This window comes from Schistocerca cancellata, chromosome 9, assembly GCF_023864275.1.
Source record: "Schistocerca cancellata isolate TAMUIC-IGC-003103 chromosome 9, iqSchCanc2.1, whole genome shotgun sequence".
In the NCBI taxonomy this organism is placed as follows: Eukaryota; Metazoa; Arthropoda; class Insecta; order Orthoptera; family Acrididae; genus Schistocerca; species Schistocerca cancellata.
In genome coordinates, this window is record NC_064634.1 from 236,424,862 (window position 1) to 236,713,219 (window position 288,358).

At 41.0% G+C, this 288,358-nt stretch overlaps 1 protein-coding gene across 1 annotated transcript; it reads left to right on the forward strand.

Moving 5' to 3' along the window:
* Positions 1 to 60,094: 60,094 nt before the first annotated feature.
* On the forward strand, positions 60,095 to 235,018 carry LOC126101310 (SANT and BTB domain regulator of class switch recombination). The gene is made up of 14 exons (XM_049911986.1): positions 60,095 to 60,795; positions 75,892 to 76,004; positions 78,786 to 78,899; positions 79,855 to 80,008; positions 100,554 to 100,820; positions 120,170 to 120,449; positions 120,988 to 121,138; positions 124,779 to 124,790; positions 128,563 to 128,569; positions 154,800 to 154,912; positions 176,354 to 176,621; positions 195,226 to 195,419; positions 206,608 to 206,742; positions 234,900 to 235,018. Exons 1-14 carry the CDS (start codon positions 60,095 to 60,097, stop codon positions 235,016 to 235,018), a joined length of 2,628 nt encoding a protein of 875 aa, XP_049767943.1.
* Positions 235,019 to 288,358: the final 53,340 nt, after the last annotated feature.

The window sequence follows — 288,358 nt, forward strand, 5'->3', positions numbered from 1 at the left end:
TGTTTCTAGCATTTGTAGACTTAGAGAAAGCTTTTGAAAATTTGACTGGAATATGCTCTTTCAAATTCTGAAGGTGGCAGGGGTAAAAAACAGGGAGTGAAAGGCTATTTACAATTTGTACAGAAACCAGATGGCAGTTATAAGAGTCGAGGGACATGAAAGGGAAGCAGTTGTTGGGAAGGGAGTGAGATAGGGTTGTAGCCTCTCCCCGATGCTATTCAATCTGTATATTGAGCAAGCAGTGAAGGAAACAAAAGAAAAATTCAGAGTAGGTATTAAAATCCATGGAGAAGAAATAAAAACTTTGAGGTTCGCCGATGACATTGTAATTCTGTCAGAGACAGCAAAGGACTTGGAAGAGCAATTGAATGGAATGGATAGTGTCTTGAAAGGAGGGTATAAGATGAACATCAACAAAAGCAAAACGAGGATAATGGAATGTAGTCGAATTAAGTTGGGTGATGCTGGGGAATTAGATTAGGAAATGAGACACTTAAAGTAGTAAAGGAATTTTGCTATTTCGGGAGCAAAATAACTGATGATGGTTGAAGTACAGAGGATATAAAATGTAGACTGGCAATGGCAAGGAAAGCATTTCTGAAGAAGAGAAATTTATTAACATCGAGTATAGATTTAAGTGTCAGGAAGTCGTTTCTGAAAGTATTTGTATGGAGTGTAGCCATGTATGGAAGTGAAACATGGATGATAAATAGTTTAGACAAGAAGAGAATAGAAGCTTTTGAAATGTGGTGCTACAGAAGAATGCTGAAGATTAGTTGGGTAGATCACATAACTAATGAGGAAGTATTGAATAGTATTGGGGAGAAGAGAAGTTTGTGGCACAACTTGACTAGAAGAAGGGATCGGTTGGTAGGACATGTGTTGAGGCATCAAGGGATCACCAATTTAGTATTGGAGGGCATGGTGGAGGGTAAAAATCGTAGAGGGAGACCAATCGATGAATACACTAAGCAGATTCAGAAGGATGTAGGTTGCAGTAGGTACTGGGAGATGAAGAAGCTTGCACAGGATAGAGTAGCATGGAGAGCTGCATCAAACCAGTCTCAGGACTGAAGACCACAACAACAATAATAGCTTTATTCAACATTGAATGGTACACTGCACGTGTACAAAGAAACTGTAATGATTAAAGTTATTTGTACAATATACAAGACACATTCTTCTGAATACGTCATTAACTTACAACAAAATTACAATAAGAAGTTTACTGATTTCTATTCACATCATTTCATTTGTTGTTCTTCATATAAGTATGGTACTTTTCTAATGTGTAGAAAGGGTGTTTTACTAAAAGTTTCTTAAGCTGATGTTTCAGTTTAATTGTAGGAAGAGCCATGACTGCACTAGGCAGTGCATTAGCTAATTTTATACCTGCGTACTGGGGTCCCTTTTCATAAAGTGCTGTTCTGTGGCTGCCAATGTAAAATCTTTCTTTATTTCTAGTATTGTACTGGTGGAAATCTGAATAAGTGTTTGGGTGCAGTCTCCTCACAAGCAATATGGCTTTTAGAATGTATGTGTTTATGACAGTTAACACCTCTGTTTTTGGAAAATATTCAAGATCTCCAATTACACCATCAAGAGAGTGGTTGGAAGTATGTTTATCCTGCAGGTGATGTTAATACAAAATATAATTTATTTACTGATGAACAATCAGGTATATTTGAAAGTGTCTTCCCAAAAAAGATCTATAGACTACATGACTGGCAATCAGGCAAAAAGCAGATGGCTCACCAACAGCATAAAAATATGAGGCCAGAGAAAAAGAGAACTGCATATAATATCCAGAAAATCTAATAATCCTCTCCAGCTAAACTATTATAGGACATACTGTAAAATTTTAACAAAAGTAAATCAAAGAATATGTGCATAACTTCTGAAATTAGTTGCTCAAATAATAAAATCAGAACGATTTGGAATATAACAAAGATGGAAATAGGAGCTTCAGGAGCTTCACCATCTGACAATGTAAGAACTGCTGTCCTAAAAATTAACTATTTAAAAACAGTTGATAGTAAACAGATATCAGACACATTTAACAACCACTTTTTAACTGTCACTTCTCAAACAGGTTGCAGCGGTGAATCCCTAAATTTTCGAATGATATAAATGTATGACTCATAACTTTCAATGAAATAAAAAAAAATCACTGATTAAAAAGTAAAAGATCTTCAGTAATAGGTAACATCTCCAGCAAGCTGTTAAAAGCCTGCAGTAATCAAGTATGCTATTTGCTCACATTTGTAACACATCTCTTTGTGAAGGAGTTGTTCCAGAGAGAATGAAACATGCCATGCTACAGATCTTGTGAATTATCAGCCTGTATCTATGTTAACAACATTTCAAAGGTTCTTGAATAAGAGATGTGTAACAGTATTGTGGCCCACCTAGATAACCATAATATTAGTAACCATAGACTGGTTTTCAAAATGGGGTTTCGACAGATTGAACCTTAGGCTCACTCACAAATGATATCTTGCAGTCTGTTAACAGTAAGAAGACACCAGTTGGTGTCTTCTGTAAGTTTCAAAGACTTTTGATTGTGTAAACCACACTCAGAGATGGCCTATCATTATGGAATCAGAGAGCTTATAAGTAATTGGTTAAAATCATATCTCGAAAACAGGAAACAAAAGGTGGTCCTACATGGCTGCAATAATGCATCTCTTAATACACTGGCCTCTGAAGGGGGCAAAATACAGCATGGCGTTCCCCAGGGATCTGTCCTTGGGCCCTTGCTGTTTGTAATATATGAGGGTAGTTTGAAAAGTTCTCGGAATCACCACGAGAGGTCAGTGCTAGTGCAACGAGTTGTTCATGTGATATTCATTGGACTGTTGCCTGTAAACATGTGCCACATCAGTGCTCTTGGAAGAGAGCTGTGGCGGTGACATGGTTCTGTTGTTGTTCCACAGAGTGATTTGCGAAGATGGAAAAAATCGAGATTCGAGCAGTGATTAGGTACTTTGTAAAGAAAGATATGAAAGCAAAGGCCATTCTTGCACTGAGGGACTCTGTTCCTTCATATTCAACTGTTTCCAAGTGGACACATGAATTTAAATTTGGTCGGGAGAGCTTAGATGAGGATCGGCGCAGTGGTCGGCCAAGACGTGTCACTACTCCAGAAATCATCGCAAAAGTGCACAAAATGGTTATGTAGGTTCGCTGAGTGAATGTGAGTGAAATTTCTCACACTTGGCAGATGTCATCTGAAAGGGTACATCACATTTTAACTGAAGAATTAGAAATGAAAAAATTATCTGCAAGATGCGTGCCACGACTCTTGACGCTGGGTCAAAAACGCAGGAGAATGGATATATCGGAACAACGTTCAGCCCATTTTAGGTGAAATGAACAAGATTTTTTGTGCTAGTTTGTGACCACAGATGAAACCTGGGTGCACTACTACACCGCAGAGACAAAACAACAGTCAAAGCAGCGGAAATATGCTGAAGACAATTCCTTTGATAGGAAAGGTTATGGCATCAGTGTTCTGGGATGCAAAGGGGATTCTGTTTGTAGATTATCTCCCCACTGGGCAAACAATTACTGGGGAATACTATGATAACCCCCTGGATAAATTGCAGCAAAAGATACGCGAAAAAGGGACAGGTTTAGCAAGGAAGAAAGTCATCTTCCAGCAAGACAATGCGCATCCGCGCACGTGTACCATCGCCATGGCAAAAATTACACCTACTAAGGTATGAATTGTTGCCACACCCACCTTATACACCTGATATGGCTCCATCAGACTTCCATCTCTTCCCAAAACTGAAAATTTTTCTTGGTGGATCTTCATCCATTCACATCAAACAAAGAACTGATAGCCAGAGTTAACAACTATTTTGCAGGCCTGGAGGAAACTCAATTTTGATATGGGATCAAGGCACTGGAACATCGTTGGACCAAGTGCATTAATCTACAAGGAGACTACATTGAAAAATAAAAAAAGTTTCAGTGATGTAAGTACTTTTTTCTACTCTGTTATGAGAAATTTTCAAATCACCCTTGTATGTTAATTATCTACCCCTGTCCATTAGCAAAAAATGTGAATTCGCAATGTTTGCTGATGATACAAGCATTGTGGTAGATAGTATGTCCGTTACTGATCTAGAGCCTGATGTTAATGACACACTCAGAGAAGTTACAGATTAGTTTAGAATTAATTCTGTTTCACTTAATATTAAAAAACTGATTTTATTCAGTTCCACATTAAAAATAAAAATCCAGAAAACATAGTCATTGCACGCAACAACCAGGTACTAGAACAAGTGTATTCCACTAATTTCCTAGAGGTTCTAGAACAAGTGCATTCCACTAAGTTCCTAGAGGTTCATATTGACAGTAGGCTCATCCAGGAACATCATTTGTCCCCGACTCTAAAAACCCTGTCATCAGCAACTTTTACTTTAAAAATCATTGCACCTCTTGGGGATACCACCATTTTAAAATCAGCTTATTTTGGGTACTTTCACTCATTAATGAGTTATGGCATAATCTTCTGGGATAATTCACCAGTCTCAAAAAAAAAAAAAGAAATCCTAAAAGCTCAGAAAAGAGCAGTGAGAATAATATGTGGGTTTCTCCACGAAGTGCATGTAGAAAACTCTTCACACAGTTAGGGATACTGACAACAAATCAGTACATATACTCTCTGATGAGTTTTGCCATTAAAAACTATGATCAGTATGAAACAAATTGTTCATACCACAGCTGTAACACTGGACATAAAGATGATCTCCATTTTCAAGTAAAAATTTGTACAGAAGGGAGTACACTTCTTGAATAAAAAGATGTATCTTATTATTTAATTATTAAATGAGAGATACAGTACTATGATAATGTTCGACAGTGAATTACAATAATAGGTACATGTTAACTAGTAAATAAGAAAAATTGATACTTACTATAATTTACATTACTGTACGGTGTTATTATTATTCTGTAGTATTACTTGTATTTGAATTGTACTTGTATAATTGTATTGACGTGTTCCACATCCAAGTGAATTACTTGCATATTGAGATCCATGGAATACACATATCAAATAAAACAAATAAACTTTACACTAGCATCATCACTGCATGCTCCAATCAAATTGTCATTCAAGTAACTTGAAGAAAAACCATGCTTCGTGAGACGTTTCAGAAGTTCCATTTACCGGCCAGTGTGGCCGTGCGGTTCTAGGCGCTTCAGTCTGGAACCGCGTGACCGCTACGGTCGCAGGTTCGAATCCTGCCTCGGGCATGGATGTGTGTGATGTCTTTAGGTTGGTTAGGTTTAAGTAGTTCTTAGTTCTAGGGGACTGATGACCATAGATGTTAAGTCCCATAGTGCTCAGAGCCATTTGAACCAAGTTCCGTTTCTATTGTTTCTGCATCTGTTCTTTTAAGTTCATTAATATCCAAGAAGTAGGTATTTGTACAACTGTAACTGGATTCAGACTTAAATAAACTATTAAAACTGATTGTGAAGCAACAGCTGTAGACTCATCAATGAGTGCAGACACCTTGGCATTCTTCGCTATTTTGGATGAACAGAACTTCTTCCTCATAGTTCCCACAATGCAGTCTATGATGTTGGCACAACTGAGTACATTATGCAGCACATCTAGAGATCATTTTGGATTTGCAAATCCACAAGCTTGTGAAAGTCTAAATATGGTTTGTTATTTTATGCAAAAAAATATGCTGTGCGAAACACTTACCTTGTAGTTTCAAAAATGTCTTTCTGCTGCTCAATTACAAGGTTTTCTGATATTGTATTGTCTTTCTTTTTGTTGTGTGCACGCAGTTAAACTGGCTTTAGAATTCCTATGTTTATCAAATCTTTTTCTCAGTGATGTTAACTGAGTGTCTTTACTTCCAAAAATTGGATCCATCAAAATAATACTCCATTCTTTAGAAATGTGCACGTCCTGTGATTTACACATTCCAATATTCTGTACATCTTTACATATTGAGCAACCCAGTGTGCCTCCCCTACACACTAACCACTCATATTTCATCTTAAATTCTCTACATGTACTCTCGTTCCAACAAATAGGTATTATATATGTTTTGGGAATCCAAATAACAAGGAATTACGTCACATGATTGGCTTTTATCTTCAACAATACCTGTTCCGGTGCTACTATTTGTATATGAAATAGATGCGCCATTATCAGCTTCACTTTTTTTCGGACCACACGGACCATCTTCCGTAGTTGAATCCTCGGAACTTGATTAACTGAAATAATCTACTATACTGCGTTTCACACTGAAAAATTACACCTTTCAATTATTATCACTGTTTATACACTTTTCACTTAAAAATGTAATATGCCAAGCTTTAAAACTGGGAAAGTAATATGTAGAACTGAAGGAGTCAGCAGAGCTGTTCACTGCAATGCCTGTAACTTCACTGAAAAGAAAACTTGACAGTGATATCCAAGCCGGATGTGCAGTGGCTAATCATCAACGTTGTTAACAATCGAATTATAAACGCACAAACAAAAGTCACAATAATGACTCCAAATAATAAATAGGTCTACCGTAAAATATCGTAGCAGAGGGTCAAGTTAAGAGCAGACATTCACTATTATGATTGGATCATTTAAGATTGCAATATCAACATAAAGTCGCAGGAAATGTTTTTACTTTACTTTTATGTCATATTACAGATTGGGTTTCAGATAGGAGTCAGATTTTGTTGTATTGTTAACCTTCAGGCGCTCGTGCAATTTTAAGCAATGTTAGTACTCACACAGCTTCATTTGCACAGCCATGAATCGGTTTTCGCATTCAAATGCCCATACATAATCACAATGGGCTATAGAGTCAAATCAATGAGTGTCGAGATCATGCACCATAAGGCAAGCCGATAGATAACCAGGAATTACCTGAGAGTCAAGCGTGTAGTTACAGGTTCAAGAGGCAGTCTAAATGCCGCCCACGCAACCGCCCGAAGGTTGAAGAATACATCAGCCTACTGAAGAAGGGAATTAAATATTTTCAGGCTTGGTTATCATGTCACACGATGTGAGCACCTAAAGGCAAGTCCACATCAGATGTGCAATGCTGCGCAGCATCGCTCAGGCCGGCCAATAACATGGAAACTGTTTTTTCGATCAAGAGTTTGTCTGTTGTAGTTAACACTGTCAAAGACAAATCAAAATGATACGATGGAACAAACCAATCCCTTTACCATCATTGCTGCACCTCAAAATGTAGGCCTGCTCCTTCTGTGTAGGAGGCACTGTATCAGGTAGTACATCAACTACTTTCTGAGAACCATACGTCTTATAGATGAATGTGACCAGACCAACTTGCAGTGGTGACAAGAAGGAGTTGGGTTGGACAGCTACCACAATGATCTGTGCTTTGGCCATACTTTCGTCTTCCATTAACACAAGTTTCCTTGCTTCTTCTCCATCACTAGTTGATTAAACAAATTTTGGACAGTATCGTTCTTTGTAAGAAACTGGTCTGGAGATGGATATTTCATTGTGTTGTAAATATGTGATCAGATACTTTCGAAAAATATGTCTGCTGCTATATCAACCACACATCCACACTCTTCCTCTGGAGGTGATCATTTTTTAATGATACCAACTATCTGTAAGAATTTTGAAACAAGCGACAGTTGATTTCTTCACAAATGAAGCAGTCACTTCACCACTTCCATACTTCTTCAACAGCTGAGCTTTCGCAGTCTTGACATCAGAATGGTAGTCACTGTGAATCTGGTCTGTTAACTGCTGAAGGGAAATTGGCACTCCTTACCATTTTCACTGAGGTAGTTGAAAATTTGCTGCACAGAACCATCAATTCCTGTGGCATATAGTCCTCATTGTTTTTCCCTACTTGCTTTGGACTGCCATGTCAAACCTTCCTGCATTTGATGTGGTAATGAACATCTGCTGCAACCCAGTGGGCCAAATCCCAGTCTATTCAGAGACCTAATTCTTTGGTTTGTCCCTCAGCAAGGTTCAAAACAATCTCTCGCAGCCCCAGCTTATGCACCCAATACACTAGGTTCTGTCGATTGGCTAGAGTCTTGTTTTGATGAGCCCTGAGTTCTGAGCAGATCGAGTTTTCTTTCAGTTGTAATCAGCCACAACCTCCTTAGCCCCAAGAGCAATTAATTTTTCGTTAGTGTACTTCACACAGTTCATGGACCTTAACTGCAAACCGCAATTTTATTCTTCAAAAGGGTAGCTGTCCCATCCATCCTCTTCTTACTTGATCAAAGAACATTCTTCAGCCCCTCTTCAGGCATAAGTGATGATACTTTTCTCCCATCATCAGAACACCTTCACACAGAATACACATATCACTTGAACTCAGTATGTATGACTACTTTGTACACTTAAAATGAATTTACCACTCACAAGTATATTTTAAGCAATCATCAAAGGGCAAACTCATAAACAGCTACTGGTGCAGGAGACCAACACAAAGGACCGACTATCTCCCTGTCAGGAAGTGGGGTGTCATTGGTATCTCACAAACATCTTACCCCTCCGCCATGGCAAGTATAAACTACTAACCACTCCAATAACATCGTCATACTACTGGAGGATAGAATTCTGAAATGGATGTGCAAAAAAGTATAATAAGGACACAGTGGTAGGTGGAGGAGATCCTGAGATGGCGTATCTCCTCAGCTTTGAAATCCACTAATATCAAAAGGCACTACACACCATACAACTGGGTTAACGAAGAACATCACTTAGACCTATTTTGTGGAAAGTTTTATCTTCTTTATTTTCATAACTTGTCAGCTCTGCCAAATATTGCATCGTTTAGAAGTTATAAGAGAAAAACCAGAGAAAGTCCCATTTCTTTTGGAGTTTTTTACATTTTTGACTAATTTCTGGGTCGAAATTTTTGGTAGGACTTGGTGGTTGGGTAGCTGAGATGGCAGAGCAGTTGACCATGATAGGCAAAGGTCCCGATTTCGAGTCTAGGTCCGGCACACAGTTTTAATGTGCCAGGGAGTTTAATATCAGCGCACACTCTGCTGCAGAGTGAAAATTTCATTTTGTGTAAGTGACTTTTAATTGCACCTGCCTGCAACTTAACATGTCTTCTTTACGCTAAGTAGCAATCTATCTTTTCCTACATTCTAAAGGTATAAAAGAGTTTTTGAAATGGTAGTGACACTGATATCTGTCTACTTTCATAAGTAAATGTGAGTTATTGAATGGCATCAATGCCACGAGCACAACCAACAGAGTTGACAGGATAGTGTCAAACAGTTCAGGATAGAAAAATGAATTACTAACAATCAGTGGAGGCCTACTATCGAACCCTCATTGATTTTAATCATCCATGCTCAGAAAACTCCAAACTGTACAATTTTTTCCTTTGGCAATGACTGACGGCACTGTCTGTCATCAGCTACGATTTCACAGAAGCCCATAGATTACATCATAAAAGGCTAGCAACTAATTTTTGTTGATATCTGACAGTTAAGTGTATATTATTTTTCTATATTTAATTAGAAGAGGAGAATAAATTAATGAAAGTTGAGGCATTGCTATTGATTGACTATAATGATAGATTGTCACATTATATTTAACTGCTTTTTAGTTATAGATGAGAAATGGCAGATGCCAAAAATAGAAATGCATTTATAGATGTTTCTATGACAATATGCAAATTTTTCCTGTTTGACATATTCATTTTCATGTTTCTGGGAGAGTGCAGTACTACAAATGGTGGCGACTATGATTATCTGTCTTCCATCACAAGTAAATGCGAGTTACTGAATGGCATCAATGCCGCAAGTACAAGCCGACGGAGTTGGTGTCAATCACTTCAGGATAGAAAAATGGGTTACCCTACTAGTGATCAACGCAGGACTAGTATCGAACGCTCGTGTGATTTTAATCATCCATGTTCAGAAAAATCCGAATATATGCGTATTATTTCCTTGACAACAACTGACGAGACTGAAAAATCATCTGCTATGGTCTTACCATAGCCCCCGAGGTAATTCATGAAGGCAAGTAATTAATCTTTCTCTGTACCTTACAATTATGTGGAATGTAGATTTTACATATGAAACCAGAAGAGGAGCCTAAATTAATGAAAGATGAGACACCTCTGTAGATTGACTACGAGTATAAAAGCTTGTGACCTTCCATGTAAATGCTTTCTAGTTTACTTCAAGAAGGCAAGCAGTTAATATTTCTCCTTACCTTAAAATTAAGTGCAATGTAGATTTTGTATGTGAAACCAGAAGAGGAGAATAAATTAAGGAAAGATGAGACACTGTTTTGGATTGACTACGAGTATAAAAGCTTGTGACTTTCCATTTAATTGCTTTCTTATTGGAGATAAAAAAAACTGCAGGTGCCAAAAACAGAAATACATTTATAGATGTTGAAATGCCTACAATGATTAATACATAAAATTTCTTCTGGTTGTCATTTTCGCTTTTGTATTTCTGGGAGAGTGCAGTACCACTACTTGCAAATATTATCTTACACCCACTTTCAAAGTACTATGAGTGCACTTAGCAATAATATTGCTTTTAGAATATTCATATGGTAAGACCAAGGCCAAGTGGGCTTCATTTTAATGGACTTTTCTTGGATCAGATGATCTTACCTTTACAAATTTTTAAATTCTTCTCTCTGTCTCTAAGGTGTTTCCGCTTAGATTTTTCTACTTCATCAGACAGAGTAACAGGCAGATGCAGCATAGCCTCGAATACTGCAGGCCTGGTAAATGAATTACTAGAGATTGATGCAGGTGTTGTGTGTATCCTCATGCAGTTCGAACCAGTTTGATCGGTGAGGAGTGCGTGTCTTTGTATTTTTCATTGGTTGTCTGATGCATACGGGAAAAGGAATTTTCAATCTTTGACATCTGACATACATGATCATAGACAAACAGGTGCATCCACCAGCTGTTCACTGCTGACCAGTTCGAGCCATCTTAAATGATTTCTCAGTCATTATTTTATTGGCATTGTTCTGACAGCACAGTGACTCACTGAGTTTCAGACTCATCCTATGAATATAGATGAACATTAGGATTTGTTTTTTCATTACATGAAGAAATAAAAATCTTTTCTGAGAAAGGTTACCATATTACAGAATGAACCATAGAAAATATCAGAACATTCAAGCTAAATTTCGAAACACAACAGTTTTTTTAGGAGTATAAGAGCAGAAGAAAAATTGCGTGTGGCTATAAAGTAAGATGAAACAGTGCATACTCTTTGTTTTGAAGCAAAACTTTGCACAGAAGTCACTGCGTCCCATTCATTATAAAAAAAGTTCTTGTATTTTATGTTTTAGAAATATTTGCCTTTGAAGAAAAATAGCGTTAACTGTACTCTTGAGATTCCTCAGGAAGTAACAAGTATCGTCAACTTGGATGGCGTCTTGGTGTGCCTTCGTCAATGGTAATTTGTTTTTCTTAAGTTGCTAAAATTCTTTGTCAAGTTTTCTTTCCTTATTCCATAATGATGTGGTACCCCTGAATGGCGACGGTTCATTGACTGGAGCTAATAATGACTTCAAAGAGTGCTCTTCGTCTTGTGACACAGACAGATTGAAAACCAAAATTTCTTGAGATAATCCCATTTGCCTCACTGTTCTGTTTCCACTGACAAGGAACTTGTTAATTAAAACATGCTTTAACAAATTCATATATATATATACACCTAAAAACAAAGATGATGTGACTTACCAAATGAAGGTGCTGGCAGGTCGACAGACACACAAACGAACACAAACATACACACAAAATTCAAGCTTTCCCAACAAACTGTTGCCTCATCAGGAAAGAGGGAAGGAGAGGGAAAGACGAAAGGATGTGGGTTTTAAGGGAGAGGGTAAGGAGTCATTCCAGTCCCGGGAGCGGAAAGACTTACCTTAGTGGGAAAAAAGGACGGGTATACACTCGCGCACACACACACATATCCATCCACACATATACAGACACATGTCTGCTTGTGTCTGTATATGTGTGGATGGATATGTGTGTGTGTGCGCGAGTGTATACCCGTCCTTTTTTCCCCCTAAGGTAAGTCTTTCCGCTCCCGGGACTGGAATGACTCCTTACCCTCTCCCTTAAAACCCACATCCTTTCGTCTTTCCCTCTCCTTCCCTCTTTCCTGATGAGGCAACAGTTTGTTGCGAAAGCTAGAATTTTGTGTGTATGTTTGTGTTCGTTTGTGTGTATGTCGACCTGCCAGCACCTTCATTTGGTAAGTCACATCATCTTTGTTTTTAGGTAGTCCTTTTTTCCCCCTAAGGTAAGTCTTTCCACTCCCGGGATTGGAATGACTCCTTACCCTCTCCCTTAAAACCCAAATCCTTTCGTCTTTCCCTCTCCTTCCCTCTTTCCTGACGAGGCAACCGTTGGTTGCGAAAGCTAGAATTTTGTGTGTATGTTTGTGTTTGTTTGTGTGTCTATCGACCTGCCAGCGCTTTTGTTTGGTAAGTCTCATCATCTTTCTTTTTATATATATATAATGATATGAATATAATAGAAGGAAACATTCCACGTGGGAAAAAATATATCTAAAAACAAAGATGATGTGACTTACCAAACGAAAGCGCTGGCACGCCGATAGACACACAAACAAACACAAACATACACACAAAATTCTAGCTTTTGCAACCAACGGTTGCCTCGTCAGGAAAGAGGGAAGGAGAGGGAAAGACGAAAGGATGTGGGTTTTAAGGGAGAGGGTAAGGAGTCATTCCAATCCCGATAGCGGAAAGACTTACCTTAGGGGGAAAAAGGACAGGTATACACTGACACACACACACACACACATATCCATCCACACATATACAGACATGGAAATAAGCATCAAACAAAAAACTACAAAGAACAAAACTTGTATAGCTTGAAGGCGGAAACCAGATGGCTCTATGGTTGGCCTGCTAGATGGCGGTGCCATAAGTCAAACAGATATCAACTATGTTTTTTTAAATAGGAACATCCATTTTTTATTACATATTTGTGTAGTACGTAAAGAAATATGAATGTTTTAGTTGAACCACTTTTTTTGCTTTGTGATAGACGGCGCTGTAATAGTCACAAAAGATATGGCTCACAATTTTACACGAACAGTTGGTAACAGGTAGGTTCTTTAAATTGAAATAAAGAACGTAGGTACATTTGAACATTTTATTTTGGTTGTTCCAATGTGATGCATGTACATTTGTGAACTTATCATTTCTGAGAATGCATGCTGTTACAGCGTGATTACCTATAAATACCACATTAATGCAATAAATGCTTAAAATGATGTCCATCAACCTCAATTCATTTGGCAATACGTGTAACAACATTCCTCTCAACAGCGAGTAGTTCACCTTCCATAATGTTCGCACATGCATGGACAATGTGCTGATGCATGTTATCAGGTGTTGTTGGTGGATCACGATAGCAAATATCCTTCAGCTTTCCCTACAGAAAGAAATCTGGGGACATCAGATCCGGTGAACGTGCGGGCCGTGGTATGGTGCTTTGATGACCAATCCACCTGTCATGAAATATGCTATTCAATACTGCTTCAACCGCACACGTGCTATGTGCCAGACATCCATCATGTAGGAAGTACATCGCCATTCTGTCATGCAGTGAAACATCTTGTAGCAACATCGGTAGAACATTACGTAGGAAATCAACATACAATGCAACATTTAGATTGCCATCAATAAAATGGGGGCCAATTATCCTTCCTCCCATAATGCCGCACCATACATTAACCCGCCAAGGTCGCTGATGTTCCACTTGTCGCATCCATCAAGGATTTTCTGTTGCCGAGTAGTGCATATTATGCCGGTGTACATTACCTCTGTTGGTGAATGACGCTTCATCGCTAAATAGAACGCGTGCAAAAAATCTGTCATCATCCTGTAATTACTCTTGTGCCCAGTGGCAGAACTGTACACGATGTTCAAAGTCATTGCCATGCAATTCCTGGTGCATAGAAATATGGTACAGGTGCAATCGATGTTGATGTAGCATTCTCAACACCAACGTTTTTGAGGTTCCTGATTCTCACGCAATTTGTCTGCTACTGATGTGCGGATTAGCCACGACAGCAGCTAAAACACCTACTTGGGCATCATCATTTGTTGCAGGTCATGGTTGATGTTTCACATGTGTCTGAACACTTCCTGTTTCCTTAAATAACGTAACTATCCGGGGAACGGTCCGGACACTTGGATGATGTAATGCAGGATACTGGGCAGCATACATAGCACATGCCCATTGGACATTTTGAACACAGTAGCCATACATCAACATGATATCGACCTTTTCCGCAATTGGTAAAGGGTCAATTTTAACACATGTAATGTATCATGAAGCAAATACTGTCCGCACTGGCGGAATGTTACGTGATACCATGTACTTATACGTTTGTAACTATTACAGCGCCATCTGTCACAAAGTGAAAAAAGTGGTCCAACTAAAACATTCATATTTCTTTACATGCTACACGAATATGTAATAAAAAAATGGGGGTTCCTATTTTACTATTTTAAAAAACGCAGTTGATATCCATTTGACCTATGGCAGCGCCATGTAGTGGGCCAACCATAGCGCCATCTGGTTTCCCACTTCAAGCTAGATGAGTTTTGTTCTTTGTAGTTTTTTCGTTTGATGCTTATTTTGTGAGATATTTGGCCCAGTCACTATCAATGGACCACCCTGTGTGTGTGTGTGTGTGTGTGTGTGTGTGTGTGTGTGTGTGTGTGTGTGTGTGTTTTCGCATCTTTCATGCCTTTCAGAAAAAGAGAGAGTGGCTCCTTGTAGAAGTCATTTCTTTTGTGCCATGTCTAGCTAGCACTGAGATTGGGAATCCCAGTTCAGAATAATAAGTTGTCTCACGCTACGTTATTTTTGAACTTGTGGCCCTTACGTAGTCACAGTGAGGGATTTGTCACCTGTGATACTAACAAGTCTGTACACCCCTGGTCTAACATTTAAGGACAGCTGTTTGGAACAAAACACTTGCACAGGGAGTATAAGAGCTTATAGTCACTATGAAACTTGTTAGTTTCTTAATATTTACAATGAACAGGTGGAGAATATACCAATGCCTGTATTATTTAGCTTGCTAAAATTGTAATATTAGGCCTGTTGGTAATAAGCATCATAAGACGCTATCAAATTATGTATCATCAAATTGTAGTCCATATTTGATTTCTACAAAACTGTGTATCATGCAAAATGCTTTGACTACTGATATCTGTGATGAGGTTGAAGATCTAGAGCTCTAGTTAAAATTTGGTTCTTGTTTGAAAGAATACCAGAAGTGCATTAAATCATTCTTCTTGCTCATGCAAGTCGATGACTATAAACACGTTATTGCACAGTTAAGTTGTGATTCAGGTATGATCTTAAAATGTGTCTAGATAAGGCGAAGGCTTCCTCAACAATTAATACAAATGGCATTGGTTTTCCATTTGTCTCATTAGGTAGTGTTCTCAGGTCAGGTAAATTAGTTTGCTCCAATTCCAACCTCCTGTTACATAATGTACTTTTAAATACGTTTGAATCAATGGAACCACCGTATGCCCCTAATTCACTGCTAGTAAAACAACAGTTTGTGTCCCAAATTGCCATTAAAATAATAGAAAAGTAATTCTGTTACCTGTAGTGCAGGGAACTGCTTTTATCAGGCTTTGCTATTTCAGTATGTTTGCCGTCGACACCCCCAATCACACTAGGAAAATTATTGCACCTATAAAACTCTTCTGAAATTTTTTGGCATATACATAGTCATTAAACTGTCTCATAAACAGCAAAGCAAAGCGAGTTCTGGGGCATTTTGTTTATGTTGGTTGGATACATTCAGGGGCAAACTTGATTGATTTATGACTCCCTACCCTTTCCCCTTGACCTGTTGTTTTGCTAATTGATTCAAGACCCCCTGGGGGTTGATTTATGACCCCCTGAAATAATCTGTCCTGAAAAATCCTAATCCTTTCCCCTCGCTCTCGTCCACTACCACCTTTCTGGGAAATCCCCAACCCCTCGCCAGTACAAGCACACTTTTGATATTGAATTAATTGACTAATTAATTAATTCTCTCCTGGGAAATCCCCAAGCCCTTCCCTCTCCCCCTCCCAACTCAGAAAAAAAACTGGCAGGAAAATCGCACAGTCTGTGCAGAGATGTTGGCGTGGGAGGCGCAAGTGTTACCCTGTCCAGCATCTACATGTCCTAATTACATAATTACACTGTTGCCAATTGAAGGTGTTGTCTTGTTGGAAAATTTTCACCTTTGTGCTCACCTTAACATGCAGGATACTACTGAGCTAGGGCATAATGCCACCACCAGAGGATGCTCCAACCATCACCTCCCTCACTCCACACCCTTCCCAGAAAAAAATGGGAGGGAAAAGTCGCTGTCAGTGCTGAAAGACATAGGACACCATCACTCGCCCCTCCCCTCAGGAAACCCAGCACCACTTCTGACATCAAATTAAATAACTAATTAATTTCTCTGAAGAGCCAAAGAAACTAGTATACCTTCCTAATATCATGTAGGGCCCCTGCAAGCATGCAGGAGTGCCACAGTGTGACATGGCATGGGCTCCACTAATGTCTGAAGTAGTGCTGGAGGAATTGACACCATGGATCCTGCAAGACTGTCCATAAATCTGTAAGAGTACAAGGGGCTGAAGGTCTCTCCTGATCATCACATTGCGAGGCATCCCAGATGTGCTGAATAATGTTCATGTCTTGGGAGTTTGATGGCCAGCAGAAGTGTTTCAACTCAGAAGAGCATTCCTGGAGCCACTCTATAGGAATTCTGGACGTGTGGGGTGTCGCATTGACTTTCTGGAATTACCCAAATCCATTGGAATGAATGCTGGACATGAATGGATGCAGGTGATCAGGCAGGATGCTTATGTACATGTCACCTGTCAGAGTAGTATCTAGACGTATAAGGGGTCTCATATCTCTCCAACTGCACATGCCCCACACCATTACAGAGCCTCCACCAGCTTGAACATTCCCCTGCTGAAATGCAGGGTTCATAGATTCATGAGGATGTTTCCATGCCCTTACATGTCCATCCACCCAATACAATTTGAAAAGAGACTTGTCTGACCAGGCAACATGTTTCCAGTCATCAACATTCAAATGCCGGTGTTGACGGGCCCAGGCGATGTGTAAAGCTTTGTGTCATGCAGTCATCAGGGGTACATGAGTGGGCCTTTGGGCTCTGAAAGCTCATATTGATGATGTTCCGTTGAATGGCTAACACACTGACACTTGTTGATGGCCCAGCATTGAAATCTACAGCAATTAGTGGAAAAGGGTGCAGTTCTATCCTGTTGAACGATTCTCTTCAGTCATCATTGGTCCCATTCCTGCAGAATCTTTTTCTTGCCACAGCGATGTTGGAAATTTCATATTTTACCAGATTCCTGATTTTCACGGTCCACCTATGAAATGGTCATACGGGAAAATTCCCATTTCATTGCTACGTTGGAGATGCTGTGTCCCATGGATTTGTGCACCGACTATAAAACCATATTCAAACTCACTTAAATCTTGATGACCTGACACTGTAGCAGCAGTAACTGATCTAACAACTGCACCAGACACTTGTTGTATTATGTAGGCGTTGCCGACTGTGGTGCCATTTTCTGTCTGTTTACATATCTGTGTGTATGAATACACATGATTATACCAGTTTCTTTGGCACTTCGGTGTAATTTGATCAAAAATTGGTGGTATGGACTTATGGGTTCTTAGTAACAAGGTTAAGTCAAAATCCTTTACATTAGAACACTACCTCAACTGGGATTCGATCTGTCAGTCCCTCAGAGCTTCCTCCCCCTTTCTGGAAATACTGACACACTTCTGATTGATTGACCCGATCCTAATCCTTGCCAATCATGCTAAATCATCTGGCAAAAGCAAAGGTCTTACAACAATCATTGAAAATTATGCATGTCCCACATACAGCTTACGACGACACTTTTTTCCAATTGTGTAAGAAAAAACACATATCGCGTGCAAGATCACACATTGAAGGTACTTGGTAGGCTGGCTCGCCTCAGAGTGATGCCGTTCACATTTTCGCATGTGTGCCACACCACACCACATGTGCAGGGCCGCCTGCAACCCTTTGAGTCCCGAACATTGGGTGGGAGGGCGTGCAAAACTTTATCTACCTGAGGAATACATGACACGGGATGTTGGCTTCCTTTCTAATTTGATACCAGGCTCACTTCCTCCCTCTCTCTGTCTCAAGTGGTTACTTCCTGTTTATGTGGAACGTTGTGTACAAACACACACAGACCAAGATCTAATCCCCATTCCTCCTCCCTCCAATCCTCCCCTCGCACCTCATGCACACCTTTCACTGGTAGTTGGTGCATCTCTTTGTTCTCACATTTCCACTGTTATGCAACAAAAATGTTCGTGAAAAAGTAGGTAGCATTTGTCATATGCCACACTGACACTTCCCTTGTCCTGAACAAAGCAGCAGGTACATGAGCATTCTCCAGCCTTCTGAAAATCCTGAGCTGAGGAGGATGTCTTGGAAATATTTCCTCACTCTGTCAGACTGATTGACTAATTAATTAAATCGATACGCTCTGCGTAGGACAGTTTCTCCTTGCATCCTATTGGTGTATACTAGGGATGTTATGTTTGGCGGGATTCGATCCTGCAACCACCTGGCTTCCTAACCTTCTGTTTTTTTTTTTCTTTACCTCCTATTGCTGGATACTGGCACAGCTGCATCGTTTGTCATTTGGTAGGTAGTCTATTACGTTGGAGGTAACTGAGAATTTCAGATTTCAGCTCAGTTGCATGCTATGTCTTTAACCAACCCCTGGAGACATTGGACTGCTGGGTGTGCTCTCAGTTCCACTATTGGAAACAAAAAATTGACTAGTACAGAATTTGATGTTTCGCCTGGAAGTGATGCTGTATAAAATGTTAGTTGAAAATTCAAATTTCGGCGTGGAATAATACCATCACTGTTGTGGAATTCCCGACCACTCCAAATCTGCCAGTTGAGTTTTGTAAAGCACTATAGAATTCTTAAGTTTGTTCTCGCAGCTAGACCAGGATGAAGCAGGAGGAAAGAGAATACTGTGTGATGGGATAGTAATAACAACAAATACCACTACAAGACAGAGTGCGCTCCAGTGTATTGAGAAGCACTAAACCACAATCCTAGTTGCTGTCACAGCTAGATGCTTGAGATCATTGAAAACACTTGTACATCCAGTCCATTCACCTCCCAGGTGTCCACACGCAGCGCACATGTACCCTCACCCACCACCATGAATGCAACCGCTGTTGTGGATGCAATGTCTGTCAGAGTGCACCACCCCTGGCTATGGAGGGCATCCAGGGATGCTGGAGTGCAATATACTTCAGTACATCGATTTGGGGTTAATTTTCAGTTGCCAAGTAAACGAATAGTGAAACGTTTGGATATCGCACAACTGTGCTGTATCGAGTCTAAGCACATTTTAAGTTCCTCCTGCTAAGCACCACACCTGTTCAACACTTTGAAGGAGGAACGCCCTGAGTCGGATCTGATGCTGTTGGCAAAAATGAGTTTGTTACGAAAAAAAAGAAGAACCTGTGAGAGGCTTGTACAAAGATTTTGTCTGTTACGTGTGCAAGAAACAGTAATTTAATGACACATAATAAAGTTGTGTATGTTCAGATTTTATAATGTGTGTGTTGAAGCTGAATTTAAAAAAGAATACCATGTTATGTAGAAACATAATATAGGCTTGAATGCAAAGCATGCTTAATTCCAAGTCTACAATAGTCTTCTATTTGCCATTTCAGTACACCAGCTGTGTATAACTAAATATCCACCATGAATCTATAGTCCTTCAGCTTCAAGTGCGTGCAGGATGTCTGTGAATAAGGCGAGTCTGTTGGAGGCTAGGAGGAATAGTAGCAGTGCCGTAATTCTAGTAGTGAATTTGAGCAGTGATAATGAATGTATTGTGCAAAGCATGGTCATGGATGCTGATGTTCATGATTTAGTTACCGCTATTTCAAGGCTATTAAAGGGGAATAGTGACTGCATGACTCTGCTTTCATGTTGTGTCTAGGAATCATGCATACTCAGTTCACTAGAAAAACAAACACCTGGTATTAATGAGTTTTATTACAACAAGACAAGTAGAAATACTTAACTTTTATCTGAAAATTCTTGTAATCCCTTCTATATGATCATCCACAATTGCAATTACACAGACATGTCGTGAGCAAAGGGCGACATAAAAAATAATCAGCCTTCTTTAGAATAGACAAACACAAGTAACAGTTCTGGTCCTAGCAACAGCTTCTAACAAGAGGCTGTCAACTGAAATGGAGTGACTGCTGATAAATGTGCTAAGTAGAGATTGCTAATGAAGAAGCTATGGTGCATTGGCTAACAAAGTGCCTAATGTAGAAGCTGCTATCTAAGTGGGCTGCCATCTGTTGGGCGAGGTGCTTCTGTTGTCTTTGCATAGGGGCTGCTGCTGTCGCGTTGTCGTCCTGGAGGAAGGTCGGTCAGTGTGTGATTGGCTGAACTCTTCGCACAGCCTTCTCTTTTCTGTCGTTCCCAAGTGGCATGCCAGTGCTTGACTTTATGCCTTAACAATTCAAGACCACTTATGTTACAACGGCAACGGCCTTTCCGCAGGGGATACACTGGTTCCCGTGAGATCACCGAAGTTAAGTGCTGTCGGGCATGGCTGGCACTTGGATGGGTGACCATCCAGCCGCCATGTGCTGTTGCCATTTTTCAGGGTGCACTCAGCCTCGTGATGCCAATTGAGGAGCTACTCGACCAAATAGTAGCTGCTCCGGTCAAAGAAAACCATCATAACGACCGGGAGAGCGGTGTGCTGACCACACGCCCCTCCTATCCGCATCCTCAACTGAGGATGACACGGCAGTCAGATGGTCCCGATGGGCCAGTTGTGGCCTGAAGATGGAGTGCTTTATGTTACAACAATTAACCTTGAGGACTATGGATTCAATGGCAAAAGAGAAAGTTACTGCTTACAACATGTTTGGGTAGGTGAAATCATGAAATGTGCTCTTGGATATTTATATGAAAGAGCTTAAGCGTCATCATCACTTGAATGCTCTTGATTACTACATGTTCCCTACTCAGCTTATACCATTACTATGTGCTATGCCACACAGAGTCAGTTCGCAAGGGATGAACTCATTTCAAAGTATGAGCCCTGCTTTATGCACTATGAATCAAATGCGTGATGCCAGATTGATGGACCACCATCACATAACATGTGTTGCGTTGGATGTACAGCTGAAATGATCAATAATAAATCATCTCTATCCCATAGTCATAACAATCAAGCAAGATGCTACTACTTATTTAAATAACCTATTGTTTTACTTCATCGGTTCTATGATGACTAATGTAGACAGTTCATACTTAAAGAAATTGCATACACAGAAGATATTGCTATAATAAGCATTGCATCGCCGACTTCTTTCAAGGACAGGAAGTGCACTAAAATATGGAGGAATATAGCACGGTTACTATGGAATTAACTTGTATCAGCTATAAAGATATGGTGATGTTACTTCAATTATTCGACCGTCATCTACGTGAATGGGGAAGAGAAGGTCGCATGGGTGCAATCTTCAAGTATGTTGCTATTCCAGAACTGGAATTCTACAGATGCCCTGCTCTCCTGACTCAAGAAGAAGATGTGTGAAATAGTATGGTTGAATCTTCTTATGAAAATGTAAAATTACTTTTAAGTTGGATGAGAAATAAATGATTTCTTTACCTCATAATCTGTGTATGATTTATCTTCACACTGTATCCACTTTGATAGTATAGTTTTGCTCAGATACCACATTGTGGTTTTCTTCAAACACAGGAGATAATTTTAGGCCTGGTTTCTGTATGTCATTGGAAGTATTTGTTATCTTCCATGTTAAACTTCTCCTTCATGTTTAACACCATTGTCATTTGTGTGCTGGACATCATTTATGCACACAATGCAATAGGGGATAGTTTTTTTGTAAATAACAATAAAGACATATGATAGCAAATTTTTTCATTTATTCAATTGACAGAGATACAATTTGATTTTTCAGATACAGTTCAGTTCTTGATGTGCAAAATAGTTCTTAGTATTACAGTTTAGTTTGTGAGATTACATTTCAGTTCTTGATGTACACTTCAGTTCCTGAGATACAATGTGACTCTGATATTTCAGTGTAGAGATACTTTTAACTTACACGCTATTACTAATAACTAGAAAAACAAGCACCTATCAGCTGTGACAGTGGTTGAAAATATTCTTATGATTTTTGGGTTGCACTGGATGAGAATATCTTACTATTTTTTTTTATATAAATCAACACTAAGAACTATTGCAGAGATACATTTGTACTATAACTAAATTCCACATTCCCAGTAGATTGAACAATAATTCTGATGGACTGTGAACTATATACACTTAAAAACTAATCAGACTTGGACAGCTAGCAACACACACACACACACACACACACACACACACACACACACAAACTCCCTCACTCATTCTCTGTCTCACTCAGTCCCCGACCCTTTCTCTCACTGCAAGTGAACAGTGTGAGTACAAGCAAGTTTCAGTCCCCATACCACAAATGATCCTGTTATTGTCATGAGGCTACAGGCTGATTTAAACCGCAGCACAGGATACACCTTATGTCCCCTTGATCGAATACTAGTTTGCCATAAAGCGATTGGCGGCTGCAGTGCAGCACCAAGAACAGTGCTGTACAGGCATTGCAAATAGTCTTTGATAGGAGGGCTTCCAAAGTCATACAATGCACACTCTTGGTCTGACTCTGAGTGGCTCCTTCCAGTGTGCAATACAAATAGCCGGCGGTTCTAGGCGCTAAAATCTGGAACCGCGCAACCGATACGGTCGCTGGTTCGAATCCTGCCTCGGGCATGGATGTGTGTGACGTCCTTAGGTTAGTTAGGTTTAAGTAGTTCTAAGTTCTAGCGGACTGGTGACCTTAGAAGTTAAGTCCCATAGTGCTCAGAGCCATTTGCAATATAAATACATTTTTGATTGCAGACTTACAAACTCCTAACCTTCTTGTTCTGTGGAACAATATCATAAGGATTATCGGCTGTGTGAGGATGAGTCAAATTCATTAGCATTGTGCCTCATTACTTCATATGGATTGCAGTTCTTCATCCAATAGGTGAAGCTATTTGTATCCAGATAAAGTAATTTAGGATCTGCAAAATGAGTTTTCACAAACTGATAATGAAGGCAATACATGAGGAGATTGGATAAGTCTAGTATGCCCATCCCCAAGTAAATATTCTTCGCAAACTCAACTGCAATCCCCGCCATCTCCAAAGCAACAAAGTCCTCATTGAAATGATGACCCAGTTAAAATTTGGTTTGGCAATGCATTTTCTTAAGCCATAATGCCCATTCCTATCAGTTGTAATCAAAATTTCACGCTGTTCCCTTAAATTTCCATTGTTTTGCCAAAAAGGGAATTATTCATTAACTTCAAAAATCTTTCTCAAAGTCATATGTGGCGGAACCTCTCTGTCTCGTATTCAAATCATTGAACTCCTTCAACCAGGAGAACTGTGTGAAGTAGATAGCCTGGATGATTCTAACCAGCTCCATCCCTAAGCTGAGACATTGGTGGCTATTAGGATAATGAGTAATACATCTCTGCTTATTCCCCATCATTGTCATCAGTTTTGAGGTGGAGTCTAATTGAGAAACTAGTTGCTCTGGACACAGTGGCAAGTCGGGATGCACATCATGCAAACTAATAGCGTATGTGTGTTCTGCCTCCACCACATGCCTTACATCAGAATCAGCTGCCATACAACCATTGATTTTCCCACGTAATCCCCTGGATTCATCTTTGGGGACCCATCAAAACTCGCCAATTGGTAGTGATTGTTGCATGGCGTTCCCGTGTAAGTTATTTACATCCAGGACCATGATGTAACTCAAATTGAGAGCTGTGCTGAACCCGTGGGTTGTCTTGTCATGCCTATGGACACATGGGCAAAGTCCCCCACGGATCCCTCGCTCAAAGAAAAGAAGCATGTCGGGATTGGTCAATAATTGGATACCGCACTTCATTCTTGAGCATTGTGTCTCAAGACAACACAGATGCCATGTACTAAAAAGTGGGATTCAGAGACTATGTAGTCATGCATAGAAATGTTTCGAAAATGTATGCAACAAAGTGCATGTCTTTGTCCATGTAAAGCAGTGCGTTCTCTCCTAATGTGGAAATGTTGAATTCCTGCCAGTCATTCACGGCATGCTTACACTCTACATCCGTTATGAATTGCCTGTAAGGTTGCTGCAGAATGCAGTTATATCGGGTAGCCTGGTTTCATTGTGTTTTGCCATACTATCCAGATACTTGTATGGGAAAACCCCCTTTCTAGTCACAAGTTGAATCTTTTCCTAATCCGAAAATGCAGCTCGAGTGATATGCATATCCTCTCGAGGTAAGGTTTCAACAAATTTCTAGAGTGGTGCCTGCATAAAACGTAGCATGTCAAGGAAGCGGAGTGTAAATCTTGGCTTCATTCGTTTGGAAAATGAAATATATTTCTTGATGCTCTCATGCAGGACAATGACCTGTTTTTTCTCCAAGCCAAAATCAGCCAAGTGCTCAACAAAAACATTAGTGCCCTACCCACTTAAATTATGAAAGAAAATGGTAACTGATCCTTCAAATTGCAAATATTGTGAGTTGCACCAGAGAACGTCCTCATATGATGACAGAAGGGGGAAGGCATTCAAAGATAGCATACACAACAAAGTGGTTTAGCATCTGATAGTGAGCGTTCATAAACTTCATGTATTTGTTTTCCTCTGTAGGCACGTACATATATCATGGCCCTGGAAGCACAATCTACTACATGCTTCACGAAGTAGGCACTCAGGCACCTTAAACAAAAATGCTCTTTATCCTTATGTTTATTCATCTGAGAGGTGAGCAATGTCTTTGACACAAACATAATGATAATTGCCTTTTTTCTCATTAAAGAATAAGAGCTTCTTTACATGCATCTTATGCTCAATGGCAAATTCTGAGAAATGGGGGGGGGGGGGGGGCGACGACTATATGCTTGTTCTGCTCATCTGACTTGCATTTCTCCAGGCCATAAACATGAATGGATATTCCGGTATTCTGAGACCCAAATTTAGTCATATCCTGGAGTTTAAATGGGGAACTCGATACCATCGAACTTACAACATTTACGAATGTCAAGGTGTCCACCTTATCTGGATTCTCGTTAATATTTCTTTTGCAAGCCAGGATTGACCATGCAAAAAAAAAAAAAAAAAAAACTGGTCTTTTTCATTTTTGACATTAATGCATGCCATCTTGTCTGCTATATCTTTAGGGAGCTTGATATAGCTAGATCCTCCATTTACCAGATCATACACATGTGTATGGCTGTCAGTGTAGCATTCAGCTGAGTGCTTTAGCTGACCCTCTGATTCAGAAAACAGGGATAGTGTAGCTCTGTAGGAGGTCTCACCAAAACTCACGTGGTTCATGTGCTTCATGTAATGACACCACTTTCACCCCAAAGATAATGAAGACTTGTCTCTTCAACGTCAGAGGCAACTTTGGAGACATGCGACGGATCAGTGCACAGCACTGCGCCACATTTACTGGAGGGATACCAAGGATCATTAACAACCTCAAGGAGTTCAGTTACCATGGCAGGAAGGCATGCTCTTAAAAACCCAAAAGGTTGGTACCCTCCTGCTCGATTCTCGATTCTTATGAACGAGATTCACTTCTGAAAGGCGTCTACAATCACTGAATACTCTAACTGTGATATGGCGTCATTGACCTGAGGTCCTTCACTAAAAAAGAAAGGAAATAGAACTGCCACTAGCAACAGGATAACTGCTATTACCAATATTATAACTACAAGTAGTTGATGACAATGATAAGGCTGCTTGTGGTGAGGTGTCAACCTTTGCGAGATCGAGGATGAGAAGGTGAAGAAGAAGAAGGAGATGTTGCAGTATCAGGCCAGTCTCAGCAGGCTGGCAGTGGCTGGTGCTGCTGCTGGAGCCCTGACCCGCTTGCTGGATAGAGGGTGGCCCATGGATGCCAGAGCAGTGCTGTGGCACAGCAGTGGGGGCAGCAGCAGTGGCCACCGTGGCTTCCCGTGTGGAGACTAGTGGTGCCACCAACTGGCAAAGCATGCCTCATTGGACCTGGGTACCTTCACCATGGAGTATTGTGGGAATGTTTCCCTGGCTCAGCCACTGTAGAAGAGAGAGAGAGAGAGAATAATGAAATTAAGTACAACATTCCAGACATCGCCTGATGCTGCAAAGAAAGAAAGAATATTAGTTATTTGTAAGTAGAATGAGTACATGTATATACAGGATATAAATTGTATAAGTTGCCAAAAAAATCTGGTTAGTAGAACACAAGTAATTGATTTAAAGTGTCTACTAACATGTTTGTTTATTTCTTATGGTTGTCCCAGAAAAAAACAGTTCATCTCAGGGCAATGTTTTTGGAAAATCAGACATTACTGCTGCGTGTATTGACATCACATGTGTGTTGCAAACACATAGACCACAATGGCCTGTGTGCTTAAATCACTGTAATATGCCAATTGTCAGCATTCATTGAGTTATCTGTGGAGATATTATTGCAGCTCCGTTAAGGATACAGGGTACTTATGAATGGCAGAAAATACGAAATTTTTTATGACTTTATTAAATTGTATAGTCTTTCCTGGTTATATTGATATATACATTATAGGGTTTCTAATGAAAAATGGCCTATGTATATCAAATTTTAAAGTTACGGTCATGTATGCCGCCTTGCCCCCTTTATTTCTGTTACGGAAATCAGTATTATTTCTAAAAGAACTGTGAACTTTCTGTTTCCAGCGATTATACGTATGATACATTGTATATATTGGTAACAGTGCAGGTGTGTAGTGTCTGTAAATGGTTATCTTTGCTAGTATTTACTTTCCTTTCGCTGAAGCAGTTTGTTCACGTGTTACTGAATGTTTGTTGCCCACGTGTTACATATATTTGTGGAAGTACTGAGCAACATGGTACTGAGCAACATGGGTTTCGAATCCGCGCCAGATGACATGTAAGTCGAGGACCACTAGAGGTCTCTTCAGCTGTCACGCCATAAGTTGTGGCTGCGCACGATTCTGGCCCTGAGTCTGTAACGTGAGGGCACCACTGTGGAGCATGTGGTCCCAGCAGCCAATAGCGACATACCCTGTCATGTATTTAGGAGGCTGCATCTCACTCAGTGAGGCAGTCTGGTATTTGTGTTGAGTCAGTTGATATCTCGCTTACAGACATCATGTTTATGTTGCGTGTACTTACTTCCTGTTTACGAGTGGACGTTGTTTTGATTTTGTGAGGTAATCTCTTGTTACTCCATTGCTTAATACTTTGTTGTTGATCTTGGTGTCTTGCTCAGTTGTCTGACATCGTGCTTGTCCTTCCATTCCCATTTGTCCATCTTATTTGTTTGAGGTCTGCTCCCGTTTGGTCCCACCATGTTTTCATTAGCGGCAATCCCACCACCGTTCTTGTTGCAGTTACAACACTGTAAATATTAGTGGAACCAAGGACATTGCTGTTGCACTTGATGGAACATGGCAACATCAAGGACATCGTCCCTTGAATGGTGTTGTAAGTGCTGCTTCTCTGGAGAATGGAAAAGTTGTTGATGCTGAGTGCATATCTAAGTACTGCCTCACCTGCCATGGTAACACTGAAGGATTTATTGAACATCAGTGTTCTAAGAATTATGATGCTTACAGTGGAGGTATGGAGCTCTAAAAATATTTCAGAGGTCGGTGCCCATTTATAATGTTGGATATATGAAGTACCTATGCGATGGGGGCTCTAAAGCTTTCAATAAAATTAATGAGTTCAATGTTTATGGTGGTACGTTGGTAAAAAAACTGGAGTGTTGTGGACATGTGCAAAAGAGGATGGATGCTAGATTGAGGAAGCTATGAAGAAAAATGAAAGGAAAGTTGTTATCTGATGGAAAATCTCTATCTGGCCGAGGGAGATTGACAGAAACTGAAATAGACCTCCTTCAGAGTAATTATGGACCGGCCATTAGACCAACTGCACCTCTGGATGATGTTACAGCAATGAGAAAAGCTGTATGGGCCACCTACTTTCTTAAGTTGTCCACAGTTGACCACCCTGTTCACGGACTTTGCCCTAAAGGAACAGATTCTTGCCGTGGTTACCAAAAAGCAAAAGAAAGTGGTCAAATATACCATCATAAGCATTCTCTTCCTGAGTCTGTTATGAATGAAATAAAGCCAATTTTTAGAGACCTGAGTGACCCTGTTTTGCTTTGTAAATGTCTTCATGGGGCACTCAGGATACAAATGAATGTTTCAACCATTCCATATGGGAAAGATAACCCAAGAATGTTTTTGTAGGACTAAATACATTAAACATTGGTGTAGTAGATGCAGTGATATGTTTCAATAATGGAGTGATAGGCAGGTTGGAAGTCTTGAGATATTTAAGCATAAAATGTAGCTCTAATATGGAAGATCAATTGCTTGCGTGAGACAGACAATGGGTGCATGAAGCTGAAAGATTCGCTCTTCAAGTTACCAAAGAAGCAAGAAGTGCTAAAAGAAATGCCAAGAGGAAGCTTGAAGAAATGCTGCAGGGTGAAGACCATACTTCATGAATATTCTCAGACACAGTTTCATTGGACTCATATCTTCATTCGCTTTCTTCTGCAAATTGTATTTTTCAGAATTCAGGTACAAATATTTCCTAAAGTTTATAAAGCATTGTTCTAATTTTTTATGTATCTTGCAATAGTCTATACTTATGTAGTAGACCTAAGCTTTATTGTAGAATCAACTAAATTATAAAAAAAATTACGTTTTTATTAGGAAAATAATTATAAAAACTAAAATGTAAGATGTGATATTTTTATCCTTGTAATATAGATAATAGGTGAAATTAAACAGATCTAGTACCTCAACGTCTGCAGCTCATGGTCTTGCGGTAGTGTTCTCGCTTCCCACGCACGGGGTCCCGGGTTCGATTCCCAGCGGGATCAGGGATTTTTCCTGCCTTTAGATGATTGGGTGTTGTTGTGTCGTCTTCATCATCATCATCATTCATCCCCATTACGGTCGGAGGAAGGCAATGGCGACAGCAGTGCGGGTCTCCCGCATCGTCCCCTACGCTCCTTGGAGTATGGGACCTCATCATAGTACCTCAACCATCATGTCATGCATATCTGGTAAAATGTGGTCTCCTTCAAATGTATAACACTGGATTAAATGGTACCTCAATTTGAGGAAGCATTTTGAAAAAAAATTGCATCAATTTTTTGCAATTTTTTTAACAACCGTAATCAGTTTCAAAAATATTCAAAATACTTCTAATTTATTTAGAAAGTGTACTGCATTACCTGATATCAACAAAAAAAATCTGTAAAACATATACATTATAAACAGTGCCTGGAAGAAATAGGTGTTGATTTTTACATAATATTGAGCCAGAAAAGTACCCTGTATCCTTAAATATTAGAATTAAAGGGATATTTACCATCACTCAACTATGCGATAGTCATGTAATTTATGACGAGGCAAAAAATGTTGCAAGGGCAGCTGTAGGAATTTATCAAGAACGCTTCCCCCATGATGTACATTTGCTGCTGCTCACGAAAGGTTTGTATCATCATTATTCTCTCCTTTTACTCAATTATTTTGCAATTCATTTATAACAAAGTACAGTAGTTATCTTTGCCTTTAATTCTGATTGCAAAACGTATTGTCTGTTCTGATGTGCTTTTGCTTTATTATTGCTTAAATTATGACAGAATACAGCTTACGCGTATATATTTAATTTGCATAGATTGAGAGATACTGGCTGTTTACTACCCTGCATGGGTAAATGCATGGGCGGGTGTAATCGATTATTACAGTATTGAGCGTTACCTTTTATCTGCATGAATGACTGGTAACAATTACTTAACCTTTACAGAGGCAACATTGCTACCAACTTTATTAGAAAATATTCCGTGAACCTTAAGTCTTAACATGTGGTTCCTCCATGATGGTGCTCCACCCCACTTGTCACAGTGTATGAAGATTTTTGAATAGACAATTTCCAGGACGATGAATAGGATGTTTTGGTGCATGTTGATTGCCAGCGTGCAGTCCTGATTTAAATCCACTGGATTATGTATGCTCAGCAAATAAATAATGTGGATGAACTTCCGTACAGGATTTTTGATGCTGCCAATACCATAAAAGCAAGTGTGAGTGTGTGTGTGTGTAAATAAGTGTGATGAAACTGAGTTCGCTGTAATGAACCATGTGTTGAATCGAATGGTGGGCACTTTGAACACTTGTTGTAATATTGGTGTAACAGGAAACAAAGTAATTTTACTGTCATTGTCATTATGGTACTGTTGCAGAAAAAGAAACTAATCCTAATTTAATTTTCATTATGGTACTGCTATAAAAAGAGGAAACAGTTAATTGTAACAAATGCAGAACCAATTATGTGTTAATTGATTGATTTTATACTAAGTGAAACACATTTTATTTGATGTTAGCTTTTTCTTACTACCACGACCTTCGTTATGGTAATGTTGTAAAAGAGAAAACGTCTGGTTGTACTAAGTTCATTGTTCACATAAAACGAATTACACATTCTTGACAAACTGGTGACTGTTTACATTGCATGTTTCAGTAGTACCTAGCTGCCATGCCATGTCACTGTACATGTCCAATGTTTACATTGCTCTGGTTCGTCTGTTACCTTTCTCTGATGGCCTCGTTGATGTTGGTAATACACAAGCAAGGTGGTGTGTCATCAGATGACAATGTAAACAGAAAAATATAGATCTTTTAGGAATACAAAAATAGAATGTGATATAACATTTGATTAGACTTTTGGTAAAGCACAGTGACATGTACAGTCTATATAATTTTGGCTGCTTATACCGTTTACTCCCTGTGTAAATTACCTGTATCGCTCTGTCTCTTTGGTACCTCCCTCAGGGCATCTGACATCTCTTCATGGCGACGCAGCTCACTCTCCATTTCCTCCAACCACTGTAGCATCTCGTCCTCGGCCAAATAGGTGCAGAGCCACTATCCATCTCATTGATGCCACCTACAACAGCAAAATATTGATTACGAAAATATTTCTTAGGACATGCACTTACAGGAGATCTGCGATGGCTCCTGCTTATCCTCAGGGCTTGCCCCTCCCTGTTCTTCTTCTTTTGCCAGGATATCATCTACAACAACAAAGAATATGCACAAAATTACATATACAATAAAATTTTTGTCAAACAGCAACATATTACGTATACATAGTACTACAAAAAAAAATATATGTTCTACTTACATTGCTGTTGCTGCTTCTTCTCGGTATCCAACTGGTCAGTTATCTGCTGGGCAAATACTGAAACAATAAGACGACATGTATTCAGTACTACTACAAAACTCTTAGTGATAAAAATTACAGTTATCATTTTTAATCGTAGAAATCATCTACATTAGTAAAGAATATGCAATATATTATGTATATGATGAAAGTAATTAAGTACATTAAGAAGAGGAAGAAAAAATAAACTATTTAGGATGCTGCTTCCCAGCATCCAGCTGGTCAGTTACCCAATGGACAAATACTGAAACAATAACACGACATGTATTCAATACTATTACAAAATTCTTAGTGGAAGAAAAAGTTGCAGTTACTGATTTTGGTCCCTTGAAATTCTCTACAATAGCAAAGAATACGCAACATATAATGTATACAATGAATTTTTTTAGAAAGAAATTACGTATACTACAAAGAGGAAGAAGACAATATACTTATGACGCTACAACTGCTGCTCTTGCTGCTGGTTATGCAGCTGCCACTGCTATTACTGGCGCTGATGCATCTCAGCAGTATGTTCATCACTGATTCAATGGATTTACATGGAACAATAAGACGACATGTATTCAACACTGCGAAATCCTTAATGAAAAAAAAGTTTGCAGATTTCGATTTGAATCTGCAGTTACCAGGCAATTCTCCATAAACCTCTAATGGTCTCTGCCGCTTGCCACCACTGGTACTGCTACTGCTTGATGCCGCTGAATGCTTCGTGTTATATCAAGGATGAACCAAACTAACAATTAACACATGCAAGTGAGAACAGGACAATCGACGCTACACAGCGGCGGCGGATGAAGGCAGAATGAGATTGGGGAGTGGAGAGGGTAGGGTTTATGTGCCTTCACTGATTCAGCATTAGACAACAGGAGCACAGTATTCTGGAACACCTGCCTCATCATTAGCCAATAGGGGCACAGAATTCTGGGACACCGTGGTCCACAGTGCAGTTGTTTGAGGTGCACACGTTGTAACTGGAAGTAGCCATTTGAGGTGGGTATTCCCCAGCAAAGGACGCCTCCGTGACCTGTACCCAATCCTCAACTCATCCAGCTCCCTTCCCTGCTCAGTAGGAGTGAACAAATACCAGGCCCTGATCCGGCCAGTCATGGAATACGCGTGTCCTGTCTGGGGATATGCGGCGAAGCAGCACCTGGACAAACTCCAGAGGCTGCAGAACTGCGCCCTCAGGAGGGCACTGCGTTTACCTCTTGGATTCCCCATTGACGATTTGCATGCCGCTGCTGAAATCCCACTCCTGAGAGAGCGTTTTCAAGACCTGGCAAGGGCCTTCTATGAAGGTTCTTCCAGGTCGGGAAACGCCCTCATCCACTCCCTAGGTCGGTATGACATGTCCTGCGATAAACACAATCGCCCCATTACGATCTTCGACGACTAAGTCGAAGAGAAAATCCCAATATCCATTCCCAAATCCTGCTCCTACCAAAATTACTACAATTATCTTGCCAAACCTCAGGCAAGTACCAGACACACACAGAACAATCATCACATTTCACAGACACCAAAAAGTACAGAAATAATCACACACACAAGTACACAGGGGAGTAAATGCTGAAAGGCTATAAACTCCCCCCCACACTTCCCCAAAGAGGGGAAAGTAATAGATGACAGCAGCAACGCCTCCGTGAACAGAGGGAACCACATGTACAAACGGAACCACACCTACGAGGTTACCTGTGTGCTGGTTGGTCACAAAAATGTAGCTTGCATCCGCTGTTGCAGGCCGCGGAACTCTCTGGGCGTCCAGTATGCATGGTGTAATTTCAATAGTGATTGAAGTCATAGTTACTCTCACACATGTAACAAACAAAATCTTTGTATGGCGTTGTAACAGGTCCTTTTCTTTCGTAACAAACTCATTTTTGCCAGCTGCATCAGATCAGTCTCAGAGTGTTCCTCCTCCAAAGTGTGAAACATGTACAGTGCGTAGCAAGAGGCAATTAAAATGTGCTTAGATACTCGATACAGAACAGGTTTGTGACATGCAAACCTTTCTCTACCCATTCGCTTGGTCCTGAAAATTAACCCCAAATGAACATAATCAAGAATATTGCGCTCGCAATGGTGTCTTAGTCGACAAATTTGTATGATTTGGGTGTTAGGTCTATGATAGTTATGCGTTTAAACATAGAACAACAGTCAAATGCACTAACACAAAGTCCAACTTGGTGGCAAATATATATGACATCACTGTGGTGGCTGGATTTACAGTTTTCAAAAATACGAAAGCGTTTCATTGAAGTGTCAGAATCGAGAAAATAAAAGACGTGAGAGTACTTTTTATTGTGATTACTCCTTTCCATCATCGACAAGTGTGTGATAGCGACGATATGGCAGGAGAGTTTGGCCCTTGGGCAGTGCGAAATGATAACCAGCTGGTGTGAATTGGACATACCATAATTTTTTTCGGGCGTTATATGCCTATAAATCATAATAGGAAATGTTATTCTGAAGCTACTATTGCTTATGTTCCAACACATGCAAAGAAAATGACTGTGTCCACTTGTAAGGGAGGTGTGGATTGACATGGAACATTGCGAATTCAAGGCATTGATAGCCGTAAGAGTATGAGAGATTTTACACGAAAATTATGTGCAGTCATAAGGAGTTTGTAGATATTGATATTTAATGTGGGAAACTTATATTTCCAGAGCCACAGTTGTCAGGATGAGGTATTTCCGATATTTTGCTCATTGTCGAATGTCACCAGATTGGCGCTACAGTCGTAATAATTAATTATAATTCCTAGGACGACTATGTCTAGCTTGTGGGCATGTGGCGCTGACCTTACTGTGTCACCATCTGAGAAGGTGAATAGTGAACTAATACTCTATGTAATGGGCAGCCTTCGCTATTGCCTCTGTTGCAAGTAATCTCCATCACAAATTGATCGATTGAATATCGACAATTGACAAGTGTTTGTGCTAGACATATTGATAACATCCAAATCACTAGCACTCCAATCTCAGGGTACCCTCCATGGCAGGGTTGGTGCACTCTGGTGGACATCATATCCATGACTGTGGCTGCAGTCACAGCAGCAGTTTTTCCCAGCCTCTGAGAATTGGCACTGGCTGTGTATGAGGGGATGGATGCACAACTTATGGACATCTGGGATATGAATGGGCTGTATGTATGTGTGTTTTCAGCGATCTGAGGTATCAAGCTGTGAAAACTACTAGAATTGCAGGTTAGCACCTCTCAGTACATTGCAGGGCACTCTGTATTGCAGTGGTAGTTGTTGTTTTTACTATCCCATCAACTGGTAGACTCTTTCCTCATCCACCTATGTCCTGGTGTAGCTGAGAGAACAAACTTAGGAATCTTATGGGGCTTTATAAAATACACTTGGCAGACCCATAGTAGTCGGCAATTCACACACCATGATAGTGTAAATTCATGCTGATATTTGAAATACCAACTATGATTTTATACAGCATCGCTTCCAATCGAGACATGAAATTATTGTTGCCAGTAGTGGTACTGCAAGCACACTCATCAAGCCAACATCTCCACAGATTTGAAATTTTCAGCTCCTTCCAATGTACTGGACTTCCCCTCAAATGATGTAACTGTGCCAGTATCCATCAATAGGAGGCAAGGACATAAAAAGAAATACAGGGAAGTTTGGAAACCTTGTGCTTGCAGGATCGAATCCCACCAAATATAACAGTCCTAGTATCCACCGATAGGTTGCAAGGAGAAACTGTCCCACACAAGGGTATCAATTTAATTAATTAGTCAGTCAGTCTGACAGAGTGACAGAATATTTCCAAGACATCCTTCTCACCCCAACATTTTCAGAGGGCTGGGGATTTCCCACATACCTGTTGCTTTGTTCAGGACAAGGGAAGGGACAGTGTGGCATCTGACAGACGCTACCTACTTCTTCTCAAATATCTTTGTTGCATAGCAGTGTAAGTGTGAGAACAAAGGGATGCACTAGCTACCAGTGCCAAGTCTGCATGACAGGTGAGGGGAGATGGAAGGGAGGAGGGACGGAGAAGAGATCTTGGTCTGTGTTAGTTTGCACAAATTGTTCCACACAAACAGGAAGTAACCACTTGAGACAGAGAGAGAGAGAGAGAGAGAGAGAGAGAGAGAGAGAGAGAGAGAGAGGAACTGGGCCTGGTGTCAAATTTGAAAGAAAACCAACATCCTATATCATGCACTCCTTGGGTGTGTTAAGTTTTGTATGTGACTTGAAGCCTCCCACCCAATGCTCAGGACTCAAAGGGTTGCCAGCGGCCCTGCACATGTGGTTAGTGCAGAGCAAGTGGGAAAATGAGATGGATGCCACTCTGAGTCATGCCAGCAGACCAACTCCCCTCAGTGTGCGACTTGCATGCAATGAGTGTTCTTTTTTTTCTACAATCGGAAAAAGTGCCATCGTAAGCTGTACATGAGACATGCATAATTATCAAACATTGTTTAAAGACCTCTGTTTTTGCCAGATATGTTTAGTGTGATCTGTAAGGGTTAAGATAAAGTCTATCAATCAAAAGTGTGTCAGTATATTCAGAAAGGAGTGGGGGAACCAAGGGATCAAATCCCAATAGAGACAGTAATTTTAACAAATAGGATTTTGAGCTAACCATGCAAGGAAAAACCCTTGATGTCATATTAGTGGACAAGCTATCTCCCACCAATTTTTTATCAGTTTAATTAATTATTCAATTAATTTGATATCAGAAGTGAGGCAGGGTTTCCAAGAGGGGAGGGGACAGATGGGATCCTATGTCCTCTCACGCCTACAGCTCAGCGAATATTTTTCTCCAACTTTTTCTAGGAGGGTTGAGGTGGGAGGGGGCGATGGGAGAGACATGTTCTGGTGGTGGCATTTTGCACTAGCTCAGTCGATTCGTGCACATTAAGATGTGTACACATGTGCCTTGTTGGAATAAACAATACAACACTTCCAGTCTGCAACAGTGTAATTATGTAATTATGTAGTTGCTGGACAGTGTAATATTTGCATCTTCCACACCAGTGGCTCTGCACAGGCTGAGCAATTGTCATGCCAATTCTTTTCTGGGTGGAAAGGGGAAAGGGAAGGGCTGGGGGATTTCCCAAGAGGGGAGGGGACAATTGATTGATCAACTGAATTAGTTAGTCAATTAATTTGATATAAAAAGTGTGCTTGTATCGAGGAGGCATAGGGGGAAGGTTGGGGTTTCCCAGGAAGGTAGAGGAGAAGGAGGAGGGGGACAGGTTTCTCAGAAGGAGTGATTATCCTCAGGGCATCATAAATCAACCCCCAGGTGGTCGTAAATCAATTAGTGTAACAGTAGGTTAATGGAAGAGGGACGGACCCATAAATTAATCAAGTTCACCCCCGAATGTATGCAACCTGCACTTAAAAAACGTTCCAGAACCTGTGTTGCCCTACTATTCTCATATTGTGTCACAAATTTGCTTAACAGTGTACAGTGTAATGAAAACTGTTGCCTGACACCAGTAATCTGTAACAAATGAAATACCGGTATAAGTAGATAAATATAGTCTTTTTTTTAAATTTAGGCAAAGACATTCAAGCTAAATGCAATTTTAGGCTTGAGTACCAAGCCCAGAAATATTTTTCATCAGGACAAGGTGCAAAGAAGAGAAAAAATAGATATTACAGCAAATTGCTATTTCTTGTTTCACATGCCAAAGGAACTAAAACTTTTTTAAACTACAACTCTCTGAGAAGTGAACCATAACAAAGTATCAGCAACTACTGCAAATTCACGGCTTCGCCGACTAATGCCATTAATAACGTGCAACGACTACAGTTAAAAAGAAAAAGAAAACGCTTACATCTGTTCAAGACAAGACTTAAAAAGCTGTACGAATTGAGATAGCAGAACATGATTAAGACAGAACACTTTGTCTCTTCTTGACGAAACTACTCAAAAAGTTGGATGAGTACACTAAACTGCCAGCAAAAATTTTAATGTTAAATATAATTTGTACATTTTGAAATAGATCGCACAGCTGTCCCCGTTCACTGTTTAGTAAAACAAACACTGAACCATATTTCAGTCAGACACAGACAGCACATCGGCAACACTCAAAATGTCCATCTATGCACAGACCATGCGCTAGTCTTCTTCAGTTAATCATGTAATTCACTTAAAAACAACTACGACCTTGGTGAATAATCCACCCTCTAGATAAGCTACACACAGTTCTAGACCAGATTCAGCACAAAGCTATTTTGCCACTTTCAACCCTGTTGCTAGCCCACCTCCACTGGGTACCAACACATGAAGTTCAATAACGGTTCAAAGCCGACCGAATGTACTCTCACCTGACCAGTTACATGGTATGTCTCAAGATAACTACTAAATTCAGTATCTTTGCTATAATGAAAAAATAATGAATAAATAATGACTGATTGTAGAATTTTTTCATTTACCTAACCTACTTACCTTGGGGTCACAACTAATCATTGTACAGGTGACATCACCAGTCGCATGTTGGCACCATGAAATAAAAACAAGACCCCATGAAGTGTTTTTCCAAGCCCAATATTTGTTTGAAATGCCCACCGAATTTTGGTTCTAAGTGCTTGAATTGAACAAAAACAAAAAACAAAAACAAAAACTTTTCTTTGTGTTAGTGGCTCTAAGAGATTCTAAGTACAACTTCACAGCTGCTGACGTTGCTGCGTATGGCCATGAGGGTGATTCAAGTATTTTCAAGATTTATAATTTCTGCAAGAGAGACTAAGCAGGGCAACTACATCTTCCAGAACAAAAACCCCTTCCATTGGCAGGACCAACAGTATCTCTGCTACTTCTTGGAAATGAGGCGTTACGGCATGTAACGTGACCATATGCACAAAAGGGCTTAACCAACAAAAAAAATCTACAATTACAAGTACAGACTTGCAAGATGCACTGTGGAATGTACCTGTGGAATTTTAGAATAAGTAGTGTGTTCTACATGTTTGTATTCTAGGTGACGCCGGCCGGAGTGGCAGAGCGGTTGTAGACGCTACAGTCTGGAACCGCACAACCTCTACGGTCGCAGGTTTGAATCCTGCCTCGGACTTGGATGTGTGTGATGTTCTTAGGTTAGTTAGATTTAAGTAGTTCTAAGTTCTAGGGGACTGATGACCTAAGCAGTTAAGTCCCATAGTGCTCAGAGCCATTTGAACCACTTTTTTAATTTTTTTTTATTTTTATTTTTATTTTTTTTATTCTAGGTGACAAGGAATTCGCAACGAAAATTATTCAAAGTTGTTGCATTCCTTATAGCTATTTCAAAAAACGTGATGGATTCATTTTTGAAGATAGCTTGACATGCGATTGGAAGATGCACAACGAATTTTCCCAGTGGGAGGGTGAACAAATGGGCTGCAGATAGGAGTTTTTTTTACAATCATTTCAGCGGTCCAAGAGCAATACCTTGGCAAGTGAAGTGTGCTTAAGATTTTGACAAAAGAAAGGAGAAGCCTTTCTATAGTTATTACTTATATGGTCATAATTTTGATGTTATTACTCTGATAAATGACAAAGTACTACTGTTGCGGTCTATTACTGCTACCCAATTTTGAATCATTTTGTCGCATGGTATATTACCTCGAATAGTGGTTTGCATTATGAACATCGTTCGAGATAACAAATGTTTCATGTGATGTTTCAAAACAACACAATGACTGACTGACTGACTCACTCACTCACTCACTCCGTTGGCTCCTTTGAGACATGACGATCGCGCGCTGTTCTCACTGTGGCTCTGCTTTAAGTGTGAGATTCGAAACAATTTGTTTTTGCTTCAGAGGGCTGTTAACCATAAACACAACCCCAACTTGGGGGATGAGCAGAGCCAGATTAAGCAAGTGCGGGGCCCGTAGCAAATTCTGACAAGTGGCCCTTGGTTTGTTTAGGTCGTATGGTTATAATAGAGGGAAACATTCCACGTGGGAAAAATATATCTAAAAACAAAGATGATGAGACTTACCAAACAAAAGCGCTGGCAGGGCGATAACACACAAACATACACACAAAATTCTGGCTTTCGCAACCAACGGCTGCTTCGCCAGGAAAGAGGGAAGGAGAGGGAAAGACGAAAGGATGTGGGTTTTAAGGGAGAGGGTAAGGAGTCATTCCAATCCCGGGAGCGGAAAGACTTACCTTAGGGGGGAAAAAGGACGGGTATACACTCGCGCACACACACACACACACACATCCATCTGCACATACACAGACACAAGCAGACATTTGTAAAGGCCTTTACAAATGTCTGCTTGTGTCTGTGTATGTGCGGATGGATATGTGTGTGTGTGCGAGTGTATACCCGTCCTTTTTCCCCCCTAAGGTAAGTCTTGCCGCTTCCGGGATTGGAATGACTCCTTACCCTCTCCCTTAAAACCCACATCCTTTCGTCTTTCACTCTCCTCCTCTGTTTCCTGACGAAGCAGCCGTTGGTTGCGAAAGCTAGAATTTTGTGTGTATGTTTGTGTTTGTTTGTGTGTCTATGGACCTGCCAGCGCTTTTGTTTGGTAAGTCTCATCATCTTTGTTTTTATATATATATATATATATATATATATATATATATATATATATATATATATATATATATATATATGAATATAATAGAGGGAAACGTTCCACGTGGGAAAAATATATTTAAAAAGAAAGATGATGAGACTTACCAAACAAAAGCGCTGGCAGGTCGATAGACACACAGACAAACACAAACATACACACAAAATCTAGCTTTCGCAACCAATGGTTGCCTCGTCAGGAAAGAGGGAAGGAGAGGGAAAGACAAAAGGATTTGGGTTTTAAGGGAGAGGGTAAGGAGTCATTCCAATCCCGGGAGCAGAAAGACTCACCTTAGGGGGAAAAAAGGAGGGAAAAAAGGACAGGTATACACTCGCACACACACACATATCCATCCTCATATACACAGACACAAGCAGACATTTGTAAAGGCAAAGAGTTTCTTTTTAAATATATATATATATATATATTTAGAGGGAAACAATCCACCACGAAGAAGACGTCCTACAGACGCGAAATTTAACTGACAGGAAGAAGATGCTGTGATATGCAAATGATTAGCTTTTCAGAGCATTCACACAAGGTTGGCGCCGGTGGCGACACCTACAACGTGCTGACATGAGGAAAGTTTCCAACCGGTTTCTCATAAACAAACAGCAGTTGAACGGTGTTGCCTGGTGAAACGTTGTTGTGATCCTCGTGTAAGGAGGAGAAATGCATACCATCACGTTTCCAACTTTGATAAAGGTCGGATTGCAGCCTACACGATTGCGGTTTATCGTATCGCGACATTGCTGCTCGCGTTGGTCAAGATCCAATGACTGTTAACAGAATATGGAATCGGTGGGTTCAAGAGGGTAATACAGAAAGCCGTGCTGGATCCCAATGGCCTCGTATCACTAGCAGTCAAGATGACAGGCGTCTTATCCGCATGGCTGTAACGGATCGTGCAGCCATGTCTCAATCCCTGAGTCAACAGATGGGTACGTTTGCAAAACAACAACCATCTGTACGAACAGTTCGACGACGTTTGCAGCAACATGGACTATCAGCTCGGAGACCATGGCTGTGGTTACCCTTGACACTTCTTCACAGACAGGAGTGCCTGCGATGGCGTACTCAATGACGAACCTGGGAGCACGAATGTCAAAACGTCATTTTCTCGGATGAATCCAGCTTCTGTTTACAGCATCATGATGGTCGCATCCGTGATTGGCGACATTGCGGTGAACGCACTTTGGAAGCGTGTATTCGTCATCGCCATACTGGCGTATCACCCAGCGTGATGGTACGGGGTGCCATTGGTTACACATCTTGGCCACCTCTTGTTCGCATTGACGGCACTTTGAACAGTGGACATTACATTTCAGATGTGTTACAACCCGTGGCTCTATCCTTCATTCGATTCCTGCAAAACCCTACATTTCAGCAGGATAATGGACGACCGCATGTTGCAGGTCCTGTACAGGCCTTTCTGGATACTGAAAATGTTCAACTGTTGCACTCGCCAGCACATTCTCCAGATCTCTCACCAACTGAAAACGTCTGATCAATGGTGGCCGAGCAACTGGCTCATCACAATACGCCAGTCACTACTCTTGATGAACTGTGGTATCATGTTGAAACAGCATGGGCAGCTGTACCTGTACACGCCATCCAAGCTCTGTTTGACTCAATGCCCAGGCATATCAAGGCCGTTATTACAGCCAGAGGTGGTTCTTCTGGGTACTGATTTCTCAGGATCTATGCACCCAAACTGCGTGAAAATGTAATCTCATGTCAGTTCTAGTATAATATATTTGTCCAATGAATACCCGTTTATCACCTGCATTTGTTCTCGTGTAACAATTTTAATGGTCAGTAGTGTAGTTTCAGGACACAGAACCTTGTCAACGAATGAAGAAGATAGAAATAAAGAGTCTGCCGTTTCCGGAATGATGATAAAACCAGATGGAAGAAGATTGCCTACTGGTTTAGTGTTGTCACAAGCCTGGCTATCTCCGGATTTGTCTTCGCTTTGATCACATCCAAGGTTGTCCATTGCGGGGTGGGACTGTCTGAGATAAGCCCGGACTTGTTCAAATGGCTCTGAGCACTATGGGACTTAACATCTGTGGTCATCAGTCGCCTAGAACTTAGAACTACTTAAACCTAACTAACCTAAGGACATCACACACATCCATGCCCGAGGCAGGATTCGAACCTGTGACTGTAGCGGTCACGCGGTGCCAAACTGAAGCACCTAGAACTGCACAGCCACACCGGCCAGCCCCGGACTTGTTTCTGTTGTTAGAGAAATTGCAATGATCGAAAACAACACATTAATAAACACTCTTTGCTAAAAATTTACTAAATGGTGACAGTTGTGAGCGTAGTTTCGTGCAACGGACATTAAAAGAAGCCAGTGCACGCACACTTAACCACTCTCCTGTACCCTGTTTTTTCGGCACTTCACGCGAAATATAGTTTCAAGACTGTTCAAGTGGTTTATTAGTCTGTAACTGGTGCCAGAGACATGTTTGCTTTGGACGTTTTTATACTGCGACTAGCTTTTACCCGTGACTTCGTCCGCACATAAAAGACGCCGGCGCGGGCGGCACCTCACAAAGCTTTGCCGTCCTGACGGCACATTTGATTGTTTGCAGCAAGCGAAAATGTCTTATGGTTTGTAACAGCAAGTCATGCTTTTATGAGGTAACTTTGATTCTACCTGGCGTGTCAAAACGAAAGCTGTATCACATTTTAAGTTAGACCTGCAGAAATACAACTGAAAATCACATCCAATTCCGTGCATTAGTTTTTGTGTGGTGCGAGTACAGAAGACATACACACATACGAGGGTCACTTCAAAAGAAATGCACACTATTTTTTTTAATCCATCTTTTATTCTACATGTTTGAAAGTTTTACAGTGTGTAGATACATCCTTTAGGAACAATATTTTCATTTCTCCACATAATTTCCATCACTCTCAACTGCCTTACGCCATCTTGGAACCAGCGCCTGTATACCCGCACAGTAAAATTCTGGACCAACCTGCTGGAGCCACTGTTTGGCAACGTGCACAAGGGAGTAAGGCGGGTGTTTCAGTGTTGTCCATCCGAATTTTTTGATCGCTTCCATGGTTTTTTGACTGACATGTGGCTCTGCATTGTTGTGCAACAGCAAAACGTGCTGCTTTTGCCGATGCGGTCGAACACGACTCAGTTGAGCTTGAAGTTTCTTCAGTGTTGTCACTTACGAATCAGAATTTATGGTGCTTCCACTTGGCATGCTGTCCACAAGCAGGAGTCCTTCGGAATCGAAAAACACTGTAGCCATAACTTTTCAAGCAGAAGGTGTGGTTTTGAATTTTTTTTTTTCTTTGGTGAATTTGCATGATGCCACTCCATTGATTGCCTCTTCGCCCCTGGTGAAAAATGATGGTGCCATGTTTCATCACCTGTCACAATTCTTCCAAGAAATTCATCTCCACCGTTATTGTACTGTTCCAAAAGTTCGCTGCATACCTTTTTCTTGTTTCTTTGTGAGCCACTGTCAACATCCTGGGAACCCACCTGGCACAAACCTTTTTTAACGCCAACACTTTCGGTATTCTGCAAACACTTCCTTCCCCTGTTCCAATGTGGCGTGACAATTCGTTCACTGTGATGTGTCTGTCAGCACTTACCAATTCCTTAACTCTCTGCACATTGTCTGGAGTGTGTGCAGTACGAGGCCTGCCACTGCGAGGACAATCCTCAATATTGCCGTGCCCGCTTTCATCACGTAACCTGCTTGCCCCCTGACTAACTGTACTGCGATCGACAATCGACAGCAGCATCTCCATACACCTTTTTCAAACTCTTGTGGATGTTTCCCACTGTCTCGTTTTCGCAACACAGGAATTCTATGACAACACGTTGCTTTTGACGAACATCAAGCATAGCAGCCATCTTGAAGACATGCTGTGACGGCGCCACTCATGGGAACAGGTTGAACTAAGTTTGAAAACAAGCGAGAAGGGTGTATCTACACACTGTAATACTTTCACACATGCAGAATGAAAACTGTATTTTTACAAAAGCAGTGGGCATTTCTTTTGGAGTGTCCCTCGTAAATTCTAAAAATCATTTTTTTCGCTTCGATGGCTCTTAAGAAAAAATAAAAAAAACACCCTCATATTCAGTTTTCTTAAATATTTCCTTCGTACAGACGTCTTCAAGTCCATTTTTTACATGTGTAAATTCACAATACAGTGGAAACCACTGAGCGTATCTTTCAAAGAGTACCGGCCCGTATGCAGAAAAGCTATGTCCAATATTGAATGATTTTCACTGCCAATGCCTTGAGTAGCTGGGTGGGCGTTACCCCAGATCACTATCCTTTGAAAAATTGTTAGAGGTGCCGTTAAGGGAACACTTCCTCTGAATTGTAAAACTGACAATACTAATGTGAAGTACAGATTTAAGAGCTACACCATTCTTCAGCGCTACGGATTCGTAAATTGAAATTATTAGCCTGTTATTAAAATTATTGTTTGGCCAATTAGCTGTAATCGTGCTTCACGCCTTACCATAAGAGGGTACAGTGTGAGGAGGGGCGGGGGGGGGGGGGGGAGGTACTGCAACGTGCTAATGATAAAAATGTACATTTCAGATGGTCAAAGCTGTGTACTATCAAAATTATTGCTCAAATTTTGACGCAAAATCGATTGCAAGGTTGTTATTTCGTCGCTGTTATGTTTTTCTCTTTGAAATATGACTTCAGGTCGATGACGTTCCATCGTGGTATTAAAAACTCTCAAGTACATATCAGTAGTAATTCTGCGAACTAAATAAATGTCTACTGTATTCGAAATCATCCAAATAAAAATTACCGTGTTTTATGATGGTATCAAACACAAATAGCTGATTCCTACATAGTTACATCCCGAGAACCAACATACTTTTTTATTGTTGAAACTTCGGGGTATATATGAACAAACAAGGACCTTACCTTATGCTGCAGTGGTTCCCTCTTTTAAGTCAGCGACTTTGGACTCACTACATAAAATCGATGTCACCCACTTAATAATCTTCTACTTTGTAAATGAAGTTACGATTCGCGTCCAAGTACCGATTGTTAGATGTCTGTACCTCTCGGGACTTGGTTCGACTGCCCATTTTGAATCGCTGTTGCCAACGTCAACACTCCAGCGCTTTTACATCTCTACTTGTTGTGATGTGTGGCATTGTTTGCATGCACGGGGGTTTGTTGCATGAACTAAATGTCACAAGAACCTATTGCTGGCAATCAAGGTTAACTCCGACGCGCCAAATACCCTGTTCTTCATTCTGACGCCAGAAACATTATTAAGTTGGCAGAATGGTGAGATAATTCACCATTTTCACTATTCTACTTACAATGAATAAATGCTATACATGAAATAACTGTCAAAAAAAAAAGAAAAAAAAACCTCTAACTTGAAAAGAATTTTCGCTTCCAGCCTCCCCCCACCCCCGCTCCCCTCGTCCCCACAACCTATCACGCGGAGCCTGTAGCATAGCATTTGCTAACTCCTGCTACGTGGTTAATTCGGCACTGGGGACGAGGGACTCTTCTGTCAGGGTTACCATACCCTATCGAGGAAAAGACAGGGAAGGAATTACTGCAGTAGGCGACTCAGAGATTACATGGAAAATTATTTCGTTAATAGACAGAGATAATGAAGTGCTCACTGGAAGATTCAGAGTCCCAATAACTTAACTTTCAGATTTCGAATCGCCTTGGCTGTACGGTGGCGGTGTTGCAGTTGAGTATGCCGTATACGATGACCCTGAGGTGGACGTTCCTGAAACTGGGACGAAGTCAGACATGTCCAGGATTTGCCACAGCACTTCAGAATATTTCCGTTATTTTCAGTCTTTTGTGAAAGGTTTCTTGTTGTGGTATCTGGTCCATTGTAGAAAGGAAATTGCAAGAAAGCTTTGTTGCCAGATTTATACCTATCCAATTGTCCTTTTTGAAATGCCAATCTTTCCATAATGATGTCTATTATATTCTTGGATACCGAGGGTAGTTAGTGCCCTGGCTACATCTGGAAATTTTGTCTCCCTCTCCTGTCGCGGTTCGCTTTTTTGTTGAAGACAATGTTGTGGGCTTATCATGTTTTGAACGTGCTGACGTATAGCCCTCTGATACGTCTCCTGTTTCATTTCCTAAATAGCTTCTTTGTCTGGTTGCGGAATATTGGACAATGTATTTTCACGTCTCTGACATATGGACTTGAAAAAGACAGCTGCTTCAAGTACAAGTACTTTTCATTTTCTCTGCAGTCACTCCATTCTCTTCTCGTCTCTCTCCCTCTCTCTCTCTTTTTTTACGAGGCTGTGTGTACGTACATCGTTACGTAGAAGTAAATCAGGTACTCATGTTACTTCGCTTTGTATGACTGATCTTGTTTCTCACTGCCTTTTTTTTTGCTGCCGAACGCGTACTGTGTGAGGAAGGAATTGTGATCAAGATAAATAAAACACCATGAGACTTTGGTTTTTCTTCGTGTTTTAAAAGATTAGGCCCCTGCCGTGAGAACTAGTAGGATTTTCAGCAAAATCAACCAACAGAGTTTTAATTAGAATTAGATTGTCATCTCTTCAAATTTTATATACGCTTTCTGTCTTTTTAAAAGCGAATCTTTTATCTTATGCAAATGGAACTCTAATTTTGAAATTAGATTGCTTGATGAAATTGATGTGTTGGCAGAAGAGCCAACACTGTGTTGCTAGAGGAGGCCGAAATGCACGCGTTTAAGCTCACGCAGACTGGCGTGAGGTCTGGAACAATTAAAGGAGTTGAGTCTAATAAATAAAGTACGTAGTTGATGTAAGATGTATAAAGATGTATAAAGAAAAGTACGTAGCTTCTGGAATATTTAACTTTAATCCATAATTGGAGACATCGCTCTTGTTGATACATGAATTATAATCTCAATATAAACTGATAATGGCGCCTTGCTAGGTCGTAGCAAATGACGTAGCTGAAGGCTATGCTAACTATCGTCCCGGTAAATGGGAGCGTATTTGTCATTGAACCATTCCTAGCAACGTCGGCTGTACAACTGGGGCGAGTGCTAGGACGTCTCTCTAGACCTGCAGTGTGGCGGCGCTCGGTCTGCAATCACTGACAGTGGCGACACGCAGGTCCGACGTATACTAGCGGACCGCGGCCGATTTAAAGGCTACCACCTAGCAAGTGTGGTGTCTGGCGGTGACATCACAGAAATAGAGCATATTTTGGTTGAATTGATTTTCCCATATTTAAGAAACATAGCCTATTTCTTTACTACCATAAAAATATTTTAGAAATTGCGTCATAATGACCTAAGGTGACTACTTACGTTAGATCATTACAGGAGATAGCACAAGGGCTAAAAATGAAATCCGCATTTAAAAAAATAAACATGTGTTTAAAAACATGCAGTTTTAAAAAATAGAATATCTGTTTTTATTTACAGTTTTTAATATGTACTATCATCAAAAATTTCTTGATGTCTGGTACACAAAAGAGATGATGTACACAAAGTGGAGAGTCAGTTTTTGTACAGTTGTTACGTATGTACTTTATCGGTGACAACTCATCACATGCCAGATTGGATGCACAACTTCGCAGATTTCGTTTCAGTACTTCTCCTTCAATTACTTGTAACTGTAATCCTTCGACTCGAATTCATAAATGGCTGAGTGCTTCCCAATTTTATATATAAATTTCTCCGTATCAAAATAATTACACCGAGCGAGGTGGCACAGTGGTTAGACACTGGACTCGCATTCGGGAGGACGACGGTTCAATCCCGCGTCCGGCCATCCTGATTTAGGTTTTCCGTGATTTCCCTAAATCTCTCCAGGCAAATGCCGGGATGGTTCCTTTCAAAGGGCACGGCCGATTTCCTTCCCCGGCCTTCCCTAATCCGATGAGACCGATGACCTCGCTGTCTGATCTCCTTCCCCAAAACAACCCAACAACAATCCAAAATAATTACGTACAGTAAGTAACAATTCGATGGACACAAGCTCGGTCTCTGCGCGTTGGATAGTGGGACATTGTCGTTGCCGAAGTCGCGTTTTTACGCTTCTGGCCAAGTTGCTAGCGCTCAGCGTCGGGCTACTACCTGTCTTCTCGAAAAGAACCTGGCGAGTACTGTACATTCTAAGTTACTGGAATTACAGAAACGTTTCACGAACATATGAGATGAAGGGGAAAACGCCATGCCACGAAAGTTAAAAGCGCTTTAACTTTGTGACGTCACTTTCATTCTCTTAGTAGCGATTAGCGTCAGAAGGGGCCACCACCTTGGAAACTAGCAGGACGTAATTGATGTTTTTCATGTTTATACGCATATATCACGAAAATATGTAGTTTCAGTGATACAATGCACTAATGATCTCTCCAAAATAAGTTGTTCAGAGTACGGTATATTATGCTGCAGTGGCAGGATGTGCGACTTCAATGTGAAAAGTTTTAGCCAATGAGATTATGAGCGCACAATGGTTAACTTACGTGGTGAAACTACATGTGTCTGTTGTATGATGCATGGATGAAATGTGTATATAAGCAAATATTATCTAAACAATGAAAGGAAGATTGTTGGTTTCCTAGCAGCTCACTTCATTCTAAAAATGGTCAAAATTATTGCACTACTGGCAGGATTACGTGGTGAAAGTACATGTGTCTGTTGTATGATGCATGGATGAAATGTGTATATAAGCAAATATTATCTAATTAATGAAAGTAAGATTTTTGGTTTCCTAGCAGCACACTTTATTCTAAAAATAATCAAAATTAATGCACTACTGGTAGGACATTCAGGTAATCAGATTCAAGTAGACTTCACTGCTCTGTGCTCCTTAAAAACTTGTCAAGTGAATTTGAGAAAGGAAGTAACAATATTCTTGGGGGCTGTATTATTTCAGATTGAGTGTTGCCTTTAAAAATCAACAATATTGCAGTGTCTTTTAGTGCACTTGCACAGCCTGAAATTGGGTATAGAATAAATTACAAATTTCGTAGTACATGCATTTGAGGTGCAAGAGTGAAAATATTAGATTTTAAATTAGCATTTAGAGCAACTTAAACAACATCCGACATACCACACAAAAACTATGAAATTATACTTTTCAAAACAGGTTATAGGCCTGCGATCTGAAGTTTTCCCGCCGTATTTCCGATTTGAACAGTTCTCGGGTATCCGACCGGGTAGCGTCGTAATTTCTCCGCAATATTTCGGCAGATGTACTTGAGGACAATATTATGGAAATGGAAGAGAATGTAGATGAAGATGAAATGGGAGATACGATACTGCGTGAAGAGTTTGACAGAGCACTGAAAGACATGAGTCGAAACAAGGCCCCGGGAGTAGACAAAATTCCATTAGAGATACTGACGGCCTTGGGAGAGCCAGTCCTGACAAAACTCTACCATCTGTATGAGACAAGCGAAATACCCTCAGACTTCAAGAACAATACAATAATTCCAATCCCAAAGAAAGCAGGTGCTGACAGATGTGAAAATTACGGAACAATCAGTTTAATAAATCACTGATGCTAAATACTAACGCGAACTCTTTACAGACGAATGGAAAACTGGTAGAAGCCGACCTCGGGGAAATCAGTTTGGATTCCATCGAAATACTGGGACATGTGAGGCAATACTGACCCTACGACTTATCTTAGAAACTAGATTAAGGAAAGGCAAACCTATGTTTCTAGCATTTGTAGACTTAGAGAAAGCTTTTGACAATACTGATTGGAATACTCTCTTTCAAATTCTGAAGGTGGCAGGGGTAAAATACAGGGAGCGAAAGACTATTTACAATTTGTATAGAAACCAGATGGCAGTTATAAGAGTCGAGGGACATGAAAGGGAAGCAGTGGTTGGGAAGGGAGTGAGACACGGTTGTAGCCTCTCCCCGATGCTATTCAATCTGTATATTGAGCAAGCAGTGAAGGAAACAAAAGAAAAATTCAGAGTAGGTATTAAAATCCATGGAGAAGAAATAAAAACTTTGAGGTTCGCCGATGACATTGTAATTCTGTCAGAGACAGCAAAGGACTTGGAAGAGCAATTGAATGGAATGGATAATGTCTTGAAAGGATGATATAAGATGAACATCAACAAAAGCAAAACGAAGATAATGGAATGTAGTCGAATAAAATCGGGTGATGCTGAGGGAATTAGATAGGAAATGAGACACTTAAAGTAGTAAAGGAGTTTTGCTATTTGGGGAGCAAAATAACTGATGATGGTCGAAGTAGAGAGGATATAAAATGTAGACTGGCAATGGCAAGAAAAGCGTTTCTGATGAAGAGAAATTTGTTAACATCGAGTATAGATTTAAGTGTCAGGAAGTCGTTTCTGAAAGTATTTGTATGGAGTGTAGCCATGTATGGAAGTGAAACATGGACGATAACTAATTTGGACAAGAAGAGAATAGAAGCTTTCGAAATGTGGTGCTACAGAAGAATGCTGAAGATTAGCTGGGTAGATCATATAACTAATGAGGAGGTATTGAATAGGATTGGGGAGAAGAGGAGTTTGTGGCACAACTTGACTAGAAGAAGGGATTGGCTGGTAGGACATGTTCTGAGGCATCAAGGGATCACCAATTTAGTATTGGAAGGCAGTGTGGAGATTAAAAATCGTAGAGGGAGACCAAGAGATGAATACACTAAACAGATACAGAAGGATGTAGGTTGCAGTAGGTACTGGGAGATGAAGAACCTTGCACTCGATAGAGTAGCATGGAGAGCTGCATCAAACCAGTCTCAGGACTGAAGACCTCAACAACAACACTGAAAGACATGAGTCGAAACAAGGCCCCGGGAGTAGACAAAATTCCATTAGAGATACTGACGGCCTTGGGAGAGCCAGTCCTGACAAAACTCTACCATCTGTATGAGACAAGCGAAATACCCTCAGACTTCAAGAACAATACAATAATTCCAATCCCAAAGAAAGCAGGTGCTGACAGATGTGAAAATTACGGAACAATCAGTTTAATAAATCACTGATGCTAAATACTAACGCGAACTCTTTACAGACGAATGGAAAACTGGTAGAAGCCGACCTCGAATAGAAGCTTTCGAAATGTGGTGCTACAGAAGAATGCTGAAGATTAGCTGGGTAGATCATATAACTAATGAGGAGGTATTGAATAGGATTGGGGAGAAGAGGAGTTTGTGGCACAACTTGACTAGAAGAAGGGATTGGCTGGTAGGACATGTTCTGAGGCATCAAGGGATCACCAATTTAGTATTGGAAGGCAGTGTGGAGATTAAAAATCGTAGAGGGAGACCAAGAGATGAATACACTAAACAGATACAGAAGGATGTAGGTTGCAGTAGGTACTGGGAGATGAAGAACCTTGCACTCGATAGAGTAGCATGGAGAGCTGCATCAAACCAGTCTCAGGACTGAAGACCTCAACAACAACACATTTCGGCAGACGTACACGCTGTCATCTTCAGGTGGTTCCTGATGAATGCTGTGCTACTCTTTTTTTTTTTTGCACTTTTCATTCCCTCCTCTGATGGAGGAGGGCGGGCTGTTTGAGGGCATGCTGGCGTCCCTTTTCAGCCGTTGGGTTTTTACATCGTTATTTTTATTTGGTACAATTTATCTTTCCTGCAAGTGCATTTTTATAATTTGTTGACAATTTTGTTACTGCAGGTTTTTAGCAAAATGAAAACATTATAAACAAGTATATTAACATAATAGAATTTAAAACATAATGAAATTAAAACATAATAAAATTTTAAAAAAATTAAATTTACAGTAGAAGAAAAGATGATGGAAGCAACATAAACAATTTTGTTAACATGATACAATTTAAGTTTACGAGAAATGAAGGTAAGTGAAGATGAGTGAGGATAAAGTAGTCAGGTATATTATCATGAAAGAGCAGAGATATATAGAATACAAAATAAATGGGGTATAAAAGACATATGGGATGTAAATTTATGTTAACATTATGGGAATTTATTGGATGATTTAGTTAGGTACATGTCTTGTGCTTATGTGTGTGGTTGATAATGTGGTGTGTGGAGTTGATGCATGTATATATATGGTTAGTCTGTGTCTATTACAGATTCCGAGCGTAGCTGGCTTTGCATATATATATATATATATATATATATATATATATATATATATATATATATATATATATATAAACAGTTTACAGGGAATGGGTGTTTGTGCAAAGGGAAAAGTTCTGGACGGCCCGTGACAGAGCACTTCATCACTGGCCTCCAAGAAGCCCTGATCTTACCCCCTGCGATTTTTTCTTATGGGGGTATGTTAAGGATTTGGTGTTTCGGCCACCTCTCCCAGCCACCATTGATGATTTGAAACGAGAAATAACAGCAGCTATCCAAACTGTTACGCCTGATATGCTACAGAGAGTGTGGAACGAGTTGGAGTATCGGGTTGATATTGCTCGAGTGTCTGGAGGGGGCCATATTGAACATCTCTGAACTTGTTTTTGAGTGAAAAAAAACCTTTTTAAATACTCTTTGTAATGATGTATAATAGAAGGTTATATTATGTTTCTTTCATTAAATACACATTTTTAAAGTTGTGGTATTCTTTTTGAATCACCCTGTATATATATATATATATATATATATATATATATATATATATATATATATTCTCCCATAGTTTAATTTGAAGAATACATAACAAATAGGTGTATGTAATACATTATTTATCCTGTTTCTTCTTTTCCTTTCCCTGAGAGGGGATGAGCGCTGTTTGGTGTGTGTGTGTGTGTGTGTGTGTGTGTGTGTGTGTGTGTGCGGGTGTGAGTGTGTTTGTGGTTATTCTGTTGTTCTTTCGTCGAGGTGAGTTGGTGTTGTTGTGTTTGCGGTTAAGGGTAGTAGGATTGGGATGAGGTCAGGGAATGTTTTGGCTGTGTTTTGGGCTATTGTGCGTGATGGGGGAGCCCGCATCTCGTGGTCGTGCGGTAGCGTTCTCGCTTCCCACGCCCGGGTTCCCGAGTTCGATTCCCGGCGGGGTCAGGGATTTTCTCTGCCTCGTGATGGCTGGGTGTTGTGTGCTGTCCTTAGGTTAGTTAGGTTTAAGTAGTTCTAAGTTCTAGGGGACTGAAGACCACAGATGTTAAGTCCCGTAGTGCTCAGAGCCATTTGAACCATTTCGTGATGGGGGAATGTACACTCCTGGAAATTGAAATAAGAACACCGTGAATTCATTGTCCCAGGAAGGGGAAACTTTATTGACACATTCCTGGGGTCAGATACATCACATGATCACACTGACAGAACCACAGGCACATAGACACAGGCAACAGAGCATGCACAATGTCGGCACTAGTACAGTGTATATCCACCTTTCGCAGCAATGCAGGCTGCTATTCTCCCATGGAGACGATCGTAGAGATGCTGGATGTAGTCCTGTGGAACGGCTTGCCATGCCATTTCCACCTGGCGTCTCAGTTGGACCAGTGTTCGTGCTGGACGTGCAGACCGCGTGAGACGACGCTTCATCCAGTCCCAAACATGCTCAATGGGGGACAGATCCGGAGATCTTGCTGGCCAGGGTAGTTGACTTACACCTTCTAGAGCGCGTTGGGTGGCACGGGATACATGCGGCCGTGCATTGTCCTGTTGGAACAGCAAGTTCCCTTGCCGGTCTAGGAATGGTAGAACGATGGGTTCGATGACGGTTTGGGTGTACCGTGCACTATTCAGTGTCCCCTCGACGATCACCAGTGGTGTACGGCCAGTGTAGGAGATCGCTCCCCACACCATGATGCCGGGTGTTGGCCCTGTGTGCCTCGGTCGTATGCAGCCCTGATTGTGGCGCTCACCTGCACGGCGCCAAACACGCATACGACCATCATTGGCACCAAGGCAGAAGCGACTCTCATCGCTGAAGACGACACGTCTCCATTCGTCCCTCCATTCACGCCTGTCGCGACACCACTGGAGGCGGGCTGCACGATGTTGGGGCGTGAGCGGAAGACGGCCTAACGGTGTGCGGGACCGTAGCCCAGCTTCATGGAGACGGTTGCGAATGGTCCTCGCCGATACCCCAGGAGCAACAGAGTCCCTAATTTGCCGGGAAGTGGCGGTGCGGTCCCCTACGGCACTGCGTAGGATCCTACGGTCTTGGCGTGCATCCGTGCGTCGCTGCGGTCCGGTCCCAGGTCGACGGGCACGTGCACCTTCCGCCGACCACTGGCGACAACATCGATGTACTGTGGAGACCTCACACCCCACGTGTTGAGCAATTCGGCGGTACGTCCACCCGGCCTCCCGCATACCCACTATACGCCCTCGCTCAAAGTCCGTCAACTGCACATACGGTTCACGTCCACGCTGTCGCGGCATGCTACCAGTGTTAAAGACTGCGATGGAGCTCCGTATGCCACGGCAAACTGGCTGACACTGACGGCGGCGGTGCACAAATGCTGCGCAGCTAGCGCCATTCGACGGCCAACACCGCGGTTCCTGGTGTGTCCGCTGTGCCGTGCGTGTGATCATTGCTTGTACAGCCCTCTCGCAGTGTCCGGAGCAAGTATGGTGGGTCTGACACACCGGTGTCAATGTGTTCTTTTTTCTATTTCCAGGAGTGTATTTGTATTTCGGTTTTCTGTTTTCTCTTGCGTTTATGGTGAGAATGTCCTCCATGTCCGGTCTGTTGTGGATAATGTGATTTCCATATCTCGCCCTTAGTTTGGTCATTCTGGTTTGGAGTGGTTCTATACCAGAGCTCGTATATACTTCGTTTCTGGGGGTTGTAGGGGGTAGCTTGGTGATGCTGCGTATTAACTTCCTTTCCGTTTTGTATAGTTTTTCCGCTACGTGGGCCTGTATTCCCCCGAGTGGGGCGACTGCGTATTCGAGTGTTGGTCTTATAAATGTTTTATATGTATGTAGGGCTGTTTCGTCGCTGCAGCCGTGGAAGCGTCCTTGAACCTGTCTTATTAAGTTTTGTCGTAGTCGTGTTTTGTTCAGAAGGTGATTTAGGTTCGTTTTCCAGTTCAGGTGTCGGTCTAAATATACTCCAAGGTATCTGGCTGAGTTGGTTAGTGTGAGTGGCGTGTTCCATAGTCTTAGTCGGATGTCGTTGTCGTCTTGTTGTCGTTTTTTTGTCAGATGTCTGTGTTTGAAAAGAACTGTCTGTGTTTTGTTGGGATTGGGCCGAATTCGCCATTTGGTCATCCATTGCTCTAGTCGTGTAAGGTAGTCGTTCGTCTTTCGTTGTACAGTGTTTGTTCTTAGTTCGGTGCACCAGTAAGCTGTATCGTCTGCATACAGTCCTACGGTACTTTTTTTTTTTTTTTTTAATAGAGGTGGAGCCCCTCCACGCCCACACCGGCATGATGGCCAACACAAAAGGTCTACTGCCATCTCTTCATAAGGGTTAGTATTCACTAAAGTGAGGTGTCGCAGGATGTGGGTACTGCGATGTTTGCGTACGTCTGGTTAGGATTAACCATTAATACGCGCTCATCTGGAGATAGATTGGTCGAAATCTGACGAAGGGTAGCGGTTTGAAGGGCAGAGGAAAAAAAGTGCCAAGGCAAGAGCCAAGGGAAAAAAACCTCTGCGAAAGTTAGGTCGGGCGGCAAGAGCAGTAGCGGTTGTCTTGCTGCCTGCGATAGGTTGTGCAAGGATAGGCTTTGTTAGTAGTGGGTATCATGCATGTCGATACCTTGACGTTGTGCGTTTGTGCTGCTCGGCGGCTGGCGCTGGGTGCTGGTACAGAGTCCTCGTTCAGCGTCCTGCAACCTGCAACCTGCAACAGTTATGTTTGTTATCGGTCTTGTGTCCGATAGGTCATATACTGGAGGCACAGTGTGAGGGAGTGTTGGGAGATTGTTCGTGCGTCTGTGGGCGAGCTCGTCGGTGTCCCTGCTGTGGCCTGTTGGTCGGCTCTAATAGCAGCTGGTAGTTGCCAGTCAGTGTTGCTGATATGCAACCGACGTTTGTCGCTGTTTGCGTATGTTAGTTTACCATAGGTTGTTATGCCCTAGCTAGCAGTGTCTTTGGTCGCTTGTGTTTCCACCTGTGGTTGTGATCGTAGTTTCCCAGAGTGAGGATTAAAGGATTGTTCGAGTGTCTCGAGTTCCTGTATAGTCGTGTGGCGTGTTTCTTGAATACTTCCTTGAGGGTATCAAGGCGGTATTCATTGTGAAGATCCACGGTGCGTGTGTAGCGTGGAGCATTGCTAATGATTCGTAGCACTTTGTTCTGTATGATCTGCAGGCGGCGCAGTCGTGTGGGAGCTGCATATCCCCAGACGGGAGCTGCGTACGTCATCAGAGGTCTAATCAGTGTCATATATAAGGACCTCGACACCCTCCTATTCAGTGTGCTTTCCCTGTTGAGCATTGGGTAGAGCTGTTTGAGCCTCGCGTGCGCACGGTTGGCGACGTATTCGATGTTGTCCCCCCATGTAAGTTTCCGGTCCAGCCAGACACCAAGGTATCTGACTTTCTCTCGGAAACGTATTGTGCATGTATGTAGTGTTATCGGTTTACAGTGTTGGTGTTTGCGCAGTAGTTTCGCTCTGCGTGTGAACAGAACTGCTTCGCACTTGTCGACGTTTACTTTAATACGCCATCGCTCCAGCCAAGGCTCAGCTGTTCTGAGTGCTGTCTGTATTCGTGAGTTGATGTTCGACGGTTTCCAGTCTTGCGCGAGGATGGCTGTGTCATCCGCATAGACGGCTAACGTCGTGTTTCATGTCGCTGGGAAGTCATTAATGTACAGGTTAAACAAGATGGGCCCCAGGATGCTTCCTTGGGGTACTCCAGCTTGGATACCGTGTTGTGTTGATTGTTTATCCTGCACGTTAGTGTTGAAACATCTGTTCGTGAGATATGAGTGTATGAGACGTACGAGTCCGTCTGGGAAACCAGCTTCGCTTAGTTTGCGTATGAGTCCGTTGTGCCAGAGACGATCGAAAGCCTTTTCGATGTCTAGGAACACGGCCCCTGTGGCTTTGTTCATGTTGTAGCCGTGTGTTATATGTTCGACTACTACTACAAAAGCCACAGCTGCAAAATACTAACACGAATTCTTTACAGACGAATGGAAAAACTAGTAGAAGCCGACCTCGGGGAAGATCAGTTTGGATTCCGTAGAAATACTGGAACACGTGAGGCAATACTGACGTTACGACTTATCTTAGAAGAAAGATTAAGGAAAGACAAACCTACGTTTCTAGCATTTGTAGACCCAGAGAAAGCTTTTGACAATGTTGACTGGAATACTCTCTTTCAAATTCTAAAGGTGGCAGGGGTAAAATACAGGGAGCGAAAGGCTATTTACAATTTGTACAGAAACCTGATGGCAGTTATAAGAGTCGAGGGACATGAAAGGGAAGCAGTGGTTGGGAAGGGAGTAAGACAGGGTTGTAGCCTCTCCCTGATGTTATTCAATCTGTATATTGAGCAAGCATGAAGGAAACAAAAGAAAAATTCGGAGTAGGTATTAAAATCCATGGCGAAGAAATAAAAACTTTGAGGTTCGCCGATGACATTGTAATTCTGTCAGAGACAGCAAAGGACTTGGAAGAACAGTTGAATGGAATGGACAGTGTCTTGAAAGGAGGATATAAGATGAACATCAGCAAAAGCAAAACAAGGATAATGGAATGTAGTCGAATTAAGTCGGGTGATGCTGAGGGAATTAGATTAGGAAATGAGACACTTAAAGTAGTAAAGGAGTTTTGCTATTTGGGGAGCAAAATAACTGATGATGGTCGAAGTAGAGAGGATATAAAATGTAGACTGGCAATGGCAAGGAAAGCGTTTCTGAAGAAGAGAAATTTGTTAACATCGAGTATAGATTTAAGTGTCAGGAAGTCATTTCTGAAAGTATTTGTATGGAGTGTAGCCATGTATGGAAGTGAAACATGGACGATAAATAGTTTGGACAAGAAGAGAATAGAAGCTTTTGAAATGTGGTGCTACAGAAGAATGCTGAAGATTAGATGGGTAGATCACGTAACTAATAAGGAAGTATTGAATAGGATTGGGGAGAAGAGAAGTTTGTGGCACTACTTGACCAGAAGAAGGGATCGGTTGGTAGGACATGTTCTGAGGCATCAAGGGATCACCAATTTAGTATTGGAGGGCAGCGTGGAGGGTAAAAATCGTAGGGGGAGACCAAGAGATGAATACATTAAGCAGATTCAGAAGGATGTAGGTTGCAGTAGGTACTGGGAGATGAAGAAGCTTGCACAGGATAGAGTAGCATGGAGAGCTGCATCAAACCAGTCTCAGGACTGAAGACCACAACAACAACAGATTCCGAACTGTACCCCAGCCAGTTATGATATTTTTTATGCTCAGCATGTCACAAACTCCGCCTTTAACTAATCTTATCAGTTTCTCAAAGTTCATGTTTCGTGGCGTGTCGTGCCGGCCATTGTGACAAAAAAAAAACTGATTTGAATTTCACTGATGTCTGCTACATTATGACCGCGCACTAGCGCAGTACTGTTTTGAAACGATCGGCCGTCTTCGGCTGATGTCAGTCGTTGGCGGAATCGACCGATATCGGTGTCACTCTGACGTCAGCCTACCGCGAAATCACAGGTTCGAAAACACTCGTATAGTTTGCCTCATTGTAGTGCCATTGCATCAGCCAGCCGACGTTAACGTGGCGTTTTCAACACAGAATAGACCTTAGTCAGATACGACGACAGTTGAAATTTGTGAAGCATAGAGGGCAGCAGTTTCTGCAATATATGATATGCAACAGACAAGTACTGCTTGTTGGCATGCTGGCTAATGAAGTAATACCAGACGTTATTAGATGTTGGGTTTCCGATTACATTTTAAATCAAAAATTATTTTATGTGGCTGCATATTTCTGCTAGAGCTTTCGGTGTTTTTTTCTGTTCCTGTCGTCACAACTATACATGAATGAAAACGGCTAGTAAAGCAACAAAGCAAGCAGAACGGCTTCAGCACGTCGAAGGCCCCAGAATCACTCCTTTTCTTTAATATGTTTTCCTTAGAAGTATAACCGAAGGCTTTTTATTTTGTTCTGATTTGCCCCTGTGGTTTCCAGTTTAGTCTTATTTGTGAGGAACTATTGACAATTAATTAGCTACATTCAGTCTTTATAATCCACAGACTTAACTATCCAGAAAAAAGGAAGTACAGGTTAATACTGTGTTGCTTGTTAGATAACTCGGCCAAAGTTCTAACGCAAAGACAGATTTGCTTGTGTGCGAAATACTATTTAAAAACTGGACGCAGCAAAACACAGCACCAAGAATACTGTACGTGTAACTGTCACCTGTGCGTACAAATCAGAGGTATGTATTGCTTGACACTGGTGTATGCGACTCCTTGTCTCTTCCTGCAAAGGCCGCATGCGTCAAGTGCGCACGGAAAGTTGTAGAGGTGCAAATGCACCTTTAGAATACCTTATTAAAGTCCTTTTGATTCCAACCCTTATTTTTAAAAAAGATTGTAATGTCGTACGGTGAATCACGCAAATAGTCGAGACACAGCAGACTGCGAAGAAAAAAATGGAGACTATGACTGTAACGCACAGAACATATACGGGTGATTCAGTTCTGTCATTACATTTTATATAACGGCGCTAGCATTTCGATCAATTAATTTAAAATGTTCAAATCGCAAAATTAATTTCCGCTGAGAACGTGGGCAGTTGAGGAGAACCAAGCGCATCAAACTGTCCCGTTACCTTACCTACCGTTTCCAAAACAAACAATCAGAAATAAATGAGACGTGTACCTAGTTGTAACATTCGGATGCTAAAAGCGATCAATACAAAACAAACAAGTAAGGAATCCGGAGACACTGTGATTTACTTTGTGTTCGAAACTTTCTGGTCTGTGTGTTATTTCTGGACTGTTCATCGATTCAGGTAACTAACGTTCAGATAATATGACACAGTTACGAGACTTTGTAATATTAACCCAGCAACGAAGCACGAGGCGATATTAGCATACGAAGGAACGCATAGTACGAATAAAACTGCATTATCATTCATTGTCTCATTTCTTTTACCGTTGCAGATGACATTACGTATTTTGAAGAATGCGTTATAAAAGACTTAAAAAAGTAGGTTTTCACAGTTACGCACAATGGCGAAGATAAATACCGACAATACAACTTCGGCAACTTCTAAGTCCAAAAGCTTTTCCCAAGCAAGTATTCCCAATAGAAAGGGTATTGGGTCCAAGCACAGCAACAGAAATGATAAAAGAGCTTGCACAGAAATATCATTCAAAGATTTTCTCTGTTTTCTTCGAACGGCCTACCAAATAAACGAAAATGTTAATGGTAATTCAACTGATGTAGCAATTGACTGGCAAGAGGTTGCTGCAAATGAACTTGTATCTACGTTGATGGGTTTAAACTACCCGGAGCTTCCGAAACGTGTTCAGCTAAATAAAGAAAGCTCTGAAGAAAATATCGAAGAAGAAACTAAGACTGAAAACGAAAACAAGATACAGACAATTGATAATGCATCATGCTCTCCGTTGGAGAGACTTAAAAAGAACAGGAAAGATGCTATAAGTGAATTAATCGCAAACAAAAGACTGTTAGACGGGTGCAAGAATATGGAGCACTTGATGAAACGTAAACTCAATGAAGTTATCCAGGAAGGACTTCTAGATTCTGTTTTACCTTATGTTGTCCCCAAACTTGGTGTTTCTCACCAGCAACAGAATAAAAAGACACATAGTGGAGAATCTAAGAAGTCGTCAGAGAAACATTCACACCATCAACAAGTTCACAGAGAGAAAAACATAGGAGGGAGAAGGAAGTCATCTGGTGGAGAGTAAGTATGCTTGCCACATAGTTACAATAATAGTACTGGAACATTTCCTGTACCAGATAAATTATTGAACATTGTGCCCTATGGTAACAGAATTTTAAGAAGAATTTGTGTGTGTGTGTGTGTGTGTGTGTGTGTGAGAGAGAGAGAGAGAGAGAGAGAGAGAGAGAGAGAGAGAGAGAGAGAGAGACTATTTATCATTGTTTTCTTGGTTATTTTTTAATTTGTCATTTAGTTTGCATGTGGGATGCCACTTAGGTACTTGTTGGCAAATACGATTAAATTTATTTCTAAAGAGTTTAAAGACAGACTTGAATGCATCGCTTGCTATGTCCCCTCAATTTTTTTCTGCCAGTCAGTAATGATAATGCATTTTCGATATGATCTTATTATTAGTACTGCTTTTCGACGATTTTACTACTGAATACATGCCTTGCATGCCTAGTAATATTAGACTGACTGCAACTGGTGTTTGTATTGAGCTGCATAAATAGCTTCTGGACAGGTATTATCTCAGGTTGGGTAGTAACTTGCCACAAATAATTTAGGCCTAAATCTGTCTTTTTCCTCCATATGTACATTAAAATCATCATACATTATAAATTTTGGCTACGGTCACATTAGGTAACGAAGTCATCATGGGGGGGGGGGGGGGGCAGGGCAATATCTAAAGTAGGAAACTCTAAATCTTCATCTACTACTACATTTAAATCTTCAAGAATTGCTCTACAAACATCTATGAACTGCATGGCAGAGGGCACTTACACTTTATCGCATATTACGGCTTTTTCCTTTACATTCATGTATGGAGTGCTGGAAGAATTGTTTTTTTGGTTGTAGATTATTCCTAGATCACTTACTGATAGCTGTTTCTTAAAACTTTTTAAGTAGGATTTTGTGGGATAGTTAGCATCTGTCTTCAAGTGTCTGCCAGTTTAGGTTCTGCAACTTTACTGTGATGCTCCCCCATGGCTCCAACAAACCTGTGACCATTCATGCTGACCTCTTTTGTATGTGTTCAGTATTCCCTGTTAGTCCTGTTTGTTGTGGGTTCCATACTCTCTAGCAATATTCTAGATTGGACTTTACAAGTTCTTTGTAAGCAATCTCATTTGTAGACTTATTACATTTCCCAATGTCCTACCAATGGTGTGTAGTCTGCCATCTGTTTTATCTATAACTAAGACAGTCTATTCATTCCATTTCATACTCTTACAAATGTTACTCCCAGGTATTTGGACAAGTTGACTGATTCCATTTGTGACTTACTGATATTACAGGTACAGACTATAATGTTTTCATATGTGTGTGTTACATAATTTTACATTTTTGGACATTTGAATTATATTGCCAGTCACTGTACCCCTTCAAAAAATTATCAAGATCTAAATAGTAACAGTCTAAATTGCGAATTCTTATGTTTCTATTGGTGGTGAACAGTTTCAGTTATCATAACCTTCATATGACCAAAATAAATTCACACAGAACATATGAGGAGCCTGTGCTCAATGTCTGCATACTGCGAAAAAATAGCCATCACCAACTTTGGTTGGTGCGGCTAAACTAATTTTGGTTATATGGTGGTTAAGATAACTGAAACAGTTCACCACCAAAAGAAAGAAAAGAACTTGTGATTTAGTCTGTTACTATTTGTTCTTATAAGAAGTAAAAATGTTGCTAATGTTCCAACATATGTATTATCAATATTTATTATGATCTGACTGAATATTTGTGCAGTATTTTTTCAGATACTACTTCATAATAGAATACTGCATCATCTCAAAAACTCTGAGGTTAGTATTAATATTGTATGCCAGTTCATTAACATACAGCATGAAACGGAAGGGTCTGAACACACTTCCCTGGGGTGTAGCTGAATTTACTTCTTAATATGCCAGTGACTTCATATCCAAGATGATACGCCATGTCTTCCTTACCAAGAAATTCTCAGTCCAATGGCAAATTTTGTTTTGTACCGCATATCAGTGCACTTTCATTGACAAACACTGGTGTGGTCGCAAGTCAAAAGCTTCTTGGAAGTCAAGAAATATTGCATCCACCTGATTTCTTTGATCCATAGCTCTCAGTATCTTTTGTGAGAAAAGTGTGAGCTGGGATTAATTATTGCAATATTAATGTAATAGAAACATCATTTATGTGTAGGTGTAAGTTAAATATTTCACACTGATTTTCGAACAGTTTTCACTTTGATTGCTTATTAAAATATTTCTTCCCATTAAACATTTAGGCCTATTTGTAGCTTTTCAGTAGTTTATGTCACTGGCATACATGGCAACTTTCTGATTTATATTTTTCAGGAAATTTATTTAAATAGTGTTTGAACACTATCAGTTACCACACTTTGCAAACACCATGTTTTATAGTTAATAATTCTGAACCATAGATAATCATATTCCCTCCATTAGAATATTAATGTCAATAATGCCTGCAGAGTGGTCTGTAACTAATGTATTCATAACCAGAGTGTCACGGTAACATAATGGTATGTTGGATTCTTTGGTCACTTGTTACTCCAGCAGGCTCTGCTTCTCTGGTGGATATACCTACTACCCAAAGAAAAATTAAATACTGGAATTAAAATGTCTTAGGATTTAGTAATTACTAGCTCTATCAGCGAAATAAATACTCGTACATCTTAATAAATCCAGCCAAATGAGTATCTCCACTAAAGGTATCCTAGTCTTTCTATTCATGAGCAACAGAGTTAAAAATCTCACTTAGCAGTGAGTTGTACTACCTTTCATCTTGATGACAGCAATGAGCTACATGATGAATGAACTGACATCACAGCTTGGACTTTATAAAACTCTGAAAGCATTGAGAACTGTCCTCCTGCTCCACATGTGATAAAATGAGGGGGAGGGGGGGGAGAGGAGTAGAAGAGTGTTGGAAGCTGGAAGCGGAATGGATTCTGGCAGATTTTGCTGTGCTGTAAAGTTATTTCACAAACAAATGGCAATACGTATCATTTGTACCTTGTGCAATAAATTTGGACTTTGGCTACTTGCAGGAGGGTTTCATATCCTGTTCTTCTGGAGAGAGAGAGAGAGAGAGAGAGAGAGAGAGAGAGAGAGAGTGAGTGTTTATTGAAGCCTTTAACAGTAAGAACATAGTTAAAATTGGCCAGCTAGAACCATAGTCATTTCATTAAAGTTGTTGCGCACACACACACACACACACACACACACACACACACACACACACACAGACACACACATGAGTATTGGTTCGAAATGAGTCAAAAACATGTACATCTTGCTTGATGTCATCCCAGATGTGCTTCATAGAAGTGAAGTCAGTTAACCCAGGAGTGCCCAAAGCACCCATATATCTGTGGAGTGTTCATTGAACCACTGTGACAATTTTTGGGATCTGTTGGATAGTGAACTGTCTTGCAGAAACTACAATCATGTATGGGGTGCTTTTGATGAAATAATCAAATGTGCTCAATAGGTTCGTACATTTCCCTGCTAGAGGATGATATTTTACCTATTCGGAGGCACAATTTTTTGCATAAATATCTGCTACATGAGAATACCTTCACCTCCTGCCTGAATACTGCACTCTCAGGAAGCAAGATGAAATGCTTCATGCTGTTTTTGTACTGTGTCCGTGGCATGTACTATGATGATCCATTGTGCTGCTCCTGTGTCCAATCAATCTCTGTGGCCTGAGAAATAAAAGCAGAGTTGCATATATGGGCCAGTGGCTTCTGTACGCACAGAGAGGAGTTGTTTCTGAATGGTGGCACAATTCACCAGTATCAGACTGGCTAATGACTTCGTGCACTGTGGCTTGTTTACCCACTGTTACAATCCATGATAGTTGCTTCTGATGCTTTTCATCAATATGCTGTTACCTGCAGCAGCTGATTCAGATGGTGGAGTTTTTTCTTGAATTAACACACTCAGAATACTGCCTTGAATGGTTACGTATAAATTTTCCAGCATCTGCATTACCTCTAACAGAATTCAAACCACATAAAATGTCACACCATTCCATTAATCTTGGTGACAAGAGTGCTCCCACTCAAACACATTAGCTATGTCTTGATTAAACTGCTCATGAGTATATAAATTACTATGAAACATTTGCAGTGAAAGCTTTACATTTTACAATTTTTGGAACAGGATTGTTTCCTTACAATAAAATTACTGATGTCCAGAATTTTGTAATTCAGTGATCATAGCTTTCTTATGTTTCATGGCATACATTAACATATTAAGTGACATTATTGAATGCTTCTGGAATGTGTCAGAAATTTTCATTCTCTTCATGTCCAAAAATAAACTAAACTCAAATGAATCTTGGAAGCATACTTTCACTGACCCTCTTAAAAGAGCTGCATTTTCATCATTTCACAGATATAAAATTGTCCACAGCCATGTACTTGGCTTATGAATGTGGCTATATTTCAGGTAGTTTTAGAGGAAAAAATCTTGTGGATGTTGCTCTTCCATTTTCTGTCTCACACTTTTTGTATTAGATACCATCTTTTTGTCTCATGTCATTAATACCCATATAAAGTTGTTGATATGCACTTAAACTACTTAAGCTAGAAATAAAACTGGCTAGAAAGGTGTTATTCATACATTTAAAAAAACATTGTGTAGAAACCAATTTTTAGAGCTTTTTGAATTACTAATACCTTTTTCTAGAATCCGTAGTGCGGGAAGGAATGTGATCTGAATATGTTCATAGAGCTGCTTGCTGTTGATTTCATTTTGTATCTAACTGTTGTCTGCTTTTTATGTTTGCGTAATGTGGGTAGTATTTCTACAGTGAATATTTCTCACGTTTCTACCTTTGCAGTATTCAGTATAGCTTTCTTTTTTGTAATTTGGAATGCTTTGATTTCAACTCAAGTTCTTTGCGGGGAATGAAAGTTGCAAGGTGGATGTAGAGCAGCAGATTGCGCATCTAGAATAAAAATAACTTATTGGCCAGCAGTTACAGCTATGTTATAAAATTTTCTAATAGCTGGCAGATATTGCATTGCAGTTTGTTGTGTACTTTTTTACCTGTTCACAACTTAATCAATGGAGATAGGGCCTACATATACAAGCGTTGTCATAAACAGAGGTAAGGAAAGGCAAACACTTGCCTGTATCTAATTGTTGTGTGGTACAGACATGCAAAATCGTTAACTTTCAAGCTGCTGCTACTTTGGTATTTCATACACACACAGGACGTGAGTGTGACGGGCTAAAATGGCCAAAAGTGTTGCAACAGCTGTTAATTGTTGCTCCTTATTGAATCTACCACACTTTTGCAATTTGACTGCTTTTGAAAGCCTGTTTCATATAGTAAGATCCATGCTTATGCTCTCTTTGTTATATGACACCCTCTTCCGGAAATTCATGATTTTTACAGTAAATATGTCCATTTGGCTGCTTATTCATTAAATGTACAACTAGCCAGACAGGTACCATCAATTCTTGACAGTATCAAACATATTTTGAACAACATTTTTAGCCTTGTCTGATTCCAGAATCAGCGAAAGGGTTTAGCACTTATCACACATGGCTGTCCAGAGGTGCAGTGTATCAGTAAATTTCTCATCTAAGGCTATATTTTTCTGACATCTTTCTCTTCCATAATTACTACACTCCACCCAAACACTTTTCATTACCCTCACAACTTTGTCCTCATAATGGCCTTTCTTTATCATATGATTAATATCTATGTGAACACTCCTACTGCAGAGCATATACTATGTAGCAGCAATTGTAAATTTCTTGCCTACTTCTTCATTGTAGTTATTTAAATTCTTCTTCATAGCACCAGTACCCTAGAAATCCATACATGGAAATGTTCTCTGAATCTCACACTTGCTACCTGACTATCTTAAAGAAAACTGCAATTTTGAAACAGTACTATGTGCCTATTACTCGTACACACATAGCCATCTAAGATATGGTATTATATTTCGGGGAATACAGATTTCACAAAAAGTTGTTTTAAGCTCCAAAAGAGAGCTATTTGTATTCTGTAGGGTGTTACCTGTAGAGATCCATGTAGAGGACTCTTTAAGGAGTGAAAATTTTGACCCTCCTTAGTTTATTCATCTATGGATCAGAATGTTTCCTCAAGTCAGATCAAGAATTCTCTTCTCTAAATAGTGAAGTACACAACTATCAAATGAGAAACATGCATGATTTCCATAGAAACATACATTCAAAAGCCCTGTACCAAAACAGTGTGATGTATCTACCCAAAATAATGTTCAGTACCTTTAAAACAAACAAAACTTACATATATTTAAAAAATAATTAAAGAGGCTACTATTAGGTCAGAGTTTCTGTAATTCTGATAAATTTCTTTGCTTTCTAAATAGATAGTGCTCAACTTTTGATTTTCTTGTGTAAACATTTGTTTTTTCATCCAGTGTAAAAAGAAGACAAAATATGTAAAGTGTAACTAAGAAAATGTTAAAGTGTAACTAAGAAAATTGTATTTCCCTTAATGGATTTTTTTATATAAACCTTTGTATAAACCTTGTTTTTCTGTTTTTTTTTTCATCTTGGATGTGAAAAAAAGACAAAATATCTAAAGTGTAATTAAGAAAAGGTTAAAATGCAATTAAGAAAATGTTATTTCCCTTAAATGTTAAAAATATAAATTGTACTCTCTCTCTCTCTCTCTTTCCATATGACAATTCCTACATCACGTATATGATAAGAATTGAACTAAACATGCAACAAGCTTAAAATAAATCTGTTACTGACCACATTATCTTTGTCCCTTAATTTTCACTAATTTCTGCCATTGTTTCCACATTTATGCACTTTCACTTTTTGCTGCATATTTTGTTGGGAAGAGTGATTTGTACTTTTTTCCACAATTTTTTGTTTTTCTTTATTTATTTTCTTTTTTCTTGGATTGCGTTTATATTTTTAATCTGCATTATCTTTATCTCTGAGATGTACACTGGATTCTCTGCCACACTTGACCTCTAAGATTTCCAAATAACTTCTGATGTTAACATTTCATTATTGATTTTGTTCTTGTCCTGTCATGTCCGTGTCTCCCTTGACAAGGGCTTCTTGATCACTTTCCTGCTTGATTCCTGAATAGTGTCAATTGCTTGACCCCTTTAGTCTATTTTTTCTTGATTGAGAATTTTCAGGTTATGAAGGCAAGCTCTTATATCACCTTTATGTTGCTCCTACATATGCTGCCTCTTGGTGAGTATTTTATATCTTCATTGGAATGTTGTTTCAATTTGTAAAGGCTTTATTTCATTAATAACTATAAAGAATGGTTACAAGCACAAAACATCAGTGAAATAAGTTTTAAATTTTATTTTATTTACTAATTTATTATTTTTTATTTTCAATATTAATATTATTACTGGTTTTGTTGTGCTGTTTGTCTGATTTCTCCTTTTTTTAAATCATGATTTACATAAGAATAACTTGCATGTCTTAATGACATAATATAATGCTGCCACTTTCTGAAGCTGGTAAAAGGTGGGACGATATTATCACATGTCACTTTGGTTCTTGTTTTACAAGAGCTTCCAGTTTTGTGGTGCTTTGATGATGATATTAAGATTTTGTGATTAGCCATGATATCTTACTTAGTCCTTTTGTCAGCCATTAAATAATTATGTGGAAAGATGTCCTCTGGAAGGTCCATCAATTCTCTACAATTCATTTTTTTTATTTTTGGATGTTTAGAGGGTTACGAACTTGATTAGTGGAGGAGAAAATGTCATGGTCTGCTGTTACGGCTGTTCTAATATTAAAACATCATCAAAATGTAACCTAATGGTAGCAATTATTAAATTTAAAACTTTAATATATATATGCATTTGGTCTTAAACCTTGAAACATTTTATGTGAGACTAACACAGTACAGCAAAAATAGTTTCTTTATGCATATTTCGTAAAAAGTTATAGTTTCTTTATGCATATTTCGTAAAAAGTTGCCTTATCTTTCTTTATAGCTATTCCTGTAGACCTGGATATATAATTGCTTGGACTCTGAAACATTTGGTTCTTTAGTATTTTCATTTCTCTCAATGTTATCACTCTTTGTATCATCCAAATAAGTCCAGTTACCTGTCATTAACATTAGTCATTCAATTGCCTTGCCATCTGTTGACTTACTTTCGCTCTGCAATACAATTATGTCACATGCAATTTCTGCACTTGTGGTTGTAATAATTACTATTATGGAATCATCATTCCCAACAAAGTTATAATGATTTGTATTCAATAGGCAGCTCAGAAGAACACATGCAAAGGCTAAAGTGGGGAGTCGAGGGACAATCCTTCCTTTCCCCTCCCTTTTACTCTGTGGCTAGCTAGTCCATGTTATCGGCCATCTAAAGAAAGTCTATCTTTCTAACAGAGTTCATAGTCGGCCTTGTTGTCTTGTGTTTTGTTCATGGTTCACTGTTTATGATCTACCATTTCCATTATTTTTCATACAGAGCATAAAAGCCAATCGAAAAATTGCAGTGAAACATGCACGGCCCATTGTAAGCAGAAACTGAAAAAAAAAACTGTCATTGATGAGCTTTTAACAGAATAAAATCAAAATTTATATCTTGGCAAAAAATCCATTTCAGTAGTTCATACACAGTACCAGTACTAATAAACTATTTATATAGCAGCTGCTGATACTGTGGACATACAAATTAAAAATTTGACTACTGTTATTTTGGAAGTACCAGTACGCTGAAAAGGTGAGGCAATCGAATCTATTTTTGTTTCTGGAACCTAACCAAATCAGTCATGGTTCCAATCTTGAAATAACTGCATCTATGAATATGGTTTTAGAATAATATGTACTGTCCTGCACTAGAAATTGCTACAGTGTATTCATTGCCGCATTCCTGATGAGCATATTCTTCTTAACCACAGACAATACACTAAATTGTTTGGACAATATTATGTCACCACATTTCTTTGAATCAAGTAACTTCTGTTCCCATGTTTACTGTGTTTTGCATTTTTTTATGATGAAAACTAAGTGTGGAAAAAGATACATCTAAAACTTTTCTTTATGGCTGCATGAGGGCAGTAAGCTGCAACATAGTGCCTGGGAGGGGGGCTGAAATCTTGCAGATTTTGTTGTTTACAAAACTTTGCCCTTGCAATGGAGTCGTTCAGTAAATTCATCCAAAAACTTAGTGTATTGAGTGCTGCACAGAATACTGAGTGCTACCTGAGATCTTCTGCAAGTGAGTAGTATATTAGTTTATGTGTACATGAATTTTACATTGTATCTCATGCTTAACTTGCATTATACAAAAGCATAAATTTTATTATTAATAATACAATGAGTATTTATATGAGTGTCACAGAAGACTAATGTCAGTTTATGCAAATTCATGAAGGGGCCATTCACAGATTGTGTTAGCATACTTGCTTAATATGGGTATTTGTTTATGCCTTATAATATCATAGTCTGAAAATTTAATTATCGTAACAGCATTATTACTGCCTTCATTCCTGACCCAAACTGTTATTGAAATGTTGCCTTTTCCATTATTTTACTTCCAAAGAAATTGTGGCAACTACTGGCCTCAGCATGCATTTCACATTAGTTTGCATAGTATGAATGTAGATGACACATGCCATCTGCATAAAAAATATTATTATTTCCCTTTTACCATACAAAAACAAACAAATGTTTCTCATATACACATGAAAGATGCATCAGGATCATAGAATGAATATCAAAGGGAAAACCACTTCAACAGTTCACACAATTGACTGACAGTTTCTGCTGGAACTAAGGAACTGAGAATGTGATACATTTTTAATGAGACATGTTAAAAGGTCTAATTTTAAAAAAATTAAATTTACTTTGTAAGTATTGCATTTTGTTATACAAAGTGGAAAATCTACAAGACAGCTAGAATAAGTAATGATATAGAGTTACTTTCATTTTAAAACCATTATTATAAAATATTAAGAACATTTATAAAATGAAACAATAGATTTTCACAAAAATAACTTCTTGAACAATAAAATCAAACCATTGTGAAATACTATTAAGAGAGAGACAAGGAAATAATCCAAAGCAGATGTCATTATTTCTATTAAATAGGATGAGAGCATTAAAAAAAGGCAGTTCATGTATGACAGACATTTTCAATAATTACTTTTTAATAGCAGATGAGGACGTTGGTTCAACAAGTAAACAAAAGAGCAATGTACTGAGGAAACAGTCCAGTGGAAATTTAGTGAAATGAAAATTTGTTATAAATCTCTATCTAAAATAAGGGAATTCATAATAACAATCAAAAGTAAAAGTTTGTATGTTGTTGGCGATATCTTCCATTACACATTAAAAAGTTGTTGTTTTATAATATGTAGTGAGATGTTCATCAGGAATTCAGGATATTTTCCCAGACTTTAAAACTGCCATTGTTAGTTGTCTCTATAAGAGACACAAAACACATTTGTAAATAAGTATTGGTCAGTCTCACTACTTAACTCATTCTCAAAATTTTTTGAGTTAATTATGTACTCGATGGTTGCCACTCAGCTGGGTAGTAATGAGATACTTGGTCAATGACATTTTTAATATCAGAAGTGCTGCTATACTGGGATAGTGATTTATACTTTTAACTAAGCTGATCTCAACATTGTTAAATGATAAATTGTCGCCAGTTTGGATGCTTTTGTGACTCATTGAAGACATTTAAATGTGTCAAAAATAATATTCATCATCATCATCATCATCATCATCATCATCATCATCATCATCATTTAAGACTGATTATGCCTTTCAGCGTTCAGTCTGGAGCATAGCCCCCCTTATACAGTTCCTCCATGATCCCCTATTCAGTGCTAACATTGGTGCCTCTTCTGATGTTAAACCTATTACTTCAAAATCATTCTGAACCAAATCCAGGTACCTTCTCCTCGGTCTGCCCCGACTCCTCCTACCCTCCTACCTGTCAGGAGTCAAAGCAGGAATAGCACAATGGGGTGTAGGGCTTTACATCAGGAAAGAAATGGAACCCAGCGTAGTTGCAATAAGGTATGTAAACGAACGACTGATGTGGATAGATTTGACAGTGTCTAGCAAGAAAATTAGGATTGTGTCAGTATATTCGCATTGTGAAGGGACAGATCAAGATAAGATGGATAGTTTTTATGAGGCACTCAGTGATGTAGTTGTTAGAGTAAAAATAATATTCAATTAAAAAATTAAATTTTGTGGAATACATGCTTCAAGCACATACTTGATTTAGTTTCAGTTTAAGAAACACGAAGCAGAAAGCTAGGCTAGGATTTTCAGGTAATGCAAATAAGGGAGGCACATTTGTTACCTTACAAGTGATAAAATTGTCCTAGAAAGGCAAAAAAGTAAAATAGTAAATAATGTTTCTGCTAAAGTGATCAATTGATTTTGCAAAAATGGATTACATTTAAACTCACTACACTTCCCATTGATTTAAACCAAAAATAATATGCGGGGTAGGATGTTTGAAGTCCATGGCTGAGAATATTGTTGAAAACATGAACTGTAAAAATAATACAGTAGATTTGCTAATATGTTTAGGTTCACCTCCTTTTCCATAAGTCTAATTGTTGCCATTTGGGACATTATTTTGCATATTTTGATCTCCTGATATTCTGGGGTAACTCCTCAATTAGCAGGAGGTATTCCTTGCACAAAAGAGAGCACAGCAATTAGAATTGTATGGTGTTCACAATATACATCTAGGAGGCATTTATTTGTTCATTGGTCCTGTGACCCTAGGACTGTAGAGTGTATAAATAATGCTGGACGTTTGCTTAATTTCTTGAAATTTTTTACAGACATCATTTTAGCAAAAAGTAATATTATGCAATATTTTATTACTCTATACATTTTTACTTTTTAATTGGTGCTACAGTTTTGGTTTTCTGAACACTCCCTTACTGTTTACAAGCAGTGCTTGATCAAGTAACCCTTCACAGTTGATATGAAATTGTTTCTGCCCATTATTATTTTTCTGGATTTGCATGATGTATTATACAGTTTGATGCTTGTACGAAGCATGACCTTTTGTAATAGTGCTGTATTTATCAGTTGTGCATATACATCATTTATATATCTTGTGTGATAGCTGTGTACAGATTCATTACAAAGTGATACATGGACTGTGCTGATTAATTTTTCTTTTATGATAAGTACATTTCCTGGTATGTAAATACATGGAAGTGCCAGATTTTGTTTTTCCTAAACAGCTGCATGAATGATGGTCTTTGGTCTATCCCTTCCATTTGTCTAATAGTCTCTTTCTGTAATTTAAATTATTTCAGACTTTCTCCACAATTTGACTAAAATACTACATCATGTTTCAGATACCAAGTGAATATGAATTGTCCTTGCCCATCTTTGTTTTCAGTACTGCCCCTCATGGATTGTTCTCATGTGTACAATGCAGATACAAGAACTATCACAAATGACCACCCACTAACTCCTACTGCAATCCAGTCACAGGCATTTTCTGAAGAGCGATGTGTGAAAGCAACCACATTATATACCAACAGTACTACAATTGCTGTGCAAAATTGCATATGGGTCTGTTATTTCTAAACTGCAGTTAGTCACAAATTTGTTTATCTGCTTGCTGAATATGCTGCTTACCACAATGCCCACACACAACTGTTCAGGATCCATGCCATTTGGATGCCCCCCCTCCCTCCCCCCTCTTCCCATACCATGGGAACTATGCCTCAGGCACATCCTTCATTCCTGCAATGGCTTGTCTTGGATCTCTGCCAATGCCCATTTTCAGCTGCTTGATACCCATATCCATACCTCACCACTGACTCTCCTGTCATTTTCCAGTCCCCTTTCGTGTTCCAACATTAAATCAATTTTTCCTCCCTGAAGTGCTTTCATATCTGATTTGATGGGATTAACTCATAGAAGTTATCTCACGCAATACCTGTTATGTCAATGTGAGTAAAAGATGGTTATGGCTATCAGTAAATTTTAAAATTTTAGCAGTGTTAGACATAACTTGAGACAAATAAAACAATAATGAAAACATGAATTACTCCATGACAACTGATGGAGCAAATATATATAAAAAAAATATTGGTATGCACAGAGTTGGAGAATTTCAAGTTTATGTTGTAGCCAAAAATGTCTGTTATGTTACATCAGAACAAATTTTCAATACACGGAAATTTAGGTTGCAAGGGACACAGAGCTTTCAGTCAAGAGTAGTCAAAGTTTGATCACTTGCCTGCAATCAACAGCAGTTAAAGAACAGTGAATTCGATTTACTTATATTACAACTTGTATGCTTGGAAAATTTTATTCATGCATGCATCTGCATGTTTTTTTTTCAGTCTGGCTGAAAGAGGTCTGGCATTATCGTGGAGTAGCATCACTTCATGCAGTATTCCTAGTCATTGTTCTTGGATTTCATCTGCAAAACCTCTTAGTTGTTGACAGTTAATTTCAGCAGTGACAGTTACCCCTTAGGGAAGCAATTCATAGCACACCACACCATCACTGTTCCACCAGATGCATAACATTATCTTTTGTGGATGTGCACAGGTCTTTCAACAGGGAGTTAATGCTTTGTCTGAGCTCAACTATTCCTTCCCTTTCCTGAAGTAAACATAAAGACACCATTTCTTGTACAAGTAATGACACAGGATAGGAAAGGTCGATGTTGTTCATGAGCCAGTGGATGACAAGCAAGCAGAGATGCACATATGACCACCCACTGATTTTTGTGATTTTAGCTTAGAGCATGCAGTACCCATACACTCAATTTTTGAACCTTCCCATTTCATGCAAATGTTGCACAATGGTGGAATGATCATAGTTAATCACAGCTGCCGATCCTCAACTAAGCTGATGTGGATCATTGTGGATTAATGCTTTTAAATGATTTTCACCAAACCCCAAAGGTCTTTGTGAATGTGGAGAGTGGCTAGTGTCAAAACGAGCCTCCTTAAAATGAGAAAACCATTTCCTTGCCATGCTCTGTCAAATGGCATTATCTCCATGTATTGTGCAAATGTTTCTGGCTGCCTCCGGTGCACCCCTGTATTGAAGTAAGACAGAAGAATATGTCGGAAATGTTCCAATTTCCCCTCCTGGCAATCCATTTTCTAGTGTCCATAGCACCAGTCATTATCTCCAAAAGACAATATATGTAAACTCAAATAGCGACAGTGAACTACAAATAAAAAATGACAGTCGATAAACCCATAGCAACCAGAATGCCAAGATGCGAAACAGAAATGTTTTGAACCTATGCACCAACCTAATACATGTGAAATGACTGAAATATGCTGCCCCCCCCCCCCTTGCTCCCCCACTCTGTCTGCCCATCCCCCCCCCCTCTCTCTCTCTCTCTCTTGCAATGATTTTTTTCAGTTTCTGTTTTGTATTTGTTTAACTACCAATCCTGGTTGACTTTGTCCTGTTTCAGCCATTGGTAAGTAAATGCTCCTTCTCTCTCTCTCTCTCTCTTAATGTTATTATAGGAGCATTTTAAATTATAATTCAAAACATTTTTTATTCTGTTTTACATCACTCCTTGTATTAAAAAAATTGTGGGTCAAAGACACACATGCAATTTTGATATCATGATGTGACTTGACTCATTAAGGTGAGCAATAGGTCTTTCTTTACTCCATATTTGTTTTCCAACTGTGTTTTCGTTATTTTAACTCTAAACAAATGATTGTTAATAAAAATTCCCATTTATCAAAAAACAAGTAAAAAAGAATGAAAATAATGTTTCTAAAGTCCAAAATATCAATGTGCAATGAGTGTCTGTCACACCATAGACTGCTTAGAGATTTTGAAAGTATGTTCATTGTATTTGATACGAGCATATACTTTCAGTGTTTGGTTTGCATTTATTGTATTTTAAAACAACTAAATCAGTTATTTAAATATATAATTCTGGTTAATGTTCTTATGAGATGAGTGTATGTGATAAGTACATTGATAAAACATGGATGTTATACAGTTATGACCAAAACCATTTAAATATGTTTTATTTTTGATCTATGTGCATTGAATATCTGGCCTCTGCTGTTCATGTGTTACATATGAAAGCTTATATTGATAATACCCTTTATTTTGAAGCATTGAAGTGGAAATTCATGTCTGTGATGAAGTCAAAAACTTAAAAAGAGATTTCAAGTGTTCTCAGAAGCTCCTAGTTTCAAAAATGGGATATTTTGCTGAAGTGACAACAGGTAAATATTTTAATTTATATTATTTGTTGCCTACAATTTAGCATATTATGTATTCATACTAACAGTAATTATTCATACTAACAGTAATCTGTGATGACAGCAAATAGCATAACAGTTGTATCATAGTTAATAAGATCATTGTAAACCCCATGACAATGTAACGGTCATGCAATGAGAAGTTGATAGGGTCCAAATTCTTATTTCTAGATGACAGAAACAAAAATGAGCACATAAAAGAGTGTTGAGAACCAAACTGCTAAACCATTCAATATACATGACTATAAACAGATATGAATTATCTGATGTTACAGAATTCCTACTGTAAAGGCTGGATGGGAGGTTAAAGATTCTTTGAAATTCATGCTCTTGTGTTAAGTGTAGTGAAGGAGGAAGTAGGTAGTATACAAGCTGACGAACTGTTACTAGCAACAAAAAGAGATTAAAGGACAGTGGTCACAGATAAGAGCTGGTGCCACGTACTAACATGTGATTCTCTAAGTTTTCGTACTGTAATGCCTAGTCTATGAGATTTCAGGCTTGTAGCCAGATGTTGTCGACATCTTGCCACAATATTTTGACTGACAACCATTCCGCAATCATCACTTTATTTTTTAATCTGAAGATGATTGATTGGTTGTCACCCAATATGCCATGGGAAGATATTGGCATTAGCTGGTTGCAAGCCTGAAACTTCATGGGATAAATACTAATGTATTTAAATGTTGAACCAGTTGAAATCTCTGTCCAGCTGACCTAATTTACCTATGTCACAATTGCACAGAATGACTCTACATAAGTAGTAGAATGAAACAATGGAAACTCGAGCTTAGAACATCAACAGTATTAGGAAAAGGATAGATTGCTACTCACCATAAAGACGACCCACTAAGTTGCAGATAGTTACAATGAAAAGACTGTTACACGTTAAAGCTTTCGGCCAAAGTCTTTGTCAGCAAAGAAAGTACACACACACACACACACACACACACACACACACACACACACACACACACACACACACAAACACTCACACACAAGCAAGTACATTTCATGCACACATGACCACTATCACCAGCAGCTCTGAGTTGTGGTCGGAGCTGCAGGTGATAGCAGTTATGTGTGCTTAAAGTGTGCTCACTTTTGTGAATGTGTACATGTTTTATTTGTTGAAGAAGGCTTTGACCGAAAGCTATAATGTGAAATGTTCTTTCCATTGTGCCTGTCTGGAGTCAATGGGTTGTCTTTACAGTGAGTAGCAATCTATCCTTTTCCTAATATTGTTGATATTCCAAACTGGAGTTTGCATTGTTTGATTTTGTCTGATGGCTTTTCTTCCATTCCACAACCCTAAGTATTTGAATAATTAGATCAAGGAGTCCAGGTCCAATTCCTTTTCCAGTCCTGACAGAACAGTAGGAACAATTGCAGGGGTAATGGTTACGGAATGTCAAGGTTTGACAGACATGTTGTAGATGTTAGAAGAGTGACAGAAAGTAGCAATGAGTGGTGCGAGGATGATGTTAGAGAGAGATGATCTCATTTGAGGGCTTGACTAGAGAAAGCCATAGTCTTGCAGGAATAATGTATTAAGGAAGCACTTGTGATTTTGTTGGTATTGACAGACAAGATAGGGGCTTCTGATTTATTATTATTATTATTATTATTATTATTATTTGGGAGAGGTTATTGGTATAGGTGTTCAATGATTTGGTATTGGAATGGATAAGTTTACAATGGATTCTTAGGATACACGGATGGAGATGTTTAATTTAAATGAACTGGCAGGTGTAGAAGAATAGTAGTTTTGCATATTAGTCAGTTTTGTATGGACTGAGATCTGAGATTTGGATGTGAGCCTCAGAGATGAAATTCAAAGAATATGCAATGGATGGCAGCTAAAAGGAACTGTTGTTGCTTATTGGCTGTTTTTCTTCTTTTTTTATGGACTGAGATTTGTATGTGAGCATTGTCAGATGGAGGTGAACATCAATGAAAGTGTCCTTTGATTTGGAAAACGACCAGCTGAATTTAAGTTGGGAATAGGAGTTAAGTTGATGCATGTAGCAGAGCATTTTTATTATGTTAGTTTCAACCACAAAGATGTTATCAGTAAATTTTTACAATCTTGTGTTGAGGAACATTTTTGTGTGAAGCCAGTGAAAATGTTGGCACAGGACAGGTCCATCCTGATTTCCACAGCCACCTCCCTAATTCACTTGTAGGTCTAACCATCAAAGGTGAAGTAATTGTGGGTAAGGATGAAATTGGATTGAGTGACAAAAAACAATAAGACTTTGAAATAGGTGTTAGGAAAGGTAGGGTTGTATGACTAGGAAATGGTGTGTACATGGTATGTTGCTGTAGAGTGAGGTGATGTCAGCAATGACAAGGAAGATTTCAGTCAGGAGAGGGGTGTGAATAGATTTCAAACATTTCAGAAAGTGTTTGGTGTGTTTTATATGTGATGGGTTGGATGCGTTGATCTACTGAGTCTGAAATGCAATTTGTTGACGCTTTGAAGCCTGCTTCAGTGTGATGGCTGGGAGGTTGTTTTTGTGTATTTTGGAGAGCTGGAGAAAGCAGGGGTGCATGAGTCTTGAAGAGTAGGAAGTCTTATGATGGGAGGTGTGAGAACTTTGAGGGGCATAAAGCCATGTGGATTTTTAATTTGTTGTGCCCCAGTATTTGCTTTGGCCAATATTATCAGCCCATTTCACCCTTTTGGAAGTAGTTAGTATGGTTTAGCACTGCGTTGAAGTGGCTTATAATTTTTATTTTCAGGTCAGAAGCTTGAAGATATGGACATATCAGTTCACTGTGACATAACAATATTTGATTGGTTGATGAGATGGGTAAAGAAGGATATTAATACAGAGCAGTGCGCACCAAAGCTTGGTAAGTTCTTTATTCAGTAATCGAAAATATTCTGTAATAGAAAAATACCCCAGTCATTGCCCTATTAAAGTGCTTTTACAAAAGCACAAGAAAAACAATTAACCATTTGACTCATGAAATCATAGGTCAGCACACATGGATGCCGTATGGAGGTAATATGTAACAAGGTTAAAGGATTTTTTTACAGACAGAAATGTATATTATAGGAACTAAAGATTTTCTCAAATGATTTTTAAATTTTTGATCACAAGTATATGGATGAGAATAATGTAAAGAGCAATTCTAAGGGTAACTTCTTCTTCTTTAATCTGTGAAAGTGTTTCTTTGTAATAACGGTTGATTAAACAACATTGTTGTTTCCAAAAGGTAACTACCACAAACTGTTCAAATACCACTCTTTTATTTTTCACTAGCTGAATATTTGATGTTACCTGATTATTTCATTATTCCTTTAGAACATGAATTTATAGTGTAAAATCAGTGTTATTTTATTTATCGATTTTTAAGAGTGTGTGTGGATAGGTAGCTCAGCAAGGAAGTGACAGACAACAGACTGAATGTTTGAGGTTTGACCCCTGGTCAGTTGTAGGATTTTAAACTGTTGCTTATCACTTTTTTCATGTCTGGCAATGTTTGTTGAAAAAGTTTGACAAAGTAATTATTGTTGAGGCATATAATTTACTGTTCTTTCATCTTGTTTAACATGATTAGTTTCATGGAGTACATTACTAGTTTCATTTACAAACTAATTTATTTATGTGCTGTCATATAAACACTTTGATATTTCCTGTTGCTAATTATTTTTCCACCAGTTAAATAACATGCAAAGCAACAGAAGAATCATGATCAAAAGAACTAATTGCCATGCTTATAAATTACACAGTAAGACATGCATTATGGTTTTTGTAGTTTTTATTTGTGATGTTTTTACTGAGGACTGATCTGTCATTTACAGATGCTGCAAATGTTATCCCAATACTAGTGTCAGCTGCCTTCTTGCAAATGGATCCCTTATTGGAGGACTGTTTGGAGTTTTGTCGTAATAATATGAATGAAATAGTGAAGGCATCTACTAACTTATCTTGTCTGAATGACAGCATTCTTACCAGGTGAAATTTTAATTCCAAACTCATTGATATACTTTAGCTATGATTGTACGTAACTTTTGAAATCATTAATACTCTAATGCAGGATGGATTAGCTTCATTATTGTGTATCATGAGAAACTTTTTAATAACAAACATTTCATTTTATAACCTGAATTAATCTTACATTATCTTTCTGTAGTAATGTATAAATTACTGTAGTCCATAATAATTATCTACTTACATACGTGATATCCTGATGCTGTAGAAAAGCAGTAAAACAAATTTATTTGACATTTTGTGCAAAAAGGTGTCAGGAGAGATGGAATGCACAAGTGGTTCTCTGCTGGAGGTAGGTGGAAGCATAGATGATGAAGGCAGCCATGTGTTATCAAAATTCTTGATTCTTAATGACAAAAAATGTAGAGCAGCTGTGGGCAAATGGCAGGCAATGGCCATTAAACTCTGGACCCAGGCACAACAGCATTGACACATTGCTGTAAGAGTTTCTCAGAGGCAGCTTGGTGACAAGATGCTTTGCTATCAGCACAGTCCTGTGTTGCTGTGTCAGGATGACACGACAGCATCATGTCTTCAAATGGTCGCAGCTAGACAGGCCTTTGGCCAGCCTAGTGGAAGATAACAGTGTTGCCTGGAGTGATGAATCCTAGACCAATGGCTGTGTTACCACATCTTTTGATGTCAGACCTCAGTGGCATGAAGCTGGGAGAGCCTCATTTCTTAACTTAGATCATGAGGTAGCAGTAGGATCCTCCAGCAGGTGGCCCCATGGAGACAGCGGAAGAGTAAAAGCAATCTGATGCCTAGGCCATTAGGCAGTGGTTGCTGGTTTGAAGCCCAGCTGCAACAATGGTAGCTGAATCTGAAGAGGGTTGACAATCATATGGTACAGACCAGCACATGGCAAGCACTGATGCAGGCCCAGTCATGCTTCTGACCTGCTAATGTGGAAGATAAGTATTGCCACATACTTCATTAACATTGAAACTTCCTGAAGGCTGGTCACTGCTGGGGAAACTGGGTCACTATTTAGGATTCTGGTGATATGGCAAAATGTTACATTGAGTGGCTGTGATTCATGCCATGGGTGTGGCACAGGCCACCTGTCATGTGTCGTTACATTTCCTCCCTCCTAGGAAAAATTTGGCTTACTGTATTCCTGCCTGAGTAACTGGCTGTAAAAGAAGCACTAATACACTCTAAGACAAAATTGATAAGTAAGAGAGCTTCACAAATTCAGCAAGTCAGTGATGCATTGGTCCACTTCTGGCCCTTATGCAAGCATTATGCAGCATGTCATTGATTTATAGAGTTGTTGGATTTCATCTTGGGGGATATCATGCCAAATTATGTCCAACTGACATGTCAGATCATCAAAATCCTGAGCTGGTTGTCCAAAATGTTCTCAACTGGAAAGAGATCCAGTGATCTCGCTGGTCAAAGTAGCGGTCGGCAAGCATAAATACAAGCAGTAGATGCACACACTATGTGAGGATGGGTATTATCTTGTTGAAATGCAAATCTAGGGTGGCTTGCCCTGAAGTACAACAAATGGGTCTTGGAATATTGTCAATGTACCACTGTGCTGTAAAGGTGCTGTGGATGACAACCAAAGGGGAGCTTTCAAATGCCCCCATAAATGAAAGTCAAGAGGGTTGCAGGCAGGAGAGCGTGGAGGCCATGGAATTGGTCCGCCTCTACCAATCCATCGGTCACCGAATCTGTTGTTGAGAAGCGTACGAACACTTTGACTGAAATGTGCAGGAGCTCCATCGTGCATGAACCACATGTTGTGTCGTACTTGTAAAGGCACATGTTCTAGCAGCACAGGTAGAGTATCCCATGTGAAATCATGATAACGTGCTCCATTGAGCATAGGTGGAACAACATGGGGCCCAATCAAGACATCACCAACAATGCCTGCCCAAACATTCACAGAAAATATGTGTTGATGACGTGATTGCACAATTGTGTGCGGATTCTTGTCAGCCCACACATGTTGAGTGTGAAAATTTACAATTTGATCACGTTGGAATGAAGCCTCATCCATAAAGAGAACATTTACACTGAAATGAGAATTGACACATTGTTGGATGAACCATTCACAGAAGTGTACCCGTGGAGGCCAATCAGCTGCTGATAGTGCCTGCACACACTGTACATGGTACGGAAACGACTGGTTCTCCCGTAGCACTCTCCATACAGTGACGTGGTCAATGTTACCTTGTACAGCAGCAAATTCTCTGACGCTGACATTAGGGTTATCGTCAACTGCACGAAGAATTGCCTCGTCCATTGCAGGTGTCCTTGTCGTTCAATTGCTTCAAACGTCTTCCTGTCGGGACACCTTCATTCTGGAAATCTGTCTCGGTTCAAACGTACCGCACCGGTGTTGAATCGAGGAAGTACAATACATACTGACGAAACTAAAATGAGCTCTAACATGGTAATTAAGCGTTTCTGGACACATGTCCACATAACATCTTTTCTTTATTTGTGTGTGAGGAATGTTTCCTGAAAGTTTGGCCGTACCTTTTTGTAACACCCTGTATATAGCATCAAACAAATCTCTGGTCTTCAGTCCAGAGATTGGTTTGATGATATATATGAGGGAAACATTCCACGTGGGAAAATATATTTAAAAAGAAAGATGATGAGACTTACCAAACAAAAGCGCTGGCAGGTCGATAGACACACAAACAAACACAAACATACACACAAAATTCTAGCTTTCGCAACCAACGGTTGCCTCGTCAGGAAAGAGGGAAGGAGAGGGAAAGACAAAAGGATATGGGTTTTAAGGGAGAGGGTAAGGAGTCATTCCAATCCCGGGAGCGGAAAGACTTACCTTAGGGGGAAAAAAGGACAGGTATACACTCGCGCACACACACACACACACACACATATCCATCACACATATACAGACACAAGCAGACATATTTAGTCTTTAAATATGTCTGCTTGTGTCTGTATATGTGTGGATGGACTAAATATGTCTGCTTGTGTCTGTATATGTGTGATGGATATGTGTGTGTGTGCGAGTGTATACCCGTCCCTTTTTCCCCCTAAGGTAAGTCTTTCCACTCCCGGGACTGGAATGACTCCTTTCCCTCTCCCTTAAAACCCACATCCTTTCGTCTTTCCCTCTCCTTCCCTCTTTCCTGATGAGGCAACAGTTTGTTGCGAAAGCTTGAATTTTGTGTGTATGTTTGTGTTCGTTTGTGTGTCTGTCGACCTGCCAGCACTTTCATTTGGTAAGTCACACATCTTTGTTTTTAAGTATATTTTTCCTTCGTGGAATGTTTCCTTCTATTATAACCATATATATATATATATATATATATATATATATATATATATATATATATATATATATATATATAAAGATGATGTAACTTATATATTATGTCTAGTCTCATACCGATGCTGGGAGCTGTTGTCCTGAGAAAGTTTTGTTTCTCTTTGTGAAAATGGGAATCTCTTCTATTTGCCCATTAGATCTATTTTTTTAAATAGAGGTTTGCATTGTTGATTCTTTTAAGCTCCAACCACAGCTTGGATGATCTTTTTGTGTAGTCTGAAGGCTATGGGCAGATTAGTTTTTCAGACGCTGAAAATTATCCTATACGTAACTTGTGAAACAAAACGTGTAATATAAAGTTTTTTTAATTACTAAATTAATGATACTAGATAAAACATTCATGACACACACAAGACTGTTCAGTAGATAAAGAATGCTGTCTACATGATCACTCCACAACATATTTTTATTTATTAACACACCAAGGAATTTTGCAGTGTCCAATTTTTTGCCCATATAGCTAATTTCACTTATACACTACACTGATTGTTTCGTGGTGAAATGAACAATTTCTGTTTTTGCAAACTTATAATTTTAAATTAAATTTTTTACCCATGGCTTCCCCAAGTGTCTGCTCAATACGGCAGATTAATTCTTCATCAGTTTTACAGCACACTTTCGCTGTTGAATCATCTGCATATAGGATGGTATCTGATTCAATCTGGCTTGGGATATCACTGATGTAATACAAAAATAGTAGTGGCCTTAATATTGAGCCTTGTGAGACACCTAATTGTGTGCGTTTCCAGCCAGAAAGGAATTTCTTGCCACTGTTATTAACAAGTCCCTCTGCTTTCTGTTTTCCCAGTATGATTACATCCAACTAAGAGATTTTCCTTGAAAACCATAGCTGGACAGTTTTTGAAGAAGCTGGTCGTGGTTTACAGTGTTGAATGTTTTGGTAAGCTCACAAAAAATGCCTGATAAACACAATCTATCATTGTTACAATGGCTAACTTTTGTAACCAAATCATTTATTGTATGGGTTGTGCTGCAGTCTTTCCTGAAGCCATACTGCTTGTGTAAATTGATATTGTTGGATGAATTATAGGTTTCTACATGATCACATGCAGCTATTTCAAATATTTTTTAAAAAAATTGGCAACAATGAGAAAAGCTGTAGTTTTCCATTTCATCTTGTTTGCCCTTTTTATGAATTGACATAACATCAGCATATTTTAACCAATTTGGAAAGCATCCCTCTTCAAAAGACTGGTTGATTGTGAAGGAGAGTGGATGTGCAAGACTATGACATACTGATTCTATTATTCTATTGGGAACCTCATTCCACCCACTGACTTTAGATTTTTAAAGACATTATGATTTTAATGACATCAGAGCTTGAAACAGGTGAAAATTCAAAATCTGAATATTTCTCTCTGCAATACTAGGAATTGTACTTGGTGGTGAGCAGTAACCTATTTTGTTACAACTAATGAAGAAATTATCGACAGATTCACATACGGCACTAGGATCTGTAACTGTCCTACCATTTATCATTAGTTTAGAGTGGCATTTTGTCTCCATTTCACTGCCAGCCTCACTTATTACAACAGACCAAACAGCTTTGGATTTGTTTTTTGCATTTAAAATGAATGTATTGTTTGCAGTATGCTTTACTAGTTTAACTACTTCATCAAATGTTTTTTTATGTACTTTCATATTTAAGAGATTCAGGATTTTGATTAATTTGCCTTCATATGCAGTTTCCTCGCCTTAATGCTAGACACTTTTGTTACCCATGATCTACTTTTATGTCACTCAGTCTATACTTTTACAAAAGGGAAGCAATCATCGAATATGCTCATGAATTTGGTTGGAAAGTTATTGTAGTTGTCATTTGTTGAAGTGTGTTTGCTGACTGACTATATGGTGAGGTTTAGTTTTTTTAATAAATACTTCTACATTGTATTGGCTGTAGTTCTGACATCTGCTTGTTGTGCCACCTAAATTTAATTTTGATAATGATGCAAATAGTGCTCCCTGTTCTGATACTCCTAAATCTAAAATACATTTTGCTTTGATGCTGTAATTAAAACTACATACAATACTATCAATACATGTGAAATCAGTTGCTGTAACTCTTAGACATTGGTCAAAATTTAGATTTAGTCCATTTGCGGGTATTAGATTCTATAATTCTTAAGTAAATTTGACATCAGTTATTGCATATGTGTTGAAGTGAGCACTTATAACTAGTTTCTTAAGCAGTTTTTCAGTTTTTAATTTATGCAACACAGTTTCCAATTGATCTAAGAACCAGAGCTTGTAAGGTACCAATGAATACCATATATACTGATGATTAACGTCATACTCTTTAAGTTCTATACAACAATTTTCAAAAGTAAGTTCTTCATTTAGATGGCTAAAATCCTGCCTGATTACATAGTTTACTGAGAAATGAACTAATATGCAAGAGCCTCCATACTTGTTAGTTCTACAAAGCTGATAGCTGGTTTGTAGACTGGAAGTTTGTCGAGAAGATTGATCTTTTCAGTTTCAAGGCAACGTTCATTTAGACATATTACCTTTACTGACTGTTTCATACTTTCTAACAGAATTTGCGTATGCAATGCCACATCATCTAGTATTTTATCTGAAACTTTTGCTGTTTTTTGAAGGAAATTTTCTACAATACAGTTTATTCATTTATAACGACAAGAAAAAAGTAATGTTTATGTAAATTGTGTAACACTTCAGATATGTGTAAAATTGTCTGAAAGTATAAAGAAGAACTGTTTTTCAGAAGAGAAACTTTTCTCTTAAAAAAAAAAAATTTAAAGCACTGATATTTAATTTAAGATTTTGTTCATGACTGTCCAAATTCATTTACAAGGGTGCTCAATAAGTAATGCAACACATTTTTTTCCTCAGTTTTTGTTGGAAAAAGAAGAATTTGTTGTTGGACATTCTGAAATATTCCTGCTTCAGCCTCTATAGTTTCAAGAATTTACTATAAATGTAAGCACTACATGTAGCCTTCAAAATGGCATTCATAATGGAGGTATGTTGTAAGCGAAGAGCTGTCACTGAGTTTCTTTTGGTGGAAAAGCAGAGTGTTGCAGATATTCATGGGCACCTGCAGTAGGCACCTGCATAATGTCTACAGAGACCTGGCAATTAACAAAAGCAGAGTGGGCGAGGCACCTGTCATCATTGCAACAAGGTGGTGCAAACCTGTTCGATCTCCTGTTTACTGGCCAGCCACACACAGCTGTGTCTCCTGCAATCTTGGAATGTGCAGACACTCTCATTAGAGCTGGTCGATGGATCACAATCAAACACCTTGCTGCACTACTGGATGTCACTGTTGTTAGTGCTGACACACTCATCCACCAATTGGGGTGCTCAAAAGTGTGTGCACACTGGGGTTTCTGATCACCTACAAGACCATAAAGAACCATGAAGGATGATCTGTGTGGAATTGCTTGCATGTTACAAGGCTGATTATGATATTTTTTTGTCAAACATTGTCACAGATGATGAAAATAGGTTCATCACTTTTAAACAGAAACAGAACAGCAGTTTGTGGAATGATGCCACACCTCCAAAGAAAAAGTTCAAAGCTGCACCCTCAGACAGTAAAGTTATGGCGATGGTCTTCTGAGACTCTGAAGGGGTTGTTCTGTTTGATGTCCTCCCTGATGGCACAACGACCAACTCTTAAGTGTATTGTGCTACCCTCAGGAAAATGAAGAAATGACTTCAGTGTGTTCTTCAAAACAAAAGTGCAAATGAACTTCTCCTTCTCTGTGACAACAGAAGGCCTCACACAAGTCTGTACACCCAAGAGGAGCTCACAAAAACTTCATTGGGCTGTTCTTCTTCATCCACTCTACAGCTCAGATCTCATACCTTCCAACTTCCACCTGTTTCGTCCAAAGAAGGATGTGCCCCATGGGATATGTGGATGATGGGGACATCAGAGATCATGTGAAACTCAGCTCGCCCTATTTGCCCAAGAAATTCATAGTGCCGTAGACACTGGCGAGCAGATTGATGCCGTATTCCTGGACTTCAGGAAGGCATTTGATACGGTTCCGCACTTACATTTAGTGAAAAAAATACGAGCTTATGGAATATCGGACCAGGTTTGTGATTGGATTCAGGATTTCCTAGAAGAAAGAACACAACATGTCATTCTTAATGGTTCAAAATCTGCAGATGTAGAGGTAATTTTGGGAGTACCGCAAGGAAGCGTGATAGGACCTTTATTGTTTACAATATACATAAATGACTTAGTTGACAACATCGGTAGCTCCGTGAGGCTATTTGCAGATGACACGGTTGTCTACAAGAAAGTAGCAACATCAGAAGACTCGTACGTACTCCAGGAAGACCTGCAGAGGATTAATGCATGGTGCGACAGCTGGCAGCTTTCCCTAAACGTAGATAAATGTAATATAATGCGCATACATAGGGGCAGAAATCCATTCCAGTACGATTATGCCATAGGTGGTAAATCATTGGAAGCGGTAACGACCGTAAAATACTTAGGAGTTACTATCCGGAGCGATCTGAAGTGGAATGATCACATAAAACAAATAGTGGGAAAAGCAGGCGCCAGGTTGAGATTCATAGGAAGAATTCTAAGAAAATGTGACTCATCGACGAAAGAAGTAGCTTACAAAACGCTTGTTCGTCCGATTCTTGAGTATTGCTCATCAGTATGGGACCCTTACCAGGTTGGATTAATAGAAGAGATAGACATGATCCAGCGAAAAGCAGCGCGATTCGTCATGGGGACATTTAGTCAGCGCGAGAGCGTTACGGAGATGCTGAACAAGCTCCAGTGGCGGACACTTCAAGAAAGGCGTTACGCAATATGGAGAGGTTTATTATCGAAATTACGAGAGAGCACATTCCGGGAAGAGATGGGCAACATATTACTACCGCCCACATATATCTCGCGTAATGATCACAACGAAAAGATCCGAGAAATTAGAGCAAATACGGAGACTTACAAGCAGTCGTTCTTCCCACGCACAATTCGTGAATGGAACAGGGAAGGGGGGATCAGATAGTGGTACAATAAGTACCCTCCGCCACACACCGTAAGGTGGCTCGCGGAGTATAGATGTAGATGTAGATGTAGATTACTGATGCAGCAAGATGTTGGCTCCAACATCAACCAGTAAAGTGCTACTGTGTGGGCATACAGGCCCACTAATCTTGAATAGAACAAATTTGTTTTCAGAAATTGCATTAATTATAGTGCTCCTCAAACAAATAGATTATATTTTGTTTGGTAATTAGTATTATTTTAGACATGATGCCTTTTGAGATTTATAGTCATTGATATCCTCTGAACACACACACACACACACACACACACACACACACACACACACACACACATGGCAGAGGCAATATTGACTGTTGATTATTGATTACTGAGTGCAGTTACCTCAGTTGTTGGGGGTGGCAGAGTAGTAGGGAAGGATGCACTTGGTGAGCAGGGTGTAACTGGATTATGGGTGGCAAGTCTTTTGACAGATGATGATGATGATGATGATGATGATGATGATGATGATGATGATGTTTGGTTTTGTGAGCTCTCAACTGCGTGGGCATCAGTGCCCGTTTTTGACGGATGACTCAGCAGCTGCAGAAGAGAGAGGGGGAGGGAAAGGGAAGAGAGATGGGTGGAAGAGGGAGAGAGAGTGGGGAAGTGAGAGGCAGAGGGAAGGGAGGGGGGAAAGAGAGAGAGAGAGAGAGAGAGAGAGAGAGAGAGAGAGAGAGAGGAAGACTGTATGGGTCAAGAAGAGTGGTAGGAGATACACAATCTGGTTGGGAAATGAGTGGTGTGGAAAGAAGAGAGAACCGGAAAAGTAAGATGAGGCAGAGGGAAAAAGGTTAGCAGAGGTGAAGCCCAGGAGGATTGTGCTGTAGAGACAGTTTCCCCCTGCATCGTTCAGAGAAAATAATGCTGGCAGGTAGTGACCAAATAGCTATAGTGAAGCAGCTGTTGAAGTCATTTGTCTGGTGTGCAGCTTATTCAGCAACCGGATGCTAATGTTTGTATTTAACCACAGTGTGGTGACAACCATTCATGTGATTAGACGGTTGGTTACTTGTCATGGACACATAGTATGTTGGACAGTAATTGCAGCATGGGTGATATATGACATGCTTCTGCACATCACCCTTCCTTTCATAGGGTAGGAAATGCCTGTGACGAGATGGGCATAAGGGACAGGTCTTGCATCTGGGTAACTGTAAGGCAATGACCCATAGGGTGCAGGGTAGGGAGCAGGATTGGAACGCGGATGGAAAACAGTATTCTGTACGTTAGGTGATGTCTGTAGGATTTTGGTAACAATATCCCTCCTCTCATGGCACAACATGCAGTAGTCAAAGTCCTGGTGAAGGATGTGATTGATTTTTTCAAAACTAGAGTGATAGTGGGTGATCAGAGGGGTGTTGGTCAGTGACGGGTTAACGGGTTTACTTGTGTCAGTGTGAGAGGGCACAGGAGATCTGTTTATGGATGAGCTGGATAGGATACTGTCTGTCAATAGAAGCTATGGTAAAGTTATTGGTATATTTTGACAACTCCTGCTTTCCACTTCATAGTGGGATCCATGGGTGGTGAGATGTAAGGAAGAGACTTCCTGACATTAAATGGGTTTCAGCTGTAAAAGTGGAGCTATTACTAGTGGTAGGTACACTGATATGAACAGATGTATTTATGGAGCCATCTTTGAGGTGGAGATCAGCTTCTAGAAAGATATCTTGTTGAGCTGACAGTGGCCAGATTAAGCAGATTTGGGAGTAGGTGTTGAGGTTATGGAGGAAAGAGAAAAGGTTGTCCTCACCATGGTTTCAGGTAATGAAAATATCATCAATCTGAACCAGACAGGGTTTTAGGCATTGACTGGATAGGAATGATCCTTCAGTTAGCCCATAAATAAGTTGACATAGGGTGGTGCCATGAGAGTACCCATGGCAGTAACACAGATTTATTTATAGATTTGGCCTTTAAAAGTGAAAAATTGTGGGTCAGTAAGATTAGAAAAAAGATGGTGGATTTGGTATCAGGAGGATGTTGGGAAAAGGTAGTGTCCATGGCCGCAAGGCCATGGGCATGTGGGAAACTTTTGTGTAACGAGGTCATACCCACAGTGACTAACAAGGAGCCTAGATGTAATGGGATGGGATCGGTGGAAAGGCAGAGAAGGAAGTGAGCAGTTTTTTGAGTACAGGATGACATGTTATGGACAATAGTTTTGAGCTGTTGTTCAACAAAGGCAGAGGTTCATTGTGTGTGAGCAGTGTACCTAGCCGCAATGCGATAATCAGTAGGGAGACCTTTGGGTTTGGGTTTGTGGAGTAGGTAAAAGATAGGAGTGCGAGGTGTTGGTGGTATGAGGAGGGAGATGGATTCAGGTGTCAGCTTTTATGATGGATGTAAGGCCTTGAGGAGGGGTAGGAGGAGGGAGATGGATTCAAGTGTCAGCTTTTAGGATGGACGTAAGTCCTTTAAGAGCGAGGTCTCTATATGCAGGGCCTTCACTTTAACTGAAGACACTGAAATATCTAAAAAAACCACACATCAGATCAAAAAAGTTATTGTTCCAATTTGTTTGTCTCAGAGGGGGATATCCAATGATACCACATTTGACCCCATATCCTACCATGTGCATGGGTGGTGGGAGGATTGGGGTGGAGGGGAACTTTGAAATCTTCATTGGACCCCCCCCCCACTACCCCCCCCCCCCCCCATTTTTTATTTCAGATTACGATTCTATGGCAAAATCTACATATCTTTTTTCTGAAGCATTTTCTTCGTGTTGCCACAGATGGTGCTGTGATCAGATGAATAGAAATGGGTACACAATCATCATTTATAACATGCTACTCAAAGGCCCTTGGATATCCAGTGGCACGTGCGACTCCACTCCATGCTGTGAGGGTATGACAGGCCAGCATCTGGTAACTTCTAATTGGAAACCCCTTTCACAATGTTGTATTCCTCCAGCATATTGAACAAGCGACTACTTGACAAGTCACTGTGCTGTGGCTCGAGGCAAAAGTTATTCTACTTTTCCAACTAGAGTAAATGTTCAAATATAGTACCACCAACTTTAATACACATAGTGATCTGCTTTTCAAATGACTGTACACAGGACAGAAGCATATCAGTGGGAATGCCAGCACTGGTATTTCTGATGTGGTCAACCATGTATTCATGGCCTGTTGGCATTTCCTGGTTCACCTTATCTTTTAGATACACCCTCAGAAAGAAATCCAGTGACCCAGTAGGCCAATTAATAGGGCCACCCCTGCCAATCCACTGACCAGTGTAAACATGGTCAAATACCTCCCATGTTTCAATTGCATAATGTGCTGGGCAACAGCCTTGTTGAAATCACATACATAGTCAAATGTCCAGGGCAAAACCCTGCAGTAGCACCAGTAGTTCCTGTTCAAAAAAATTCAATATTTTCTTCCATTTAACATGCCATCGTCCGCCCCTGGTAGCTGAGTGGTCAGTGCAATGGAATGTCATACCTAACGCCCCAGGTTCGATTCCCGGCTGGGTCAGAGATTTTTCTCCGCTCAGGGACTGGGTGTTGTGTTGTCCTTATCATCATCATTTCATCCCCATCAACACGCAAGTCGCCAAAGTGGTGTCAACTCAAAAGACTTGCACCAGGCAAATGGTCTACCCAACGGGAGGCCCTAGCCACACGGCATTTCCATTTCCAACATGCCATCTATAAAATATGGACTACTGCCACTAGTACAGTTATTTCATTAGCTTTTCCTGTGACACATTTACTTCATTTCCTTTTACCATCTGACGTAAAGGCATTCACAACATTGTAAAAGAATGAATGAGAGTGAGCTTTCTCTGGAAAGGGCTTGGCATAGAAGGCAACAGCAGCTTTAACATTTCTTCTATGTTCTCCATATATCAGGACCATTTCAGTTTTTTCTTCTGTGACAGCAACATTTATAGTCCACTTGCATATCTGTTTTCCAAATAATAGGTAGATGTAGAGGCAATGAACACTGTGCAAGTATTGTAATGTTTAGAGCTGCAATATGTTTTATATCTGCATGATACACAAGCTCAGGTCGCAGTGTACTGCCTGTTACAATACATCATAGTTTGTTACATGGCCACAGTGGTGTGTCAAGTAGTCCCCTGTTTTATATACCAGAGGATACAACATTGTGAAGGGGGTTTTAAATTAAGTTATGGAAGACTGGCCTGTCCTACCCTCACAGCATGGATGTTGGGATCCACATGCTATTGGATATTCAAGGGCCATTGAGTAGCTAGTCAAATTAGGTTATGTACCCATTTGTATTCCTTGGATTACAGCACCATCTGTGGTGAAATGAAGAAAATGCTTCAGACAAAACAAGTGTGGATTTTACCATAGAATCATAATCTGCAATAAAAAGCATAGGTTCCCATTGAAGATTTCAAAGTTGCACTCTGCCACCCACACACCGGGTGCAGTGCTGGGTTGAGTACGGTATCATTGAATGTCACCTCTGAAATAAATAAACTGCAAACATAGTTTTTTTGATGTTGTATGTAGTTTTTGAGATATTTCAATGTCTTCAGTTAAAATGAAAACCTGTAGTATCTACCATTAATTTCTATTATAACATTTGACATTAATTTTTACCTATTTATTTTCAGCTGTTTTAATCTCTTTTTTAACTATGTTTTACCTATTTTTTTCAGTCACTTGTTTTGCCTCCCAACCATTCAACCACGAATTCCTACTAATTCTACCTCTGCAGATTCCTCATATTCTTCTTTGCCCTAGCAAAACTTCAGTCACACAACCTCAGTCAAGAAGTCTTCTCTGGCACATGATACTCCACCTAATGGGCTCACCATTAAAACTGACATCTCAGGCTGTCACCCATCCTACCATCAGAACCTTAAGTTTTTCCAGTTCCATCAGTCCATCACCCTCACCAGTTCTGACTCTCATAACCATAGAACCCAGCTCAAACTATACTTAACAGTCTATATTCCTTTCACAAAGTCTTTTTGTACTGGACCACAACTTCCTGAACAGTATTACTGCAGTTGAAACTCTTGCCCTTCAATCACTGGAACAGCATTACCAGCACCATCTGAGGATGCTGTCACACCTGATCTGTCGTACTCCGTCATGGGATTACGTGTAGCCCACAAAGAGCCTACCACTATGATCCAAACTCCTCCCCCCCCCCCCCCCCTCCCCCAGTCAACTCCCGTTGCTCCCTGACAATTCTTATTCCACTTTTCACATCCCCAAAAACTTCATTCTCTTTCTGTGAAATACAATAGTCCTGAACACCCATCCTGTAACACTCTCGTCATCCTTTCTGCAGAAACTCTGACCCCTTCATAAGCCTCAGTACTTTCTAAAGGTCTCACCTTTAGTCCAAAACCTAGGTTGAGCCATACTGGAATGTAAAGGCCTTCTTTTCTTTACTCATTCTCTACTGTGGAAACATTTTTTCAACACACACCCCACTGACAACAAACCAGAGTACCACATAGAACCTTGTTTAAAACACTTTCAACCTCTCTCAAACCATGATCCTTCTCCCCTTTCACGTAGTCACCTCCAGGTAACCTTTTGGGAATTCCTCACTTTTAATATGGCCTCACCTCCTTTCCTAAATCCCTCTCCAGTGAGTCCAATATCATACCTATCGAAGACACAACTATCCATAATCTGAAAACAGATCCAGACCTTATCCTCCTTCCCAAAACAAAGTTCTTGCCACAGTGGTCATAAATCATAGACTCTATCAACTTTCCTACCCGCTGACAACTTCTATGTCGACTTTACAACACCTCTGCATACAAATTTACAACCATGATCCCACCATAGAAGTCCAACATGACCTCCAGCAGCTTCTTGAGGCCTTAGATCCGTACTGAAACCTGACACCTGAAACCCTCTCACCAGCAGCCTCCCACAGTCTTCCCTTTTACTTACTCCACAATCCCAATACCACAGTTCTCCCTACTGGCCCTCCCATTGTGGCTGGGTACAATGTTCCCAGAGAATGAATCTATGCCTTTGTTGATCAACACCTGCAAACTATTGTCCCTGAACTCCTACCCTACATTCAAGATACTGCTCACTTTCTTCACTGCCTTTCCACAGTTCCTGTCCTGTTACCACCAGACTCCTTGTTGGTCACTGTGGGTGTGACATCCTTGTACATCATCCCACATTCCAGTGGCTTTGCAGCCATGGAAGACTACCTTTCATTATGTACTCCTGATAGCCAACCCACAATATCTTTCTTATTCCTCCTAGCCAACCACATCCTGATCCCCAAATTTTCACTTTTGAAGGCCAAATCTCCTCTGCCAGGGAAAAAAAGCAACACCCTCAAGGACTGTGTTCTTTGGCACCAGAGTGTAATATGTGCATACCATGAGAGGTTGATTCATTTATTACAGTCATTAGCGATCATACTGCGCTCAGTAAGCCTGTCTTTGAACCCTCTATTTTGACTCTCCAGGTGGTAAGTGTGCTGAAATTAGGGTGAACATAGTTTGCAACATTCATTCAGGGGTAGAGCTGTGCCCCATTTCCAGTCCAGGTATGTGCTCCTGTTGAAAAGCTTCAGCCATTTGAATGGGATTGTGCTGTGGGCCTGCATGAAGCTGGATGGACATATCAACAGATTGCTGCACATGTTGGGTGCAGTGTATTGGTGGTCTGTCACTGCTGTCAACAATATCTGTGTCATCCAGATGTAGTTGAATGTAGGTTGAGGCAGAATATTAGCTTAAAGAAAAAAGACAGTTCAGAATCAAATCAGAATAGGAAAAGAAGAATTCTGCTTCTAGGTTAGCAGTCATGAGAGGGATGTAGGCCAGCTGCTTCAGGAGAAATTAGGCGCACGGTACCAAGTCACAGGTTTTGTGAAACCAGGTGCTAGCCTTAGCCAGGTAACAAAAACTGAGGTCAGCTATGCAGGGACTTTGAGAAGGAAGATGAGGTAACTATAGTTGGGAGAGCAGGAAAGAGCCTGGCTATGAATTGAAGATATAGTATTAGGAGTGACCTGGATAAAATAGGAGCAGAAACTAGACACACAAATGTGGGGTTTGTGGAGGTCTTTCATCACTGTGATTGGTCCTGTGTAAACAGTGCCTTAAGGCATGTTAACACTGAGATGGACAGCATGTTCCAGACACTGTTTAGTGGTGCCACCTGCTTTATTTATTTTGTTGGTTGTTTTTGGTGTTGACATACTGTGTTGCTACACTGGCTGAAAAATGGGTTGTGGATTCCGACACTGACTACAGCAAATAAAGTAGCCAACAGATTCACAGTTGCATTTCACTGTCTTTTACTTTCACTTTTCACAAACCCCCATATACACAATTAATATATGGCCAGTGCACTATTGTTTAACTTCCCATAAGCCTCATTAATAGTTTGCAGGCAGACCTCCACATACTGCTACAATAGTTTCTTGTTGAACATCTACGAGCAGTGAAAACCTAATCCTCAAAGTTCACAGTTCTTGAAGAATAGAAAGGTACATATGGAGCAGACACAATCATTGTTTTAACACACGGCCTAATTGTGTAATGCTTATTTCACAGTTAAATGGAAGCTTTGTTGTTGTTCAAACCAGCACAGGTTATTCATCCGAAGTTGGCCATCCTTATATATCATCAAAATAATAGGTACTGAAACTACACATTGTTTAAAGTTAAACTTACAGAAATTACTATTAAAACTTAACTCATTAAATTAACTGAATACATCAAAAAATGCATCTGTTTAACAGTTTCTTCTACTGCAGTTTCTTCTACCAGATAGAAATTATTTGTTTAAATCATGAAATTAACAAATATAAGTATGAAAACAATACTTTTGACAAAACTGTTAACTACTTTGGAATTAATTAAGGGCTGGCTTTGCTAACATGTTTTCGAATAGAGCCAAATGCATACTTTAAGATTACCAGCATTTCGTCTTCCAGGTGTTTACAATTATTTGAGAATTTATATTTGTTTGTACATCAACGATAGAATTTAAGTTACAAAAGAATCACTGATTTCACACTATAACAAAAGATACTAACTAGGAATAGTCAAAATAAATTAGGAAATCAATTACATACATAAAACTGAGCACAAAATTAGATCTGGTGTTATATTCTTTAAAACTAAGGGCCAATCTTTCTCTTTTATGAAAATGCAGATTGCATTCATGTACGTTAATGGTAATTAGTTAAATGTAACAAAACAAATTTAAGGAGGGAGATGGAAAAACTAGAGGGGAATTAAAATTATCCCAGCTTGCTTCATCACATCAACCCCTCATTGGATTGACCAGATAGATATTGCTAATAGCTAAATGGACAATTCAATGACCACAAGTGCCACCAGAATTGTGTTTAACAATATACACACAAAAAATATTATGTAAGAAATCTTATCAAAAACTACAGTATATATGTTTTTCAAATTTATACTTTTGTGAACTGGCAGTACGAAAATCCCCATCTAAAATAATTACATGCAGTGTATTGTTTTCAATATCACAAAATATCCACAAGTTATACTTTTAACAAAAAATTAGGCATCTTCATCATAAGTGAAGCCCTGTTTTGTTAAGCAAAGATTACATTGTACAATACATATCACTTTGCACAAGTCCTGTCTCGCTAAACACAATAAATCCTAATGGGTTGCAATAGACAGAAAATTTGACTTGCTCCATCTTCAGTAGTTTTCACAAGTGCTTTCACTTTTTCCTCTCACCAAGCTGTCCACACCTTCAATGGGTCCAAGTGGCAGTTAGTTATGAAATGCACCTCGATTTGTTTCCTTGGAGATGGTTCTCCTCTGCCACAGTACATGAAAAAATGAGACAAAATACCCTACTTCACTACACTTACTTTTAATCCTAACTTAAGTCTAAAAAAATTGTTAACACAAAAAACAACAGTCATTACTCCATAAATATGTATACATTACATAGTTCTCGTAACATTACAATAATTAGCACTAAAAGTTACTATAGTATGAAAGGAGTGGACTAGTAAAGTTTTAAATTCAGGTGCACATTACACCATAATACATTACTCTAAGTCATAATTGTCTGAAACTGGTTAAATTTGAAAGATCTGGATCTCTTTTCCACTTGCAAAATAGCAAAAACTCAAGATGTGCATTACCTCTAGTAAAAACTCAAGATGTGCAGTAGCATAGCTTTACTACTCATTATGTTATTAAAAAAATTAGTCACCACCACATAACTTATTTGCTATTCAAATCAAAGTTAAGGGGATGAAAATTGTATCAAGTCATCGCCCCAGTTCTCTGCTCAACTCTGAGCACTACTCTCACTGCCCGCATCTCGTGGTCGTGCGGTAGCGTCCTCGCTTCCCACGCCCGGGTTCGATTCCCGGCGGGGTCAGGGATTTTCTCTGCCTCGTGCTGGCTGGGTGTTGTGTGCTGTCCTTAGGTTAATTAGGCTTAAGTAGTTCTAAGTTCTAGGGGACTGATGACCATAGATGTTAAGTCCCATAGTGCTCAGAGCCATTTGAACCATTTGAACTACTCTCATTCAACTAGAAAATTAAATCCTCACAAAATGTTACCAAATGGTTGACCTGTCAGAATATTCACATCACTTTTGTGCCACAGTTATCAGTCAATCAACAAAATTATTGTTCTTCATTCCAGTATTACCACTTTAAGCTCATAATTCCTCAGAATACAAAAAAAAGTTTTCAGGTAACATATAGGTCCAATGACCTCACTAAAACATTGCTCTTTCTGTTCAGCTTTTATTTCCTAACTGCAGTGTCATGAATTGCACAATATAAACGTTACCCAATATTGCCTAGTTCTCAATTAGATCAGCAATATAGTCACACCACATTTGTTTGTATACAGTTATCTTTTGCATTACTCAATCATGTCTGTCTCAGTGTGTCATCTTTACAGTGAGTAGCAATCTGTCGTTTTTCTGATATTATTGAATGATTAGATTAAACGGCCAATGGACTGTAGGTCCTAGTAATGAGTATCTCGAGAACAAAAACAAAGAAATATTGTAGAAAACTGTTTAATGATTTATATGGATAATATTATTTGTTATCCAGGGTCCCATATTCATAGTAAAAGACTAATTATCTTGTAGAAATGGAAACTTAACCAAAGTGATGTTGAAGCAAATATAAGCCTATGACTAGAAGTTTATAATTAATTGTGGGTCATTCCCCATGTACTAAACATGAATATGTATATTTATTATAAATGAAAAACAATTTCAGCTTTGATTATGTACCAAATATATACAAGCTATTGATATTTTAATTAAGAAGCTTAGAACTAGTTTTCAAACAATGGAAAACCCAGGATGGATTGTAACAATATTATAAAAGGATAGTTGCTACTCACCATATAACGGAGATGCTGAGTTGCAGATAGGCACAACAAAAAGACTATTATAAAATAAGCTTTTGGCCAAGCTAGTTTTGAACTTCAAGTATTTACTGTTTGGTTAATGTTTCACAGTAGCGATGACATCATTTGCCTATTTGGAGGAAGCTGTAGTGTAACATATAACTCAGTGGTAACAGGAAGGAGAAGATAGACTGAGAGAGGGGGCAGGAGGAGGAGATGGCCAAAGGAAGGGGGAAGGGGAGATGGACAGAGCCTGGAGAGAAGGAGATTAGGACATATATCCAATTCCCACATGTATTACGAACAAGTGCTTTCTCTTTTCTTTCTTTTCCATTTAAGCAGAGTGAGCCAAAGCAAAGTGGGGCTGGGTACAGTTAATATAAATAAAAATAATGATGGGCTACTTTCACTAATAGAAATTCCAGGAGACAGAAAGAAAGTTTCTTCTAACGACAAGTCATTCAGAGCAGTTCAGGTATCCATAATGGTTACTGTTCTCTTGATACCTCATGCTCCAGAACTTAATTATGCAGATAGTTAGCAATTACATGTCACAGCTGTTGATAGAAAATGCTTTGCAAATGTGGTACACCACACAGTTAATGCTATAAACAGATACACACTCAACAATAATTAATGCATTTGCTTGTTTCACGTGAACGATACACTATCTTAATTTCTTCAAACACATTGTGTGATGCAAGGACAACTACAGTTAAATCCACCTAATTTCATCTTGTATAGGCATTTAGTAGCACTGTATAAACTTTATAAAGTCCTTCAAGGCTTCAAACAAAGTCACAGAAACACTGGGAAATGTGGCACCTCATTTCTTTTTTTGTTTACAGTATGCAATTGCTATTGATGGGAGTCTCTGAAAATTCAGTCTCCATAACTTGATCAGATTGCCAGTGACTGCAAAATCCATTATTGATATCAAGTTAGCTTGTTACATGAATTACACTCATTGTTGTACAGATTTAGAGAAGAAACTCTTTGTCATTAAACATTCCTCAGATATTCCTTTTTGCAGTTTGGATGCCCATGTTTAGAGCTTTTTCTTTCTTTTTTAGAATAAGGAACATTAGCATGGTCAGGTTAATGACATGTAAAACACTTTTGAAACTACTTGAAGGAAAACTGTTTTTAATTCCTGAGAAACATTGCAACAACTTCTTTAACAATGAATAGTAAAATTAATTGATATCGAATAGTTCTACTCTACAAATTTCAAGATAAAAAAGTACAGTGTTTTATCAACAGTATTTGTTATATTTAACATAAAGGACATGCCCTGATATATTTTATGATAAAATGGCTAGAGATAAATTGAGGATGTCTATGTATTATTGATTTTCTCCAACTTTTAAAGCAGCTGTGTATCTTTAATACAGAAGGTAGAGATATGATTTCTTCTTTTTGCTTATTTCTATGAGATATATCAGTATTTTGACTACCAAACACAATGTTATGAGCTTTTCAGTTAACTGGATTCTAATGTCAGTAGCATTGCCCCCTCCCCCCCCCCCCCTTTGTTTTCCACAGCAGAGAGTACAGGAAAAGACACTGTGATATTACTGCCATTATGTAATAATAAGCTGTAAAAATTATTCTTCTTCCTTGTGGCCCTTTCATTTGTTCTCTTTTTCTGTTTCTCCCATGCTTGTGCAAGCACACCATATGTTAAAGGAAGAGAGAAAGTTTGAGATGGTATATATGTTCTTTGTGACTTTTTTTAGTTACTTTAAATCAAGTGTTAATTTATTTTACAGGCTTGCTGGTCTTTTCTCAAACTCAGAAGTTGAAGCATTGCGTGATCGCAAGGATAAAGTGCAGAGTCGATTGTACAGTAAACTGATAGCATCACTGGCAGAACCAACTCCTGAAATTGCACGTGGTCACTATGCCAGTCTAGCACACTTGTACAAATGTGCAAACTGTGGCAAGTTAATTGTACGGCAGATTGCTTCCCACATTCCTTGCCAACCTGCAAATATGCTGATAGACATATATGGAAACATCAGCAGCAAACATATAAGGTGAATAACAGTCTTAGCAGTTGCAGTACGAAGTAAAAATTCATATTCATTTTTATGTACAGCTTACTGTCAGCACCTGCATGTATATTAAAAGACAAGTAATTTCAAGAAATACTAGATGGAAACACATGAGAAATGTTCTTAAAGAAAATAATGGGAGGTAAAGTTAAATGCGTAAAAGGAGCAAATTAGAAGAATATATTAATTATAGCATTTGAGGCATGCCAGGCGATATTTTGGAAAGACATCAGTAGGAAGATATGAACACTGACAGGAATAATATGGGTCACATATGGAGAAAACAAGAACACAGAAATATTTGTTTATTTATTCATCCATCCATAGACAATATGCATTGTATGGATTTCATCTAAATGTGTATACTGATAAAATATACACAATTACCAACTTACAATTTTTCATATCATATGTTACAAGTGTGTACAGTTTTATCTTTATTGTGTTGTGGATGCAGTAATGTATCTCTTGATCATAATGTATTATATTTATTTAGCATCCACATACAGATTATTCAGAGTACAGGTACATGACATTGGGGAATTAATGCAGAAATTTCATACATGATCTATAAGTTAACACCGATGTTTCACAAAATCAGCAATGCTATTGCAATATATTACTTTTAAAAAAATGTTTAGTTCTGACACCCAGTTGAGGTGAACCACTGAATAAATGTTTGGGTTGATATAGCACAGTATTTTAATACAGATCAACAAAAGTAATAATTGTTTCAAAATATAATATGGATAGGCAAATCATTATTTTCTTCTCATCCCATTCAATAAGTCTCCCCTGACTCAAAGTTCTGGGCAACTTTTCCCTGACCCTAAACCACACCAGTCTTTTCCTACATCCCTCTATTTCTTCAGCCCTTTTGCCAGGAGGAGCCACTGGCTCCAAAATCTCATGCATTTCCATGTGTTGTATGTGTGTTTTCCTGCCACGATTAGGTAGGTAGATCTTTTATCTATCCATATTATATTTTCAAATACTGATTACTCTTGTCAATATATTTCCCCTTTTGTCCATTATTCCTCCAGCAGTAAAGGAAACAAAAGAAAAATTCGGAGTAGGTATTAAAATCCATGGAGAAGAAATAAAAACGTTGAGGTTCGCCGATGACATTGTAATTCTGTCAGAGACAGCAAAGGACTTGGAAGAGCAGTTGAACGGAATGGATGGTGTCTTTGAAAGAGGGTATAAGATGAACATCAACAAAAGCAAAACGAGGATAATGGAATGTAGTCGAACTAAGTCGGGTGATGTTGAGGATATTAGATTAGGAAATGGGACACTTAAAGTAGTAAAGGAGTTTTGCTATTTGGGGAGCAAAATAACTGATGATGGTCGAAGTAGAGAGGATATAAAATGTAGACTGGCAATGGCAAGGAAAGCGTTTCTGAAGAAGAGAAATTTGTTAACATCGAGTATAGATTTAAGTGTCAGGAAGTCATTTCTGAAAGTATTTGTGTGGAGTGTAGCCATGTATGGAAGTGAAACATGGACGGTAAATAGTTTGGACAAGAAGAGAATAGAAGCTTTCAAAATATGGTGCTGCAGAAGAATGCTGAAGATTAGATGGGTGGATCACATAACTAATGAGGAAGTATTGAATAGGATTGGGGAGAAGAGAAGTTTGTGGCACAACTTGACCAGAAGAAGGGATCGGTTGGTAGGACATGTTCTGAGGCATCAAGGGATCATCAATTTAGTATTGGAGGGCAGCGTGGAGGGTAAAAATCGTAGGGGGAGACCAAGAGATTAATACACTAAGCAGATTCAGAAGGATGTAGGTTGCAGTAGGTACTGGGAGATGAAGAAGCTTGCACAGGATAGAGTAGCATGGAGAGCTGCATCAAACCAGTCTCAGGACTGAAGACCACAACAACAACAAAATGTGAACCTGTGCCAATCTTTGTTGCCATCTATCTACTTCAAACTGTCATCTATTTTCAACATTTGTTCATTTATTTATCTGTGCCATCTGCTATTAACAACATCTTGCCCTCGTGTCTTTTGCAGTTTTGATTCCTGTGCACTTAGTCAGGACTATTGTTACTTACAAATATTCATCTAACACTTTGTTTCTGGTTCATTATACACTGTAGGGCCATCTCCTGATGTCTTTCACTGATTTATTTGTGAAACTGACACCACTTTTCTTACCATCTCACCTTGCTTCTGTACAATGCATTCATGTTTTTGTGTGCTTGTTTTTCACCAATTGCACTGACTATTACTGTCAACTCCTGAATTATTTTTCCCCAAACATAGATGATTCTTAATTGAAACCCTCAGCTGCTGACAGCCAGTGAGGGTTTCAATTAATTATCATTTATTCTGCAGAAGCTGCACAGCCATCAATGGTATCTGTTCCTTTGAGAGCAGTTACTATCTTCATAGTAGATTCTGTTGTTCAGATGACTTCCCCTCTCTGTTTGCCCCTCTGTAAGCTTTTGATTTTTCTCGCATCTTTTTCACGACCTTTTCCATTTACAATTTTCTGTTGTAATTTTTTCCCCATTATATTTTCAAGTTTTCTCAGCTCTTCTCTTTATAAAATTATGTTTGATACAAAATAAGATTTCCTTGGTCTGCTCTAGACCCTTATACAATCAAATGCCATCAAAATATGTTTTAAAACCTTCAGAAAGAGTTTACAAAAGTGGCACATACAACAAATAACATTTTGTTCTCTAGTATGAATGAATCGAACTGCATAAAGTCTGTTAGTTGAATTGATTTTTCTTTTTTAAGCAATGCTGGCTACAGTGTAAGACTGGTGGACCAAAGTGAAACCTTTTTACTGACTAACAATGGCCAATTAGTATTTGTTACCAGTATTACAGCCCTGTTAGGTACTTGTACTTCTTTTCATTCTAACTGTTAGAAGTACAGAAGTCAGATATAAAAACTTTGTCTTTTTAAGGTGGACAGTATACCGTATTTACTCGAATCTAAGCCGCACTCGAATCTAAGCCGCACCTGAAATTTGAGACTCGAAATTCAAGGGGAGAGAAAATTTTAGGCCGCACCTCCAAATCGAAACAAAGTTGGTCCATTGTAATATGAGACACAATTTAGGTCGAATGAAAGACCATACAGCTACAGTAGTTTGGTTCGAGTCGTAAGCTTAGCAGTTAAGCTTTACCAGGTAGCCATTGCTATGCATCAGGCGCTCCATCCGTATTTATACGGGTACCCTTCCTTTTCCACGTGCTTCGTCTGGTTTGATCGATTGCTTATTTTGCTTTGATCTGATAAGTGCCATTTTCTTTGTTATAGGTGTTTACGTCACTCTAAGCTGAAAATGCATTACTGTATTGTGTCATGCATTGTTTGTCGCATTCTGATAGTGCGTATTTACGGCCTGTCGCCGCTCGCGGCATGACTTGCTTTTGTGCGCGCTACCGCCGCTTTTTTTAAAAAAAAAAAAAAAAAAAAAAAAAAAAAAAAAAAAAAAAAGAGAGAGAGAGAGAGAGAGAGAGAGAGAGAGAGAGAGAGAGAGAGAGAGAGAGAGAGAGAGGAATCGTCTCATTAGCGAAACAATGGCAAGACACTGCTATTTGTTGTTACCTACACTGCTGCTCTCTTTGGTAATGATCAACAAGAACCAAATAATAGACTGCGTATGATAGAACATGTGCTGAACGAGAGTTAGGCGCAATTTTTTCTCCGTTTGAAAATCTTTGCGGCCGCTTATTTAGTACATCAAATTCTGCACAGAAATTAGTCATCTTACATTTAAAATCTAGTCAGTTGCCGTGCTTCATTTCTGACTATATCACTATTAGGCATAAGAATAATACGAATATAAACATGACACGATACGTATATTCTTCCGCGTTTGCTGTTGTTTCACTCTAGTTTCGTAGTTTATTAGGCAGACAGGATTTAAATGAGATAGCAGCAAACACGAAAGAATACATGGCAAAATGTTTATTTTCGTATTATTCTTATGGTGAAGAGAATACTGCATGTGATTCACATTTCATCAGGTTCCTATTAGCAACCATCTCTTCTCACAGGTAGGAAAACTCGGAACGTAGAGTTGGCCATATTGACAAACATCCCTAACAGTCTTGCCAGTCGGATTTTCGTAGGTCTTTGAAATTCTGCTACATTCGAAGATGAACAATACGGAATTTGTATTTACTTTGTTGGATAATGTATGAAAATGCAGTGGCCGAAACTCGGGGTGGAGAAAAAAAAAAGGTTTTGGCGCCAGTATTTATCTTTGTGCCCACAAAGCATGCTTGTGTAGCACTACATATGTTCGACGGCAGAAGTTAGTTGTGGTGGCACCTACCAACATTTTTCAAAACTTCTGCTTGCTTTGCGCTCGATTCTAAGCCGCAGGCGGTTTTTTGGATTACAAAAACCGGAAAAAAAGTGCGGCTTAGATTCGAGTAAATACGGTAATAGATTGTAGCTGTGTAGTTTTTATTGATTTATGTCTTTTTAATAAGAAGAGAATCTCTAATGCATGTGACTGGCATTGTTCTCTGCTTTACAATTCAGGGACACTCCTTTTTGTCAGCTGTTGGTGAATTAGCCAAGAAATTTTGTAAAATTTCAGAAATATTGAGGAAGTTTGTGTATAAGTGGTTGAAACGAGAATTTTGGGGAAATCTAACAGTGGAAAATCCAGGATGGAATGTAACAAGATTATGAAAAGCAAAGAGGAGGTGCGGGTCGCAGATAGGCACAACAAAAAGACTGTCACAAATAAAGCTTTTGGCCATTAAGGTCTTCATCAACAATAGATGACAGACACACACACACACACACACACACGCACACACACACACACACACACACACACACACACACACACACACACACACACAAATGCAACTCACACAAACGACTGCAGTCTCAGACAACTGAAACCACACTCCGAGCAGCAGCACCAGTGCATGATGGGAGTGGCAACTGGATGGGCTGAGGAGGAGGCTGGGGTGGGGAAGGGGAGGGATAGTATGGTGAGACTGGCAGACAGTGAAGTGCTGTAGGTTCAACAGAGTGCAGGGGAGAGGTGAGGAGGGAGAGAGGGGAAGTAGTGGAAAAGGAGAAAAGTAAAAAAGACTGGGTGTGATGGTGGAATGACGGCTGTGTAGCACTGGAATGTGAGCAGGGAAGGGGCTGGATGGGTGAGGACAATGACTAACAAAGGTTGAGGCCATGAGGGATATAGGAATGTAGGATGTATTGCAGGGAAAACTCCCACTTCCGCAGTTCGTAAAAGCTGGTGTTGGTGGGAAGGATCCGTATGGCACAGGCTGTGAAGCACTCATTCAAGTGAAGGACACCATGTTGGGCAGCATGTTCAGCAACAGGGTCGTCCACTTGTTTCTTGCCCATAGGTTGTCTGTGGCCATTCATGTGGACAGACAGTTTGTTGGTTGTCATGCTCATATAGAATGCAGCACAGTGGTTGCAGCTTAGCTTGTAGATCACATGACTTGTTTCGCAGGTAGGTCTACCTTTGATGGGATAGGTGATGTTAGTGACCAGACTGGAGTCTGTGGTGGTGGGAGGAGGTATGGGACAAGTCTTGCATCTAGATGTATTGCAGGGTTATGAGCCATGAGATAAGGGGCTGAGGGCATGGGTTGTGTAAGGATGGATGAGTATATTGTGGAGTACCACTGTTCACCACTTGTACAACAACCTCCATACCTCCCCCACATCCCCTCATAGCTGACAAACCTTGGTTCGCAGATCTACTACACTTACCCCACCTGACAAAACTCCCTCCCGCCACCACAGAGAATCCAGAACCTAAACATAGTCATTACACAGTTATGAACCTTTCCTACAGATGCCTTAGACCCACAGAAATATCAGTCCTTTCCAAAGGCCTCACCTTTTGCCCTACTCCCAAATTCAGTCATGCAGCCTACACAATATACTGGTCCATCCTTACACAACCCCTGCTTCCAACCCCTTACCTCATGGCTCATACCCCTGTAACAGACCTAGATGCAAGACTTGTCCCATACATGCTGCCATCACCACCCACTCAAGTCCTGTCACTAACACCACCTATCCCATCAAAGGCAGACCTACCTGGGAACCAGTCATGTGATCTACAAGCTAAGCTGCAACCACTGTGCTGCATTCTATGTAGGCATGACAGCCAACAAGCTGTCTGTCCAGATGAACGGCCACTGACAAACTGTGGCCAAAAAACAACCCCCCTATTGCTGAAGAAACTGCCAAACATGATACCCTTCATTTCAATGACTGCTTCACAGCCTGTGCCATATGGATCCTTCCCACCAACACCAGCTTTTCTGAACTGCAGAAGTGAGAGTTTTCCTTGCAATACATCCTACATTTCTGTAACCCTCCTGGCCTCAACCTTCGTTAGTCACTGTCCTCATCCATCCAGCCCCTTCCCTGCTCCCATTCCAGCAGTACACAGCTGTCATTCCACCATCACACTCAGTCTTTTTACTTCTCTCCTCTTCTGGAACTTCCCACTTCCCCACCTCCCTTCTGCCCTGTGTAACCTGCAGCACTTCACTATCTGCCACCCCCACCATACTATACCTGCTCCTTCCTGACCCATCCTCCTCCTTAACCCCAGCCAGTTGCCACTCCCATCATGCACTAGTGCTGCTGCTCATAGTGTGGTTTCAGTTGCCTGAGACTGCAGTCATATGTGTGAGTTGCATTTGTGTGTGTGTGTGTGTGTGTGTGTGTGTGTGTGTGTGTGTGTGTGTGTCATTTATTATTGATGAAGGCCTTAATGGCTGAAAGGTTTATTTGTGACAGTCTTTTTGTTGTGCCTACCTGTGACTCAGCATCTCTGCTATACGGTGAATTTTGGGGAAAGATAGAAATATTTGATCAGTGATCTGAATAGGATTCATTTGGAGAAATACATGGTAAGCAACAGGGTAACTGATGTGAAAATCAAAACTCACCTCAACTATTTTTCTGACAATCCTTCAAAGTTCTGTTCATCATTAGGCAAATATGGATACAGCTTTATACACTGCAGGAGTAGAAAACTGTACCATAATAGGTATTTGTTGTAACTCACCTACTGGCAAGAGACAGGGGACAATGCTAGTGATGTGAGACTGACATAGGTCTGAGAATTTAACAATAGGTCTGAGAATTTAACAAAGTCACTGCTGCACTCATGGCTACTTGTATTTTTAATATCTTGTCCATAACACTTACTTCAGTATAAAGTTTGGTTTGGATTCTACCATCACTTGAGAAACACTGTTCACATACATATTCATGCCTGATATAGGAGGCTGAGAGTTGCACCCCCCCCCCCCCCCCTCTCCCTCCTCCCACTCTTACCTTTCTTTCTTCTTTTTTTACAATGGTTGTACATCACCCAACACTTTGGGCACACAGGCTGCTCATGTTGAGCAAAACGATAAGGACATGATGGGAGTGAAGCACATGGCCACTATTGTGGCACTGACTGCTGTTTAGCACGGTGCTGCCTCAACCATTGTGGAGATCACGATTGCATGGCTGCAACAGCATATTCCCCCTGTAAGCTAACTGACAGCAGCTAAGGAGGAGAGGCAATGGTGGCTACTTCACACTAAGCTTCTGTCTGATTTCCTGCTTTCCTAGATACCTCATAAGACTGGGCTATGTTCAAACCTCTGTGAGAGAAGGGATTTCCACATTGTCAAGTGAGTTGATGAACATTTCTATCTATTATATACACAAATCAAAAAAAGTTTTGCATCACCTCAGTTCTGAGAGTTCTGGAACCTGTACAGAAAATTGGAATAGAGATCAACATAAACATCATTTCCACCCTTTTTATTACTTATGAAAACAACACATTGCACGTTGTACCACCATACAGTCAGACCTTCAGAGGTGGTGGTCCAGATTGCTGTACACACCGGTACCTCTAATATCCAGTAGTACATCCTCTTGGATTGATGCATGCCTGTATTTGTTGTGGCATACTATCCACAAGTTCATCAAGGCACCATTGGTCCAGATTGTCCCACTCCTAAACTGCGATTTGGCGTAGGTCCCACAGAGTGGTTGGATTTTCATCCATAAAAAGCCCTTTTCAATCTATCCCAAGCATGTTTGATACGATTCATGTCTGAAGAACATGCTGGCCACTCTAGTTGAGCGATGTCGTTATCCTGAAGGAAATCGTTCACAGGATGTGCATGATGGAGGTACAAATTGGTTTGGTTGAAGGCATATGCAACACTCATCAGTGAAGAGAACATGATGCCTATCCTGAGTGGTCCATTTGGCATGTTGTTGGGCCCATCTGTACTGCACTGCATGGTGTCATGGTTGCAAAGATGGACCTCACCCTGGACGTCAGTTGTGAAGTTGTGCATCATGAAGCCTACTGTGCACAGTTTGAGTCATAACATGACGTTCTGTGGCTGCACAAAAAGCATGGTGTCGTTTCTGTCAGGGTTCCTCTGTTGTGACTCACCGATTATTCAAAGTGCCGCCGCGCAATTACGCACGTCCTCTACGTGCGGCGCTGGCTGCCAGCCAGGCAGCAGCTGCGCCACCTAAGCAGCCAGCCGAGCAGCGGCCGCTAGACTGAGACTCAGTGTTTGATCGAATGCCGACTTGTACACAGGTCAACTTACTCAGTGACTTATATGTGTTGTTGTGTTGTCCGAATTATGTGTTAAATTTGAAGATATAAAATTGGCGACGAGGTAGTGGATTTTTCCTTTTCACCGTTGACTCACAGGGTTCCATGGCTACTGTCGAGCAGCTCTTGCAAAATCTCCTTGAACAGCAAACGCTTCTAACAGCGGCGATTCGCGATTTCGTCGCGGCGTCCAATGCGGGGCATTTCTCGCCGTTCGCTGTACCTCCTTTTCCACCTTACGACGAGACGGCGGAAGACTGGTCTGATTATGAAAAACGTCTTTGACAGCACTTCTTGGTATTTCATGTCACGGACGAACAACCATGTAAGTCTCTGTTCCTTTCCTGGATTTCACCTCAAATGTATCGGTTGTTGTCGCAATTGGCTCCTTTGAAGGATCCTGCGTCTTTGTCCTTTGCTGAAATGTGCTCCCTTCTGTCTGTCTATTTTCAAAAGCAAACGCATGTGGTAGCCTCTCATGTTGCCTTTTATCGCTGTCACAAACAACCAAATCAGTCCTATTGCGCTTGGGCTGCTGAACTTCAAGGCCTCAGTCGAAAGTGTCTCTTTGTTACTGACGTTCACAAAGAATCCTATGCTGATTCCATGGTACGGGATGCTATTATTCGGTCGGCGCCCGACAAAGAAGTTCGGCAACGTGCCCTTCAGTTGGCGAATCTGACTCTAGATGAAGTTCTCTCCATTGCGCAGTCTTTTGAAATTTCTCGCGCCGCTGGGGCACAAATAGATGTGTGGGGTGACGTCGGGGAAATACAACCTCTGTGCGCTGTTGACAACGCGTGCGGCGCGTTCCCGCTGGCTGACGTGGCCGCAGTACGCTCCCACGCGCAGCCTCGGCCTAGCCGTAAACAACCCACTAAGAAACTGCAGCAAAATCCCCGGCAACTTCCTTCATGTCCGCGGTGTTTTACGAAACATTCACGCGAGGATTGTCCCCAACGTTGGGCTGTGTGTCACAATTGCAAAAAGAAAGGTCATGTGTCTTCCATTTGTAAATCCGACCGCATACATGATGTTCATGAACATGACGCTGATTCTGATTCTGTGTTGTCTGTCAATTGCACTTCTTCCCTTTCAGGGCAGTTATTCCTCACTGTCCAAATCCTTGGTCGAGATGTTCGCATGCAAGTGGATACTCGTTCTGCTGCCACTATAATTAATTCTCAGACGTATCTTCAGCTGGGTTCTCCACTCCTGTCCCCTGTCACTCGGCAATTACGGATGTACAATAAACAGAAGATTTCTCTCTTGGGACAGTTTAATGCTGAGGTATCTTACAAATCCGTCGTTCGGACTGTTCCCATATTTGTGGTCGACCAGAGCGCCGCAGAAAATCTTTTTGGTTTCGATGCCTTTCGCGTTTTTGGGTTCTCCATAGATGACTCCGTCAATATTGTCTCTGATGCTATTCCTTATGCTCAACTGGATTCCTTGTCGACGACATTTTCGTCCCTTTTTTCTCCTGGGTTAGGCCGTGCAAACGACTTTGAAGTTCATATCACGCTCAAACCCACTGCTCGGCCTAAGTTTTTTCGGGCTCGGCCCATTCCTCTGGCCCTTCGTGATCGGGTAAAACGGGAGTTGGATCGTCTCACTGCTTCAGGGGTCTTGCTTCCTGTCACTTCCAGTGAGTGGTCCTCTCCTGTCGTTGTAGTTGCTAAGCCCAATGGTGATATTCGTCTCTGTGGCGACTTCAAAGCCACTGTAAATGCTCAATGCCTCATCGACACTTACCCTATGCCCCGTCCTGAAGAACTGTTCACTAAACTCGCTGGAGGACAGTATTTTTCTAAAATTGATCTGTCAGAAGCTTATCATTAACTTCCTCTCGACGCTGCTTCCTGGCAGTTTCTGGTCCTTAACACGCCTTTCGGCCTCTATCAATACCAACGCTTGCCATTCGGGGTTGCTAGCGCCCCTGCTCTCTTTCAGCGATTCTTGGAACAATTATTGCGCCCTGTCCCGGGGTGTATCAATTACATGGACGACATTGTTGTCACTGGCTCCACCACTGAAGAACATCTTCAAAATCTCCACACACTTTTTAATGTCTTACAGACTGCCGGTCTTAAGTGTAATCTTCAGAAATCACAATTTTTTCAGGCATCTATTACGTACTTACTTGGGGTTTCAACTCTCTCGGGATGGTATTCGTCCGCTTCAACACACTGTCGCTGTGATCGATGCCCTTCCTCGTCCTACATCTGTTAAGGAACTGCAGGCTTTCTTGGGGAAAATAGCATACTATCACAAGTTTTTACCGTCTGCGGCGTCGGTGGCTCAGCCGTTGCATCGGCTGTTGCATAAAAACGTGCCTTTTCACTGGTCCGCGGCATGTGACGCGGCTTTCCGGAAATTAAAGACTATGCTGAAACAGGCCCCGTGCCTGGCTACTTATCGACCTGGCCAGCATCTTGTTCTTGCCACAGACGCCTCTCAATACGGGGTCGGTGCCGTCCTTGCGCACCGTTTTTCTGACGGTTCGGAACAACCCATCGCTTATGCCTCCAAAACGCTCACGGATGCCCAACAAAAGTATTCTCAAATTGAGAAAGAAGCTTTGCCCATCATTTATGCTCTTCATAAGTTTGGTGTTTTTCTCTATGGCTCAAAATTTCATCTTGTTACGGATCACAAACCGCTTGTTTCCTTGTTTCATCCATCAACATCACTTCCCGACAAGGCTGCACACCGCCTCCAGCGTTGGGCTCTTTACTTGTCCCGTTTCAATTATGAGATTCATTTCCGGCCAACGGCTCAACATGCGAATGCTGATGCTTTGTCTCGCCTTCCCATGGGTCCTGATCAGGCATTCGATAGGGACGAACTTTTGTGTTTCCACCTGGATGTTGCCGAGCAGCGGGTTGTGGACGGGTTCCCCATCACTGGGGACAGGCTGGCGGCTGCTACGGGTTCTGACCCTACCCTCTCCTGGGTTTTACGCTGTATTCAGAAGGGTTGGCCAGATCGCCCGTCCGCTAAGACTTCTGATCCGTTGCAGAACTACTACACTTTGCGCTACCGCCTCACGGCTAGGGATGGTGTTATCCTCCTCTCCACTGACAATGCTTCGCCGCATGTTGTGGTACCTGCGTCTTTGCGTGCTTCGGTCTTGCGCCTCCTTCACCAGGGGCACTGGGGTGTGTCTCACACAAAATCTCTGGCACGCCATCATGTGTACTGGCCTGGCATCGACTCTGACATCGCACACATGGTCGCTGCCTGCGGCCCTTGTGCGTCACAGGCCGCTGCCCCGAAGTCATCTTTGTCACCGTGGCCTTCGCCTGAGAAGCCCTGGGAGCGCATTCATGCTGACTTTGTGGGACCCTTTATAGGTACTTATTGGCTCCTCGTAATTGACGCCTATTCTAACTTTCCTTTCATTGTCCGTTGCACGTCACCTTCCACCGCGGCAACCACCAGTGCTCTCGCCCGCATTTTTTCTTTGGAAGGCCTCCCCTCTAATCTTGTTACTGATAATGGTCCACAATTTGCCTCTTCCGACTTTGCGGATTTTTGTGCTCATCATGGCGTTACACATGTCACAGCCCCGCCGTTCCATCCACAATCCAACGGTGAGGCTGAACGACTGGTCCGCACATTTAAGGCTCAGATGCGGAAACTTCTGACTTCTTCTGCTGCTGATGACGCGCTTCTCCAGTTCCTGGCATCTTACCGTTTCACCCGCATGGGCGATCACAACCCGGCTGAGCTCTTACATGGCTGACAGCCCCGCACGCTACTTCATCTTCTGCGGCCTCCCACCTCACGGCCGCGGGTGCCTTCACTTGGCCGGTTCACCGCCGACGACCTCGTCTGGGTACGGGGATATGGCAGGCGGCCAAAATGGAGCCCGGGCCGCATCTTACGACACCGTGGCAGACGCCTGTATGAAATCCAGACGGACACGGGTGTTGCAGTGCGTCATTCGGACCAGCTTCGGCCTCGGGTGCCAGCAACGCCTGTTCCGAATGCCGCCACACCACCTTTGGCTCTACCTGATGCTCGGGATCTTGGCATCTCCCAATACTCACAACGCAGCCCTCTCACCGTCATCGCGATGCCAGCACCAGAACGGACGCCACCAGGAGACGTGCCCATGCAGGAACCGGAGGACCGTCCTCTGTCAGAGTACCTCTACTCGCCTCCTCCTCCAACAGACACCGACACATCGCCCATGTCTCCTGTCATATCAACTGGACTTGCCGCAACAGGCAGATTGGTGCAGGGGGCCCCAGCAGATTCAACCCCTACGTCTCCTGTCATCTCGACCCGTTATCATCGGGGACACTTTCGTCCGTACGGGAAGCCTCCTCCTCGAGACTTTACGGCGAGTCAAACGACGCCTATGGACGTTAGCCATCTCCAGGACACCTCCATCAAGACCAGTGCAACAATTTCAAAGGGGGGAAAAGTGTTGTGACTCACCGATTATTCAAAGTGCCACCGCGCAATTACGCACGTCCTCTACGTGCGGCGCTGGCTGCCAGCCAGGCAGCAGCTGCGCCACCTAAGCAGCCAGCCGAGCAGCGGCCGCTAGACTGAGACTCAGTGTTTGATCGAAGGCCGACTTGTACACAGGTCAACTTACTCAGTGACTTATGTGTGTTGTTGTGTTGTCCGAATTATGTGTTAAATTTGAAGATATAAAATCCTCCAAGCCATAATCTGTATGTAGCAGCCATCCACTGCAGTAGTAGCCCTTGAGCAGCCTGAGTGAGGCACGCGATAGACAGTTCCTGTCTCTCTGTATTTCCTCCATGTCCGATCAACATTGCTTTGGTTCACTCCGATTCGCCTGGACACTTCCCTTGTTGAGAGCCCTTCCTGTCACAAAGTAATAATGTGGACATTATCAACCCTCGGTATTGACTGTCTAGGCATGATTGAACTACAGACAACATGAGCCGCGTACCTCCTTCCTGGTTGAATGACTGGAACTGACCGGCTGTTAGATCCCCTCCGTCTAATAGGTGTTGCTCATGCATGGTTGTTTACATCTTTGGGTGGGTTTAGTGACATCTCTGAACAGTCAAAGGGATTGTGTCTGTAATACAATATCGACAGTCAATGTCTATCTTCAGGAGTTCTGGGAACCGGGATGATGCAAAATTTTTTTTGGATTTGTGTAGCATCACAAACTATCGAATCAGCATATGAGTCCCATGAGCTTCAGTAACAAACTGAAAATGCTGGCTAAACCCATGAGGATGTGCAAGCCCAAGCTCTGTACAACTTTTGTGGCTGCTTTTGACAATGGTATTACTCAAGATGAACAATAATAATGTGAGCTCTTTCACAGTGACAAGCAGAGAGCAACTGACACATTTCATCAAAAGAAAGACTGGGAGGTTCCTTAAGATGTGCTACCTGACACAAAAGGTGATAAACATTAGCAAGGAATCCATGATAGAAAGAAAACCTAACACATGTTTGGGTCAGTGACACCAAAAGCTTGGCATTGCTGCCAAAAGTGTTTTTTGTATGTGTCCCAATTTTCTACAGAATCATCATACAGAGGAAGGGGCTGTGTCAACAGTGGTGCATCTGACACATCAGCAATGCTACCAAATTGATTAGTGCCATGGAGAAAGCCTTCTGCCGATTGGTGAAAGCTCATTGCTGTTCAACAAGAAATTGAAGAATTTCTTCCACTGACATATTTTCTATAGTGAGCCATGAAATGAAACAAATGGAGTAGAATACCACACTCATTGCCAAAAATATTGTAACATTGCGCAGCACAATATCAGAATTTCCACCAACCAACTTTTATTTTGCTCACACATGAAGGAATATACTAAGGTGCTGAAAGACACTGTAATTGGTACAAACAAACATAACCAACAAGTGCCATAAGGCACAGTCTAATTTGAAGTATACATTTGTCACATAAACTTTAGAGTAGCCAAGGGCCCAGCATGCTTGCTTACATAAAACTGTTTTGCACATGGAACGGGACTATCTGTGCTGTCTGTGCTGATGTGAGGTGGCCTCTTTAGGCAGCCATGGAAGTGTGCTCTGTTTAATTATGCTCTCATGTGTTGCAAATGAATTTAGCAGTTGTTGCCTTTTTTTATAAGTGCCTTTAACACTGACATTGAAGTCACCATACACAACTGTGCATTTTAAATGAAACTTCATTTTATTCATTAGCCCCTCAACAATGTCAGGAAACTCTGTACAATTTCCTGATGATGGGTGATGCAAACACACAATGACATCTTTGCACACACACACAGTAGTGAAAGTCTTGTTCAGTACATTGGACATTTTAAGTTTTATATCTTTTTATTTTTATGTCTCTGTTAACATAGATGCACATCCCACCACATTTGTGGGGCTGATTGCAGCAGAACATGGTATACTAACTACATCTCCAAATATCTTTCATAGCCAGTGCTCACATTTACACAATACTGAAACATACATGAGGTGATCACTCAACAAGAGTTCTAATTCATCAGATTTTCTCCCTAAACATTTTCATTTTGAAAATGGATTCTTAATATTCAGAAAATTCAAAAACTTATGTGCCACATACTGTCATATTTCTTTGATGTTGCATCTTTATAAAGAATCCTTCCATTTGGTTTGAAGAGCACTTCTTTCCACTCATGGACATAGATTTCAGATACTAGGTTACTTCACATTCTTCTTTCATGTGGTGGATTTCTTCCGCTTGTGGACTGCTAGTGTTGGACCAAATCTGTTTGAATTTCTTTGAGTATGTGCATCTATCATGATGATTTGTTTACATTTACAACTGCTTGTGTACATTACTTCCTTAATATCTCTGTCTATATGTTATGCAGATCTCTTTTTAACAGATGGATAATGTACTTCTGCTACTTCTCCTGTGGAGGGAAGGTGTACAAACAAATCCACGACATAGCCATATACACCTGTGTGGCACTCTCCTGTGTCAACCTGTTTATAGACCATGTAGAGGAGACCTTCCTAGCCTCCGGAAATGTCAAACCCCTGGTTTGTTTCAGGTTCATTGATGATATCTTCATGATCTGGACTCAGGGCCAAGGCACCCTATCCTCATCCCTTCACAACCTCAGTACCTTCTCTGCCATCCATTTCACCTGGTCCTCCTCAACCCAGCATGCTACCTTCCTGATGGCCTCATTCACACCTCTTTCCACATTAAACCAACCAACCACAAACAGTACCTGCATTTCAACAGCTGTCATCCCTTCCACACCAAAAAATCCCTCCCTTACAGCCTAGCCACCCAGAGATGGCATATCTGTAGTGACAAGAACTCCCTTGCCCAGTATGCTAAGAGTCTCACCAAGGCCTTCACAGACCTAGGCACTATCTTCCAGATCTAGTTTGCAATCAGATCTCTCATGCCCTTTCCCCATATACACCCAATCCTCCTATCACCCCCAAGAACCACGTAGGGAATGAAACAACTGAACCACATCCTTCATCAAACCTTGAAATGGGGGACATCCTGCCCAAGATCCTTCCCAATTCTCCTAAAGTGGTGTTCTATTGCACACCTAACCTCCACAACTTCCTAGTCCAGACCTATGCCACCACTGATCCCAACCCCTTGCCACAAGGATCATATCCCTGTGAAAGACCCAGGTGCAAAACCTGCCCAGTCCACTCACGCAGCATTTTCTGTTCCAGTCCTGTCGCAAGCAACAGTTGCAGGGCCACCTGTGGAAGCAGCCATATCATATACAATACCAGCTGTGCTGCAATCATTGTACAGTTTTTTTATATTGGTATGACTATCAACCAGCTGTCCACCAGGATGAACATCCCCTGCCAAACTGTGGTTAAGAGCAAATTAGACAACCCTGTGGCACAACATGCAGTTGAACATAACATGCTTGGTTTCAGTGACTGCTTCACTATCTGAACCAACTATGTCCTCCTCTCCACCACCAGTTTTCTGAACTGCATAGATGAAATTATCCTTACAACACTTTCTCCACTCCCCCTCTATCCATCATTTGCTCCTTATTCTAGTCCCCTTATTGTCTTTGTGTGGCTCCCTCTACCAATGCACCACTAAAAATTGGTAATTAATTTATTTTCCAAATGTTGATTTGCTCCATTACAGTGTTAAGACTAACAGAACTTGCAAACTTTGAAGTGCCATAAACTGGAAACAGGGAGGGAGAAAATGCTACTATTTAGTATGGGTACTTAAATCCATAGGGAAACAAATAAGCCAAGTTTGATCCAAATCTGAGATAATGGGTGACAAAATGCTTTTCATTCTGTTTCAGCTGACACATGGAATGAACCATGTGAAATTTGTTCTTATTTGAGTTAATCCCCCCTCCCTTCCTCCCACTGGTACAGAAAAAACAGCCTTTCATACACATGAAGAACAGTGTGAATACATGATGGCTCTGGATGTGTTTAAAGTTACTGGAACTTAACAGGTTGGGTTCGCAACATGGCTTACTTGTGGAAGATGCACATGCAGTTTATGACTATCGTTTGGACTTTGAGAAAGGCCAAATTATTCATACAGGGACATAATACTGATAGACCACACAGATGACATCGTGAAAGGTCACAGAAAGCAGTAATTCTCAATAGCCATACCTCTCCAACTCCAGCAGTTATGTTGTGGGGAACTTTGAATAGAACAACAAGGCTAATTTGGTAATTGTTGAATGGAGGTAGAATGCTTGCCGGTGTGTGGCAAGAATAACCAAGGTACCAAACTGCATTTTCCAGCATGATACCACAAGACCTCACACAGCAGTTCACACTATAGACACCATCAGAAATGTATTACTCTTTACTTGACCTGCCTGGTCTCATTATTTTTCACCCATAGAGCCTGTCTGAAATGTGATGGGAAAATATATACATACATACCATCCTTAAGCCAATAAACTTGCTGAACCGATATGGTATGTGTTTCAGCCATGGTGATAAATTCCTCAAGATGACATTCACAAGGTGTTGCTTCCATATGACAATGAATACAAGAGTATATTCATGCCTGTGGGGATCACATCTCATACTGTTGTTGAAGACAGACAACAGTTCCAAATGGAATTAAAGTTTAATCTTTAATACCTTTTGTGTGATGAACATCTCCACAAAGTTTGATAAATATTCAACTGGTGCTTTATGGTGTAACACTCTCTGTTTTCATCAAAGTATAATGCTTCAGAAATATACGAGGGTCATCCACAAAGTAAGTTCTGTTTCTGTTTCTATTCACAGCAGTGCTATGATCGCAGTTCTGTGCATGTGCAGCAATTACTCTGACTCAAGGAGAAGATGTGTACGCCATTTTCAGATCGCTGCTGCTGATGTGTGCTTTGTAATGCTTCTTTATAATGTCTGCTGTAATTGAAAATGCCGCCAAGTGTGAAATCAGATCCGTGATTCATTTTCTAAATGAAAAGAAAGTTAAACCAAAGGAAATTCATTGGCAAATATGCAAGGTTTACGGACAAATTGCTATGAGTGATTCAACGGTTAGAAGATGGGTCATACTGTTCAGTAAAGGATGTGATAAAGTGCATGATGAAGAACTAAGTGGACACCCATCTGTGGTTACTGATGAACTGGTTCACACAATTAAAGAGAAGATTAAGCACAACCGTAAGTTTACACTTAGTGCCCTTGCTATGGAAGTTCTGCAAATCTCACCAAACTTTTCTCACATTAGGTACCCAAAATTCTTACTGAACAACACAAAAAACAATGGATGGGCAGTGCACTTCAGCTTTTAACATGCTACAATGAAGAAGGTGGTGGTTTTCTTTCTCAGATAGTCACACCCCTGCAATCAATGGAATGGAGGCACACTTCATCTCTAATGAAGGCCAAGCCTAAGCAAATCTTGACACCTAAAAAAGTCATGTGCACCATGTTTTGGAACTGAAAAGGCATTTTTCTGATTTATTTCTTACCACGAGGCCAAACAGTCAATGCACACGGTTACTGCGAGACCATTAACAAATTGCGCCATGCAATACAGAACAAGTGCCGAGGATTACTGTCAAAAGGTGTAGTTTTTTCCATGATAATGCCTGACTATACACTGTGAATGTGACCAAACAACTCTTACGGAAATTTTATTGGGATCCATTTGATCATCCTCTGTAAAGCCTGGACCTCGCTTCTAGTGACTTTCGTCTCTTCTTACTCCTAAAATCTGTCCTTGGTGGTCAACACTTCAACAATGATGATGAGCTGAAAGAACATGTTACCATATGGTTGAATACACAGGCGGCAACCTTCTATGAAGAAGGCATACAAAAGCTTGTGCCATGCAATGACAAGTGCTTACAAAATTTCGGAAGCTATGAAGAAAAGTAGTTTAACATTTGTAGATTTTTGTACAATAAATATTTTTTCTGTATCTGTACACGTTTGTTTTATATAACCAAACGGAACTTACTTTGTGGTCAACCCTCATATTCAAATTTTTCTGAATAAACTTTGATAATTATGTTAGGTTTCTAGCAAGTTAACAGTGATGATTTCATATCAGCAGCTACAATCACCCTTTACTCTTTAAAACTTTTGATTCTAAATTTGCTTTCTAGTTTTTCTGTAAATTTTTTACACAGTGTAATTTTTCTGCAGCAAAAATTGTTCATAGAGGGCTATTGACATTCTTTAAATTTATTTATTTTTATAGATTAAAACTCATTTATGTAATTGGTTTTCTTGCTAGGGATTCCAACTGGAACTTGAATGACTATGTACAGCAACTCAGACATGAACTGCGGACATGGCGCCTGGTATATTGGCGACTGTGGGGTGACTGTCATTTCCTTCGCTGTACTGCATGCACTAGACATTTCCCCATACATCAGGCTCGATGGTGCTGCCACCATCCTGATCAACCTCAGTTCTTCTCTATGGAACAACAACGTACCACAACATTTCCAATAGGCCGATATCCATGCTGTGGAGAAAGGGCATATCGCTTTGAAGTGATCTCCAGTGAGTCGGTAAGACCCATCAGAGGAACTTCATATTCTCTTTGTAATTACTGTAAATATTTTTCCTTGTAAACATCCCATCTTCAGATAGCTTATCTCTTTGAGTACATCATTGTTAATATATCAGATATCGTTGCCGTTGTAGCCATCAGATTTGAATATGACATAAAAACTAATAGATTAAAGATATTTAGATGAGCAACATGACTCAGGTGTGTTTAATACCAAATTTTGCTTTATGTAAGTCAGAATATGTTGTGATCAACTTTTAATGCTTGTCAGAGAGACAAGAAATGGAAATGAAATGAATATTAAAAAGAGTTTTGCTACATGTTCAACATCACTGTTTTGTCAATAATTATACATGGAAATAAATGTTCATTGGAAAATTATGAACTCTGAAAATTTCATTAAATTATGAAGGTAGTGACATGAAAACATTTTGCTTAGGTGACAGAACAGAGATGTGTAGTTTTTCCTTCTTTTTTTATTTTGTTTTGTTTTAAGAAATTTTGCTTTGCTTCAGATGTCTTATTGTTGTTTGTAGAGCTGCCAGTTTAGGGATCATGAACCTGATCTGCAGACAGAACGAGACATAGCTGTTCACAAAATATTCACTCAGCATATGAAACTAACTGCAGTGGAGCCTCCTCAGTTAATGTTAGCAGAGAGGTTAACACGATTTGTCAATACACGAGGTAATTGTATTTATACACACTGTGTTAAATTCTTTAAAATCTGAAGCTAAAAATTGCAATAACCAAGATTTGTGATTGTAGTGTTATTAATTATTAGAATTAGAGTTTCCTTCTAGGCAATTCACTATATTTCAAGTTCATGAATGGAATATTTATGTACATTTCTGTGTATTTGGTGGACATAACTGCAGTATTATGTGACACTGCATGCATCCTCACAACTATGTACTCCAAATGAAAATAACTTAGAAGTACCAGAAGTAAAAATCAATGACACTAACATAATTTTGACCTGCAGATGTGATTGCTGGCATACTTTCACTCAGTGCTGCCATATGGCATAATTTTCTTGTCACTGCAGCTTAAATCAAAATTATATTTACTGTAGAGAAGCATGCAGTAAGAATATAGTATAAAGCTGATAGCCAAACATCTTGCAGAAGCCTTTTCAGGTATCTTGTGATTCTTATACAAACATGGCAATACCTTTATTCTCTTACAGTATTTGTGGTAAATATAGAGGCTATTCATAAATTAACCTCTGGTTGGCTGTTAAAAATAAATAAATACTTGTAGCATCATGATGCTTTTGTTGTTGGAAAAGGAGACTTTGAAGGCCACATTGCATCTTTCAGCTCTTTGTTGTGTTTGTCAGTGTAGAAGCTTGCAAGCAACTGAAATTGATTGTGCTATTTTGTCCCTTTCAGGTGCAAGGTATGATCTGTCATTCACTTCCTTCAAGTAAAAGTAATCAATGCACTAAAAGTCATCGTTGATTGTGTAATGTGTATGGATATGAAATTATGAGGGATGGTATTATGAGGGAGAGATGCAGAAAATTTAAGGCTGGTTGCACATATGTCCACATTGAAAGTGGTTATGAAGATATTCAGATACGAACTTTCAATATCATATTTCATCTACATCTACATCTACATCTACATTTATACTCCGCAAGCCACCCAACGGTGTGTGGCGGAGGGCACTTTACGTGCCACTGTCATTATCTCCCTTTCCTGTTCCAGTCGCGTATGGTTCGCGGGAAGAACGACTGTCTGAAAGCCTCTGTGCGCGCTCTAATCTCTCTAATTTTACATTCGTGATCTCCTCGGGAGGTATAAGTAGGGGGAAGCAATATATTCGATACCTCATCCAGAAACGCACCCTCTCGAAACCTGGCGAGCAAGCTACACCGCGATGCAGAGCGCCTCTCTTGCAGAGTCTGCCACTTGAGTTTGTTAAACATCTCCGTAACGCTATCACGGTTACCAAATAACCCTGTGACGAAACGCGCCGCTCTTCTTTGGATCTTCTCTATCTCCTCCGTCAACCCGATCTGGTACGGATCCCACACTGATGAGCAATACTCAAGTATAGGTCGAACGAGTGTTTTGTAAGCCACCTCCTTTGTTGATGGACTACATTTTCTAACGACTCTCCCAATGAATCTCAACCTGGTACCCGCCTTACCAACAATTAATTTTATATGATCATTCCACTTCAAATCGTTCCGCACGCATACTCCCAGATATTTTACAGAAGTAACTGCTACCAGTGTTTGTTCCGCTATCATATAATCATACAATAAAGGATCCTTCTTTCTATGTATTCGCAATACATTACATTTGTCTATGTTAAGGGCCAGTTGCCACTCCCTGCACCAAGTGCCTATCCGCTGCAGATCTTCCTGCATTTCGCTACAATTTTCTAATGCTGCAACTTCTCTGTATACTACAGCATCATCCGCGAAAAGCCGCATGGAACTTCCGACACTATCTTTCAAGGACAACCCTCTTTTACATTGTCACAGGGAGGTTAAACTACCATAACTTTTGTGCACAGTGGGTACCAAAATGTGTAACCAATTTTCTCAAAGCTGAAAGAATGGGTTCAGTCTTGACATTCTTTCAGCACTACCATGAAAAGGATTAGGAATTTCTAAACAGCATCATGGTTGGAGATGACATACGGGTGTAGTATATGAACTCTGAAACTAAGGAACTGTCCAAACAGTGAATGCACACTCATTCTCCCAATAAATCCAAAAAATTCAAACAGATACTGTTAAACAATGGAGGTTACAGTTTTTGGGAGCACAAGGAATTTTAACAATAGATTTAATGAGAGTAATATTTGATAATACCTTGAAATCACAGGTTTATTATGGAACTCTTATAAAACTCTGAAGGTCAACCTAAAATGAACAACTTTGGAAGATTACCAAAGGAACCATTCTCCTTTATGACAGTGTGTGACTATATGCTGTGAATTGAATGCAGAGACAACAAGGGCTTTTTTTTCTGGAAGATTTTTCAACAGTTTTTCTACAACTTTCCTATATGCCAGACTTTGCACCAAGTGACTTTCATCCCTTCCACAAATTGAAGGCCTGGCTGGCTACTAGCATTTCATGGCCAGTGATGAGCTCAGAGATTCTGTCAACAATTGGCTCATGCACCAGGTGGCACCATTCTTTGATGAACTGATAAAGAAGCTAGTGTCACAGTAAGACAAATGCTTGAATTTACATGGTGAATAACTGGAGAAGTAATATCAACATGTAAGTACAGATTCTATATAAAAACATTTGTGTATTTTCTAATTTTTAACAGCCAATCAGAGGTTAATTTATGAATAGCCCTTGTAGTAAGAATGAACTGACGATGAATTGTATTATTCTCAACAACAGTATGGCAAGGGTTCAGGATGGAGTGTTATGTAATGGTGCAAAAGTCTTTAATGGGCTGCTGGTAGATTTCAGATAGGAAATCTGAAATATCCAAATTTTCAAAGCTAAAATAAAAGAATATCTTATTAATTACTTCTTCCATAATTTATCAGGATATTGTGACTTGCCGATGCAAATAACGATTAACACTAATATCCACGACAACAAGTGTTAACTTTACCAGTATATGGATAGCTTTTAGTGTTCTGTGTAAAGTTGTATAATTGTTTAATCTGAAATATGAAATAAGAACAGTAACTGTGTTTTTTTAAGATGAAGTGCAGTGTTAATTTCCACAGTAGCTTCTTTTACGCTAGTTTATGCCACTTAGTGGGTTGCAGGCACATGACATGGTAAGGGAAATAGATCAGGGGTCAATGGAGAATAATTTACCAACAATATGGGTCACAACTGGTAAACTCCACTTACATAAGTAATTTTGGCAAAGGGGAGGTTGTAATGGCCCAGCATCTCAGAAACAATGAAATTGATTGGTTACCTACCTGCTACTGTTGTGAGAATCTGTGGGAAGTGGTAGAATGGTGAAACCACATATGCACAACAGGCTGTGGGACATCCACACCTTATAATGGAATGGGGTAGTCAGAGGCTTGCTAGTGCTGTAAAGCAGGATAGACAGTGATCTGTGTGGCAGACCTGATGACAGAGTACGATGCTGGTGAAGAAACAAGTGTTCCAGAGCACACTGTTCAGTGCACATTGTTGAACTTGGGACTCTGTAGCAGATGGTCTGGTGTGTTCCTAGGTTGACCCGATGACATCATCAATTACAACTGCAGTGAGCATGGTATAATTGAGATTGGACCATGGATCAATGGAATTATGTTCCCTGATTGGATGAATCACATTTCATGTTGAAACAGGTCACTGGTTATTTCCAAATACACCAAGATCCAGGCTCAGGTTGTTCGAAAGACACACCATGCTATGGACCCATGCCAGTGGAGGCAGTGTTATCGTACCAGGGACATTCACCTTGGCTTTCATGGGATTTGTGGTAGTAATCAAAGGCACCATGACAGCTGTGGAATATGTGAACATTATTGTGGACCACCTGTGTCTCTTCGTCCTTGACATCTGCCCCAAAGGCAATATTTGTAACAGAAAGATAACTGTCCATGTTACAAGACCAGAATCATGCTACAGTGGTTTGACAAGCATGATAGTGAACTCATGGTGATGTACTGGTAATCAGATTTGCCTCATTTGAATTTAATCGAATGCATCTGGATCTCTATTGGACTCCACTCCCATGCTCAGAAACCATTGTCCTATAATTTACCATTCTGAATAACATCTTTTACCTTATATCTCTGGAAACATATCAAGGCCTGGTCAAACCATTGCCACACAGGATTGGTGCTGTAATACGTTCCAAAATGGTATCACACAGATGATTATAATATCGTGGCACATCAGTGTATATATTTCGTTAAGGCCTACACTGGACCACATTATTCTAGAGTCTGGCAAGCTTTCCCCTTACTCATTCTGGTGGTGTGGGTGTTTTTTCTGTTTCTGGATCTATTTCACTGCAGTTCCCACTTGCACTTTTCCTGTCATTAGTAACTGGAAAGAATCTCAATGTTCCAGTCAGCATTCTGCACTAATCTCTGCAGTGAATATTGTTGTGGACAATTTCCATGTCTTTCCTAACAAGTCTTGTCCACTTGGTGTAAGTTGCTTTTCCTCTAGAGATCTTGCTGAAGATCCTTGACATTAGTCTCCAGTCACCCAGCCTGACTTTATGACCACAGAAGATTAACCTTCTCTTTGTTATTGCTATTGTAATTCACTCTAGCATTTTTTGTATAGAACCCATGATTTTTCTCAAAATTTTTCTGCCCTTCAGTCGCAGTTACCTGAGATGCCCACTTCCTGACCATGTTCAGGAATTCTGGGGTATAAAATATTGAAACTCTACTATAATGTAGTGTCAAAGTTTTAGATTGAGAGAATGGGGTTTAGACCTGTATATGTTCTTATAGAGGTGGTTGCCTTTCTCCAGTTTGATGCATCTATTGTTCATTGGCCTTAATTGATTTTTAAGGTTATCAGTTCTCTGGGATATTTGAAGGAGTTAGTCTTTTGCATTAATATGTTATCCAATGGGATCATGACAGATCCACCTCTAAAGTTTAAGCTACACCTATTCTCTTTTCTGTATAGTGATCATCAAACCAACTTTAGCTGCAATATGGTGAAAGAGGAGAGTTGTTAAATACAGGGTTATTACAAATGATTGAAGCGATTTCACAGCTCTACAATAACTTTATTATTTGAGATATTTTCACAATGCTTTGCACACACATACAAAAACTCAAAGTTTTTTTAGGCATTCACAAATGTTCGATATGTGCCCCTTTAGTGATTCGGCAGACATCAAGCCGATAATCAAGTTCCTCCCACACTCGGCGCAGCATGTCCCCATCAATGAGTTCGAAAGCATCGTTGATGCGAGCTCGCAGTTCTGGCACGTTTCTTGGTAGAGGAGGTTTAAACACTGAATCTTTCACATAACCCCACAGAAAGAAATCGCATGGGGTTAAGTCGGGAGAGCGTGGAGGCCATGACATGAATTGCTGATCATGATCTCCATCACGACCGATCCATCGGTTTTCCAATCTCCAGTTTAAGAAATGCCGAACATCATGATGGAAGTGCGGTGGAGCACCATCCTGTTGAAAGATGAAGTCGGCGCTGTCGGTCTCCAGTTGTGGCATGAGCCAATTTTCCAGCATGTCCAGATACACGCATGAAACTTGCCCGCACGCGTTCTACGGTTTCCTCGCTCACTGCAGGCCGACCCGTTGATTTCCCCTTACAGAGGGATCCAGAAGCTTTAAACTGTGCATACCATCACCAAATGGAGTTAGCAGTTGGTGGATCTTTGTTGAACTTCGTCCTGAAGTGTCGTTGCATTGTTATGACTGACTGATGTGAGTGCATTTCAAGCACGACATACGCTTTCTCGGCTCCTGTCGCCATTTTGTCTCACTGCGCTCTCGAGCGCTCTGACGGCAGAATCCTGAAGTGCGGCTTCAGCCGAACAAAACTTTATGAGTTTTTCTACGTATCTGTAGTGTGTTGTGACCATATGTCAATGAATGGAGCTACAGTGAATTTATGAAATCGCTTCAATCATTTGTAATAGCCCTGTAGATTCTTCTTCTTTTTCTACACTGGATTCTGAAAATGTTAGATCATTGGCAAAGGCTAGCCAATTGACTGCTAATTTGTTCTTGTTGTAACTGATTCTTAATCCAAAGTCGTCTGTAAGTATCTCTGTCCATTCTCCAACAGGCAAGTGAAGAGAATTTGGGATAGGCTTCTCCTTGCATAATACCAGTTTTGATCTCAAAGTTTCATGACAGTTATACTTTGAATTTCACTTTGGGAGCTGTATTGATAAGTGTCGCTTTCTCATTGTTCGTGGTCATCTTGTCCAGGCTCAGTTCTGATACTCTCACCATACGGAAGTCTCTGTCTGATGTGCTGTAGGCCTTTTAGATGTTGACAAAGATTGCTACATAAAGGGAGGCCTTTATGTTCTTGTACGTGCGAATAGTTTTTAGGCTCAGTATTTGTTCTGCATATGTTCATGGGTTCTAAAACATGGCTTGATACTCTCCTATGCAGGAGTTTCGTTAGCATTCCATTCGTATGAGTAATGCCTTGGAGAAGATCTTGCGGGTCACTAATAGAAGTGATATTCTTCTGTAGTTGTTAAGGTCTATCCTGCCCACCTCTTACAAAATGGATGGATGACAGTAAAGGTACAATTACTTTGAGCTCTTTCTGTATACAGTATCTCAGCTATACTGTCATGTATACTTTGGACTGACTCCTTACCTATGTGTTTCTACAGTTCCACTATGGTACCATTTACCTCTACTGTTCTCTTGGATTTGAGTTCATAAATAATCATCTAGATTTCCTCTTTAGTTAGTGGGATACTATCTGGCATAGTAGCAGCCTTGAGTTCAAAGTGCTGTTTCTCCACAGGTTCTTCTGAGTTGAGGAATTTGTTGAAATATTCAACTAATGTTGTCATGCAATCCTGATTATCAAGTTTCAGTTTCCCATTTGGTTCCTGAGGGTGGAGTGTCTAGGCTGGACAAGGAGTTACCTGTGTTTTGATAGTACTGTAAATGTATTTAGTGTTGTTTCTCTGTAAGTCCCTCTCCATTTGGTCGATGCTGTACTTGTTGACCTGTCTCTTTGTGTCTCCAATAATCTTTGCTATGTTTTTTGGGTGTCTAGGGAGCTTGTGTAATTATCTGTGCTCTTATTACAGTTCATCGTTACTCACACTTGGGTTCTCTCTTCAATAATCTTGTCACACACTGTTGTCTATCATGGATGATGGTTCTTCTAGGTCTCTGGGATAACAGCAGTTGCTGCATCTACCATAGTCTTCTGTAGTTGAAGCCAATAATATTAATCATTGTTGTAGCTAGGGCCTTGAATTTCAGAACTCTCAATTTATTGCTATTGCCATTTTTGTACTTTGTGAATAGTTTGAAATTTCCCTTGATCAATGACAGATAGTGGCCTGAATTAATGTTGGTACTTCTCATTGCCTTCACATTGAGTATGTGGCGTCGATATTAACACCGACCCACAAACGAGGACTCTCTCTTTGCTCATGAGTTCTTTGGACAAAAAGTTTGAGATGATCAGTCTGTTTATGTGACTTGTTTTACATACAAGTGTAGATGCTTGTACTTAAATATACATCTGTATCAAAGTATAAAATGTTTGATTTCGGGATAGTAACCCATCACATTCTCACAGTGATGTCCCCGATGTGAGTTGTCCCTGTTTGCTTTGCTATGTCGCATGTGCAGTATCCACACCACCTTGTAACCCCCCCCCCCTCCCCCCCCAAGAGCAACAATTTGGTGGAACAGTGGCACTGCACTTTAAAAGACTGCCCTCAGATGCCATAACTGCTTTCTTTGGTTGGAAGCTCTACCTCGGTTCCTTTTAGGGTTGAGACCAATGCACAAACCAGACATCTGGGGCACCATTTCAGAGGTGGGTTATGGGGAGAACCCGTCCTGCCATGTGAACTAGTCCAACTCACAGCTCAGGAGAATTTCCCCCTCCCAGACTTCATTAGCAACTTGCGAACGCATTTCAAGCACATATGCCTCTATCCATCAGTTAGCCATACCCCGCTGGTCTCGTACATGCCACATCTTTTTCAGACTGTTCCCATGATATGTTATGGGACGACACTGTATGCAACCTTTACAACCACCATGCCAGGGCCCCTTCAAGGTTCTGCGACATGGAGATTGAACATTCTACATTTTTGTCAAGAACACCCCACAGACAGTTTCACTGCATTGAGTCAAAACCATGTTTGTGTACTCCGATTCTCTGGCATCAGGCTCTCCCAACATGGCTAATGACCTAGGCTTCCTCCATGTTTTGGACTTCTTGAATGATATGGCACAAGTCACTCAGGCCCATGGTCCCTCAGCGGGTCCAGCCCTAACAACTCTTCTTTTGCTGGTTTCCCAGACAGTTCAAGTGACTCTCTGTTCACGGGTTTTCCGACCCATGCCACCCACACTGAAGTCGATCCTCCTACAATCACGTTTCATGCCACAGTTGCACCACACTGCGTGGAAGATGTCTTGCTGGTAGTAGATAATTGCCACGTTTTTGTCCTTCTGATGAACTGAAACCCTCCGTTATCAGGCAAGTGCCTGGAAATCGAGGTACTACAATGTTTCACCCTCCTAAGCACCTTCATCTCTCCACTTGGCAAGATTCGAATTGTCTCTCCACATTTCAGCTCTTCTCCACTCTTCTGCCCACTGGTTTTCTCTTGAGCCAGCCGTCGCCTCATCTGACCACGCCGTCTGCAGGACTTCTTGATGAACTTACCACTTTGTGTTCCACCACTGACTTCATTGCTGCACGAAATGGAGGTACCAATCGTGCAGTCCTGCAAACGAGGACTCTCTCTCCACTCATGAGGGTTATACTATCTGATTATGTCCTCAATTTCCTTTCCATCCCACTGTAGGTGTTAGTCTCCCACAAGGATAGTTGTATGAAGTTGAAGTTCATGAACCTTAGCCATTGTTTGTTCTAGTTCTCGTTAGAGATTTTCTAATTTTCAATAGCCTTCATATTTGTATCATTGTTAGGGACATAACAGTTAACTACCTTATGAGCTTTATTGAGACTTGTTAAGGAAATGGTAGTTGTTCTCCCATTTTTAGATGGAAAGGAAATTAAGGACTTTACCATTTTATTGCTGATGATGAAGCATGTATCCAGCTAAGGTACATTCTTTATCACTCTCTGGCTAGTTGCCCTTGGTAGATCTTATAGCCTTGTTATTCTGGCGCATCTTCAACTTTCAATCTAATATCTTCCAGGGCCATTATCAGAATGTTGTGTTTTGTGAGAATTTCCAATATATGTTTGTCCCTTTTTCTGTAGGAAGGAACTGATCTTGATGGCTGCTGGGTAGTTGATATGTTTCTTATCCTTAAATGAATGTGTAGGTTCCCCAGAATCCATAGGCCCATTTTCCGTGACACATGTGCATGTGAGTTCATTACCACATGGCCTATACATGCCGTTAGCATCTTTCCCCATGCCACCAGAATTCTAAAAAAGTTTTTATTGTTTACCTATAGCTAATATTTAACTGTATGGGTTGTTAAGAGTGATAGTCTTGCCAATCTAGTTTCAAATTAGGATTGGTTACTAACATTTCACTAAGTTACTCCACTTAACATGGGGATTTCAGGTAGGTTACATAATGAAGAGAAATATGCTAGTTGGATTCTCTTAATGAATACAATATATTATCATTTCAGCTGATTGGCAAAATGCATTTCATTCTCATTTGCCACAGCCAAGAGCTCTCATCTGCCACTAAATATAGTTATAAAGCAGTCTAGAAGTAATTCCCGTAGTTATCACTCTCTGTCTTTGTAATTTTTTTGGTAATAGATTTGTCAAAAATATGATTATATTGACCATATATTTTTGTTTTTCACATACACATGATTATTTATTTATGAAACATGAAGAAATATATTTGTTCTTAGGACTTACCTTCTTTATGGTACACTGTGAATGTTTTTCACTTGACATTAATGGCCACATGTAGCTCAGTTGTGTACGGTATATCATGAAACATTTGTCCATATGAAAAGTAAATTTACACATTCAAAACAGGTTTCCACACAATACCCTCAATCATAACAAAATTTGGACCTTCTAAAGGGAGGAGTTTTATTCTAAGTTGGCATACTGGCAGTCCTTAGCTGCACATCGACCCTAGCATTCCACATGTTCATAGGTCGCTACAACTTTCTGCTAAAGATGTGAGTCAAAAATGAAACAATGGGAAATCCATGAACTCACTGTAAAGTCGAAAATTTCCTCCCACATGGCGCCATCTCCATACCTGCTGTAAATGAAAATGAGCGTTTGGCGTCATTGGCCGGGAGGCTCCTTACGGGGCAGGTCCGGCCACCTTGGTACCGGTCTTATTACATGAGACGCCAAATTGGGGGACTTGCACGCCAGATGGTGATGAAATGATGATGAAGACAACATGACACCCATCCCTGAGTGGAGAAAATCCCCGACCCAGACAGGAATCGAACCTGGGCCCCTTAGGACGGCAGTCCCACATGCTGACCATTCAGCTATCTGGGTGGACCCTACTTGCTTTGGAGCCCTCAGATTAGATTAGATTAGTTTAGTTTTTCATTCCATAGATCTGTGCTTAGGAGATCCTCATGGATGTGGAACATGTCAATAATTTTTTTTATTTTTTTTAAAGCTGAAATAAAAATACTAATAGTATGAATATATACAATACATCATTTGTTTCTATTAAAAAATTCGTCAGTGGAGTAGAAGGAGTTGGACACTAGTAAGTCTTTCAGGCTCCTTTTAAACTGATCTTTATTTGTAACTAAATTTTTTATGTTTACTGGCAAATTATTGAAGATAAGTGTTCCTGAGTAGTGGACCCCTTTTTGAACTAAAGTAAGTGCTTTTAAGTCCTTGTGTAGATCATTTTTGTTCCTGTTATTGTATGTATGAACTGAGCTTTTCCTTGGAAAAAGAGCTATATCATTTAGGACAAATTTCATTAAGGAGTAAATATACTGAGAGGCAGTAGTTAGTATACCCAGTTCTTTGAAGAGGTTTCTACAGGACATCCGTGAATTTACTCCACAAATAATACGTATTACACACTTTTGGACTCTGAAAACTTTTGTTTGACTTGAAGAGTTACCCCAAAATATTATACCATATGACATTATGGAATGAAAGTAGGCAAAGTATGCAAGCTTTTTCATTTTTATGTCGCCTATGTCTGCCAGCACTCGAATTACAAATACAGATTTTTTAAGGCATTTCTGCAGTTCTGTGGTGTGCTCCTCCCAACTGAATTTATTATCAAGTTGTAATCCCAGGAATTTAAGACTGTCAACCTCTTCTGAAAGTAACTGAAAGTTTGTGCTGCAAACATTCCCACCGGCATCCATTTCGTGCCCACATTAGTACCATATGAGTCTTTGTTGTTAACATGTAAACTTCGGTCTTGATCTTGCTACCAATAATTCCCACAAGAGGTAACTGATCCCACGCCTCATGTTGGTAGATGTTCAAGTTGTGCTGTGGATACCATGGATTGGGGTGGGTCTTTGTGCAGTAGCTTTCACTCTTACCATGTTCTCCATTATTTACTACCAAGGAATTTACCAAATAACCTTGTCTGAGGACAGTTAAACTGTAGACTAATTCATGTTCCTTTTGTGTAGCAATTAGGTTTTAAATAAAAATGCCTGTTTTTTTTTTAAACTACATGTAGAACTGTTCTTTATACAGTGCCTATCATGCTGCACTCCACTACATTGTATTCAAGGGAAACAATCCCCGTTATGATGACACCAACAATAAAATATGGGATCTTAATTTTGAAATTTGCATATTGTTTGCTGCCTCATACCATTAGGCACCCATTCCCACTCCCATGCATGGTTGCATCTCATGCACATGCTATAGATGGTACTGACCTCCACATTATTTCCGGTCACATGTGTTCCAAGTGTTCATCTCCTATGCAGCCTAGAAACCATAGCTTCCACCACGAGCTTAACCAACACCTTATCGTACATGACTGCCACTCAATCACCTCACATTATCACTGACCTGACCATGTGCCTTGCAGACCTGTAACACTACAACACCAAGCTGCATGCACAACTTGTAGTGACACGACTGCTGTCGGCCAGTCCCAGTGCCAGACTCCACAGTGATGCCTGCACTGGCCTATGCATCTGCTGTTGCCGCCGCTGCAGTCTCTACTGACTCTGATGCATCGACATGTGGTCCCCTCGACCTGCCACCGTCACTCCGCCTGTCTGTGCTGCAGCCCTCTTATCACTCTTCAATCCCCATGACTCACACTTGTTGTTTTCCTCTGTGGACACCATATTTGTTGGCTGCATTGACCAGGACACCATCAAGCCAACATATTCAGTGTGGGTCCACAATGACATTTTGTCACCCCCAGCCACCAGCCACTATGAGACACTCCGCCGCCGTCTTGTGATGTGTTACTGAAAAGATGGGGTTGTCAGGTTCTGTAGATGCTGCTATGGAATACCTCAGACCAGACATTTCAAGTAACTTCCATAATATAAATTTGACCCTCACTATCCCAGCAGAAATAATGCCCATCATAAAATCTTTAAAATCAAAAACATCTAGTGGGTATGATGAAATATCAACAAAGTTAATTAAAGAATGTGATTCTGAGTTAAGTAACATATTAAGCTATCTGTGTAACCAGTCGTTTATCAGTGGAATATTTCCTGAATGGTTGAAATATGCTTAAGTTAAGCCACTGTTTAAAAAGGGAGATAAAGAAATAGCATTAAATTTCTGTCCAATTTCACTTTTGCCAGCATTCTCAAAAATTTTAGAAGAAGTAATGTGCAATTGGCTTTATAACCATCTTATTTCAAATAAGATACTGTCAAAGTTGCAGTCTGGATTTCTAAAGGGTTCTGATATTGAGAAGGGTATCTACACTTACAGTGTAAATGTGCTTAATTCATTAGACAAAAAATTACAGGCAACTGGTATATTTTGTGATCTGTCAAAGGCATTTGACTGTGTAAATCACAATATCCTTTTAAGTAAGTTATAATATTATAGTGTAACAGGAAATGCTACAAAATGGTTCAAATCTTATATCTCTGGCAGGAAACAAAGGGTGTTATTAGGAAAGAGACATGTATTAAGCTATCAGGCATCATCCAACTGGGAACTAATTACATGTGGGTTCCCACAAGGCTCCATTTTAGGGCCCTTACTTGTTCTTGTGTATATCAATGACCTTTCATGAGTAACATTACCAGATGCCAAGTTCATTTTGTTCACTGATGATACAAACATTGCAATAAATAGCAAATCAAGTGCAGTCTTAGAGAGATTGGCTAATAAAATATTTATGGACATTAATAACTGGTTCCTAGCTAATTCTTTGTCACTAAACTTTGAAAAAACACACTACATGCAGTTCAGAACTTGTAAAGGGTGTCCCACGAGTATACGCCTAACATACGATGACAAGCAGATAGAAGAAGTGGACAGTGTTAAATTCTTGGAATTACAGCTTGATAATATATTCAACTGGGAGGAGCACACCACAGAACTGCTGAAGCATCCTAACAAATCTTTATTTGCTATGCGTATTGTGTCAGACATAGGGGATATAAAAAAGGAAAAGTGTGTGTGTGTGTGCAAGTTGCACTTGCGTGAGTGTGTGTGTGTGTGTGTGTGTGTGTGTGTGTGTGTCTACTGCTGACAAAGGCCTTAATGGCCGAAAGCTATGATTGTGTGAATCTTTTTATTGTGCCTATCATGGCTCAGCATCTCTGCTATATGGTGAGTAGCAACATTAGCTTATTTGTTTGAGTTGTAAATAATTGTCATGTATATTGTTTTTCTGACATGTTCTACATCCTGGAGAACCTCCTCACTATGGATCAATTGGAATGAAAGTAAATCTAATCTAATCTAATGTAATCTAATCTCATGTCATCAGAGATGCAGAGCATCCCAGTCCTCCTTCCCCTCAAGCAGTGTGGGGGTTGGCAACCTTCGAAATTCCTGCATCACTTATGAAGCCTGGCGGAGCCACATGTGGTCTCTGATAGTTCGCTTTACAACATCTGGCTGGCTCGCCAACATGGACAGCTGTGGTGTTGCACACTGACCTATCCCTCACCAACACTGCCAGTCTTGCTGACAGAGTGCGTGAGATGCTGGCATCTGTGACATGGTCACCCATGTCAGTGCCAACATGGCAATGCTTCAGGCAACAGAGGCCCACCTCTATTCTGACCACTGCCCTCCACACAGCTCCAGCCTCCATTGCAAGGACTGTTACCACCCTCGCAGCTGTACCCAGCTTGCTGACACCTCTCGCAACATGTCTGATGTCTGCTGCTGGTACCACAAGAATTTTGGCCCAGACACTGCACACTTGCTCCACTACACCATTCTTGATAGGCACCAGCTCACAGTTGTCTATCTTTCTGTGGCATCTCTTACGGGACACTGGTGCCACTTCAGCACCCTCCTGATGGCAGTGATTAACTCTACCTGCACCACCTGCAGCATACATCATTGTGTCCTTAACCTTGCCCTGCAATGGTACATTCTGTGGACCTTCACTCTCACCAACATCACTGGCCCCATTAGTGGAGCGGACTTCATCATGTACTAATACCTGCTTCCTGATATTTCCAGCCAGTGCCACATTGACAGTGATATGAGGAGATGTACAAAGTGCACCACTTGTTGCACTGTTTTCTTTTATGTGAAACAGGTGGTGTATTCCAGCCCATATAGTTACCTCCTGGCACAATTTCTTGTGCTCACATGTCCATGAAACATGCCTCATGAGGTTTGCTGTTCAACTGTCCACTACATAAAAATCACCCTGGACAACTTGTCTTCTGCCAGACGCAGCCCATAGCACCACACAAACTCAGGGTTGCCATGGCAGAGTTTAATGAGCTGATTGCCATTGGTGTGCTGCATCCTTCAAACTTGTGGGTGCGCACCTTTCACCTTACCAAGTGGTGATTACTGGAAGCCAAATGCCCACACCATCCCTCACTGGCACCTGGTACTGCTCCTAAATGGTCACAACATTCTGGTTGGGGCTACAATGTTCAGTGCAGTCTACTGCACCAAGGCTTTTGCTCAAATTTTGGTAGCGCAAGGACATCCAGAAGACAACAATCATCACACCATTTGGTCTCTGTGAGAGAGCCTTCATGACCTTCAGCCTCCATAATGCTGCCCAAACGTGGCAGCATATCATGGATGGCGTCTTGTGATGCTTGCCCTGCTGTTTTGCCTACTTGGACAGCAAACCTTTTTTTCTGCTATATCTGAAGAACACCAAGAGCATCACCACAATAATTTTGAACACCTCCAGGAGGCTGGCATCATCACCAACACAGCAAAGTGTGTTCTCATTGCCAGTGAGGTGGTGTTCCCAGGCAAAGTCATCGCTTCCACTGGTTCACGTTCCCTTCTCGATAAGCTGCAAACTATCCTCAAATTCCCACATCCAGAGACATTCAAGGACCTGTGCCACTTCCTCAGCTTGTTAAACTACTTCTGCCATGGTCCAAGGAAAGCCACTGCTATGTAGGAGCCACTCACTACCACCCTTCATGGTGTAAAAACAAAGGCCAACAACCAGTGCTGTGGATGTCATAAATGCAAGATAGCTTCTCTGCTGCCATGTGCATCTTGTTGGACACCCCAACTCTCCCACTACCACACCACCAACCCACTTGCCGTTGTGGTCAGTGCCTGCCAAACAGCCATCAGTGCTGTCCTGCAGCAACATATGATGACACATGACAGCTGCTAACTTTCCTTTTTAGCAAGTTCTCTACTGTTCATCGATGCTGTAGTGCACATGATAGAGAACTTCTCACAATCTATTAGGCAATCAAATACTTTTGGCAGTTGATAGAGGCCTGTCACTTCACAATCTTCACCGACCAAAAGTCTATCACGCTTGCCCTCGCAAAAGAGTATGACCTGCTCTCCCCATGTCAATTCTGGCAACTGTCATTCATCTCTGAATATAGGACTGACATTTGTCGTGTCATCAGAACTGACAATGTTGTCACCAACTGCCTCAGTTGGACCTGTGCCATCATCTCTTCCCTGGACTATGACGCACTTAGGCCTTCCCAGGAGCACAACCTGAAACTCTCCTGCCTACGCCTGGACGCTGCTTCTGGGACCCGCCTTCAACATATGTCAGCTGCTAGCTGACACAACCCTATCTGGTGTGACATATCCACCAATTCACCATGCCCATTCCTTCCCACTCTCTTCTGTAAGGCCGCGTTTGACAGGTTAGACAATCTGGTGCACCCCAGTGTGCATGCATCTGCCACCATGGTAAAGCAGTGTTTCATTTGGCCAGGTATTCAGTGGGACTCGTGGACCTGGGACAACAACTGCCTCACCTGCCAGTGTCCCAAAGTAGGCTGCCACATACATAGTCCCACCTACCATGTCCGTCAACACCCTACAGGTGCATGCCACTGCCAACGCTAGCATTGCCACCAATACCAGCCCTCCTGACATTGCTGGCACCACTGGTGCTGACGCTGCTACTGCCAACATCAAGCCAAGAACTTTCACCACTGAAGCCCCCAAGATACCAACCTGCCAGACCACAGCCAGGGACACCTTGGAAAACCAAGCTTCCTATGCCAGCACCCTTCCAACCCATTGGCCTTTGACAGCACAAATGCCAGCACCCCTGACACCCAGGACATTCATGCACCTGCCCCACCATCTACCCCACAGTCTACACCCAATGTAATGATTCCACCTCGAGCACAGCCAGCAGCCAATTGCACCCATGATACCACATTGCCATCCCCAACCCTCCCATAGCAGCCTTATTTCACATGCTTGCAGTGCCACCCCCACAGGCCTGTCATCACTCATATTTACATGAGAGGCACTGGTGCTGCATGCCCACAGTACTAAGGACACCCCCCCCACTCCCTGCACTGCTAGCTTACTCATCACATACACATGCAATCTGCACTGTGGCCCAGCACTACTGACAGCCAGTCACCCTGTTCACCTCACACATGGTGCTCTGATGTCCAGCACTTGCCTCCGTCACATGACCAGCACCCACAGCACCAATGCCACTGCTGACAGCCTCACTGCTGGAAGATGTCACTTCACTGGTACCAGCCTTCATTGTTGCCACCTCGTTTATCATTGTGTGACAGCCCTCAGCCAGAAATCAACCCTAATATTCCCACCCATTCCTAGATTGCTACGACCGTCTGCTAGGTCAGAAAGTTTTTTTTTTTTTTTTTTTTTTTTTTCATATGCTGACTTTCAGCATAAGCTATCTATTCAGCTACATGACTGGATACCTAGACACAATGGTTGCTGGTATATCATGATCTGACAAGGCTTCTGCCAGCTTAGCTTCACCCAGTCCAACTACACCTGCATCTCAACAGGCATACCACTTAGCGACATGCTTGAGATTGAGACACTCATCGTTGAGTTGAAAAGGTCTTCAGCACCATGCTGACTCCACATCTGCTACAGAGCCCAATGAGTAACTGAAAGTTCATGCTGCAAACATTCCCACTGGTGTGCGTATTGTGCCTACGTGGGTACCGTATGCGTCTGCCGGTCTTCGCCGTTAACACGCACGTGATGACTGTGTGAACTTTGTTCTTGATCTTGCCACCAATAATTCCCATGAGAGGCAGTTGATCCTGTAGCTCACATTGGTAGAAGTTCAGGTTGCACTGGTGGATACCCAGGGTCGAGGTGGTGACTATGTACAGTGGTTCCCACTCTTACCATGCTCTCCTTTGCTTAGTGTCATAGACTCCTTTGCTTAGCATCATAGATTTTACCAAGTGACCATTTCCAAGAAAAATTAATCTGTGAAACCTAATTTGTGTTCCTTTCATGTAGCAATTTGGTTTTAAACAAAAATGTCTTTTTTTAACCACATGAAGAAATGTTCTTTATACAGCACCTATCAAGATGCAATCCCCTACATTGTATTCAGTTTTAGTAAATTAGATAGGGAAACAATCCCCACAGCATTATTTTTGCTGGAAAATGTCTCCAGCATCTGGCTTGAAGCCTTAGGGGATTTTCTGCTTCGCTTGGTTGTCCCTGACAAGTGTATAAAAGGAGAGTTACATTCTTCAAGAGGCACTCCACTATATTGAGCTGGAAGTTTGTTGATATCATCCTCTTGGGTGTGTGGTAACTTACACTTGCATTTCACATTGCTAGGTCCAGAAATATATTGTCTTGTAGCCCTTGCCATGTCTTCTCATAAATGGATATGAGAACAGATGCAGGTCATGTATGCCAACTCTACCCATTCCTTTGTGTAACCGATAAAGCAATTAGGTTTTACGTTTGCTTTTCCACATTTATGTACCTCCACATACTCTAGTCAATCATAAAGCATTACTAAGTGGTGAAATTTTTTTCCCATATCCCATTTCACTGCAAGAATACTGTTCGATGATGCAAATGTTATTTCCACCTTCCTCATATTATTTCCATTAAACATGGGTGGCACATTTTTAATTCTTAGGCCTCGAATCCCGACAGCATGAGTGTTCCTGTTTGGCAGTTCCCTGAACAAGTTGGGAGAACTATACCAGTTGACCATGTATATAGTTCTCCACTCTCCAAATAGAGTCTCACACAATTTGAGCACAATCTTTCCTTTGCTGGAAATTTTACAACCGCATAAACACTGTCTCCTTCTTTTTCAGTATATATCTACAAATTATAACTACTCATTCTCTTCAGAGTACAGTTTATATATATATTTATGCCAAATATGGTTCCCTGTCATTGATTATGCACTGATCAGTAACAACATTAAGACCATTGACCTGCTATTGATATAAACCCATTCAAGCGATAGCAGCGTCACCTGGCGAGGAATGACTGCTAGTCAGATAAATGCACGATGGTGAGTGTGTTCAACACATGGGGAAATCAAGGTGAAATGATAACCAGACATCGTGGGGTTGGGTGATCACCCTTCATTACAGATGTTGAAGGTCATAGGCTGAGCAGACTGGTAAAACAGGACAGGTGACGGACTGTGGTGGAACTAACATCAAACTTTATTGCTGGGCAGAGTACAAGTGTGTGTGAACACACAGTGTACCAAACACTCACAACAATGGGCCTTCATAGCCAACGAACCATGAGTATACCAATGTTAATACCATGACACCAGCAACTATGACTAATGGGCGAGTGACCTTTGGCAGTGGGAATTGGTGCAGTGGCAGTGTGTTACATGGCTTGGTGAATCTTGATGCTTTCTTCATCCTGCCCATGGGAGAGTGTGAATCTGTTGTCTTCCAGGGGAACAGCTCCTTGACACCTGTGCTGCGGGATGGAGACAAGCTAGCAGCAGTTCCATTACTCTCTGGAGAACATTCATGTGGGCATACATGGGTCCAGTGGAACTAATGCAAGGCACCTTGATGGCCAAGGAGTGTTGCACATTGGCTGTAGGCCACGTACATCCCTTCATGATGATCGTATTTCCCAACAGGAGTGACATTTTTCAACAAGATAATGCACCATGCCACAAGGCCAAGAGTGTGATGGAGTGGTTCAAGGAACACAGTGGTAATTTCAGATTGATGGCTGGCCCTCCAACAGATCTGAACCCTATCGAACACACTGGGATATGATTGTACATGGCACTTGAGCTCATCGCCCCCTAACTGGAATTTACGAGAATTAGGTGACTTGTGTGTGCAGATGTTGTGCCAACTCCCTCCAGCAACCTGCAAAGGCCTCATTGCTTCTGTGCCACACTGCCTCGTGACTGTTATCTGTGCCAAAGATCGACGTACTGGCTATTAGGTACGTAGTAAATATGTTCTGACTGGTCAGTGTATTGAACATATGAGAGTCTGTCCACTGAAACTTCATCATACTTTCATTGATGCTGAAATTTTTGCCAGAAAACTTGTCAGGCAACTGTGAACTGCCTGGTCTTACCTTCCTCAGTTTTTCAAACAATGGAAAATCCAGGATGGAATGCAACAGTATTATGAAAAGGAAAGTTGCTACTCACCATATAGCAGAGATGCTGAGTTGCAGTTAGACACAACAAAAAGACTGTCACAAATAATGGCCGAAAGCTTTATTTATTTGTTGCAGTCTTTTTGTTGTGCCTATCTGTCAGTCAGCTCTCCACTTTTCACGCTTTCACGCCTTATATCTGATGAATCAGAAGCAAAGTGCAAATAGCTGGAGATATCACTAAATCTTATCAGTGGCATTGTTTCAGGAAATACTGGTGACTCAGTTTTTTCCATTTTGACAAGTTTTCTTATAGAGAAGATTTTCAAGTCTGTGACATGGGGCTGCAGAGAGCAAAGTGCACCTTCAATTCATCAACAATCTTAGGAGTGTTCAATCAAAAGTTCATGGGATTTTAACAACCTGACATGGCAGGAAGCCTGAGAAGATTTTATTAGTGTGTATTTTATTATTATAATTTTTTATGCCTGAAAATTAGTTTCAGAACTAAAACTAGTTCTGGACAAAATGTATTTGGTCTGAAGCCTTCTTGATGTTCCTCAGTTTTGTCCAGCAGACATTGAGATAGAATTTTGTATGGGACAGGCAGAAGGGGAATTCCTCTATAATCATTAACATTCATTCTCTCTTTTTATACAGTAGATGTGCCAGTGCAGTTTTCCAGTCATTCCACATTTTCTCCATTTGCTGAATATTTTGCATGATCAGTGTAATTTCTGTTAAAGTTTTTGGGTCATATGATTTCACATGTTTTGTAACAATTATTATTATTATTATTATTATTATTATTATTATTTCTTTACTTTCTCAGACGTTAAGTCTGGTTAAAAATGGAAAGTGACGCGGACCTTGATCAAGCGTCACTTCCTTTTAACTGTTCGGTATATGTTATATTGCATTTAGGAACTTTCGGGTAATTGAACATGTATCAATAATTACACATTATTATTATTATTATTATTATTATTATTATTATTATTATTATTATTATTATTATTACTATTATTATTATCATTGTTGTTAGTGAGGCTACGAAGACTGTAGGACTGAAGGATGTTCCAGAACTTGTGTTGGTAGTGAGGATTCAAATGGTATGGGTTGTAAAGAAGCTAGTGAAGTTAATCATGTTGTAATGAGCTACAGAAGTGACCACTGATGTGGGTAGCCATCTGACTGGTAGTCATATCCACATAAAATCATTATTTATGATAGACATGCTCAAGTAAATACTTTTTCATAGTAATTCTATCTTGAAATAACTTGAGCTAGTGTTAATACACACAATGTTCAGGTGTTATTGGATTACAAATGTAACAGGTTTGCTACTGTCATGCCAACATTTTGTTAAAGAATTTTACTAAGCATTCACATGTGCAGCATGTTAACTTATAATCATGGATAAAGAAAATCATTCAAACTTGGTAACTAGTTTTTATTTTCTTCTCATTTCTTCAAAATGCAGTTAAAATAGTTTCCATTTTGGATATGTGGTAATGAAACTGGAAGATTTGAGTTTAACAGACTAATTCCATTTTGGTCTTTAAATATGTCTGCTTGTGTCTGTATATGTGTGGATGGATATGTGTGTGTGTGCGCGAGTGTATACCCGTCCTTTTTTCCCCCTAAGGTAAGTCTTTCCGCTCCCGGGACTGGAATGACTCCTTACCCTCTCCCTTAAAACCCACATCCTTTCGTCTTTCCCTCTCCTTCCCTCTTTCCTGATGAGGCAACAGTTTGTTGCGAAAGCTTGAATTTTGTGTGTATGTTTGTGTTCGTATGTGTGTCTGTCGACCTGCCAGCACTTTCATTTGGTAATTCCATTTTTGGTTACAGATAGGCATAACACTCTGAAATTTCATTTATAGGTGTTCAGGTTGCTGCGAACTTTTGGCAAAACTGTGATTTGATTTTGAAACTGTTAATAATCATCTACTAGGTGTCCCGATTTTGCACCATTGCTTTTTAATTCCTGTGTCTTGTTCTCTGTTGGTCTTCTTCAGCATAATCTATCCCCCTCGTCTTCAGTCACTGACAGTTTTTATTACCCTTTGCTATTTCCAGTCAATATTTTCTTCAGTACCTCTGTATCAGCCATCCTTATCACATGCCCAGCTCATCAAACTTCTTGGTGATTTTATAGTCTGACGAAAGAATCTGTGTTGATGGCATATAGTTCATTGCTATGCAGTCTTTTTCACCCTCTCCTTTGCAATAAGGGACTATTACTCTGCAGAACAAAGATGTTAAACAAGTTTGCATCACTTACTATTAGCAAAGTTTCTGAGGTATATATTAACATTGGTCTATAAGCATTTTATAGATGGCTAGTTTAGTGGTGCAAGATAGAAACGTCAGAGAAAGTAATTTTGCTAAGAAAAATTAAGCTGTATTAGCTGCTACTATTTTAAATTCATAAAAGACATCCTTGTTGAGAGTCTCACTCTATTCCAGGTTTTTAAACTGTTCAGTCTCCTCAAATTCCACCCATATTAAGTTAATGATAGGGGCAATTTTCCTTTGTTTACTTTGGTCAGTCTCATATTCCTACGTGCCTCTTTCAGTCTGGTAAACAACTTTTCCAGTGCCCTCTGAAACCTTACAAATATATTTATATTCTTGAGATAGGCAGACATTTGCACTGATTTGTGGATGGTCATCCTCTTGCTCAGCATGTTAGCTTCTGTTATCACCTATTCCAAAGCTACATTAAAAAGAAAACAGGTGCCAATGTGCTCCCTTGAAGTACATCAATGTGAAGATCCAGTGGCTCCAACAGTATTCCTTCAGCCAGTATTCTGCTTCTCACATTGGTTGTTGTCATTCTCAACAACTCACACCAGAGTCTCATGAGTTACCATTTCTCTTAGGGCAGATTATTGTTTCTATTCACACTATAATATGTAGTTTTAAAATCAGTGAGTAGATGCTGTGCAACAAATCTAATGTAATTTTATTTTGATAATTATCGTAACTTCAGATCCACCTAGTTACAACTGAATAAAATGTTTTTCATGTCATAACATTTTACATTTATCATTTGAAAGGCAACATCAGTGGCAAATTTCATAAATCCTGTTTCAAATGTATTCTTCTTCTGGTTTTAGTGTTGAAGTCACTCAAAATTTCATTTGCACAGCATTAGGCAATGAAAACTCATTTACTTCCATTTTGTTTAGTTGTAATTAGACAAATCCAAAGTGATAATTATCAACATAATAAACTATGTGAGCAAAAGTATCTGGACACCTGGCTAAAAATGACTTAAAAGTTCACGGCACCCTCCATAGGTGATGCTGGAATTCATTACGGTGTTGGCCCACCATTAGCCTTGACGACAGCTTCCACTCTTGCAGGCATACATTCTATCAGGTGCTGGAAGGAGGTTTCTTGGGGAATGGCAGCCCATTCTTCACAGATTTCCGCATGGAGGAGAGGTATTAATGTCAATCAGGGAGGCATGGCACGAAGTCGGCATTCCAAAACTTCCCAAAGGTATTCTGTAGGATTCAAGTCAGAGCTCTGTGGAGGCCAGTGCATTACAGGGATATTATTGTCATGTAACCACTCTGGCACAGGCAATGCATTATGAACAGGTGCTTGATTGTGTTGAAAAATGCAGTCGCCATCCCTGAATTGTTCTTCAACAGTGGGAAACAAAAAGGTGCTAAAAACATCGATGTGGGCCTGTGATGTGATAGTGCCATTCAAAACAAGAGGTGCAAGCCCTTCCATGAAAATCACGACCACACCGTAACACCACTGCCTCCTAATTTTACTATTGGCAACACACGCTGCCAGGTGACATTCGCTGGGCATTTGCCATACCCACACCCTGCCATCGAATCACCACATTGTGTTGCTTAGGTGCTTTTTTTCTAAGATTTGTTTCAGAATGAAAATCTGCTCTACTGTAGACTCCCCCATTTTTCATTGATCTCAGCCTACCTCTCTCTGAACAACAGGAGGCAACAGATACATCAGAGATTCCAAAACAGCTAAGATCTCAACTTTAGGAGTGTTATATTATAATTTGCGTACTCTATTTGATGTTCTTTCATGTAGAAGTACATACAATTCCTTCCTTCCAATGTCATGACATTCCGAGATTAAACTAACTGTGTTCACAATGAGCTGTTCCAACTTACCACCACTGTGGTTGATTAATTTTCTCTGATGCATTTGCATTGCCGCTTTTGAGATGTTTTGTGTGGATGTTCTGCATGGGAACAGAGTGAATACAATAACCAATTTTCCAGATGTTACAAATAGGGTTAATCTAATTTTGCTGTCATTACTAGCTATTTACTTACCATACAGCCCAATAATTGGCCTGAATATTTGTTCTTTCCCTACTTGGATGTTAAAAATCCCGTTTATATCTTGATATCATCATTTCAACAGTTGTCGTATATTTTTCAGAAACTTTAAATGAATAGCTGTTTGCCTACCTCCACTAATTTCTCTGCTCGAGCATAAGCATGAAGTAAACTAAAATTAAAAATCTCCCTTTAATGTCCAGCAATGATTGTCTTCAGCTTATGAATGTAAAACCAATTACTCAGTGTCTAAGCTGGATGCTGTAATGAATCCTGCATCCTCACGTCTTTCTATGAGGCACCTATAAAATAAATTTACCTCTTGTTCCTCTAGGATTTCATTTCTTAATCAGCCTGTCTCTTGGGGGGCTCCGATTTCAATCTTCAGTTTGATTGTTTGGTCCACCAATATTTTTAGCGCACTCATGGAGTACATAATATGACTTCCCTGTGGGTGTATAATGAGCTGAGACTGATGGCTACCATCTATTACTACAGTTTTTATTTATTGATCTTCCTACACAGATTGCTGCTACTAGAAGAAGTTACTTATAATTACTGCAGCACATAGATACTCACTGGAAAATTTTCAATTATTATTTTGAAAAACTAAACCATTTCTGCATCATGTAGCAGATAAAAGAAAGCAAATGATATTGTAGGCAAATGTTCATGAAGTATTCAGATAAAAGAAATCATCTGGAAATTTACTTACCATTGCTAATCTAAATTTTGTTACAATTTTCCCACCAGAAGTGCACATGAAAGCAACACACTAGCAGACAGTATTATTTACAGGAGAGCACTTTCACAGTGATATAAATGATGCACAGCAAGCAATAGACAATAATAACATACCTGTCTACAATGAAGTGGTATCATGAAACACAGAGTAATGAACAAACAAGAGAAAAGTTCAAGGCAACCTTTTACAGGAAGCACTAGAGGGTTGTGTATAATGTGACAGATGCCCAATCTGAATGTAAAGTATTTGCAGATGGATTTCTAGCAATTTTTAACAGCTGTTTTCCCAAGAAAACTATGAAGTAGGGCACTAATAAGAAATAAAAGAAACTTTGGATGTCACAAGAAATCAAAATGTCGTGATCAAGGAAAAGGAAATTGTGGGAATTGGTTAGGACAAACAGAAAAGCAGCACTGGTTTCATGGTACAAGAAACACTGTGCTATCTTGAGCAAAGTGATTTAAAAACCTCTACATAATGTCTGAAATAATAATTCATGTACTAAAATTAAATCTGTCCAGGCAATAGTGAAGAGAGAAACCAATTAAGGATATGAGGACTTTATTGTTAACGGAACCAACAAAATAATAAATGATAGGCATCAGAAAGCCATTGTATTTCATTATCACTTCCAGGAAGTTGTTCAGAAAATTGGTATGATTGATTCAAGGGAGAATGCAACAGAATACATACAGTCAAATCATGATTACTCCACACTCTTAAGAATGTAGTTAACTTCTTCAAAAGCAAACACTTTCTAGGAGTTAATATTATCTCAAGTAAAATCTGAAAGTTCTGTTCTACACTTATGTGCAATATATTCAGTCATGTATGTGGTGCATCATTGTCACACATTATATTTCCAGATGGGATGAAACATGCTCTTGTCAGACCCCTGTAAAAGAAAGGTAATAAAATGAAATTACTTGCCAGTGTCCTTACTGACCTTCTCCTGAAGGGTATTGGAAAAAATTATGTATGCAAGAGCCATAACATACATCTCTCATAGTAAGATAACTAGTCACAATTTAGATTTCAAAAGGGTCTCGGTACAGAACATACCATTCTCCAATCTACAACCTACCCTACAGAAAATACTGTCAATTAGTATTTTCTTTGACCTGTTAAAAGAATTAAATAAAAAATTAACAACATTCTCCTAGAGAAACTCAAGAATTATTGTATTAGAGGGAGTTGAAATATTATGGTATCGGAGATCCTGCTGGTAACTGGTTTTTATGCTACCTGTCCAAAAGGATGAAAAATGTCGCATCAATAAACCCAAGCAGTGTACACAGTGATACAGCATCTTCAGAATGGGAATAATCATTACAGGTGTGCCACAGAGATCTGTATTGAGCCACCCTTGTTCTTGTTATATATAAATCATCTGTCATCATATCCAAGAAGCAAACTGTTGCATTCACCGACAACTAGGTGCCCAACATAAATGTAGCATGAAGTGAACACCCAGCTACAGAGTTCTGTAGCTATACAAAAGTGGCCTACATGCACACTTGCCATGGTCACATCACAGGCAATATATCTAAAACAGAATAACTAGGGCAACACATGAAAAACAAGAACAATCATTTATTAAAACAATGTACTTCAAATGATACTCAGTTTTTGGTTCATTAAGAAGGCATGGCATTTACATAAAAGTTCTAAAATTAATATAATCTAATATAGTAAAAGATGTGTAACTAATCTAATTGTAGTTCTGTATGGACTGCAGTTAGAGAATTTATAAGTTCCATCTCTCAGTAGGTAAATAATTGGACTCATGTCTGCAGATGAGAACTATCCAATAACTGTTGTCAACTTTAGGCAACTGGCAAAGTGTTAGCATGCATTCATTCAAATCTTGCCCTTAGTTTATGAATGTATAACTGTGGTTAATGTGGTGGATACATCAAATAGCTTAGGGTTTCAGTGTGCTCCGTGGTGACAGAAGTAAATATTGGTGGAAGAATGGGCTATTTGAATGTTTTGTAATGGGAGCATAAAGTAGTTCCTGGTATGTACGCCATCTAGGAGGCAACTGGCAATACTACGTGCAGCACCACACTGAGACTACCCTCTGTGTGGCATCCTCTGAAGTCACTGTACACTGCTTTTGTGGAGACGCACCACACTCATAGTGCTTTTTGCTGATAATGCACATACAGTAATCAAACCAAATGGAAAACCTCAAACACTTGAAAATTTAAATAATTTTTTCTTGAAAATAATAACTGTTTCTCTGCAAATGGACTGTCATTGAACTTGGATAAAACACAATACATGCAATTCAGCACTGTTCAAGGCCTGACTACATTATTAGAAATCATGTATAAGCCTATAGCAATAAATGAAATAGCATATTAAATGAATTTCTAGGTGATTATATTGAAAAGAACCTTAACTGGAAGTCACATTTTACAGATCATCTCGGCATCCTAAGTTCTGCAACTTTTGAACTATGAACAGTATCAGATTAAGAAGATGAAAATGCCAAAATGTTGACTTACTTTAACTACCTTCAGTCACTAATGTATTATCACATCATATTGTAGGAAAATTCACATTAGTTAGGCAGCTATTTTGTTAGTTTCATGTTCCATCAATTATTTACACGATAAATCATAATGATGTCGAACGAGTCAATTTACATACGTATCGCAAATTCATTTTTAAATACAGATACATGCTGAACCTTACAGATGTGTGTTAGTAGTTTCTACTCACAACCTTTTACACAACAACTACATCTGTACTCTGACAAACCACCATTAGGTGCATGGCAGAGCGTACATCCCACTGTACTCTCTGTTCCATTCATGTATGAAACACTATAGGAATGATTTTTTGAATGCCTCTCTGTGTGCAGTGATTATTCTGATCTTATGCTCATGTTCCTATCTGAGTAATACACTGGGGATTGTATTATATTCCTAGAGTCATAATTCAAAGCTATTTCTTGAAACTTTGTTAATAGACTTTTCCAGGATATTTTATGTCTATCTTCAAGAGTCTTCCAGTTCAGTATCTCTGTGACACTCTCCCATGGGTTAAACAAAACCTGTGATCTTTTGTGCTGTCCTTCTCTGTGTATGTTCAATATCCCCTGTTAGTCCTATCTAATATGGGTCCCCTACACTTGAGCAATATTCTAGAACATGTCACACAAGAGATTTGTAAGCAATGTCCTTTGTAGACTCACTGCACTTCTACAATATTCTACCAATAAACCAAAGTCTACCATCAGCTTTACATATGACTGAAACAATTCCATTTCTTATCCCTACAAAGTGTTAGACCCAGGTATTTGTATGAGTCGGCCAATCCAGTAGTGACTCTTTGATATTATAGTCATAGGATACCATGTTTTTTTTATTTTTTGAAGTGCAAAATATTACATTTCTGAACATTTAGAGCAAGATGCCAATCTCTGCACTACTTTGAAATCTTATGAAGATCTGACCGAATGTTTATGATGCAGCTTCTTTCAGACAATACTTCATTATAGATAACTGTATCTTTCGGAAAAATCCTGATTTTACTATTAATATTGTCTACAAGTCTGGATGATTGACTGAACTGGCCTTGTAACAATAACCAAAACGGCCTTGCTGTGCTGGTACTCTGAAAGCAAGGGGAAACTACGGCCGTAATTTTTCCCGATGGCATGCAGCTATTGTCTACAAGGTCATTAGTGTACAACATAAACAGCAAGGGTCGCAACACATTTCCCTGGGGCACACCCGAAGTTACTTATACATCTGATGATGACTCTCGATCCAAGATAACATGCTGTGTCTTACCTACCAAAATGTCCTCAATCCAGTCACAAATTACACTTTATACTCCATATGATCCTACTTTTGACAATAAATGTAGGTGTAGTACTGTGTCAAATGCTTTTTGGAAATCAAGAAATAATGCATCTGCATGATTGCCTGAGATTAGATTAGATTCAGTTTTTGTTCCATAGACCTAAAAAATGAGATTCTCGTGGGTGTGGGACATGCCAGAAAGTATAACATAAAAACATAAAACATTTGAATATAATACTTACTACCCTGACCATTTGTCAGGAGATAGTCGAAATAGGTGAATACAATGCAGTAAACTGGAACAGCTAATATTTACATAAGGAACACACTGTCAGAATGAAACACTGTTATGCAATATTAATGTTTGTGCTTAAGACAACCTTAATGTGGAGTAATGAATGCCATTTTTCCTTTTGGTATTGTAATTATGTTCATCATTGTTCCTTTTGAATTGAAGTGGATTATTTACAACAAACTCCATGAGGGCATAAATATACTGTGCAGCTGTAGTCAGAATGCCTAACATTTTAAATAGATGTCTACAAGTTGATTGTGGGTGTGCCCCATGTATTAGTCTTACAGAATCCTTTTGAGTGGTGAAGACTTTCTTTCTTAAAGATGAGCTACCCCAGAACATTATTCCATATGACATCATTGAATGAATATATGCAATATATGTCAACTTACTTACTTGTCTCTCCCCAAGATCTGCAATGATTCTAAGTGCAAACATGGCTGAACTAAGTTGTTTTAGGTGTTCCAGGATGTACTTTTTCCAGTTTAAATTCTCATCAATATGAATATCTAAGAATTTTGAAGTTTCCTCCCTATTTATTATTTCCTCACCATGTGCTGCACTTATCATTGGTCTAGTAGCCCTAGATATGCAGAACTGAATATTGTATTTACCCAATTATAACATGGGGTTTTTCCAAAATTCATCATTTGAAAAACACAGGGTCATCTTATATTCACATTTTAAACTATCGCTGTTCCATTGTTTATTAGAGTATATAGTGGTTGTCTTTCATTTACAGACAAAGCTTTGGATATTGAGGCCACATGCAGATTTATTTTGAAGAATTCAGCATGGCAGATCTGGGCAAATGATTCTTGCATTCAAACAGGTTCAACATTTCTGGATACACAGAACCACTTGATACAGTATGGCATTGAAATTTTTTGGCAGATTAAAACTGTATGGCAGACTGAGACTTGAAATTGGGACCTTTCCCTTTTGCGGGGAAGTGCTCCTAATGAACTTAGCTACCCAAGCATGACTCATGAACTGTCCTCAAAGCTTTACATTTGCCAGTACCTCATCTCCTACCTTTTAAACTTCACATTGGCTCTCCTGTGAAACTTAGTAGAGGGAGAGAGAGATGGAAATGGTTAACTATAAATCACTGTATGCAAAATGCAATTATCATATAAATATTCTGTAAGTTGCCATATTTTTCACTGAGAAAATTTACTGTAATTGTAAAACTGATTCATTCCACATCATAGTGAGAAAATGCAATTATGCTCCATGGAACATGCAAATAACTAAACTTTAGTATCAGTAAGCCTTATCATCAGTTTACTAGCCTGTTGGCATTGGTAGCAAAGGTTCTGTACTGCTTGACGTGTAGTGACATGGTGATCAGTGGAACAAACAGCATATTTTAAAGAAAAGAAAGCTCACTTGGAAGGTATCAGTCCCAGAAATTGACCCTGTGTGAAAATTTGGACCATAGTTGTGATAGTACGCATTATGACCTTCTGAATGTACAGCTTTTGAACGTCAAGTGCTCCAGTTGATCCGCTCCACTCTGCTGCAGCCACCTAATGCCTAATTCTAATGAGCTGCACAGTAGAGTGACAATCGGAGCCCTCCTATTTGCGGGATGTTGATGGCAAGGGTCGAGGAGGTTGAACGGCATCATTTCTGCTGATTGTTTTGAAATTTTGTTCAAGAACTCATTGTTTTACATTAAAAGAGTACCTAATGTCAGTCTGACACATGTATGTGTTCGATTATGCCTGAAAGTCAAAATGAATAAATCAAAGCAACTGAAGAATTATTATGAGATGGAGTTAATGATTTTCAATTTACTGTTTAGTCATTCCAATAACACTGAAAAATAGTGAAACTCCTGCAGATTTACTTCAGTTTAACATTGCGAGCTGTTCCAACCAAAGAAAATAACACACAACAGTAAAGTTAACAATTAAACAGTGCTATGCTACTTCTTTAATGACAAACTAATTAATTTCACTAATTTGCACTGCATTTGTGAATTGCAACATAAAAGTGTTCAAAGCAACGAGGTCTCTGGCAACAACTACACATTACAAACCATGTACTTTGACACCATGAACAAACCATTATTGCGTGTTTGCTCATCAACCTTATGAACATGAACATCTGACTCACTCTGCTATACAGTATTTTGCATTCATGCCTTAGGCAGCTCCAATGGGGACAAATGAGTGACAAGCAGCTGGTGCATGCAGAGTTTAAAATCCATATTTGCAGAAGGTCATAACTGGGTACTTTCAAAAGTATGGCCCAAATTTTCATGTGAGATCAACTGCTGGGGCTGATATCTTACAAATGTGCTATTTTGTCCTTAAAATATGAGGTCGAGTTGGCAATGTTTCCTCGTAAGTTCATGTAATGAATGGCTGACTAGAAAAAGAGTCAAATCACAGCAATGATATTGTAAGTGTACAAAATCAGCCCAGAATTAATACTGAAGAGCGAAAAGCGTATAAGAAGTGTAATGATGCTGTCCAAAGGCTTCAAGAGATAACAGGCAAATGGCTGTATATGACTGTGAGCACATATTTAAGTGCAGAACTCCATCAGAGCATAAGAGCATTGTACTCCCTGCTTGCGCTGTCTGGGGAGCCATGAAGGGCTGTCATCACTTACTAACCTCAATATCTCAGACTCAACAGTGTTACTGTTGTACGTACTAACCTCAATATCTCAGACTCAACGGTGTTACTGTTGCTCAGCAGAGAATCCAAATCACAGTTGGATACAAGATAAACTAAACTAAACAGTGCAATATTAATGTGTTCCTACTTTGCACAGGTTGTGGTGTCAAGAGATGTGTTACTAACTGCATAGGTCACTGCAAAATAAGAATACAACTGCTCTCACCAATAATAATGCAAGGCAGGTGTAACATGTTTGGGACCATACACTAAAAACAATGTACTTCTAGCTACGAAGCAAACCAGCTGTATTTATTAAAATTATGAAACAGGAGAAAACATTTCTACATGGTTTGTTCATTTATTTATTCATCACTACTGTAAATCCCACCATGAAGATGAATCTTCACTGATATAGAACAGCTGAGGTCTACATAAACAGACAGATGCACCCTTCAATTAATTCTGTGTGATTTGTTCATGTAACAGTAAAGTGCTACGCTGAATTAACATAATACAATGACTCTATTATGAATCAGGCTGCTACTTCCTCATGTATGTACCAAATAGCTATTTTTCATCTAATACTGCCTACTTAGCGTTTACACGAGTTCTTAGACAATCATCAAGGTATGTAAGTCACCTATGTGTTGTAAGACTAGAAGTATATTTACAATTAACATAATTTCTTGTAATTTTGATATCAGGTATTTTCAGACTTTGAATCTAAGTGAATCAGATATTTTGCAGAAGTGGCCAATAAGAGATGTTTTTATTTTGTACTTGCAGTGATTCTCATTTCTTTTAGCTAATTAAAGACATTTACACCTAAATACAGAATTCAAATCTCAGCACCAGGTAAAGAGGTAAAATCTACATGAAAATTAATTTTGTGCTTTATATTGTGGTACTGTTGCTGTAAGATATAATAGGTGTGAACAGCAGATATTAGTGAACCTTCTGTTTGCATGCAAATGCACACATGAAAGCATTATATAATTTAAGATAAATGTATGTCAAACTTTTCTTATTAAGAATATAATAGAGGGATACATTCCACGTGGGAAAAATATGTCTAAAAACAAAGATGTTGTGACTTACCAAATGAAAGTGCTGGCAGGTCGATAGACACACAAACAAACACAAACATACACACAAAATTCAAGCTTTCGCAATCAACCGTTGCTTCATCAGGAAAGAGGGAAGGAGAGGGAATCCCGGGAGCGGAAAGACTTACCTTAGGGGGAAAAAAGGACAGGTATACACTCGCACACACACACATATCCATCCGCACATACACAGACACAAGCAGACATTTCATCTTTGTTTTTAGACATATTTTTCTTATTAAGAGATTTTTGTGTTTGAGAATAATTCCGAATTATAATTTTTATCTGACTAACATTTGTATACATTTATGGGAAAAAAGTATACAATGCTGTAGATGTATTTATATGAAACTGAACTGAAACAGCTATCTTGTTCTCTATTTTTAAAGTTTTCTTTTGGTTACATTTTTAAGTTGTATTCTGCGAGCATGTTTCATACTTCATACAATTTGAAGGTGCTCCTAAATACTATTTCTAAAGCCATAGCAACACAAAATTGTTCTTTTATTTAGATCTTAGAGTGAAATTACTAATCAGCGATTTCAAGGAGTGGTAGGTTTTTCCCGTGAAGAAACTGCTATAGGCATCTGTTTATATATTTTAAATGAGTAGGAAAGGAACTGAGTCCATTAGTTTGTGTTGCAACTTAAACAAACATTTTATCCACCCACAATACAAATATTTCAGTTGCACTCTGGACGAGTAAGAACTGTTCTGGTATTTTTGTGATGTTAAAATACATATTTCTAGTACTGAACAACACCTGTGTAGAGGATGGCAGTTCCAGACTGCCTTGAGACTGGACGCAGTGCCAATCGAGAAGCTCATTGGTGGGAGGGTCTTGAGCTGGCTCCTAAACAAACCAGACAGGGACTGCTGTCCAAGATATGGGACCCTCAGCAGCTGGAAAAGAAAGAAACAGGTAGGACAATTATTTTTCTTGAATAAATAAATAAATTGAAGAATACATCAGTATGTCACTTTACAGTCAGATGTGTGAAGTGAACAAAAGTAAACAAACATTTCATTTTTTTAATGAGACTTCTTTAAAACTGATTTGAGATCTACAAAGCAATCAGAGTTACTTTTCCACAAATTCATTACACAAATAAGCAGTTTTCAATTTGGCAGCAAAAACAGATAAACTATAACACTGTTCTTTTGAATATTTGTTACCTCTCAATGGAACATTATGCACCAATTCTTAACATGTGCTTGGTTTATTTTAACTACCACTGATACTCATGCATTAACTATTAATCTCAATTAACTTAGAACGGATAGAACATGTGGGGAGCAATGACTTTGGATAATGATTAAATATGTAAATCTTCTTCTTTTCTTTTTTGTAATAGTAAGAATAAAACAAGCATATTCAGTTACATGTGTCTTACTAAATAATTACTGTATGTAGTATGGAAGAATACCATAAGTTGGTAACCCACGGAATACAAAGTAACACAGAAACCACAGGTAATGTACAAAGTCAAACAGTGAATTCGCGTCATGTCTTCAAATGGGTTCAAATGGAAAGACATTTCTACAAGAAGATCTGCAAAAGGAAATTAGTGATCTCCAAACTCAAACTGAAACACTCAATTATATTAAGTTGAAACTTCCTGGCAGATTAAAACTGTGTGCTGGACCAAGACTTGAACTCAGGACCTTTTCCTTTCGTGGACAAGTGCTCTGGAAACATCCCCCAGGCTGTGGCTAAGCCATATCTCTGCAATATCCTTTCTTTCAGGAGTGCTAGTTCTGCAAGGTTCGCAGGAGAGCTTCTGTAAAGTTTGGAAGGTAGGGACGAGATACTGGCGGAATTAAAGCTGTGAGGATGGGGCGTAAGTCGTGCTTGGGTAGCTCAGTCGGTAGAGCACTTGCCCGCGAAGGGCAAAGGTCCCGAGTTCGAGTCTCGGTCCGGCACACAGTTTTAATCTGCCAGGAAGTTTCATATCAGCGCACGCTCCGCTATAGAGTGAAAAATTTCATTCTATATTAAGTTATTCCCACAAACGACAAGACAGACTACAAATATGATAAACAATTTGCCCACCAAAGCCAGTGTAGTTCCCATACTGTGAGTAGAAGTACAAATTCTGAAATTCTTACCAGAGGAAACAGAACTGTGGTTTGCACTGTTAGACATGCCATTCAGGCAAAAGATGTTATTAGTGATATTGTGGCAGTTAACATCTTAGATGCCCAAGCAGTCACAGTGGTTTCAGACATTATACTTAAACCACCCTTACAACAGTAATATCTCCACTTGAGGGACACCTTTTTCAGCCAAATGTGTAAATCAGTAAACCAACACATGCAACAAGTATTCCTGTTCAAACATGTCAGTGATACGACACTGTCAGAAATATGGCATCACCTAAGAAAGATCATCAAGGAAGATGTAAGGGTATCAACATATATTTATAGCTGTTGACAGATACTCCCAGGTGAAGGCAGCCAATCAGTGGCATTTTAGTGGAAACAACACCAATAATATTTTTAACAACTTGAATTTCCCATTTCAGCTGTCTAGCTCACATCACTATGGATCGAGAGTGGAAATTTGAGCCAGCCTTGCTGCCATTGGTCTTACTGGGCCCCTGCACTGCTTTCAAACCAACACTGAGCATGAATAATGGGAACGGGTATTGGGAGACACCGAGCAAGGTGATGCAGTGCTTAGCACACTGGACTCGCATTGGTTCAAACCTGCATCCAGCCATCCTGATTTAAGTTTTCTGCAATTTCCCTATGTCACTTCAGACAAATGCCAGGATGGTTTGTTTGAAAGGGCATGGCAGTTTTCCTTCCCCATACTTCCCTAATCTGAGCTTCTGTTCTGTCTCTAATGATGCTGTTGTCAATGGGATTTTAGACAATACGCTCCTCATCCTCCATGGAGGGATATTACTTCTGCTGTCAGAGTTTTTTCAGCACAATAGCCGCCAGTTGAACCATAACTGCTATTTTTGCTGCAACAATTCAAGTTCCAAATCTCTAAACTATGCCCTTCACCAGCATCCCACTATAGAAACCAGAAAGATTTCATCCAGAAGGACCTTAAAATAGACTTGCATGTAATGCTAAGGACTGCTACAGAGTGCCCATTGTTACTCATTTGCTCACACCAGACACCCTTGCAAAATGGCAGGAAACCTGGGGCACCACATCAGTGACTTCAAACCAGCCTGTAAGGTAACAGGGGATAATATGGAACTCTTTCAAGTAATTTAAAATTTAAAGTACAGCAGCAGAGATAATATGCTGGGCAAAATAGACCAGAAAATACTTGTTTTGTGTTTTGATGGACGTTGTAGTTCCGTTGGATGGTGTTTTGGTTTTCTTTTAATTGCAACGAATTATATAAGTGTGGTGATAATTTGTAAAATTATATAATGTATTTAGATTTAAGTATTTAAATATTATAAAATACTGTAAACGAATTGTGGCCATGTTTAGCAATTATTTTGACTACTGTGGTGTCATGTGACCCGACTCAGGACTGTGGATGTGAGCGGGAAAATCGAGGTCTTTTGGTGGTTGGCCGTTGTGGTGGCGAGTTGGGAGCGGCAAAGTTCCGGGAGTGCAAGCATGGACGCCAGGGTATGCGATGGAACAAAGTGAAAGTGTGTGGGTGTGAGACAAACAGTGTACGAATTGCACCGATTATTATTTGTGAACTTAAAAATGCATGGCCACAACGTTAAAGTGTTTCTTTTGAATAAATAAGTTTCAATCTGAACGTGTATAGTTCAATTCACTGCTCTTCAAAAGCCAGCCAATATCAGACTCAATAATAGGGGCGATAATGCAACCGTTTACTACCAACCCCCTTTACAGATGACCCACGTGACAAAATAGGTAGTAAACGAGCCCGAGTTCTGTTGCAATTGGGGGCTCGTCCGGGATAGGACTTTCTTCCATATTCCATAGTATTTCGGAATCGAATGTCCTTCTGATGTTAGGCTTTTGAACAGTCAGTGTGGGGGCTCTGAGCTAAATCGGTGCATTAGCAGTACCGGAGTGTTTGTGCTGGACAAGATACGCGCTGCCCCGTGGTTACGCCGATATAAGGCCACCACGATTGTGAAGCAGTCAGTTACACAGTCTGATGAGTCGACCACGTGTTTGCCGCGGGTAAAACAGTCGTCCGTGCCGCGATACGTGCTGCCGCGAGAAGAAACCGTCGTCCGTGCCACGTCCATGTGTTGCTACGGGTAAAGCAGTCGAAGCTGTATCCACGTGCTGCCGACGATCAACGCCGTCGCCCGTGCCACTGACCAACACGACTACATGCTGCCAGGGGCCTACGCAACGTGTTCTCGCTCCTGATTGAGTTTGCTGTGTGTCCACGCTGCCGATTAAGATTCATTGCATAGCTGTGCTGCGGAGCTCACTGCAGACGTCGCGTCACACGAGGATTTAAAAGATAAGTACAGCCAGCAGCTACATTGCAAAATTATGTCCTTTTCATTAGCCATGGCCGATGAGACGCGTGAATCTCAAAGTGAAGGCGAATCAGTGGATGTTAGGAGTACCTGTAGTAGCCCTAGCATGCCAAAAGAAATAGGCTGGATACCAGGAAGTGACCTCAGCACATTTTTTGTAAAACTTACTAGTAAATTAGGAGAAATAGACTCGAAAATAGGGAATATAAAAACTGCAATAGTTGGAGAAATGGATTCGAAAATAGGGGATATGGAATTAAGGCTTAGTGATAAAATAAAGACAGTGAGTGAAAAATTTGATCAGCTAGATCTCAAATTCACTCAAATTACAGATAAAGTTGAAAACACAGTTAAAATTGGTGAGGGAATTATCGAGAGAGTTGATGAGGTTGAAAGAGGCCTAGTAGCCAAGGTGGACACTGTGCAAAGTAATCTTGTGGGGCAGATTCAGGTACAGGAACAGAAATGCACATTATTTCAAAGACAAACGGAGGCAGACATTGAATCCATTAAGATAGGAGTGTTGGATTGCCATAAGGGAATTACTGACAATAAGAAGGAATTAGAAGGGGAAATAAATGTCTTGAGGGAAACAGTTAATACTGTGGCAGCAGGGAATGGAAATTTATTGTTGGGATATCCTCTGGGGCATGGATTTCAGTCAAAACCTTTTAATGGGGAGAATAAATACCATGCAGTTGACTTTCTAGCTGTGTGTAAGGATAACTTTGTGACAGGGATGAGTGAGCAGGCAAAACTGAAATATGTTAAGAGGCAGTTGGAAGGGGGAGCTCAAACATGGGCAAACCAAAATGATGATAAATTTTGTGATTTTAAAACCTTCGAAAACCTGTTCTTGAACAAATACTGGGGTCAAGCAAAACAATTTAGATTGCAAAACGATTTTTTGAATGGATCCAGTTACAAGAGTGGAAAGGAAAGTATGAGAGAGTTATGTGTTAGAGAACTGAATAAATCAAATCATCTGGATAGGCCACTGGGCATATTAACAAAAATATCTACACTAAAGAGAAGATTACCAGAGCATTTGCAATGGGATTTGATTCACAGTGCAACAGATTCAGTGGAAGAATTTCTTAATTTTGTGGGTAATATGGACAGGGCATTGTGTTACAGACCTAAATACATGGAACATAGGGAGGTACGAAGCTTGACATGCATGTCTGTTAAAAAAAAAATTATTGGGGGCTATGTATACATGTATTTATAATTGGAGTATTATTTGTGTTACTGTGTAAGTTGTGTTGCGATGCCATTGTTGGTGGTCAACAAACTTCATTATACTGTATGTATTTGCAATAAGGGAATCTGTTGTCCAATGGATTTGCACAACTGGTGTGGGTGTGATAGAAGCCTTGTTGAAAGTCATATGGGAACTGAAACCTACTGTACATATAATCTATTTCTGTATAAATGTGTGGAGAATATAGGAGGGAGGAAATCTGCAAATAGTTTGTTTAAAAAAAAAAAAAAAAAAAAAGTTGAGATTTTATTAAAATTTCTAATGTATCTGTGGCACCGGGAGTTGATACTGGTGCGTGGGGGTAGGATTGTTGCTGGGACAGTCATGTAGGGCAGTCACTAAATATACAAATTGTAGAGGCATATGGGAAATAATTAACTTGCTTATTATAAGATGTTCATGAGGGAAGTGAGGGAAAGAACACTAATGGCTAAGTGGATGCTTGTAAAAGTTTATGACCTTGGTGAGTTTGTTTGCCATTTATGATTGAATCTAGATAGCCATGGAAATGTCATGAAAGAATGGGTTTCAAGATATTGCCAAATATTATGTGAAAATTTATATAGGAATTCAAAAAAAAAAAAATTGAATGTATTTATGTACAGTGATATAGCTGTATGGATGCTTAAAAATAATAATAATAATAAGAATCTGCATCTGGGAATAAATTCTCTTGGTGCAGGGGTAGAAGTGTCGGAGCTCCTGATCTGGGAACATTTGAAGGGTGAAATAGAATATATTTAACTATGCCATGTTTTTGTTTGATTTATGTGCATGTTTGTCATTTGTACAAACCTCAATAAGAACTGATCAGTGACAACAGGATGTTCCAGGGAGGATTTGGATAGCCTGATTCCTGGGAAATGTGGGTCTGCATGTTTAGGCAAGTTTTATGAGGATTTGATTAAATTTTGATAGGATGGCTTGGCTAATGAGAGGAAGCACAGTGCTGTTGGCTGGCAAGTTTGGAAAGACTGTATTCCAATGCATAAACCTGTGAACAAAAGGATCTGGTTACAACAACTTTGTGCAACTTACAGAAACAACTGTGTAAAAAGTGGAAGTGTTAATGTGCAGTGAGTGTGCAACCTACATATAGACTAACATGGGCATTTATTTTGCCTGCCCAATCAGACTCAATAGGAGACTATCCAATTGTATATTTGAGTTGGATACATTGTTGGATTATGTATGTATGTTTTCTGATGACAGTACTTACACTGATTAACTCACCACTATAACACTGTTCTACATGTTTTGGTGCCATTATAGTTATAATTAAAATGTTTAATATGTAAAGTAATATGGGTTCACTCCATTTGGTGCTACTTCATGTTGCCGTTACTAAGGTAATGTCTCCATGAAGTGGGGGTATGTAAGGTAACAGGGGATAATATGGAACTCTTTCAAGTAATTTAAAATTTAAAGCACAGCAGCAGAGATAATATGCTGGGCAAAATAGACCAGAAAATACTTGTTTTGTGTTTTGATGGACGTTGTAGTTCCGTTGGATGGTGTTTTGGTTTTCTTTTAATTGCAACGAATTATATAAGTGTGGTGATAATTTGTAAAATTATATAATGTATTTAGATTTAAGTATTTAAATATTATAAAATACTGTAAACGAATTGTGGCCATGTTTAGCAATTATTTTGACTACTGTGGTGTCATGTGACCCGACTCAGGACTGTGGATGTGAGCGGGAAAATCGAGGTCTTTTGGTGGTTGGCCGTTGTGGTGGAGAGTTGGGAGCGGCAAAGTTCCGGGAGTGCAAGCATGGACGCCAGGGTATGCGATGGAACAAAGTGAAAGTGTGTGGGTGTGAGACAAACAGTGTACGAATTGCACCGATTATTATTTGTGAACTTAAAAATGCATGGCCACAACGTTAAAGTGTTTCTTTTGAATAAATAAGTTTCAATCTGAACGTGTATAGTTCAATTCACTGCTCTTCAAAAGCCAGCCAATATCAGACTCAATAATAGGGGCGATAATGCAACCATTTACTACCAACCCCCTTTACAGATGAGCCACGTGACAAAATAGGTAGTAAACGAGCCCGAGTTCTGTTGCAAGCCCAGCAGTTGGACTGGTCACTCAACCCCACTGTCACCCTCACTTAGCAAATTAGCCCTCAGAAAGTACCAGGCACTAAAGAAGTTTACACCACAGCAGGCTGAAGGGTGTGTTATAGATACCTGCACATAGGTCCACTCCATAAATGGAACAGGAAAACAAGGAAGTGACAGTGGAGCACAAAGTACCCTCTAGCACAAACTGTAAGCTGGCTTGTGGAGTATAGATGTAGATGTAGCACCGCATGGCAGCGTGGGCAGCATCAGCTTTTGATAATAATTAAATATGTGTATATTGTTCTTTGGTCTACTATCCTAATTTTACCATTTTCTGTTTGTTCTTTTTGACATTTCTTTGTTAACTTACTATTGTCAAGTTTTATTTTTGTAATTATAAGAATAAAATCATTTTATTCAGTGATATAGTGACATGTATATGCTGAATTATTACTGTGTGAATTATGGAGGAATCGTATAAACATTTATAACTGTAAATAAAATAGGATTTTCAATATTGTTGCAGTTACTGTACTGTGTATTAAGTCATCTGTATTCCCTTGCCACGTGACTCATAGCAACATAATCTATGTGGTATTGAACAATATTCCTGTGGTACTGGTTGTGATGCTTTTTTGTGCAATCTATTTTTTACTTTCTGAATGATTCCCTTACAGTATATATGTTGTTGTGGCAGTCTTCATTCTGAAGACTGATTTGATGTAGCTGTCCATGCTATTCTATACAGTGCAAGTCCCTTCATCTCTAAATAACTTCTGCATTAGAAACTGCTTACTGCATTCATCCTGTGGTCTCCCATTATATTATTACCCCCACATTGTCAACTCATGATTCCTTCATGCCTCAGGATGTGGCCTATCAATTGATCCCTTCTTGTAGTCAAATTGTGTCACAATTTTTTTTTCCTGCATTTGATTCAGTGCTTCCTCATTAGCTTTTGATCTACCCATTTCCCCTTCCACATTTCTCTTTCACATGAGCTGCACAATGTCATCAGCAAAACTCAAAGTATTTTATTTTTCCTGAACTTTTTGAAAATGCTAAAATTGAAAGCTAATACTCTCCAGTTATATCCACATCCCCTAGCCTTTACTTATCAGCAGATAAAAAGTTTTTGGTAAGATTGCTGCATAAAATTTGGATAAAATCCTAAGCTTTTAGTGACCATCACCATCAGGGGCTATGTCTGACTGCCATGAAACTGGTGAGGCTTCCACTTATATCTAAAGGATTCCATGTGATTGGCTGGATTACATCTTGATGACATCATGGAGATGGCACCTATTAAGGTGGCACCCTCTACGTCCATAGATTATGTTTGTGTACTCTATCCAGCACTGTTTGCAGTGCCTTCACTCACACTGGTTGGTAAACTATGAGAAATCTTCCTGTGTGCTATTTATTTATCAAGTGCGCACCTCCATGCATCACTAAGTGCATAATTTGTGTCTCTATTGAAGTTGTTATTATGGAGTTTAATTTCCACTGCTTCTCCCAACAGTTCAAAGCAGAGGCCACAATTCTCATATGTTCAAACATAATCTTGTGTTTATTTAACAGGCTGTGATCAGTCATTGGACTCACCAGATTCTTAAATGAGATGTGAGCTTCAGCAGTAAGCAGGCAGACAAGGGAGCTATTACAGACCTATTCCCTCTCTAATGAACCTGTGAAGGGTTTGAGGCTGAGAGTGAGCAACTATTTTATACAGGTTGCATGGTCTGCCTAAAATATCCAAAGATGGATTATCACTTAGGCCAATTGTGAATCCTACCTTACTTACTTACTTACTCCTCAGCTCCACAGCCCTTGACGGGCCTTGGTCTTCATCACAATATCCTGCCATTCTATCTGGTCCATGGCTTTCCATCTCCATCCTTGAACCTAGCTTTTTCATATCTTCTTCAATTCCATTTCTTTCTGGGATGTCCCTTTCATCTGCATCATCTGCCTCCAGCTATCAAAAATCTTCTTATATGTTCTATCTTCCTCCAACCTTACCATATGTCCTGCCCATTGCAGTGTTCTTATTTTAATGGTTGTGACAATGTCAGGTTCTTCAAAAAGTTGTTCTAATTCTGCATTCGTATGGATGTTTCAACCTTCTTGATCATTCATTGGGCTGTATATTTTATGCAGAACCTTTCTCTGCCAAATGCTAAGGATCCTTTCCTCATTTGCAGCCATGGTCCACATCTCAGCACCAAACATAGCAACTGGTCTTATAATTGTTTTGAAAATGAGGATTTTTGATTTTCATGATAGAAGTGAGCTCCTAAGTATGGATAGTGTGGCAAAGTAACATCTATTGCCTGTTGCTGTTCTAGCTTTCACCTTGCTGCTGATGTCATTTGTCTCTGTTATACTTGATCCATGGTACTTGAAGTCTCTCACCCTTTCAAACTCCTTTTGCTATCCTGTGGATTTGGTAGGTTTCACTGGTTGGTTATTGCCATATATTTGGTATTCTTGACATTGACTACCAGGCCAAGTTCCCTTGTACCTCTTTCCAGTTGTTGATAGGCATCAGCCAGCACAGCAGTGTTTCGTGCGAGTAATGCAACATCATCTGTGTAGGCTATGTACTGCAGTGAACAGTTAAAAATTGTTCCTCCTCTATTTAACTGTATCTGAATTATGACTTCTTCTAGGCAGAGGTTGAATAGCAGTGAGGAGGTACTGTCACCCTGTCTCAGACCCTTATTCACTTCCACTTCTCTGGAGATGTCGCCCTGTATTATTACTTTACAGTTGGTTTCACTGAGGGCCAACATAGTAAGTTTAATGAGCTTCTTAGGCATTCCAGCCTCTTCCATCACATTCCGCAATACCACTCTTGAGATACCATCATAGGCTTCTTTAAAATTGGTATAAAGCTGGTGTATGTTTATTTGATGTTCATAACATTTTTCAAGTAGTATGCGTAATGTGAATATTTGGTCAGTTGTTGACCTATTTCTTCTAGAGCCACTCTGATGATCTCCAATTCTCTCTTCCACATGGGGAGTAAGCCTCCTAGTTAGAACCTTGGAAAACACTTTATATGTAGTATTTAGCAGGAATATTCCTAGGTAATTCTGGCAGTTTAATTTATCTCCTTTGTTATGTAGGGCACATAATAGCCATTTTCCACTCCTTTGGCACGCTTTCCTCCTGCCAGACACTCAGTATTACTTTATGTATTGCTTTCCACAATGCTTCCCCACCATATTTGAGAAGTTCTGCCTGGATTTGATCTTCTCCAGGTGCCTTATTATTTTTTAAGGTCTTAATGGCTTGTATCACTTCCTCCAGTATAGGTTCTGGTGTTAAGACCTCTGGTCCATAAGAAGTTATTTCCACCATTTCTTCTTGTTCTACTCCTTCTACTTCTGGATTCAGCAACTCATGGAAGTATTCTGCCCATCTGTCAAGTATTTGATAACTCTCCCCATCCAATCCCCTTATTTATTTCTACACATATTTGTTCTGGCTTGAAACCCAGCCTTTCCTTTTTTTAATCTTTTCGTACATTTCACATACTTGCTTCTCTTCTGCTAGCTGTTCAATTTCTTCCAATTTTTTCTTTTCTAGTGCTCTTTTCTTCTTTCTGCAACACTGTTAGCTACACAGTGCTTCTCATTATATTCATTCAGATTTGCTCTAGTGCTTCTCTGAAATAATTCCATTTGTGCTATGTTACATTCCTCAATTCTACTCATACATTCTTCTTCAAACCAATCTGCATTCCTTTGAGCCCTTACGTATTCCAAAACCTCCCCAGTTGGCTCAAGGATTGCAGTCTCACATTATTTCCATGTTATTTCTATATGCTCATTTGATGAGTCGGTATCGTTCTTAATGCGCTCTTCTATTTTTGTCGGATATGCTCTCCGTATTTCTTCTAACTTCACTTTCCTAATGTCAAAACTCTTCTGTTTGTGGCCTTTCATTTTACTCAATAATGAGATCCTTTGCCTGTACTTAATCCTCGCTAGATGATGGTCTGAATGCAGTCAGCTCCATATTGGCTCCTAGAATCCATTATGTCTGATCTGTGCCTCTGATCAATCAATATATGGTCTAACTGATTTCTAGTTTGTCGATCTGGTAACATCCATTTCCTTGTGTGGAAAATATGTTATGCTGATAGTCATGTTTTTACTTATAGCAAAATCTACGACCCTAACTCCATTGTCATTTGATATTTCATGGAGGCTATGTCTTCCTATAGTTGGCTGATAAGCCTCTTCTTTTCCTATTTTTGCATTAAAGTTTCGTATTAGGATCTTAACATCCTGTTTAGGAGCCTGATCATTTGACTGCTCTATCATGCTATGAAACATTTCCTTCTGTTGTTCATCTGCTTCCTCTGTGGGTGCATGAACATTAATAACTTGTATGTTGAAAAATTTTCCCCTTAATCTTAATATTTACATCCGTTCATTGGTTCAAAGCACATTACAGCATGTGTCAGTCCTTTATTGACCACAAAACCTTTACCAAAGGTATTTGTCCCCCTGCCACTATAGAAGATAGTGGAATTTCCTGAGTCCATTATGTCACTTCCCTTCCACCTAATTTCCTGGAGAGCCAATAGTTTTATACCATAGTTATTTACTTGAATTAGCAGCTGCTGTAGGGCTCCTGCTTTGTATAGGCTCTGCACATTTTTTGTTCCTATGTACATATCTCTTATCCTTCTTTTGTTTGCATCAAAATATGTGTCTGGCTTATTCCTTTGTTAACATTCACAAGAAGTGATTTTTACAGGGGAAGATTGTTAATCTTCCGCCCAACCATTTGAGGGGTTGCACCTTACAGCATGCCAGGTAGCTGGTTCCATTTTCAGGGGAACATCCTTAGCCTTTGCAGATCCAGGCTCCTGTGTCTTCCTTCCAAGCCATTGGCCCCCATACCTGCAGGTTTTGGTCTGCCCCAGGTATTTTATTTCCCTGGTATCGTCCATATCTGGATAATGTTCCCCTATCCGCCACTTGGGGAAGTGCCCAATGGAGGACCAGTAACTCCTCATGGGATGAGTGCTATCTGCTCTCCCACATTCAGATCAGGTGGCAAAGTATTTATCTAAATTACTGGCACTTACAGTCAGCCACTCTGGGCGCCATATAAAGATTCTCACATTCCTGTGTATCTAATCAAGAAGATTATGATAGGCTCAAGTGAAATCATGATCAGTCTTCATGTGGGTCTCCCTGTTTACAAAAGTACCAATAGAAGAAACATTAAGACTATTGGGTGCAATCTCTCTCCTGAAATCTTAAAATTATTCTGAGCATCCCAAAGACTGAGTATTTTTTGTGCACTGGAAATTATATGAAATAAGTAACACAACCATCATGGGTTCACCAGCCATAGCTAATTTTTTCATGGAGGATTTTGAAGAATGAGCATTGAATAGTGGTACCTTCTGCCCATCCTGATTTTTCAGATATGCTGACAATATGGTTTTAATCTGCATGACAGAAATGAGCAGTTTGCATCGAAACAGAAGATTTATGGTGGAGACAGAGAAGGGACCCTGGTCAGGGATACCTGTGTTGTACCATATTTACTCGAATCTAAGCCACACTCGAATCTAAGCCACACTCGAATCTAAGCTGCACCTGAAAAATGAGACTAGAAATCAAGGAAAAAAATTTTCTGGAATCTAAGCCGCACCTGAAATTTGAGACTCGAAATTCATGGGGAGGGAAAAGTTTCAGGCCACACCTCCAAATCGAAACAAAGTTGGTCCATTGTAATATGAGACACAATCTAGGTCGAATAAATGATGATACAGCTACAGTAGTTTGGTTCGAGTCATAAGCTTAGCAGTTAAGCTTTACCAGGTAGCCAATGCTATGCGTCAGGCGCTCCGTCCGTATTTATACGGGTACCCTTCCTTTTTCATGTGCTTCGTCTGGTTTGAATTGATTGCTTACTTTTCTTTGATCTTTCTTGCTCCCTGCCGCCGTTGGATAAGCAGCTGCAGCAGCAAGTCGTATACTCCTAGCTCACTCATTTGTTACATAGTTTAATTCTTAATTTCTTTGCGTGTTTTTGGTACTTGCATTGTTTAATTCATAAATTTCGGGCGTATTATAGTATTTGAGAGTTGTAGCATCGCGTTTTAGTACCTGAATAGTGTAAATTCGCGTAGTCGTCTGTCTTTTTTTTTTGTTTTGAACAGCCAGTGTCGGTTGGTCAGTCAGTGTGCTCCCTGCTGCCATTGGATAAGCAGCTGCAGCAGCAAGTCGTATACTCCTAGCTCACGCATTTGTTACATAGTTTAATTCTTAATTTCTTTGTGTGTTTTTGGTATTTGCATTGTTTAATTAATAAATTTCGAGCGTATTATAGTATTTGATAGTTGTAGCATCGCGTTATAGTACCTGAATAGTGTAAAATAGCGTAGTCTCCTTCCGCCGCCGAGCAGTGTGTCAGCAGTGCGCAAGTAGCAGCATTACTGCATTTACTAGGCAATCTTGTATTTTAATAACCGTTTAAATTTTGTTTCGATTTGTTTGCGCTCTCTGTAGATTAGTTCAGACGTTCTTTGCACAACATCTTTTAGCATGGATAGGGACTGCAACTGCTGTGTTCGGATGCAGGCTGAGTTGGCATCCCTTCACTCCCAGCTTCAGGCAGTGTTGGCTTTGGTCACACAGCTTGAGGCTGTTGCCAATGGGCATCACTGTGGGGGTCCGTATGGGGGTTTGTCGGGGACGGCCAGCTCGTCCCACGCATGCCCCGATCGAACTACGACTGTGGTTGCCCGGGATACTGCTCGCATTGAGGCTGATACCTCACCTGTGGTAGAGTGGGAGGTCGTCTCAAGGTGTGGCAGGGGGCAAAAGACATTCCAGAGGGCTGAACGGAAAGCCTCTCCAGTTTGTCTGACGAACCAGTTTCAGGCTCTGTCTCAGGCTGATACTGATCTTCAGCCTGACATGGCTGCTTGTCCTGTTCCAGAGGTTGCCCCTCAGTCTGCAAGATCCGGGCAGTCGCAGAGGGTGGGCTTACTGGTAGTTGGGAGCTCCAACATCAGGCGTGTAATGGGGCCCCTTAGGGATATGGCAGCAAGAGAGGGGAAGAAAACCAATGTGCACTCCGTGTGCATACCGGGGGGAGTCATTCCAGATGTGGAAAGGGTCCTTCCGGATGCCATGAAGGGTACAGGGTGCACCCATCTGCAGGTGGTCGCTCATGTCGGCACCAATGATGTGTGTCGCTATGGATCGGAGGAAATCCTCTCTGGCTTCCGGCTGCTATCTGATTTGGTGAAGACTGCCAGTCTCGCTAGCGGGATGAAAGCAGAGCTCACCATCTGCAGCATCGTCGACAGGACTGACTGCGGACCTTTGGTACAGAGCCGAGTGGAGGGTCTGAATCAGAGGCTGAGACGGTTCTGCGACCGTGTGGGCTGCAGATTCCTCGACTTGCACCATAGGGTGGTGGGGTTTCGGGTTCCGCTGGATAGGTCAGGAGTCCACTACACGCAACAAGCGGCTACACGGGTAGCAGGGGTTGTGTGGTGTAGGCTGGGCAGTTTTTTAGGTTAGATGGCCTTGGGCAAGTACAGAAAGGGCAACAGCCTCAACGGGTGCGGGGCAAAGTCAGGACATGCGGGGACCAAGCAGCAGTTGGTATTGTAATTGTAAACTGTCGAAGCTGCATTGGTAAAGTACCGGAACTTCAAGCGCTGATAGAAAGCACCGAAGCTGAAATCGTTATAGGTACAGAAAGCTGGCTGAAGCCAGAGATAAATTCTGCCGAAATTTTTACAAAGGTACAGATGGTGTTTAGAAAGGATAGATTGCATGCAACCGGTGGTGGAGTGTTCGTCGCTGTTAGTAGTAGTTTATCCTGTAGTGAAGTAAAGTGGATAGTTCCTGTGAATTACTATGAGTGGAGGTTACACTCAACAACCGAGCTAGGTTAATAATTGGCTCCTTTTACCGACCTCCCGACTCAGCAGCATTAGTGGCAGAACAACTGAGAGAAAATTTGGAATACATTTCACATAAATTTTCTCAGCATGTTATAGTCTTAGGTGGAGATTTCAATTTACCAGATATAGACTGGGACACTCAGATGTTTAGGTCGGGTGGTAGGGACAGAGCATCGAGTGACATTATACTGAGTGCACTATCCGAAAATTACCTCGAGCAATTAAACAAAGAACCGACTCATGGAGATAACATCTTGGACCTACTGATAACAAACAGACCCAAACTTTTCGACTCTATATGTGCAGAACAGGGAATCAGTGATCATAAGGCCATTGCAGCATCCCTGAATATGGAAGTTAATAGGAATATAAAAAAAGGGAGGAAGGTTTATCTGTTTAGCAAGAGTAATAGAAGGCAGATTTCAGACTACCTAACAGATCAAAATGAAAATTTCTGTTCCGACACTGACAATGTTGAGTGTTTATGGAAAAAGTTCAAGGCAATCGTAAAATGCGTTTTAGACAGGTACGTGCCAAGTAAAACTGTGAGGGATGGGAAAAACCCACCGTGGTACAACAACAAAGTTAGGAAACTACTGCGAAAGCAAAGAGAGCTTCACTCCAAGTTTAAACGCAGCCAAAACCTCTCAGACAAACAGAAGCTAAACGATGTCAAAGTTAGCGTAAGGATGGCTATGCGTGAAGCGTTCAGTGAATTCGAAAGTAAAATTCTATGTACCGACTTGACAGAAAATCCTAGGAAGTTCTGGTCTTACGTTAAATCAGTAAGTGGCTCGAAACAGCATATCCAGACACTCCGAGATGATGAAGGCATTGAAACAGAGGATGACACACGTAAAGCTGAAATACTAAACACCTTTTTCCAAAGCTGTTTGACAGAGGAAGACCGCACTGCAGTTCCTTCTCTAAATCCTCGCACAAACGAAAAAATGGCTGACATCGAAATAAGTGTCCAAGGAATAGAAAAGCAACTGGAATCACTCAACAGAGGAAAGTCCACTGGACCTGACGGGATACCAATTCGATTCTACACAGAGTACGCGAAAGAACTTGCCCCCCTTCTAACAGCCATGTACCGCAAGTCTCTAGAGGAACGGAAGGTTCCAAATGATTGGAAAAGAGCACAGGTAGTCCCAGTCTTCAAGAAGGGTCATCAAGCAGATGCACAAAACTATAGACCTGTATCTCTGACGTCGATCTGTTGTAGAATTTTAGAACATGTTTTTTGCTCAAGTATCATGTCGTTTTTGGAAACCCAGAATCTACTATGTAGGAATCAACATGGATTCCGGAAAAAGCGATCGTGTGAGACCCAACTCGCTTTATTTGTTCATGAGACCCAGAAAATATTAGATACAGGCTCCCAGGTAGTTGCTATTTTTCTTGACTTCCGGAAGGCGTTCGATACAGTTCCGCACTGTCGCCTGATAAACAAAGTAATAGCCTACAGAATATCAGACCAGCTGTGTGGCTGGATTGAACAGTTTTTAGCAAACAGAACACAGCATGTTGTTATCAATGGAGAGATGTCTACAGACATTAAAGTAACCTCTGGCGTGCCACAGGGGAGTGTTATGGGACCATTGCTTTTCACAATATATATAAATGACCTAGTAGATAGTGTCGGAAGTTCCATGCGGCTTTTCGCGGATGATGCTGTAGTACACAGAGAAGTTGCAGCATTAGAAAATTGTAGCGAAATGCAGGAAGATCTGCAGCGGATAGGCACTTGGTGCAGGGAGTGGCAACTGACCCTTAACATAGACAAATGTAATGTATTGCGAATGCATAGAAAGAAGGATCCTTTATTGTATGATTATATGATAGCGGAACAAACACTGGTAGCAGTTACTTCTGTAAAATATCTGGGAGTATGCGTGCGGAACGATTTGAAGTGGAATGATCATATAAAATTAATTGTTGGTAAGGCGGGTACCAGGTTGAGATTCATTGGGAGAGTCGTTAGAAAATGTAGTCCATCAACAAAGGAGGTGGCTTACAAAACACTCGTTCGACCTATACTTGAGTATTGCTCATCAGTGTGGGATCCGTACCAGATCGGGTTGACGGAGGAGATAGAGAAGATCCAAAGAAGAGCGGCGCGTTTCGTCACAGGGTTATTTGGTAACCGTGATAGCGTTACAGAGATGTTTAACAAACTCAAGTGGCAGACTCTGCAAGGGAGGCGCTCTTCATCGCGGTGTAGTTTGCTCGCCAGGTTTCGAGAGGGTGCGTTTCTGGATGAGGTATCCAGAGGAGATCATGAATGTAAAATTAGAGAGATTCGAGTGCGCACAGATGCTTTCCGGCAGTCATTCTTCCATGGAGCCATACGCGACTGGAACAGGAAAGGGAGGTAATGACAGTGGCACGTAAAGTGCCCTCTGCCACACACCGTTGGGTGGCTTGCGGAGTATAAATGTAGATCTAGATGTAGATGTAGATCTGATAAGTGCCGTTCTCTTTGTTATAGGTGTTTACATCACACTAAGCTGAAAATGCATTACTGTACTGTGTCATGCATTGTTTGTCGCATTCTGATAATGAGTGTTTACGGCCTGTTGCCGCTCGCAGCATGGCTTGCTTTTGTGCATGCTACCGCCACTTACAATTTAAAAAATAAAAAAAGAGAGAGGAATTGTCTCATTAGCAAAACAATGGTAAGAGTGCTATTTGTTGTTACTTACACTGCTGCTTTCTTTGATAATGATCAACAAATAATAGGCTGTGTATGACAGAAGGTGTTCTGAATGAGAGTTTAGCGAAAAATTTTCTCCGTTTGAAAATCTTTGCAGACGCCTCTTTAGTGCATTATATTCTGCACAGAAATTAGTCATCTTAGATTTAAAAATCTAGTCAATTGGCGTGCTTCAATTCTGACTGTATCACTATTAGGCATAAGAATAATACGAATATAAACATGACATGATATGTATATTCTTCCGTGTTTGCTGTTGTCTCACTCTAGTTTCGTAGTTTATTAGGCGGACAGGATTTAAATGAGATAGCAGCAAACACGAAAGAATACATGGCAAAATGTTTATATTCATATTATTCTTATGGTGAAGAGGATGCTGCGTGTGATTCACAATTCATAAAAGTTCCTATTAGCAACCATCTCTTCTCACAGGTAGGAAAAAATTCAGATCGTAGAGTTGGCCATATTGACGAACATCCCAAACAGTCTTGCAAGTCAGATTTTCATAGTACATTGAAATGCTGCTACATTTGAAGATGAACAATACGGAATTTGTATTTACTTTGTTGGATAATGTATGAAAATGCAGTGGTCGAAACTCGGGGCGAAGAAAAAAGCTTGTCTTCCACCTTTTTATTTTTTTTATTTTTTTACTGACGCAGATGTTTTGGCGCCAGTATTTATCTTTGTGCCTGCAAAGCATGCCTGTGTAGCGCTACATATATTCGACGGCAGAAGTTCGTTGTTGTTGTGGCGGCACCTACCAATATTTTTCAGAACTTTCGCTTACTTGGCACTCGATTCTAAGCCACAGGAGGTTTTTTGCATTACAAAAATCAGAAAAAAAGTGCGGCTTAGATTCAAGTAAATACGGTATTCTGGCTAGAGTTTTCATGAATCTCTGGTGATCAGATGTTGGAGAGTTATGGGAAAACTTCAGGATTGCTAGCTGTAGATGAGGTCTAATGAGGAGCAACCAACCATATCCACCCCATCAGACCATAGTTCCTTGTATGCAGTGTTCTGCTTATTAATTGGAATTCTCCTTTGGTTTGTTCCTCATTCTTCAAGGTTCTATGGTTTTCAACAGTACTTGATCTCCCCTCTGTTCAGCAGTGAGGTCATTTAATACAGCAATGATATTTAATACTCCAATAACTGAGATTTCATGCACACTGCTGTGTTCTGCTAAAGATTTCTTTGAAAGGCAGTCGGCTACCTTACATTTCCTCAATTTTTGCATACCACTATGACATTGTACTCCTGATGCTTCAGTAACTGTATCACTAGTCAACCTGACAGATCCTTCAAACTAGTCAGTCAGCGTAGAGAATTTTCCAAATAAATATGGCCAAAACTTGTTGGTAGCACAAACAACTGCAAGGCACTCTTTCTCAGTTGTAGAGTGTCCTCTCAGATTTGGTAAGTGCTGTGAAAGCATAAGCTACTGCCAAAAGTAATGATGTAGCACCTTTTCTGGTAGTCCCACTTTCCATACAGGAATAAAAAGACATACCAAGCCTCCCAGGCTGTATCTCAATGGCTGGCACTTTGCATGCAGTGTTCTTGGTCTTCCACTTGGGCATCCAGGGTCTGTATGCAAGTCAAGTGTCTTTGTTCCTTCTGTATTGGTGACAAGGTGTTTCACATAGTCATCATGAAAATGATCCAAGTATTGTATTCCAATCTTTCTGTTTGACATTATGAGAGGATATCAGCCTGGTTCCCATTCCTCAAATGCTTGCTGTTATTAAACATCCTAAAACATCAACTAGAAAAAGTTTACCAATTTTCAGAGGAGTGTATGTACTCAATTTAGAAAAAAAGTTACAGCTATTGTACATAATGTTGTTTAAAAAAAAAAGAATTAATTTTTTAAATACTGTTGGTGAGCATGTCTCTTTCATAATCCAAATAACATAAAATTTTGATTATGTCAAAATCATATTATTCAGAACCCTTTAAATTTCAGTTGTTTATATGATGCTCTCGAGAAAAATAATTTAAAAAATGCTGATGTTACAAAACAAAAAATAACTAAGGAACAAAAATGCCATTAACAGGGTACCACGATGCTGTCGCAAAATGGTGCTTGGTATTGCTCAGTAACTTCTTGTTTTTTTAAAAGTTTGATAAAGGTTTACACCATACAATTTTTACCTTGAGTTTTTAGCTAGTAATTTTGATATTTAACACATTTTTATGTACAATTTGTTTTTAAGCCATTTAGGACAGTTTTTTTGTAAATACTTTCATTGATTACAAACTTCCTGTTAAAAATATCTTTTAATTAAAAGGGAAGTCTTAATCAAATGCCATGCATCAATGCAAAAGGAGTAGGGTAAAAGACCTCATATATCCTGAGCTCCCTCCATTTTATCCAGTCTTACAGAGCATTATATAGTGATCATCTTGCACTACTTTCAGTCAGTATGAAAATTAATTTTTGTTTTTTGTTTTTTCTTTTCAAACAATGGAAAATCCAAGATGTAACAATATTATGAAAAGGGTAGTTGCTACTCACCATATAGCGGAGATGCAGAGTCTGCAACTCGGCATCTCCGATATATGGTGAGTAGCAACTATTCCTTTCACAATATTGTTATATTCTTTTTTTTCCGTTTATAGTTCTGATTTTTGCCATTGGTAGCCAATACCAAGTAATGAGTAAAATATTTTCTATCATTGTGTCTAAGAAAATATTAAGTGTACAGTTATCTGCCATGCACTTCACAGTGGTTTGCAGAGTGTATATGTAGATGATGCAATCAGTGACCAGTACTGATAATGAATATTTTAGAAGGGAGAAAAGATGTTTTTAGGCTTAGAGAAATTGGGGACACATAAATGAACTGCAATAATTCTTCCATGCATTGAAGAAATGTATTTCTGGTAAATGCTTTGCAAATCTTGAGGAACTCTGAGTTGCAATCAAAGACTGATCAAATTATTGAGACAGCTGCATGGTGTCACAGAGAACTGGGTAAACTAGGGGTGAACAGACTCGTAAATACTGCAGGCCACAACCTCTTACTGTGACTATCGTGCCTTGAGACAACTTATTACTCTAATTTGGGATCCCCCTGCCGCAGTGCCAGCTAGACTGGGCTCAAGAGAAATAAGTTATACAAGGACCCACTCTTTCCATTTCAGGATGGAATAAAAGATGAGTAAAAAAATTACAAGAATGAATAGTGAGGTGTGGGCCACTATCAGATCAGTGGTGGGCTGCATGCGATATGTGGGCCATGGTCTGTGCATTCCTGGTGTAAACCAAAGATGAGATATAAAATAAATGCCCTAGTGGTCACATCAGTTTAAGGGTACTTTCTTTATAAATTGATTGGAAGAGAAATCTGTGATCAGGTTTGCAGCTTGACTTCAAGCCTAACTTATTTCAGTGAGAAAGTTGGCAATTACAGAAAACAGAAAGCTTCCACAGGCCAGATTTTTGAAGCTTGTTGAATAAGAAAATATTTTTAAAAATACCTCATAAATAATACTAATAGAGTGTTGAAGACAGCTGTGGTTGGAAAGATTCTATGGAAGTATGGCTTATAATAAACATTTAATGGTTTTATTTTTCATATGACTTTACATGTCCTTAGATTTTTTATTATTTATTTATTCATCCAGAGACTGCCCCACGATAAATAGCTCAAATAAACACACACAGTCATGCACACACACACACACACACACACACACACACACACACACACACACACACACACACACACACACACACACACAGAATATATAAGAATGTTTTTACGATGATAGGACACAAGTGCCTAAATAGTTTTTCTGGGCATATTAATAGATTCTATTACCTACATAAGAACATTACTGTGCTGAACTTTTCTCCAAATAATCAGAGCAATCAACAATTTGTATAATGTCTAGGGTCAACACTGGAGTTGCAGATGTCAGGAATTTCAGCTGCCTGCTCAAGAAGTCCATCTAGACCACCAGATTCTAACACATTAACAGTAGATGCGGATCAACAACAGTCCATTGTCGACAGTGACAGTGACGGCAGCAGTGATCTGGGTGACAGTGATGTGTCTGAAGAGTCAGGAGGCTGCCAGATGCCTGCAGTTAGGGTATCCACACGTCCACGACAGGATAGACCTGGACATACAGCTTATGTTGCTGGCAGCAATCATTCAGGGTGAGTACTCCAGCCTGTTCTTACATACTGGAATCCCTGGAGGACAACTTTTTAGAGTCAGGTAAATACATGCAGTTACTAGCATAGGAAGTTGGAACTAACTACAATCAACATCATTTAAAAACACTATTACTACTTCATTAGACGTATGTTGGCCTGAAACTGCTGGTAGAGGTATGCGACCATTATTATTAATATACTTGACCAGATTTTGGAAAAGCTGAGTAGTAACAAACAAAAAGGTACTAGTTGTTTTTGGTTTGGGCTCTGCCTAACATAAGATTTCCTGATGTAAACAATGTAACAAATAATGAGTTATACATTTAAAAAAAAAAACACCAAATGTTAACAAGCAAGTGCAAAATCAAACTGTCAAAATCAGTACCATTTCACAGCAAAAATAACTTTAATAGCTTGTTCCTTACTCATACATTCATGAACCAAAAGGTGTTACATATAATTTAAACTTGGAGGTGGGAATGGTCGTGAGAAGGACTTTGAAAAATTGCTACTTCAGTGCATTTGTACTTGCAAGGTAAACCATGCGGTGCAAGAAGGCACCACCTTAAGGCACTGCAGCTGTGCAATTGCTGATATGTTTACTTGAAATTAAAACAGTAACTGATAACAAACAAACATACATTTTGTGTGCCTGCAAATAGGCTCATTAAAACACACATTGCAGTGACGCAAAATACAAGAAAATACATTACAAAATTGTAGAAAAAATATTTTGTCTTGGAAAGATATGTCTTGTGGAAGATTACAAAAGGATTTATTTAGATTTGCAATTATACTTCTTGACTATTCATCAAACATGAAATCTTAAGATAAAAATATTAAAAAGATAACATGTCATAATTACAAAAGGGCTTGTTTTGATTTACTAGTGCACTTGCTTACTAAATATCAAACATGGAAACTGAAGACATTTTCCTCCTGAAGAATTGATGAACCTAACTAACATGGCACTCACTAAACACTGTAGGGCACAATAAGTAAATCAACAGTAAATGGAAAGGTGGTTGTTTACATACTCTACTTCAGAAAAGTGGTTACGAAAGTTATCATAGTTTTTACATGGCTCTCACAACAATCAACAAACAGACTAAAAAACTATTTCCCACCACTACTTGTTTGTCATTGATTAGCAGTTCTGCAGCTACTTGACTGGATGCATGTATTTCCAATTCCTCCATGATGCCCAGATTGTTCCCCTTCCTCTCTGTGTGCACAATTGTCATGCTACTTTTTAATTCTGCTAGTGTAGGGATTTTATCTTTTAAATGGAAACCTAATGCAGTACTGTTCTTCACATGCCCAAATTCTTTAAACCTTGTTTTGAACTCTCTCCCTATTTGTGCTGTGTAAAAACATTCACATGACCTGCAAAGGTAATTTTTGGAACCCAATAGCATGAGACCTTATCATCCCAATAGATTTTGTCCTCTTGAAAACCAAAAAAGGCCGTTTTTTGTATCTACGTTCCACAGGTTAGCAAAATTTGATTTGGACAAGGATGCAATAAATAAGGAAATCAGGACAACTGTATGGAACATAGGGAAGAAGTAAAAGACATCATGCTAACATATCTTGGACCATTTTCACAAAAGGTTGCAAACTTGTACAAGAAGTTTAATGTTCAGGTAGGATTCCAAATGGTTAATACACTCCTGGAAATGGAAAAAAGAACACATTGACACCAGTGTGTCAGACCCACCATACTTGCTCCGGACACTGCGAGAGGGCTGTACAAGCAATGATCACACGCACGGCACAGCGGACACACCAGGAACTGCGGTGTTGGCCGTCGAATGGCGCTAGCTGCGCAGCATTTGTGCACCGCCGCCGTCAGTGTCAGCCAGTTTGCCGTGGCATACGGAGCTCCATCGCAGTCTTTAACACTGGTAGCATGCCGCGACAGCGTGGACGTGAACCGTATGTGCAGTTGACGGACTTTGAGCGAGGGCGTATAGTGGGCATGCGGGAGGCCGGGTGGACGTACCGCCGAATTGCTCAACACGTGGGGCATGAGGTCTCCACAGTACATCGATGTTGTCGCCAGTGGTCGGCGGAAGGTGCACGTGCCCATCGACCTGGGACCGGACCGCAGTGACGCACGGATGCACGCCAAGACCGTAGGATCCTACGCAGTGCCGTAGGGGACCGCACCGCCACTTCCCAGCAAATTAGGGACACTGTTGCTCCTGGGGTATCGGCGAGGACCATTCGCAACCGTCTCCATGAAGCTGGGCTACGGTCCTGCACACCGTTAGGCCGTCTTCCGCTCACGCCCCAACATCGTGCAGCCCGCCTCCAGTGGTGTCGCGACAGGCGTGAATGGAGGGACGAATGGAGACGTGTCGTCTTCAGCGATGAGAGTCGCTTCTGCCTTGGTGCCAATGATGGTCGTATGCGTGTTTGGCGCTGTGCAGGTGAGCGCCACAATCAGGACTGCATACGACCGAGGCACACAGGGCCAACACCCGGCATCATGGTGTGGGGAGCGATCTCCTACACTGGCTGTACACCACTGGTGATCGTCGAGGGAACACTGAATAGTGCACGGTACATCCAAACCGTCATCGAACCCATCGTTCTACCATTCCTAGACCGGCAAGGGAACTTGCTGTTCCAACAGGACAATGCACATCCGCATGTATCCCGTGCCACCCAACGTGCTCTAGAAGGTGTAAGTCAACTACCCTGGCCAGCAAGATCTCCGGGTCTGTCCCCCATTGAGCATGTTTGGGACTGGATGAAGCGTCATCTCACGCGGTCTGCACATCCAGCACGAACGCTGGTCCAACTGAGGCGCCAGGTGGAAATGGCATGGCAAGCCGTTCCACAGGACTACATCCAGCATCTCTAAGATCGTCTCCATGGGAGAATAGCAGCCTGCATTGCTGCGAAAGGTGGATATACACTGTACTAGTGCCGACATTGTGCATGCTCTGTTACCTGTGTCTATGTGCCTGTGGTTCTGTCAGTGTGATCATGTGATGTATCTGACCCCAGGAATGTGTCAATAAAGTTTCCCCTTCCTGGGACAATGAATTCACGTTGTTCTTATTTCAATTTCCAGGAGTGTAATTTGGGGAAGCTGTTGAGGCACAGTCAGGTACCCATGCAAAATAAGTTTTGTAAGCTGATAGTATATAAAATAAAGTGCTGATCATGTAAATGTTTTTACGCGGGACAAACTGGGCAAGAGTTCAAAACGAGGTTTAAAGAACCTAGATATATGAGCAACAGCAGTGCATTAGGTTTCCATTTAACTGGCAGAATTAGAAAGTAGCATGACAATTCTGTGCATAGAGATGGAGCGAAATAATTTGGACATCTTGGAGTGATTGGAAATACAAGCACTCAGTCAAATGGCTGCAGAACTACTAATCAATTAGTAGCAAATCAACAGTGCTAGGAAATGGTTTTTTAGTCATTTTGATGATTTTTTTGTGAGACTCATGTGAAAACTATTATAACTTTCATAACCACTTTTCTGAAATTGAGTGGTTACCTTTCCCTGTATTTACTTTTCTTTTGTGCCCTACAGTGGTTAGTGAATACCATGTTAGTTAGGAAGTGCACAGATAAATCAAACCAATCCTTTTGTAATTATGATGTATTATCTGTTTAATATTTTTATCTTAAGATTTAGTGTTTGACGAATAGTCAAGAAGTGCAATTGCAAATCTAAACAAAACCTTTTGTAATCTTTGACAAGTGGATGACATCGGAAGTTCACTGAGGCTTTTTGCAGATGATGCTGTGGTGTATCGAGAGGTTGTAACAATGGAAAATTGTACTGAGATGCAGGAGGATCTGCAGCGAATTGATGCATGGTGCAGGGAATGGCAACTGAATCTCAATGTAGACAAGTGTAATGTGCTGCGAATACACAGAAAGATAGATCCTTTATCATTTAGCTACAAAATAGCAGGTCAGCAACTGGAAGCAGTTAATACCATAAATTATCTGGGAGTAAGCATTAGGAGTGATTTAAAATGGAATGATCATATAATGTTGATTGTCGGTAAAGCAGATGACAGAATGAGATTAATTGGAAGAATCCTAAGGAAATGCAATCCGAAAACAAAGGAAGTAGGTTACAGTACGCTTGTTCGCCCACTGCTTGAATACTGCTCAGCAGTGTGGGATCCGTACCAGATAGGGTTGATACAAGACATAGAGAAGATCCAATGGAGAGCTGCACGCTTCGTTACAGGATCATTTAGTAATCGCGAAAGCGTTACGGAGATGATAGATAAACTCCAGTGGAAGACTCTGCAGGAGAGACGCTCAGTAGCTCGGTACGGGCTTTTGTCAAAGTTTCGAGAACATACCTTCACCGAAGAGTCAAGCAGTATATTGCTCCCTCCTACGTATATCTCGCGAAGAGACCATGAGGATAAAATCAGAGAGATTAGAGCCCACACAGAGGCATACCGACAATCCTTCTTTCCACGAACAATACGAGACTGGAATAGAAGGGAGAACCGATAGAGGTACTGAAGGTACCCTCCGCCACACACCGTCAGGTGGCTTGCGGAGTATGGATGTAGATGTAGATGTAGATGTAATGTCTTTCCATGACAAAATATTTTTTCTATAATTTTGTATGAATGTACTTTCTTGTATTTTGTACCACTCTGATGTGTGTTTAAATATGCCTATGTGCAGGCACACAATGTGTACATTTAGATGTTATTGGTTAATGTTTTAATTTTTTAAAAAAACATATCAACATATGCTCAGCCACAATACCAAATAAGGTAGTGCCCTCTTGTTCCGCCTGGTTTACCTGGCAAGTGCGAATGCACTGAAGTAGCAATTTTTCACAGTCCATCTCACAACCAACATTCCCATTCTCCAAGTTTAAATGATATGTAATACCTTTTGTTTTGTGAATGTATGAGTGAAGAACAAGTTGTTAAAGTTAATTTTGCTATGAAATGGTATGTATTGGTTTTGGAACTTGGTTCAATTTTATGCTTTCTTGTTAACATTTGGTGTATTAAAAAAATTGTAACTAATTGTTTGTTATATTGTTTACACCAGGAAATCTGAGATGGGCGGAGTCCAAAACACGTCATTTGGAGTAAATGCACTGATAAACAACTATTACCTATTTGTTTACAACTACTCAGATTTTCTAAAATCCAGTCAATTATTCTTTAAATTGGATTAGATTCAGTTTTTGTTCCATATACCCCAAAACTGAGATGATTCTTGTGGGTGTGGAATATGTCAGAAACTATAACATAAAACATTTGAATATAATACTTACTACCCTGATCATTTGTCAGGAGATAGTCGAAATAGGAACAGCTAATGTTTACACAACAAATGATTCTTATCACACACTTTTGCACCCTAAAAACTTTTGCTCAGTTTGATGAGTTGCCCCAGAATATGATCCCATATGAAATAATAGAATGAAAGTAATCAAAGTATATCTCCTACACCTGACATCATTCTCACAGCAAATACAGACTTGTTTAGGGACTAAAGCAATTCTGTGGTATGCCCTTCCCAACTGAATTTATTATCGATTTGTAATCCCAGAAATTTAACACTGTCAGCCTCTTCGGTCTGCATGTATTCATATGTTATACTCATGCTAGGAAATCTCTTACAGGTTCTGAACTGCATATAGTGTGTCTTCTCAAAGTTTAATGACAGCGAATTAGCTTTAAACTACTTATTAATGTCAGTGAAAATTTGATTAGCAACTATTTCTAAACCTGTACCTGACTTGTTACTTCTTGTAATGGTTGTATCATCTGCAAACAAAACAAACTTAGCATCTGGCATTGTAACAGATGAGAGGTCATTAACGTGCACAAGAAAAAGCAGTGGACCCACAATGAAACCTTGAGGAACACCATATGTAATTAATTCCCAGTCAGATGAAGACTGTTTGTTTTTGCACAGGTATTTCACAACGAAATCCTTTGTTTCCTGTAGCCTCAAACCATTTCGCACCATTGCTGGTGACAGCATAATAATCTAATTTACTTAAGAGAATGCTGTGGTTCACCAGTCAAAGGCTTTTGACAGGTCACCGAAAATGCCAGTAGCCTCTAATTTATAACCTAATGAATTAAGTACATTCTCACTGTAAGTGTAAATAGCTTTTTCTGTATCAGAACCCTTCAGAAATACAAACTGTGACTTGGTCAATATATTATTTGCAGTCAGATGCTTAAGGAGATGCTTGAACACAACCTTTTCAAATGTTGTTGAGAAAGCCAGCAAAAGTGAAATTGGTTGATAGTATGATGGTATCTCTTTATCCCCCTTCTTGTAAAGAGGCTTAACTTCAGCATATCTTAGCCAGACTGGAAATGTTCCACTGATAAGAGATTGATTACACAAATAGCAAGACAGAACTAAACTCGCATGAGCACTCTTTGATTAACTTTGTTGATATGTTATCATACCGACTGGAATACTTATATTTTAAGGATTTTATGATGGATGATACTTCTTTGGGAGATGTGAGTGTGATTTCCGTATTACTGAAGTTATTTTTAAAGACTGGTCTCAGATACTCCATTGCACTGTTCACCGAACCTGATAACCCCAAGCAGTCACTAACAGAAATGAAGTACTTGTTACCAAAGTCTCATTTATTTTTAGAGCTATCTGTTCCTCTTCCTTTTGGCCCCACCTGTCTCTGTCTTCACAATATCCCATACAGTTTTATTTTGTTACTGATGTAATGATCTTTTTCTCATAATAAAGCTGCTACGATTTCTGGATTACGTGCTTCAATATTTTGCGGTATTGTTTGTAATAAATTACAATTCTAACATCAGAGCTATTCCTAGATAGTACATACAGTCTTCTTTTTGTCCTACATGATATCTTTATTCCTTGTGTAATCCACAGTTTATTTCTTGACTTCTGTATGATTTGAGTTACCTTTAGGGGAAAACAATTTTCAAAAATGGAAGCAACTTTATTAATGAATGCTTTGTATTTTCCATTTGAGTCAGATGTATTGTAAACATCTATCCAGTTCATGTCTTTGAGCAATTTCCTGAATTTATCAATTTTTGACTTATTTATTACCCTCCTGTACTCAGATTTAATAGATTTTTTATCCTGACAAGTTTCAATATTTAACACCAGATGCTGCATGTCATGATTGCTATTGGTTTTGTGGTATGACTTTTTTCCCTTGATTTGTCTACAAAGATATTATTAATAGCAGTCTCAGAGCATTTACATATCCTAGTAGCAAAGTACACAGTAGCAACTACATTGAATGATAGTGTTACTGACTGCAATATTTGTTCACTGGCAGAGAATTTCAATAAATCCACATTAAAATCCCCAACAACCACTATTTCCTTGTTTTTTGCTATGAAATGGGACAGCGGAGCTTCCAAATTTTTGATGAAAAGGTTAAAATTTCCTGAAGGTGATCTGTATATAACTACTATTATAAAGGACTTATGACATACTACTTCTGTTGCACAAGCTTCTAAGCGCTGCTCTGAGCAAAATTTATTAATATCAATATTCTTTAAATAAAAACAGTTTCTGACAAATATGGCAACTCCTCCTTTCTCCACATTTTCTCTAGAGAAATAAGATGCTAACTTGAATCCTGTAACATTTAACACATCTATACCAGCGCTCACATGATGTAGAGCCCTGGTAATTCAAGTCCCAGTATTTTGAGGTTCCATGTAATTCGAGCTGGTCTTAAGGAAATTAAAATTTTACATAAATCTAGAGTAAAACCCATTTTCATTGTCTGCATTTATCTTTTCTTACTCTTTCTTTGTCAATTATTCAAAATAATTGGGATCTCCTGAATATCAGTTGTAAATGCCATATTTATTGTAACCCTATTGTTGTGCCTACTCAGCAGTTATGGCCATTAAGATACAGTATGCCTGAGTAACAATACAGTGAACATTTTACAACATTGGCTGTCCACTGTTGTAAGTACTATGGTTGGTTGTGTAGTAATATCTATACTGCAGTGAGCCCACTTGTCATGTTAATTTTAGAATGTTGTATGTGTGTTCAGTCTACTGTACATATGTAACTTAATTCACAGTTATAATGAGTGGTAGGAGTAAGAGAAAATTTGTGCCATTGAATGTGAAACTGGAGGCTTTGAAAAAACCAGACAAAGGAGAAACATTAAAAAAACATAATGCTAAGTATGGAGTCAGTGAAGTGACAGGTGGAGATTGGCATAGAAATGGAGACAAAATTGTGAAGTTTTTTACTTGAATGGAAGCAAATGAAGAAATCTGAGTATGAAAAAATGGATGAAGCTTTGTTCACTTGGATTACTCAACAAAGACAAAAAGGAAATCCAATTTCAGGGCCTATTCTGCAAGAAAAAGCTGTGTTTATTAGAGTGGGTTAAAGGAAGGTGAGGAAGATTTTACTGCAAATTCAGGTTGGTTGGATAGGTGGAAGAAGCTATACGGTATAAGGCAGCTTGAAATTTGCAGTGAAAAACTTTCTGCAGATTCTCAGAATGTTACACAATTTTGTGAGAAATTAAGAAAAATTATAAGAGAAGAAAATCATATTCTTGATTTAACTGTGTAACTGTGACAAAACTGGGGTAAATTATAAAATGCTCCCATCTAAAACTGTAGCCTCAAAAGAAGTAAAGGCTGCCCTGGATACAAAAAAATGAAAGAGAGATTAACAGTTCTTGCTGCACTGAATGCAAGTAGAGACCATACACTGAACCAGCTGGTAGTAAGGAACTCCGCTAAGCCTAGAGCTTTAAAAAATATCACTGCTTCTGCACTGTCTGTTACATATGTCCACCGAAAATCTGCTTGGATGGACAAAAATATTTTTAAGAAGCAGTTTTTTCAAAGATTTTGCTCCAGAGAACAAAAGATAACGAAATAAAAAGTGCTTACCTTCCAAAGCAGTCTTAATGCTTGACAACACTGGTTCACACACTAATGAGTAAGAGTGATAGTGTGATGGTATTCACATGTTCTTCTTACCCCTTAATGTGACAAGTTTAATGAAGCCTATGGACCAAGGCATTTTACAGTGCTTGAAAAAAAGGTATCATCATTGTTTGCTTGAAGAAATGCTTCTACAGAGAACAGGAGATGAAGGCATCATCAAAGAATTTCTACTAAGAAACTATGATAGAAGGTGTAGTTTACTGGACAGCTAATTCATGATCTGAAATAAAGGCGAAGAACTAAAAAAGTCTAGGAACCAGATTTTATGGAATGAAATTGATAGATACCTATATTACAGATGAAATTGACCTACTGGCAGAACATATGAGAAAGCTTGCTGGAATGAGTGAATGTGAGTGATATTTCAGAATGGATGAACAGTGATGAACAGTTTGAAGTGGCTGATCTTGCAGTTGTTGGAATGGTTAGTGAACCTGCTGAAGAGAGGTGATGATGAGGAATTGACTGAAGAAATTGTGCCAATGATCACTCACACGAAGTGTTCGGAAGCACTAGATGTGGCATTGCATTATATCGAGCAGCAAATGGAAGCTGATCCAACTGATACCTTGCTTCTTAGAAAATAGTGCAACATTGATGCTAAAAACAAGGTTCTATTTTAAAAACAAAGGACTAAAGACAATTTCTTTAAAATGTAACTAATATTTTTGCAACTTAGAAATGTGTGCCCATAATGTACGTATAACACAGGTATGTACTATATTGATGTGAAACAAATACTAACAAAGAGATAGAGGGGCTGGCCAGTACTTACCTCAGCTCAGTACAGCCGATAGATACACATAAAACAGAACCGAAAATTTACATTCCTAGCTTTCGGAACAAATGTTCCTTCATCGGGGAGGAGAGAGGGGAAAGAAAGGGAAGAAGGGAAAGGAGATTCAGTTACTCACAACCCAGGTTATGAAGCAACAGGGAAAGGAAAATAGGGAGGGTAGCAAGGATGGAGGCATGGTTGTCAGAGGGAAGCCAAAGATATTCTACTGTAAGTACTGTGCCAGCTTCAAACCAAAGAGGATGCATACAGAAGTAAAGAGGTATATACTATAAAGATAAACACAACTATGTAGGATGAAAAGATGCGTGAATGGCTACAGAGGAAAGGGAAAGAGGAGAAGACTGAAGAGTGAATGGGAGTGAGGTTGTTTAACGTAGGTTCAGCCCAGGGGGATGGCGGGATGAAAGGATGTGTTGGAGTGCAAGTTCCCATCTCCGCAGTTCAGAGGGACTGGTGTTGGGTGAGAGAAGCCAAATGGCACATACAGTGTAGCAGGTTCCTAGGTCCCTAGAATTATGCTGGAGGGCATGCTCCGCTACTGGGTATTGGGCATCTCCCAGGCGGACAGTTCGTCTGTGTCCGTTCATGCGCTCAGCCAGTTTAGTTGTTGTCATGCCGATGTAAAAGGCTGTGCAGTGCAGGCAAGTCAGTTGATAAATGACATGTGTAGTTTCACACGTAGCCCTGCCTTGAATTGTGTATGTTTTACCAGTAGCGGGGCTGGAGTAGGTGGTTGTGGGTGGATGCATGGGGCAGGTTTTGCAGCGGGGTCGGTTACAGGGGTAGGAACCGCTGGGTAGAGAAGGTAGTCTGGGAATATTGTAGGGTTTAACAAGGATGTTACGGAGGTTAGGGGGGCGATGAAAGGCAACTCTGGGTGGTGTGGGGAGAATTTTGTCAAGGGATGATCTCATTTCAGGGGTTGACTTGAGAAAGTCATATCCCTGGTGGAGTAATTTGTTGATGTTTTCGAGGCCAGGATAATATTGGGTGACAAGGGGGATGCTTCTGTGTGGTCTGGGGGTAGGAACATTGTTGTTGGACAGGGAGGAATGTATTGCTCGGGAAATCTGTTTGTGGACAAGGTCTGCAGGATAGTTGCGGGAGAGGAAAGCACTGGTCAGGTTATTGGTGTAATTGTTGAGGGATTCGTCACTGGAGTAGATACGCTTGCCACGAATGCCTAGGCTGTAGGGAAGGGAGCGTTTGATGTGGAAAGGGTGGCAGCTATCAAAGTGAAGGTACTATTGTGTGTTTGTGGGCTTGATATGGACAGAGGTGTGGATGTGAGCTTCAACAAGATGAAGGTCAACATCCAGGAAGGTGGCTTGGGTTTTGGAGAAGAACCAGGTGAAATTCAGATTCGAAAAGGAGTTGAGGTTATGGAGGAAATTAAGGAGTGTTTCTTCACCATGAGTCCAGACCACAAAGATGTCATCTATAAACCTATACCAGGCCAGGGGAAGCAGCTGTTGGTTCTTCAGGAAAGCCTCCTCCATGCGGCCCATGAAGAGGTTGGCATAGGACGGAGCCATCCTGGTTCCCATTGCCGTTCCCCTGATTTGTTTGTAGGTCTGGCCTTCAAAAGTGAAGTAATTATGGGTGAGGATGAAGTTGGTAAGTGTGATAAGGAAAGAGGTTTTTGGAAGATCTTTGGGTGGGCGTTGGGAGAGGTAGTGCTCAAGGGCAGAGAGACCATGGGTATGTGGGATGTTTGTGTAAAGGGATGTAGCATCTATGGTGACAAGAAAGGTTTCAGGTGGGAGAGGAGTGGGAATGGATTTGAGGCGTTCTAGGAAGTGGTTTGTGTCTTTGATGTAGGATGGGAGTCTGCGGGTGATAGGTTGTAGGTGCTGGTCTACCAGAGCTGAGATACGTTCGGTTGGGGCTTTGAAGCCTGCTACAATGGGACGGCCAGGATGGTTCTCTTTGTGGATTTTGGGTAATAGGTAGAAGGTAGGGGTACGTGGCTCAGGTGGAATGAGTAAGTCTATGGAAGCCGTTGTGAGGCCTTGTGAGGGACCTTGGATTTTTAGGATTTTTTGCAGCTCAGTCTGGATGGAGGGAATGGGATCCTGGGTAACAGCTTTGTAGGTTGAGGTGTCAGAGAGTTGACGCAGTCCTTCTGCCACATACTCCACACAGTCAAGTACGACAGTTGTGGAGCCTTTATCCGCCGGGAGGATGACAATAGAGCGGTCTATTTTCAGCTCCTTAATGGCACGGGATTCAGCTGGGGTGATGTTGGGGGTTGTCGGGATGTTCTTCAAGAAGGACTGGGAGGCAACACTGGATGTGAGGAATTCCTGAAATGTCTGCAAGGGATGGTTTTGGGGGAGGGGAGGAGGATCCCTTTGGGAAGGCAGTCGGAACTGTTCAACACTGGGTCTAGTATTTGGGGGCTGTGTTTGGGTAGTGAAGTGATATTTCCAGTTGAGGTTCCGGGTGAATGAGAGGAGATCTTTAACCAGGGGCAGTGTGGTTGAATTTAGTTGTGGGGCTAAAGGTTAAGCCTTTTGATAGAACAGATGTCTCTGGAGAAGAGAGGGATCTGGATGAGAGGTTTAGGACTGAATTGGGACTGGTGATATGTGGCATTTGACTGTGGTTATAGTTGAGATTTGGTCTGTGTGGGGTATGTGCTGGGATGGGGAGATTGAGTAGGGTGGCTAGGCTAGGTTTGTTGGCTATGAGGGGGGTTTGTTGGGGAAGGTTCTGTTGTGGTTGGTGTTTGTGAGGGATAGGGAGAGGGACCCCACTTCTTAGGTGTTGCACTAGCACTATGGATAGTTTTTTCAGGTGGTGTGTGGCATGGAACTCAAGTTTGCACCTGGCTTCTAGGATGATGTTCCTGAGTGTGTTCTCCAAGCAAGGGTTTGAGAGGTGGAGGACTTTGAAGAGAGATAGGAGCTGTTGGGAGTGGTGGTTACATGAAGTAGTGTAGAGATTCAGGACAAGTTGGGTAAGGGCTAAGGATTGAAGGTTCTGGAAGTCCAGGAGAGACTGGTGGAAGGAGGAATTGCACCCGGAGATGTGAACTTTTAAGGTAAGCCCTTTAGGAGTAATTCCAAAGGTTAAGCAGGACCAGAGGAAAAGTATGTGGGATTGCAGTTTGGCTACGGTGAATGCATGTTTCCGGAATGAATGTAAATAATGTGGTATAGGATTAGGCTACATAGTGGGTAACTGGTGGGTAGGGAAATTAAATAACTAAAGTTGAAATAGTAATCATAAGAAGGAATAAAACACGGGAGGGAAGGACGAGAAGGAAAGAAATTGTGTTGGTAATGTTCAATGCCATAGGAAGACCACTAAATAAGAAAAATACGGAAAAAGTTGACCAGACCAAGCAAGTATGTCCAGATCAGGGGAAAAGAACACACATTGCTCAAAAACAGAGATAGCGAGTGGCGAAAAAAATTGCGCGTGCCGCAAAAGCGATCGCGCGTGCCGCAAAAAAGATCGCGGGTGGCGCAGAAATGTCCCAAAAAAATTTTCTTGTGGCAGAGAAAGATAGCCAATGGCACAAAAATATCGCCAGCAACAAGAAATCGACGGAAATGGATGATACTGGTAGGTGTGGAAGAGATTGTTGGCAGTGATTGTTGGCTGGGAAACAGCGAATAACGAACGTTAAAACTATGGAATGTTGAATAAATAAATCAATAAATAAAAAAGAGAAGAGGACTATAAACGGAACAAGATAATAGGAGGAAGATGAAACTAGCACAGTTGGTGACGAAAATATTTATTTATGTATATATAAAACACTGAAGAAGAGGAAGTGTTAAGATGACAGACGTAAGTGATAGCTAACAACAGGGACAAAACAATGAAGGATGTGGACCATATAGGTGATCTAAATGATTAATGGAAAATCTCATATAAAGATGTGAAACAAATACTAACAAAGAGATAGAGGGGCTGGCCAGTACTTACCTCAGCTCAGTACAGCCGATAGATACACATAAAACAGAACCGAAAATTTACATTCCTAGCTTTCGGAACAAATGTTCCTTCATCGGGGAGGAGAGAGGGGAAAGAAAGGGAAGAAGGGAAAGGAGATTCAGTTACTCACAACCCAGGTTATGAAGCAACAGGGAAAGGAAAATAGGGAGGGTAGCAAGGATGGAGGCATGGTTGTCAGAGGGAAGCCAAAGATATTCTACTGTAAGTACTGTGCCAGCTTCAAACCAAAGAGGATGCATACAGAAGTAAAGAGGTATATACTATAAACACAACTATGTAGGATGAAAAGATGTACTATATTGTTTTTTATTTATTTTTCAATCATTATTGTGTGCATTAAAAATTTATTCATGTATTCATGATTTACCCATTGATTTTGAGACACTTCTGTATTATCAGAGGTTTTTGCAATTCAAGATAGCCTCAGTCCCAATTAGATCAAATAACCGGAGCTCTACTGTATTGATAAATCTGAACAAACCCATTAGCACAAGTAACATCAATATTATCAAGCCCAGAGAGAGTGAGAGACCACAAAGAAGTTCCACACCTCAGTCCATTTATACGGGAAAGTTTCCCTGTCCAAAAATCGATCCTGCTCAACTTCGTTATTTCCAGAATTCTATATTATTGCCATTGTAGTTGTCAAAATAGCCCCCCCTTGAAATGCTGAGCACTATGGAAATCCATGGGCTGGAGTACTAAAAATGTAGTGTATTATAAATCCAGAAACTTGAGTGTATCCAGAGAGAAACACATGAAGTACATGAAGAAAAGAAAAGAAAAAAAGAAAACCTCTGTAGATTATGTAATGATACACTCATGATACTGCTTCACGAGTCACGTAAGTTGGACATCCACACCATTTTGTCACAATAATGTAATAAAAAGAAAGAACACATGCACTAGTCACCGTAAGGTGTAATATAGCACTTAGGGCTATTCTGTCACGTAATCCACCAAATAGGCCAGTGGACTGCACCAGCATCCACAGCATGACCAGGTTGTGTCCACATTCTCCACAGTGTGAGCATGATCTGGAGTTGACAGCTGCTGCTGCACATAGTGTGAATTTCTGGAGGCATCTTACACATTGGAAGTAGCCTCTGAATCTTATATTGTGTCCTAGTCTTGCAGTATCCATGCTGGTTTTAGCCTGTTACTGAGACTGTAGATGATTTGCTATTGAATATAATGTTGAAAGCATTGTCATCTTGGCATATCAGTCTATGTGGGCCTGAATATGGCAGTTGGAGAGCAGGTCTCACAGTATCAACCCACGACATCATAAAATCACAGTTCTGCAGTTTTTTATGTACAAAAACTCGTGAAACACCATGTGATCTCAGGGGAGAAGTGTGGATATTGGGGAAAAATGAAGTTTCACATGTCCAGTAATTCCAGAAACTCCCCAGAATCTGGTAAGGTTGCTGGCTGGATGAATTCTGCTGGAAGTTTTAGAGCTTGTCCATATAGAATTTCTGCTAATGGTGCTTGTAAATCTTCTTTGATTGCTGATATGACTCCTAAGGAGCCAAAGGCAGAGATTTGTACCACTGGCTCCCATGACACATTAATGCCACCTATAACATGTAGTGCCACAGCTCTACCAGCCCATTGCTTTGGGGGTTATAAACTGTGGTTCTAAAGCATTTCACTCCAAATATTTGCCAACTCAAATAGTTGGCCTGGATGGGTTGTGATGAACACTGGGCAACCAAAGCAAGCCATCACAGTTTCACTGTGGACTCAGCTATAATGTTGGGTAATAGACTGGCTTCTACACATGTTTTCCCTCTGTCAATGGCAGTTGGGATGTATTTAAATTGCCACAATATTGGAATGACGCCAATCAAATCCAGGTGAACGTGCTGTAAAAGGCCAGCTGGAACATCGACTGTGCCTAAGGATGGGTCTGCATGTCTTTCTATTTTGCTCTTTTGATCTTCTAAACAAACTTGAGTTCAAAGTTTGTAATGTTTTTTCATGTTTGGCCACGTGAAACATTCTGTCACTAGTCTGTTAGACGGGCATATTGCCAGACGTGATGATCTCTGCTATTTCTCAAAGATGGTTTGTCTATACTTTGTTATAACTTCCTTTGCATGCTGTGTGGTTCTTTAATAGGTACAGGAGCAAGGAGTAGATGCTGTTCATGTACAGAGAATCCAGATATTAATTTATTCTACATCCAACATCAAATAGTAAAAAGAATACATAACTTTGTTGCTGTAATTGCTGTGTCAGTTGTTAACAGTACATTTGAGTGCAGAAATATATACAGATAAAAAAAATTATAAATCTGTCACTCTTTACTACAATGTCCATTCAGAAGATGTCGAGCCCTGGCCACTATGAAAGTCTGTACATATTATTCAACTGGCAAACACACAAAGTGGTGTCAGTTCACAAATACTCAAACTTAAGTGCACCTGCCACTGAAGCTCCAGAGAGGGAATGCTTTCATCTCAGTGGCAGCAGCATAATCATTCTTAGCAGTGCCCTTGCACCATGGTGGTGGCAACTGTAGGAAATATTGCAGTGCAAATGGTGGTGGGCGTATTTGAAAGTGTGGCTGACTGGATGGTAGAATGCATTCCAGTCTTAGCTACTGGAGATGGCAGTCATGTGTGCATTATGTGTGCTTGCTTGTGTGAATGAATGTATGTGTGTGTTTCCTTTTCTGAAAAAGGCTGTGTCCAAAAGCCATCTTTCCCAGCCCTCCTAAGGTGGTATTTTGTTGCCCAGCCAACCTACACAACCACATGGTCCATCAGTGTGCCACTCCCACATCCAACCCCTTGCCACAGGAATCATATCCCTGCGGAAGACCAAGGTGCAATACCTGCTCAATCCACCTACCCATCATTTCTTACCCCAGTCCTGTAGCACTCTTATCCTACCCCATCAGAGGCAGGGCCACTTGTTAAAGCAGCCAGCCCAGGCCACCTGTGAAAGCAGCCATGCCACATACCAACTATGCTGCAATCACTGCACAGCTTTTTATGTTGGTATGACAACCAACCTGGTTTTCCTGTAGACAGATGCTGTTCTGTCTGTGTACATTCTTACAGAGCCCGTAACTCATATAACTCCATCACTCTGTCCATGTCATTCAGCTGTGCTATTGGTAATGACTGTGCTATATGCCCATTACAAGAAGACTCACAGTAAAGTGGCTAATGAAAGCAGCTGATTCAATAAAAACACAAGTACATAAGAATAGTACTGACTGATTTCTGGTTGTTGCCAATGTTTCCTGGCTGTGCACTCTGCTTAGTGTCTCTCCAAATTCAGAAGTGACACTGAGTTTCTCATCTCGGAAATGATATAACTGATTGAGTTTTAAATCGTCTTACTTACTGACACACTGTATGCTAACTAAAGTTGGCAATGATCAGAAAGAAGTCAGTGATGGTTAAAGCCACTTGAATCAGTACTGATAATCCCAGCAGCTGCCATGTCAAGAGTATACTTACAGAAAGCAAATCATTCTTTGGATGATGGGTTTTTAAGTAACAATTCTCTCATGATTTTGTATAGTCAGATGCCACCTGTCCATCTATGAACAAGAGCTTATTGTAAAGTTGTTCCGTGCTCTAAACATATCACAATGAAAAGTACAGTACATTTTACAGGAAGGATTACCTAGAAGAAAACATCCAATTGAATACTGTATTTATTGAAAGCTGACCAAAAATAAATCTGAAAACAAATCCATACCAGTGTTTGAACCATTTTATTCAGGCAATCAAAAAGTTTCAGTTTGAAGGCAATACAGCCCAGAATCAGTATGCCAGTCAGGCAAAATTGCTGTGACCACTGAGGCAATTATCCCACCATCACAAGGAGGTTGAACAAACCTGTTTGGTAAAACACTGTGGCCTGCTACGTGAAGAAGTCCAAAACTGCCTGCCACACATCCTTGTCCAACAGGAATTGTCAGTCCTTCAAGGCATTTTTTAAGGGACCAAAAGCATGATAACTGCTTGGGGAGAAATCAGTAATACAGGACAGGTGCTCAAGTGCCTCCTGTTTCAGTTGGCATAACTTCTGCATTACAGCATTCACAATATGAGGATGTGCATTATCATGAAGCAATAGCACTGCTGGTTGTGCAGCATTCTGCAATGGTGGTTTTGACAGACATGCTGCCTCACACACATTCTTCATTATATGATGAATGTCTGCTGGTGTTCATCCTTCAGCAGCCAAGAAAAGAAAAACAGCATGCTAGTCCTATTTGGACACATTTGGTAATAATGTCACCATAGTTCACATTTCCACATTTACCACAAACATGTCAGAAGGACACAAATGTAACACTGATCCCTTGCCTACTTGTTAATGCTGATACTCACATCAGAGTCAACTACATTGTATACATGCTGCAGCAGTGCCCTCAAATGGAAACTTTTTGAATGCTCCTACAAGAAAACAGTTTTCCTCGAAAACAGTTTTCCTCGACACGCCGATTAGTTACTCTGGGTGAGGGGTGGGTCCACCACTTCACACTAGAAACAAAACAACAATCAAAGCAGTGAGTAAAACCCATTTAAAGGGTATCTTCTTATTGACTGCATTGCAGGGGTTAAAAAATAGCTGGCAAATATTATGCAATCCAGGGATTATGGTAAAAAATAAGTGCATTTTTTTTACCTGCAAAAACCCATGGTTGTTCACTGTCAAGCTGAAAACTTTTGTCAGTGTCCTCGTATCTGAGAATTGAGGTATCCTGTGATGTATTCTTCACCTCATCTTTTCTATGTTGTTTCTTTCCCAAATACTTCATAGAAGTTGGTTTCTGTTAAAAACAGATGCAATACAAATGGTTATCAGAAAGAGATAACAGACATTATCTTTTCAGGCCATCCCAGTGGTTATCAGTGTTGTCAACACGAAACAACCAAGACAATCAACGCGAGTATGAAGAAAGAGCTATGCAGCAAATCTCAACATTACTAACACGTCGCATGTGTGCAGAAGGAACAGCTATGTTTGGTCGCATGGGAGGAACAGCACATCGACACCATCGATGGAGCCCCCATTCAGTGCCTGCAGGTACTGCTGTTCACCTTCTTGTTGTCTATGAATTATGATGGTGGTGTAAAAGATATGAACTGACATGAATCTGAATATAGTATCCTCTAGATAAAAATTATATTTCAACATAAAATTGATCTGCTGGTGCAAGTCTGATCCTGCTCAGGAAAATCATTTCTCACTGCTCTTCTTGTGTCAAAATTATTAAATTGATTCTGCTGTAGAGGAGCACATGTAAGTCCTGGAATCATGAACAAACGTAACACTTCCTCTAACTCAAGCAAAAGTGTTTTGTCTATGATAGTTTCTGATGCATATGTGGGATGTGTCATTGGCAGTGGTATCACATCAGTAGAGTGCAACAAATATTAAAAGAGTAAATAAACAAAAATGAAGAAAGGCACCTGTGGCTGATTACTGTGTGATGCATAGAAATATTTTACAGACAGTGACTTTGCTAGCTTTTGATTTAAAAGAAGGGGGTTGTTATCAATTCTGTTCAAGTGAAAAGATTAGTAGATTTAAATGTTAAGCCATGTCATGAGTTCAACATCTTCATAAGCTCTTAATTTCAACACAGATTGCAAGTAGAGTGTTCTGGTATACATTTTGTGTCTTGTGCTGTCATATAAGAAAATGTTTCATATTTAAAAACTCCAGTGTAATCATAGTAGAGCTCTTGTCAGTTTGAAGAATCATAATAGAATAGTAACAATCAGAATGAAACTCTGGCCTTCCAGCAACTACAGCAGCATGCACAGTGCCACCTCAAAAAATTCTCCAACCTGTTCACCTTCTGCTCTTGTCTTAGACTACCAATATCCGCAACCTGTATAACAGTCTCCAAGCCATCTCCACATCCCCTCATAGCTGACAAATGCTGCCTTGCAGACCTACTGCATTTACCACACCCTACAGAATCAAGGACCTAAACAGCCCTGAGACACATATATAAATCCTTCCTACAAAAGCCTTCATCTCACAGAAGTGTCATTCATTTCCAAAGGCCTTACCTTTTGCCCCATCACTAATTTCCATCATGGTGGGCTTTTTTTAGACCTTCTCTTTTCATGGTCCTACAGTGAAAACACTTTTGTGCCATCAATCCTATGAATCAGACTCAACGAAAGACCAATGTTAAACCATGCCTGACTCAGTTCACTCCTCCATCCAGCCACAATTCACCTCCACTGTCCACAAATCACTCCTCTTAATATTACAGAATTTCTTAACCTCAAACCTTGCCTCACCATCATTCCCCAACTGTCTCAACATCAAAACTAACCTGACATCCACAGAACACACCACAATCCATCACATTGAAACTGATCATGACTTGATAATTCTACCTGTCAACAAAGGCTCCACTGCTGTGGTTTTGAACCACAGGGATTACCTGGCAGAGGAACTTTACTAGATAACCTCACATCCACAGAACAAACCACAATCCATCACCTAGAAACTGATCACGACTTGATAATTCTACCTGTCAACAAAGGCTCCACTGCTGTGGTTTTGAACCACAGGGATTACCTGGCAGAGGAACTCTACCAGCTGCCAGATTCATCCACATAAAAACACTGCCACAGAGACCCTATTTCAGAAATCCAACAGAATCTCCACTCACTCCTTAAATTCTTAAGCCATCCCAGAACCTCTCCCATGAGTCTGTCTCTCTCCTCCCCTTTACTACTCCCAGCACTCTTATCTTCTATGAGATGTGATCAAAAAGTAGTGTGAATTTTTTAATTTTGCAGGCTTTGTACACCCGATTTTCAAATTTTTTTATCTTGTTGGTATACACGTTCTTGATGTATGTTTGCATTTTTAGCTGTTTTGAATATCTAGTTTATTGTTAACAATGGAAAAGGTTAAATGTGTTTTCAATTTCTTGTAGAATTTTTACTTTTAAAAAGCATTTACTTTTAAAAAGCATGGATCAAATAATTTCCATTAAATTTTGCTTGAAAAATGGAATAAAATGCAGCACCGCATTCAAAATGTTGACCATGGATTTTGGCAAGTCTGCTATTAGTAAGACAAGAGTTATAAGTGGCATAAATGTTCCAAAGAGGGTTGAGAAGATGATAACTGCCCTGGACACCCCAACACATCAATTATTGGCAGTAATGTGGAAGAAGTAAAGAAAATGGATGTGGAAAATTGCCAGATCACTATCAGAGGAGTTGCTAATAAAATAGGCATATCCTTTGGCTCATGCCAAGCAATTTTTTCAGATGTTTCGGGCATGAAACATGTAGTTTGTGGTCCAAAATTGTTGAATTTCAATAAAAAATGAAGTCATGTAGATATCGCTCAGGAATTGCTGGGTGAGATCACTAACAATTCACAACTTCTAAAGAAGATTATAACACGTGATGAAACATGAGTATACACATATGAGCTGGCCAGAGTGGCCGAGCGGTTCTAGGCGCTACAGTCTGCAACCGCGCGACCGCTGTGGTCGCAGGTTCGAATCCTGCCTTGGGCATGGATGTGTGTGATGTCCCTAGGTTAGTTAGGTTTAAGTAGTTCTAAGTTCTAGGGGACTGATGACCTGAGAAGTTAAGTCCCATAGTGCTCAGAACCATTTGAACCATATGCACATATGACGTTGAGACCAAGGCCCAGTCATCCCAATCAGAACTATCAGGAGAGCCAGGACCGAAAAAAATTTGACAAGTTAAATCACACATGAAAGTTCTTCAGACTGTTTTCTTTTATAACCATCAGAAAATGCATCATGAATTTGTGCCTTATGGTTGCACAGTCAGCAATGAATACTATCTGGAAGTTATGCACAATTTGCATGAAGCAATCTGAAGACATCTACTAGAACTGTAGCAAAACCACTCATGGAAATTGCATCATGATAATGCTCCTATTCACACCTCAATGCTTCATCATCATTTGTTGGCAGAAAACAAAACCATAATGTTGCCTTAGCCACCATATTCGCCAGACATGGCGTACACAACTTCCTTCTGTTCATAAATCTGAAGAGAACCATGAAAGGACATCATTTTGCTGCCATCGGTGAGATAAAAAGGAGGAGCTGAACACTATAACAAAAAGTGAGTTCCAGAAGTGCTTTGAAGATTGGAAAAAGCACTGGTACAATCTTGTTATATCTGAGGGGTATTACTTTGGAGGGAACAAGTTGATGTTGACTGAATAAATAAAAATTCTTTAAGACAAACAAAAATTCCCATGCTTTCTGATCACAACTTGTACATGCTTTGCAAGTCCTTAAACCTAACCACTTTGGGATGCTTCATTGTGGCTGATTACTGTGGAGCCACAGAGACTCTCTCTGCTCTCATGAGTCAACACTTTCAGCCAATTACTCATCACCTACCCTCCGATTTGAAACACAGCAGCCATTTTCTCCACCAACTCTCCACAGTTCCTGTTCCTGCACTCTGCTCACCACTGTTTCTGCCACCTCCCTCTACACTAACATCTCTAATGCCAGTGGCCTTGACACTATTGAAAACCATCTCTTGCAATGCGTAACTGTCTGCTAACCTATAACCTCCTTCTTAGTCACCATGGCCAACTATATCCCCACCTGCAATTACTTCTGCTTTGAAGGCTTACCTAAAAATAAATCTGTGGTACAGCAATGGTCACCAGTATGGCACCCTCCAATGACAACCTACTGATGGTCCATCTAGAGGAATCCTTCCTTACTAACCATCAGAACCTCAAATCCCTCACCTGTTTCAGATTCATTAATGACATCGTGATCTGAGTTTAGGATGAGGACATCCAATCCACATTGCTGCAGAACATTAACACTCCCCCTCTCCATTTGCTTTACCGTGTCCTCCTCAATGCAACAAGCTATTTTTCTTGCTTTCTCGATGTTGACATCCACCTCAAGGAGGGTTACATCAGTACCTCTGTCCATCTCAAACCGAAAAACCACCAGCAATATCTCTGTTCAACAGCTGCTATGCCTTTCCAAACAATGAAGCCCTTTCCATACAGCCTAGCAACCCAAGGCCATCACATCAGTAGTGATCGGGCCATCAGTAGTTCATATCCAAATATACCAAGGGTCTCAGTGTGGTCTTCAGAGACCAAAATTAACCTCTCAACCTTGCACAAAAACAGAGGAACAGATCTCCCATGGTGTACTCACACATTCCCACCATCCAGCTCATGACTCAGTACCACCCATGACTGAAGTAACAGAATCACAGCCTCTGCCAGGGTTCAGCTAGCTCTCACCATGCCCTGAAATGAGGAAGATACTACTTACTATCCTTCCCACCCCTTGGGCTGTGGAATTTCACCACTCACCAAACTTACGAATATCCTTGTACATTCTTACTCCAAACCTGCCCCCAACCCCTTGCCTCATGGCTCATATCCCTATAATAGACCTAAATACAAGAGCTGTGCCATATATCCTCCCACCACCACCTACTCCAGTCTGGCTACAGGTATCTCCTATTCTATCAAAGGCAGGGCCACTTGTCAAAGCAGTCATATCATCTGCAGACTAAGATGCAACCACTGTGCTACTTTCTACATGGGCATGACAAACAACCTGTCTGTCTCCATGAATGTCCACCAACAAACTGTGGCCAAGAGACAGATGGACCATGCAGTTGCTGAACATGCTGGCCAACCCAATGTACTTCACTTCAATGACTGCTTCACAGCCTGTGCCATCTGGATGCTTCCTAGCAACACCACCTTGTCTAAAATGCATGGGTGAGAAATTTCCCTGCAATACATTCTATGTTCCCACAACCTCCTTGTCGTCTGTCCATTCCCTTCACTGAACTATCCCCTTCTCTGGTCCCGCTCCAGCATGACACAGTCTTCTATTCTGCCAACGCACCCACTAGAATTTTCACCTTGTCTATTTCTCTCCTTTTACACTCTCTTCCCCCCACCCCTTCAAACTTCTGCACCTGCACCTAGCAGCCCAACCATTTCCACCCATCACATCTCTGCATGCTCCCAGAAGAACCACTAGAACTTCCCCCACCCCTACCCTGCAATCTCTCCACTTCCTCACCCCATCCTCCTCCTTGCCCTCACCACCCACAGACTGCTTCCCCCATCAGGCGCAGTTGCTGTGCGCAGTTGGGCCACTGGCCAGTGACAGTGGCCATGTTTATGAGAGTTGTTCTTGTATGAATGTGCATGTGGTTTCTACTTTAGAAGAAAGCCTTTTGGCCAAAAACTCAAATGTATAGCATCCTCTTTGTTCTGTCAGTCTGCAACTCAGTGTGTCCTCTGTACAGTGAGAAGCAATCTATTGTTTTCATAATATTGTCATTATTTCATCCTGGATTTTCAGTTGTTTGACAGTAGAATAATAGCTTTACAAGAATAAAAAGAGAAGCTTAGACTGTGTGGTGTTAGAAACATGTAACAGCTACACACTTTATTAGCTTTGAAGTTACCAGTCTTTTTCTAGTTTAAGTATCCACAAACACACACACACACACACACACACACACACAAATCAGAAAGTCACTGATAGACACTATCCTCCAGCTTCAGTGACACCAACTATTAAAGAGTGGTTGCTCAGCCTAACAGAAGGGGAGGGAGAGTCAGGGTATGTGGCACCTAAGAGGGAGGTCAGATGTACAGCATAGAGAGGGACTGTGAGGTAAGGGGAAGCTTGGTAGGGAGATATCTTGCTCTCAATGGCAATAGCAAAATGAGGACCATAAAAAGAAGACATTCTCAAAGTAAAAGAGGGTAAGTATGGTGAAAAATTGAGTATAAGGCTTGGAACTGGAAAATTACGGGAGAGAAGCAGTGTGGGAAAAGCTAAGAGAATAGACAGGATATTAGTGAAGTTTAAATGCAGGTTTATTGGCCAATAAGCACTATACTGATCTTTCTACTGCCACATCTCTAGAATACCATATTTACTCGAATCTAAGCCGCACTTTTTTTCCAATTTTTGTAATCCAAAAAACCGCCTGCGGCTTAGAATCGAGTGCAAAGTAAGTGAAAGTTCTGAAAAATGTTGATAGGTGCCGCCACAACTAACTTCTGCCATTGAATATATGTAGTGCTACACAGGCATGCTTTGCAGGCACAAAGATAAATACTGGCGCCAAAACCTCTGCGTCAGTAAAAACATTAAATAAAAAAGGTGGAAGACGAGCTTTTTTTTCTCCACCCCGAGTTTCGACCACTGCATTTTCATACATTATCCAACGAAGTAAATACAAATTCCGTATTGTTAATCTTTGAACGTAGCAGCATTTCAATGTACTACAAAAATCTGACTGGCAAGACTGTTTGGGATGTTCGCCAATATGGCCAACTCTATGTTCTGAATTTTTTCCTACCTGTGAGAAGAGATGGTTGCTAATAGGAACTTTTATGAATTGTGAATCACATGCAGTATTCTCTTCACCATAAGAATAATACAAATATAATCATTTTGCCATGTATTCTTTCATGTTTGCTGCTATCTCATTTAAATCCTGTCGTCCTGATAAACTACGAAACTAGAGTGAGACAACAGCAAACGTGGGAGAATATACATATCATGTCATGTTTATATTTGTATTATTCTTATGCCTAATAGTGATACAGTCAGAATTGAAGCACACCATTTGACTAGATTTTTAAATCTAAGATGACTCTAATTTCTGTGCAGAACATAATGCACTAAAGAGGCGTCTGCAAAGATTTTCAAACGGAGAAAAATTTTCGCTAAACTCTCATTCAGAACATCTTCTATCATATGCAGCCTATTATTTGTTGATCATTATCAAAGAAAGTAGCACTGTAAGTAACAACAAAAAGCAGTCTCTTGCCATTGTTTCACTAATGAGACGATTCCTCTTTTTCTTTTTTTTTTTTAAATTGTAGGTGGCGGTAGCATGCACAAAAGCAAGCCATGCCGTGAGCAGCGACAGGCCGTAAACACTCATTATCAGAATGCGACAAACAATACATGACACAGTACAGTAATGCATTTTCAGCTTAGAGTGATGTAAACACCAATAACAAAGATAACGGCACTTATCAGATCAAAGAAAAATAAGCAGTCAATTCAAACCAGATGAAGCACGTGAAAAAGGAGGGTACCCGTATAAATACGGATGGAGCGCCTGACGCATAGCAAAGGCTACCTGGTAAAGCTTAATTGCTAAGCTTACGACTCGAACCAAACGACTGTAGCTGTATCGTCATTTATTCGACCTAAATTGTGTCTCATATTACAATGGACCAACTTTGTTTCGATTTGGAGGTGTGGTCTAAAACTTATCCCTCCACTTGAATTTCGAGTCTCAAATTTCAGGTGCAGCTTAGATTCGGGAAAATGTTTTTCCTTGATTTCGAGTCTCATTTTTCAGGTGCGGCTTAGATTCGAGTGCGGCTTAGATTTGAGTAAATACGGTATCTCAATCACATCCTTCACAAGAGCTTCAACCACCTATCATTGCGGTCAGAGACGAGGCATAGCTTACACAAAAATATACCCTCATCACTTGTAGATGCATCTAGGCACACCATCCCTTATTACAATTCAGTCACAAACATCCCTTATCCTACAAAATTTAGGATCACATGTGGAAGCACCTACATTGTACACCAGCTGTGTTGAAATTATTGTTAGTCTCCTATTTGGGAGTGACAACCAACTAGATTTCTATCCACAAGAGTGGTCAACACCAAACAATGGCCAACCAAAAATCAATAAAACAGGTGCTGAACACACTGCACACCACAACACCAGTTACTCCAACAATTGGTTCATTTCCCATGTCATTGGGGACCTTCATACTGACACCAGATCCTCTGAGCTATTCGGGTGGGAACTGCCCTTTGAGCATATTCTCCACTCTCACAATCCTAAAGATCTTAATTTCCACTAACCCCCTTCGTGCTTCTTTACCCCAAACTTTCATCTTCTATTATTTTCCAATCATTCCTTCCCTGTGCAAACCTGTTACTCATCTATCTTCTATATCTACCCTTTCTTCCTCCCATGTCACCTGCTCTCACAGTTTCGTGACTGGCATCCTTGTGATCCTGATGGCCCATTACCTCCCTAATCTTTCCTTGCCTAAAAATTCTTGCCCCCTTGCTGCACACACCTCTCCTTTTCCCTCAGCTCCTATCAGACTGAGCAATCCGTCTTAAACAATCAGTGTTACCAATTGTTGCAGGTGGATATATTACAGTTGTCTATGAGAGTGTGTAAACATAAATTGGAAAAAGGGTAGTAGTTCAGAAGTTATTAAAGTGACTGTGAAGTTATGTGTTTCTATTCATCATACACCAAAAATGCTTATCATGAAATTCAATGAATGTATTACCTACAATAACATATGGAATGAATTCATGCATTTATTGTTTTCAAGCTTGGGCAGGAACCCTTCAGATAACAACTCTTTGCTGAACATGTGCCCCTGATTTGATTTAAAGTTACTCATCAATTATCATGAGAGTTTTTTTTCCATTCTGTATTTCCATTGAACTATTTTGAAGAATCAGAGAATCTCTTAAATACTGACATCATACTATAAAATTCATCAAGGATATTTGTGAGAATAAGAGTGGATGCAGTGGATCAAATTCTTCATTGGTGCTTTTCAGTTGCAACTTTTTGTCCAAACCGAAGATTCTAGGATCAGCAACCCAAGTGTCACTACTCACCAAACAAAAGAGAGATTAAGCAGCAGACAGACTAGTAGCCTTAGCAGGCTCAATCAACTAATGAATATGGAGATGCTTCATGAACTCAACTAGGAATTTCTGGAGAAAAGATGATGTTCTACTCATGAAACGCTATTGCAAAAATTTAAAGAACCAGCATTTGCAGCTGATGACTCCAGTATGACTATTGTCACCAACACATATCTCAAATAAGAACCACAAAGACAAGATAAGAGAAATTTGGACCCTTACAGAGTCATATACACAGTCATTACCCTCTTTCTTCAATTATGAGTGGAACAAGAAAGAGAATGACTTGCTGTGGTACAAGGAACCCTCTGCCATGTCCTGTACGGTGGCCTGCAGAATATGTATGTAGATGAGCAGATGAAATAATTTATTTCATCTCCATATTTATACTCAATTTTGAAAAGAATTTTTTATCAGTTAATGTAGATAAATTTTGAACTTTACAATTATCTTCATTCATATGATGATCTGCTGCAGGTATTACGTTGTCTGAAATTTCAGTATTTTTTTGTATCACTAACCAAATTATGTATGACATTAAATGTCCTTACATAAATAAAAAGCTTAGCAAGAGCAGCTAGTGTGTCTGAGAAAGAAAGCAGTGAGCCTTCAATATTTGCAAACAGCCTTGTAACTGCTCAAGCTTAACTGTTGTGGTGATTTATTCTCATAGTGTCTTAGTATAATCCTTCAAAGTATAATTTCCTGTGAGTGAAATTGCTAAATATACTGTTTCACAGTGGATAAATCTGAATTCATTTTAGCTGAATAGATAATGAAGTATTGTAGGAACAGTTTAAATCACAGTCTGCACATCCTACATGTAAGTCATCACAATAGCGGGTTGTTCTTGAAATAGCTTTTGTTTTCCCTTAGTTCTTGTTGTCACTGTTTGATTTTGCAAAAGCTTTTGATCATGTGAACTACGCTGTAATTCTATGGGATTAGAAGAAATATTAAATATTGGTCACTCTGTTTCTAGAAAACAAATTGCAGAACGTTGTCTTCCACGGTGGAGAATAGGGATCATATTTTTTTCTCTTTTCTTTTCTCCTGGCACTTTGTTGTCTTTATGTATGATCTGCCACTAAATGTAAAACCAAACAATGGAAAATCCAGGATGGAATGTAACAATACTATGAAAAGAATAGTTGCTACTCACCATATAGTGGATATGCTGAGTTGCAGAAAGGCACAACAAAAAGACTTTCAGATAATTAGCTTTTTGCCAACAAGCCTTCATCAAAATTAGACAACTTACACACACACGCACACTCATGAAAACACAACTCACACACACATGACCACAGTCTCTGGCAGCTGGAGCCAGAGTCTTTAAAGTGTGTGTATGTTGTCTAACTTTGACAAAGGCCTTGTTGGCCAAAAGCTAATTGTATGACAGTCTTTTTGTTGTGCCTTTCTGTGACTCACCATCTCTGCTACATGGCATGTCACTAAATATGAGAAATGTAATATTTAATGTAATTGTGTTAGCAAATTAGGCAGTGTGTAGTATCAGCCTGTAGCTTACAATGAAGAGATGGTCACATCATTGCATCCATACAGTTTTTGATACCAAATTTTTATGAAACTGATATTTTATTTCCAAATGATTATCAAGTAATCAGTTAAATTGAATTGTACATTTTAAACTCTAGTAACTGAAGATGCAAAACTTTCTTGAAAGTATCACACTGAAGATCTTGTGCAGAAACAAAGTGCTGCTATCTTCACTACAAAGATCATGCTCACAGTCAATGACGCGCAACTATGAAAGCTTATTTTGTGTGCTTATTTTCGTTTTTTTATACCCTACATTATCGTTTCTTGAGAAAACTGTGTGTATTCACAGTGGATAGTCTTAGCCCAGGAAAGGTTGATCAGAACAGTCTGCTGGATAGGTTCCAAACTTTGTTTAGACTGCTCTTAAAGGATCTTAGAGTTCTAGATTAGTTGTCCTAAACATGCACACTACCTAATGGAAGATGTGGTTAATATGGACTCATTTCAAAGAATCAGAAGCATTCATTTATTGAACATGAGATAGAAAATTAATTTTAAGTTAGGTATCACTTCCACAACTATTGTACATACAGATATACACTGTTCTGCAATTACATTTCAAATGAGAATCTATCAAAACTAAAAATTTTGAGCGATAAACCACAGATTTCAAAATCTGTGTTGAGCAGCTTTATGGGCACAACCCTTTCTGCAGAGCAATTATGTTAGATTAGAGCCTGTTGCTGCACAATAAAGCTAGGCAAGTTTGTGTGTTAATATTAATCAGTAGTCTGTGAATTCTATATGTTGTGGCATGTTCTGTGATTGAGGAACTCCGACTTAGACATCTCATGGAAGCTGTGAAATAAGATAAAGAAAATTAAATGAAAGCAATAAAGTAACTCCATGAGACTCGATACAAAATGAGTGTAAAAATTACAAATAAGGTTCTGCACTATGACTTGACTAGAGAAAACACATGCATTTTGTTACTGCCTGTAACTGTTTAATTTCACAGGAGGAACGTATATTCGGCTCGAGCATGAATGGAAGGAAGCTCACTGTCACAGCCACATCCATGGTTGCCAGGCCGGTAGCAGTGGACGCCAGCGAACTAATGTCAGCAGTACATCTGCAACAGCTAGTTGCACAGGCATGTCTATGTCAGCCCGACATCGTGTTCGAGGGCGCAGATGATACCCAGAGGGCAGGTTCAGTGCCACCAGTCCTGCATTCGTAAATCTTGAGCCTGTCTGCATATGTTCATTTGCATCAGTGCCTTTTACATCCAGGCAGTATCAGAAAAGTGCTAGTGACAACTGTTGTGTCTGCCTGCATACTCGTGGAGACAGCAATAGGAATTCACTGTGACATGGTTTTTCTACTTCTGTGCTTCAGATCAGGCCATACTCAAGTTCTACCTCAAAAAAATCCTGTCAGTACAGTAAAAATTGCTGTCTTATTTTTCTGAAACAGCTGAATTCACAGAATGATTAAGTGAAATGTAATTTTTATACTGTTCTCTTAGAACTGGCCCAAATGATATAAAAAATAGAAAAATATTCTAATATGGTATAAACAGGTAGTAGTTACTCCTACGAGGTAATCAGCCAATATACTTGTTTATCTGTCAAGTGTTCAATTTTCACAAAACAGTCATAGATTGGAAACTAATGTTTGTTTAAATTAGGGGTTACTCAGCTTCCTTTAATGCAGTGGATGTAGGTTACTCAATTTACATTATAACAAATAAATAGAACATCCAACAAGATTTAGTTTACAACAAGCAAAGCAGTTATTGTTGCATTATAAAACAAAGTGCATTAGAATAGGACTCATATGCTGAATGTCAGTTTTTTTATGATTAATTTTTTTATATAGTTTATCTGAAATTTCTTACTGTTCATTTGTTGCCATGTTTCATTAATGGTTGTAAAAAGTTATTGTATTTAGATTTGTGACAAAAAGTATAAGAAAATGTTATGTTTTATTTTACATTTATGTGATTTTACTGATCATATATTGGAAGAAAGTTATAAACAAGCAGTCAGTGTTTTATAAAGGTTTATTCATTTGTCTCCTTGCATAGCTGAGTGGTTAGTGGGTTGACTGCCATGTGGAGAACCCATGTACAGTTCCCAGAACTATCAAGGACTTTTCCTTGGTAGGAAGATTGCAATAGGGTGCACTTAGTCTTGTGAGATTTCTTGAGGAGCTACGTGAATTACAAGTAGTGGCTCCAAGGTCTAGAAAGCAGGCATATACAGGAAGGGTAGTGTGCCTGATCCTGTGTCATCCTGAACTGCATTCAAATTATGCTGTAAGGCAGAGGATAATACATTAGCCAGTCATCACATGGTCCTCAGGGCCTGATTGTCATGACTTGCGTAGAGAAATAAATCTTTATAAAGCAGAGACTGCTGACTTTTCATCCAGAGTAGGACAGCAGTTATTAACTTTTTAAAGGCAAGTTATCTGGTAGTCTTGAAACACTTGTTTACTGTTACTGGGTGACAATAATCTTACAGAAGTATGTGTATGAGCTGTTTGTTTTTATTGTAATAAGTCACTATGTTCAAGAAACATAAGTAATTTGCCAATCTTCCTTAGATGACTTTGATGAGTTAAGTTTTAACTTAAATTCTCATATATGGAAAAGGCATGAGTATGAGTATGATATGTTCTGATTGTAGACTGTTAACAAATGTTCTCAGATGAGTTACACCATATCAAATGAATTATTTGAAGAAATTCTCTGATGCTTACATAATGAATAAGCAAATCAGTGACATCATCATCCAGCTCTAATCTGAACTCTTTATGTATTTTTGTTAGTTTTTATTTGATAATGATTCCAGACAGATGCAATATGCATATTATTTGTTCCTTCACACTGCATCTGCATGATCATTAAGTTACTTCCAAACTTACACACCAATGAAATGGCAAACTATCACTTATTGTAGAACTTGTTGAAGCATAAAAGTCCAACCAAACATTTCGCATATTACTGTGCACTGTAACTATAATGATAGTCTGTCTGGATGTAGATTTAAGTAGGACTCATTCCTTGTTAAGATTGTTTGAGCAACCTATTAATCTTTCTTATATGTGTCAATGAGATCTGTCTACTTATATCTACAGTTTATGTGAATAATGGTATTAACACTGCCCTGGAAATTCCCATTCATCCATTATCAATCACAATAACTGAGAGACAGTCCCTAATTTTGGTCAACATATGTTACACTTGGTTAATGTTGCCTGTTGCTATGATTGTTGATGGCCCCATAAAAGTAACATTATCAATGTAGATACAATAGTACAAACATAAAAAAATTAAGAGTAAGTGTTTACCTCTATAACAACTGTTGTCTGAAATGGTCTTTACTGTGTGTTCTTTCCTTTTTGAATGTGTATGTATTTTCTCTGAACCATCATACCATATGTTTCTAACTACAATATATACACTGATTGACAATTGCTAAGGAACAGAGGCATTACTGGATAGAAATAATCACAGGCAATAATGACTGACATGAAACATGGTTCATATGTAATAGAGGTGGTGTGGTGTATTTGTAACAAAAAATGATACAGATTTCACCACATGGGAAAGCAGGATAATGGGCAAAAATAACATTTATGGCTAAGATGGGTCAGACTTCCAACATAAAGGCGAATATTGCACTCTCAGTAAGAAATATGTCCTCTTCAGGTACTAACGCACATTTTGCAACTGTTAATCATGCTGGCTACCAAACTGCTGAGATGTTCTTGGGGATATTGTCCCACTTCGCTCACAAGGCAGTTTTGAAATCTTGGACAGTTTGGGGAGGGGATGTTCATTGAGAAACATGTGTGCCAAGAGCATCTCATACATGCTCTACAGAGTTCAGGTCCATGGAGTACACAGGACACTGCTATTTTCAGTACCTCTACTTTCTAGTGTGTCCAAGGCCTCAGCAGCCCTGTGTGGGCAGGCATTGTCATCCATAAACAGAAAGGTGGGACCTGCCACACTCCTAAACAGACAGATATGATCCAGAATAATCTCCCCGCAATACTGTCATGCTGTAAAAGTACCTTGATCAAAGATATGTACTGGTGTTCGGCCAATGTGCATAATGCCTGTCCACACCATAACACTTAGGCCATACAGATGATGTTCATGAACATTCTTCAGTGTGTGATGTGTTCTGCTATCCCTCCACACTAACTGGTGGGCAGAATCATTTGCACAGTGAAGCAAGATTCATCAGATAACATCACTTAGGACCACTGTTGCTGATCCTGACCAACATGCTCCCTGCACCAACGAACTCTGCCTCAATGATGGCATGGTTGAAATGAGATGCATTTAACAGGCTTCTGAGCATATAAATCAGCCTGATTTAATCACTGCAAAATTGTTGTGGCAGAGAAACTTGTAACAGTGGCAGTTGCAAGGTCTGCAACGATCTGCCTAGGAGTGAGATGTCTGTTCCTTTTCGCCACTAGGGCTACATGAAAATACTCTTGTGGTGTGGTGGTCCACCTACGAGCACTGACATGCTTTTGCTGGCATTTCCACCTTCAGAGGCCTGTTTTAATCATGACACTTTTTGACACACACATTACTGTGGTCACAGTAGTAACACTTTGACCAGCTTTGAACCATCCAACTACTCATCCATCTTAAGCATTCAAATGATGTCTTGCAGACATATTGCTGTACCACACAGAATGTTGCACTAATCAGTTCCACAACAACCTTCATCAAACATCTCATGAACTGTCAAATGCCTATGGTGAGTTCGTGTACAAGCTTTGCTGCAGTTAACACATCCTGCCCTCTACATATCCTTTTACTATCGTTGGTTGGATGTTCTGTACCAATTATCGGTTGTCCTGTAACAATTGGCAGTTGTTCCTTAGCAAGTGTCAGTTGCTCCTTAGCAACTGTCATATTTGTGTGTTCATTAGGAATGTATATGCAGTTATGTTTCAGTATCACAATTTTCAGGGTTAGTGAAGGGAATTCTGTTATTAAGATAGCAAACCTTCACATCCCAAAAGTACATATTTTGTAGAAAACTAAAAAAAACAATTTTTTAATTGATGCAAGTAATACTACTTTAAAGAAATGTTGAGTCATAATCTAAAGTAAAAGTTATCTGCTGCACACTTTGTTAGCAAATTTTTATGGTATTTATGACCTTATTAAATAAGATACATACTTTTACAACAAAACATTGTTAACATGCAACAAGTTTTGAGTTTCTGCTCTCAGATAGTTTTTAATGTTAGTAATAGAACTGATTGTACAAACACGTAAAATAATTTTAGCTTGAGTTTTTTCATTTCTCACACAAAAATAAAAGTTAGGGAAAAGTTCTTTGTGTTTTTCCTACAATTTGCTTGACATAATTTGTAAAAAAGACCACCATAAAAAGGATGATAATCTCTTGGAATAAATGATTTTTGAGACAGTAAATCACAATAGTTACATGCACAAATTGTAGCTGGCCTAGTGCACAGGTTTTTTATATTCCTAATGACTGTATTGGGAGTAATTTCCAATTCTCTTTAAAAAACTAGTTTACATTCGATACCTCACAGATGGATTATACCTCACAGCTGATATGTCTTTAACCCTTGAGTCTCCTATTCCCTGGATGAATTGATTTGTTCTACAGAACTTCAGATAAATCTGTAAAAAAATCCTGAGGTACATACATTACTTTAAATTGGTTCTGTTTGCCACATCTTACTTCCTATATCACATCAACACAATTAGCCAGGGGATAGAGCACCTGTTTCTCTTTCTTTATTTAGTTGTGGAATGCACTCTATTGCATTCCATTTGGGTGTGTCTAAGTAAATATTTTTGAATTATTGTCATACTATTTGCTACACTTTCATGCTGAAACACATTTGAGAGAAGTACTCATACATTGTGATTCTGAGCCCAACACCAATCATTATAAAATATTTTATTTTTATTTTTGTCACAGTCTTTTATTTCTGTGTCTAAGAAAATTTTGTAATGAAAGTTGCAAACACATTAGCATATAACCCTCCTTCTCTTTCATGCCATATATACTATACCACTGAACTATCCTCTAAATTATAAACAGTGAAATTGTGACACACCAGTTCCTACTTAACATAAAATCAACTGGCCTAGGTTCCAGTAGCTAACTGCAATGCATAAACATCCATTGTATATGTACAACATTGCCCTGTTTCATCCATCTTTTGACCATTTAATTTCTCTGGTCTTGCCCTTTCTTTATTCACTTGGTGAGCACTGAACTGACTCTCTGAAATATTATGTAACTCATAAGAAAAACAAGGATCACATTTCTCTTTCTTGGGACAGAATAAAAATGTTGTGTTCATTTATTTCTTTTACAAGCAAATCTTTTGCAGCATTTGGTTCAGTATTGTTACTAATGCAATTGTTTTCAAATTCTCTGTGCAGTTCACTAAATTAAAAAAAAAAAAAAAAAAAAAAAAATGTTGGCTCCAAATAAAGCTTGGAAGTAGATGCTCAGCCATAATGAGATGACAACTTTTGAATTTTATCTAAAAATTTATAAACATTTCCCTGCAATGCATTACTTTCTACCTTCTGTTCTCTTCCTGTTTCGAAATACTGTAATTATTCTCTTTACTCTGTTTAACACAGCTGCTGACTGATCATTTACCAGTTCTGAAAGTTGGAAGGAACATTTTTTACTTCTGGGCATCAAATAATTTTGTACTTTTAAATTTTACTGAAGACCACATTTTCTTTTTGATTATTCTACCTTTTTTATGAACTAGGGTAAACCAAAATGCATGACATATTTCACTACAGTTCTCTTCCAGTAATGAAGAACACATTCTCTGTTCCTTGAATTGCAGCAGAATTTTGATGAGCGTTGTGGACCCATTTTCACAGGTTCTCTTGTTATTTCAGTTTGTTCTCCTTTTTGGTCACTCAGAGGACTTCTGTATTCCTTCCCTTTCATTCTAGAGATTTTAGCTTCATTTCTTTTTCTCTTTTTCCAATCAGAGGGATCTACTTTTTCTTTCTTAGAATACTTTCTTGTTACTTCATTACCTTCATTCACAGTTCTATGTCCACTGTGTTATTCAAGATATTTATTTGTTCAGCTTGGTTTTTCATGTGATTCTAATTACCTGATACCACAATAGCTGTAACTGATTGTACTTTGTTATTTTTCCTAGTTTCTCATTTCTAACCTCTTCCTCCTCTTATTGGATATTTCAGGACAAACTTTCTTCCTCTATTTTCTTGTTAGATTCAGATGATCTACTTCTGTGTCTTCAGTTTTCTCTGCTGTAGAAGGCTCATAACTTGTGGCTGAATCTATGAAATCCCTGCCTTTCTGAATTACTTAAAGGTTTCTTTGCTGATGAGAATGGTGCTGCTTCCACTTGTGACTTCTGAGTAGGGAAATATGTCAGATATACAAATTATGGCAGATCAATCACTACACTATAACACTCTTAAATTACACAAAGAATGTTATAAATATCACCAAAAAACTCTAAATAATTACTGCATTGGAAAAACAATAAAAGGAGACTGATAAATTTCTAAGCAGAAATAGTGTTCTAAGATACAAGGTTTCATAACTTAAGATTTAAGTGTTACGTGATATGAGGTTTTGATACTTTGCAACAAAAGACCTAATCGTACCTGTATTGAGAGACAGGGCTTTTCATGGAACACATTTCTTGATGTGTAGAAACATGTAACTCAAAACTGACAATTTTTAAGTTACAAACTTTTTCTGTATTAACAGTGATATCGTTTTTATCACCTGAAACATGTTTTTTTTATTTTTTATTTCATCTTCAGGAACTTTCTTGGGTGAGAAGCCCTTGTAACAGTTACAATTTGACAAAAAAAATCATCACATATTCCTTCACAAAAAAAATACTGTGCACAAAATTGCACAGAACTGCTAGATATCAAATATCCTTTTCTTCCAAAGGTGTGTGTGTGTGTGTGTGTGTGTGTGTGTGTGTGTGTGGAGGGGGGGGGGGAGGGGGGGGGGAAGGGGAGGAGGAGTTAATCAGCAGTTTTATGAATTGAATTGTTCACTTGTAGGAAACTTAGTAGAATTAAATATGTCTTTATATGACAACATTTATGTAATCAAGTATTTTGGATATAGATGTACCTTCCTTATTTCAGATATACATTGCTTCATATATAAATGTTGCTGCTGTCTTTGTTAATTTGTATTGCTAGAATTAAATATATTGTTTGTTGGCTTCACAAGAACAGTCTTTCTCTAGAATTCAGTATTGTTTACTAACCTACTTAAAAGACCTTCCAAAGACTTTAAGTGACTGATACAAACTATAATATGTACCAGCATCACAAGCATATATGAGAGTTGCCCAGAAAGTAATGCACTTTTTTTTCTCAGCTGAAAACAGTGCTACAAATGCAAAATGTTATGTATGTATTATTTGAAGTCTCCTGAGTGAGCAAGCCAAGTTTCCGTCACTTGCAACACATAGCATACCTGCAGGACAGTTTCAAAATGTCATGGGACATCTGCTGTCATCAAAGTACAGTTAGTCACTGGGTGCAGACAGTGAGGTCATCTGAAGGCGGTTCGTTGGAGCTCCACAATTTGCAGCGATCAGGGAGACCATCCACTGCTGTCACACCTGACATGTTGCAGTGATCTAGTGTTGTCATTCACAAGGACAGACACATTATGACTCGGCAATTGGTAGACATTTTGAGGATGATGAGAAGCTGATTCACCCAGTGAAGCACTGGCCCAACCACCAGGACAAGGGTTGGTACTGATTGGGCATACACGCCCTTATTTTGCACTGAAGGAAGGCCATAGAAGGGGATGGAGATAACTTAGAAAAATAGGGTGTGTAGATAAAACACCATTCTTTCTTGTGTGTTATTCTCATTATGTTCAATAAAGAGTTTTTGAAGAAAAAAAAATGTGGTACACTACTTTCTGGGCAACCCTTGTAAATTATAGACTCTAAACTCAACAATTTAGGAAAAGACAGATTGCTACTTACCACAAAGAACGCATGTCAATTAGCAGACAGGCACAATTGAAAGACGCTTACCTTAAGCTTTTGGCCACAGTCTTCACCAGTAAAAGAGAGACACACACCATCTACACACAAGCAAACACACTTTATATACACAACCGCCAACTCCAGCACCTCAGGCCAGAATGCCAGCATTCTGTCTGAAATTCTGGCGTTGGTGTTCATGTGTGCATGAGGTGTGCGTGTGAATGGCATGTGTCTCCCTTTTACTGATGACGTCTGCAGCCAAAAGCTTTATGCAAGTGTCTTTTAATTGTGCCTGTCTGCAGCTTGATGTGTCTTCCTTACAGTACATAAATCATACCCGATTGGGTAAACAACTGGTTCATAGCGAACAGTTAAAGTCTTGATTTCACAAAGATGCATGTTGCGCAGTTTCACCTGAAAATGTTTTCGAGACTTGTCATGCTTTTCTGGTGGATGTGTTCAATACATGTCTCTCAGTTCTGCTGCCTGACCACATTTTGTGTATCCTACAAAATTTCCTAATGGCAATTGTGGAGGAAGCACTACTGTTACTCACATTAAAATCTTGGCAATACATGGATGATATCTTTTTGTGTCGCCTCTTGGAACTGAAACTGTGTCCAGGTTTGTTCAACATCCAAATTGACCCCATCCAAATATTCATTTTATGATGGAGATGGAGAAAAATGGCACATTACCCTTCTATGACATTTTGGTAAAAGAAAAGCTGATGGAATGCTGTGGCACAGCACATACTGCAAGTTTACTCACACCAACTTATTTGTGCAGGCTACACAATGAGGTAGGTTACTGCACACACTGATTCACAGACTATGCATTGTGTCCAATTCTGAGAGCTTGCCAGGTGAGCTTCAACATCTTATCACAGTTTTCTGACAGAATAGCTATTCTGAGAGGCAGATTCATCAGCCATTCGAATGAAAACGAGTTCAGCTGAGAGAACAAAATGATAAAATAGAAGCAGCTGTTATCACAGTTTTCTTGCTATCCTTTAGCAGTATTTCCTCAAGTATTGGAAGGATACTCAATGGACCAACATTACATTACATATGTCTTTCATCTCCCAGAAAAACTGAGGAGATTGTTGAGATCTGCCATAGACAATCTTGGCAACGGAAAACAAGAAGAATACAAGATTGCTTGTGCGTATGGAATGAAATGTATTGACCAGATGCCATAAAGTGCATAACCAATGTGATGAACATCATCGTCATACATATCTATTGCCTTAGTGCTGTACCAGAAGACAAGATTTATATAGTCAGTTTCATATTTCTAAGGCTATGTGATAAAGGAGACAACACATGTGACTCCCAGCAGATATGTTCAATACAAGGCTCTCAGGTCCACCACTGCTTCATGTTTTCTTTGTCCTACAACATTTTCTTGAGTAACCTTTTCGACATCATCAAGTGTTTACTACTGGCAAGAAGCAACTAGTATTGTCAGTATTGCAACAGTTTATTTGGAGTCCTTGTTTGAAAGTTGCATGTGCACCATCAAATTGCTTGCCGATGGATGCCAGTAGTATGTTCAGAACCTCCCACACAAGTCCCAGGTGGTGGGTGGTGGGACACTGTGATAAAGGACACAATGCACATTTGCACGGGGGTAACCTAATAAATAGTGACTCAGGGTACCAATTAAGTACAGCCTGTTACCCAACACTTGGCACCATTAAATATAGAATAAAACAAGAATTTCCTATGACAGTTGCAAATAATGGAGGGACCATATAGCAACAATTTTGGTTTGACTCATGGCCATAGTGATACCAGCGAATGTGCAGAAGGCCACAGCTTGACTCCTGGTAGTGGCTTCTAAACATACTACCATCACCTGTCTGTGAGTAGCCTGACCACAAATGCACAGCTCCCTAACAAAGCTTGCATAACAGACTGTAACAGTGTGGACATTGCCAGTTGCTCCTTTTTGACAGTAACAAGCAGTCACTACCTGATGATATCGAGCAGTTACCTGAAGGTATAATATACACAAAATGTGTACAATGCATGATGGTGAATCCTATTGTCAAAACAGGAAAACAGGCACCAACGAACAGTGGTCAATCCAGAGATAATTTGTAAAGAACTTCATTTTGCTTTTGTAATTGGAAAGAGCTACATCTCAGCCAAGAAATAGATTTTAATGACCAAAGTGCGTTGCTTGTCACGTCTAACTACTCTGTCTCTCAATGATACATAACCATGCTCCTCAGTAATGAGATTACTGCACATAAGGGGCTTTAGATAGTTGTGTAGACCACATTAGTTGTGACATGTGCCTGTTATTTCCCATAATTCTCATATGCTTTGGTATGAATGTGTATATTATATCCTCCCCTGAAAGGTGTCAGAAGGTGTCCTAGATGGACTAGACCAGTTTTTCTACTGTTACCATGTGCTCCATGTCTTGAAATGTAGTATAAGTTAATTTCAGTCAGAACTGTACAATACTGAGTGACAGGCTTTGTGATGTGAAGTGAAAATATCAATACCAGTAATGGTACTGGGACAGAATATACAGAAGACGTTAAGTCTCTGGCAGCTGTGACTGGATTACAGACTGCAGCAGCACTTGATGGGAGAAGCAATTTTTGGGTGGTTGGGGTAAGGAGGAGGGTGGGGCAGGCAGGGGATACCAAGGTAGGGGTGGGTGAAGATGTGGTGCTGCTTGTGAAAGTGTCCAATTATGTGGTGGGAACAGGGTAGGGCTTCTACATACAGTCAGTGATTTGAAGGGGAAGGGGGGGGGGGACACTGGAAGTGGAAATAGGTGTAGAAGGGTAAACAGACTATTGGGTGCACTGGCAGAATAGATGGCTGTGTAGTGCTGGAGTGGGAGGAGGGAATGGGATAGCTAGGAAGAGGACAAGGATTAGTGAAGGTTGAGGCTAGGAGGATTATGGGAACATAAGATATATTGCAGGCAGAGTTCCCACCTGCAAAATTCAGAAAATCTGCTGTTCATAAGAAGCATCTACATCTACATCTACATTTATACTCCGCAAGCCACCCAACGGTGTGTGGCGGAGGGCACTTTACGTGCCACTGTCATTATCTCCCTTTCCTGTTCCAGTCGCGTATGGTTCGTGGGAAGAACGACTGTCTGAAAGCCTCTGTGCGCGCTCTAATCTCTCTAATTTTACATTCGTGATCTCCTCGGGAGGTATAAGTAGGGGGAAGCAATATATTCGATACCTCATCCAGAAACGCACCCTCTCGAAACCTGGCGAGCAAGCTACACCGCGATGCAGAGCGCCTCTCTTGCAGGGTCTGCCACTTGAGTTTGTTAAACATCTCCGTAACGCTATCACGGTTAACAAATAACCCTGTGACGAAACGCGCCGCTCTTCTTTGGATCTTCTCTATCTCCTCCGTCAACCCGATCTGGTACGGATCCCACACTGATGAGCAATACTCAAGTATAGGTCGAACGAGTGTTTTGTAAGCCACCTCCTTTGTTGATGGACTACATTTTCTAAGGACTCTCCCAATGAATCTCAACCTGGTACCCGCCTTACCAACAATTAATTTTATATGATCATTGCACTTCAAATCGTTCCGCACGCATACTCCCAGATATTTTACAGAAGTAACTGCTACCAGTGTTTGTTCCGCTATCATATAATCATACAATAAAGGATCCTTCTTTCTATGTATTCGCAATACATTACATTTGTCTATGTTAAGGGTCAGTTGCCACTCCCTGCACCAAGTGCCTATCCGCTGCAGATCTTCCTGCATTTCGCTACAATTTTCTAATGCTGCAACTTCTCTGTATACTACAGCATCATCCGCGAAAAGCCGCATGGAACTTCCGACACTATCTACTAGGTCATTTATATATATTGTGAAAAGCAATGGTCCCATAACACTCCCCTGTGGCACGCCAGAGGTTACTTTAACGTCTGTAGATGTCTCTCCATTGAGAACAACATGCTGTGTTCTGTTTGCTAAAAACTCTTCAATCCAGCCACACAGCTGGTCTGATATTCCGTAGGCTCTTACTTTGTTTATCAGGCGACAGTGCGGAACTGTATCGAACGCCTTCCGGAAGTCAAGGAAAATGGCATCTACCTGGGAGCCTGTATCTAATATTTTCTGGGTCTCATGAACAAATAAAGCGAGTTGGGTTTCACACGATCGCTGTTTCCGGAATCCATGTTGATTCCTACATAGTAGATTCTGAGTTTCCAAAAACGACATGATACTCGAGCAAAAGACATGTTCTAAAATTCTACAACAGATCGACGTCAGAGAGATAGGTCTATAGTTTTGCGCATCTGCTCGACGACCCTTCTTGAAGACTGGGACTACCTGTGCTCTTTTCCAATCATTTGGAACCTTCTGTTCCTCTAGAGACTTGCGGTACACGGCTGTTAGAAGGGGGGCAAGTTCTTTCGCGTACTCTGTGTAGAATCGAATTGGTATCCCGTCAGGTCCAGTGGACTTTCCTCTGTTGAGTGATTCCAGTTGCTTTTCTATTCCTTGGACACTTATTTCAATGTCAGCCATTTTTTCGTTGGTGCGAGGATTTAGAGAAGGAACTGCAGTGCAGTCTTCCTCTGTGAAACAGCTTTGGAAAAAGGTGTTTAGTATTTCAGTTTTACGCTTGTCATCCTCTGTTTCAATGCCATCATCATCCCGGAGTGTCTGGACATGATGTTTCGAGCCACTTACTGATTTAACGTAAGACCAGAACTTCCTAGGATTTTCTGTCAAGTCGGTACCTAGTATTTTACTTTCGAATTCACTAAACGCTTCACGCATAGCCCTCCTTACGCTAACTTTGACATTGTTTAGCTTCTGTTTGTCTGAGAGGTTTTGGCTGCGTTTAAACTTGGAGTGAAGCTCTCTTTGCTTTCGCAGTAGTTTCCTAACTTTGTTGTTGTACCACGGTGGGTTTTTCCCGTCCCTCACAGTTTTGCTCGGCACGTACCTGTCTAAAACGCATTTTACGATTGCCTTGAACTTTTTCCATAAACACTCAACATTGTCAGTGTCGGAACAGAAATTTTCGTTTTGATCTGTTAGGTAGTCTGAAATCTGACTTCTATTACTCTTGCTAAACAGATAAACCTTCCTCCCTTTTTTTATATTCCTATTAACTTCCATATTCAGGGATGCTGCAACGGCCTTATGATCACTGATTCCCTGTTCTGCACTTACAGAGTCGAAAAGTTCGGGTCTGTTTGTTATCAGTAGGTCCAAGATGTTATCTCCACGAGTCGGTTCTCTGTTTAATTGCTCGAGGTAATTTTCGGATAGTGCACTCAGTATAATGTCACTCGATGCTCTGTCCCTACCACCCGTCCTAAACATCTGAGTGTCCCAGTCTATATCTGGTAAATTGAAATCTCCACCTAAGACCATAACATGCTGAGAAAATTTATGTGAAATGTATTCCAAATTTTCTCTCAGTTGTTCTGCCACTAATGCTGCTGAGTCGGGGGGTCGGTAAAAGGAGCCAATTATTAACCTAGCTCGGTTGTTGAGTGTAACCTCCACCCATAATAATTCACAGGAACTATCCACTTCTACTTCACTACAGGATAAACTACTACTAACAGCGACGAACACTCCACCACCGGTTGCATGCAATCTATCCTTTCTAAACACCGTCTGTGCCTTTGTAAAAATTTCGGCAGAATTTATCTCTGGCTTCAGCCAGCTTTCTGTACCTATAACGATTTCAGCTTCGGTGCTTTCTATCAGCGCTTGAAGTTCCGGTACTTTACCAACGCAGCTTCGACAGTTTACAATTACAATACCGATTGCTGCTTGGTCCCCGCATGTCCTGACTTTGCCCCGCACCCGTTGAGGCTGTTGCCCTTTCTGCACTTGCCCGAGGCCATCTAACCTAAAAAACCGGCCAGCCCACGCCACACAACCCCTGCTACCCGTGTAGCCGCTTGTTGCGTGTAGTGGACTCCTGACCTATCCAGCGGAACCCGAAACCCCACCACCCTATGGCGCAAGTCGAGGAATCTGCAGCCCACATGGTCGCAGAACCGTCTCAACCTCTGATTCAGACCCTCCACTCGGCTCTGTACCAAAGGTCCGCAGTCAGTCCTGTCGACGATGCTGCAGATGGTGAGCTCTGCTTTCATCCCGCTAGCGAGACTGGCAGTCTTCACCAAATCAGATAGCCGCCGGAAGCCAGAGAGGATTTCCTCCGATCCATAGCGACACACATCATTGGTGCCGACATGAGCGACCACCTGCAGATGGGTGCACCCTGTACCCTTCATGGCATCCGGAAGGACCCTTTCCACATCTGGAATGACTCCCCCCGGTATGCACACGGAGTGCACTTTGGTTTTCTTCCCCTCCCTTGCTGCCATATCCCTAAGGGGCCCCATTACGCGCCTGACGTTGGAGCTCCCAACTACCAGTAAGCCCACCCTCTGCGACTGCCCGGATCTTGCAGACTGAGGGGCAACCTCTGGAACAGGAGAAGCAGCCATGTCAGGCTGAAGATCAGTATCAGCCTGAGACAGAGCTCGAAACCGGTTCGTCAGACAAACTGGAGAGGCCTTCCGTTCAGCCCTCCGGAATGTCTTTCGCCCCCTGCCACACCTTGAGACGACCTCCCACTCTACCACAGGTGAGGGAGCAGCCTCAATGCGGGCAGTATCCCGGGCAACCACAGTCGTAGTCCGATCGGGGGATGCGTGGGACGAGCTGGCCGTCCCCGACAAACCCCCATCCGGACCCCCACAGTGATGCCCATTGGCAACAGCCTCAAGCTGTGTGACCGACGCCAACACTGCCTGAAGCTGGGAGCGAAGGGATGCCAACTCAGCCTGCATCCGAACACAGCAGTTGCAGTCCCTATCCATGCTAAAAACTTGTGCAAAGAACGTCTGAACTAATCTACAGAGAGCGCAAACAAAACGACACAAAATTGAAGCGGTTGTTAAAATACAAGATTGCCTAGTAAATGCAGTAATGCTGCCACTTGTGCACTGCTGACACACTGCTCGGCGGCGGAAGGAGACTACGCGATTTAACACTATTCGAGTACTAAAACGTGATGCTACAACTCTCAAATACTATAATACGCCCGAAATTTATGAATTAAACAATGCAAGTACCAAAAACACGCAAAGAAATTAAGAATTAAACTATGTAACAAATGAGTGAGCTAGGAGTATACGACTTGCTGCTGCAGCTGCTTATCCAACGGCGGCAGGGAGCACACTGACTGTGACCAACCGACACTGGCCGTTCAAAACAAAAACAGATGACAGACGACTACGCGAATTTACACTATTCAGGTACTAAAACGCGATGCTACAACTCTCAAATACTATAATACACCCGAAATTTATGAATTAAACAATGCAAGTACCAAAAACACGCAAAGAAATTAAGAATTAAACTATGTAACAAATGAGTGAGCTAGGAGTATACGACTTGCTGCTGCAGCTGCTTATCCAACGGCGGCAGGGAGCACACTGATAGTGCAGGTTGCAAAGTAGTCACTGAAGTGAAACACACTGCATTGAGCAGCATATTCAGGAACTGAGTGGACCAGCTGTCTCTTGGTCACAGTCTGTAGGTTGTGATTCATGTGGACAAACACTTTGTTAGTGGTCACGTACATATACAGTAGAAAACTGCACAGAGGTTGCAACTTAGATTGTAGATCTCATGACTGCTTTCTCAGGTAGCACTGCCTTCAGTGGAATAGGAGATGCCTGTGACCAGACTGGTCTTGCACATAGGTATATTGCAAGGATATGAGCAGTGAGGCAAGGAGTAGGGAGCAAGGGTGGAGTAGGGATGGGCAAGGAATTGGGTAGGTTCCTGTGGACAACAGAATACCACTGTGGGAGTGGTGGGAATGATAGCATGTAGGACATTTCTCATTTCACAGCATGATGAGAACCAGTTGAAATTCTGGAAGAGAATGTGATTCAGTTTCTCCAGTCCTAGATAGTACTGAGTCACAAGGGGAGTGCTTCTTTCTGGCCAGATGGTGGGTATGTAGAAGGTGGTAGATGACTGGAGAGATTAGGTACAGGAGATCTGTACTTGTAGAATGCTGGGAGTGAAATTTTTAATTTGTGAAGGCTTCAGTGAGACCTTTGGTATATATGGAGAGACTGCTCATTACTTATGATACAAAGGCCACAGGTAGCTAGGAAGAATGGAAGGGACTTCTGGGTATGGAATGGGAAGCAGTTGTCAAAGTGTAGGTAGTGCCGGTGGTTGGTAGATTTGATACGGATGGAGGTACTGCTGTAGCCATCCCTGCAGTGGTCAACATCGAGAAAGATCACTTGTTCCATTGAGGAGGACCAGGTAGATCAACATAAAGAAAGATGACTTGTTGCATTGAGCAGGACCAGATAAAGCAAATGGAGTGAAGGTGTTGAGTTCTGAAGGAATGTGGATAAGGTGTTCTCACCTTCAATCCAGATCATGAAGATGTCGTCAGTGAACCTGAACTAGGTGAGGGCTTGGGGTTCTGGGTGGTTAGGAAGAAAAGATTCCTTAAGATGGCCCATGAATAGTTTGGCACAGGGTGGTACCATGTGGGTGCCCATTGCTGTATGACAGATTTCTTTCTAGGTGTTGCCTTCAAAGCAGAAGTAATTATGGGTGAGAATATAGGTGGTCAAGTTGACCAAGAAAGTGGTTGTAGGTTTGGAGTCGGTCAGGTGTTGAGAAAGATGGTGTCCAGTTGTGGTAAGGCTATGGGCAATGGGGATGTTAGTGTAGAGAGAGGTGGCATCAACACTTGTGGTAAAGGAATAGAAACTGTGGAGAGCTGGTGAAGGAAATGGTTGGTGTCTTTGCAGGGTATGTTATTCATGATAGGCTGAAGCTGTCAGTCCACAAAATCAGAGATTTTCTCAGTGGGACACAATAGCTGCCACAATGGGGGCATCCAGGGTGGCTGGGCTTATGGACTTTAGGAAGAATGTAGCAAACTGGAATCTCTCTGCCAGGTAATCACTCCAGTTCAAAATGACAGTGATGGAGCATTTGTCAGTATGTAGGATTATAAAATTGGGATCAGTTTTAAGGTGATGGATTGCAGTTGTTCTTGCAGATGTAAAGTTGGTTTCCATGTTGAGTGAATTGGGGACTGACTGCGAGGCAAGGTTTGAGGCTAAGCAATTCTGAAATGTTAACTGGGGGTGATTTTGGGGCAGTTGGGGTGGATTATGCTTGGATGGAAGAGTGGACTGTGCCAGGCAGAGTTCAATGTTTGTTTTTTGGAAGTCTGATGGTAGGACTGGTGGCTGGTGGAGAAAAAGTGTTTCTATTGTATGGACCAGGAGAAAGAGAGAAGGTGTTTAATAACAAGTCCAGCATAATTGAATTTTTGAGTGGGTAAAATTTAAGGCTTTTGGAAATGACTGATACTTCAATGGCACTAAGGTTTTTGGAGGAAAGGTTAATGACTGTCTTTCAGCTCTGTTTTGGTTCCGGACTCTGTATGGTGGTGGAGTTTCTAAGGGTGTGGTAAATGTAGTAGATCCATGAAACAGGTTTTGCCAGCTATGAGGTGATGCACAGGAGGTTTATAGGCTCTTGTAGAGTCGGTGGATGGTGGAAATCTGAGGTGGAAGTGGAAAGTGAACAGGTTGGAGAGTTTTCTGATGTGGTGTTATTCATGCTGATCTAGTTCCTGGAGGAAAAAGTTTTAATGTGAGAGATAGGTTGCAGAAATGTGGGACTGCAGAGCAGGAGAATTTTATGGATGCAAAGGTTTCAGAGGACTAGGTTAGTGAGGGCTATGGACTGGCAGTATTTGAACAGATAGAGATCACTATGGAAGATATGGTTTAGGCCAGAGACAACCCATGGCCTTGCCAGCATTGAACACTACCTTCCTCACTGCATGACTGACACCAAACATACAACATCCCTCGTGGTCACTATGACCAACTATATCCTCACATGCAAGTACTTCTCCTTTGCCAGCATCAAGCCAAATCCATCACCTGTTTCAGATTCACAGATGACACTTCTGTGGTCTGGATCGAGGATGAGGGCACCCTATTTACATTCCTCCAGGACCTCAGCACCTCCACTACCATTCACTTCTCTTGGTCCTCATCAACCCAATAAGCCACCTTTCTCAATGTTGATCTCCACCTACAGCAATACCTCCACTTTGACAGCTGCCATCCATTCCATATCAAGCAGTCCCTTGCATACAGGTTAGCTACCCATGGTATTTACATCAGTAGTGATGAACAGTCCCGCTCCAAATATACCAAGGGTGTCACTGAGGCCTTATGGAGTGAAAATAACCTCCCAATAACCTATACAATATTCTTCTCCATCTCTTCTCCATCCTTTCTCCTAACTCCTTACCCCTTGCCTCATGGCCCATATCTCTGCAACAGACCTGGATGTACGTCCTCTCCCTACCACTTACTCCAGTCTTGACACAGGCATCTCCTATCCCATCAAAGTCAGGGCTACTGAGAAAGTAGTCCATTGATCTACAAACTAAGTTGCAACACCTGTGCTGTTTTCTATATCAGCTTGACAACTAACAAGCTGTCTTTCCACATGAATCACAACTGACAAACTGTTGCCAAGAGACAGCTCGACCATCCAGGTGCTGAAAATGCTGCCCAACACAACATTCATCACTCCAATGATTACTTCAAGCCTGTGCTACCTAGATCCTGCCTACCAACACCAGATTTTCTAAATCATGCAGGTGAGAATTTCCCCTACAGTCCTGTAACCCCCCTGGCCACAACCTTCACTTGTCCCTGTCCTCCTCCTACCTTTCCCCTTCACTCCACCCTCATATTCCTTTTCCTGCTCCCACTCCAGACTACACAGCCTTCTATTCTGCCAACACACCCACAAGTCTTTCTCCCCTTCTCTACTTCTCTCCTTTTCCCATCATTTTTCCCTCCCTCCCCCCCCAATCCCCAACCCCCACAAACCTCCCATCTGCACCTTGTAGTCCTACCTTCTCTCCATCACATCCCTGCACACTTCCACAAGAAGCACTAAACCACCCCAATCCTTACCCTGCTATCCCTCCCTCTTCATGCCCAATGAATTCTCTTTACCCCACCATCCACATCAGATTGCTGTTCTCATCAGGTGCAGTCACAGTCTGTAATCAGGCCCCAGCAGCCAGATACAGTGGTTACATGTGTGTGAGTTGTGCTTGTGCGACTGTGTCTGTTTTCTACGTTGGAAGAAGATCTTTTGGCAGAAAGCTTAAATGTATTGCAGTGGTTTCACTGTGCCTATTTGTGACACTATGTGTCCTCTGTATGATGAGTAGTAATCATTCTTTTCATAATATTGTTGTTAATCCATCCTGGACTTTGCATTTTCAGATTTTTCTTAGTAGGAGTTTGATGGGATGAATACAATTAAAACTAAGCAATAGTTGGTGTACACATCACAAAGAGGTAGCCTCTTTAAAAACATATGGAGTTTGGTGTCTTTTGCTGTCAGAGACCAACTGATCCCACAATGAATTTTCACTCTGCAGCAGACTGTTTGTTTTGAACTGATACCAGTTTCTGTTGGTATAGATGATGAGAAATTAGTTTATGGATGAACAGGTGAGTGAAAGTGTCCAATAGACATGATAGTTTAGTAATCAACCAAGCTGACACCATCAGAAGCACAAATGAACAGACTGCCACTGTGTAAGCAACATTTTTTACATCTATGTACTCCAGATCCACACATGTCCATAATGGATCTGTAGCTGTTCAGCTCTGTGGTTCATGCCCTGGAGCATGTCCAATGTTCTGTCCAAGGTTTGGACTGAGGGGTACATCCAGTGAGCAGGAAACACATTTATTTGATATCTCCAAATGCACTGCTACCAAATACTGTGATCTGATTCTATATCAGAAAAAGTTTAAAACATTCAGTTTGTTCTTTGTGTGAGAGTAGACCGCATACAGTAATGGCTGAGTTAAAAATGAATCACCCAAATTCTCTTTCTTTATCCAGTCTTAGCAAACAGTACTGATTCTAACACCATTTGAAAATACTATGGGTTCATGTGATTGATCAAAAATGAAAATTGTTTCTTTCTATACATCCTCTGCCGAAAGAACTATCAAGGGTGACAAAACGTGTAGTGTAATTCAAAATTCCATAATGAGAAATAGTGTTCAGTCAATTCAAAAGTTGGTGATTAAAATAAGCAACAATATTAATGAAGCTATTAAAATATTTACAAAAATTGTCACTTGTATACAAAAATCTAAAGAGTACAAACCACTAAATATTCCAAAAATTAAATTTATGGTTCTGCAGAAAAATCAGATGCAGAAATGGGTGAATCTACAGGTAGTTTGATGCAGTCACTCTTTAAGAAAACCTTGCTGTTTAGTGGTAATTGTTGCCATTCTGGAAAGTGAACCTTGTATCAATAGGGCCATCTTTCAAAAATACTATGCAGAGACTTTTGTACGACTTCCCCAAATACCCTAGGGCAGTGGTCATCAAATCTTTTTGCTCAGGACCCAATAATAACATTGTGGGTTGGTCTCTCAGCCTACACATGTACCAATCTCATTATTAATTGGTTACCTACATAAATTAGTATGTTATGAGTTCCTGTAGACTAGCTCCAGTAAAAGAGCAATAAGTTGGCCACTTGTCTAAGTCTATGCCATTTGGAACACTTCATGTCTACTATTCTCTATTTCAAACTGCTGCTGTCCTCAGCAACACTAAAGTTGTGACATTGCAATTGCCTGATTAAGTGGTGTTGTGTTGTATTTGAGCAGCAAATTAATTGATTAATAACAGTAATTATATTTTAATATATTACTCAAGCCAATACACAATCACCACATTTACAAAATGTTTTCCTCTTCTTGTTCTTTTACAATAGCCTTAATTTAATTTCATATGCCTAGTTACAAAAATGTACTGCATTTAAAGATGACTGTCTCTGAAAAGTACGTTCATGAATCCATGTGGCTTCCGTGTCAAAATTTATGTAATAGCAGCTCATAGGCATGAGTCATGCATGCTCATGAGTTGTCATCACTGGAAGACAAATAATAAAACATTCTCCCCTCTCACATCCTCTAACCTCACAGTGACCACACCACTTACCTCTCCGTCCAAGTTAAGCGCCATAGTAGTTATCACACTGGACTTAAATTTGGAAGGATTGTGGATCAAATTCCCATCTAGCCTATCAAATTTAGGTTTCTGAGAGTCTGTAAATCACTTCAGGCAAATGCCTTGATGGTTCCTTTGAATGAGCATAGCTGATTTCCTTCTCCATCCTTCAATCATCCCGAGTTTGTGCTCTGTCTCTAATGACCTAGATGTTGATCAGACATGAAACAAAAATCTCCTGAGTTTGTGCTTTGTCTCTAATGACCTAGATGTTGATGGGACATGAAACAAAAATCTTTCTTTCTTCCACCCTACTCCTCTGCCCTTGAGGTAAGAGCCAACTATAATCAGCTCATGGAAAAATTCACCAACATTGATTAAAATTAAGCACATCTTAAAATAGAAGGTATGCCCAATAGAAAAGGAGACCTTCAGTTTAGTGACGTACATATGTGCTCCCCCAAAAAAGCCCCCTCTGGCTCTAAGGGTTGAAAAGTGATTTTCAGTTTCTTTTTCATTAATGCACTGAACAATCCTTCCCAGGCATTGGTCATTGATGCAGCTGATAATCTGATTTTGGACTGGGGCACTAATGTACTTGTCACATTTACCAGTTCCATGCAAATTTGCTTGAAGGTTTTCATCACATTTTGTGTGACATTTTAAAATGGCATAAAAGTTACCCATCTTCTTGTCATCTTGTTTGTCAACTTCAATAGGCCCAAATGCCGGTGTCTGCTTAATGCAATCTCCTGACATCCACAGAGAATCACCACTTAAATTATAGGGACTATATGTTAGCTAATTTTTTTCCACCTGCTCCACCAAGCCTTTGTCCAGGCAATGTTTTATGTCATTATGGGATTTCTGAACCCTCTTGAAAAACACACAACTATAATAGGAGTCAACATTTTATTGTATTTACTCACTATTCATAGAATTCTCATCCAGTGCATGCAATAGAAATCTCAATACCAGACTGATAACAAAATAGCACAAAAATATAAGTCATATTGTCCAGTGGAAAGATAAATTTAATTTTTATATCACAGCTTTTCATGAATTTTAGTCCACCACATCAGCCAACACCCCTTCTCTTTTGGGAGAGCTGTAGCTCAACAATTCATGTGTGTAGCATGTTTACTCAGATGGTCTGTTGGTCCCTCAACTGGACTGAACTTGAAAACCTGAGAGCCCCTGGACCATGGGGTGTTGACAACATGCTTGTCTGCCAACCGCGTAAATGTAATTGGCTTTTCAGTGTTTTGAGGGAGATGAATGTCTCTATTCTTCTGTGATAAATATTGAGGGGATACAACAAACAGGCTCTTTCACTCTGTGGTTCATCCAGACATGATTCAGAGTATGCCGGCTTAAGGCAGTCAAGTGACACAGTATCATGTTTGCCATTCTTTTCAGCTACAAATGTTTTGTCACTCCTGCAATGGCATTAAAGGATCATGTATCCAGAGGGCTAAGAGGCGGTCTAGCAGCACCTTCTCTTATACACACAAACTCACATATGAACAGGTCTTTTTGGAATTTTTATTTGTCTCCATGTCGTGACTGATTGGTAGGTTTGAGGGGTTGCATGCGAGTTTGCAGAGTGAGTAAAAAGGTGGCATGTTCCCTAACAGATAGATTGTAAGGGGGAGATGGTGAGAGAAATATGCCTGGTACTTTCAGTTGCTCTCCATAGACTAACAAAGCAGAGGAACACCCTAAATCTTCTTTAATTACTGTGTGGAGCCCTAGCAGTACTAATGGCAGTGCTGTCATCCAGGATTCCACACGGCAGGCCAAGGTAACCTTAGGATGCAGTAAAATGTAAATGGGCGTATAGTATCATTGGCCAGAGGCCCTTATTCGGGGAAGTTTGGACGCCAAGTGCAAATCTTATTTCATTCGATGCCACATTGAATGACTTGTGCGCCGGTGATGAGGACAACACAACACCCAGTTCCTGAGCAGGAAAAATCTCCAACCCAACCGGGAATTGAACCCAGGCCCACGTGCATGAGAGGTGAACACGTTACCACCCAACTAAGCAGGTGAACTTAGGGTGCAGTGCATATGTTCTACCATCCTGTTGGTGGTGGGACAGTATCATCTGCATAATCTCAAGAGCTCCTCGAACAGTTGGCATCAAAACTGCCTATCCCTGTCAGTAGTGGTAATTTGAGAAATGCCAAACCTGGAGAGCCCAGTAGAGATCAACGGCCATGCGGGTAACAGACACTGCCAAAATATCTAGTATAGGAACTGCCTTGGGCCGCCTATTAAATCCATCTACCATAAAACCTAGAATATGAAAGCCTTCAGAAGGGGGGAGAGGACCTACAATATCCACATGCAAGTGTGAGAATCTTCCTGACAGGGAGGGGAAGTCTCCCACTGGAGCAAACTTGTGGCAAGCATCGAACCCATCAACAGCAATCTTTCAGTATTCCCAACGAAACAACTCTGTCTGATACTAACATAGCAGTAGCCCTTATCCCTGGGTGTGCTAGGCTGTGAAGGACGTCAGACACTGGACATCACCACTTTGTTGGGCAAATGGATGTAACTTATCTCCTGAAGTGCCACACCAAATCCCTCGTCTTGTGTTGTGCAGCAGCAGGCGCTTAAGGCATAGGCCTCTCGATGCAGGATCAGTCCGACACTGCTGAAGGAAGCTGTCTGCATCTCGTTCTGGTGACACATCAGCCCAGTTAATGATGGAAAGCGCCGCACAGTTGTGAGACAAGTGGTCAGCCATGACATTACCCTGCATTGTGATGTATTGCACGTCTGTGGAAAATTGGGCAATGAACTCTGCTTGGCCAATCTGATATGCTGAGTTGAGATCAGAAACATGTTAGAATAATGAAGTGAGAAGTTTATGACCTGTGAAAACTGTAAATACTTGTCTCTCAAGGAATGGTCAGAAATGTTTGATAGATATATGGCCAGGAGTTCCCTGTCAAATGTGCTCCATTGTTTCTGCTGTAGCGACAGGCGTTTGGGAAAAAGGCCACAGGTTGCCATTTCATTGCGACATACTGTTGTACACCACGCCCTGTGACATCTGACTTGCGCCATCCCCCAAGGCGATTGGCGCATTCTCACAGGATGTGCCGAAAATGTAGCATTCGCCAACGCATATTTTAGGTCGCTACATGTAGATGTAGCTTCAGGAATCTATGGAACCTTCCTGCTACCAGATGCGTTTTTACAAGTGAGTAGTTTATCAAGCCGTTCCTGTAGCTCTGCCAAATGTGGCAAGTGACTTCTGAAATAATTTAACATTCCCAGGAAACGTTTAAGGCCTTTAAACGTAGAACAAGGGGGGCTTGTTTCCAATATCTGTCACTTTTTCGGTAATTGGTGAGATACGATGGCGTGATACAACGTAGCCAAGAAACTTTAGATCGTCTTTTGCAAAAACACATTTGTATTTATTAATCATAACACCACAGCAATCTAGTCTTTTGAACAAAGTATACAGATGCTTAATGTGCTCCTCTTCGGTTTTCGAGAACACTAACACGTCGTCCGTGTAGCAGAACACAAATGGGAGGCCGTGTAGGACCTCGTGCATGAAATGCTGCCAAGTAAGTGTAGTGTCCAAAAGGCAGCTGTCTTCTACTTCTTCTTCTTTTTTTTTTATCCAGAGCCACAGGTATTTGTGATGAAGCCCTAGCACAGTTAGCAACACTGAAACAGCAAGTACCTTCTAGGTTACCATTTAAGTCAGCTACGTGAGGCAGTGGATAGTGGTCTGGAACAGAGCTGGCGTTTAAGCCCCTGTAGACTGCGCAGATTCTCCATGATCAGTTTTTGTGCCTTACCATTTGCAATGGGGCCACCTACGCACTATTTAACCTTGATACAACTCCAACAGCGATCATGTTATCAAATTCCTGTTTTGCTGCGAATAATTTATCGGGAAACAGGCGCCGAGGCCCAAAAGCTAGCGGCTGACCGAGTGTTGTTTTAATAAAATGTTGAGTGGAATGACGTTTGTTGCTCTTGGCCAACGCCGGATCCATCGTGCAGGATACTCACGTAAAAGCTACGGCCAAGGTTGCTGCTCTATGCACCGACCGCCTTGGAGAAGGAAGAGGGGGAAGAAGCATGACCACCTTCTGGCGCTGCAGCAGCATAGCACAGGTGCCGTAGTTGTTCATATACACCATCCAGCTCTTTTTGCGATGCAGATCTTGTAATTCACGCGCGGTCGATCTTTCAACTGAACACAGTCCTTGTTCTTCAGGAACTTATGCTTCGAGTACCTTGCCAGTCTCTCTCAACTACGAATGCTTGGCTGTTTTGTGCACATACGTTTTTGGTGTCTTGTCACGTAATTCACACGTTTGCTCTCCACATTGATACAGAAGCGATCTCGACTGCTGTACAACTGACGTGAAAGGTGCAGATAGCCCAGAAATCTTCGTGCGACCGAAAGTTGCGGAGTAACAAAGTACGCCTTCTGAAGCAGTAGTGAGTTCAAGAAAGAGAGGTATTTGCACTAAGCATCGAAGCACTAAATTTGGCATAACTGAATAATGTCGGGGAAAATCAGCTCCTACAATTGGCCCAATCACATGACAAATGTCCACGTAGGGTGAAAGTTCTCATCTAGTTCTAAGGTTAGCACTCTCTTCCCATAAGTTCGGAGTGCAAAACTGTTGGCAGCTCTAAGGAAAGGAATATCTTCATTTTTGCCAGAATCATCAGGCATTTTTGGAAAAAAACACTGATTTCTGAAACAGGTCAACTAGGAAAACTTTTTTTACATTAAACCAGGTGGGTGACCAGCCGCCTGTGGGTATATGGCTGGTCCTTTTTTTACCACAAAAAATACTTTTGTGATATACCCAACAAGGTTTTCTGGTCTCTTAGCCGTCGTGAGTGACCGCAAGTTTGTTAGCTTCCAGCCACCCTCGATGTTGCCCGTCCCTGCCACGTGGAGGCGTACCAGTTTCTGCATTGTTCACCTTTATCTTTTATTGTTGAGTAATATCACATTTCTATGTACAAGCTTTAACAGTTTAGATACAATTTGGAATTCAATCTCGATATGTCTTACGAAAAATGCTTTAAACTAAGGAAAGGAAACAAATTAAAGTAAATCATGTAGGGAATTCTTAATCTAACTTATCTGCTATACTTAACCTAACGAGACTTTGAAATGTGAATTTCATTTGTGAATTTGTGAGGGTAGTGAAGAGGTTTTGGAGGTGTTCGGGAAAAGGGGTCTGACTCTCCCCGTCTAGCCAACAGGGGATGGAGGGCTCGGAAAAGCACACCAGGCTTTAAGTCTTTGATAAATAATCGAGTGGAGTCTGTAACAACAGAAACCGTTGCATTCTGTCTGCCTTTTACACTCCTGAAGAGTTTGCACGCCTACTGGCACTCGTCACTCGCATTTGGCTACGTGCAGGGGCTTGTGCACTGCCTCGCTGCATCAGCAAAGTGCCTGTTGTACCAACACCAGATTCCACGTTGCTGGTTGTTCTCACTTCGAACCCCATTGTCGGCAGTATGCCTCTTTAGCCTAGCATTTCGTTTGGCTAGTTCGTTCATCAACTACCCCGTAGACAGGTCTACCAGTGGGCCTTGCATCTGTGCCCCAATATTTTCGCGTCAGGGCTCCCTGTTGTAGACGTGCGTAGACAGTGCGTGGCCTAGAGCTTCCCTCCATAACTTCACAGTGGGCCTGGCTGTATTATCTATGCATGCAATCACAACCACATCAACTTTGCGTGCCAATTCGCCAAGGGATAGATATGTAAAAGGACAAAAACGGCTCTCATGTTTTGTGGCAGTCTTCGAAGCCAGAAAATTTTTAAAGGCTGTTCTGATAGCAGTTTGTTACCCGCCATTGCATGTAACGAGCGAAGCACTTGGGACAGGGAATCAACGGCACATAATTCACTCTCAATAATTTTTTGTAACCTTCATTCTGACAGTGGCGCAAAACTCTGGAGTACAGCTTTTTTAAATAAAGCATAAGACTGTCGATGTGAAACAGAGTCTAACTGTTTGATCGGATTTAACTTCTATTGTGAAATAATCGATGTAAACTTTTCCAAATCAGTTACGAGTCCATGTAATCGAGCAATGGCCTCCAGTTGTGCTAACCAAAACTGCGCTCTAGTAGTCTAGAAACATGGAATTTTTGTTGTAGTTCTTGTTGCCATTACTTGAGCCTGTGCCAACACTCAGAGCAGTTGTCTGCGGCATAGTGGTACTGATAGACAGCGAGTTGTGGTACTCCGTCTTCACGGCTGTTGTGTTGAGATCCATTGTGTTGGATGCCCAGTTGAAGAGAATGTTCCGTATCGTTCCGTACTAGGTCACCAATTCAGGAGAGTTCTGAATCCAGTTGTAATACAATCAACTATGATAGTAGTCAACACCTTTTTGTATTTACTCACTATGCATAGAATAATCGTTCAGTGCACACGATAGAAATCTCAACACCAGACAGATTACCAAAGCACATAGAAACGTAATTCATACTGTCCAATGCAAAGATAAATTTAATTTTTACATCACAGCTATTCATAAATCAATGACTGCACTCGCTCCATATTGGTTGTCTATTTTAGTCCACCACATATCTTTTGTCTTGTTCATCGTCGTGTGAACAAAACTGTCATCATCGATTACAGCAGCCTTATAGTAATCGTTGCTCACCTGGATGAAGAAATATTCAAGAGCATGCTTTCACTTCGAAAACTTGGACGTTACCTGGGCTCCAACAATTTGGCGACCATTTTTACCCAAACTTGTCTTAGTAAAAACGCACAATATTTACAGAAGGCGCCGTCCTCTTTGGGAAACTATACTAACCAAAAATATTTCTCCATCCAACTTAGGTTGAACTTAACGATATTGGCCACTTTGCAAAGTGAGGGGAAATTTGTAAGTTGTGTCAGGCACGAAAAGATTTTGTAAAAGTTCTAGCTTCAAGTGGTCATCAACTTTCTCATTATTTGACAGTAAACAATCACTTAATTAGGTTTTACTTACAGCCTTGGTGGTGGATTGTCAGACCTTGATGTGTCAATAAAGAAGATGATTTTGCTTCAGGACCTGACAAAGGTGTTTTTGAATTAACAATGATGTTTCTACTGTTTCAAAACAGTAATGGCGGCAGCTGTGATGATGGATCATCCAATCTTCCAGGCCTGCGACGACAAAGCTTCTTCTAGTCGTCTTGCTTTGGAGAAGTATTTCATAATGTTTCCACTTTTTGTTTTCTGAAGCTCTCAAAATCAAGATTTCACTGTACTTGCTTCTATAACACTGTTTTTTATTGGCACTATTGTATCAACAATTTAACAGCTGGTCACGGAGAAAATCGTGTAGGAAACAAACTAGAATATTTCCTGATAGCCTGGTCAGTAAATACTGAAACAATGTGTCCTCCACCTCTACAATGCACATTGTTTAAGTATTCATTAATGTTCCTTTACGGATATTGTAGTATGCTGAGACTGAGCTCTTAAAATTTGTGTTAGCATCCACAGACAGAAATTTGAATCGTCAGTTTTACCGGAGGACCAGGAATTTAAAGGACTGTATAATGGTTTGGATCCGTTCAGATTGCGATGAATGACAACATATGTAGAGAAGCTTATTGAAAACAATGACACACAACGAAAATATTTATATTTGCCCTTTAGCATACAAGACATGCGGGCCTCTACGTTTGACAGCCGCCCCACTATGTCCGTATACAACTGTCTCGCACTCTCACCATGGTGCGTGTCCGGTTAGCCGCCCTTGATGGGCTGGCGTCAATGCCAGTGCCCCTCTGGTATAAATAATTCGAATGAGGGCAGTACTCTCCAGTGACTCGGGCGAGTGTAGTGACCAAACATACCAGCCTCCAAAGAATATTAATTTCTTCCGAAAACGATACAAGCCATGCTAAAGTGAAAAGGAGAACATTTTGAAATACATGTACACTACTGATCATTAAAATGGCTACACCAAGAAGAAATGCAGATGATAAACGGGTGTTCATTGGACAAGTATATTATACTATAACTGACATGTGATACATAAAAAAAGAATACACTGAAACATAAAAAATGAGGAAATCCACTGAGTCTGCTGGAAAGCAGTCACAAAACAAGAGAAAGATACCGTACAAGAAAAGAAAAAATACAAATATAGTGTTCACTTCTATATCACTTCACTCGGTAAAGGACATAGTTTGCTGATTGGTCTTTTGAAAACCCCTTGTGTTGTACAAATAGTGGCCACTCGCACCATTCCATCGTGCCTCCTTCAATGATGGCCAGCTTCCAGCATAAGGGTGGCAGGCTATCTTCCCTTACTACAACCAATGCGCCAGGCTGCACATTCTGACTGGGGTCATCCACTCAGCCCGCTGCTGCAGATGATATTGGTAGTCAGATGACCAGTGGCGCCAAAAATCTGGAACCTTTGCTGCAGCCATTCCCACCTTGTGAACAAGCTCAGTTCGGCTGTACCTTGATCTGGCTGAGGGACATTTTTGATAGAAGTTCCAATCAGGAAATGACCTGGGGTAAGGACTTGAGGGTCAGAAGAATTGCAACATAGTGGTGTGAGAGGGCGAGAGTTCAAGCAAGCCTCAATTTGACAAGTGAGGGTTGTTAACTCTTCAAATGTTGGACGTAATTTGCTGCAAGTGGTACTTGAAGGACGTCTCCCCTGTCCCAATGTGTGGTGACGCTGGAGGAATGAAGTGCCAATTGGTGCCTTCTTCATGCATGAAGCTTTTCACCAGTGTCTGCTGATAATGACTGCTCACAGCAGCTCGTAATTCACGGAGTTCCCGACTAGCTCCGAAAAAGTTTTTGCCATTGTCGCGTACAAGTTTTGGCACCTGCCCCATCATGACACAAATCTTCTAAGGGCCGACAGGAACCCTTCAATAGTCATGTTGCCAAATACCTCCAAATGCATTGCTCATGTTGCCAGACACACAATCGGGGCACCATATAACTATTACGTTAATTTGGATCGCCATGAACCAGTTTTCACGTAGAATGGTGCTGTGTAATCAGCCCCGTAGTTGAAGAAAGGCCTCCTTGGTAAGTCTCCCATGAGCTGTGTGCAGGCTTTGCCTCTAATCGCTGACAAGTCAAGCACTGATATAGAATATGCCAGATTGCATATAGTCCGTTAGGTATCCAATATTTCTTCCTGAGTGATGTAAGCAACAGTTCACATCCAGTGTGGGAAAGACAACGATGTTCACTTTACATTATTAGTCTTGTGGGATGATGATGTGGCAGTATCAGTTGATGCTTCTCCTAATATGACAGATCAGCATTTCGTAGGCTGCCGCCGCATCGATGATAGGATGCAACGATTTAAGCTTGCTAATCTTTTCTACTAGCTATCGCAAAACTGTATGAGGTTAAAGTTAGGCACGTTTTTCATTTATTTTATTGTTATTGGTCTGGCGAATCTAATAAAACATGTCCCAGGCGTGTATCTGCAGTAGTTTCCAAGAATATCCAGAGAAGCAAAGATTATTATACAAGTAAATTTGTTTACTTTCCATTAATAATGTAGAAAAGTTTATGTCATTGTTGGCAACCGTTAGTGAGTTGTTTCAGTCGTTTCCTAACCTTGAAACCAGTTAGTTTTCTGTATTGGGTTCAGTCAGGGGGGGCCCAAATGGTCTGCGCAAATCGGCGAATATTTCGTCGTTCTGCGCATTACGTCGGCATAGGAGTACGTTGTGTCGAGGCGCCAAAAGAGCTGTTTTACCGGTGTTGTTTTGCTTTAGTTTGTGGTGGTGTTGCGGTGCTTTGTAAAAGTGTTGCGTTAAAATGCCTGGGTGTGCTGTAACAGGGTGTCTGTCGTACAGCCGAAAGACAGAAGGCACGGATATAATTTATCATTCGTTCCCAAAAGACGTTAAAGTGCAGAAGGCCTGGATTATGAAGTGCCACCGAAAAGATCGCTTCAATGTTGCGACGTCAACTGGTTGTTCGTTGCATTTCACATCCAATGATTATCTGCGTGACTTGCGAGCAGAACTTCTCACTCTACACCGAAGAAAACATTTAAACCAGACGCAGTGCCGAGTGTGAATATACCAGGAAGTGTTCCCAGTGTTAGTGGAAATTCAGGCCCTGATGACACAGTTACTCCGAATATTGCAAACAGGTTGCAGGCAAGAAAGACAATGAAAAATGCAATTGAGCACCTGGTTAGTGTGTCTCCGAAAAAAATAAAAATAGACCAGTCAACAGCGACAGATGACTGTGACACTGATAGTAAACAGATCAGCGAACTCTGTAAACTTATAGAAGAATTAGAATACAGGAACCGCAGACTGACAGCTATGTGTGCAAATCTCAGGTGTAGTTAGAAGCGTTTGAAACTCAAAGTGAAAGCTTGTGGTGAGAAAATAAAATATCAACAAAAGAGTCAAAAGAAGCAAGTGCAGGAGGAAGTGACTCAAATATTAGGCCAATTGTTTTCAAAAACACAGATAAACTGCTTGTTGAGTGGAAAGAAACGAGAAAAATGGCAAAGGGAAGATATTTGTAAAGCGGTTACACTTCGTGCTGTGTCTAGGAAGTGTTATTTGTTTTTAAGAAATCAGGTCGGTTTTCCACTTCCAGGACTGTCAACACTTAAGAGATGGACGTCACGCTCTTTCAGATGCTTTCCTGGTGTGCTGACAGACGTTTTGCAACTAATGAAAGCACACTCATCTGTATTGACAAAAACTGAATGTGTGTGTGTGCTATCATTCGACGAAATGAATGTAGGCAGCAATATTATTTATGATCCTGCTGAAGATCGTGTTGTAGGGCCACACAGTAACGTGCTATTTGTTATGGTACGTGGTTTGTTTTCTGGATGGAAGCAACCCATTTACTATGATTTTGACACACAAATAACAGCTGAACGGTTAAACAGTATTATCTGCTCTGTACAAGATGTTGATTACGATGTTGTTGCGGTAGTGTGCGACCTTGCAGCAAAAAATCGATCTGTGTGGAAAGATTTTAATGTGACAGAAACAAATTCCTGCTTTTCCAATCCGCAGTTTGGAAATAAACGAATCTGGGTGTTTTCAGATGTTCCGCATTTGTTTAAATTAATGAGGAACCACTTTCTGGATGACGAACTAAAGCTTCCAAGTGGGAAAATTGTTAATAAATCTATTGTAGAAAGACTGCTCGCATTAGATAGGAGTGAAATGAAGTAGTGTCCTAAACTGTCACAGCTTCATCTCACTGTCAAGGGGAGAGAGCGTCAAAGGGTTTATTTGGCAATGCAATTTTTTTCGAGTACCACAGCTAAAGCCATAAAGTACCTGATGCCTGAAGAAGGGGAAGCAGCAAATTTTTTTCAGTTAGCAAACGACGCATTTGACATTTTGAATGCTCGGAGGTACGATAAGAATGAGTTATCATGTGGTTATGGGATACATAAGGATGTTCAAGAAAGAATATTGAGAGAAAAAATGCGCGTAGGCAAGGCAAATCACTTGCTCCCATTCCAGAAAGGCATTATGACAACTGTTCGGTCATTATTTGGACTGTTTTCAGATCTTCAGCCACTACAAATAACATGTATTTTAACTGCAAGATTGAACCAGGATGCACTGGAAAACTTTTTCTCACAGATCAGAGGAATTGGTCATTTCCATTTGAACCCTTCTCCAACAGAAGTAAAATATCGATTACGGCTGTTACTGCTGGGGCACAATGCTCATGACATTCCTCTGTCAAATGACACATCAGTAGAGGCAGATGAGTGTGACGGATTTTTGACGTCACATCTGTTCACAGGAATTTTGCCTGACATGAGCGAAGCACTGCAAATGATAGATGTTGAAAAAGAGCTACGAGATATTAACTTTCCTGTTCACTCTTCTTCCACTGCAAAACATCTTAACAGGTAAATAAACTGTTTTAAATAATTTCCTGAGAACTTATTGGTGTTATAAGTAGTTGCTTGTCCTTAGTAAGAGTCGCTTGCTGCGCTAGCCGCTGCCTCGCTTTGCTCCTACAGTGACGTCACTGCGCCAGCCAATCACAGCCGATTTAGCTTCGAGCCCAACCTCCGTTTTTAATAACCTTGGGTTCAGTGAAAGAACATAATAACAACAGTGTGTTAAGTGAACCACACAGTAACTGTTGTAGTTTGTAGATTATTTATGAACTACTGACACATTCATACAGTTTCGGTTAACGCTGTTACCATCATTTTCCCAACATTAAATTCTCTATAACTTCTGTTGAAAGCTTTGTGCAACTGTCAGGAATTTAAAAAACAAATTGGGCCAAGTGGTTAATAAATTAAAAATTTTTTACGAAATTACTTCTTTTCTTCTCTGGATGTTCTGGAAAACTACTGCAGATACACGTCTGGTACATGCTTTATTAGATTCATCAGGTCAATAACAACAGAATAAATGGAAATCGTGCTTTACTTTAACCTCGTACTTCATATTAGCGAAGCTGCTGAATTCCAGGCAAAATCTTTTACTAGCCGTAACTCCGTAACTGAACATTTGCAGACCTCTGTTTATATGAACTTTTTCTTTAGTTTTACTTGTAGAACAACATATTAAAATATTTACATGTCTTTGTGAATCACGCTGTATTGTTCTATTCACAAAGCTCATCTTCCTCTGTCATTGTACTTTATTTCAAAGTTTTGTGTTAACTCTGTGCAATTATAACTATTGCCGGCTGTTATGATTAATGTTGCCTAAAGCCAACATAAATAATTAAACAAAAAAGCTGATCAACAACACACATTATCTTAACCCGACTGCTTGCGAGATCGGACTTGGCTCGTGAATGGATGAGATCGAAGCTATTCTAAAGAACGATTTACATACTAACTTGTTAAAAAGTATCCGAACACTCTGGCTTCTGGAATTATTGTATAACTTGTGAAGAAGTACATCCAACGAATTCTACAGTACACCGAAAATTCATATTTTATTAGTAATATCAGTAGAGCTAAAATACTACAATCGCCTAAAAACAGTGAGTGACAAAAATCCAATGGATGAAATCAATCGTTTGCAATACATTTCTTTTTGCTTTGAAATAGCAGTGTCACTTATTATCCACAACATGGCACTGAAGGTATACAACAGAAATAGTGATAAAATTACTTACAATTTCAGGCGTCACTGTATGTGGCATTTAACATTCAGATATTTCAAACATTGAGGATTTATTGTATAAACATTGCTGGCTGGAGATCAGTTTGATCAATTTTGACATTAACTCAGAAATGTAAGTGTTTTCGGGACTTCGTTATACTGTATAAAACTAAACCTGGATCCACCAAAGGAGATTCAGTGTTGGTCTAGATAGCAAGCAATATTTTTGGCAACACCGCAGAAATCAACTATCGACACAATTGCAGACAGTAATTGTACATCGTAGATACACAGTATTTATTATCGTAAGTTTCGTGTTATGAAGATGGAGGAAAATAAATTGAAAAAGAACCAATCTTCTAGCTTCTCTTCATATAAAAAAGATTATTTATTGGAAATCATATTGAGCCAATATAATGACACGATAGAATGCAAGAAAACTGATATAGTTACTATGACCAACAAGGAAAAGGCGTAACTGTTTATTTATTTTTTTAAATACATTGTTCATAAATTCCACACACATTGCGTTGTAACTCCTGTTAGCTTCATTTTCTGTTAGTTCTGGTATTTTTTTTAAGAAAGATTTCATCCAGAAGTTATGTGCAGTGCTTTTATAGATTTTAATACGATCTGGTTAAGCTTAGACCCTGAAATTTCTTGAGAGTTTAACGAAAACCATCAGTGACGATTCCTAAATATCTCTGCACTTTTGCCACCAGGAGCTATGATGGGGATATGAATATAGTCCACAGTGCCTAAAATGCCAGGTAAACGTGATATTTGGTTAAAACCATGCTGCGTTTCCGTCAGGTTATTTTCTTCTGTAAGTATTCTGATGAATCCTTTCTTCAGTCAGGCAGTGCAGGCCGATACCCTGAGGACAACTCTGAAAACTGTTGCTCCATCTGTTTGAACAAATCGCCATTCACTATCTGAAAGCTTACTGTAGGGCAAAATAGTAATGTTAAAAGCAGCATGCTCACTGGATTCAGTGACTGGTTTATTTTCGTGGTTTGAGCAGATTCATATTCCCTCAACCTTAGTTCCATCAGCTGCGCAGTATTTTTTTTTTCCAAGCTTGAATGATGTATAACTTACTTTAGAGAATGAGTTCGTCTTTTATCGTATTCAGCAGACACATCCGAATACTCAGATATTTGCAAAGTAACGGAAAGGAAACAATATTCCGTAATTCACATCGTGTTTCTTGCACACGGAATGCTGCCCACCACAGTGGCTCAGAACGCTCGGAAGACGGAAAGATTGATGTGATTTCAGAACGTAGCGTTATTATAATTATCTTTACGACCAGTAGAGCATAGAAAATAGTATCAAATCGAAAAAATACTAGAATTGACCTGAATTTGAACACGAGCTCTGAGCTTCCGAAACAGTTGTGTGAAAGATGGTTGATAAATAACAACTTGCTAAACAACTTATATATACGTGCTTATTTCTCCTAGATTCATCAGTGCTCATGCAGTTGCTATAGCAACTTGTAACATGTCCAATAGTTCAAAAATCAATTCGCGTTGTATAGTTACTGCTACTAGAGCCGAGACAGCACATTTCTACGAGACGTTCGGTCATTATTGCCTGTTGTCGATAGCAACATACACTACTGGCCATTAAAATTGCTACACCAAGAAGAAATGCAGACGATAAACGGGTATTCATTGGACAAATATATTATACTATAACTGACATGTGATTACATTTTCACGCAATTTGAGTGCATACATCCTGAGAAATCAGTACCCAGAACAACCACCTATGGCCGTAATAACGGCCTTGATACGCCTGGGCATTGAGTCAAACAGAGCTTGGATGGCGTGTACAGGTACAGCTGCCCATGCAGCTTCAACACAATACCACAGTCAGTTCATCAAGAATAGTGACTGGCGTATTGTGACGAGCCAGTTGCTCGGCCACCATTGACCAGACGTTTTCAGTTGGTGAGAGATCTGGAGAATGTGCTGGACAGGGCAGCAGTCGAACATTTTCTGTATCCAGAAAGGCCCGTACAGGACCTGCAACATGCGGTCGTGCATTATCCTGCTGAAATGTAGGGTTTCGCAGGGATCGAATGAAGGGTAGAGCCAAGGGTCGTAACACATCAGAAATGTTACGTCCACTGTTCAAAGTGCCGTCAGTGCAAACAAGAGGTGACCGAGACGTGTAACAAATGGCACCCCATACCATCACGCCGGGTCATACGCCAGTATGGCGATGACGAATACACGCTTCCAATGTGTGTTCACCGCGATGTCGCCTAACACGGATGCGACCATCATGATGCTGTAAACAGAACCTGGATTCATCCGAAAAAATGACGTTTTACCATACGCGCACCCAGGTTCGTCGTTGAGTACACCATCGCAGGCGCTCCTGTCTGTGATGCAGCGTCAAGGGTAACCGCAGCCATGGTCTCCGAGCTGATAGTCCATGCTGCTGCAAACGTTGTCGAACTGTTCGTACAGATGGTTGTTGTCTTGCAAACGTCCCCATCTGTTGACTCAGGGATCGAGACGTGGCTGCACGATCCGTTACAGCCATGCGGATAAGATGACTGTCATCTTGACTGATAGTGATACGAGGCTGCTGGGATCCAGCACGGCGTTCCGTATTACCCTCCTGAACCCACCGATTCCATATTCTGCTAAAAGTCATTGGATCTCGACCAACGCGAGCAGCAATGTCGCGATACGATAAACCGCAATCGCGATATGCTACAATCTGACCTTTATCAAAGTCGGAAACGTGATGGTACGCATTTCTCCTCCTTACACGAGGCATCACAACAACGTTTCACCAGGCAACGCCGGTGAACTGCTGTTTGTGTATGAGAAATCGATTGGACACTTTCCTCATGTCAGCACGTTGTAGGTGTCGCCAACCTTGTGTGAATGGTCTGAAAAGCTAATCATTTGCATATCACAGCATCTTCTTCCTGTCGGTTAAATATCGCTTCTGTAGCACGTCATCTTCGTGGTGTAGCAATTTTAAATTTAATGGCCAGTAGTGTATTTAATTGTTCGCGGCAAATATTTCGAATTTTCCTGTCTTACTCTCTTGCTGAGTGACTATAAAATACCCCGAAATTAATCACATAAGATGCGAGACGTCTACAAGACTTGGTATGAGATAAATTATTATCTGCACTCACTACGTACACAGCTGATAAATCGTAATAACCTAACCTTACAGATCGAAAAAATATTTCGAGCTTCAGCAGTTTGGGTGTGGCGTAGTGGCGTTGATTTCGTATGACAGCAGGTGCACTCTCGTGTTTATTCCACGCACCCTGACTGCGAAACTGAACATCTGTTTAGTGATTCGACCGGTTGTGTTGCCATTCATGAACAGCATTCCAGGCGGTGTTTTCCGACATGATAACGCTCGCTCACAAACCACTGTTGTTACATGCTCCACAGCGTGCTGACATGCCTTGGCCTGCTCGATCACCAGATCGGCAATTCCAACGTCATTCACAACCAGCATTTAGCGTCCCTGTATTGACTGACCAAGTGCAACAGGGATGGAACTGAATCCCACACACTGATAAGCGGCAGCTGCGCAACAAAATGCATTCACGTTTGCAAGCTTGCAATCAACATTGTGGTGGTTAGACCGGTTATTAATGTAACAGCATTTCACATTTGCATTGGCTTATCTCGTACTTGCATTGAACCGTGATGTTGCAATGTTAATCACTTACATATGTTATCTAGACAAATGCATTCCCAAAATTTCATTACTCTACATTAATTAATTTTTGATGCTGAGATTGTTTCCCATCAGTGTATATTCGGCAGCGGAACTAAGAGCTACTCTAAGAGAAAAGTCATCTTTAATTTTTAAAATATTGTCCAGTATAATTGTTCTTGATGATTGTATTTATTACATTCTATTAACGTGTGCACAATGTCCTCGTTAATGGAGCAGGAATCACAGCTCAAAAATGGTTCAAATGGTTCTGAGCACTATGGGACTCAACAGCTTAGGTCATAAGTCCTCTAGAACTTAGAACTACTTAAACCTAACTAACCTAAGGACACCACACACACCCATGCCCGAGGCAGGATTCGAACCTGCGACCGTAGCAGCCCCGCTGTTCCGGACTGCAGCGCCAGAACCGCACGGCCACCGCGGCCGGCAGGAATCACAGCTTTCCAGTACTAGTTGGACTCCACAACGAAGTGACTTTTTCGCAAAAGAGCCTGCCTCTGCTAGTTCATGTATTCTTTGAAAGGTCTGGTAGGAAATATTTCAGTTTACAAACGTCTGGCTTCAGATGCACTGCGATTTCATGTCCATATATCAGGTGCATGTCTGCCATGTGCTGTTTAGAATATATTTTGCTGTGCACACTAGTATAACAAGAATACGGCGGAGCCGGCGTTACGCCTCTCGCTGGAAGTCAAACTCAACATACCGCTCTCCATCTGAGGTCGCTCCCGCTTGTTCGGTGTCTCCCTCTCAGAAATAGCCAATTCGATTCCTGGTGGGTGAAGGAGTGTTCAGTACACGCTGAAAGCTAGTCCAGTACGAATCGTAGAGTAAGGTTCCACTACTGCTTGTGTTCTCAATACTAAAAGGATTCGTTTATTTACTAGTACTAAGGCAACGAAGATAAACATAAGAAAGCTTTTAACCTTCGCAGAACAAACAACATTTCATAAGAACAAAATATCTTTAGAAACACGCTTGAAGTCTGAAAGCACAAAGGCAGAAACGAAGCAAATATGTAACAAGAAAAAGGTGTCTTTAAGTAAGAAAATAAAAAAAATCTGCCGTATGTCAATATGAACTTTTTTTGCTTCTTTTTAAGTCCTCTGTCCCGCCCGTAGAGGTATCCTATATATTATTTAACACCCTGTATATGTGTGAAAGTAGTACTTTTCATTGTGTTATAATTTACTGATTAAAAGATGTACAAGGGCGTGCTCAAAAATAATGCCTTGGAATTTTTTGTGTGTAAACTATTAAAGCTTTTAAAATAAAACAAATGTTACCAGCGGTCTGTATTTTCATGTCTATATATTTATTTCTCAACATAGTCACTATGGTGACGAACACATTTCTCCCAATGAGAGACCAGTTCATAGATACTGTCACTGTAGAATGTTTGAATTTGTTGACGGAACCACAACCTCAACTCTGCTTGCACAGCTTCATCACTATCAAATTGAAGTCCTCGAAATTTTTCTGAATGTTTGGAAAACAGGTGAAAATCAGATGGGTCAAGTTGAGAGTGTATGGAGGATGATCAGTGACAGTCACCCCAAAGTGTCAGATTCTTGCAGATGTTTTAGCACTCGTGTATGGTCCGGCATTGTCATGCTGAACCATATACTACAGTCTATCGATCAATATTTCCAGAAGGGACTGGCAAGGAAAAGTGAAGGATATCGATTTAATTAATTAATTACTTACTGATACAGTGGTATTAGGGGGGGGGGTGGTATTTGGATAACTGGAAGCAGCTTGTGAATATCGAAAGTGGCACAACTGAGCTATTTCCCACCAATTTTCTTCTATCAGTTAAATTAATTAGTTGATTAATTTGATATGATATGTGGTGGCAGGTTTCCCAAGAGGGTTGGGAGGGGGTGGAGGTGACACAGAAAACCACTTAATCAAGCAACAGGTTAAAGACCTGTCAATCAAAAGGATGGATTTTCCCCAGGGGGGTCATAATCCTCTCAGCAGTACAATAGGTTAAGGACCTGTCAGTCAAAAGAAAACAATAGGTTTGCCCCTGAATGTATGTTTGGCCCTGTATGTAGGCAGCTGACACTAACAAATTGTACTGATGTCCTTGCTGCCCTGCTACTCATGGGTTGTCTTTGACGACTGTACTACTGCACTTAGTATTGTCCCAGTGCTACAGCACACAGTACTGCCCGATCGATAATGTATACCTACTTCTGTCGCTTCTGAAGTGTCGAGCAGTGCGCTCAAGAAAAAGTTTACAAACTGAGTATAATTATGGCAATATAGCATTTGTTTGCAGTTTCGCGAGCCACTACTTTCGCTTCTTATCTATGCCTTGCCACTGAGTACGACGTCCCATCTCGTAAAACGTCTTCCAAGCTAGTGAGAATCTGGTCTGATACTCCAAAAAAAAAAAAAAAAAAAAAAAACATGATTCATTTATAAGGTAGCAGACCAGAACCATACCAAAGAAATATACTTCAGATTCACTGCTGCAACTGCATTTCGCATTTACAGAACTTGTCTTAATTCTTACAAAAGTCTATTTCAGTTTCCTAAAGTTTCATCATTCACGTTAACACTGTGAGGACTTGGTTTCCTTGCTATGTATCAGATATGTAAAGCAATCTATTCCCCTTATCGTGTCAGGTGAATGAAGTAGCTATAGTAATCTACTGTGATGGTTATAGCTTTTAAATTTGTAACCAATTGACTAATGTGACAATAATCCTCATCTCTAATCGCTGTTTTAGTACTGGAGCAGGATGCTGACGATCAGTGAAAGAAACACACACTTGAGGCATGTGAGAGTTGCCTGTTTCATTTGTCCCTCAGCTTTTGCTACTTGAGGCAGTGTAGACTGAAAGTTATTTACCATATACGAGGGCTATTCGGAAAGTAAGGAATGGTAGGTCGCGAAGTGGAAACCACAGTGAAAATCAAAACTGTTTTATTTGCAACAGTTAGCTACACCTTCCAGCTACTTCTCTACTCAGTAGCCGCTCAGACTTAGACATCTGTCGTAGCGTTGTACCAACTTTTCAATTCCCTCGTTATAGAAGACAGCTGCCAATGCTTTTCGAAAATTTTCTACTCTGGACCGCAGCTCGTTGTCTATGTCAAAATATTGTCTTCATAGCCAGCGGTTCATTTGAGCAGAGATGAACCTCAGGGGTACCCAATTACGAGCTGTATTGTGGGTGATTAAACACCTCCCATCGAAAACGCTGCAGGAGCATCTTCATAGCCCCTGCAGAGTGTGGCCGACAACTGTCGTGTACAAAGAACCGCATGACAGTTATGTTATGTGGATTGCATAGCTTCAGGCGAAATCTTTCGCCAGGCCCTCAAACTTGGCGCGAGACGCTAATTTCTAGCCATCTTTACGTTCTCATTGTGAGCTCAGAACTGAAAAGAGCAACATGACGCGTACTAGACACAGTGCTCAACGCATCTGTGCAAAGCTTAAATAGGTTTTCACTGTATTTTCCATTTCGCGACCAATCATTCCTTACTTTCCGAATAACCCACGTAGTTACCCAACTCTATAGCAATGACGTTCAGATTGTGTGCTGCAGAGTTTGCGTTGTTAGTAGTGTTACTGCCAGGAATTGCTGTTATGGGCCAGTACTGGTACTGTGATGTAGGGTTGAAACACAAGCATCAGCATGAACTACTGTTGCAAATAGTCAACATGGGTCTGAACAAAGTAGCGCTTTGCTTGTAAAGTTGATTTACCAGAACAGCAATAGTGCAGTTGCTCTTCGAGAGTGTCAACGCATTAAAGGAATATGGAAAAGTCCTCTTTCCTCGCTGAGGTTGAACATGATTACGAAGTTCGAATAAACTGGCGGTTTGGGAATTACTTCTGGGAGAGGCCGACGGCAATTGCGTCACCAAACGTTGAAAAAATTACTGTCACCATGGCTGAGAATGCTGGACGCAATGTGCAAGCTTCAAACAGTGCACGAGCTGTGCCACTGATAGCTGAACATTCCATGGTCAACCGTTCGAAACGTTCTACAGCGGTTCTAGGCTGTCGTGGATGCAGATCGTAGTCTCCACAACGTTTGTAATCTGGTAAGTAAACTTTGTAAGTAACTGACAAATGTTACCCTCTCACATGGATAATAAAATGTGTTTGTTTCGGTGGTTTATAGTTTATTTCTCTTCCACATGTCCTTACAAGTGTTCCCACAAAGTTTCATCGTCTTACGACCACTCGTATTTCTCTCGAGTAGCGAAAGTTTAATTATAACCATCCTGTTCACAAGCTAGCCGGCTGGAAAACATAACAAGTACCACACTCACAGCGACTTAATGTCGTGCACTCATCCAACATCTCTGTATCCCATAGTTTCGTAGTACCGAAATGCTGCGTTTTCTGAAGCAAGTTCCTGTTTTGAATCATTTCTGTTCTATCCTCACAACAAGTCATAAAAATGTGCAATGCGAACTTAGGTCGTCTATTGGTCTTTAACAGTGGCAAAAGTATTAATGTTTTAGAGTGTATCTTAATGCAAAAATCAATACTTAGAGCGTCAACAAAAAGTTTTCGACATACTTCTAAGCCAAGACAAACTTTATAAAAGAAAACATTAATTATGACTAACTCGTCTCAAGGCTTTGTCTTTACGAGTACTGCTTGCACCTTAATCACCCGAACATAAGTAAAAACAGATCTCAATTTAGTGGTGTTTCTCTGACGTCCACTGATTATCCACCTGTTATAGAATCTTAGAATATATTCTGCACTCAGACGTGATAATATCTTCAACGCAGAGAGCTCCATGCAAACCAGCTTGGATTCCAAAATCATCGGTCATAGGAAATTCAGCTAAGATTTCTCACGTGATATTCTGAAGCCGTGGGTCAAGGAGAGGTAAAGCGGTGGTCGGACAAGGAGGAATAGATTAAGTGGGTGGCAACTGGTAGAGATTTACAAGTGAAATTAATTCACATGGTATTAATATGATTAAGTTACTCAACCCTGGCACAGGCAGTGCGGATTACTTTTCCTACCTGCAGGAGAGATTCGTGTACTCTAATTTTACTGATATTGACGTATCTACATCTACATTTTTTCTTAATAAACCACGGTGAGGTGCATGGCGGAGGATACTTCTCATTGTACCAATTGTTGAAGTTTCTTCCTGTTTCATTCACATATGGAGCGCAGAAAGAATGATTGTTCGAATGCCTCTGTGCGTGCAGCAATCATTCTAATCTTATCCTCACGGTCCCTATGTGAGCGATACGTCGGGGGTTGTAGTATATCCCTAGAGTAAACATTTAAAGCCGGTTTTTTGGAAACTTTGTTAATAGACTTTTTCTGGATAGTTTACGTCTGTCTTCAAGAATCTGTCAGTTCATTTCCTTCAGTATCTCTGTGGCACTCTCCCACGGATTAAACATACCTGTGAGCATTCGTGCTACCCTTCTCTGTAACCGTTCAAGATCCCCTATTAGTTCTATCTGGTACGGGTCCCACACACTTGAACAATATTCTAGGATGGCTCGCGCGAGTGACTCGTAAGCAACCTCTTTTGCAGACTGATTGGACTTCCCGAGTATTCTACCAAGTCCAGCACCTGCTGAACCTAAGTGGATCATTCCATTTCGTATCCCTAAAAAGTGTTATAACCAGATTTTCGTATAAGTTGGCCGGTTTCAACATTGATGTTATAGGATACTATGATTTTTTTCTTTGTTTCCTGAAGTGCAAAATTTAACATTCCTGAACATTTAGAGCAATCTGTCAATCTCTGCAGAAGGTTGAAATCTTATCAAGATCTGACTGCATATTTATGCAGCTTCTCCCAGATAGTACTTCGTTATAGATAATCGCATCATCTGCAAAAAGCCTGATTTTACTATTAATATTTCCTGGAAGGTCATTAATATACAATATGGACACCGAGGATCCCAACACACTTCCCTGGTTCAAATGGCTCTGAGCACTATGGGGCTTAACTTCTGAGGTCATCAGTCCCCTAGAACTTAATACTACTTAAACCTAACTAACCTAAGGACATCACACACAGCCGGCCTGTGTGGCCGAGCGGCTCTAGGCGCTTCAGTCTGGAACCGCGCGACCGCCACGGTCGCAGGTTCGAATCCTACCTCGGGCATGGGTGTGTGTGATGTCCTTAGGTTAGTTAGGTTTAAGTAGTTCTAAGTTCTAGGGGACTGATGACCTCAGATATTAAGTCCCATAGTGCCCAGAGCCATTTGAACATCACACACATCCATACCCGAGGCAGGATTCGAACCTGCGACCGTAGCGGTCACGCGGTTTCAGACTGTAGCGCCTAGAAGCGCTCGGCACACTTACCTTGGGCACACCCGAAGTTACTTCTACATCTGACGACGACTCTCCATTGAAGATAACGTGCTGTGTCCTCCCTACCAAAACGTCCTCAGTCCAGTCACAAATTTCACTTGATGTCCCATATGATGGTACTTTTGACAATAAGCCTAGGTACTGTACTGAGTCAAATGCTTTTCGGAAATTAAGACACATTGCATCTACCTTGTTGGTTTGATCCAAAGCTTTCAGTATGTCATGTGAGAAAGGGCGAGTTGGGTCTCACATGATCATTGTTTTCGAAAGGAAGGAAAAAGGTAACTCCTCCCTACACAATAGTAAGATATATCTGTCGCTAAAAAAAGTGTACCAGAAGTTTACTACGGACTTTAGGAAAGAGTACATCACTGGACTACTAGAACCGTATTCAGTATTATTAAGTAAACACCTAGCTGTGGGCAAAGGTTGCCCTGATCTTTAATGAAACCAAAGATAAGGAGCACACACACACACACACACACACACACACACACACACATGCTACAAAGAAACCTAGCTACAGCGTATCGCTTTACTGCAGCTAGTCACCCCAGGAGTCTCTTTACTCCTTAGGAAGGGCCTAATCCGAGTGGAAATGATATAGCATGCCGCAAGTGACAGCGCATCTCGTGGAAGCATGGATGCAGCTTACCTGTCGATGCGGCTGTTGAGATGGATTGCAGACGGCCATGTAACTCAACTAAGAACTGCGAAAAATTGAGCGAAAATGAGGGAAAGCGAAGGGACTCTGGTGGTTTTATGGCCCCACAATCTGGTCCGCTACCAAAACATATGGAGGCGACCTGAAAGAACGGAACCGCCCCCGACTTTTCCCTGGCTAAGCCAATGGCGGACTAGCTCTACAGTCTGCAAAACGTGGCCCTCTGCGCCACCTTGTTGTGAGTGTAGATTATCCTTCCTTCCGACAGCCGAAATTGGCGCCCTTTTTGCCAGCCCGAGGCTTTCGAGGCAGCTTTCCTGCCCTTATTAACACATTACCGTTTATTCATTAAACTGTACTATCGTTGTCACACTTCATGGGACGATGGTAGTAGTGAGGGAAAATTTAGGGGCATGACTAGTTGCTCCGGCAGTTTATCATTAGTCTGTTTAAGCTGCCAATTAGTTTCGATATTTAAGCAATAACTTCGAGGCCAGCTGCTCTTTCGCACCCGTTTTAGAAACTAAGTGGTACAAAGAAATAGGGTAGACGGAATAATTGTCTTCGGAAAATCATTTAACACCGTACCACGCCAACGCCTATTAACAGAGTATTAGACGAAATTTGTGACTGGACTGAGGATTTCTTGGTAGGGCTGATGCATCATGTTATCTTTTTAGATGGATAGTCATCAACAAAAGCACAAGTATCTTGTGGCACGCCCCAGGCAAGTGTGTACCGACTTTCACTGTTCAATTTCTTCATTAATGACTTGTCTGATGATATTAATAGTAGTATCACTTTTTACAGCTGATGCACTTATCTACAACTACGTAGCTGCGGACCCAGATTTGCCCGGGTATGTAATTATTCCTATCTCCACCCCCTCTCTCTTGTCCATCTCCTTCAGACCCACTCTTTTTCTATCTCCTCCTGCTCCTCTCTCCGTCCATCTGCTCCTTGCCCATCTATCATTTCCTCCCTCCTCTAATTCCATCTCCTCCACCCCCTATCCGTGTCCATTTCTCTTTTCCACTCTCTGCCTGTTCATTCCCTCCTCAGCACTCCTCTCTCCATATTACAACCCCCCCCTCCCCCACCTCCACCCTCCCACTCCCCAAGTAGAAGGCTGGTGGTTCATACCACCACAGTATTTCTTTCCTGGTTGTAACTAAAATGTGTACCAAATTTGATTGAAATCGTTCCAAAGATTTAGGATGAGCTTTTTACCCGTTGCTTTGGCCACGTCCGCAGATGTCAAATAAATTTCAGATACCGGGTGATTAAAAAGTCAGTATAAATTTGAAAACTGAATAAATCACGGAATAATGTAGATAGAGAGGTACAAATTGACACACATGCTTGGAATGACATGGGATTTTATTAGAAAATACAAATTTTATTAGAAAATACAAAATTTCAAAAAATGTCCGAAGATGGCGCTTCATCTGATCAGAATAGCAATAATTAGCATAACAAAGTAAGACAAAGCAAAGATGATGTTCTTTACAGGAAATGCTCAATATGTCCACCATCATTCCTCAACAATAGCTGTAGTCGAGGAATAATGTTGTGAACAGCATTGTAAAGCATGTCCAGAGTTATGGTGAGGCATTGGCGTCGGATGTTGTCTTTCAGCATCCCTAGAGATGTCGGTCGATCACGATACACTTGCGACTTCAGGTAACCCCAAAGCCAATAATCGCACGGCCTTAAGGTCTGGGGACCTGGGAGGCCAAGCATGACGAAAGTTACGGCTGAGCACACGATCATCACCAAACGACGCGCGCAAGAGATCTTTCACGCGTCTAGCAATATGGGGTGGAGCGCCATCCTGCATAAACATCGTAAGTTCCAGCAGGTGTTTATCAGCCAGGCTGGGGATGATGCTATTCTGTAACATATCGGCGTACCTCTCACCCGTCACGGTAGCAGTTACAAAACCAGAATCACGCATTTCCTCCAAGAAAAAAGGCCCGATAACGGTAGATGTGGTAAATCCAACCCACACCGTGACTTTCTTGTCGTGCAATGGAGTTCACACGACAGTTCTAGGATTTTCGGTAGCCCAAATTCTGCAGTTGTGGGCGTTGACAGACACTCGGAGCGTGAAATGAGCTTCGTCGGTCCACAACACGTTATTCAACCAATCGTCATCTTCCGCCATCTTTTGAAACGCACACACCGCAACTGCCCGCCGCTTCACTAAATCGCCAGGTCACAGTTCATGATGCCGATGGATTTTGTACGGATAGCGTCGGAGGGTACGCCTCAGTGCCAACCAAACAGTAGTGTATGGAATGCCGGTGCGACGTGCGACGGCACGAGCACTGACTTCCACGTGCATAGACGAACCCGCTACAGTCTCCATTTATTCCTGAACTGTCTCAGCAGCATTACGCCTTGTGCTCGGTCGGCCTCTACGGGGTCTATCGTTTAAACAGCCTGTGGCTTCGAACTTCGAAATCATTCTCGCCACAGCTGCCTCTGTTAACGGACCTTTACCCTCTTCCTGTGGTGATAGGATCGTAACGCTGAACTAGCACATTCCCCATTCCGATAATATAGGTTCACTAAAAGCGCCTTTTCAGGCAACGTCAACATGCTGCGACTGCTAACGCATCTGATTCTATCTCTTTTTTTTTCTTTATTGTTATTTTAATCACCTTATACAAGGCGAGCTGTCAGCGGCATACTACGCAGCTCTCCAGCCGTGAATGGTACAATAATATGACGTACAGGTGGCTCAGATAAGACAATAAAAACGGCGGGCAAAAAACTGTAGATACAAAAAACAATAAACATGAAGCCGTTCACGTTGGACGAGAAAAAACACTAACACTTGTTGACACGGCGCACATAACACGGACGACGGCGACGGCACACGTAAACATTGGTGGCGTGACGGCGAAAGAACACTAAACACAAAATGAAGGTACACACAAGGGACACTGATGGCGATGGTCTCCGGCGCGCGAATGTCCACTGAGCGTGTACGAGTCCGGGGACCTGCCAAGAGAGGAGGAGGGGGGTGGGAGAGGGAGAGCAGAGATGCCACGGGCAGGGGAGATAGGGGGAAGGGAGGAAGGGGGAGGGGAAGCCCAGGGGAAGAGGGGTGGAGGAAGGGGGATGGGGGAAAAGGAGAGAGAAGGGGGGAGGGTGCCTAAAGGAAAAGACACAGGAAGTGGGGGAGGATCAAAGTTGATAGGAGGGGTAGATGGAGGGGAGGAGGACATAATCAGGGAAGGGGAGCTGGCGGAAGCCACCTTGGGAGAGGGTAAGGAGGGTGGAGAGATGGAGACTGGGTGGGACGTGGGAATACAGGCGCGGCAGCGAGCGGGGGTGGGAGAGGATGGGCGATACAAACAGGTGAGGAGGATCGAGTTTACGGGAAGTGTACAGGATCCATATCCTTTCAAGGAAAAGGAGGAGGTGGGGGAATGGAATGAGATCGTGCAGGATCCACGTGGGGGAGGGGAGACGGATGCCATAGGCGAGGTGGAGAGCATGGCGTTCAAGGATTTGAAGGGATTTATAAAAGGTAGGGTGGGTGGAGATCCAGGCTGGATGGGCGTAACAAAGGATAGGGCGGATGAGGGATTTATGGGTTTGGAGTATGGTGGAGGAGTCCAGACCCCACGTATGGCCGGAAAGGAGCTTGAGGAGACGGAGGCGGGAGCGTGCCTTGGTTTGGATTGTCCGAAGATGGGGGGTCCAGGAGAGGCGACGGTCGAGGGTGACGCCAAGGTAGTTAAGGGTGGGGGTGAGGGCGATAGGACGGCCATAGATGGTGAGATAGAAATCAAGGAGGCAGAACGAAGGGGTGGTTTTGCCTACAATGATCGCCTGGGTTTTGGAGGGATTGACCTTGAGCAACCACTGGTTGCACCAAGCGGTGAACCGGTCAAGATGGGATTGGAGAAGGTGGTGGGAGCGCTGCAGGGTGGGGGCAAGGGCAAGGAAGGCAGTGTCATCGGCAAACTGGAGAAGGTGGACGGGGGGTAACAGCGGCGGCATGTCCGCCATATACAAAAGGTACAGAAGGGGGGAGAGGATGGAGCCTTGGGGCACACCAGCGGAGGAAAAAAAGGTGTAGGAATCCGTGTTAAGGATGGTGACGTAGGAAGGACGGTGGGAGAGAAAGGAGCCGATCAGACGAACGTAGTTAATGGGAAAGGCGAATGTTTGGAGCTTGAAGAGGAGACCGGAATGCCATACATGGTCATAAGCACGTTCGAGGTCCAGGGAGAGGAAGATTGCGGAGTGACGGGAATTAAGCTGTTCAGAAAGGAGATGAGTGAGGGGAAGGAGAAGGTCGTCAGAAGAGATGGACGGCCGAAAGCCACACTGGGTAACGGGAAGGAGGTGGTGCTGGCGGAGATGCTGGTGGATGCGTCGGGTGAGGATAGATTCCAGGACCTTGCTGAAGAGGTAAGGCTGATGGGACGGTAGGAGGAGATGGCAGACGGCGGTTTACCAGGTTTAAGGAACATCAGGATACGGGAGGTTTTCCACAGGTCGGGGTAGTAACCGGTGGACAGGACTACATTGTAGAGCCTGGCCAGGGTGGAGAGGAAAGAGACAGGAGCTTCACAAAGGTGACGGTAGGTGACACGAACGTGACCAGGAGCGGTGTTGCGTTTTGTGCGGAGTGTAGCTATGAGATCCTGTGTAGTGATAGGGGCATTGAGTTCTGTGTGTGCAATGTTGTCCAAGTACTGGAAACCAGGTGCGAGGGGAGGGATAGAGGTGTCAGTTCGATCACGGACATACGGGAAGAGGGAGTAATCGAACTGGGGATCATCGGGGATGGAAAAGACATCGGAGAGGTAGGAGGCAAAGTGATTGGCCTTACTAAGGATGTCAGGGAAGGGGTGATCATCATGGAGAAGAGGATAGTAGAGTGAGTGTTTAGTTCTGGTAAGGCGACGGAAGGCTGACCAGAACTTGGACGAGTTTATAGGTAGGGTAGCATTTAAACGGATGCATGTCTGTCGCCAGTCCTGGCGTTTCTTAGCCGCGAACAAATTTCAAATATATCGCTGGAGTTGCCGGTGGCGTCGTAGTGTGGCCGGGTCATGCGTGTGGAGGAAGGAACGATAGAGGCGGCGGGATTCACGGAGGAGGAGGACGGCCTGTGGGGGTAAGGTAGGACGGTGGGGGTGGATGGCGACAGTAGGGACGTGGGCCTCCACAGCCTCAGACAAGGTCTGCTGGAGAAAGGAGGCAGCATGGGTTACATCGTCAGAGTGGTGGAAGGTGAAGGGGTGGCAATCGACCTGGGTGGAGAGGGTATCCCGGTAGGCATTCCAGTTGGCACGGGAATAGTCATGGACGTACTTTTGGGGGAGGGTCATTACGAGGGTCGGGGCAGGGGCGACAACCATCTGAAATGGTGAGGAGGGTAGGGAGATGGTCGCTACCAATAGGCTCCAGGACATCCACTGTTGTGCGGCCAAGGAGATTAGGGGAGAAAAGGATAACATTGGGAGTGGAGTTGGATTCGGGACGGGTGTGCTGGGGGATGAGGATGAGGTCGCCTTGAAGGGAGTAGAGGAACCGATGCCATCGCCGTAACTGGGCGGCGGAACGACCATGGATGTTGAGGTCAGCGGCGATCACATAGGAGGAGAAGGTATAGTCAATGTGGGAGAGGAAGTCCTAGGGAATAGGGGCGTTAGGGTGGACATAGATGGTGGCACAGGTGATGGTAAGGCTGGAGAAGATGAGACTAAGGACCAGGTGTTCAGTGGGGTCGGGAAGGAGCAGTTGGAGCCGAACTGGGATCTGGTGGTGGTGACCAATGGCAACTCCACCACGTGCAATTGGGAGGGGAATATCGGAGCAGTGAAGGAGGTGGGGCGAAGTGTAGATGGTGTGGTGGGGTTGGAGGATGGTTTCATTGAGGAGAAAGGCATCCACGCGGTGGGTGGCAAGGGTGTGCACAAAGAGGTTCTTGTTGGCAGGACGGGAGCGGATGTTGTTGAAAAGGATACGGTGCTATCGCGCCATGACAGGGATTTAGATGAGGGTGTCAAGACGGGAGAAGGTGAAATGGGCCTGGTTGTTTGAGTAGGTGGCATACATTTTTAGGTGGAAAACGGAACGGGCGGCGAGGGATATCTGTTGGAGGGTGTGGGGGCACTGAAAAGGGTGAACATTCTGAAGGACAATGGTGAGGAATCTGATGATGTCCTCAACGGTAGGAGGTGGGCAAAGGGAATTTCCGGGAGGGGTGGGGGCGTCCAGAGGGCGGACAGGAATGGTGAGTTCAGGAGTGGTAGGAGGGGGTCGGGCCTTACATTTCTGGGAGTAAGTAGGATGAGGGAGGTTACAGGTATTACAGGAGGGGGGGGAGGGACTGGAGATTGGGGCACTGCCGTAAGAAGTGGGCTTGCCTGCAGTGCGGGCAGGTGGGGACCTCACAGCACTCAGATGTCAGGTGTGCATTATACCGCAAGCATCTCTGGCAGCAGAAGGATTGAGGAGGGGAACGGGAAGGGTCAACTTGGTAGTGTTGGTGAAAGAGAAGGGCACCCTCCTTCAGGAGACGTTCTATGGAGGGGGCGTGTTCGGAAAAGACCCGCATATGGCGGGTGGGGCCGGCCGAGTTGTGGATGCGGCGAACCACACGCACCTCCAGATGAGGCTGCGCCTTGAGCTCCGCCAACACCTCCTCCTCCGTGATTGTCGGACTAAGCCGAGTGATCACAGTGGTGAGGGTCGGCAGGCGACGCGGTGGTTGGGGTTGGCGGGAGGGAGGCGGGGAAGGGGCAGGGGTGATGGAGGCATTAGGGCCAAAGCGGGTGACAGGGATGCGGGAAAGAAGATCTGTGTGAAGGGTAGGGCTGGTGGAGGAGATGAGGACCGAATCACGGCGAGGAGTGAGGAGGGAGATGGGGGCACCGCGAAAATGCTGGCGAAGGAAGAGGGGTAGGTTCCGGCCTCAAGAAAGGAGGGATCAGGACAGAAGAGGAGGTAGTGGTAGGAGGAGGGGGAGGAGAAGGAGGAGGGGGCAGGGACAGGCGGCGAGACATCCATGGCATCCTGGACAGGGGAAGGGGGACGAGGCGGAGCCTTTTTAGATGCAGAGGAGGCAGGGGTGCCACCGGGGCGTTTGACGGTGGTGGAGGAGGTGTGTGGGACGGGAGCAACTGGAAGGTGGCATGGAGGGGCAGGTCCCGGTGCTGGAGTCGGCCTCGGAGATGGTGAGGGCGATGGCGACGGCGATGATGAAGACAATGAAGAGGGCGAAGGGGAAAGTTGAGCGTGGGCTGTCGGTCATGGCCCTCTGGGCCACCACCCTAGCGGGGGCCGTGGAAACGGAAGGAGCAGAGGGGGGGAGTGGAGGGAAGGGATCAGAGGATGCGAGGCAGGGAGGAGCCGGGGATGGAGCAACAAAAAGTGAGGGAGATGGGAGAGTGAGGAGCGGGGGGATGGACTAAGGGGGTGGGGGATTGGTCACACCACTGATAGTGGTGGCGGCGGCGGAGGGAGATGTGTATACTATGGCAGTGGTGGTGGCTGTAGTGGTGGTGGTGGTGGGGGTTGGCATGGTGATAAGGGGAAAAACACAGGACAGAACACAGAAGCAAACGAGGGACGGACAAGGCGACGAGAAATAGAGTAAAACGGACAGGGAACGATGAAGGAGACTGGGGCCGAAGCCCCACTCTGCTACTGCTGGCGGGGGGGGGGGGGCCGACCTGGCTGGCTGGCCGGTGGGGACGCCGCTGCTGCTGCTGCGCTGCTGCTGCTGGAGGCTGGCTGGGACCGCTGCTGGCTGGGACTGCTGCTGGCTGCTGGCTGGGACCGCTGCTGGTCGCTGGCTGGGACCGCTGCTGGACGCTGGCTGCTGGCTAGAACCGCTGCTGGCTGGACTGTTGCAGGGTGGCTGGCACCTGCAAGAGACCTATCGCTTCGATTAGAACCGGAAAGGCACAATCGAAGGGCGGTACCCTTCCGGATTACCGCCGGAGATGGATTCTCTCTCTTTTTTTTTTTTTTCCTTTATTGTGTTTCAATTCCCCATCGGGGCGGGCTGGCAGCAGCATAGGCGCTGCTCTTCAGCCGAAAGACAGTACAAAACAATAGAAGACATTAAAAAACAGCAAAGGAGAGAATAAGGTGAACATAGATATAAAAAAGGGGGAACAGCATGGAAGACAAAACAAAACAAAACGGGGTGACTGTAAAATGGAGATAACAAAAACTGTTTAAAAGTAGCACATATAAAAAGCCACACACGGCGACGGTTAAAAGAACACAAGGCACAGTATGACGAGCATAAAAGTAGCGACGGATGGCATAGCACATAACGTAACACTGACGGCGAACCTCAAGGCAGGACACAATTAAAATCACATCTCTTGACGCACACAGCACTAAACACAACACTGATGTGGCACACTGATGATGAGCAATACAGAGGATCTGCCAGGCGCTAGGAGATGAGGGAGACCTGAAGAAGGGAGGGGGTGGAAGATATGGGGGAGGTGAGCAGGGGGCGCACGGGAGAGGGCCAGGTAGGGTGGGAAGGAGAGAGTCAGGTATGGGGTGCAGGGTCTCAGGGGAGGGGGGACGGAGGGAAATCCGCTCTGGAAGAAGAAGGAAAGAGGAAAGGGGGCCCTGGGGAGGGGGGGGGGTAACAAGGCCAGGTTATAGTTGGAAGGAAGGGTAGATGTCACGGCGAAGTTCGTCATCCGGGAGGGGGAGGCGTTGGAAATTGCCCTGATGAAGGAGATGGAGGGTGTGGAGGTGGAGAGAGGGATGGATACAGCGATAGAGGCGCGGCAACAGGCGGGGGGCGGAGAGGAAGGAGGAAACCAGAGGGTGGGGGGGATCAAGTCTGCGAACAATGTACAGGATGCGGAGATGTTGGAGGAACAGGAGGAGGTGGGGGAAGGGGATCAGTTCATACAGGAGCCGTGTGGGGGAAGAAAGGCGGATACGGAAGGCAAGGCGGAGCACATGGCGTTCAAGGATTTGGAGGGCCGTGTAAAAGCGGGTGGGGGCGGAAATCCAGGCAACGCTGGCATAACAGAGGAGATTCTCTCTCTCATTACAGCTCCTTTTATACACGATTGTCATGCGCAGTCTCTGACGTTTTGCTGTCCAGCGCCATCTGTCGGACATTTTGTGAACTTCATTTTTTTGGTTCTAATAAAACCCCATGTCATTCCAAGCATGTGTGTCAATTTTTACCTCTCTATCTACATTATTCCGTGGATTATTAAGTTTTCAGATTTATACTGACTTTTTGATCACCCGGTATATTAAAAATATTTCACACGTGTTTCACCCGAATCTCCAGCGAATTTCGCGCTGCAGTTTCATTTTCACGCAGCCCAGCATTTATGGCGTCGTATCTCCTGAATTATGAGTCGTGCAATGCTATTATAATGCAGGTACATCCAGTGGTAGATATCTCGACTGTCTTGGAAGTGTGTTGTGAACAGAGTTAGTAGTAAAGAAGTAATAAATTAAAACGGCATGCATGATGCTGTAGCGGTTCACGCATCTCGGTGTTTGTGACGTCTTAACATGTGAACTATGTTTGTACAATGGTATATTTTTGTAAGTACATTCGGCGATATATTTGGATACTGACTGGAATGTATTGTGCGCAGAGTTAGTAGTAAAGAAGACCAAATTAAAGCGTCATGCATAATGTGGCATTTTTTCACATATCTCTGTGTGTATGACGTCATATCTCGTGAACTATACGTCGTACAATGATATATTTTTGTAGGTACATCGGCGTCATATTTGAGTACGCTCTGCGAATAGAAATAGCCACAAAGAGGTAATAAATTTGAATATCATGCATGATGCGGCAGTTTTTTACGCATCTCAATGTTTATGACGTCATATCTCCTATACTATGCATCGTACGGTTTTGCTGATACATGCAGTGACATGTGAATACTACAGAAGAATGTGTCGCAAATACGGTTAGTAGTAAAGAAGTAATAAATTAAAACGTTACGCTTCAAGCGGCAGTTTTCCTGCGTGAACAGAGAAAATGTACTAAGCAATAAACGTTTTCCCTTTCATGATTTTGGCGGGGCTGTCGACGAGAAAAAGTTTCGTAATTGTTTGAAATTATGTGTAAAGTTTGTTGTAGGTCACTAAATTCTCTCATTCTCAAATACTGGATGAATAAATAATGGTTATTCGCACTTGATATATACATTAAGTTTGGATGAAATCGGTCAAGTGGTTTAGGAGGAAATGTGGAACATACATACATTCATACATAGAACATACATACATACAAGGTTTGAAATTATATGTAATGTTTGTTGCAAGTCACGAACCGCTCTCACTCCAAATACTGGATGAATAAAGAATGGGTATTCGCACGTGATATGTGCACCAAGTTTGGATGAAATCGGTCCAGTGGTTTAGGGGGAAATGTGGGAGAGACATACATTCATAGAGACACACAAGGTTTGAAATTGTGTGTAATGTTTGTTGCAAGTCACTAACCGCTCTCACTCCAAATACGGGCTGAATAAAGAATAGGTATTCGCACGTGATACGTGCATCAAGAGTGGATGAAATCGATCCGATGGTTTAGGAGGTGATGTGGGACATACATACGCACATCTATTTTTGTAATACGTTAAATGACGTATTACCTGAAAAAAATCTGCTCAAAACATGCCGTCAGTTTTTGATAAGATTTCAAATTCGTGCAAAGACAGGCAACGTGCTGTAAATTTTTATTATTATAAAATTGCGCACTTCACAAAACGGAATAAATTAGTGTTGTAGGACTGCAGAAGCAGTGACTCACAACTGTAGTCACTCGACTCAGAACAGACACCTGGATGTAACAACCTGTAGGGGTATGAAGTAGAATGGTCAACTAGGGTCACTCGTAGACAAAGTGGACGGCAGACTTTGGTACATTGGTAACCATTTTTGTGTCTTCAGTCCTAAGACTAGTTTGTTGCTGCTCTTTGCGCTAGTCTGTTCCGTGCAAGCGTCTTCATCTCTGCATAAGTTCTGCGGTCTAGACCCATTTAAAACGTCTTATAGTACTCAAGGCTTTGTCCCCCTCTACAATTTTTATCCCACATTACCTTCCATTACCAAACTCACGATTTCTTTATGCCACAGGATGTGTCATATCAACCGAGTCCTTCTTTTAGTCAGGTCGTACTAAAAATGTAGTTTTTCACAAATTCTGTGCAGTACTTCTTCAACAGTTATTCGAGCTACTCACCAAATTTTTAGCATACTTCTATAGCACCATATTTCAGAACTATTTCTTGTCTAAACGGTTTAACGTCCTCATTTCATTTCTGTATAAGGCTACGCTGTATAGAAATATCTTCGAAAAAGACTTTCTAACAGTTTGACTGGTGATACACCGAGAAAATACAGCCAGTCTACACAAGACACAGCTTACAAAACATTCTCTTCTCTTCTTGTCTGAACTGTTTGTCTGGCAAGTTTCACTTCCGTACATGGCTACACTACGTACGCATATATTCAGAAACGATTTCCTGACTCTTTCATTGGTAGAATACTGAGAAAATGCAGTGAATATACGAGTAAAACGGGTACTGTTTACGAAACGCTCATGCGCTCCGAACTTAAATATTGCTCAATGTATGGGTCCCATATCAAATAGAACTGACAGAGGATATGAAACATATACAAACAATGCCAACACGAATGGTCACAGGTTTGTTTTGCTCAGGGGAGAGGGTCACGGAAATACTGAAAAATCTGAGTTGTAAAATACTTAAAAATAGCCTCCAATTAGTCCGCAAATCTTACTTACAAAGTATCAAAAACCAGTAGTAGCTAATTAATCTGCGAACATATGCTGGACTTCCTCGTATCGCTCCCGGAGAGACTGTAAAGACGACATGAGACTAAGTACAGCTGGTGAAGGGGCATTTAAACAGACTTTCTCCCCGTTCTCCAGCGCCAGTGAAACGGGAAGAAACCCGAATATGTGGTACGAGAGGTGCAGTGGCCTTTACAGTGGCCTTTACAGTGGTTTGTACAGTGTTGTTAGTTAGTTTCATGTCCCATGGATCATTTGCACGATAGATCGTAATGATGTGGAACGAATCATTTTACATACACATCACAACTTAATTTTTGAAGTATGGCTATATGATGAACGTCGATAAAGTAGATTTTTTAAATCTCTACAGCTATGAGTTAGTAATTCCTGCCTATCACCCTTCACAAATTATGATAATAGAGATTCTTCTGCAGAATAGAAGAAGTTGTTAAGGAGAGACTTTTTAGTTTGTTTGCAGATTTTACTTTGCTATCTGTCAGACATTTTATATCCCTGGGTAAGTAATCAAAAATTTTTGTTGCAGCGTTGTGCACCCCTTTTTGTGCTAAAGACAACCTTAATGAATGTCTTTTTTCTGTTTGGGATTGTAATTATGTTCATCGTCGTTCATTTTGAACTGCAGTGGATTACCTAAATCAAACTTCACGAGGGAATAAATATACTGTGAAGCAGTAGTCAGAAATCCCATGTCCTTAAACGGAAGATTACAGGATGAGCGTGGGTATGCACCACATATACTCTTACAGCACGTATTTGAGGAAAGAAGACTTTCTTTCTTAAAGATGAGTTACCCCAGAACACTATTCCATACCTCATTATTGAATGAAAATATGTAAAATATGTCGACTTACTGATTCCTCGCTCTCCAAGATTTGCAACGAGTCTGAGTGCAAATGTGGCTGAATTAAACAGTTTAAGGAGTTCCAAAATGGGCTTTTTCGAATTTAAAGTCTTGTCAGTATGAGCACACAAGAATTTTTAAATTGCTTCCCTATTTATTATTTCCTCACTGTGTGTTACACTTATCATTGGTGAAGTACCCTAGATGTCCTGAGTGAATATATTGTGTGTTTTTAAAATTGAGGGTGACACGGTTTGCAGAAAACCAGTCAATGACACTTTTAAGAACATATTTTATTATTTCTTCTGTTTCCGTATGTAAGCAAGGATTGGTTACAATGTTGGTGTCTTCTGCAAAAAGAACTAAGTATAGATGTGGGTGTAGATGTATATTATTAAGCTACGTCATAACGTCCGTCTATGGAATAAGTGGGAAAACCAGTACATGAAGTACGCTATGCGTCACATGGGATTTCTTAAAATACGCTGCCACGTGGAAAGTTAGTTCTGAGGTTGGCCGATGTCACTTCTCTGTTGGCTTCTCCACAAGAAACAGTGGCAAAGACGTGTCTGGTGTTGTCACACTGACAACTTTATTATGCAGGGCTCCTGTGACTAATGTCCTACTCGTGTAACGACACACTTGTTTCCAGACCTTTGGCTTCCGACACGCATCGCTGCTAACCTCCAAAGTCTCTTTTGTGTGTTTCTAATCACGCACTCCGAAAGAATATTGGTTGTTGTTTGTTCAGCGCTCATCACAAGGAATACGGAACTCGACAGTCAGCGATACGTTGCGCCGAATCCAGCCAATGACGCAAGATTCTTCCCCTTTGACTGTCGGTAGCTCAAGGAATTTCAAATCGATTGACGAGGACGTTCCGCTCATTGTGGAAGCATTAAGCAAGGCAACGCTACACTCTGGTACCGCATGAGCGAGGGACAGTGAAGAAAAATTCTGGTCCAGTACGACTAAAGCGAAAAAAATCTTCGACATTCCTGAGCACTTGCCCGTAGAACACGCAAACAGGTATGTGTCAATTCCTGTTTTAGAGCTACTTTATAGGATTCGCACACTGACCTGCAGTTACGTTTTTCTTAGAATTCTCACACTGAACTTGAGTTACGTTTTTCTCACTGAAGCGATAAAATGCACCTCAGGGAAAACAGAAATTGCAGGAACCTGATAACATCCTCATGCAATGCATAACAAATTTAAAGGGAAAAACAAGCAAACTTGTTCTATTTGCCTTTATAATCGAAAATTCGAAATACGATTGAGTGATATTTCATAATTAGCAGTCACTTTGTTCAGAAAACTAAATTACCGGTTCTTTTACCCATAGTTTAGCAGAGTGATGAGAATCAGCAGCAGTATGGAGGCTCCGCCAAAATGTGCTTGGATGGAAAGACCATGTAGCAAGTGAAATCTTTTAGGTACTTATGAGGAGTGGTGACGTAAAGTGGAAGCTGTGTGGAGGAAGTATTATCTACGTGTAAAAGAGACTTTCAGCAGGTGATAGGTTTGTGGAAGATTATGGTAGAACTAACGCAGAGATTCATCAATTGTTTTTTTTTACAAAATAACATTACACCATAACAAATCACGAACAGTCAAAAAGAAACAGGTAAAATATCTCTATTGAAACTTCCTAGCGGATGAGAAGTGTGTGCTGGACCGGGCTTCGAACTCGGTGCCACTGCCTTTTGCAGGCAACTTCCTTTTTGAAACTTCCTGGCAGATTAAAACTGTGTGCCCGACCGAGACTCGAACTCGGGACCTTTGCCTTTCGCGGGCAAGTGCTCTACCATCTGAGCTACCGAAGCACGACTCACGCCCGGCCCTCACAGCTTTACTTCTGCCAGTACCTCGTCTCCTACCTTCCAAACTTTACAGAAGCTCTCCTGCGCAGGAGAGCTTCTGTAAAGTTTGGAAGGTAGGAGACGAGGTACTGGCAGAAGTAAAGCTGTGAGGGCCGGGCGTGAGTCGTGCTTCGGTAGCTCAGATGGTAGAGCACTTTCCCGCGAAAGGCAAAGGTCCCGAGTTCGAGTCTCGGTCGGGCACACAGTTTTAATCTGCCAGGAAGTTTCATATCAGCGCACACTCCGCTGCAGAGTGAAAATCTCATTCTGGAAACTTCCTTTTTTCCTAAATAGGGATGGCCGTACACGGCTTTTTTTCTTGTGGAGCATGAAAGGGAATATAAACTTCGTTTACAAACATACAACACTCCAGATCAGCAGATAACGGCACAAAATACGAATGAGCAAAACTGACAGGTCCTTGCAAGCAGACGGAAGGCGAGAATGACGGGATACGAGTACGTCTAGGTCTCCTCCAGCTCGATGGCAGAACGGAGTGAGCATGGGTCGACCACACGAAATCTGGCCTCGGCGCCCCCAACACCACCAACCAACCGGACGTCGACACAAGGGAACGGTCAAGGAAGGCGACACTTGACTATAATCATGAAATTTCGTGGTATGACACAGCAGTAGGGAGGACTGGAATGCATAACACCAACTCAGCAGTACGAGCACTACTCCCGACCCGCACTCGCAGCGGTACTTGTGCCACTACATCATCTACTATCTTCCAAACTTCATAGAAATTCTCCTGCACACTTTGAGGGCATTGCACTCCTGGAAGAATGGATATTGTGGCGACATGGCTTAGCCACAGACCAGGGGACTCTTTCCAGAAAGAATTTTGACTCTGTAGTGAAATTTGGAAAGTAGGAGACGAGATACTGGTGGAACTAAAACTGTGCGGACGCAGCGTGAGCAATGCGTGGGTGGCTCATTTGGTAGAGCAGTTGCCTGCGAAGGAAATTTCATGTCAGGAAATTTCATATCAGCGCACACTCCGCTGCAGAGTCAAAAGTTAATTCTCGAAACAATCTCCCAGGCTTTGGCTAAGCCACACTCTCTCTTTCAGAGGGGCTAATCCCGCAAGGTAAGTAGGAGAACTTCTGTGAAGTTTGGACGGTAGGGGATTAGAAACTGGAGGAAGAAATGCTGTCAGGACAGGTCGTGAGTCATAATAGGGTGGCTCAGTTGGTGGATCACCTGCCCACGAGAGACAAAGGTCCCAGGTTGGAGTCCCAATCCGGCACACAGTTTTAATATGCCAGGTAGCTTCTTGTCAGCTCACACTCTGCTGCAGAGTGAAAAATTCTTTCTGCAAATTCTTATGTGTGTGTGTGAAATCTAATGGGACTTAACTGCTAAGGTCATCAGTCCCTAAGCTTTCACACTACTTAACCTAATTATCCTAAGGACGAACACACACACCCATGCCCGAGGGAGGACGAACCTCCGCCGGGACCTGCAAATTCTTATATTTGGCAGGGACGAAAAACGCTTGAAGTGAAATGGACTGACAGAATAATGAAATTAAGAAGTACTCCTAAGAAAATGAGGGGAAAAACGAGTGGAAATAATAAGGATGAGGAAAACATCTCGGGTAGGACATATTTTTATTAGAAATTGCCTGCAATTGAGTCGTGAAGGTAAAAATTGCAGAGAAAGGAGAGAAAGGAGGAGGAAGACATGAAACACTGGATGGCGTTAGAAATGGACGACGTTGCCAGCAGCTTAAGGAAGGAGCACAGAACAGAGCGTCCAGACGATACCTGCCAAGATAGATGTACCAAAAATGGAGTTTCAGAGGTAATCCATTGGGTTGAGGTCGAGATTTTGGGCATGCTAGTCCATTTCAAAAAAGTAGGAATAGACTATAAAGATAGAAAAATGATATGGAACCTGTACAAAAACGAGACAGCAGTCATCCGTGGATGGACAAAACAAGAAGAGGTGCAGGTACGGAAATGTGTCCGACAGGGTTGCACACTATCCCCTGTTACCTTTAACCTATACATTGAAGAGGCGCTAAAAAAAGTAAAGGTGTAGTAATTCATGGCCAACGAATAGATATGATAAGATATGCCGATGATATAGCTGTCCTAGCTGAAAGTGAAGAAGATCTTGTAGTCCTACTGAATAGAATGGATAAAGTTATGGAGGAAGAATATAATATGAGAATTAATAAAGCAAAAACAAAAGTAATAGTATGCGACAAAAAAGATCAAGTGAAAGTCCGAGTTCGTGTAGGCAATGAACTGCTTGAACAAGTTGATAAATATACCTATCTGGGCAGTAGTATTACCAGGGATGGAAAAAGCAAGGCAGAAGTGAGAAGTAGAATTGCTCAAGCAAAGGCTGCTTTTAACAAGAAGAAAAACATCTTAACATATAAGAGCATCAGCCTTGAAATCAGGAACAGATTTTTGAAATCATGTGTGTTGAGTGTGGCATGCTCTGGGTGTGAAACATGGACTCTCGGGACAGAGGAAAGCCAGAAGCTAAATTCTTTTAAAATGTGGTGCTATAGACGCATGCTCAAAATAAAATGTATCGCCAAGGTCACAAACGAAGTGGTTCTGGAAAGAGCAGGTGAGAAGAGAAGCTTCTGGAGTTTCATTGTTAAAAGAAGAGTGCAATTTACAGGCCATCTATTAAGACATAAAGGACTCCTGAACACAATCCTAGAGGGATACGTCGAGGGAAAAAGACCAAGAGGAAGACCACAGCTGAGGCACAGTCATACTCAAAAGTATCCGAACGACCTGAATTGTATTTCGCCTGATTCGCATGCAACCGGCATAACGCAGCTGCCTAGCAGGTCCTCTAATCGCTCCTTGGTACAGTCGTTTGACTATTGAAAATGGTTCCAACAAGTCACCACTAGAAAACACTGCTCTGTATCGCAGTAACACATGATGTAAAGTAATACCACGATGCTACAAATATCAGGGAACACCTTATCACAGATAAGACTGTCCTTAAGGCTTGTAAGCTCACATTTATTACAATAATTGACATACCTGAAATGTTACCACTGTCATTATTACGACAAATAGGTAATGCACGTAGTAAGTTCGTCGTATTCATGATTTCCTCTAAAAAAAAAGGGTTCAAGTGACTCTGAGCAATATGGGACATAACTTCTAAGGTCATCAGTCCCCTAGAACTTAGAACTACTTAAACCTAACAAACCTAAGGACATCACACACATCCATGCCCGAGGCAGGATTCGAACCTGCGACCGTAGCAGTCGCGCGGTTCCAGACTGTAGCGCCTTTAACCGCTTGAACACTACGGCCGGCCATGATTTCCTCTTCAAAGTAGCATACAGTACTTATTATTTAACACAAAATGATATTAAAAATTTAAGTTAGCCACGAGTAGCTAGTTGAGAATATGTATGAACTTCAAATGACACGACGAACCGTCTCGTTCTGCATATGGATTCAAACCCAGGTCAGGCAGACTAAGCAAAGATCTTGTGACTGACGCAAACTAACAGTCATTCCTGATCAGACATACAGAGAGTGATATACCTCGATTTTAGACAGTATCACTTAGCAAATATCAACTTTAGTTTACAAAACACAAACATTTTTAACGGACGCGAATTCCTTCCCAGCATCTCTTGTCCCTGTTAACGAACTACGAGAGATGTTAAATATTGCTTCTGCACAAGTAACTTACTTGAAATGCCGTGAGGTAAAGCTTTGTGTTGGACAGGGATTCGAACCCAGAACCTAATCGGATTGATATCGAAACACAAACAACTGTGACATATCGGATTTCCTTGCCAGTAGCTAGATGTTTTAACTGAAATGACGAGAAGAAACATTAATTTTTTCCTTCCCAGGACTCCAACCTGGCACCTATCGCTGTTATATTCTAGAGAAAACGAACGTTAAATATGGGTTTGTTGCACCAGCAGCGACATGTGAGCATGTTTGAACTAGAAATAATATGACGAAGAGTTCACTGCTCACTGGGAATAGAGCCCCACACATATCGTTATTGACTACACACAAAGAGACGTCAGCTACCGAATTTTTCTCCACCAGCAGCTCGGAATAACATCTTGAACTTACAGTGATCTCGCAAATAGTTCTGTGTCCCACTGGGAGTCAAAAACGTCAGATATCGATAGTGTTGACAACGAATGAAAAACCATTAAAAATCAAAACTATTATCCACCAGCAGATAGGTGTTCTCATACTACAGCTTGATAACACATAATGAAATCTTTAGTGCCGGGCCAGGATTCGAACCCATTCAGACGAAATATGTGGACATGTTGAGGAATCTGCAGTTTTGAACAAACAACAAATTATAGGCGAGCTGTTTTGCCACGGAGGGATCAAATTCCGCGTTAAGGGCGGTCTGAGTTGCATTCTTAGTTCAGAACCAATTTTATCGACATAAAGAAGCTCAGATAAAAGATGGAATAAGTGTCCTGTGACTCTACATAGCGTTTGTTTCGTCACTAGAAATAAATAACTAGTATAAGAAAGGTTACTGGTGATAGAGTTTCTACATGTCGCCACTCCAGACTTTATTGTGGCTCAACCTAACATCTACTTGGCAGAGAAGGAATATCATGTTTAATGTCAATTTCAGACCACACTGCCATTATATCTTCTTCATTTGGTGTAATCAGAAGAGAATGGAATCTTTCTCTCCCTATCTAAAATTATTGACAGAAGGGGGAATCGAACCCAGACCATAGGTATAAGAACCTAACATCAGTCCAACAGACCACCAAACCCTCTTTTCTGTGACTCATTTTTCTATTGTGACACAGTTGGCCACACTGGATGAGAATTCTGACACACAGGCTCCCTGTAGTAAATGTTCAGTAAATTCATTTACTTCGGTGACCAAATCATCATGAATTAGCTGCCTCGGCTACCCAGTGCATACATTCGACTCTATTTTGTAATCACCGAAATAAAATCATGTAACTGCCACCTACACAGAACTGCCAACAGTGTAGGAAGCAGAAATTTAAATAGGAAGTGTTCCTTTCCACTTGAGCTATTCTATTGCGCTATCTGTTTGTAAAAAACGTCGTGCAGCGTAAAAGAAAAGCTGTAACTGTTTCTCTCACTGTCAGAAGTCTAGACCCACTCATTTGCATTATCTCGAAGCGCTGTGGTATGCAGAAGTTCTGGAGGAATTGTTGTTCAGCTCTGGAGCTGTTGGAGCTATGTGTTAGCTAGTAGCGTAATGGTAAGTGTCGTGCACCATAAATCAGATGTCGCAAGTTCGAATACATTTACTACAATTTTTGTTAAAACGCAATTCTGCTGTCTGCTCAAGTTACCAATCTAATGGAACTTGGAACATAATTCCCTTCACTTCTCAACCCAAAATAGTTGCGTGTGGGAAAAGGGCTAACTCCTGTCACATTTTGTTCTTTTCAGGTTTAATAGACAACCAGGCAGCAGATGCATCTCGAAGCTTTTGTATTATGTATGGGGAGAGCGTATCGTGCCCAAATACGTCAGAAAAGTATTTTCTACACTAGCTGTCGTGTGGTAGTGGCATTTTATTCTTCTTCAAACATTGTTTGACAGTTTTAACTCAGAATAAGTTTTCTACATGCATGTCATCAATAAACTGCATGTGCATCGTCAGACTGTTATAGATAACATCAGAGAATTCGCATATATCGTTGATGATTAATTTCGCTCTCATGTTTACTATTGTTTCAACAACACTAAAGGAAACCTTACGAAAACTGTGCACTGTATTATAAGAAATGAAATAAAACTACCCACGATAACCTTACGACAGTAGTCTGTTTTAATAAAACTGAGTATCTGTGCACCAGCATGCCTCTATCGACACGAATTAGTAAAATACTACTCACTTACTTTTTGATTGGGTCTGTGTTTAATTGGTATGCTGTGTCATACTCAAGAGGTATGCAAATGTGGCATTTCATAAATATAGTTATGTATTTCTAGAAACCCAAAATTTGCTTATCAGCAGAGGAAAGAGGCGTTACCTGTCGTGCAGCATTGTAAGTTTTTCACCATTGCACTATGAGCCGAAAGGATTGTCTTGCGATTTCCTTGTTGATGTTTGATCTGACTGCTTGTAGCTCTTTTACGGAAGGGGTAATAAACACGTTGAAGTCAGTGAGACTGGAACTGCGAACCATAACAGACGCTTTTTCACAGGTCAGCACGTTACCACAGAGCTGGCGAACAGGTATGTGTGTAAGCTTCCCCTTACAAGGCCAATAGTGCCTAGAACTCATAAACCGCTATTTAAAGGACGAGATTAGTTGCGATTTCCACCTGCAACGACTTTCCTGGGCCGAAAACCGTAAGTTTACAATCTTTTGTTACACCTCAAGCGATAATATCTGAGATTATTCAATGCAAATGACAGGTAAAATCAAGTGAACTTTGAGACTTAATTCCGTGCACACAAGGAAGTAACTCGTCGATCACAGAGTTGCCGAACATACGTTGCCTTGTTGCCAAATATCAGTTACAGTACCAGCAGGAAGTAGACGAACCGATGTGATCCTACAGCTGGCTGGGAAGTGACCATAGCTGGTGTCTCCAAGTCGCAGCTGGTACGGCCTGGAATACGTAATGCGACTGATTCGCATTTCTGTAACTAGGTTTAGGGACTGGAGCGTAGTTACTAAAAATACTCAGAATTGACTGCAAACTAAGCATCATAAATCAGTAACTCTCTGTTTTTATATTTCTTTCGCAAGTGTACTCAAAACTAAGATACTAATTCACTGACGTTTTCGTGCCTCGCCGATAGTCGAGCACAACAAACAAACAAAAATAAAAAATAATGTGTGTGTGTGACAGAGAGAGAGAGAGAGAGAGAGAGAGAGAGAGAGAGAGAGAGAGAGAGAATAAAAAAGAATGAGAGAGAGAGTGTGTGTGTGTAAAAAACTGTTGTAAAGAAATTGAATCATGATATGTAAAGAAATCTTTCATTTAAAATGACACGTTCCACATCATTACGAAATGTCGTATTCATGATCTACGGAACAAGAATTAATCTAATCTAATCTAATCACATCATATTGATGACTAGCCATGGAGAGTCATGAATTACTGAAATTTTTGCCAATACCAGTAATCAAATCTAACTTGAAAATAAAAGACGACAATTTTTGTAATAAACCGGGACTCCTACCAAGACCCTTTCGTCCCTGTTAGCTAACCACGAAAGATGTCTGATATACCTCCATTCTGAATTAACAAAGTGTGCATGCATTTAAAGATGAAGTGCAAGATGTGATGTTCTGTGACGTAGATACGAACCCAACACGTAATCGGACTATTAACTAAAAAAAAAATCAAATGTTACTTATCGGTTTTTCTTACGAGCTGCTAGGTGCTTGAATCTAAAATAAGGATACAAAGTTTTGTGCCTAAGCGACAATCGAACTGCGCACCTACGGTGCATCCACGAATATAGCTTAAGTATCAGTTGCTTACTCACCAACAGTAAGATGTGTGCGTGTTTGACCAGAAATAACGACACCTATTGCGATTGAGGGCAACACATGAACAGACATTAAAAATGCACGTTAATTTTCACTTGTAGGTGGGTGCGCACTTGATAGGGCTTGAAATGAAATTATGAATATTTTTGTACTGGATCCTTTGGAGGAGACCTAGAGGAAATTGCAGTCTTGGGAAAAGGAACGAAATGATTGAACTATACTGTTCTGAGAGATTCAGATCCTCGACAGAGGAGATGCGAATTCGAATCACAGCCCAGAACCAAATTTTTCAACATCTCTAGTTCAATCAAGTACAAGTAAAATAATAGACCTGTTCCTTTAAATGGCTATCGGTTCATCAAATAAAATAAAATTTTCTAATGTAAGTGAGCTTACTGGCGACTGTATTTCTGTTTGCTATGGCTTCCGCTATGCCATTTCCCAACGTAAACCGGCTCTGCCCAGCTGATAATGAAGGAACGTGATGTTTAATGCGGATTATGGATTATAACGTCTTTCTTTTGAGGTTACCAGAGGTAAAATAAATCTGTTCTGCCTCTTAAAAGTAAATTCCTGACCCACGCAATGCACCTGTGATAATTCGTTCCACCAGACCATTGTGGCCACATTTCCCAGCCTCAAGAGTGTGCTGATACGGATGATGTGCTTAGCTTACAAAATTAGTCACGGTGTAAAAAATGCGAGTCTGTTAAATGGTTAAGTAGAAGTAAGCTTCTGACGCGGAGGTTATGCTATTCTCGTGTCAGCAGGATGTAAAGACTCCTCTAGGCATCATAGGCTGGAAGTAAAGACATTTTGAATTTTCACAAATTGAGCAAATTTCTTAGTTCGAGAAAATCCACTGTGAAGTGTGAAGTTACCGGATAATTCGATTATTACCGTCATTATTACCATCATTTTATTCATACCGCTGCTGAAACACACGTGCTTGAAGATCATTTAATGCCTTTTGGTCACAATAGAAGTAGTTTCCGAAGAACAGATTCTTTCCCTGTCTATGGAATCCTTTTGATGTTAATATCAAACATCAGCAGTTACTCGTAGATTACATTAAAATTAAAGTAATTGTCGAAGACGCTACTTGATAACAAAAACACATTATTTTTTTATTTTTATTTGTTTGTTGTGCTCGACTATCGGCGAGGCACGAAAACGCCAGTGAATTAGTTTCTTAGTTTTGAGTACACTTGCGAAAGAAATATAAAAACAATTATGAGAGTTACTGATTTATGATGCTTAGTTTGCAGTCAATTCTGAGTATTTTTAGTAACTACGCTCCAGTCCCTAAACCTAGTTACAGAAAAGCGAATCAGTCGCATTACGTATTCCAGGCCGTAGCAGCTGCGACTTGGAGACACCAGCTATGGTCACTTCCCAGCCAGCTGTAGGAACACATCAGTTCGTCTTCTTCCTATTGGTACTGTAACTGATATTTGGCAACAAGGCAACGTATGTTCGGCAACTCTGTGATCGACGAGTTACTTCCTTGTGTGCACGGAATTAAGCCTCAAAGTTCACTTGATTTTTACCTGTCATTTCCATTGAATAATCTCAGTTATTATCGCTTGAGGTGTAACAAAAGATTGTAAACTTACGGTTTTCAGCCCAGGAAAGACGCTGCAGGTGGAAATCGCAACTAATCTCGTCCTTTAAATAGCGGTTTATGAGTTCTAGGCACTATTGGCTTTGTAAGGGGAAGCTTACACGCATACCTGTTCGCCAGCTCTGTGGTAACGTGCTGACCTGTGAAAAAGCGTCTGTTATGGTTCGCAGTTCCAGTCTCACTGACTTCAACGTGTTTACCCCTTCTGTTCAAATGGTTCAAATGACTCTGAGCACTATGGGACTTAACATCTGTGGTCATCAGTCCCCTAGAACTTAGAACTACTTAAACCTAACTAACCTAAGGACATCACACACATCCATGCCCGAGGCAGGATTCGAACCTGCGACCGTAGCAGTCGCGCGGTTCCGGACTGAGCGCCTAGAACCGCGTGGCCACCGCGGCCGGCTACCCCTTCTGTAAAAGAGCTACAAGCAGTCAGATCAAACATCAATAAGGAAATCGCAAGACAATCCTTTCGGCTCATAGTGCAATGGTGAAAAACTTACAATGCTGCACGACAGGTAATGCTCTTTTCGCTGCTGATAAGTAAATTTTGGGTTTCTAGAAATACATAACTATATTTATGAAATGCCACATTTGCATACCTCTTGAGTATGACACAGCATACCAATTAAACACAGACCCAATCAAAAAGTAAGTGAGTAGTATTTTACTAATTCGTGTCGATAGAGGCATGCTGGTGTACAGATACTCAGTTTTATTAAAACAGACTACTGTCGTAAGGTTATCGTGGGTAGTTTTATTTCATTTCTTATAATACAGTGCACAGTTTTCGTAAGGTTTCCTTTAGTGTTGTTGAAACAATAGTAAACATGAGAGCGAAATTAATCATCAACGATATATGCGAATTCTCTGATATTATCTATAACAGTCTGACGATGCACATGCAGTTTATTGATGACATGCATGTAGAAAACTTATTCTGAGTTAAAACACTCAAACAATGTTTGAAGAAGAATAAAATGCCACTACCACACGACAGCTAGTGTAGAAAATACTTTTCTGACGTATTTGGGCACGATGCGCTCTCCCCATACATAATACAAAAGCTTCGAGATGCATCTGCTGCCTGGTTGTCTATTAAACCTGAAAAGAACAAAATGTGACAGGAGTTAGCGCTTTTCCCACATGCAACTATTTTGGGTTGATAAGTGAAGGGAATTACGTTCAAAGTTCCATTAGATTGGTAACTTGAGCAGACAGCAGAATTGCGTTTTAAAGAAATTTGGTAGTAAATGTATTCGAACTTGCGACATCTGATTTATGGCACACGACACTTACCATTACGCTACTAGCTAACACATAGCTCCAACAGCTCCAGAGCTGAACAACAATTCCTCCAGAACTTCTACATACCACAGCGCTTCGAGATAATGCAAATGGCTGGGTCTAGACTTCTGACAGTGAGAGAAACAGTTACAGCTTTTCTTTTACGCTGCACGACGTTTTTTACAAACAGATAGCGCAATAGAATAGCTCAAGTGGAAAGGAACACTTCCTATTTAAATTTCTGCTTCCTACACTGTTGGCAGTTCTGTGTAGGTGGCAGTTACATGATTTTATTTCGGTGATTACAAAATAGAGTCGAATGTATGCACTGGGTAGCCGAGGCAGCTGGTTCAGGATGATTTGGTCACCGAAGTAAATGAATTTACTGAACATTTACTACAGGGAGCCTGTGTGTCAGAATTCTCATCCAGTGTGGCCAACTGTGTCACAATAGAAAAATGAGTCACAGAAAAGAGGGTTTGGTGGTCTGTTGGACTGATGTTAGGTTCTTATACCTATGTTCTGGGTTCGATTCCCCCTTCTGTCAATAATTTTAGATAGGGAGAGAAAGATTCCATTCTCTTCTGATTACACCAAGTGAAGAAGACATAATGGCAGTGTGGTCTGAAATTGACATTAAACATGATATTCCTTCTCTGCCAAGTAGATGTTAGGTTGAGCCACAATAAAGTCTGGAGTGGCGACATGTAGAAACTCTATCACCAGTAACCTTTCTTATACTAGTTATTTATTTCTAGTGACGAAACAAACGCTATGTAGAGTCACAGGACACTTATTCCATCTTTTATCTGAGCTTCTGTATGTCGATAAAATTGGTTCTGAACTAAGAATGCAACTCAGACCGCCCTTAACGCGGAATTTGATCCCTCCGTGGCAAAACAGCTCGCCTATAATTTGTTGTTTGTTCAAAACTGCAGATTCCTCAACATGTCCACATATTTCGTCTGAATGGGTTCGAATCCTGGCCCGGCACTAAAGATTTCATTATGTATTATCAAGCTGTAGCATGAGAACACCTATCTGCTGGTGGATAATAGTTTTGATTTTTAATGGTTTTTCATTCGTTGTCAACACTAACGATATCTGACGTTTTTGACTCCCAGTGGGACACAGAACTATTTGCGAGATCACTGTAAGTTCAAGATGTTATTCCGAGCTGCTGGTGGAGAAAAATTCGGTAGCTGACGTCTCTTTGTGTGTAGTCAATAACGATATGTGTGGGGCTCTATTCCCAGTGAGCAGTGAACTCTTCGTCATATTATTTCTAGTTCAAACATGCTCACATGTCGCTGCTGGTGCAACAAACCCATATTTAACGTTCGTTTTCTCTAGAATATAACAGCGATAGGTGCCAGGTTGGAGTCCTGGGAAGGAAAAAATTAATGTTTCTTCTCGTCATTTCAGTTAAAACATCTAGCTACTGGCAAGGAAATCCGATATGTCACAGTTGTTTGTGTTTCGATATCAATCCGATTAGGTTCTGGGTTCGAATCCCTGTCCAACACAAAGCTTTACCTCACGGCATTTCAAGTAAGTTACTTGTGCAGAAGCAATATTTAACATCTCTCGTAGTTCGTTAACAGGGACAAGAGATGCTGGGAAGGAATTCGCGTCCGTTAAAAATGTTTGTGTTATGTAAATTAAAGTTGATATTTGCTAACTGATACTGTCTAAAATCGAGGTATATCACTCTCTGTATGCCTAATCAGGAATGACTGTTAGTTTGCGTCAGTCACGAAATCTTTGCTTAGTCTGCCTGACCTGGGTTTGAATCCATATGCAGAACGAGACGGTTCGTCGTGTCATTTGAAGTTCATACATATTCTCAACTAGCTACTCGTGGCTAACTTAAATTTTTAATATCATTTTGTGTTAAATAATAAGTACTGTATGTTACTTTAAAGAGAAATCATGAATACGACGAACTTACTACGTGCATTACCTATTTGTCGTAATAATGAGAGTGGTAACATTTCAGGTATGTCATTTATTGTAATAAATTTGAGCTTACAAGCCTTAGGGACAGTCTTGTCTGTGATAAGGTGTTCCCTGATATTTGGAGCATCGTGGTATTATTTTACATCATGAGTTACTGCGATACAGAACAGTGTTTTCTAGTGGTGACTTGTTGGAACCATTTTCAATAGTCAAACGACTGTACCAAGGAGAGATTAGAGGACCTGCTAGACAGTTGCGTTATGCCGGTTGCATGCGAATCAGGCGAAATGCATTTCAGGTCGTTCGGATACTTTTGAGTATTACTGTACAGAGATCAAACCGTGAAAGATGTGGGATGTAACACCTATAAAGAAGTGAAGAGAAAAGTTGAAAGACGCACAGAATGGAGACAAGCTGCCATTGTAGCTGTTGCAAACCAATCCTTGGATTGACCATTACAGAAGAAGAAGAAAGTCCATTTCAGGAATGTTATTGTCCACGATCCACTGCTTCACAGTTGCTTTGTGAAAGAGTGCATTATCATGTTGATACAAACAGTTACCACCTGCGACCTGTACCTCTACATTACGCAGTACACAGTGCTGAAAAATGTATTAATATCCTTGAGCAGTTAGCGCAATAAAGGACCACACCCTAGCCATGTAAAACATCCCCAAACAGTAACACCACCTCGTCCGTACTTCACTGCTGGAAAACCACCTCGTCCGTGGTTCACTGTCGGCACTACAAATGAAATGAAATGATTGTATGGCATTGTTGGCCGGGAGGCCCCATTCGGGTGAATTCGGCCGCCGTATTGCAAGCCCTTTTTAGGCGACGCCACATCGGCGACTTGCGAGTCAGTGATGATGAAGATGATGATGAAGGACATACAACACCCAGTCCCCTGCCGGGAATCGAATCTGGGCCCCCTGTGTGGTAGGCTGTAACGCTACCGCTACGCTACGGAGGCGGACAGTTGGCACTATACATGATGGTAGGTAACGTTCTCCATGCATTCGCCAAACCCACATCCTTCCATCGGATTTCGACAGGGTATGGCGTGAGTCACGACTCTAAATCACTCGTTTCTTGTCATCCACTGTCCAATATCGCCTGGCTCAGACTGAATACATAAATATATGGTTTATGAGAAGCTTCTCTACCACTGTACGCGAATCTTTTTAACTCCCTACGCTCAATCAGTCTACTAGCTGGACTCCTGGTAGCACATCGGAACTCACAAGTGATTCCTTCCGTTGATTTCATGCAGATTCAGCCCCTTCAGTGTATGATGGTCCCTGTCTCTCAGTAGATGAGGTCTACCTGGTCACTGGTGTAGCTATGTTTGTTCCTTCGCGTTTTCACTTCACAGTCACATAGCTACCCGTCGACTTCGGCAGCTGTAGAAGGGTTGAAAGTCCCTGGTTGATTTGTTACTCAGGTGACATCCAATGACTAATCGGCATCCGAAGTCGCTGAACTGTCCTGATCGACCAATCCTGCGACCGTAGCAGCCGCGAGGTTCCGGACTGAAGCGGTCCTAGGCGCTTCAGTCCGCAACCACGCGGTAGCTACGGTCGCAGTTCGAATCCTGCCATGGGCATGGATGTGTGTGATGTCCTTAGGTTAGTCAGGTTTACTTAGTTCTAAGTCTAGGGGACTCATGAACTCAGATGTTAAGTCCCATAGTGCTTAGAGGCATTTTTGATCAATCCTGTTGTTACTGCTTATCTGATGACTGCGCAATATTCCCCGCCTCCTCTTACACTGGTAGGTCCACCTCTCGTGGCGTCTAGTGGTCAATTCCGCATTACACTAGAGTGTCCGGATTCTTTTGTTGGTCAGAATGTGTAGGTTTCGGCTCTTACCGTCACAGCACTGAGGATCGCAACTTAAGACATCCTTGCCCCATGACCAGCCCACTTGATTCGCTTGCGTCTCTCGAAATCAGCAATCCAATATCCAGCCCTCGTGTCACATACTTCTTTGTTTTTCCGGTGTCCATTGTCATCTGTTTTAACAGGCCTACGTGTTGTCGACAATGTTTACGAGCTCATACTGTTGACTGTTAAAAAGATCATATTCTGCCCTGTCCGTTTCGGTGTAACAGTTTTGGGGCCATGCTTGCTGGCTACGATTACAACTATAGATGTTGTTTAATAATAGGGAAAGTTGCAAGAGGAAAAGTCCATTGTCTCATTGATATTTAGGACACGAAAAGTATACCGAAAGATTGCAAACGTACAATCGTATAACCACTCCGTGAGAAAGAGAACTAGACAGATATAATTATAGAGGCATGTCTCTATTTCGAATCATTTACAAGATATCCTCAAAAGTGCTACAAGATAGTAAAAAATGAGGAAGAATAAACTGATCGGAAACCACCAAGTCAGCTTCAGGTTGGGGAGATCACGCACACAACAGGTAACACAGCCTTAAGAGTATCCTAAGCAATAAGAAGTCATGGTAGGGTAGCCATTTTTCTTGACTGTGGAAGGTATATCGCTCAACTGACCTTAAGAAGCTATTGAGCAACGCAGTGGAGTTTGGGACAGGCAAGCTAGCGAAAGGTCTGGCAGCTCATAGGTTTAGGGAGATCCGAATGGAATACTTGAAATAGTCACGAGCGCACTGAGAAATACAATATCTGCGGTGCCAAGTGTACCATCGATAATGGGAGATGAAAATGAAAAATCGATGGAGTACACTCATCATTAAAATACTAGCTAACGCTAGTTTTCATATTAATATGACTTTCAAAGAGCGGTTCCTAGAATGTCAGGAGCTATTAATAGAGCAGCAATGAAACTCACCAACCATCAAAAACAATGAGAACCATCTTACACATTTCGTACACAGGCAAAAGGTAACTATTGCTGCCATTTATGAGATTTAGCTAACAAGAAGCGAGCACTTCATAATCCTGTGACACAACATAATTCATGTTGATAGAAACAGTGGCAGTGCGGGGAGAGCAATTTCAATACAACGTGCAGTCTGCTGTGTTAGTCTTTTACTCAATCAGATTTTCCTGTCCAGGTGTTGGGATAGGTTTATGTCTGGCAATCGGAAATTACCCCAGAGAGAAGCTGTCGTGAAATACCAGTTGAGAGTTGCTATCAACACAGTAAGATATCATGAAATGCTACTAGCCGTTTTTAATGTTTATCACTCACAGTGGGGTACAAGGATGGAACGAGACTGAACGATGAACCGATATTAAAAATGAAGAGAACCCAGTTTTGCTCAACGAAGAAAAATATGGAAATTTGTGGTAAGGACTATGGGACCAAACTGCTGGGGTCATCGGTCCCTAAGCTTACGCACTACTTAATTTAACTTACGCTAAGGACAACACACACACCCATGCCCGAGGGAGGACTCGAACCTCCGACGGAGGAAGCCGCCCTACACCGCGCGGCTACTCCGTGTCGGTTTGTTCCAGAACCTTACTGACTGTCTTCCTGCACGTCTCGTAGCGGTCCCTGCTGCATAATGTTATTATTCAAGTCTTTTGACATATGGTCACAGTAATGTGAATGGATAGTGTGTAATCTGCCAGTCAATGATGTCTGTAATAACAGAGCAAAATCGGATGTTTTCTACAGTTCTGACAGGTATAACATCCTAAAGACAGATTGTTATAACTATAAAAAGCTGTAACAAGTCAGCTGCAAGGATTGGAGGAAATACAAAAGGCGTACGTGAACTCATTGGCAGAGTGCAAGCCGATGCGGTAGCAACAACATAAGTCAAGAAATTACACGTTTATTTTTATATCGAGCATGAGTTTTTCATAAGCTATTGATCTGACTTGTCCCCACCTGTTTGTTTAATAACACATTGTCTCAGGATTCTGTCACAATTGCGACTGCATTAGCATATTAATGACCTGAAATTGTGTAAACCGTGGTGAGTTTTGACAAAAGAAGTTGATTTTAACATGGCAGCAAGAGAAATAAAAAGATGCTTACAAACCACGCGAAAATATATCGCTCCTTCTGTTGCAGTTTCAGCTTTTAATAGTAAACAGCAAATTCGTCGAATTATTGGTAGTACTGGCATGACCTCCTAAGACGATCGTTTGCAGACTCGCTAACTGTAGCTTAAAAGTTCTGCTTGTGCGTAAGTGTCAGCTGTTGAATTGTACCCAACCTGCTCCTCTGGCCGTTGTTCAGTGACCACTAGCAACGCAACCCCACCACTGCTATTGTGCTCTCTCCTACTACGCTGTCTGCGCAGTTATTTCACGCTCAATCTACATCTAGAGTCTGCTTTAGCTTCTAGATAGCAGATCCAAGTGAACTAGTCGCCCGCATCTCGTGGTCGTGCGGTAGCGTTCTCGCTTCCCACGCCCGGGTTCCCGGGTTCGATTCCCGGCGGGGTCAGGGATTTTCTCTGCCTCGTGATGGCTGGGTGTTGTGTGCTGTCCTTAGGTTAGTTAGGTTTAAGTAGTTCTAGGGGACTGATGACCATAGATGTTAAGTCCCATAGTGCTCAGAGCCATTTGAACTAGTCACGAAGTTTTAATTCTCAGCTCCAAAAACATTTTCAATAAGCAATAAAGTCACATTGAACATAAAAAAACAAATGATATGAATTTCAGTTTGAAGAGAGAAAATGACACTCAAATTAAATGAAAATGGCATCTCTACTGACTGTGTAACAAATCCAGAATTTCTTGGAATGAAAACTGATTCTCAATTGAAGTGGAAGTGGTGTGAAACATAATGATACTTGCAAACAGAATGTCATCATCAGTTTATGCCTTTAGAAGCCTGTCATCAGCGTGTAGCAGACAGTATGTTATAGTTACACGCTATTCATATGTACACTCAATTATTAGCTATGGTTCTGTTTTTTGGGGAAGGAATAAAACTGTACAATACATTACCAAAGGGAATTACGTAAATTGCTAATACAAACTTATTTAATAAGGCAGTTAAAAAGTACCACTTAAGCAATATATTCTGTACATTGAAGGATTGCTTAGATAAGACAGAGTGGGGATTTAGTAAAAAAAAAATGTAACACAAATAAATAATAATAACGATAACAAATCTCGCTTCCCGCGCCCGGGTTCCCGGGTCCGATTCCCGGCGGGGACAGGGATTTTCTCTGCCTCGTGATGGCTGGGTGTTGTGTGATGTCCTTAGGTTAGTTAGGTTTAAGTAGTTCTAAGTTCTAGGGGACTGATGACCATAGATGTTAAGTCCCATAGTGCTTAGAGCCATTTGAACCATTTTGTTCGGGGCTCCAAATAATCCTCTGCTGGCTTGATTTTGTTTACTCGTTAGCGCTCGGTGCCACGTATCTATGTTCCTTCAAGTTCTGATCTGCAATGACGTTATCTTACCGCCGCGCGACTATAAAGATCACCTTTCAAGTGGAACATGCACGACCTCGAGCGCACGAAGTGGAATAATTCATACGCGACGAACTTCGTCTCGCACCTCACTTCTCCACCACAAACAATGCCGCGTACATCAAACTGTGGACTGAAGAAGTTTGCGCTGATGTCGTTCGACGTTTAACCCAGGAACTCATATTCAAGCACCCTGACGGCCACGTCGGAACTGTCTCGCTTGATCACGCAGGGTTCGGCCTCCGCATTCTGCTTGCTTAGAACTTCCTTTTGAGATACCGCAAGACGTGGTCGTATCTGCCTTTCGACCTTTCGGAAATGTCATCAGTCATATCGCAGGAATATGGCAGACCTTCGAAACTTAAAAAAACTCCTCCAGAACAGGCCATGAAACCCCAACGGTACCGACCGGCCGCCGTATCATCCTCAGCCCACAAGCGTCACTGGATGCGGATATGGAGGGGCATGTGGTCAGCACACCGCTCTCCCGGCCGTATGTCAGTTTCCGAGACCGGAGCCGCTACTTCTGAATCAAGTAGCTCCTCAGTTTGCCTCACAAGGGCTGAGGGCACCCCGCTTGCCCACAGCGCTCGGCAGACCGGATGGTCACCCATCCAAGTGCTAGCCCTGCCCTTCGAAACTTGCCACGCCTTAAATGACGTGCATCAGATCAAACTTGAACCAACGAAGTACGTCTCTTCTTATTTGATGATTGGGAGCGTGTGAGCGATCATGATGACTGTCAGCCACGAACTTGTGTGGACTGTAGCCAGGAGGGACATGCCCATTCGGATTGCCTCTACAGGCGACTGATTTGGACAGTGATGATGCAGGCAAGCAACATGGCACTCCTTGTCGCACTGGACGCGCCCTTCACACACCTTACGCTAAGCTGTACGCTAAGTACCCTCATTCAAAGGTTGTCATTGAAGACGTCGTCGGTTCACATTCGGCATGATACCGAAGGACGCGGCATAGGAATTAGAGGCACCATTAACAGAAGAGGAAGCCCTCAGTGCGATCAGACCGGGAGCTGCTAACAAGTCACCTGGGCCTGTTCTGGATAGAAAAAAATGGTTCAAATGTCTCTGAGCACTATGGGACTTAACATCTGAGGTCATGAGTCCCCTAGAACTTAGAACTACTTAAACCTAACTAACCTAAGGACATCACACACATCCATGCCCGAGGCAGGATTCGAACCTGCGACCGTAGTAGTCGCGCGATTCCGGACTGAAGCGCCTAGAACCGCTCGGCCACCGCGGCGGGCTTCTGGATAGAGCTCAGGCCTTTTTGGTCACCTCACAGTCGGCGATGTGGCAGTGTTGTCCAACGTGAATTACGAGTTCACTGCATGATGCACACGCCTCGGGATCGTTGGCCCCCTTCGGTGAAGTTGTCGGACATCCCAGAGCCCTTCTATCACACCGAACTCTTTTTTTTCTGGAGCACAGCTACCTTTCTGCCTCTTTGCCACCTGCGCGCTTGTCGTCGACGAAGATAGTCTACACTGAAACACAACTGGCCTGTGCCCTGAATATGATGGGAGGGAAGTACCCGCACCACAGGCGACGCAGTGTATGGCGGGCGGCGAGAGCCCCTTTTCTTGACACTGCTGCTCGCTCCGGGTGGTATGTCACTGTCAATGGGAAACAATCCAATCGCTCTCGTCTCCACAAAGTTCACCTTGCCGTCTCCCCGCCTTGCGTCGTGTGTGGGGTGACGTACACGGACGATCATTGCTTCGTTTGTGGCCCGGCGGTAGACGTCTGGCACTCGGTCCAGCGAGTTCTGACTTTCCACACACGTCCCACTCCTTACCGAATAACAATGCACACGATGTTGCTCCCTGATGATGCGTACTACCCGCAGACGAAGACTCTGAGAAATGGTTCAAAAGGCTCTAAGGACTACGGGACTTAACATCGGAGGTCATCAGTTCCCTAGACTTAGAACTACGTAAACCTAACTAACCTAAGGACATCACACACATCCATGCCCGAGGCAGGATTTTAACCTGCGACCGTAGCAGCCGCGTGGTTCCGGACTGAAGCGCCTAGAACTGCTCTGTCACCGCGGCCGGTTGAGAATTGGTTTCGTGGCCTTGTAGTTCAAAATTTTTTTGCCACAGGCGAGATGACTGTTTCGATTTGTCGACTTGTAGGAACGAACGACATTACGCGATTGTCCATAATCAGGCAATAACTTTCCAACTTCCTTTGGAGTGCTTTCAGCTCGCTGTGCAGTTAGAATGTCCCTACAACGAGCAGTTGATCTGATGTTCTATTTTTGATACTGTGGTCCCTCAAGGGTTTTCTCCTTCATTTCGAGCAGACGTGCAAGGATTTTTCCACGGCGACAGACGCCTTTCATTGGACTTCACTCCGCAGATCCTGTAAGCGAACGTACCTTCGGTAGGGGTGAGGGGATGCCTATTTAATTCGCGCTCACCTTGCATTTGTTCGTATCAAGTTCGTTTCTTCCCTCGTAGTACTGCACTGCATCGCTGCTGGAACAATCTTGCAATGTTCAGATAAGTACACTGGGTAACTGGGGTGGGGGGGGGGGGGGGGGGTGCTTCACTACCGAGTGACGCCACACGAGTCTGGTAGAACTTTGATTATTATTAATACGAGGGTCATTCCAAAAGAAATGCACACTATTTTTTTAAAAAATCCATCTTTTATTCTACATGTTTGAAAGTTTTACAGTGTGTAGATATATCCCTTAGGAACAATATTTTCACTTCTCCACATAATTTTCATCCCTCTCAACTGCCTTACGCCATCTTGGAACCAGCGCCTGTATACCCGCACGGCAAAATTCTGGACCAACCTGTAGGAGCCACTGTTTGGCAGCGTGCACAAGGGAGTCATCATCTTCAAACTTGTTTCACGAAGAGAGTCTTTCAGTTTCCCAAAGAGATGATAGTCAAATGTAGCCAGGTCAGAATTGTAAAACGGTTGTTTCAATGTTGTCCATCCGAGTTTTGTGGTCGCTTCCGTGGTTTTTTGACTGACATATGGCCTTGCATTGTCGTACAACAGCAAAACATCCTGCTTTTGCCGATGTGGTCGAACACGACTCAGTCGAACTTGAAGTTTCTTCAGTGTCGTCACATATGCATCAGAATTTATTATGGTTCCACTTGGCATGATGTCCACAAGCAAGAGTCCTTCGGAATCTAAAAACACCGTAGTCATAACTTTTCCAGCAGAAGGTGTGGTTTTGAATTTTTTTTTCTTGGGTGAATTTGCATGATGCCACTCCATTGATTGCCTCTTCGTCTCTGGTGAAAAATGATGGAGCCATGTTTCATTACCTGTCACAATTCTTCCAAGAAATTCATCTCCACCATTCTCGTACTGTTCCAAAAGTTCGCTGCATACTGTTTTTCTTGTTTCTTTGCGAGCCACTCTCAACATCTGGGAACCCACCGGGCACAAACCTTTTTTAACGCCACTTTCAGTATTCTGCAAACACTTCCTACCCCTATCCCAACGCAGCGTCACAATTCGTTCACTGAGATGCGTCAGTCAGCTGTCACCAATTCGTTAATTCTCTGCACATTTGAGTGTGTGCAGCACGAGGCCTGCCGCTGCGAGGACAATCCTCAGCATTGCCGTGCCCGCTTTCATCACGTAACCTCCTTGCCCATCGACTAACTGTACTGCGATCGACAGCAGCATCTCCATACACCAATTTCAACCTCTTGTGGATGTTTCCCACTGTCTCGTTTTCACAGCACAGGAATTCTATGACAGCACGTTGCTTCTGACGAACGTCAAGTGTAGCAGTATCTTGAAGACATGCTGAGACGGTGCCACTCACGGGAACAGGTTGAACTAAGTCTGAAAACAAGCGGGAAGGATGTATCTACACACTGTAAAACTTTCACACACGCAGAATCAAAATTGTATTTTTACAAAAATAGTGTGCATTTCTTTTGGAGTGACCCTCGGATTTGTGCACTTTTCTGGGCTGCACTGCTTACACTGAGTAAACATGCTATTCATGAGTTCATATTCACACCCATTCACTGCAACCCATCAAGGCGACGTTCGTGGCAACGTAATTAATCCAGTTCTGATGTGGCGCCGCTCGGGAGATGCGCGGGAACATCAAACCGTATTTCTCGCGTTTTGACTCAGTTCACTCATTTAGCGAACTACTGCTGCCTTCGCGTGATACGCACGAAGACTGCACATCGATGGCCATACTTTTGTCAGAATTGTTACAACATTTCTGCGACCCAAGATTTCCACGATTCCGTAGCGTCAGACAGCCAAACAGACACTACTCATCATTTGGCGCCAACCGTTAGCAAAAGGCGCAAAACAAACGCGAAACCAATAGCTCCACTGCGCTATCGATAGCAGCGATGCTAGTGGATGTAAGCTTACAATACGAGAAAAAAACCTTCTTCTCTGTTACATACATTTGATACCCTCTCCGCCCTTTGTTCC

Excerpts from the sequence above, each read along its gene's own strand:
- LOC126101310 (XM_049911986.1), top strand. The coding sequence starts at position 60,095 with ATGGCGAAGATAAATACCGACAATACAACTTCGGCAACTTCTAAGTCC. Across the intron at positions 80,009-100,553 it reads AATGACAGCATTCTTACCAG|GCTTGCTGGTCTTTTCTCAA; the intron begins GTGAAATTTTAA and ends TTTATTTTACAG. Across the intron at positions 154,913-176,353 it reads GCTGGAAAAGAAAGAAACAG|GGTCAACACTGGAGTTGCAG; the intron begins GTAGGACAATTA and ends TATAATGTCTAG.